Genomic DNA, 237,552 nt, shown 5'->3' with positions numbered 1-237,552 from the left:
ATGCCTATTTATTTTTGCTACTTCCACACAAAGACTCCACATGTGTGTATCTGATGTACAGTTAAAGTACAAGCTAATGTTTATGATGGTACCCGGTATACTCTCTACAAATCAAAGAGGAAGATCAGTGCTAAATAATTTACGCCTCACTGAGCCAATTCTCAACACACTGAGCTGGTTGCTAGGGGTATCTGGGCTCCTCAGCTGTTAGCCCCTTTACTTCCACAGACAGGAAACCTCATACTGCTCTACCTCTGCCCACAACACCACCCAGTATGACAACAGACCAGCCCATTACAACATCTACAGCAGCCACAGCCACAGTCAGATACAATGTGACACAGACAAGACAATGTATGACATAATTAACATCATTTTGAACAAATTTATCTCATATAAACACTTGATTACTAATTTCTTGGCAACAAATTTTGAAGAAAATCACTGAGGACTGTTTAAAAGAATTTGTGTGACCCAGGTCAGACAGTTTAGTGAGTTAACACACAGTTTTCAAAGACTTGTTTCATTCACTTTATCCACTGTCTTTGTTTGAAATTCTTCAGGGGTCCACTATAAACGTAGCTATCACGATCGAGTCAGTCAACCCTGTGAAAACTTTAGGCCCTACAGTAAAAACAGGAAACCTGATGTAGCGAGCTGTATGTATTTTACCTTGTTCCTGCAACGCCTGTAAAGAACAGACAAAATCAATCATCAGTGTAATCAGTCTGCATGTGTTTATGCACCGCCTCCACATCTGATCTTGTAACCTGGCAGACTACAACACTACACGCCCCAGTGGCTGCTTTTCTTTTTTTCCCTTCTTACTTTCAAAGTACAGGGGTAGCGTGAGTGAGAACACAGTGCCAGCAACCAGCAGCCCAGGACCGGTTGAAACCTGTATGGGGTTGCAAGTGAGGAGACACTTCCTCCACCCAGTGCATCATCAACCAGATCCAGAAAGAGCTGGAAATGATGCACGAGTTCAGCACTCAGGGTCCTATTGACTGTTGAGTTTGTCAATAGTAGTAATACATATAGACATGATAATATGTAGAGAATTAGTAGCACATATTGTAGACAATGCTGACTTATCAGTGTTAATAACAGTTTAGTTAAACTGTGAGAACACAGTGCAGCGCGTGGACACAAAGCACATGTGAGTCTGGGAAGTCTTAATTAGTCAGCAAAGTACTTTCTGCCAAAGCCAAGACGCATTTTGTGGTATCTGACTGAAACAAAGAGGGGGAAGCTGGTGCTGCGTTCAAGTCCCGTTGGAAATTTGGCGAGAGAGCACGGTTTTCAGTTAGTATCCCCGTAAAAGGTTATTTTCAGGTTTTCGGTCCATAATACATCTCATTTTAATTTACTGAATATTAACAGACGTTATTATAGATAACACTGTTTTCTGCATACTGCAGCTACCATCACGGTAAACAGGTTTTCTCCACAGCAGTGAATTAAGCCATCATTATCTCATGAGTTATGAACTGTGCTTTTCCTACTCTGACATGTCAAAAATGTCGCTGCAAGGTCAAGTAGCTTCATTTGTGACCCCAGTGACCTGTGAGTTAATTCTGAGGTCACATAGCAAACTCTCTGTTTGACGTTTTTAACGTTTTTAACTCTTATTCAGTTTTCAATTTCTTAACTTCACGAGTGTCTTCTTTATAGTGAAAAGGAAAATATAAGCCCAGGTCAAACCAGTGTGTTCTGTTTTCGCAGGGACGTGTGTCCGGACCAATTTGAGGAAATACTGTTTTTTTTTTCGCTTCATTATTAGTGTAAACTTTCGTCTCTTTAAGTCTGTAAATTGCTGGTATTTGCCCCATTTCCCCCCACACGCTGTGAATGCAGCATCAGATAAGCTCGCAGGCGGTGTCTTCGTGAACTCGCCGTAATGTCATCCTCCAATGAGAGGCGCCCATAACACCCACAACATCGGTGAGTGCGGCTCCATATTGGATCTGCCTCTTCTTAGAAATACATTACACTGAAGCGGTCTGCTTGCGCATATTGTTCCGCCGCACGGCTGGCTCCGCTCAGGTATGAGGGATGTGACCGACAAACCGCGCTGTCACGAACAAATGTTGTTCAGAGCTTTTGTTTCACACACCGGCGTCATTCCCGCAGTTTTTAACGGGGCTAAGAAATTAGGTTAAAGGCGCACCTGAAGACCGGAGCGAAAAGTGGCATGCAGGCTGAGGAAGAAATAATTGGATTGAGATAACCACACACCGGCAGTAAGTATGTTTCTTTTACTGTGTTAAAAATAATTTATCCGTTAGCACACTAATAATCAATAACTTGACTTTTTCTTCCCGCGTGGCCGAGGAGATAATGGTTCCCAGATAAGAAACTGGTTACCTGGTGTGAATGTTTAACGCCGTGGCACATGATGATTCTCAATTTCACATGTTTCAACAGGTCACCTGACCCGGTACACTAACAGACAACTTACTGCGCAAGAATTCCTCGCGTGAAGAAAGTAGTCAAACGTTTCATCATCCAACTATAGAAATGTGCCATTTCCTCTTGTGACAGGAATAGTCTGAGAAATGCTGTATGTTGCTGTACTGTACGTTTTCCACATGGGCCTATATTCTCACTGTCTGGAGCCTCAGTTCTGGCTTGTAGTCTGTAAACCATCTTTAAACCTATAATTCATCTTAATTAACTTAAACTTAACGTGCAACACTGTGGATTTATCACGTGGTTAAATTCATATTTACCTCAGACACACGTTTAACACATTGTCAGAAAAAGGGGACTTCTCACCGCCCTGTCTCTGCTGCCAGGACCCGCCTCTGGCACTGGGGCCCCTCCCTTTCCTGGGGGCCCCTGGGCACAAGATTTTTTTTTGGTGCAACATCGTGTGTGAACAGGCTGGGGGAGGGCAGGAGGAGCCACTATCAACTTTGTATCTGTTGTGGTACATTAACATCACTTGTGCTGCTTCACGCTCAAAACAGATCATTAAATATCATGCTTTGCCTGGATAAAGGTTAAACATAGACAGAATAAAATGACCTTCATTGTCTGTCAGCTTGATACGACATCCCTAACAGCAATGTAACAATCATGACAGGAAAAATAAAGAGGTGGCGATATGACAGGAGGTTACAATGTAAAACACTAAAACTTTCAATAAGCCCGTTGATGCAAACTCATGACCTCCAGCACTGCCCGCCACTCCAGACTAATCAAATTTAGCTGACTGTGTAGGCTGTCTTCACGGCAGACAGTCCGACTTGTCACAGAAGGAAAAGCACAGGTGTTACTTATACCATTAGCAATGGCTCAGTTCAGGTGTCCAAGTCAGCCATGACTGCACAACACCAGGGGCCTGAACTGGAAGAGCTAAATGGAATTTAACCACATGTAAGACTGCTTCAAGTGACACTGGGAGAAGAGAGGACTTTCAAGTTCCTCTAAACAAGACGTTAACCTAGTGTAACCCTGCAAATGAAAACTAGAACAACTTGATCTAAGTGTGCAGAAATGTAGCCTGAGGCCTGATGCTAGTATTTCAAAATGTAAAATATGGTTCATATTATGTTAAATTTGTGAAGTTTTTCTTTTTGACACACAGCAGCCAAACTGGCAAATGATCTTTTACATTAAAAAAAACAAACATTCATAGCTCACAGGATAAAGTGAAATATGTATTTTTTTTTCTTAGAAATGCTTCAAGTACAGTTCAAACAACAAATGATCGAAATGGACACGTAATTTATTTATTAATGAAATGCCTGAAATTGAAGTTGTGCTTTTTAAAATGTGTTTTTTTTTTTTTTTTTTGGATTAGAAGCAGGGGACAGATAGGAGAGGATACAAACGACCCACATGATACACAGAGTGCCACATATACTAAATAAGGAAAAAAGGACACAGTTTTCAGTGCGTCACCAAATGAAACACATGTGTGCCAAACAACTTACTGAGTCAGAGCAGTTGGTTGACTTGTGCTCACATCAAAGGACCCGGCACTGTTCCAGTAACAACAGGTTGTAATAAGCCTTAATTTAGCACAGTCTTGGCTTGGTGCTTAAACATCATTAAAACATTACTGAATGAAGTTACAGGAAGTAAGAGTTGAATTTAGCACATATTCACACCTTGTAGAACTCAGGGTAAAATGTGTCACTCTAGCAGCCTCAGCAGTGAGTATGATGTGGCTCTGCTTTTGGCAACCTGTTATGGATTTTCCCCAGAAAGGTTCAACTTCTTAGTGTAGGTTTGTGCTCTAAAAAGTCATTTTTTAAAAAACTTTTTTTGCTTCCTGAAAGACTAATGGGCACAGGGTTGAAAGGACTAAGATGTCCAGGTGTTGGTAATCTTAACGATGATTTCTCTGTCACTTTGTTTTATAAAATGTGTAAACAGTTATAAAACTGTTACACGTTCATTAGTTTCCTAGAGACCATGGTAACCAACAGAGTGATACTCAAATATATTACATTTACACTGATATAAAAGAGAGAAAATTCCTTGAATGATTGAGTCAACTTTTCACAGCTTAATGTAATATGAGTGCAGAATACTCTGACTGCATTGACTGACTCTCCTTTATTTCTTACAGTGATGTTCACACTCACCGAGGTCGCATCCTTGAACGACATCCAGCCGACGTACCGCATCCTAAAGCCATGGTGGGATGTCTTCATGGACTACCTGGGCCTGGTCATGCTCATGCTGGCCATATTCGCCATGACCATGCAGATCACCAAGGACCAGGTGGCCTGCCTTCCTTGTTTGGAGGACCCAGAGGAGGCCTCAGGACCCAAACCCCACTCGTTCCCCCAGCCGAGTGCAAGCGACCCAGCCTCATCTCCAGCCACCGGGGCCCCTGTGGCAACCACCATCCCATTAGTCACCAAGGACTTACCGGACGAAGCCGTCCACGAGATCCACGTTACACAGCAACACACTGCTGTGTTTGCGGAGAAATATGCCAATCAACCTCAACCAACGGGGGTCAGGACCAATCTAGACTATCAACAATATATCTTTATTAACCAAATATGTTACCACAATGCCTTGCCCTGGTACTCCAAGTACTTTCCATACCTCACTCTCATCCACACAATTGTTCTCATGGTCAGTAGCAACTTCTGGTTCAAATACCCGAAAACAAGCTCAAAGATTGAACATTTTGTTTCTATTCTGGGAAGATGTTTTGAGTCTCCATGGACTACGAAGGCTTTGTCCGAAACAGCTTGTGAGGACTCAGAGGAGAACAAACAGAGGATGACCGGCACCTCTTCGGTACCAAAGCAGGTATCTTTAGAGGGGAAGGACGAAACTGTCACCTCATCCACACCCATGCTTGGGGTGAAGTTTTCTGCAGATAAGCCTATCGCTGAGGTCCCAAGCAGTATGACAATCCTGGACAAAAAAGACGGGGAACAGGCTAAAGCCTTATTCGAGAAGGTGAGAAAATTCAGAGCTCATGTCGAGGACAGTGATTTCATCTACAAGCTTTATGTAGCGCAGACCATCGTCAAAACGGTCAAGTTTATTTTGATATTGTCCTACACTTCAACCTTTATGGCTGAGATTAATTTTAAACACAGCTGTAAACCTGATATTAAACAGTTAACAGGGTACAGAGAGTTCTTTTGTACGCACAACATGGCTTTCATGCTAAACAAGCTGCTCATTAGTTACATGGCTCTGATTTTGATCTATGGGATGGCGTGCCTGTACTCTCTCTTCTGGGTGTTTCGGCGGCCTCTGAAAGAGTACTCGTTCGAGAAGGTCAGGGAAGAGAGCAGCTTCAGTGACATTCCTGACGTCAAAAATGACTTTGCATTCCTCTTGCACATGGTTGACCAGTACGACCAACTCTACTCTAAGCGCTTCGGTGTCTTCTTGTCCGAGGTCAGCGAAAACAAGCTGAGGGAGATCAGCCTCAATCACGAGTGGACCTTTGAGAAGCTAAGGCAGCTTGTGACCCGTAACGCACAGGACCAACAGGAGCTGCACCTTTTCATGCTTTCTGGACTCCCGAATGCAGTGTTTGACCTCACAGACCTGGAGGTGCTTAAACTGGAGCTGATTCCCGAGGTGAGGTTCTCGGCAAAGGTCTCCCAGATGACCAGCCTGCAGGAGCTGCATCTCTGCCACTGCCCCGCCAAAGTAGAGCAGACAGGTTTTGCTTTCCTCCGCGACCATCTTCGCTGCCTTCACGTCAAGTTCACTGATGTTGCAGAGATCCCAGCTTGGGTGTATTTGCTAAGGAGTTTGAGGGAGCTGAACTTAATCGGCAACTTGAGCTCAGAAAATAACAAAATGATCGGTCTAGAGTCCATGCGGGATTTGAGGCATTTAAAGACATTATGCCTGAAGAGCAACCTCACTAAGATGCCCACAAATATCACAGAGCTTTCACCACATTTGATTAAATTAGTAGTGCACAATGATGGTACAAAACTGCTGGTACTAAATAGTCTGAAAAAGATGACAAGTCTGATTGAACTGGAGCTGTACAGCTGTGAACTGGAGAGGATTCCCCACGCTATTTTCAGCTTGACCAACTTACAGGAGCTCGACCTGAAATCCAACAACATCCGAACCATAGAAGAGATCATCAGCTTCCAGCACCTCAAGAGGCTGACGTGCCTCAAACTGTGGCACAACAAAATAATCACCATCCCGTCCTCAATCGGGCAGGTCAAGTCTCTGGAGTCTCTGCACCTCTCGCACAACAAACTTGAGTCCCTGCCTCCAGCCTTGTTCACTCTACCTAAACTGAGGCACTTGGACGTGGCCCACAACTCCATCATGGTGCTGCCTCCAGACGTCGGCCTCCTCCACAACCTCCAGCACTTAGCCATCAACTCCAACAAGCTGGAGGTGCTGCCCAAGCCCCTGTTCAGATGCACCAAGCTGAGGGTGCTTTGTCTGGGGCACAATGCGCTCACCGTGCTGCCGGAGGCCGTGGGTCAGCTGGTCCAGCTCACTCAGCTGGAGCTAAGAGGAAACTGCCTGGACAGACTGCCCGCTCTGCTCGGAAACTGCCGCATGCTGCGCAAAAATGGCTTGATTGTGGAGGACCATCTCTTCGACACACTACCTGTGGACGTTAAGGAGAGCATCAGCCGAGAGACCAACGTGTCCTTTACGAGTGGCTTATAGCACAAAAACCACAACGCACACTGGCCTGCAGCTCTCCTGGTTCATAACATGCCTGTATAATGGATGGACTTTTTACTATTGTAATATCCATAAAAATGAATGCATTCACTTGATTATTTTAATAGGTTTTATTAGATGCTTATGTATTAAAACAATACAGATTGCTTTTTGTTGCTGAGTATGTATCTAATTCAGCAGTTTGTTTTTGGCATTTAGATTTTTTCATAGCTTTGATAAAATATTAGAAATTTAGCTTCTCTATAGACCAAAACTGTTTGTTCCACTGACACGTTATGTAGATTTATTGTTATTGTTTTAGGTACTCAGGTATAATTGTTACCATGGGGAACAATCTTTTGCCTTAACTGCTGCTATTTTTTTACAGTGAGGGCTTTCACAAACTTAAGGCCAAATATAAATATTTCATGTTTTCTTGTCATTTTCCAAACTGTCTTTATCAACAGAGAAATTTCTTTATGTTATGGAAACAGACAATGCAATGGTATTTTCTTGGTAGTATTTTAACTTTTGTTTAAATCATGTAACTTTTTATTTTCCTTGATGTCTTGTAACAGAATAAGTTTAGAGTTGTAAAGAGTTGATGGAGACTAAGCACCAGAAATGAACCTTTACCTTACTGTTGTAGAGATTGTACACTAAGGCCTATAGTAATTCATTTGCACAATGAAAACGTAATTATTTAAATATGGGTGAATGTCCTTTGTGATAACATGCTCTCAACCAGTGTGAGCTGATAAAAGGGAAATCTGTCGACTGTCTTTTTTTAAATCAGGCTTTTAAAATGTGTGATAAAAGTGGTCACAGGTACGAATGATCATCCTATATGTCAGAATCATGTAATGACGATAAGCATGTCTGCCTCCTTTCTTCTCAATGTATTTCTGTGTAGGCCTCTCGTACATGTGTTCCTAGGAGCTGCTGTACCACCTCGGTGATCCTATGCTCAAAGTTCACAACTTTATGGCACAATAAAACAAGATTTTAGATGAATGTCTAATCAATTTTCATCCACTACAAGTGCACCTCACTGAACACTTTACTGCAGCCAGACTGCAGAAATATAGAAATGCATGTTTGAAACCACAGTCAGGCATCACATTACTGAAGAATCAAGGTAAACTTACAATAATGCTTTAAATAGAAAATCTCTTATATGTGGAACATACTAATGCAAGTGTAACATGCCAGAAGTCTATTAATATTGGCTTTCACATGTAAACTTGCTTTTCTTTCTTTCGATAAGCTGGCTAATATCACATATATTCACAAGCCTTACAGCAGAGATTTATAACTGCTGTCAGCAATTATGGAAATACAGCAGTTGACAGTGTCATTAGTTACACAAGACAGACTGTACTAAAGTTTCACTCCACATTCCCCCTAAAATAAACTTTTGTCCACAAGTTCTCTTGTTTCCTGTCTAAAAAATAAGGGTTTGTGCTCATGTCCCAGCGAGGGGCTGCATACAAAGACCCCTGAGTTAAGGCTCCTTTGTCCATGTCATCAAGAGATAGAGAGTGGATGAGGTTACAGTGACCTCAGTTGTCCACAGTGAATAGGATCATGATGCCAACCTGCTGATTCTACAATGAAACAATCAAAAGTTTAACTAGCTCACATAATGTGTTTCCACTCCAATAATAGTAAAGACACTTTAGTCTTTGTCTTGACATCACAAATATTTTTCCTCTGGATTGTGATTAACCCACATGATCCATAATCTTTTCTTTATATACATATATATATTTTACCAGATGTTGTTAATATGATAGGGATATATGATGACTCCTGTCAAACTATTCAGTTCTCTGGTACATGGATTGGTGTTGATTGGGGACTTAGGATGATCCTCTGCAAACCAGTAGCATTGTTTATGTGAGTGAGTCCTGTTGAGGAAGAGGAACAATATCTTCACTGTTCCTGTGTAAATCTTGACCAGGTTATTAAGGTCATGTGTGTTATCCATGTATGTAGCCTTCTGTTCAACACTCTAATTGATGGTCCTGCAGAATTCAGGATAAGTGAACTTTTCTGAGACTTGACATCCTGATGTTGCTGACCTTGAGATATCCTATCCTGGCTCTGAAGGCGTCAGCACGCACTGCGGCTTACTCTGTCTGGCTGTGTTTATGCTCATTCACTTTGCTAAGACTAACTCAGCTTTCAGCAGATGCTCCTGTCTGTAATCTCCTCTGCAGAGCATTTGTTAAATTATACTTTAAGCATTCAGGTGTGCACCTTTATTAAGTCATATTCACTGAGATTATTCACAGATTTGTACATGAAAGTGCATTTTATTTCTTTTTAGTAGAGTTACTGTAAACTGTCTAATATTTGAATTTATCCACATTATTTGCAGTAATTATCGGCAAAGCTGAGCCAGTGTCAGGTAAGCCAGGAATGATTTAGCCTGTTTATTATCTATCCATGGCTGGATCAACATGCTGGGGGACAGGACACACCTTAAAGCCTCTTTCAGTCAGGGCTGTGGCCAGGACTTTGGAAATACTGTGGTCATGAATAATAGTTAAAGCTGTTAAATAATTTTTTTCTGCTAATTTTATATAAATAAAGCATTTTTTCAAGGAAAAAACATCAAATAAACTGCTTCTAAACTAGAGACAGCCAACTTAACTATAATAACTGTTGCTTATCATTGTCTCTGTTTTCCCTATAATCAGCATCAGGTTACATTCTTTCCAGGAAATTTCCAATGAGATTACGGGGAAATTATACAACTGTGAAATAAAGCCTCATGGTTGTTATGTTTCCAAACTCTCTGGAAGTCAGTAGAGATAAAACTCAGAAAAAAAACAGTGGAATCAGCCTAGAAAATGACTGTATTGTGATTTTTATTGTTGAACATAACTTCTCCAAAGTTTCAAAACCCCCACATTCCTCCCAAAGAGGACATGAACTTCCTGACCACAGTATAGTATTTATTATTGTTAGCATTAATGCCATTTAGGTGACATGTATAGACTTGGAAACCTCAGTTCATGACATTTAATACAGGTGTTTTATTCTATAGTGTCCACAAACCATGAACCAGGTTGAACATGTGTTGCAGAATGCTGCCACCTGTCGTCAGGTGTAGGTATCTATGTATCAGCTCTTTGTAGGTGAACGAGCTACACACATATCTGCCCCTGTAACGCAACCAAACAATGAACCGTCAGACTAATGTCCCGTTCAGCTCTTCAACAATAGGAGCTGCTCCAGTGTACAAACAGCTGCCTGGAAGGTAAGTAAGTGCTCTGCGCAGTTTAACATGAATGAACTTGTTCTGTGGTTAGCAGCTATGTAGCTAAAGCTAATAGCACAAACTGCTAAGCTAGGTAAGTTTTGTCTCCTGATGTGTTGGTGTTGTTGGCACTGATAAAACACCATTCTGCCTTTGCCTTAATGCATTAATATTCAGTATCTATTATTGTGGCATTCACTTGCTTTGTAGAACTGCTCTAATATCAGTCTTTTCTGTGATAAACAGAGTACCCAAAGACTTCATTGAGGCTATGAAACGCCTCCCAGTGAAGCCAGCAGACAGCTCAAACTTCAGGACAGCTGACATGGCTGTTAAGACACTACCAACTCGGAAACGTGCAGGTAACCTCTGTGGATATTTAAGCTCACCTATAGACAGCACACAACATTTCCTTACAAGGCCTTATCAGTGGTATTGCATGCTTTAAGTCATTTACCTCAAATTGCTTATATTTTACTTTGTGTACTGTTCTGGGCATTCCCTGGTCTGATTCATTGATGTATGTGAAAGTTTTGTGCAGACACCAACTCATCAAGTCTTTTCTTATGTTTAATATTTTCATGGTATTTTATGACTTTAGTAGAGAGTTATTAGAGGAGAGATGACAGGAAACTATATTGCTCAAGTCTGTTCTATCTTTTAATAAAATATTAATATTCTTGTAAGATAATACAGAGGACACTTCTCAAAATCATTCTGCACTAGAACTGCATTAGCATTCAACAATGATGTGACACTGACACTGACATTAATGCAGATTTCACTGTGACAGATTTTTCAACTGAGGCAAGTTTCATGACTCTGCTGATTGATTTTGATACCATAAAGAAATCAATGGAAACCAATCTCTGCCTAAAACTATAGGAAAATATGTTGAAAAGCTTTGTGGTCAGCATAAATTAAAAGAATGCATATTTTTGTTAATGATCTTAAACGTGTCAATACTCTTGTATGGTCAAACTCTGGGTTCCCTTCTCCAGATCAGAATTGGGGATTATCATGTAAATTGTTGTGCTCAATATAAATCAACATCACTGTCGTTTACCTTTTGGATCCTACAGCACCTTCTACTAGTAAATGGAAGTCTTCATTCAAACCAGTTGGAGATGAAGATGACGACTCTCAGGACAAAAGCGCAACCGGTTCAGAGAAGTATGTTTGGAGCCTCCATAATTAATTAGTAAATTCTACTAGAAGTTCTGCAGGTCCCTTGAATAATCTCTACCTCTCAGTGATGACACTATCACTCTCTGCTTTACATCTCTCAGTCACTGATCTAATCCACAGTGATTTACTTCCAGGGCTGCAGAAGCAGCACCTGAAGTGTCAGGTGATAGAGGGTGATGTTGGCTGTAGTCACAATCCAGGACGTCCCACATTTGAGCTTTTAACTTTGTCTTGTGGTGACTGCCTGAAGGTGACCTCCTTACACATTATTCCATGTGGATTTTGTGAGGTAATAGTGCAAGTGGGTGAGAAAGATGCAGTGTGTCACTGACTGCTTAAACAAATGGACAAAATTCACTAAGTGTGTGCAGCAGCTAATTAGTTTTATTTCATGCAAGGAAAATATGTTTTCTTTCTCCCAACAGCTCATGTAGTTTGCTGGAATATTTATAGTGTTTGTGGACATTCAGTTGACATTGGTAACATGTCTTTACACATGGTCTATGTAATTGTAAATTGCATGTAACTCACACAGTGATCCCTATTTTTTCTCCCCTCAGGGCTGAGCTTTACGACCCTTACGATCCCGGCTCCTCAGACTCAGAGCTGGAGATGGGACACAGCAAAGAGAAAAGCAGTCACCTGTCATCTGGTCAGGATAACAACCAGGGACGCAAACGTAGCCGCTGGGACTGCGAGCCAGGGAGCCAACTCCTTGAAAGACGTGACTTTAGCGCTGAAACCAGACCCGGCGAGAATCGAGGTCTCGGTTCAGGTCACAGAATGCCTGAACGACAAGCTTATAGCTCAGACACTGAATCGCTTGACAGACCGGCATACGGCTCCAGAAGTAGACCTTTGGACCACAGGGTCTGCAGCCCTGACAGGATTGTTCACATCTCCTCTACCCAACAGTTTCCTGCGTCTTATGGGGGACAGAAGACCAACGGGATAACAGTGGTAGAACACAGGAGAGAGGTATCATCAATATCACTTAGTGTAACAGCTGAACTTGTTTGTATTTATGTTTGTGTTAGCCTGTAATCATGTCAACCAGCATGTGATTCATAGGAAAGAAAATTAGTTTTTGGGTTAGTGGTAACATTCAGTCTTGGGTTGTAGACATGAGCAGGATGCAGGGCCTGTTTATGGAACAGACACTGGCTCCTTTTTATGTGGAGAGACAATACTGTGGCACTTGGTACCAATCAGAGAACTTTCTGTCCTCTGTAGACAACCACTTCTGTTAGATTATCCCCACCCAAGATACAGCGAGATTATCAACATCAGTCGGGGTTTGCGGAAACAGGTAACTTGGCATGTTCATGAGGTAATCTGTAAACTGTTTACTTGCTGTTACGAACCACCACCATTTCACATTATATATTTACAGAACACAGTATTTTTGCCGTGTGCACATGTATTTCCTTTCTTTGTGTAATGTTCTTCAGCTCTGGACCAAATCAAGCCTGCCACAGAGGTGGCAAGAAAAAGAAACAAAACTGTGATAATGGACAGGTAAGCACCAGGCAAATGGACACCCTATTGTTTAAAGATGCTACATGCAGAGTATACATGTCACAATCATACTCAGTTTCATAGTGAAGTATAATTGCCATAGCAACAACAAGGACACACATGTTCATGTTTTCATTATGTTTAATATTGTCCCCTGATGCGCTTTGGCTAAAATTATGCAGGATTAACTAATATAGAAAGATGAAGCTCTTTAAACCTCACTACATGTTTTTACAGAGGCAAAGCCAGAGCTAAGAATCTGTCAGAATCTGTCTCACTGTGTCTAGACATGTAGCATTAACATGTCACGCAGGGAAGGGAAGTTACAAAAGTTTGGAGGTAATCAGCTTGAAGTGCCACTATTTTGTCAGAAGAAACAATATAAGAAGAAATCCACATGACTATGTTACTGTCGTATGTTAGGTTAGTTGTCATTAGCTATCATCAGATAGGTTAGATGTAAATATAATTGTCCAAATTTAACCTACTCCACACTTCTAGTGTAAGAACTGTATGAATAGCTAAGTCTAGTTTTATCTAAAACATGTCAGTGAAAAATGTCAGTATGCATGTGTCAGCCACCGCTGTTGTAAACACATTTTGACACATTATAAACACTGGCTGAATGAACATGGTGTGAGAGAGCTTAGATAGCTTTGCACAGACTTTTTTTTATTTATTTTCATACCACTTTCTTAACAACTTTACTAGCTCTGTGTTTTTGTCCAACAAGTGTTACCACTTGCAAAGCTTCAGCTAACATTGCAACACAAACTACACTTAGACACCTGGACTGACTGATGAACACAAGCTGTAACATCAGAAAGATAACTTGCGTCTTTATACAGGTCTGTTCCTGTTCCATTATTCACATTTGCATTATGGCAGTTTTATTGCCTCCTCTGTGCACATTAAAGTCCTCTCTGAAAACACTAACAAGGACTTTGGTCAAAGCATTTGAAAAGAGAAAACTGCATTTACACATTGCAAGGACATTAACCTATTTAACATGTTACTGTAAATACAGCTTGGTCTGGTCTTAAGATGTTATTTCAATTTCAAATGAAGACCATAGGCTGTTAAAATGTCTGCTATTTAATGAATACTCTGCAACATTGAATATCTTAATGCTTTTCTTGTAGCAGCCCCATCACCTGTGACCTTTGTGACGTTGAGCTGGCCAATGGGCAGGAGCTGGAGGATCACCTGGACAGCAACAGCCACTGGGCGACACTGGAGCACATTCAACAGAGGAATAATTACGATGATATGGCGATAGCTTTCCTGCAGGTAAGATAATGCATAGTATGTGTACAATAGTGTTTTCTTTGTCCCACTTGTAATATGTGTTTAACCCAAGGGCACACAAGATTTCTGAACAAATGTTGGTGCATTCGTGTGTCTGGATGGTGACTGACATCTTTTACTCCTACAGGAGGTCATGCTGTATAAAAGCCGTCAGTGTAGTCGAGCCATAGAGGACTGTGCTCTTCAAGGTAAATGACTGTGAACTGTCACAGACTGTGAAAAAAGAGTAAAACATTCATTGTCTTACTGTCTTCTTTTTCCAGACTAACAAAGCCTAAATACAGTGTGATCATTGTATTGTCAGCTCTACAGGAAAATGACCACATGACAAAGGTGGAAATGTTCCACTGTGCAGCTTGCAGCGTCTTTGTTTCCACATCTGCATCCTCAGTGCAGACTCACATTACCTCCCAGGAACACCTCTCCAACACAAAGGTAACACTTATGTTAAGTAGCATACTTAATATACAATAAATATCACTTCATCATTTGTGAACTGGCCCTAGAAAGAATGAGTTGAAGTGGTGACTGACTCACTGATTTCCTAAAGGAGTTTGAAGTGCAGCAGAAACGTAACTGCCTCAGCAAAGCAGAGACCATAATGAAGGAGCTGAGGCCTCAGTTTGAACACTTCATGAAGGTATTTGACTGTAGGGAACATCAAATATACATATGTACAATAACATAATGTATGTAGTACATAATAGTGTGGAGCTATGGGAATTTTTTGATGTATTGTGTGTGTATTTCAAGGGCAGGTGGTCTGTGGTCATTCACATGCAAGATCAAAGGAACATTTAAAGATATATTTCAATAGAGGTACACAAGTGTCAACAATAATCAAGTACTATGAAAGCTATGATGTAGGCTCCACAGTCAACATTTTCAACTCAGTCAACAAATAGAAATGTATGGAAAGGAAACATCTAATATTAAATCCTGTGTCTTAATAGGAATTAAACATTGTATAAAGTGAAATAGCAAAATGGATCAAAGTAACACTGTACATTTGAACTAATATGAGATTGTATTTCATTACACTACTACAAGCAACAACAAACCAAATCTTTCCAAACTGATAGAAAAATCACTGAAGTAAAACATCTTGCATGTAATCTCTAGAGTAATGCATTTGTTTCCACCTCAGTACATTACTTTTAATTAGTAGCTCAAGCAAATAATACCCTACAAGCTGTCTTGTAATTACTTGTAATTAAAGCGGACTGCACAAGTTTACACATGCAGCTGTTTGACTACTTAACTTGATTCGTCTCTTTCAGGGTGACAGCCCATTTGAGTGACGGGAACCACTGAAAGTCTTCAAAACACTGTTTACACTGAGATGCTGTTTGCTCTAGATGAGGGATGATGGACTTCCGACAACAGCTCACTTTGAATCACATCCACAAACATAATGCATCAGCTCAGTTACTGTGCAGCATATTGCTCAGAGAACATAGTGTTTTTGTGCCATTTAGGATTTGTCATAACAAAGGAAAGCACGCCCAGGTCATCACCATTTGGTCACCATAAGAAGATGAATCCTGTGATTTGTTTTAATTTACAGATTCAACGCTTATATTTTCTGTGCAAAAATAACTAGAAAAAGTCAATTTGTTTCTTTGCTTTTTTTATTTAGAACAACACAAATGTTTTAAGCATTGTATCTGTGTGATATAGTACATTTAAAATTAAATTATTTCAAAACAGTATATTTAAACATTAAATATAGGTGACATGTATGAAGGGTGTTGCCAGCACGGGCTGTGCGTGTTAGGTCTTTTTTCTTAACCACCTTCAGTTTTAATTTTGTATTAGAAACAATGCAGTTACTGAAATACTATAAAACACTTTCTATGCATAACAAGTTTGCAGACATTTTTCTTTTTGTTCTTGAATAATAGCTCACTTTTTCCACTTGCGATTCTTGGAACTGTTTGTCACGAGCTTTCAGGTGCTGTCACTTTCAGTTGAAATATTCATCTCAATAACTCTGTGGCCTGAAAACAGAGACTGTGGGCTTTGATTTCAACATGTTGCAGTACAAAAGAAACATGATTCTATGCATCTTACGAATGTGAATATTGATATAGAACAGAGGTGCTCCCAAATGTTGACAAAAACGGACTGAAACCATGAGAAATCTGAGGTAAAAGTTGTCTTCATTAGAAATGGATTCCACACTACATTACTGCATAAAACAAGAAAACAGTCCAACATGTCCATTTGGAAATGTATTCCAAGAAATGGACCATGTAAAAACAGAAAAAGGTAACAATATCCAAAATAATTAACTTTTTCATCTGTCCAAATGTCCAAACATGCACAATACTTCCATCCTTGAGCAGTATTGTACTTTTGGCCAGTATTTCATTGACTTAAAAAAAAAAAAAGTGAAAGAACATCCAATGTACATACAGATACAGTCTAGTGAAATCTAAAAGGATCCCCATTGGCTTCATGAGGCAGCATGTGTGGCTGTCAGAGAGCTGTCTTGGTCAGTCTTGAGGGTTGGGGGGTCCGTGGGCAGCGAGGTGACCTCTACCATGCCTAGCCCAGTGTGAGGGACACTAGTGTTCATGATGTGTCTCTGTAAATGTTTGATCCAGTCCTCCTGGACCGACAGTGGACCCTGGAAGACGAGGTCACAGAACCTGGAAAAGGAAGGAGAGAATATTATGCCCATGTAGTATTAGCCATTTTTAGCCAGGATTTACTGCTTTTCTGTTTTATATCATAGTAAACTGAATATTTTTGGATTTTGGACTGTTGGTTGGAAAAAAACAAGACATCAAATAATATCATCATGTACTCTACTCCTTATTTAAATTTATCAGTCTCAGTCATGTTGATTACTCAGTTTCATTATTTTTTAGAAAACATCAGTGTCAACACTTTTCTCATTCATCTGAGTAGACTATTTTTTTTCTGTCGGTGGTCCAAATCTAGTTGCCTGAGGCAACTGGGCAACAATAGAAGCCCGTTGGACTGTAAATGCAGTATTATCCACCATTTAAATAAAGAGTGTATTATACTGTATGTTCATTAGAATAGTACCTGCAGGTTAGTCTGTACATTTCCTCTGGAGTTTGTGGTAAGGGCAGTGTCTTCTTCTTTGAGCCAGGCCTTGAGCGCTGCCTCCTTGCTTTACAGTCAAATGCTGAAAGACAGAATTTGCCTCATGAATTTACATCACAGCCTTGCTACTTGAGTATTTTAAATGGGCAAGAAACTGTAATAACCATTGGAAGGTTTTGATATTGTTCAGTGATGTTTCAACAATGGTACTCATACAACATTCTGTTAGTTCACTAAATCGGGACATAAGCCCTCACATTATCTGTCCTGTTTTGGCCTTGTGACCTGCGAGGTGAATGGTCTGGCTCTGTGTTTCAGCTGCACTGCCATGCAGCTGAAACACAGAGCCAGAGGCCAAGATATAAGAGTGATGATCTGTGCCTACAGGAAGAGTAGGCCTTGAAGGCTTTCTGCCATGAAAAGGCTGTTCCTCCCACAGATGCACCCACCACACTCCACAATTAAAATCTTTGCAACATCTCACTTTCTGACTCTCCTCCAGATCCTTACCATGGGGAGGACACAAATAACCACTGGTACACTAAATATAACTGATTTGTACGTCACAACCCCTTGTGGTATCTAGCCACACAGGTAATTTTGGCTTTACCTGCTGAGGTTTTAAGATACCATTTTGAGATTGCTGTTGTCACAGTGGAGGTGGATTGATTTCATTTGTGAACAACTGACTGGTGATCAGGTTACTTAGGTACAATTAGGCAGGGTTAAGTTTACTTAATGCATCCCCGATCAGATTTGTAGTTTTTGGTCAGAACATCAAGCAAATGAGGTTAAGACCAAAAAGTCCTTCAAAAGTGTTCTTCATTGTGATAAATGGTAACACAATGATATTATGCCAAGTATTCATGGCACTGTCATGGGTCTTGTTTAGGTTTTGACCACTAGAAGTGCTGTGGAGCAACATATTCTGAGTAGGTGCCATTTTGTTTGTATCCTGAGCACATAGTTGATGTGTGTACATTCCTGCTGATGGTTTCATTCTCCTCCAGAAGAAGGAAGAGGGAAATCTATTTCATACCCCTGTAAGGCCTCAAGGATATGCTTGATGTGCTTTGGTGAGAAACCATGAATATGAACGTAACTGTGTTTGTTCAGTGCTTCATAGGATTTCTGTATGGAAGTTACGTAATGTGTTTACCTCTGTGCTTAAAGGCTGGCCTATATGTGTCTGACACTGCCACACAGATATCCAACTCTGAAATCTTCAACATTTGGAGCCAACTCTTCATTGCTAGAGCATTCACATATTTTGATCATAAAAAACAGCTAATAAAACTACTGCTTGTATTGGAATATACTGTATATACCACAGACTGACAATGTGCTCTTGCAGAAGATATTTTCTTTGTGTTTAACTTAAGCTGTTGCTGATGGTACTTACTGGTTCCCTCAAGTAAGGCAGTCCTTTTTCGTTTTGCATATGCCCGGAGGTGATTTGATAAACTGACTCCACTGTGGAAAGTTGCATTGCAATGGACACACACCTTCCTGTTGAATTCACCTTTCTCTGTAGAGAAGATATAAAAACAAATCAGTGAAAACATAAATACAATGATACTTATTGGTTAGTGGTGTAAAGGAATTACAGAAATTGACTTAATAACAACAGATACTTCCATCCCTTTGTGTGATAAGTTTGCAATGTCTTTGCTCAGCTATTGCATCTTTTCAAAGGTCAGTTGCAAAATTCAGTTTGACAAAATAATTTTGGTTTCTTTGTAATATAAGCTGAAATACAGAATGCTGAATCTGGATTGTGCTGGCCATTTCTAATGTATACTGTCATATTGTAATTTAGTTAGGTTAATAGATACGGTCTTAGCAGTGAGAGCAGAGTGATATTAAACTGACAATACAGAGGAATTAATTCCACAATATGAACTAGGAAAGTGGCACTCCAAAACTACACAAAACATGTAAGTTTATCATTTTATTTGTGCTGACACATTTCAGCAAGCACACCTTCATCAGAAGTTCCACATTGTGAGAACAAGAATGGCTTAAAAAGTCTGCATGGCTAATACCTAAATAAAATCTGCTACCTAACTCTTTTCAAGCAATTATTGTTATGAGACAAGACAAAAAATAATACGACTGCCTTATTATGTGCAGAATGCTCCACTGTTTCGGCCATATAATATGAAGGTACTTAGAAAATCTTATTCTATGCTTTTATGCTGATGAAACCTCACTTAAACAACATATAAAGTCTCTTAATCAGTACTCAAATTTTTGCTTAAAACAACCTCTGCAGATATTAGTGTCCATGTTTTACTTGTCACAGACCTTCAAAAGCTGTGGCTAAATATTTTTAGTAGATGATTGACTGTTAAAGTGAGGTGAGATCATACACTTATGTCTAATGTTTATTTTTTCCTCTGAATACATTTTCATGACCCGAATTTATTATCTGTCATTTTGATACATGATGCTAGAGCCTGACCAAAATACTGGTGAGCCAATACTGAAGTACATAAATGTTGTAAAATATGCAATTTATGTATATATGATTGAAATTTGTTTATTTTGTTGCAGTTATTTATCATTTAAAATAAATCTGTATTGAGTTTTACCTCTCAAAATATGCTATTACAATTATGGATGATCTTTGATAATAAATTTGTGCTGTAAAGCATCTGTGCACTTCTGTAACATTTTTTTGACACCTCCAAAATATTGACTTCAGTGTCGTCAGTATTGGTTGCTTCAATTAATTCACATCTTAGTTTTATGTTGTTCTTTTTTTTTTTTTTTTTTAATATATTGACTTTTTTCTATTGGTCTGCTAAAGTTATTCAATATGTTACAATAACTACAAAATTCATCAGGATGATATTAAATGAATCAAAACATTGGAGTATTCCATATCCTGATTAATGTGTCTAGTTACTACCATCTGGAGGTTACTTACCAGATATTGAGTTTGGCAGTGAAGCTGCAACTCTTGATCCTGAACTGTGCTCACTGTTTGAAGAAACTGTTAGCGTGTTTCTTGACATCTGAGAGGACCCCTTTAGTCTGGCGTCTTCCTGACACTTCCTCCTCTTCAGAATTCCTATCAAGGCAGTTGTGCCTGAGAGTGAATTTTTAACATCCAACTTAGTCTCTAGTTGCCTTTTTTCAGAGTCCACTTCGTTTAAAGAGAACGTGGACATCAGTGGTTTGGCATCAGTGCAAACTCTTGGAACAGAATTATTTTTTGGGATTCCAGTGGGGGATGGCGTGAAACGATCAACACTTGACAGCTTTGGTGAAGCACCATATTGGAAATGGTTCCGTCTCTTTCCTAGAATTTGAAGTGCCCGCTGGAACTCCTTCTTGTCGCGCATCAACTCCCGAAGTAAAATTAATGGAGATTTGTTCTTTGTTGCAAAACTTTTACCAAGCTTTTTGAGGTGGCCTCGTATGTGGTTGGACTGCCCAGTCCGGTTATCAAATGAATCTCCACATAATGGACAGGAGTGAATACTCCTCACAGTCTCTGAATCTGACTCCACCTGTAACGCTGAAAATAAAAGAAATGAAAAAAATAAATACATAAATAAATAAATAAAAATTAGCATTAAAATAATGTGAACTTTATAACATCAAAGTACATATACAGGAAAACTATAGTTTAAATCCAGTATAAAAACAGATCTGTCCATTGGTTGTACCAATCGAGAGAACATTGAACTCACCAAAATAATTGCTGAGATCTCAGATATGGCTGCATAGCTAAATACAAGTTGAATGGCTAAGCTGACATTTTGTCAGAATAGCTACAATAATGTTTTGAGGTAGAACTGAAAGTAAGTGCTCCCATAATGTGTTTTTGAAAAACTGCCAGTGTACACAACAATGATAAGTATTTTAGGTAACAGTTGAATTAAGAAGTCTGCCTGTAGACTGATTTTTAAGTTTTTAAGTAATAATTTTACCTGTTCATTTTTGTCTTTTCATCTAAATAAATTTGACATATCTCTTTGCTTTATTTACAATCCATGACCCTCATCTAAAATTGGCCCACTGGATTTTTTTACCAATAGCGTCACATTCCAAGGTCTCAGCAATGACTCTGGTACACTCAAGTGGAATAGTAACCGATTCAGAGCCACAAATATAAAAGCTGAATTCTTATACACCAAGTTAGAAGAACATGTAGTAAGTACTGAAGTACCTTTTTTCAATCTCCGGAATGCTGAAATCTTCCGTCGAATTCGTGGCCTCCTATCTTGAGAAGCCACCTGCTCGGGAGACACCACATGGCGTGCATTGTAGCTCAGTCCAACCCTATGAAGGTGCCCTCTGACATGATTGGACAATCCAACACCTGACTCAAAGACTGCAGGGCAGTATGGACAGTTCTTGCGGTCTGATTCCAGCTCTGACAAATCGTCTGTGAGGGATTCCCCCAGTGGTATTTGGTGGGATTCAAAGGTTTCTTGAAATACTTCTGTTTCTATGCATTCTTCTTTAATTTCAGGATCATTCTGTTCTTGCTCTTCAGTCTTTATTTTCTCAAACAGCCTTTTAGATGCCTGCAGAGCACCCCTCATGGACATTCTTCTGCTATAGGTATAAATGATGTTTTGTTTTTCTTTCTTGATACCATTGTTAAAAGAGTTTGTGTTTGGATCTGTATCCCTAAACTGGAAAATATCTTTTTCATCAAAGTCTGCCACCTCTTCTTCTTGGTTTATTTTCTTGGGACTTGGCAATGGTTTTGGTGAGATGAAACATGAGTCTTGATCAGAGGTGTTGCGATATGGGGTGGACATCTTCCGTTTGGATGGTGACTTTTTGATTCCTAACTGATCTGTGTTCAGCTTGTCTTCACTGATGCTTTTAAGGTGTCTTTCAGCTGCACTGGAGGGCACACTATGGCCATTTGGGGATAAAGCTGAATCTTCAATCTTGACAGTCAATGTTTCTGGTGACTGATCAGAGCCATCTCTATCACTTTTGGAATCCTGAAGAGATGTGCTGCAATTATTGCTTTCTTTCCTCTGTTCAGTGGTCTTCTTTCCATGTCTTTGCCGGGACAGGAGAACATTAATGGATTTGTCGAGTTTTGATTCTGTTAGTTGAGACTTGAGACCTCTCTTAATCTTGCTATTTTTGAATAAGTCTGAAATGTCATCAGACTCACTAGGTAAACAAGCTCTTTTAGAGGAGAACTGATTTTTTATTGAGATTTTAGATGTAAACTCTGCATCTTCTACAGGACTTTCACAAGTAGGCACATGCTGCTCCTTGGATGCTTGCGCATTTTTGCAACTACGCTGTCCAGCTTCGTATTCCTCATAGGTTTGTTGATGGCGCCGTAGAAGGTGATTCTTCAAAACATTTTTGCTAAAAGCTCTGTAAGAACAAATGTTACAGGAGAAGGTTTCAGAGTCATCATTCTGGACCTGTGCCTTTTTCTCACTACGCTGCGTAGCTTCGTATTCCTCATAGGTTTGTTGATGGCGCCGCAGAAGGTGATTCTTAAAAACGTTTTTGCTAAAAGCTCTATAAGAACAAATGTTACAGGAGAAGGCTTCAGAGTCATCATTCTGGATCTGCTTTCTCACCGTAATAACAGTGTGCTGCATAATGTTGTGTCTCCTAAGGTCATTCTCACTCAGAGTCCTGAAGCTACATTTGTCACATCTAAACTTTCTCTTGTCCTTCTCGTGCGTTTTCGCATGCTGAACAAACGTGTTTGGGCAGTTTGTTCCAAATGGGCATTGAGGACAGAAAAGCTTCACGTTTTTTTCCTCTTTCTTCTCATCGTTCATTCCTTTGATCTCTTCAGTGAGTCTTGTTCTCTTCTCCTGGTGGATGGTCATGTGCTCAATAAGTGAACCACTTTGTCTGAAAGACTGTCCACATTCCCGGCATATAAAAGGCTTTGGCGAAATGTTTGGAGAGTCAACGTGAGACTTCATATGACGATGTAAATGATGTTCTTTCTTGAAGATGAGCTTACATTTTGAGCAAGGATAACATGATGGCTTCTCTTCTGAATGAGAATTTATTGTGAGCCTCCCCTTCAATGGTGAAAGTCCATGACTTATACTGTTCCCATGTGAATTTCTTGCAGGGGCATTGTAAAGAATTTCCTTGATGGCCTTTACAGTTCCATTTGGATACTTGGAAACGTTCCCTGTTGGTGACGACTGTGACTTGGGGAACTTCCTTGACTTTCTGACTTTTCTCATAGTCATGGAGTCTTCGGGCTCCTCTGCATCAGACAGTTCCTCAGATGACTTGTGGCTCAGATCGGGGTAAAGGTCTTCTGAAGGATCCACCATGACAACCATGTCCATTTTCCGTTTCCTTCTCCTTTGGTTGTTAGTAGGAGGGACTTCCTCTTTAGGCTCCTCACCAGGAGAATCACCATGGTTCTCCCACAGAAACTGCATAAACTCTTTGTGAGGGTCCCAATGAAGGTCACTGGCACTGCTATAATTATCCAATGAGTTCTCAGGTGAATCTTCATCAAAACCCCAAATTCCTGCGGTGTCAATTTCCTGCACTGTTTTTAGCGGGGTGATACTCTTTTCCTCCTCTTTCTCTGTGGAGATGCTATTGAGTTCATGAGCTTGTGTAGCCTGATGAGAAGAAGGTCCATTTCCCAGGCCAACTGGAGACAACATATCTTCGTTTGACAGAACATCTAGGACACTGTTTTGTTTCACAGAAGGCTTGCTGAAAGAATCAGTGCAAGAGGCTGATTCTTGGGCCATTCTCATTGGCTCTTCCAGGAGCGAGAGGGCATTGATCTCAGGATCTGCATCTTTGTCATCTTCATCAACACCTGTCAGACATGACATTTCAGCTGCCATGGCCTGAAAAAGAAAAGTAAAGCCTTCTTAGATATTCTGCAATCACAAGTGTTAGACTAAAAATGACTGCAGCATCCCAAAGGATAAGTTCAAAACTTTCTCACTTTAGGCATAGGTTTTTCAGTCTTTGCACAGTAACTGATCTGGGCAGGTAGCTGCTTTTCGATTTTCTCTCCATACTCTATTATATACTTGTGCCTGTAAGATTTTCTGGTGGATTGTGTGGCTTTGACACCTTTATCTTTTTGAATTCTGCAGAAAGCTTTGTGTTTTTTTTTGTTTTTTTTTCAGTCCTAACGTCGCTGTGTTACAATATGGAAGGAGGGTAGACTGATAGGGGCATGTTGTATGGTACCTATGAAACAGTGAAATATGATTCCAAGAAGGATGACACAACACTGCACAATAGTTTGTCTTCACACACAGGATTTTACTCTTAACTCTTAATTATCATGTTGGTAACTATATTGTCTTTCATTACGACAATTGTGAGGTAATATACCAGGAATGTATTTGATTGGTATAATGTGGCAGCAAAGGTAGAGCCAGGTTGAACTTTTTTGCTTAATGACCCTGTGTTGTTTTGCGAGAGTCCCCTGCAATGGAACCCCACTGTACCAATGGACTAGTTCCATTCAGAAGATAGGGAGGGCAGCATTTTTTAACGCACAGTTGAAGTCAGTCTGAGTGTTGCCTTTCTCTTGCTGCAACAATGGTGACATTTTTGGACATCTGCAAGCAAACCACTGTTCTCATTGCCAATACTGCTTAGTAGGCACTCAATCTTGATTGCCCCATTCTGACTCGATGTCAGCTGTTATAGACTAGCATTTCTTTTCAACCAACCGCTTGTAAATGGACGGGGCCACTGTTTAGCCAAGTGGTGACGCGTCAAAGGTTAAGCCTGTCTCAGGTTGGTCAGAACGTGGAATTTATGATAAATTCTTCCATTCTAGACCATTATAAGCTCTGTCTCCACCCTCAGGCCAAAATGTCAACTGTGCACATAAGATATCCTGGAATCTAATAGGTACATTGGTAAAACCAATGAGATTTTTAACACATATACCTCTCCTTTAGTACGACTCTCAGGACAAAATTGTATTCACTGGTACCACCATAGATGCCTACTATGTAAGAAATGATTCATGGTTCAGATCAGCATTTAACCCCTTAATTACCGTGGCATCGACAATATTGGCTTGTCATTCAGAAGTTACTCTGTATACTGTGATTAATCATGTTTGCATTTTTAGTTAACTTTGTTAGCCATTTACAGCCATAGCCACTTAATGTTTGTACTTGAAGTATTTTTGCTTGATAACAAAATACAAAGAAAGAAGTTTACTTAGCCTGAGATATTATAACTCGAAACAATCAAGTTGTATTCTTTCATCCACTTTCTGATCGAAAATTGTGAAAATTGCGATAGAAACTGAAAATAATATCACCAGAAAACACAGGACATTTCTGAAAAGGAGGAGATTTCTGAGCCCTTCTTTAACCAGATCCACGCTGTCTTCCTTATCAGCTACCTAAAGCCTGGCACACGCTAAAATATTGTAAAAATCTTAACTGATTTAGAAAATGAGAGAGACCATACACAACAATAAATGATGACAAATTTCACAGTTTTGCTCTTATAGGGTGTGATGTGCAACAAGACGACCAACACGGCGCCCCACACACTAACAGATTTTGTCCACCAACAACCAGAGTCTTGACACTCAAAACTCGAAATCTCATGCAGTCAAACGCAACTTTAGAGTAAACAAACATGGCGGACAATCTTCTATTTGTTGTGCTTCTGTCTTCAGTCAGATTGCTTCCTGATTGGCTATCATTCCATTCCACATGACAATCCAGGGTGCATGTTCAACTTTCCTCAGTTAACCCCCCACACAACAGGATTTCCAAACGTAAATATTGAACATGTTTAATATTAGTGTGTGCCACTCTTAACGTGAACACACCCAGTTCTTTTAGTTTCCGCATAGGCCTGGTGGTGGTGACATTTAGTTTTACTTTCATGTTGGCATTAGCTGTCCACTAGAGGCTGCTACTGAGACTTAAACCATTCAACGGCACAGGCCTTAACTGTTTAGTCATGTTCTGAATATAAGTAGAGCTGCAACGCCAGGCGATTAACAGAAAAAATAATCTGCGACTATTTTTAGTTGGTCTTTTTGATGGTAAACATTTCCTAATTTTAGCAGCTAAATAGTGAGGAATTGCTACTTTTTGTCTTATGTGACTGTAAACTAAATATCTTTTGGTTTTGTACTGTCGGTCCAAAACCAGTAGTTTTGCTACATTTTAATGCATATTTTTCACTTTTTGACCTAGCTATTCATCAGTTACTTCTGAAAATACCTGGCAGATAAACCAATAATGAAAATAATGACGAGTTACAGAAGTAAATGCAAATATACAATAAATCAGTGGTGGTTAGGATGGTTTAACCATCTGATCAAAATGGTCAGTACCTGCAGCTTTTAGCAAGCTTCAGCAAATGTCAGAAGCTTAATGCTGACACGGGTCTAGTCATTGCTTTACAAATCCAATACTGACTGTTACTTATGTTTTATGAGCTAAAGTTTGCCATGGTCATGCATTTTTGAATGTGCTTGTTTGATGTGAAAAGTAAACAGTTCAGTTACAGTACAGTGTCATCAGAGTTACCTCCTTGACTCAATCAGCACCCACTGACTACAAAATAAATAAAGCTAAATATAAAATATACGTGACATTTTACTTGGATGATTAATTGTGGCCATTTATAACGCTACAAGGTCGCAGGAGTGAGAGGTCCCGGATTTGAAGGGCAATAAAAGTGTCATACTAAGTGAACGCTGCTGTGGCAGAGAAAGGTGTTCCTAACATATACACAAAAGCACCAAAACTGAAAAGCGCTGGACCTCGTAAATGGCTTTTGATGAGCGGTTGTGGATTTTGTACAGAGCTAAAACTTTCAGCCCACTAGTTCAGTTATATGCCAGCAAACAATAGTTGGGATCGGTTTCCTACGGTACCCACTTTCAGAGCAAACTGGATTATTTATACTATGTTTCGACTGAGAGTCATTGCATTTCTTTAGCGTTTGTATCACGCTGGCTTGTTGGATGCTGCTTGCAGGAGCTGCAGACCATTCCATTAAGGCTGTTCCATACCAAAACCTATTCCTCAGGCTAAACTATAGCTAATGACAATCATTCCTCGCTACTCACTAAACGGATATCAATTAAATGATGAAAAACAAACAAGCGTTACCTCCGAGCGGTGTGGATGGAGACAGGGCACAATTTAAACGCTGCATTGAATAATTTCTTACTTTCGTCTTCCATCTATTTCACAGTCGCCATTTTCCGTGGTGGTCTGGTGTGGGACAGATCATTTCTTTTGTAAGGGTAACCACACATATAATTTGCTCTACGGTGACAGAAAGGAAAACAAATGTTCCAATAATTACATTTTCTTGTGTATATAATTTATAAAACAGCAACAGTTAAAAAGTTACCCGTGTTATTGTCCCGTATTATTCAGTCACGTAATGTTACGAGTCGGCGCCATGTTCCCCCGAAAGGTTTGAAATGGTTCGTTCCAGATAGGAGGCATAAAAAACCTGAGTTAATGACCATCTCTTTTGGGTAGTAGATTTTTTTTTTTAGGGTTGATGGCGGTTAATCACCGTTTTAATTGATAAAATGAATTGAAACTTAAATTACAGTTTCTTTTGTTCTTTTAAAGAACACATGTGGTTTTGTTATTTAAACTTGTCATTGATGTACAGGCAAGAATTGAGTGCCAGCGCAGGAGAGATGTTACCACTATCCCCCCATGGTTGTCTTCTCAGAGGTCTTTGTTGCTCTCCTAGCCGGTGATTAGCCGGTTCAGTTATCCTCAGTCTCCGTCTGTTTTAAAGTGAAAACACACTGTGTTCGAACAAACACTTCACTCAGTAAGAAATTATTTCCACATAAACATCTGTCAGCTGGCATACTTCAAATTTGATAACATTTAGCTGCAGCTCATATTTTTTAAATAAATAATTAAGCCTAGCTACAGTAGTGTTAGTCTGAATGAACATGTGCTAATAAAAAAGTTGTTACTGATTAGTGATTCAATCTGTGGAAACATGGTGAAGAGGCCTACCTAAATTTTCAAACGTAGTGGGGTCAAGGGTTAGACTCTGACCTGAGTAAAACCAGTTTGTAGGGTAAATCAGTTCATTATTACAGGTGGGTACACAACGAGAAAATAGTACATCTTTAAAACGACGACGTTTCTTGCTTGAGCTATGCAGATGCTAACCGATAACCGTTAGTTTTTAAATGTTGCTAGGTCTTTGTTCATTGTTTATCTACGCAGCTAAAGCTAGCAAAGCCAAGTTAATTCTACCATTTCAACACAGAAAAATAGCTACATAATTAAGTATTTATTAGGAGACTTTTACCTGCGTTACATGTAAATCATATATTTCATATAGCTTTGTTCAGGAGGTGGACTATTTAAAAAGTATTCAGTTCAGTCATATGGTTTGTGTATTAAATGGTTGAGCTAAATCTGCAAGATTATTGCTAACCATGTCACTATGTAAAAGCCATATAATTCCCATTTTTTGTGTCCAAAAATGTCATGTAGACATGATATTCACTTCAATACCTCATATAGTTTGTTGTGATTTTCACTTTAATCCCTCAAATAGTCTGAATCCACATACTACTAAGATCTGACTAGCTACATCATTAGGAAACTTGATTTTTGCATCAGGGGATTAGAGGAAAATTAAAAGAATGTGAACTGTCCCCCAATTTTGCCTTGTAGCCACAGACCAAAACAGACCTTCAATGCAGCCTCTCAAGCTTTCAAAAGCAGTCGTTTTTCATTTAATTCAACCACCAAATGAATTTCAGCCACATAGATGATGTCGTAAATGCACAGCTATACAAATATATTTGTTGATCAGTGTATCTCTGGTTTGTTTGTTTGTTTGTTTTTTTTTCTTTAGACCTATGTCCCCAACCAACATCCATCACCCCACTTTGCATTCAAATGTGTACACGCCTACATGATCTGGTGAGATGTTGGACTCCAGTGACTGCACCTTGTCCTTGGACAATCTGTTCTTTGAGAAACCCATTGTCCACAAAGTGTGAGTACAAAGAGATACCCCACTACATCCCTCTGTCTTCTCTCAGCTGAATCAGTGTTTTCCCCTCTGGATTGAATTTGACAGAATGCCGCTGAACCAGGAGGCCAGTCCATGGCAGCTGGAAATGCCTCCATCTCTTTCTCAGATTCCAGCCACTCAGGATATTCAGGAAGAGGCAGAATCACTCTTTACCCTATACAGTATGTTGTGCTCTGGTCTAGGGTGAATTCCTTTTCACTTGACTTGAGTAAACTGCTCAGTATCTGGCCCATTCAAGCCTTACTAAATTTAACTTTGTGACTCACTGACACGATAGCTTGAATAGGCTTGACAGCTTTCCCAATTTTCTTTGACTTGGGTAAACAAGCAGGGATCTGGGATCTGGGTCTTATGATATATTCTCATAGTCCTCAAATACGTAGGATGGTAAATATCCTGATATAAAATCCTTTCATCTTACCAAATCATTGAGAGTCACATAAATAAAATGTAACAAATTACAGCTGCCACCATATTAATTTTATGAACGTCTGCCTTTTCTCAATCACTCACAGGTTTCTCACAGAAATCCAAGAAGTTCCTGCCCCCAGTATCCACTGGCCTCTTATCAAAAATCAACAGTTCTTACAGTTTTAGCAATGACGAGAAAAAGATTGAGGAGACTCAGGGTGGCAGCAACAGTAACAGCATCAGCAGATGTGATGGCCTTTGGGGAGTTGAAGGGTTCAGGTATTACACTCAGGGTGCCTGTCAGAGTGGCAGAGGTGGAGATGAAACCCCGCAGGACTCTGGTCATGCAGCCATCAGCAGGAGGTGTTTGTCTCTGGACTGCAGCAAAAGCCCACCTTTAAGAAAAAGGTAAGTGTTAAGGTGACATTTACATGATTGTGATTTAAAGAATCTGTGCACATTGTTTTCACGGTGTCCCCCTTTAGCACATATCTTGAAAGATGAAAGGAAATCTACACTCGGGGGCAGAAACAGTTTTCTGGTTTCAAAGCATTTAACTGTCTAAGATTTATATGTGGCCTTAAGTCCACAAAAAACAGTCCAGTTTTAAGGCCAAAAAAGCAGGTCAACAAAGATTTTTATTCTTTGGAGGTGGATGCAAATCATGATTTTAAAAATGCTCATATTAGCAGGATTATTGTTATTCACAATATTACAGCCTTGTTTCCTGTTTTTCCCTGTCCAAATATGTAATGCAGTGCTGATTCACTCTTTAATCCCTGAAATTGTTGGAATCCGTGATATGCTTGGTTAAAAAAGAACTCCAGTGAATCATGAAGAGTACGTAAGTGGCCAGTTCATAAGAAGAACATGAAAAGATGCTAAATCATCCCCCATGTCAGCTTTGTTGCCAGGGGCCAAAATGCCTGGCCTTCCTCAAATAAGCCTTCAACCTCTCAGCAGCTACAATGCTTTTCCCTCTTTAAATCTACCCTCCTCCTCTTTCAGTTCTTTATACCCTCCATATCCTCTCCTCCTTCCCACAACAGCTTGTTCAAGGTTCAGGTGTTGTACACTGGAGGTGACTCGTCAAACACGGATGACCTCAGTAGCAGCGGCGGCAGCAGCCAGACAGCATCCAGACCTCAAACTTTTCTCAGCCGGGTTACCATGGCGACAGTGCCTCCTCCTCTTCAGCCGCCACGGGCGACAGTTAGCCAGGCAGCTCCTCCTTTCCCCTCAAAGCCCCCCCTTTCACCCCCTCCTCTGGGCTCATCTGCAGCGAACGGCCAACCCCCCCGTCAGGCGACACATGCAGAGATGCCGGACAAGGGCACAAAGAGAGCCTTCGTTCCGCCCATGACGCCTCAGCCACTCTGCATACAAGGTGCTGCACTGCGCTGACACAGTCACAGACAGGCGCTGTGCTCACAGTCTGTGACTGGTTTACCACATACCACTCATGTAGCTTCTGTAAAGTGTTGCGATTAATGAGTACGCACATGTCTAGCCATGGCAGCAGCTGCCACAATGTGTTAGGGTGTGATGAGGTGAAATGAGGTGAGCTCTCCCCATTGACCGCTCCAGTGTAATGAAACATGCTGGTCACTAGGTGGTGGATTGAGGAACAGTAGAAGCAGTAGGCAGTAAACACTAGAAGCCTTGTAGTCAACATTAATTTTTTTTCCACCAGAAGACATAATTCCTTAGTGCTATAGCTTTTAAAAAATGCTAAAAGGTTTAGGTTTTTAGAAATCAAATGGGCATGGGGTCAGTGAGAGTGTGACTGACAATGAAAATCTGATCATCTTTGAATCACGTTTGATTGTGTTTGTGCACATTTTAGGTTCGGGGTCTGAAGTTTTGCGACCTGTTTCTGAAATCCGTATCCTTTTTTGTCATTGTGTAAGTTAATACACTTAAAAACTGTTAGATAATGCTTGAACTGTGGTTGTATGCTGATGATGTAATTTCACAACTAATGTGGTTTGATTTCCCGAACTATGCTAACACAGCATCTAAGTTCAGATCTGTCTTCAGTGAGTTCCCCTTTTTCAACTACGTTCAGTCCAAAGCGCTCGATGATGTAAGCATTATTTGAAAGCCTTTATAAACAGGACGCTGAGGACTATGTTTTGACAATGTCTCATTGTCTTGTTACAACTTGTGGCCAGGAGTATTTATGTTTGGTTTGTTCATAGGTTCTTTACACAGGTAAGAACTTTGTGGCATGTGCTCCTACTGGATCTGGTAAAACAGTGCTGTTTGAGCTGGCCATTATTCGCCTTCTAATGGAGACGTCAGAGCCCTGGAGAGACGTCAAAGCTGTCTATAGTGAGCATACAGAATTATTCAGTATATCTTGTTAAATAAAATAATGCTAGTAATTTAAGTCCAATCTGAGCCTAAAATAATTCTTTATATATAGAATATAAAGTTGTATTTTCCATCTCAATATTGGGGGAAATGATTCATACGCAGAATGTTTAGGAGACGTCCTGCAACTATTATATATATTTTTAATCTAATTATATCTTTTTTCTATAATTTATAACTGAGTGAAAACACAGATCTAATTTACTTTATTGTTTATACCCCTTGCCAATCTAAACAAAGCTTGTGCTGTTACATACCGTCAGCTCTTTGTATCAAAAGCTTGAGGAAATGAATGAAATTCCATACTCAGTAAATCTGAATTTAAACAAAACCAGCCAAGGCAGCCTTGTTTTGAAACAATACACCTTACTGTAATCACACACTGGAGCTTCAGACATTTTTCTTCTGACTCGCTAATGTGTATCATTTCTAGTGTTTCGATTTTTGAGTCAGGCTTGTAAAAAGATTCTTTGTTTGTTCTTGCCAGTGGCCCCTATCAAAGCTCTGTGCAGTCAGTGCTTTGAGAGCTGGAAGAAGAAGTTTGGCCCTCTGGGGCTGAACTGTAAGGAGCTTACAGGTGACACAGAGATTGATGACTTCTTTGAGATTCAGGACTCCCACATCATCCTGACCACACCCGTGTGTAACACTATACTGGATTTCTACTGAGCAAATGCAACAAAATTTGAAGGAGTGGAAAGATTAGAACAAAAAAAATGATCTGAAGTTTTACAGGATTACATCATGTTTTTGTACTTATTGTTCTCTTAGGAAAAATGGGATAGCATGACAAGAAAGTGGAAGGATAACTGTCTGCTGCAGCTAGTCAGGCTCTTCCTTATCGATGAGGTCAGTGTGTTTGACAGATATTTTTTCCTTCACAGTCCCATTTTTTGTGTTTATAGAATCTCAAAGTCAGCTGCATTATGGTGGATGTTCACTGAGCACTCATGTGCCAGGAGATGTACTATTCATGTTGTGTTTTATTATGCCATATTACATAACAACACACGATTAACCTCAGCCCTCAGCACTTTATTTCACATGGGGATAGCCATTATAAAGTTATGGCACATCATGTTCTGGGTCTGTGTATTGTGAGAGTACATACAGCCTGTCTTTTTATTCTAGAGATACACTTAGTTATGTTAATAATAGAATATGTTATGTATGTATGTATGAATATGTATGATGTTTCTGAAGTCCACTGTAAAATGAAACATTGAATTCTTCCAGGTTCATGTGGTGAAAGACGCGACCCGTGGTGCCACCTTGGAAGTGGTGGTGAGCAGGATGAAGGCAGTACATGCCTACAGGACAGCACAGAATCCAGAGGCAGGCCTCTCTATGAGGTTTGTGGCTGTGTCAGCCACCATACCCAACATCTCTGATGTAAGCAGCGGACAAAGACAGTCAGCCACCATTGTATATGTTATCTCTAGTATAAATCAGAAGCCTGTGGCTGATTCTTGAACTGTCTGCCTGTTATTAGATAGCAGACTGGCTGTCTAATGAGACCGGTCCAGCCACATATCTAGATATGGATGAGAGTCATCGTCCAGTGAAGCTGAGAAAGGTGGTGCTAGGTTTCCCCTGCAGCCCAAACCAAACAGAGTTCAAGTTTGACCTGTCACTCAACTACAAGATGGCCAACATCATACAGACTTACTCTGACCAGAAGCCTGCTCTGGTGGTGTGTACAGAAACTGGGGTGAACTCTGTGTTGTTTTTTGTGCATGAGTTTTCTGTCCTTTTGAATTTAGATTCCAGTAATTATGTTTTTCTGTAGTTTTGCTCTACCAGGAAAGGAGTCCAGCAGTCAGCTGCAGTTTTGGCCAAAGATGCTCGATTCATCATGAGCATTGAGCACAAGCAAAGGCATGTTTCCTCCTCATCCATACTTACATGTTCATACATACACAGCTATTCACCAAAACACTTTTCATTGTTCATCATAGGTAATTTTGCTGAAAGCTTGATCTTGACTTATTTTGTTACTTTACAATCTTGTTTAGGTTGATGAAATATGCAAACTCCATTCTGGATTCAAAACTGAGAGGTGAGTTTTTTGGCAGCCTCCGACCCTGTTAAACCTAAATGATAAAACTTTGAAACCCGTTTCAGTCCTGACTCAGTAGGAAAACACAAGTTATTTGAGTGTGGCTCTAACTACCACCTGTACACATTAACTTGTGTTTGTGGTCCAGATCTGGTGATGTTAGGAGTTGGTTACCACCATGCAGGGGTTGACTTGGCAGATAGGAAGCTGATAGAAGAGGCCTTCACTCTGGGAGACCTGCCTGTTCTCTGTGAGACTTTGTCACTAAGACAGTTTTATCCTGTGCTGTAAACAGATATGAGACGATATACAATTGAAACATGACCCTATGTTTTTATTTCTTTGTGAAGCTGTGGATATAAAGTGTGTCACAGGTTACAACAACTGAGTCATACAGAACTTCCGCTATATAATGCTTAGGTATCACAACGTCTGTGCCTAAGCATTGTATCTGCAGAGAGTCAAAAGTTAATGCAAATGTAAAGTTTAATGGTAACATAATATGCAGAAGGGCAGAATTAAAAAGACCTATACTGGTACGTTTTATAAGCTAATAGAATTATGTAGTATATTTCAAGCCACCATCATAATTAGCAAATTACACTATGAAACTTTTATTCTATTTGCAATTTAGAGATGCATTATGAGACATTGAAGATTATAAAAATGGCATTTACACATCAGCAATAAAGATAATACTGTATGAACACCAATATATCATATGCTGAGGTATTGGTGCATCTCCAATAAAAAAGTACCAAGAATCTTTCAGCATTTGCTGGTATGATTTTAAAATCAGGGTTTTATTTTATTTTATGGGCACTTAGTTTTTGTCTGTGCCCTTATTTCTTATATCCTAGTTACCACCAGGACTCTGGCCATGGGGGTGAACCTGCCAGCTCATCTGGTGGTAATCAAGTCCACCATGCAGTATGTTGCAGGCTCCTGTGAAGAGTATAGCGAGGCTGACCTGCTGCAGATGATAGGCCGAGCTGGGAGACCACAGGTTACGACAATATATCCCTATGGAACAATTTCTTTTAACCATTATTCAGGCAAATTTTTAGGCTTTACATACAAATTTGTTAAATCACTACATTTGATTTGACTTTCCTTCTCTAGTTTGACACATCAGCGACTGCAGTGATCATGACCAAGCTTCAAACCAGAGACAAGTACATGAAACTTATGAATGGGATGGAAATTATTGAGAGCAGGTATCATGAACAGTAGCTGGGGTGTTTACTCCTCTCCTCTTTTGTCTTTCTAGTACATCAGGTAACAGTATACCTTGCTTCCTCAGCTTACACAGTCACCTGATGGAGCACCTGAATGCTGAGATTGTTCTCCAAACCATCAGTAATGTCAACATGGCTCTGGACTGGATACGCTCCACCTTCCTCTACATCAGAGCCCTCAAAAACCCCACACACTACGGTCAGAGCTCAAAAGACAAATGCACACAGTACATTACAGAATAAGTGTCTACCTTCTTTGTCATTACTGCACAAGAAATTAATCAGTGCATCATCTCCCATTTTAGGTTTCTCCGCCAACTTAGACAGATGTGGAATCGAAGCAAAACTGCAAGGTGATTTGAACTTTTTTCCCTCTATCTGAAGTCTCTGATGTCACTCAAGTAGCATGTTTCTACTCGGAGGACACTCTTCTGATTGATTATTTAATCAGTTAACTAATTATTGAGGTTGATTGACTGACTGAGTTTAAAGTAACTACTGTTTCTCGTCTTGTCTTTAGAACTGTGTCTGAGAAACCTCAACTCTCTGTCCTCCATTGGTCTGATCGACATGGATGAAGATATCAACATCAAACCAACAGGTAGAGGAAAAATTGTTTGGATAGTTGGCAAAATGTGTAATGTATTCCTCTTGAGTTTATTTTTTAACGGATGGATGACATTTACACCTGTAACTACACTCTTCTTTTTCAACTGACCCTATTCTGGAAATAAAACTATTAAGAAGTCTATTTCTGTTTTCTATAGAGGCTGGCAGGTTGATGGCGAGGTACTGCGTTGCTTTTGATACCATGAAACAGTTCTGCAAAGTGGCTGGCACTGAGAACCTGTCCGACCTGGTAGGTTTCCTGATAAGACGTTGAATACAGTGCAGGTATAGCAACATTTTGTGGTGATAGAGAAGATTTTAATGAATTGCATACTATATATTGCATGGCTTTGCAGAAACACAGAATTCAGATCAAAAGCGTTGGTTCTTTTTGTACAGATAGAGCTGTTGTCGAGGAGCAGAGAGTTCAGCGACATCCAGTTGAGAATGAATGAGAAGAGGTCCTTAAACACTTTGAACAGGGACAAGAACAGGATCACCATCAGGTCGGAAACATTTACAGGATCAACAGTTGCATGTACAATATCATAAACTCTGTTTGAGAGACATGATGATAAATATAGACATGATAAATTAGATTCTTATGTGTTTTTCCAGGTTTCCCATTGAGGGAAAGATCAAAACCAGTGAGATGAAAGTGAACTGGTAGGTCTATTCATTCTGTGCTTTTCCCCATGGAAAAAAGCAGAAAAACATATTTTCTTCTACATTTTTGCACAAATGCACATATGGATTTCCCATTGCCTATCCACTGTACATATCATGTGTTTATTTCTTTGTCTTTAGCTTGATTCAGGCTCAACTGGGTTCCATCTCAATTCCAGAGTTTGGACTTACACAGGACACAGCAAAGATCTTCAGAAATGGGATGCGTATCAGCAAATGTATGGCATGGAAAATCAGGGACAACAAATAAACATTAAGTGTTCTCTGACTGTATATTTTTGAACTTTGGTTATATTTTGATCTTAATCAGGTCTGTCAGAGTTCCTGAGTCAGCGATCCAAGACTGGTTTTTCTGCCCTGCTCAACTCCCTGATCCTCGCTAAGTGCTTCAGATCAAAGCTTTGGGAAAACTCACCCTATGTTTCCAAACAGCTGGAGAAGATAGGTGGGTACTTTGCTCTGTCAATACGCAACACAAAGCAATAAATACAGAAATAAAATATAGCTTAGTGGTTCCTAGACACGTACTATTTATATTTCAGACAAAAGATATCTGACCAGACATCCAGACATTCCTTTCTGTTAAATGTAAATGTAGTTCCTAAACATTTGGTAATAACACAAAGTGTGCTTCAGGCCAGACTCTGTCAACAGCCATGGTGAACACTGGACTCACCACTTTCAGCAAAATAGAGCAAACCAACCCCAGAGAGCTTGAGCTGGTCAGTCTGTAAAATAATTAAAAAAAAGACACTTTCTCAAAATCCAAAGCCTTTGATTTAAGTATTATTTGCACTAGATTTGCTTTGTTATAACTTCATTTCTCTCATCCAGATTCTCAACAGACATCCACCATTTGGCAACCAAATCAGAGAATCTGTCGTACACCTCCCTAAGTATGAAGTTACACTGGAGCAGGTAAAAGGCGCTGCAGAATATTATTATAATATTATATTATATTATGTCACATAATTGGGCTTTTCTCTTTTTGTTGCTCAGACTTTTAATCTATTATTGTCTGTCAGGATTCACTGGATAGTTCTGTAATGTTCATTGTCTTTTAATTTGTTGCTGTATTTTGTAGCTCCCAAGATATAACTGTGCTACAGCAGAGATCGTGGTGAAGGTGATCCTAAAAAACCAAGCACAGCTGCTGTCCAGAAGAACAGCTCCGGACCACCACTACGTCTCCCTGATCATCGGAGATTCTGACAACAATGTGGTCTTTCTACAGAAACTCACGTGAGAGTATATTTAATATTTGTGTCCCAGGGTCCCCCCCAAAAAAACAGGAGTTGGTTTAAGGATTTACAGTAAATTGATCAGCAGGCATCCTCTTTTTGTTTTTCAGGGACTTGGTGCTGTTGAAGTGTGGCAGCTGGTCGAGGAAGATTGAGGTGGCGAAGGCCTCAAAAGGAGAGGAGATCAGTGTCAGTCTCATCAGCTCAGAATATGGTGAGGCAGTAAACCATGGAAATATTATAAAGAGAGTTACACTATGTTGTGTTGTTCAGTGCAAGGCTCTTCATTTATAAACTGAACAATTTACAATATCTTTTGTTCAGCTTTTGTTTATATGTATATCACTGAGAAACAAGTCGTGTTTGCACATCCTTCCTGTCAATGTTATGTAAGCAGTTAAGGTACATTTACAATACTTACTGCCTTTTCCTCTCTTATAGTGGGCTTTGACATCCAGCAGAAGTTCAAAGTGTACTACTCAGGAGCTAGGAGGTTTGGTGCTGATAATCCATACAACATACCGTATAATGCTGCTGGACAGAGACCGCAGCACTCTGCACTGAAACCACAGTCTACAGATCAGGCTACACCCCAGAGGGAAGATGTCACATCTGCTACAGACCAAGGCACTGCTCTATAGCTCTGTTACTGATGATTGTGTTGATGCTGAAATATGAAATAAGTTATACTGCTATAGCATTTATTTAAAGGCAGATTGATATTCAACATGTTTTGTTCCTCTGTTAAAACATGACAACTTCACAATCCGATTTAGGCGACAAAAGACAGTGCAACCATTTCTGCAAGAATAAGGATCTCTGTGGCCATGAGTGCTGTGAGTACAATCTTTCACTGAGTGTGTGTGTCTTTATGTGTATTTATGTGTCTAACTGTGCATCACTCTGTTTTCCTGTCAAGATTACAGAGGTCTTACTCCTCCAGTCACTGTCACAGTCTGTTAGTCACAGTGCATGTGTGTTGCTCCCCCCCCCCCCAAAAGGTAAAGTAGGTGTGACTGTGGCAAGGAAGAGGTCAGCAAATCAAGAATGCAGTTTTTCTTCTTATTTGAAAGACCTGAGGAGCAGGTGTGACACACTGGCACAGACTCCTGTCAAACGACTCAAGGTGAGGAACAGTTATTATTTTGGGATCTAGCCAAGCCTGCGTAATGTACTCTTAACACATGTAGCCACCATACAAAAAAACTAATTGTTAAGGCTTGTTACAATTCAATGTGTAGTTGACTGCTGTAAGACACAATAACACAATAACCTGTCTCATCCAGTAGATCACACACAACACAGTAAAATAGAAAACAAAGTGCATAAGATATCCAGAAAACATTTCATGTTGAATGTGCGGAGGAAGCTAACGAGTCACAGCCATGTCACCACTGGCTGAGGTAAGATTAAAAGAAATGTCAATGATACAAGTGGAGGATTTTGAATCACTGCAAAGAAAAATAAGAAATATAACAGTCAAAACACCAACATGAAAGTGTCTTTATTATTTGCTTATAACTCTACACAAAGATAAGAAAATCTTTCAGTATTACCAAGCTGAGTAACAGTGTGTTTGATGTTCTATTGCATTTCCTCAGATGAAGATGAGTGAGGAGTCTGTGTCTGTCAACATGCAGGAGTTTGCTTACAAACCCAAAGAGCGGCTTCCTACTGTTTCTTGGTATTCAAAGCTACACTGACATTGTAAACGTTAAGCAGGCCCCTGAACAACTGCTGCAAGTTAGGTTAGAATAAAATGTGTGAAACTAAGTTTGGCTAGCCTGATGGTTAAGTATATTAATTTTATGTGATCTGAAGGTATGGGATAGATGGCTGTGAAGCTTCAGTGAGACCTCACACTAAGATTGTGGATCTGACAGGAGTTGACTGCACTCAACCGACAGACATAATTCATCTGGATGATTTTGACAGTGGTAAGCAAGTGGCAGAGAAAAGATGACTCCATTTATTCCAGGGTTTAATCACCACATGTTCTGTGGCTGTTCTTCTCGCTTATCAGATTATGACTGTGATGGAGACATGCACGGGATGATGGAGGAGCCGGTCCAAACCCCTGCTGCATCTCATGCTCACCATCAAAGTATCATTAAACAGCTTAATTCTAACTCATTATTATACAGACCATAGTGGTGGTTTTGCAAGTTGTAGCTCATTAACTCCAAATCTCATTTACTTTACATACTGCCTCTTACATTCCAGTGCAGACTATGGGGGTTTAGGTTTCCAAGCCGTTGTTATCAGTTCAGCTCAGTAAACTACTAGTAAATCATCTTTGAATTTACATTTACAGCACAGTACAGTGCATTCACAAGCTGTGTTCTTAACAACAAGCAGAGGGGGGTCAGAGCCTCCATGAATGCACTAATAAAGAAAGAGCATGTTACCTGTCACAAGCAAGTCTCACAATGTTTATATTAAACTGACGAGCTGAAATCAGTGGCTGCCTGGTAAGATAGTCAGTCTAAAATCTTATGGTATACTCTGAAAAGTGTTAAACAGCTAACAAAATCTTTTGGGGTAAGATGATACATTTCTGTATCTATATATATACATGTATGTTGGTATGAAATATAACCTTTGTAGCACTGTTTTAATATTTTCTTTCATTGTCAAAATATCTACAAGCAGTCCTGTTTACACAGAGACAGTAGACATGCATTTAAAAATTAAAGTGTGTGTTTCAACACAATTTGTTTATGTAATTTCAGTAATAATTGAGGTAATATTATTAGTCATTTGGCCAAGATGACTACCTACACCATTAACTTTCATGGACTTGGTTATTAAAGTATTGAATGGTTCAAAAAAAATGCAAAGCACCATTGTGGTCTTTTTAAAAATGCAGATTCAGATTCAGACTGATCAGACTGAAGCCCATAGTGCAGTAACATGTGATGGTGTAGTCATCCTTTTTTTCTGTACTCAGGTTCTTCAGCGTGGATGAACAGAGGAACGAGTGGTTGGAGTCAGAATCCTGAACAGCGTCTAAACCAGATCAACCAGTACACTCACTGTCAAACTGTTTCACCCTCACAAATACCAACAGTCAGCTTTGACCTGGGAAATGAGTGGGATGACTTTGATGATGAGAACTTGGTACATGCCAGTGAGACATCGTTTGCCTCGAGCACAGCAAATGTTAAACCTCAAATCCAGCAGTCTGTTGAAAACAACATGTCAGGTAGAGTGACGTCAGATTCATTTAAGAAGAGGAACAGTCTGTGGTCACTGTTGTGACTTTGAAAACAATACATATATCTTATGTGTAGGTTTTGCTGCTACATCAGCACCCCTGTTTTCCAGTTCCCCACAAGTCAAATCCTGCATGACTGCTGCCAAGACACCACTGAGGTTAGGCCTGAAAATCACACTTATCTTCAGTTAAGGTGTAATTGTGTGTTTCAAACACCAGTAAGTGAGTGAGTAGTCCACCGAGGTTTGATAATGTAGTGAAGACCGTAAAAACATTTGTTATCTTTTTGTGTTTTAGGCCAATTTCGCCAAATGTAAATCCTGAAATCAGAAGGCCAGGACCCTCACTGGTCACAGTCAGACCACAGAACAGAATCACACTCGACTGGAATAAAAAGGTGAGCGTGTGTATACAGAGATCTGTGTATGTGCTCCTTTCACTGTTTAATGGCTACATTTGCATACATGGAAAACATGGCTTACATGGTTATTCATGTAGACTTGTTTTTGTATTTGTCACTAAGTCATCATACAGTGGAGCTGCTTGGTTTACATCATGTTCATATTACTGTATTACTTTCTGGTCTGCTGAATTGATACATTTAGATGTCAACACAAAACATGGCAGAGAGTAAAATGCACTATTAATGTTGCTCTTTTGAAGCAGAGATTTTCTCTCTGTTAGTGTATTAATAGCTAATAGCTGACTCCCAGCTTAAGCTTAATGAAAGGTGCCTGTACAGGCTTGTAAAATCTAACTGCAAGTGGTGTGTGACCGAGGTGCTCAGCACACTGTCTGACTGTCTTCCTCTTTGTGCAGAAACCAAGCATCTTCAGTGAAGATATCACAGGAAAAACACCAGAAAGTTTCCCAAAACAGACGCATGTGGTTCCAACGTCTAGAAGGTTTGATTTCTTCTCATCAATGCGAGGCCCAGCCAACACAAGCTCATGTGTCAACAGAAGGTAAAATATAACTGAAAGGTTTTTATTTTGAATAAATAATAAAACTAATCTATATGGAAAACAATTTTAGTAAAAATTTAAAGTACATTTTCTCACTTGTTTAATGGATATCCATATCCATCTTCAGCATCAACAGCAAAGAGGAGGAAGCTTTCCTCGGGATATTTGATGGTATATTTTAGAAGCAGTGCTTGTCTGTCTCTGCTATGAATTTATTATTAGCAAGTGTTTTCTTTATGTTTGTGTTCATCTTTCTAAAACCTGTCAGCTTTACATCAACAATTGTCAACTGTTGTTAAGTCATGTTGTCATATTGTAAATGAAACAAATGGTTTCTAATGTTGTTCAAATTGTTTCTAATATTACTAAATTATTTATTTATGTATTTATTTATTTAATAAAGTCTGTTCATTGGATGATGCAATGCAGTCTTGAGTAAATTCTCAACATGTAAATCAGCTTGTTTTGATTAATTAGTGACACTTGCCAAGTGTTTTAGGTGTGTAAGAAAATCAGAGGTCCATCTTTTAAGTTTTTGTGTATACTGTATGTATTTGTCACAGCAGCCATTTGCCTTATAAAACCATTATGTGTCTTCCTAATGGCACTAAAAGTTTCTAACAAATAGTTTCCTCTTAAGAGCTGAAGTGTATGCAAAGCTGCTAAGAGGAACCTTCACTGAGACACAAAGAGCTAAGAGAAGTGATGGGGTTGACCCTGCTGCTATGGATGGCATCTTGTCTCTGGATCAGTAGTGACTGGTTGACAGGTGACTGGTCTGTGTCAGTGAATGTGACTGTTCATCAATATGTAGGAAAATGAAATGGAATTGAATTAGGTTAGATCATGTAAAAACATTAAAAAACATTTTGAATCAAAAAATATAAGTTTAAATTAAACTTGAATTAAAAATTTCAATTTTTGATTTTAAAGTAAAAATGAGTAAAAATACAAAATATTTAAGAAGTATGTAAGAAATTAAACTAATTTATCCAAATTTAATGACTAAATTCAATTACATAGAATTAAAATTTGATGGTAAAATGTAATCAGTTGCATTAAATATGACATTGAGGTAAATCAATAGCACTAGGTCAATTATAAAAAATACAAATATAAATGAATTAAATATAAATGAATCAGTTATAATAGATTTAAATATTCAAAAATATCAATATTTAGTATTACTACTGTTTTAAAAGTGTAAAATTAAACTGAAATTTAAATGAAATTAGAATGAGGTTATTTAATTCTTATTAATTCACTCCCCATCGTTACTGTGTTTTGCAATTGTGAGCAGGCAGCAAGTTACCTATATATATAATAAGAATCCAGACGTTACCAGTGACTGTGTCTTTAAATTTCATGTTTAGTTTTAGGTGCAATCTGCAGCATGTGTAGGTGACAGAAAGTAGTGTTTCCACTTTTGTTATTAAAACTACTCAGTTCTTAGAGTTGTGGATTTATCAGAGTGGGCCAGGCTGGAGATCCCGCGATTACACGTGATTTGTGCTGATGTAACGCGAGATTTGTGATGTCACTTTTAGCGCGGAGTTTGTTGTTGGCGGAAAAGCTTCAGGCTGAAAGTCTGAACAAGTTGTTTTATTCAGGCGCAGGCTGAGTGAAATTTAGATATTTAATCTTTAATCGATGGAGCATTAAGTCTTGACTATATTGATTTTATGAACTGCTCTTTTGAGAAACTGTCGCACCTCACGACCAACTAAAGCGGTGAGTTTCTGTTTGTTTTACACAGGCTCTAGTAAGCTAGCTTGACCGACTGTAGCTAACAGTAGCACGTAATGACGAAACTAACAGCGCTTAGTTAGATTAGTATTAGCTTTACTTCTCATTCATCTGGCAGTTTGATTGTTCTGTATACACTGTCCAACTTAAGGTTACTACTTAAAGCTAGTTTGGAAGTGACAGTCTAATCTAATCGTAGGATAATCATGAAAATGTTTCTGTTTTAAGACATTAACATTTCCAACCTATTCAAGTTTCTAACTTCATTTCTTTCAATGTCTTTCAGATGGATTTGTCCCCTGCTTGTACTGAAGGCATCAGCACAGATGGATGTATTATTAAATCTGACAGAGCTCAGAGGAAAAGCAAAGTCTCAAGTGAGTAGGACACATTATAACTTAACTGTGATGTTCAAGAGATACAAAGTGTAGATGCACTAGTATATTAACATTTTGATTAATATCAGGTTGACAAGCAATATTTGTAGGTCCATCCCATTATATTTTTATAGCCAATATTTGTGAAACTGGACTTAAAATATAGGGATATGCCTACAAATGTTACAGTAGGAATTTAGTAAAATAATCAGGGCCTTAAAGGAAAGTCTATCACAGACATCACTGTAAAGCTTGGACCTCTCTTCTCACTACAACATGTAAACCAACTCATACTGTTCTTGGCTGATCTGAGTGGAGAAAAATATGGTATTGGATTTTAAAAATGTGTTGTGCATGTATGACAGCATTGTTTATGTTTTCTTCCAGGGGATGTGGAGATGGACATTGAGTTCCTTTATAAAGCCGTTCCTCAGCTGGCCAAGGTTTTCCGCATCATAGACAAAATCGGAGAAGGTTTGTGCTCTGTATAACTTTATTCATACATTTGGTGTTTATATAGTGTGCGCTGTGTACACTTTCACCTCAGTAGATTTATTGGAGCAGGGGAGTTGATGTGTTTGTGACGTGTATCTGTGCATCAGGTACGTTCAGCTCGGTGTACCTGGGTGAGGCTCAGATGCGGGATGGGAGGAGAGAAATGTTTGCCCTGAAGCACCTCATCCCAACCAGCCATCCTACACGCATTGCTGCGGAGCTTCAGTGTCTCACTGTTGCTGGGTTAGTCTTAATACTATTGTGCTTTTATAAAATAATATACAAGATACTTACATACTAACATGCTGTGTAATTAACCTTTTGACAATTTGTTCAAAAGAAGTTTCTTTGGAGTTCATTATTCATTTTTTCTATAAATCAGCCAGGTAAATGTTCCTGCTTTTTGAAACATGTAGATGTTTAAAACCCTCAAAGACCTACTGTATGTAATGCAGTTAGAGGATAAGACATTTTTATACTTGCTAGAGACATGTTCCCAGTGCTGACACATAGTATATGTACAGGTTGTGTGCTCACAAATTCAAAAATATTGAATGGATGAACTCTTTTGTGGTGTAACAGTTTAATCTCTTTCCCTAACGGTTATTTTTATGCCGTAACAAATCGGCGTGTGGGTTCCTCATTTGTGCAGTCGTGCATGATTCAGCTGAACCTACGCACCATGCCATACATTGATGGCTTGTTTGGCAAGACATATGCAGCTAGAGAGCACACTCATTTGAATATATGAATGTGCATTTATGTTAGAGCATTGTTTTTGTTATGGTTTTTGGAAACAACTGGTCAAGATTGACATCACAGAAAACAAACTGAAATAAGTCTCGCTGTGTCTTTTTTATTTTTTCCTGTTTTCAGAGGCAGTGAGAATGTGATGGGGGTGACGTACTGCTTCAGGAAGGAGGACCATGTGGTGATTGTCATGCCCTATATGGAGCATCAAGCTATTGTGGTATGTACATTATCACAAATAACTTTCTATTGAACATGTAGCCACTGCTTTTCAGTGACATGCTGATTCTTGCATGGACACAGTCTGTATCATTAATCAGGTAGTTGTTGTCTTGATATAGTTCTTGTTTTTATGCTTGTTGGAATATAACTGAAAACCTTTGAGCCAGTCTTAATGTATTTATCAGGACATCATTGGCTCACTAACCTTTGAAGAGGTCAGACTGTACATCTACCACCTGCTGAAAGCCCTGAGACACATCCACCAGTTTGGTATCATTCACCGAGACATCAAACCAAACAATTTCCTCTACAACAGAAACGGCAAAATGTGAGTAGTGACTCCATTCTGTATAATTATATTAATAGAATTGCTGGTAATTTGACAAGCAGAGGTGTCTGTTGTAGCAGCACATTTGACAGTTTGTCCGTTAATGGGGAAACTTTCACTTGTGTGTGTAGGTATGCCCTGGTGGACTTCGGCCTGGCTCAGGGTACAGTGGACACCCAGATCGAGTTGCTGAAGGTGGTGAGGCAGAGGTCATCACAAAAAGGTGGAGGGTCCACAGGGAAACAAGACACAACACAGCGAAGCAAAGCACCACCCAGACTCCATCTCAAAACCACCACAATCACCACAGCTTCAACCTCACTACCCCTGCCTCCGCGGCAATCCACAGCCCAGCCACCTTCCTCCTCCTCTTCCTCCACTACCACCACCCCTACATCTTCCACAGCCTCTCGGAAAGCACTGGTTAAAAAACGTTCTGTCACCACCACTGTCACCAGCTCCATAACTCGTACAAAGCACACAAAGGTGCACTAAGTTGATATTTTGTTTTTACCTTTATGGGTCTTTCTGAATCTTTTCTTTGTCCTTTTCCCGGATGGAAGTATCTCTGCATTTATTTGTGTTCTGTTTTTTGCACTGATGTTGGTTTTAGTTAAATTCTTCCACCTGTGTTTGTTTTCTTTAGGATTTGACAGGACTACGCAAAGTCCCGCGGCCTGTGTTTGGGGAGAAGAACCTGAATAGCTGCACTCCAGCTCCCTCCACCACCAAACAAGCCGCCATTAAGACACAGGTAAGCAAGGTAGAACGTTTTGGAAGAATAAGAAGTTTCAGTCTTGTCCTTTTCAATAATAGCTTTGGAGATAAACGTTCATGTTTGTTTTCTAATTTTTTCACCCTCGTCTCTGTTTAGCTGGTAAAGCCGGTCAAAACAGAAGACCCAGCCAACCGAAGGTACTCATCAGCCACCAGGGTAGCCCTGCCTGTCAGGACCCAGAGCGGCAGTCAGAAACCTCAGAGGACTGTACAGCAGGGTCTCACCTGTAACTGCTACCTGACTGACCGCGTCTGCAATATCTGCATGTCAAGGTAACAAAAAAAGAAATAATACTGGAGTTCAACTTCAAATAGAGTTCAAGTTTTATTGTCAGCTGTGTAGGAACTACTTGGCATCTATAAAATAAAACTCTTGTTCCAACACTCTCACTTTGAAACACTAAAATCCAGTATTGTTATATAAAGTACTAAATATTTGATTTCTGTTTTGTGTTGTTCTGAACAAATGCCTTTTTAATGTCCCTGTTTTTGACTGAAGGAAGCAGCAGGTGGCACCCAGGGCTGGAACTCCAGGCTTCAGAGCACCAGAGGTCCTCACAAAGTGTCCCAACCAAGGAACAGGTCAGTATTTCAAATTATTATTGACAGACATGATTAATAACAACATGAATACATATACTCACAGAGCACATACTGTTCAATCATCTCACATGCCCCCTCTCATACTGATACAACTGCTGCAGATAGAGATTGAAAAAGTTTGTGTTTGTGGGAAAAAGAAAGGACTCTTCTCACCTGCTGTCACTAATGTGCACTATTGCACCCTCCCCTGTCTTATCATCCTGCATTGTAGCCATAGACATGTGGTCAGCTGGTGTGATCCTGCTCTCACTGCTCAGTGGTCGTTACCCATTCTTCAAGGCCAGCGACGACCTGATCGCTCTTACTCAGATCATGACCATACGGGGCTCCAGAGAGACCATCCAGGCTGCCAAATCATTTGGTGTGTATTAGTATTTTTTACTTCAGAATTGGAGGCCTCTGCTTCTCTATTGTGATTAATCCAGGGACACCATTTATCACTGTACTAAAGTCAACAATGTAGAAGACCTGAAATCAGCAGCACTGTGATGTGTGTGACGCTCTGCGTAGATTGTAAATTTGCAAACTCATATTCAGGTAAGGCAGTGGTGTGCAGTCGGGAGCTGCCTCAACAGGATCTCAGAACACTGTGTGAGACGCTGAGAGGACAAAGACCATCGCCAGATGATGAAGTCACTCCACTCCCTGGAGCCAGCAGAGACTCCACCACCACCCGCCGTCAGAAGATCCAAGATGATACACCTACACATCGTCCCACTGAAGGAACATTAAAGCAACATCAGGAACACTCAGGCAGCAAAGAAACCTCGACTCGCCTCGCTAAACAGATCTCAGAGACAGACTGCAAGGTGGAGGAAGATGAGCGGGGCTGGGACAGAGTCCCCGATGAAGCCTATGACTTGCTGGACAGGCTGCTGGACCTGAACCCTGTCACCAGGATCACAGCTGCTCAGGCACTGCAGCACCCACTGTTCAAAGACCTGTGAGAAGGACTGTGACTGAACCAGGAGTCTCATGTCAACATCACAATAAAAATATTAAGGTACACAGGATCATATAAATATATTGGGGATAAGTTAATCTCCTTGTGTGGAGACATTACCTGAACAAGGCAACAGAAATCTGGTAAAAGTTTTCTTTCCCCTCAACACCTGTTAAATGCTTCATGGAGTTAAAGATAAATATCCATGTAAGGCAGGTTTGACTACATGGTTCACAGATCTGAAGTTAAAATGAGTTACTGTCATGGCAGCTATGTGTAAACTAGAGAACTGTGAAGATGTGGATTTGAAAGCATTACTAGTATTACTAGTATGATCTTAAGGAATTATATTGGCTGTTGTGATGAACAGTTTTAATGCAGACAACAGATATTTAATACTCTTGTTAATCTGAATCTTGTCTTTTAGAGGGAATTGTCAGTATGTTGTTTACTCTGGTCACTGCTGCCATAACATCGTATCACCACTGTATAGTGACTATTCCTGCAGTATGAAAGAGATTTTAATTTGAAGGTGTGTCTGAGCTCCATCTGTATTTTATGAATGTGAGTATATGAATGATGCTATATGAGAATATGTCTGTTCAGCTGTGTTAATTTATACCACTCAAAACTATAATCTGCCTCATTGTAACTTGGGTTTTCTAATAAAGGCAAAAGTAAGAGGCTGTTATTTACAGTCTGCAAAGTCATGTAAAATACACATGAAACTAATGTGTAGACATAATTAAGTCACTAAGTATCTTTAAGATAGTGGCTTTTCCATTATACAAATTTTATTTTTTTAAAAATGCAACTAGCACAAAGCCATTAAAATAGTGATTATTGAACAATGATGAAACCGTAATTACTTGTACATTTGATGAGATTTTTATTACCCTTTACAGCTTTATAGCTCGTATAGTGAATTTAATGCATAGCCTCAAACTGTAAAAATTAAGTCTACATTTTAAGTCTAAATATTGGCACATTACAGGTGCTGTATCCAGAATACAGCAAACCACAACTCATGGTCTTACCACAGACAATAACACACTTAGAATAAACAGTACAGCACTTTATTTAACCTATGTGTACAAAAGTTTGAAAATGTATAACAGAAGTGGTACAAACTTCCCAGCCATTATTAGGGCCCGAGCAACGAGTTGCGTGGGCCCAACGGGGCCATGCAACGAGTTGCAAGGACCCTCTTGTTTTCGTTCGGTTTATTATTATTAGGGCCCGAGCAACGAGTTGCGTGGGCCCAACGGGGCCATGCAACGAGTTGCAAGGACCCTCTTGTTTTCGGTCTGTTTATTATTATTATTATTAGGGCCCGAGCAACGAGTTGCGTGGGCCCAACGGGGCCATGCAACGAGTTGCAAGGACCCTCTTGTTTTCGGTCTGTTTATTATTATTATTATTATTATTAGGGCCCGAGCAACGAGTTGCGTGGGCCCAACGGGGCCATGCAACGAGTTGCAAGGACCCTCTTGTTTTCGGTCTGTTTATTATTATTATTATTAGGGCCCGAGCAACGAGTTGCGTGGGCCCAACGGGGCCATGCAACGAGTTGCAAGGACCCTCTTGTTTTCGTTCGGTTTATTATTATTATTATTATTATTATTATTTTTTTTCTTCTTTTTCCGCCTCTTTGATCGCCTTTTTGAGGGCCTTAAAACGCGTCAAAACTCCTGAAAATTTGCAGACGCGTCAGGCACGGCGAAAAATTTAAGAATTTAGGGGTCTTGAGCATGGGTGTGGCAAAATGGCCTCGGTAGCGCCACCTACATTTTTAACGGAACAGCCCCTCAAGCCCGTTGCGCCTAAAAATCTGAAAATCTGCACACATATGTAACATCCCATGACGCACCAAAAAGTCTCTTGGAGCCATATTCTAAACCCAACAGAAAGTATTTTTATTTTGACCGGAAGGTGAAAAAATTGTGTGTTTTTGGCCATTTCCAGGGGTCGCTTGAACGCGAACTAGTCCTAGACGCATTATCCGATTGACTTCAAAATTTGATAATTTGTTCTTAAGACATAGACGAAGTTAAATTGCAAAAGTTTCGGACTTTTCATTGAAGGGCGTGGAAGTTATGGCCCCTCAAAGTTCGATCACTCGCCACAAAACAGGAAGTTGCTTTAAATTTGCTATATTTCGGCCATACTTTGTCCAAACTGCATCAAACTTTACAGGATTGTTAATGGTACCTATCTGCACACATCCATATGTCAATATTCATACAATTGTTGTAGCACCACCTATTTATAGCAGGAAATGACATATTTTATAGTGTGATGTCCAGTTTCTAGACGGGTGACCAGATTCACTTCAAATGTTGTCAGGACAGACTTAAGGATTTTTGGAAGACTGGCTCCGAAAATTGTGAGTTTTGGTCGAAGCGTGTGCCGGTTCTGGCCCGTCAAAGTTCGGAAACCCAACTTCCTGTTTGAAACCTCAGATTTTGGGGTAACTTCCTGTTGCGACTCTCTACTTTATCCTACAGATGGAGCCATTGTATTACTCTTTGATGGGTTTTTGGAAGGGGGTCTCTGTGTGTGTGTGTCTGTGTGTGTCTGAGGGGGGAGGGGAAGAGGAGTTGATTGAGTCTGTGAGAAGCTGCCACAGAGAGGTTACAGTCAGGAGAGCCAAGAGCTGTCACAGATGATGAGCTCTGAAAAATATTATCACAGAAAATAATTAGCATAAAAGCTTTTATTTGAAATTTTTACATCTCGGAAGTGTGAACTGTTACGCCAGCGTGTGCCCTGCGACCTGCGTTGACCCCGCGGTTGCCGGGGTCCCGCGGTCGCCGCTCCCCCGACGGGCGCCGGGTGCGAGGGCCCGTTCAACGCTGCTCGCAGCTTTAATTAGGGCCCGAGCAACGAGTTGCGTGGGCCCAACGGGGCCATGCAACGAGTTGCAAGGACCCTCTTGTTTTCGTTCGGTTTATTATTATTAGGGCCCGAGCAACGAGTTGCGTGGGCCCAACGGGGCCATGCAACGAGTTGCAAGGACCCTCTTGTTTTCGGTCTGTTTATTATTATTAGGGCCCGAGCAACGAGTTGCGTGGGCCCAACGGGGCCATGCAACGAGTTGCAAGGACCCTCTTGTTTTCGGTCTGTTTATTATTATTATTATTATTATTATTATTATTATTATTATTTTTTTTCTTCTTTTTCCGCCTCTTAGATCGGCTTTTTGAGGGCCTTAACATGCGTGAAAACTTACCAAAATTTGCAGACGCGTCAGGCACGGCGAAAAATTTAATAATTTAGGGGTCTTGAGCATGGGCGTGGTAAAATGCCCTCGGTAGCGCCACCTACATTTTTAAACGGAACAGCCCCTCAAGCCCGTTGCGCCTAAAAATCTGAAAATCTGCACACATATGTAACATCCCATGACGCACCAAAAAGTCTCTTGGAGCCATATTCTAAACCCAACAGAAAGTATTTTTATTTTGACCGGAAGGTGAAAAAATTGTGTGTTTTTGGCCATTTCCAGGGGTCGCTTGAACGCGAACTAGTCCTAGACGCATTATCCCATTGACTTCAAAACTTAATAGTATGTTCTTAAGACATAGACGATGTTAAATTGCGGCAGATTTTGAGTTTTTGTTGAAGGGCGTGGAAGTTATGGCCCCTCAAAGTTCGATTACTCGCCACGAAACAGGAAGTTGCTTTATTTTTGCTATATTTCGGCCATACTTTGTCCAAACTGCATCAAACTTTACAGGATTGTTAATGGTACCTATCTGCACACATCCATATGTCAATATTCATACAATTGTTGTAGCACCACCTATTTATAGCAGGAAATGACATATTTTATAGTGTGATGTCCAGTTTCTAGACGGGTGACCAGATTCACTTCAAATGTTGTCAGCCCCTCCTTGACAATTTTTGGAAGAAGTCCTCCGAAAATTGTGAGTTTGGGTCGAAGCGTGTGCCGGTTCTGGCCCGTCAAAGTTCGGAAACCCAACTTCCTGTTTGAAACCTCAGATTTTGGGGTAACTTCCTGTTGCGACTCTCTACTTTATCCTACAGATGGAGCCATTGTATTACTCTTTGATGGGTTTTTGGAAGGGGGTCTCTGTGTGTGTGTGTCTGTGTGTGTGTGTTTGAGGGGGGAGGGGAAGAGGAGTTGATTGAGTCTGTGAGAAGCTGCCACAGGGAGGTTACAGTCAGGAGAGCCAAGAGCTGTCACAGATGATGAGCTCTGAAAAATATTATCACAGAAAATAATTAGCATAAAAGCTTTTATTTTAAATTTGTTGCAACAAATTCAGGTTTCTTACAGCATTTTCCTTATTGAAAACTAAATTCTACCTGAAATGTATCAATAAAAATCTTCTTTTGCAGTTAATGTCACCAGTTTATAGTTTAGTTTTAATAGCATTCCCTGTCACTGATGTGCCTTTAATTATCGGTTCTATCAGGGATCATTTATGTGTTTATCTTACGGGGGTGAGCCACCTCACAGGTTGGTTATATTACCTGTTGACCTCAGCTCAGTGAGCTAAGACAATGTTTAATGCAGTGTTTTTTCTGATATGAAAATGGATATTATTCAGCACATCTAACCTCAGCAGGCCCCTCTTCAGAAACTCATATCTGCAGATGTCAAAGCTGGCTCAAACGTTGTCCACAGTCTCATGACATGTTTAACACGAAGCACAGCACGCTGGTTAAGCTCATGGCAAACTGTTACTAACAGCTAAAATGAAAGCTTGTCTGTATGTAGTCTAACTGGTTAGTTTGTCACTAATCTCCAAATTTTGCAAATTGCTATAAACTTCACTCTCTTAAACCAGTAACAGTCTGAGCTGGACTGATAGGGGTCTGTATGGATAAAGATAAAATCCTAATGATACCCATCCCTACAGCTGGTTAGTGGCTTCGCCCTGACTTTAGGCAGATGAGATATTCACTGTTCAAATAACTTCATTATAACCCTTGTTTAAGCATAAATGATTTATATATGCACCCAATAACAGAACTTGCAAAAAAATGCTTTTGCTCAAAGCTCAAAGCTTGTAAACTCAAGTTAAAACTGAGTTTTATCTCCTTTTGGGAGGGGGTATCTGTGTGTGTGTGTGTGTTTGTGTTTGTGTTTGTGTTTGAGGGGGGAGGGGAAGAGGAGTTGATTGAGTCTGTGAGAAGCTGCCACAGAGAGGTTACAGTCAGGAGAGCCAAGAGCTGTCACAGATGATGAGCTCTGAAAAATATTATCACAGAAAATAATTAGCATAAAAGCTTTTATTTAAAATTTTTACATCTGGGAAGTGTGAACTGTTACGCCAGCGTGTGCCCTGCGACCTGCGTTGACCCCGCGGTTGCCGGGGTCCCGCGGTCGCCGCTCCCCCGACGGGCGCCGGGTGCGAGGGCCCGTTCAACGCTGCTCGCAGCTTTAATTAGGGCCCGAGCAACGAGTTGCGTGGGCCCAACGGGGCCATGCAACGAGTTGCAAGGACCCTCTTGTTTTCGGTCTGTTTATTATTATTATTATTATTATTATTATTATTATTATTATTTTTTTTCTTCTTTTTCCGCCTCTTAGATCGGCTTTTTGAGGGCCTTAACATGTGTGAAAACTTACCAAAATTTGCAGACGCGTCAGGCACGGCGAAAAATTTAATAATTTAGGGGTCTTGAGCATGGGCGTGGTAAAATGCCCTCGGTAGCGCCACCTACATTTTTAAACGGAACAGCCCCTCAAGCCCGTTGCGCCTAAAAATCTGAAAATCTGCACACATATGTAACATCCCATGACGCACCAAAAAGTCTCTTGGAGCCATATTCTAAACCCAACAGAAAGTATTTTTATTTTGACCGGAAGGTGAAAAAATTGTGTGTTTTTGGCCATTTCCAGGGGTCGCTTGAACGCGAACTAGTCCTAGACGCATTATCCCATTGACTTCAAAACTTAATAGTATGTTCTTAAGACATAGACGATGTTAAATTGCGGCAGATTTTGAGTTTTTGTTGAAGGGCGTGGAAGTTATGGCCCCTCAAAGTTCGATTACTCGCCACGAAACAGGAAGTTGCTTTATTTTTGCTATATTTCGGCCATACTTTGTCCAAACTGCATCAAACTTTACAGGATTGTTAATGGTACCTATCTGCACACATCCATATGTCAATATTCATACAATTGTTGTAGCGCCACCTATTTATAGCAGGAAATGACATATTTTATAGTGTGATGTCCAGTTTCTAGACGGGTGACCAGATTCACTTCAAATGTTGTCAGCCCCTCCTTGACAATTTTTGGAAGACTGGCTCCGAAAATTGTGAGTTTGGGTCGAAGCGTGTGCCGGTTCTGGCCCGTCAAAGTTCGGAAACCCAACTTCCTGTTTGAAACCTCAGATTTTGGGGTAACTTCCTGTTGCGACTCTCTACTTTATCCTACAGATGGAGCCATTGTATTACTCTTTGATGGGTTTTTGGAAGGGGGTCTCTGTGTGTGTGTGTGTCTGTGTGTGTGTGTTTGAGGGGGGAGGGGAAGAGGAGTTGATTGAGTCTGTGAGAAGCTGCCACAGAGAGGTTACAGTCAAGAGAGCCATGAGCTGTCACAGATGATGAGCTCTGAAAAATATTATCACAGAAAATAATTAGCATAAAAGCTTTTATTTTAAATTTGTTGCAACAAATTCAGGTTTCTTACACTGTTTCCCTTATTGAAAACTAAATTCTACCTGAAATGTATCAATAAAAATCTTCTTTTGCAGTTAATGTCACCAGTTTATAGTTTAGTTTTAATAGCATTCCCTGTCACTGATGTGCCTTTAATTATCGGTTCTATCAGGGATCATTTATGTGTTTATCTTACGGGGGTGAGCCACCTCACAGGTTGGTTATATTACCTGTTGACCTCAGCTCAGTGAGCTAAGACAATGTTTAATGCAGTGTTTTTTCTGATATGAAAATGGATATTATTCAGCACATCTAACCTCAGCAGGCCCCTCTTCAGAAACTCATATCTGTAGATGTCAAAGCTGGCTCAAAAAATTAAACTGGCTTCAAATTAATTTTAAGGAATTCTAGGTTATTTTGAATTGATGTAATCTTTCTCCATCACCCTTTCTGTTTCTTTCTATCTCTCTACTCATCTTCTCCCATATGTCTCCCCTTGAACAAAGCTGAGCGTGGATTGATGCTGTCTTTACAGTTTGGTTTTGATCAGTTAGGAAATTTCACAAAGGGTCAGCTGATTTTTTCGTGTTACTCAGTGTACGGCGACAGGAAAAGTGCACTAGGTCCACCGGCGTCGAGGTTAACCAGCTGAATATAAGCCACTCAAGTTGACGACAAGTGCATTGAAAAGTAAAAGCTGCTGGCCTTTACCTTTTCTTTGTCAAAGCACCTGTTTGGCCAGTAGTTAGTAAAGTAATATTTTCAGCGTTGTCCACAGTCTCATGACATGTTTAACATGAAGCACAGCACGCTGATTAAGCTCATGGCAAACCGTTACTAACAGCTAAAATGAAAGCTTGTCTGTATATAGTCTAACTGGTTAGTTTGTCACTAATCTCAAAATTTTGCAAATTGCTATAAACTTCACTCTCTTAAACCAGTAACAGTCTGAGCTGGACTGATAGGGGTCTGTATGGATAAAGATAAAATCCTAATGATACCCATCCCTACAGCTGGTTAGTGGCTTCGCCCTGACTTTAGGCAGATGAGATATTCACTGTTCAAATAACTTCATTATAAGCCTTGTTTAAGCATAAATGATTTATATATGCACCCAATAACAGAACTTAAAAAAATGCTTTTGCTCAAAGCTCAAAGCTTGTAAACTCAAGTTAAAACTGAGTTTTATCTCCTTTTGGGAGGGGGTATTTCTCTGTGTGTTTGTGTGTGTGTGTGGGTGTGTTTGTGTTTGTGTTTGAGGGGGGAGGGGAAGAGGAGTTGATTGAGTCTGTGAGAAGCTGCCACAGAGAGGTTACAGTCAGGAGAGCCAAGAGCTGTCACAGATGATGAGCTCTGAAAAATATTATCACAGAAAATAATTAGCACAAAAGCTTTTATTTAAAATTTTTACATCTGGGAAGTGTGAACTGTTACGCCAGCGTGTGCCCTGCGACCTGCGTTGACCCCGCGGTTGCCGGGGTCCCGCGGTCGCCGCTCCCCCGACGGGCGCCGGGTGCGAGGGCCCGTTCAACGCTGCTCGCAGCTTTAATTATTATTATTATTATTATTATTATTTTTTTTCTTCTTTTTCCGCCTCTTAGATCGGCTTTTTGAGGGCCTTAACATGCGTGAAAACTTACCAAAATTTGCAGACGCGTCAGGCACGGCGAAAAATTTAATAATTTAGGGGTCTTGAGCATGGGCGTGGTAAAATGCCCTCGGTAGCGCCACCTACATTTTTAAACGGAACAGCCCCTCAAGCCCGTTGCGCCTAAAAATCTGAAAATCTGCACACATATGTAACATCCCATGACGCACCAAAAAGTCTCTTGGAGCCATATTCTAAACCCAACAGAAAGTATTTTTATTTTGACCGGAAGGTGAAAAAATTGTGTGTTTTTGGCCATTTCCAGGGGTCGCTTGAACGCGAACTAGTCCTAGACGCATTATCCAATTGACTTCAAAACTTAATAGTATGTTCTTAAGACATAGACGATGTTAAATTGCGGCAGATTTTGAGTTTTTGTTGAAGGGCGTGGAAGTTATGGCCCCTCAAAGTTCGATTACTCGCCACGAAACAGGAAGTTGCTTTATTTTTGCTATATTTCGGCCATACTTTGTCCAAACTGCATCAAACTTTACAGGATTGTTAATGGTACCTATCTGCACACATCCATATGTCAATATTCATACAATTGTTGTAGCGCCACCTATTTATAGCAGGAAATGACATATTTTATAGTGTGATGTCCAGTTTCTAGACGGGTGACCAGATTCACTTCAAATGTTGTCAGCCCCTCCTTGACAATTTTTGGAAGACTGGCTCCGAAAATTGTGAGTTTGGGTCGAAGCGTGTGCCGGTTCTGGCCCGTCAAAGTTCGGAAACCCAACTTCCTGTTTGAAACCTCAGATTTTGGGGTAACTTCCTGTTGCGACTCTCTACTTTATCCTACAGATGGAGCCATTGTATTACTCTTTGATGGGTTTTTGGAAGGGGGTCTCTGTGTGTGTGTGTCTGTGTGTGTGTGTTTGAGGGGGGAGGGGAAGAGGAGTTGATTGAGTCTGTGAGAAGATGCCACAGGGAGGTTACAGTCAAGAGAGCCATGAGCTGTCACAGATGATGAGTTCTGAAAAATATTATCACAGAAAATAATTAGCATAAAAGCTTTTATTTTAAATTTGTTGCAACAAATTCAGGTTTCTTACAGCATTTTCCTTATTGAAAACTAAATTCTACCTGAAATGTATCAATAAAAATCTTCTTTTGCAGTTAATGTCACCAGTTTATAGTTTAGTTTTAATAGCATTCCCTGTCACTGATGTGCCTTTAATTATCGGTTCTATCAGGGATCATTTATGTGTTTATCTTACGGGGGTGAGCCACCTCACAGGTTGGTTATATTACCTGTTGACCTCAGCTCAGTGAGCTAAGACAATGTTTAATGCAGTGTTTTTTCTGATATGAAAATGGATATTATTCAGCACATCTAACCTCAGCAGGCCCCTCTTCAGAAACTCATATCTGCAGATGTCAAAGCTGGCTCAAAAAATTAAACTGGCTTCAAATTAATTTTAAGGAATTGTAGGTTATTTTGAATTCATGTAATCTTTCTCCATCACCCTTTCTGTTTCTTTCCATCTCTCTACTCATCTTCTCCCATATGTCTCCCCTTGACCAAAGCTGAGCGTGGATTGATGCTGTCTTTACAGTTTGGTTTTGATCAGTTAGGAAATTTCACACGGGGTCAGCTGATTTTTTCGTGTTACTCAGTGTACGGCGACAGGAAAAGTGCACTAGGTCCACGGGCGTCGAGGTGAACCAGCTGAATATAAGCCACTCAAGTTGACGACAAGTGCATTGAAAAGTAAAAGCTGCTGGCCTTTACCTTTTCTTTGTCAAAGCGCCTGTTCGGCAAGTAGTTAGTAAAGTAATATTTTCAGCCTTGTCCACAGTCTCATAACATGTTTAACAGGAAGCACAGCACGCTGGTTAAGCTCATGGCAAACTGTTACTAACAGCTAAAATGAAAGCTTGTCTGTATGTAGTCTAACTGGTTAGTTTGTCACTAATCTCCAAATTTTGCAAATTGCTATAAACTTCACTCTCTTAAACCAGTAACAGTCTGAGCTGGACTGATAGGGGTCTGTATGGATAAAGATAAAATCCTAATGATACCCATCCCTACAGCTGGTTAGTGGCTTCGCCCTGACTTTAGGCAGATGAGATATTCACTGTTCAAATAACTTCATTATAAGCCTTGTTTAAGCATAAATGATTTATATATGCACCCAATAACAGAACTTAAAAAAATGCTTTTGCTCAAAGCTCAAAGCTTTTAAACTCAAGTTAAAACTGAGTTTTATCTCCTTTTGGGAGGGGGTATCTGTGTGTGTGTGTGTGTGTGTGTGTGTGTGTGTTTGTGTTTGTGTTTGAGGGGGGAGGGGAAGAGGAGTTGATTGAGTCTGTGAGAAGCTGCCACAGGGAGGTTACAGTCAAGAGAGCCATGAGCTGTCACAGATGATGAGTTCTGAAAAATATTATCACAGAAAATAATTAGCATAAAAGCTTTTATTTTAAATTTGTTGCAACAAATTCAGGTTTCTTACAGCATTTTCCTTATTGAAAACTAAATTCTACCTGAAATGTATCAATAAAAATCTTCTTTTGCAGTTAATGTCACCAGTTTATAGTTTAGTTTTAATAGCATTCCCTGTCACTGATGTGCCTTTAATTATCGGTTCTATCAGGGATCATTTATGTGTTTATCTTACGGGGGTGAGCCACCTCACAGGTTGGTTATATTACCTGTTGACCTCAGCTCAGTGAGCTAAGACAATGTTTAATGCAGTGTTTTTTCTGATATGAAAATGGATATTATTCAGCACATCTAACCTCAGCAGGCCCCTCTTCAGAAACTCATATCTGCAGATGTCAAAGCTGGCTCAAAAAATTAAACTGGCTTCAAATTAATTTTAAGGAATTGTAGGTTATTTTGAATTCATGTAATCTTTCTCCATCACCCTTTCTGTTTCTTTCCATCTCTCTACTCATCTTCTCCCATATGTCTCCCCTTGACCAAAGCTGAGCGTGGATTGATGCTGTCTTTACAGTTTGGTTTTGATCAGTTAGGAAATTTCACACGGGGTCAGCTGATTTTTTCGTGTTACTCAGTGTACGGCGACAGGAAAAGTGCACTAGGTCCACGGGCGTCGAGGTGAACCAGCTGAATATAAGCCACTCAAGTTGACGACAAGTGCATTGAAAAGTAAAAGCTGCTGGCCTTTACCTTTTCTTTGTCAAAGCGCCTGTTCGGCAAGTAGTTAGTAAAGTAATATTTTCAGCCTTGTCCACAGTCTCATAACATGTTTAACAGGAAGCACAGCACGCTGGTTAAGCTCATGGCAAACTGTTACTAACAGCTAAAATGAAAGCTTGTCTGTATGTAGTCTAACTGGTTAGTTTGTCACTAATCTCCAAATTTTGCAAATTGCTATAAACTTCACTCTCTTAAACCAGTAACAGTCTGAGCTGGACTGATAGGGGTCTGTATGGATAAAGATAAAATCCTAATGATACCCATCCCTACAGCTGGTTAGTGGCTTCGCCCTGACTTTAGGCAGATGAGATATTCACTGTTCAAATAACTTCATTATAAGCCTTGTTTAAGCATAAATGATTTATATATGCACCCAATAACAGAACTTAAAAAAATGCTTTTGCTCAAAGCTCAAAGCTTTTAAACTCAAGTTAAAACTGAGTTTTATCTCCTTTTGGGAGGGGGTATCTGTGTGTGTGTGTGTGTGTGTGTGTGTGTGTGTTTGTGTTTGTGTTTGAGGGGGGAGGGGAAGAGGAGTTGATTGAGTCTGTGAGAAGCTGCCACAGGGAGGTTACAGTCAAGAGAGCCAAGAGCTGTCACAGATGATGAGCTCTGAAAAATATTATCACAGAAAATAATTAGCGTAAAAGCTTTTATTTAAAATTTTTACATCTCGGAAGTGTGAACTGTTACGCCAGCGTGTGCCCTGCGACCTGCGTTGACCCCGCGGTTGCCGGGGTCCCGCGGTCGCCGCTCCCCCGACGGGCGCCGGGTGCGAGGGCCCGTTCAACGCTGCTCGCAGCTTTAATTAGGGCCCGAGCAACGAGTTGCGTGGGCCCAACGGGGCCATGCAACGAGTTGCAAGGACCCTCTTGTTTTCGTTCGGTTTATTATTATTAGGGCCCGAGCAACGAGTTGCGTGGGCCCAACGGGGCCATGCAACGAGTTGCAAGGACCCTCTTGTTTTCGTTCGGTTTATTATTATTATTATTATTATTATTTTTTTTCTTCTTTTTCCGCCTCTTTGATCGCCTTTTTGAGGGCCTTAAAATGCGTCAAAACTCCTGAAAATTTGCAGACGCGTCAGGCACGGCGAAAAATTTAAGAATTTAGGGGTCTTGAGCATGGGTGTGGCAAAATGGCCTCGGTAGCGCCACCTACATTTTTAACGGAACAGCCCCTCAAGCCCGTTGCGCCTAAAAATCTGAAAATCTGCACACATATGTAACATCCCATGACGCACCAAAAAGTCTCTTGGAGCCATATTCTAAACCCAACAGAAAGTATTTTTATTTTGACCGGAAGGTGAAAAAATTGTGTGTTTTTGGCCATTTCCAGGGGTCGCTTGAACGCGAACTAGTCCTAGACGCATTATCCGATTGACTTCAAAATTTGATAATTTGTTCTTAAGACATAGACGAAGTTAAATTGCAAAAGTTTCGGACTTTTCATTGAAGGGCGTGGAAGTTATGGCCCCTCAAAGTTCGATCACTCGCCACAAAACAGGAAGTTGCTTTATATTTGCTATATTTCGGCCATACTTTGTCCAAACTGCATCAAACTTTACAGGATTGTTAATGGTACCTATCTGCACACATCCATATGTCAATATTCATACAATTGTTGTAGCGCCACCTATTTATAGCAGGAAATGACATATTTTATAGTGTGATGTCCAGTTTCTAGACGGGTGACCAGATTCACTTCAAATGTTGTCAGCCCCTCCTTGACAATTTTTGGAAGACGTCCTCCGAAAATTGTGAGTTTTGGTCGAAGCGTGTGCCTGTTCTGGCCCGTCAAAGTTCGGAAACCCAACTTCCTGTTTGAAACCTCAGATTTTGGGGTAACTTCCTGTTGCGACTCTCTACTTTATCCTATAGATGGAGCCATTGTATTACTCTTTGATGGGTTTTTGGAGGGGGGTCTCTGTGTGTGTGTGTGTGTGTGTGTTTGTGTTTGTGTTTGAGGGGGGAGGGGAAGAGGAGTTGATTGAGTCTGTGAGAAGCTGCCACAGAGAGGTTACAGTCAGGAGAGCCAAGAGCTGCTTTACACGCGGTATAAAAACTTCAGTTAAGATTTGAGCTGTCACTTGAGAAAGCATCATGCCAAAAACTAAGGAAATCACTGTAGACTTGAAGAATTGTGGATGCTCAGGAAGCAGGAGAAGGATATACAAAGTTATCACAGCATTTCCAAGCGTCAAGAACTCAAATGAGAAGCGTCACCGAGAAATTCAAGGAGAACCACACTGTGCAGAACAAGCCTGGCAGAGGTAGGAAGCCAAAGATTTCAATGACCCTGGAAAGAAAACCAGTGAGAGACCTGTCTAAAGACTCCATAAACGCTGCCAAGACACTAGTGAATGACTTAGTTAAGTCTGAAATTGTAGCATCAAAGAAGATTACATGAATTCATGTAATCTTACCATATGTCTCCCCTTGACCAAAGCTGAGCGTGGATTGATGCTGTCTTTACAGTTTGGTTTTGATCAGTTAGGAAATTTCACACGGGGTCGGCTGATATTTTCATGTTACACAGTGTACAGCGACAGGAAAAGTGCACTAGGTCCACCGGCGTCGAGGTGAACCAGCTGAATATAAGCCACTCAAGTTGACGACAAGTGCATTGAAAAGTAAAAGCTGCTGGCCTTTACCTTTTCTTTGTCAAAGCGCCTGTTCAGCCAGTAGTTAGTAAAGTAATATTTTCAGCGTTGTCCACAGTCTCATGACATGTTTAACAGGAAGCACAGCACGCTGGTTAAGCTCATGGCAAACTGTTACTAACAGCTAAAATGAAAGCTTGTCTGTATGTAGTCTAACTGGTTAGTTTGTCACTAATCTCCAAATTTTGCAAATTGCTATAAACTTCACTCTCTTAAACCAGTAACAGTCTGAGCTGGACTGATAGGGGTCTGTATGGATAAAGATAAAATCCTAATGATACCCATCCCTACAGCTGGTTAGTGGCGTCGCCCTGACTTTAGGCAGATGAGATATTCACTGTTCAAATAACTTCATTATAAGCCTTGTTTAAGCACAAATGATTTATATATGCACCCAATAACAGAACTTAAAAAAAATGCTTTTGCTCAAAGCTCAAAGCTTGTAAACTCAAGTTAAAACTGAGTTTTATCTCCTTTTGGGAGGGGGTATCTCTCTGTGTGTGCGTGTGTGTTTGTGTGGGTGTGTTTGTGTTTGTGTTTGAGGGGGAGGGGAAGAGGAGTTGATTGAGTCTGTGAGAAGCTGCCACAGGGAGGTTACAGTCAGGAGAGCCAAGAGCTGTCACAGATGATGAGCTCTGAAAAATATTATTACAGAAAATAATTAGCATAAAAGCTTTTATTTTAAATTTTTACATCTCGGAAGTGTGAACTGTTACGCCAGCGTGTGCCCTGCGACCTGCGTTGACCCCGCGGTTGCCGGGGTCCCGCGGTCGCCGCTCCCCCGACGGGCGCCGGTGCGAGGGCCCGTTCAACGCTGCTCGCAGCTTTAATTAGGGCCCGAGCAACGAGTTGCGTGGGCCCAACGGGGCCATGCAACGAGTTGCAAGGACCCTCTTGTTTTCGTTCGGTTTATTATTATTATTATTATTATTATTTTTTTTCTTCTTTTTCCGCCTCTTTGATCGCCTTTTTGAGGGCCTTAAAATGCGTCAAAACTCCTGAAAATTTGCAGACGCGTCAGGCACGGCGAAAAATTTAAGAATTTAGGGGTCTTGAGCATGGGTGTGGCAAAATGGCCTCGGTAGCGCCACCTACATTTTTAACGGAACAGCCCCTCAAGCCCGTTGCGCCTAAAAATCTGAAAATCTGCACACATATGTAACATCCCATGACGCACCAAAAAGTCTCTTGGAGCCATATTCTAAACCCAACAGAAAGTATTTTTATTTTGACCGGAAGGTGAAAAAATTGTGTGTTTTTGGCCATTTCCAGGGGTCGCTTGAACGCGAACTAGTCCTAGACGCATTATCCGATTGACTTCAAAATTTGATAATTTGTTCTTAAGACATAGACGAAGTTAAATTGCAAAAGTTTCGGACTTTTCATTGAAGGGCGTGGAAGTTATGGCCCCTCAAAGTTCGATCACTCGCCACAAAACAGGAAGTTGCTTTAAATTTGCTATATTTCGGCCATACTTTGTCCAAACTGCATCAAACTTTACAGGATTGTTATAGTACCTATCTGCACACATCCATATGTCAATATTCATACAATTGTTGTAGCACCACCTATTTATAGCAGGAAATGACATATTTTATAGTGTGATGTCCAGTTTCTAGACGGGTGACCAGATTCACTTCAAATGTTGTCAGGACAGACTTAAGGATTTTTGGAAGACTGGCTCCGAAAATTGTGAGTTTGGGTCGAAGCGTGTGCCGGTTCTGGCCCGTCAAAGTTCAGAAACCCAACTTCCTGTTTGAAACCTCAGATTTTGGGGTAACTTCCTGTTGCGACTCTCTACTTTATCCTACAGATGGAGCCATTGTATTACTCTTTGATGGGTTTTTGGAAGGGGGTCTCTGTGTGTGTGTGTCTGTGTGTGTCTGAGGGGGGAGGGGAAGAGGAGTTGATTGTGTCTGTGAGAAGCTGCCACAGGGAGGTTACAGTCAATAGAGCCATGATCTGTCACAGATGATGAGCTCTGAAAAATATTATCACAGAAAATAATTAGCATAAAAGCTTTTATTTAAAATTTTTACATCTGGGAAGTGTGAACTGTTACGCCAGCGTGTGCCCTGCGACCTGCGTTGACCCCGCGGTTGCCGGGGTCCCGCGGTCGCCGCTCCCCCGACGGACGCCGGGTGCGAGGGCCCGTTCAACGCTGCTCGCAGCTTTAATTATTATTATTATTATTTTTTTCTTCTTTTTCCGCCTCTTTGATCGCCTTTTTGAGGGCCTTAAAATGCGTCAAAACTCCTGAAAATTTGCAGACGCGTCAGGCACGGCGAAAAATTTAAGAATTTAGGGGTCTTGAGCATGGGTGTGGCAAAATGGCCTCGGTAGCGCCACCTACATTTTTAACGGAACAGCCCCTCAAGCCCGTTGCGCCTAAAAATCTGAAAATCTGCACACATATGTAACATCCCATGACGCACCAAAAAGTCTCTTGGAGCCATATTCTAAACCCAACAGAAAGTATTTTTATTTTGACCGGAAGGTGAAAAAATTGTGTGTTTTTGGCCATTTCCAGGTGTCGCTTGAACGCGAACTAGTCCTAGACGCATTATCCGATTGACTTCAAAATTTGATAATTTGTTCTTAAGACATAGACGAAGTTAAATTGCAAAAGTTTCGGACTTTTCATTGAAGGGCGTGGAAGTTATGGCCCCTCAAAGTTCGATCACTCGCCACAAAACAGGAAGTTGCTTTAAATTTGCTATATTTCGGCCATACTTTGTCCAAACTGCATCAAACTTTACAGGATTGTTAATGGTACCTATCTGCACACATCCATATGTCAATATTCATACAATTGTTGTAGCACCACCTATTTATAGCAGGAAATGACATATTTTATAGTGTGATGTCCAGTTTCTAGACGGGTGACCAGATTCACTTCAAATGTTGTCAGGACAGACTTAAGGATTTTTGGAAGACTGGCTCCGAAAATTGTGAGTTTGGGTCGAAGCGTGTGCCGGTTCTGGCCCGTCAAAGTTCGGAAACCCAACTTCCTGTTTGAAACCTCAGATTTTGGGGTAACTTCCTGTTGCGACTCTCTACTTTATCCTACAGATGGAGCCATTGTATTACTCTTTGATGGGTTTTTGGAAGGGGGTCTCTGTGTGTGTGTGTCTGTGTGTGTCTGAGGGGGGAGGGGAAGAGGAGTTGATTGAGTCTGTGAGAAGCTGCCACAGAGAGGTTACAGTCAATAGAGCCATGATCTGTCACAGATGATGAGCTCTGAATAATATTATCACAGAAAATAATTAGCATAAAAGCTTTTATTTAAAATTTTTACATCTGGGAAGTGTGAACTGTTACGCCAGCGTGTGCCCTGCGACCTGCGTTGACCCCGCGGTTGCCGGGGTCCCGCGGTCGCCGCTCCCCCGACGGACGCCGGGTGCGAGGGCCCGTTCAACGCTGCTCGCAGCTTTAATTAGGGCCCGAGCAACGAGTTGCGTGGGCCCAACGGGGCCATGCAACGAGTTGCAAGGACCCTCTTGTTTTCGTTCGGTTTATTATTATTATTATTATTATTATTTTTTTTCTTCTTTTTCCGCCTCTTTGATCGCCTTTTTGAGGGCCTTAAAATGCGTCAAAACTCCTGAAAATTTGCAGACGCGTCAGGCACGGCGAAAAATTTAAGAATTTAGGGGTCTTGAGCATGGGTGTGGCAAAATGGCCTCGGTAGCGCCACCTACATTTTTAACGGAACAGCCCCTCAAGCCCGTTGCGCCTAAAAATCTGAAAATCTGCACACATATGTAACATCCCATGACGCACCAAAAAGTCTCTTGGAGCCATATTCTAAACCCAACAGAAAGTATTTTTATTTTGACCGGAAGGTGAAAAAATTGTGTGTTTTTGGCCATTTCCAGGGGTCGCTTGAACGCGAACTAGTCCTAGACGCATTATCCGATTGACTTCAAAATTTGATAATTTGTTCTTAAGACATAGACGAAGTTAAATTGCAAAAGTTTCGGACTTTTCATTGAAGGGCGTGGAAGTTATGGCCCCTCAAAGTTCGATCACTCGCCACAAAACAGGAAGTTGCTTTAAATTTGCTATATTTCGGCCATACTTTGTCCAAACTGCATCAAACTTTACAGGATTGTTAATGGTACCTATCTGCACACATCCATATGTCAATATTCATACAATTGTTGTAGCACCACCTATTTATAGCAGGAAATGACATATTTTATAGTGTGATGTCCAGTTTCTAGACGGGTGACCAGATTCACTTCAAATGTTGTCAGGACAGACTTAAGGATTTTTGGAAGACTGGCTCCGAAAATTGTGAGTTTGGGTCGAAGCGTGTGCCGGTTCTGGCCCGTCAAAGTTCGGAAACCCAACTTCCTGTTTGAAACCTCAGATTTTGGGGTAACTTCCTGTTGCGACTCTCTACTTTATCCTACAGATGGAGCCATTGTATTACTCTTTGATGGGTTTTTGGAAGGGGGTCTCTGTGTGTGTGTGTCTGTGTGTGTCTGAGGGGGGAGGGGAAGAGGAGTTGATTGTGTCTGTGAGAAGCTGCCACAGAGAGGTTACAGTCAATAGAGCCATGATCTGTCACAGATGATGAGCTCTGAATAATATTATCACAGAAAATAATTAGCATAAAAGCTTTTATTTAAAATTTTTACATCTGGGAAGTGTGAACTGTTACGCCAGCGTGTGCCCTGCGACCTGCGTTGACCCCGCGGTTGCCGGGGTCCCGCGGTCGCCGCTCCCCCGACGGACGCCGGGTGCGAGGGCCCGTTCAACGCTGCTCGCAGCTTTAATTATTATTATTATTATTTTTTTTCTTCTTTTTCCGCCTCTTTGATCGCCTTCTTGAGGGCCTTAACATGCGTCAAAACTCCTGAAAATTTGCAGACGCGTCAGGCACGGCGAAAAATTTAAGAATTTAAGGGTCTTGAGCATGGGCGTGGTAAAATGGCCTCGGTAGCGCCACCTACATTTTTAAAGGAACAGCCCCTCAAGCCCGTTGTGCCTAAAAATCTGAAAATCTGCACACATATGTAACATCCCATGATGCACCAAAAAGTCTCTTGGAGCCATATCCTAAACCCAACAGAAAGTATTTTTATTTTGACCGGAAGGTGAAAAAATTGTGTGTTTTTGGCCTTTTCCAGGGGTCGCTTGAACGCGAACTAGTCCTAGACGCATTATCCGATTGACTTCAAAATTTGATAATTTGTTCTTAAGACATAGACGAAGTTAAATTGCAAAAGTTTTGGACTTTTCATTGAAGGGCGTGGAAGTTATGGCCCCTCAAAGTTCGATTACTCGCCACGAAACAGGAAGTTGCTTTATTTTTGCTATATTTCGGCCATACTTTGTCCAAACTGCATCAAACTTTACAGGATTGTTAATGGTACCTATCTGCACACATCCATATGTCAATATTCATACAATTGTTGTAGCGCCACCTATTTATAGCAGGAAATGACATATTTTATAGTGTGATGTCCAGTTTCTAGACGGGTGACCAGATTCACTTCAAATGTTGTCAGCCCCTCCTTGACAATTTTTGGAAGAAGTCCTCCGAAAATTGTGAGTTTGGGTCGAAGCGTGTGCCTGTTCTGGCCCGTCAAAGTTCGGAAACCCAACTTCCTGTTTGAAACCTCAGATTTTGGGGTAACTTCCTGTTGCGACTCTCTACTTTATCCTACAGATGGAGCCATTGTATTACTCTTTGATGGGTTTTTGGAAGGGGGTCTCTGTGTGTGTGTGTGTGTGTGTGTGTGTGTGTGTGTTTGTGTTTGTGTTTGAGGGGGGAGGGGAAGAGGAGTTGATTGAGTCTGTGAGAAGCTGCCACAGAGAGGTTACAGTCAGGAGAGCCAAGAGCTGCTTTACACGCGGGATAAAAACTTCAGTTAAGATTTGAGCTGTCACTTGAGAAAGCATCATGCCAAAAACTAAGGAAATCACTGTAGACTTGAAGAAAAGAATTGTCGATGCTCAGGAAGCAGGAGAAGGATATACAAAGTTATCACAGCATTTCCAAGCGTCAAGAACTCAAATGAGAAGCGTCACCGAGAAATTCAAGGAGAGCCACACTGTGCAGAACAAGCCTGGCAGAGGTAGGAAGCCAAAGATTTCAATGACCCTGGAAAGAAAACCAGTGAGAGACCTGTCTAAAAACCCCATAAACGCTGCCAAGACACTAGTGAATGACTAAGTTAAGTCTGAAATTGTAGCCTCAAAGAAGATTACATGAATTCATGTAATCTTACCATATGTCTCCCCTTGACCAAAGCTGAGCGTGGATTGATGCTGTCTTTACAGTTTGGTTTTGATCAGTTAGGAAATTTCACAAGGGGTCAGCTGATTTTTTCGTGTTACTCAGTGTACGGCAACAGGAAAAGTGCATGTCTACATCCACCGGCGTCGAGGTGAACCAGCTGAATATAAGCCACTCAAGTTGACGACAAGTGCATTGAAAAGTAAAAGCTGTTGGCCTTTACCTTTTCTTTGTCAAAGCGCCTGTTCAGCCAGTAGTTAGTAAAGTAATATTTTCAGCGTTGTCCACAGTCTCATGACATGTTTAACAGGAAGCACAGCACGCTGGTTAAGCTCATGGCAAACTGTTACTAACAGCTAAAATGAAAGCTTGTCTGTATGTAGTCTAACTGGTTAGTTTGTCACTAATCTCCAAATTTTGCAAATTGCTATAAACTTCACTCTCTTAAACCAGTAACAGTCTGAGCTGGACTGATAGGGGTCTGTATGGATAAAGATAAAATCCTAATGATACCCATCCCTACAGCTGGTTAGTGGCTTCGCCCTGACTTTAGGCAGATGAGAAATTCACTATTCAAATAAGTTCATTATAAGCCTTGTTTAAGCATAAATGATTTATATATGCACCCAATAACAGAACTTAAAAAAATGCTTTTGCTCAAAGCTCAAAGCTTGTAAAGTCAAGTTAAAACTGAGTTTTATCTCCTTTTGGGAGGGGGTATCTCTCTCTGTGTTTGTGTGGGTGTGTTTGTGTTTGTGTTTGAGGGGGGAGGGGAAGAGGAGTTAATTGAGTCTGTGAGAAGCTGCCACAGGGAGGTTACAGTCAGGAGAGCCAAGAGCTGTCACAGATGATGAGCTCTGAAAAATATTATGACAGAAAATAATTAGCATAAAAGCTTTTATTTTAAATTTTTACATCTCGGAAGTGTGAACTGTTACGCCAGCGTGTACCCTGCGACCTGCGTTGACCCCGCGGTTGCCGGGGTCCCGCGGTCGCCGCTCCCCCGACGGGCACCGGGTGCGAGGGCCCGTTCAACGCTGCTCGCAGCTTTAATTATTATTATTATTATTATTATTATTTTTTTTCTTCTTTTTCCGCCTCTTAGATCGGCTTTTTGAGGGCCTTAACATGCGTGAAAACTTACCAAAATTTGCAGACGCGTCAGGCACGGCGAAAAATTTAATAATTTAGGGGTCTTGAGCATGGGCGTGGTAAAATGCCCTCGGTAGCGCCACCTACATTTGTAAACGGAACAGCCCCTCAAGCCCGTTGCGCCTAAAAATCTGAAAATCTGCACACATATGTAACATCCCATGACGCACCAAAAAGTCTCTTGGAGCCATATTCTAAACCCAACAGAAAGTATTTTTATTTTGACCGGAAGGTGAAAAAATTGTGTGTTTTTGGCCATTTCCAGGGGTCGCTTGAACGCGAACTAGTCCTAGACGCATTATCCAATTGACTTCAAAACTTAATAGTATGTTCTTAAGACATAGACGATGTTAAATTGCGGCAGATTTTGAGTTTTTGTTGAAGGGCGTGGAAGTTATGGCCCCTCAAAGTTCGATTACTCGCCACGAAACAGGAAGTTGCTTTATTTTTGCTATATTTCGGCCATACTTTGTCCAAACTGCATCAAACTTTACAGGATTGTTAATGGTACCTATCTGCACACATCCATATGTCAATATTCATACAATTGTTGTAGCGCCACCTATTTATAGCAGGAAATGACATATTTTATAGTGTGATGTCCAGTTTCTAGACGGGTGACCAGATTCACTTCAAATGTTGTCAGCCCCTCCTTGACAATTTTTGGAAGACTGGCTCCGAAAATTGTGAGTTTGGGTCGAAGCGTGTGCCGGTTCTGGCCCGTCAAAGTTCGGAAACCCAACTTCCTGTTTGAAACCTCAGATTTTGGGGTAACTTCCTGTTGCGACTCTCTACTTTATCCTACAGATGGAGCCATTGTATTACTCTTTGATGGGTTTTTGGAAGGGGGTCTCTGTGTGTGTGTGTCTGTGTGTGTGTGTTTGAGGGGGGAGGGGAAGAGGAGTTGATTGAGTCTGTGAGAAGCTGCCACAGGGAGGTTACAGTCAAGAGAGCCATGAGCTGTCACAGATGATGAGTTCTGAAAAATATTATCACAGAAAATAATTAGCATAAAAGCTTTTATTTTAAATTTGTTGCAACAAATTCAGGTTTCTTACAGCATTTTCCTTATTGAAAACTAAATTCTACCTGAAATGTATCAATAAAAATCTTCTTTTGCAGTTAATGTCACCAGTTTATAGTTTAGTTTTAATAGCATTCCCTGTCACTGATGTGCCTTTAATTATCGGTTCTATCAGGGATCATTTATGTGTTTATCTTACGGGGGTGAGCCACCTCACAGGTTGGTTATATTACCTGTTGACCTCAGCTCAGTGAGCTAAGACAATGTTTAATGCAGTGTTTTTTCTGATATGAAAATGGATATTATTCAGCACATCTAACCTCAGCAGGCCCCTCTTCAGAAACTCATATCTGCAGATGTCAAAGCTGGCTCAAAAAATTAAACTGGCTTCAAATTAATTTTAAGGAATTGTAGGTTATTTTGAATTCATGTAATCTTTCTCCATCACCCTTTCTGTTTCTTTCCATCTCTCTACTCATCTTCTCCCATATGTCTCCCCTTGACCAAAGCTGAGCGTGGATTGATGCTGTCTTTACAGTTTGGTTTTGATCAGTTAGGAAATTTCACACGGGGTCAGCTGATTTTTTCGTGTTACTCAGTGTACGGCGACAGGAAAAGTGCACTAGGTCCACGGGCGTCGAGGTGAACCAGCTGAATATAAGCCACTCAAGTTGACGACAAGTGCATTGAAAAGTAAAAGCTGCTGGCCTTTACCTTTTCTTTGTCAAAGCGCCTGTTCGGCAAGTAGTTAGTAAAGTAATATTTTCAGCCTTGTCCACAGTCTCATGACATGTTTAACAGGAAGCACAGCACGCTGGTTAAGCTCATGGCAAACTGTTACTAACAGCTAAAATGAAAGCTTGTCTGTATGTAGTCTAACTGGTTAGTTTGTCACTAAACTCCAAATTTTGCAAATTGCTATAAACTTCACTCTCTTAAACCAGTAACAGTCTGAGCTGGACTGATAGGGGTCTGTATGGATAAAGATAAAATCCTAATGATACCCATCCCTACAGCTGGTTAGTGGCTTCGCCCTGACTTTAGGCAGATGAGATATTCACTGTTCAAATAACTTCATTATAAGCCTTGTTTAAGCATAAATGATTTATATATGCACCCAATAACAGAACTTAAAAAAAATGCTTTTGCTCAAAGCTCAAAGCTTGTAAACTCAAGTTAAAACTGAGTTTTATCTCCTTTTGGGAGGGGGTATCTGTGTGTGTGTGTGTGTGTGTGTGTGTGTGTGTGTGTTTGTGTTTGTGTTTGAGGGGGGAGGGGAAGAGGAGTTGATTGAGTCTGTGAGAAGCTGCCACAGGGAGGTTACAGTCAAGAGAGCCAAGAGCTGTCACAGATGATGAGCTCTGAAAAATATTATCACAGAAAATAATTAGCGTAAAAGCTTTTATTTAAAATTTTTACATCTCGGAAGTGTGAACTGTTACGCCAGCGTGTGCCCTGCGACCTGCGTTGACCCCGCGGTTGCCGGGGTCCCGCGGTCGCCGCTCCCCCGACGGGCGCCGGGTGCGAGGGCCCGTTCAACGCTGCTCGCAGCTTTAATTAGGGCCCGAGCAACGAGTTGCGTGGGCCCAACGGGGCCATGCAACGAGTTGCAAGGACCCTCTTGTTTTCGTTCGGTTTATTATTATTATTATTATTATTATTTTTTTTCTTCTTTTTCCGCCTCTTTGATCGCCTTTTTGAGGGCCTTAACATGCGTCAAAACTCCTGAAAATTTGCAGACGCGTCAGGCACGGCGAAAAATTTAAGAATTTAGGGGTCTTGAGCATGGGTGTGGCAAAATGGCCTCGGTAGCGCCACCTACATTTTTAACGGAACAGCCCCTCAAGCCCGTTGCGCCTAAAAATCTGAAAATCTGCACACATATGTAACATCCCATGACGCACCAAAAAGTCTCTTGGAGCCATATTCTAAACCCAACAGAAAGTATTTTTATTTTGACCGGAAGGTGAAAAAATTGTGTGTTTTTGGCCATTTCCAGGGGTCGCTTGAACGCGAACTAGTCCTAGACGCATTATCCGATTGACTTCAAAATTTGATAATTTGTTCTTAAGACATAGACGAAGTTAAATTGCAAAAGTTTCGGACTTTTCATTGAAGGGCGTGGAAGTTATGGCCCCTCAAAGTTCGATCACTCGCCACAAAACAGGAAGTTGCTTTAAATTTGCTATATTTCGGCCATACTTTGTCCAAACTGCATCAAACTTTACAGGATTGTTAATGGTACCTATCTGCACACATCCATATGTCAATATTCATACAATTGTTGTAGCACCACCTATTTATAGCAGGAAATGACATATTTTATAGTGTGATGTCCAGTTTCTAGACGGGTGACCAGATTCACTTCAAATGTTGTCAGGACAGACTTAAGGATTTTTGGAAGACTGGCTCCGAAAATTGTGAGTTTGGGTCGAAGCGTGTGCCGGTTCTGGCCCGTCAAAGTTCGGAAACCCAACTTCCTGTTTGAAACCTCAGATTTTGGGGTAACTTCCTGTTGCGACTCTCTACTTTATCCTACAGATGGAGCCATTGTATTACTCTTTGATGGGTTTTTGGAAGGGGGTCTCTGTGTGTGTGTGTCTGTGTGTGTCTGAGGGGGGAGGGGAAGAGGAGTTGATTGTGTCTGTGAGAAGCTGCCACAGGGAGGTTACAGTCAATAGAGCCATGATCTGTCACAGATGATGAGCTCTGAATAATATTATCACAGAAAATAATTAGCATAAAAGCTTTTATTTAAAATTTTTACATCTGGGAAGTGTGAACTGTTACGCCAGCGTGTGCCCTGCGACCTGCGTTGACCCCGCGGTTGCCGGGGTCCCGCGGTCGCCGCTCCCCCGACGGACGCCGGGTGCGAGGGCCCGTTCAACGCTGCTCGCAGCTTTAATTATTATTATTATTATTATTATTATTTTTTTTCTTCTTTTTCCGCCTCTTAGATCGGCTTTTTGAGGGCCTTAACATGCGTGAAAACTTACCAAAATTTGCAGACGCGTCAGGCACGGCGAAAAATTTAATAATTTAGGGGTCTTGAGCATGGGTGTGGTAAAATGGCCTCGGTAGCGCCACCTACATTTTTAAACGGAACAGCCCCTCAAGCCCGTTGCGCCTAAAAATCTGAAAATCTGCACACATATGTAACATCCCATGACGCACCAAAAAGTCTCTTGGAGCCATATTCTAAACCCAACAGAAAGTATTTTTATTTTGACCGGAAGGTGAAAAAATTGTGTGTTTTTGGCCATTTCCAGGGGTCGCTTGAACGCGAACTAGTCCTAGACGCATTATCCGATTGACTTCAAAACTTAATAGTATGTTCTTAAGACATAGACGATGTTAAATTGCGGCAGATTTTGAGTTTTTGTTGAAGGGCGTGGAAGTTATGGCCCCTCAAAGTTCGATTACTCGCCACGAAACAGGAAGTTGCTTTATTTTTGCTATATTTCGGCCATACTTTGTCCAAACTGCATCAAACTTTACAGGATTGTTAATGGTACCTATCTGCACACATCCATATGTCAATATTCATACAATTGTTGTAGCGCCACCTATTTATAGCAGGAAATGACATATTTTATAGTGTGATGTCCAGTTTCTAGACGGGTGACCAGATTCACTTCAAATGTTGTCAGCCCCTCCTTGAGGAATTTTTTGGAAGACTGGCTCCGAAAATTGTGAGTTTTGGTCGAAGCGTGTGCCGGTTCTGGCCCGTCAAAGTTCGGAAACCCAACTTCCTGTTTGAAACCTCAGATTTTGGGGTAACTTCCTGTTGCGACTCTCTACTTTATCCTATAGATGGAGCCATTGTATTACTCTTTGATGGGTTTTTGGAAGGGGGTCTCTGTGTGTGTGTGTCTGTGTGTGTGTGTGTGTGTGTGTGTGTGTGTGTGTTTGTGTTTGTGTTTGTGTTTGAGGGGGGAGGGGAAGAAGAGTTGATTGAGTCTGTGAGAAGCTGCCACAGAGAGGTTACAGTCAGGAGAGCCAAGAGCTGCTTTACACGCGGTATAAAAACTTCAGTTAAGATTTGAGCTGTCACTTGAGAAAGCATCATGCCAAAAACTAAGGAAATCACTGTAGACTTGAAGAATTGTCGATGCTTAGGAAGCAGGAGAAGGATATACAAAGTTATAACAGCATTTCCAAGCGTCAAGAACTCAAATGAGAAGCGTCACCGAGAAATTCAAGGAGAGCCACACTGTGCAGAACAAGCCTGGCAGAGGTAGGAAGCCAAAGATTTCAATGACCCTGGAAAGAAAACCAGTTAGAGACCTGTCTAAAGAACCCATAAACGCTGCCAAGACACTAGTGAATGACTTAGTTAAGTCTGAAATTGTAGTCTCAAAGAAGATTACATGAATTCATGTAATCTTACCATATGTCTCCCCTTGACCAAAGCTGAGCGTGGATTGATGCTGTCTTTACAGTTTGGTTTTGATCAGTTAGGAAATTTCACACGGGGTCAGCTGATTTTTTCGTGTTACTCAGTGTACGGCGACAGGAAAAGTTCACTAGGTCCTCCAGCGTCGAGGTGAACCAGCTGAATATAAGCCACTCAAGTTGACGACAAGTGCATTGAAAAGTAAAAGCTGCTGGCCTTTACCTTTTCTTTGTCAAAGCGCCTGTTTGGCCAGTAGTTAGTAAAGTAATATTTTCAGCGTTGTCCACAGTCTCATGACATGTTTAACAGGAAGCACAGCACGCTGGTTAAGCTCATGGCAAACTGTTACTAACAGCTAAAATGAAAGCTTGTCTGTATGTAGTCTAACTGGTTAGTTTGTCACTAATCTCCAAATTTTGCAAATTGCTATAAACTTCACTCTCTTAAACCAGTAACAGTCTGAGCTGGACTGATAGGGGTCTGTATGGATAAAGATAAAATCCTAATGATACCCATCCCTACAGCTGGTTAGTGGCTTCGCCCTGACTTTAGGCAGATGAGATATTCACTGTTCAAATAACTTCATTATAAGCCTTGTTTAAGCATAAATGATTTATATATGCACCCAATAACAGAACTTAAAAAAATGCTTTTGCTCAAAGCTCAAAGCTTGTAAACTCAAGTTAAAACTGAGTTTTATCTCCTTTTGGGAGGGGGTATCTCTCTCTGTGTTTGTGTGTGTGTGTGTGTGTGTGTTTGTGTTTGTGTTTGAGGGGGGAGGGGAAGAGGAGTTGATTGAGTCTGTGAGAAGCTGCCACAGAGAGGTTACAGTCAAGAGAGCCAAGAGCTGTCACAGATGATGAGCTCTGAAAAATATTATCACAGAAAATAATTAGCGTAAAAGCTTTTATTTAAAATTTTTACATCTGGGAAGTGTGAACTGTTACGCCAGCGTGTGCCCTGCGACCTGCGTTGACCCCGCGGTTGCCGGGGTCCCGCGGTCGCCGCTCCCCCGACGGGCGCCGGGTGCGAGGGCCCGTTCAACGCTGCTCGCAGCTTTAATTATTATTATTATTATTTTTTTTCTTCTTTTTCCGCCTCTTTGATCGCCTTTTTGAGGGCCTTAAAATGCGTCAAAACTCCTGAAAATTTGCAGACGCGTCAGGCACGGCGAAAAATTTAAGAATTTAGGGGTCTTGAGCATGGGTGTGGCAAAATGGCCTCGGTAGCGCCACCTACATTTTTAACGGAACAGCCCCTCAAGCCCGTTGCGCCTAAAAATCTGAAAATCTGCACACATATGTAACATCCCATGACGCACCAAAAAGTCTCTTGGAGCCATATTCTAAACCCAACAGAAAGTATTTTTATTTTGACCGGAAGGTGAAAAAATTGTGTGTTTTTGGCCATTTCCAGGGGTCGCTTGAACGCGAACTAGTCCTAGACGCATTATCCCATTGACTTCAAAACTTAATAGTATGTTCTTAAGACATAGACGATGTTAAATTGCGGCAGATTTTGAGTTTTTGTTGAAGGGCGTGGAAGTTATGGCCCCTCAAAGTTCGATTACTCGCCACGAAACAGGAAGTTGCTTTATTTTTGCTATATTTCGGCCATACTTTGTCCAAACTGCATCAAACTTTACAGGATTGTTAATGGTACCTATCTGCACACATCCATATGTCAATATTCATACAATTGTTGTAGCGCCACCTATTTATAGCAGGAAATGACATATTTTATAGTGTGATGTCCAGTTTCTAGACGGGTGACCAGATTCACTTCAAATGTTGTCAGCCCCTCCTTGAGAATTTTTGGAAGACTGGCTCCGAAAATTGTGAGTTTGGGTCGAAGCGTGTGCCGGTTCTGGCCCGTCAAAGTTCGGAAACCCAACTTCCTGTTTGAAACCTCAGATTTTGGGGTAACTTCCTGTTGCGACTCTCTACTTTATCCTACAGATGGAGCCATTGTATTACTCTTTGATGGGTTTTTGGAAGGGGGTCTCTGTGTGTGTGTGTCTGTGTGTGTGTGTTTGAGGGGGGAGGGGAAGAGGAGTTGATTGAGTCTGTGAGAAGCTGCCACAGGGAGGTTACAGTCAGGAGAGCCAAGAGCTGTCACAGATGATGAGCTCTGAAAAATATTATCACAGAAAATAATTAGCATAAAAGCTTTTATTTTAAATTTGTTGCAACAAATTCAGGTTTCTTACAGCATTTTCCTTATTGAAAACTAAATTCTACCTGAAATGTATCAATAAAAATCTTCTTTTGCAGTTAATGTCACCAGTTTATAGTTTAGTTTTAATAGCATTCCCTGTCACTGATGTGCCTTTAATTATCGGTTCTATCAGGGATCATTTATGTGTTTATCTTACGGGGGTGAGCCACCTCACAGGTTGGTTATATTACCTGTTGACCTCAGCTCAGTGAGCTAAGACAATGTTTAATGCAGTGTTTTTTCTGATATGAAAATGGATATTATTCAGCACATCTAACCTCAGCAGGCCCCTCTTCAGAAACTCATATCTGCAGATGTCAAAGCTGGCTCAAAAAATTAAACTGGCTTCAAATTAATTTGAAGGAATTGTAGGTTATTTTGAATTCATGTAATCTTACCATATGTCTCCCCTTGACCAAAGTCTTTACAGTTTGGTTTTGATCAGTTAGGAAATTTCACAAGGGGTCGGCTGATATTTTCATGTTACACAGTGTACGGCGACAGGAAAAGTGCACGTCTACATCCACCGGCGTCGAGGTGAACCAGCTGAATATAAGCCACTCAAGTTGACGACAAGTGCATTGAAAAGTAAAAGCTGCTGGCCTTTACCTTTTCTTTGTAAAAGCGCCTGTTCGGCCAGTAGTTAGTAAAGTAATATTTTCAGCATTGTCCACAGTCTCATGACATGTTTAACACGAAGCACAGCACGCTGGTTAAGCTCATGGCAAACTGTTACTAACAGCTAAAATGAAAGCTTGTCTGTATGTGGTCTAACTGGTTAGTTTGTCACTAATCTCCAAATTTTGCAAATTGCTATAAACTTCACTCTCTTAAACCAGTAACAGTCTGAGCTGGACTGATAGGGGTCTGTATGGATAAAGATAAAATCCTAATGATACCCATCCCTACAGCTGGTTAGTGGCTTCGCCCTGACTTTAGGCAGATGAGATATTCACTGTTCAAATAACTTCATTATAAGCCTTGTTTAAGCATAAATGATTTATATATGCACCCAATAACAGAACTTAAAAAAAATGCTTTTGCTCAAAGCTCAAAGCTTGTAAACTCAAGTTAAAACTGAGTTTTATCTCCTTTTGGGAGGGGGTATCTGTGTGTGTGTGTGTGTTTGTGTTTGTGTTTGAGGGGGGAGGGGAAGAGGAGTTGATTGAGTCTGTGAGAAGCTGCCACAGAGAGGTTACAGTCAGGAGAGCCAAGAGCTGTCACAGATGATGAGCTCTGAAAAATATTATCACAGAAAATAATTAGCATAAAAGCTTTTATTTAAAATTTTTACATCTCGGAAGTGTGAACTGTTACGCCAGCGTGTGCCCTGCGACCTGTGTCGACCCCGCGGTTGCCGGGGTCCCGCGGTCGCTGCTCCCCCGACGGGCGCCGGGTGCGAGGGCCCGTTCAACGCTGCTCGCAGCTTTAATTTGGTTTTGGTTTTATAGACACTGTTTGAAATGTTTTACAGTAATACTTGATTTTTGATACCAAGCAGACCTGCTGGAAACAACACTTGAAATACAGTATCAAAAAAAACTAGTGGTTGCATGGTTTAACTGTTTGAAGTGATGCATCAACAGCTGATTTATCTTCTTTAACATAAATCAACAGATCAGTTGAAGGCTTTTTTTATCCGTTAGGTCCTGAGACAGGTGAGGATGTGTGGCAATTGAAACTCAGTCTAAAGATTTTCTCTCACGTCGATGAGCTCCTCTATCCGCACCAGCACGCTCTCGATCATGTCGAATGTATGCAGGGCTGAGTGCAGAGCCTGAGAGGACACATAAAAATTCCAGTCAAGTCAATTCCACACAAACACTATTTGGTTGTCATATGGAAGTGAGACAATGGCTGACCTGAATCTGTGACTCTGATGTCATGTTAGGCAGCTTCTCGTCACCAACAGACACAGAAAGCATTGACCCCTCTGTGGAAAACAAAACATTTGTCACCTCTGCATTAGGGTGGATGGTGGTGTGTGTTGTATGTTTAGTACAGGCGGATTGGAAAAAAATGACTATCACAAGGTTGTGTTTTGTTAGGCCTGGGTATGCAGTCAGACCGAGCAGAGAATGAAACCATCTTAACTATGAAATATGGAGTGTTAATATTTTTCTCAGTTTAAGTTCTGAAGTGTTGGTCTGACCTTTGGCCTTGCTCTTCTTGGCCTCCATGGTGTTGAGCAGCTCCCTCTCGTAGTGAGCTCTTGACATGTTCACGCCGACACGCAGAGGCTTCATGAATGTATCCTCTATCTTATACAGCTCTGTCCAGATCCCTGTCTGCAAGATGAGAACAGCGATGTGATGAGTGGAGTAAAGATGAGGCTGGCTGTAACTGGCCTCACCGACCTGGTACAGATTCACTCTGGGATTCAGAAACTCTCGGGTTAATAGAGGTGAGTTTTCAAATGTCATTGTCCATGTTTGGAGCAGCACTGGAGAAATTTCATTCACCTCAATCTTGGACTGATTATGAGACAATGGGCCCCTGGGCACAGACATGTAAAAGCCCCCACTCCTCGCTACATTACCAAACAACAAGATTGATAGATAGAAAGAGACTGTGGTTATTTTAGTGTCATTTTGCATCTGTTTTCAGTAGATTTCAGTCTATTTTCACATGTTTTGCATTTTACATCCCTTGTACATGTCGCTTCTTTAGTCATTTTGTTTTCTGTTGACATAGTTTTGTGGCTATTTTTTACATGCGTCTCTTTGCATTCATTTGATTGTCTTTCAAACAAGAAATGTTAACAGTCACTTCATACAGAGGCTCTGGTCCAGGACCCCTAACCCTTATCTGGCCCCTGAGTCTGTCTCTAGTACACCTGCTCAGTAAACCATCCGTCCACGACCTAAAGATCTTATAAAACAACCATTGACAGCATGTTGAGTCATTGTTTGGCTCAAGTGTGAAACAGATCAACACACCTACACTGCTGTTATACTCACCTGGTTCTCTGTCACTTTGTCTCTGATGACCAGGTAACGCAGCAGGTTCAGAGACTCCATAACTCTGAGGAAAACAACACAGAGAGAGAAGCATGACCGTTAATCCTGAAACTTGGTCGACTTACTCGCATACTATTATTTCCAGAACATTAAACTAGAGCTATAACAATAAATCGGCCAACACTAGCTTTTTGTGTGTGCAGACATGCCAGACTAGGTTTGAGGTAAATTTGAAACAGAGTCAACATTACATAGTTTTTCCCCCAGAGAGCACTGATAACTGTAAAATGTCCCGCTCAGTGTGTATGATGGTCATAATGCTTTAAAAAAGACAAATCTAGAGGATTGTATCAATTTATGTGTTTGTTAGGAAAATTACTACTCGCCAATATTAGAAATGTCCATTTTAAAAGGATTGTTTCCATTTTACTTCATGAAAAGATGACCTGTATGCATGGTAATCAATGGCCTATAATTAAGTAATGTGTCATTCACTGTTTTAAGTGCAACACAAGGTTGAAAACAATCATCCATTTCTTGGAAAAAAAATGTTTCATTCAAAAATAAAACACTTTTTAAAATCCTAGGCTTTTAGACCAGTGTCCTTCTGAGGCACAGCCATCACTTTAGCTGTATTCATTGAAACATATTTCACATCATATGTCAGTGATTAAATCAATCAACAAACATCTTTTAATTTTTTTAAATCTTGCAGCACAGAGGAAGAAGCTCACTCTGGCTTTGTCATTTTCCTTTGACAGTATAATGTGTTTGCTTCTTGCTTATTGACCCTGCCTCTCATCCAGTGCATACTGGGACAGGCTCCAGGTCGCTGTGCAGGATAAGCAGTTGAGAGAACAGATGAATGGAGTGTTATATGGAGTGTTAGAGTATGTGTGTGCTGACCTGTCCAGGTACTGCAGGAGGTCGGTCTCCGGACCGTCTGGGAGAATGAGAACCTTGCGCAGCAGAGGGAGCAGGTGAACCCCCTCAAACCAGGTGTTACTGTTACCTGGCTGAGGACAGACAGACAGAGACAAAGACAGATTTTACTTGGCCTTATAAACCACACTGCCTCTCAGCTCTTAGTTACTGCACCAAAACCTGTGAAAATGACAACAAAGCTAACAGCCAACATTCAGTTTAAAGCAGCAACTCACCTGCAGGGCAACGTCTATCTGATTCTTGATGTTTTTGATGACGTAGCCCTCGACTCCTGAGTGATTACTGGTGGTCAGCATGTACCTGTAACAAGATGACATGATAAAAGTCATTACATTCAGGGGTGGGACAGAGAGAGATGTTTCTGATGAGTTCAAGGAGGAAAGGTGGAAGCTTACCGGAAAAAATTGTACTTGGCTTCAGTGTTAAATTTATCAATGCTCTGCTGGAACACCTTCAGACCTCTAGTCCTCTGTTAACAAAGAAGAAATAAGAAAATATATCTAATTTTAAAGAGAATAATACATTTAAATGAAATGCATGCATGGTAATTTCAAAGCTACAGTCAATGAGTCCATTATCTATGGTATTACAATTACACCTACATAAATGCACTTTGTAAAACACATTTTGTACATAGTAACATTTATCCACAAATGTTAAGACTTACCAAATCATGCCTTGGACACATTGTCATAACCTTCACTAAGTTCTGAAAATAAACACTGAAATTAATAAGTGAGTGTGATACAAACAGTGCCAGTAAAACAGCACCACACCACAAGAAGTAGCAGCACAGCAGAGTAAAAACTGAACCAAACTGTGTTCACCTGAGGGACTGTGAGGAAGGTTTTGATCTCCAACAGATCTGCAGGAAGGCTGCAGTCTGGTACCCGCACAAGACTCTTCTCATAAAGCTCCTGAGTGATGGGAAACACACATCAATCAGACAAAAGGCTCCAGCACTGATAGAAGTTGAGCTGAATCAGACAAACTGAGCCTAAAATGGCCACTGTACAGAGGATGAACTCTGTACAGTGGCCATATATATATATATATATATATATATATATAAAAACAAGGCTCTCCCTCTTTTCATCCATCCATTGAATTTTACTGATGTTTAGTGAGCATTACAGCCTTGCTGTCTTTCTGGTAAACTTTCAAACCTACTGACTTTCATTCTGAATATTTGTGTCTTCCTGAATATCCAGAATGATGCAACAATAAAAAATCTTTAATTCTGTGTTTCAGGTTGACTCACCAGTCCTTTCTGAATCCTTGTCTCCTCCATTCTGACAAAAAGAAATTGAAAATAGATTATTGTGTGTATCTCAAACACACAAGATCCAACTTCAAACATTAACATCTGTATTTATTCAGTTTGGCAGTTATACTTATTATTCTACATACGCAGGCATGTTGTAAATTGTTCATTTAAAATCGGAGATATATGGTGTGTGAGGAGTGGTTAAATAGCGGTTTTTAAACGGGAGATTTCAATGTGTAACGGAAACTTAATTTAGGAAAAAGTGCTCTTTTTTCTTGTGACCCTACCATATATTTTAGCTGACATACCATGAAATATACTGTGTCCTTTTAGATATCTTAATTTGAGAACAAATGCAGTGTGTGATACATTGTGGTATTACTTGTGTCATTTATGTCAAATCCAACTGCAGTCAGACGGTGAACAGCTGCAACAGCACAGTACAGAAATATTGTAATATTATTCCATACAGTGCATTCACCTGGACAACAGGAGGCAGACGTGCTCCATGTTACACCGTAGACAGAACACAGGACTGGAAAGAAACAGAGGGAGTTGGGATGTAACAATCCACCATTCAGACTCTATGAGCCGTCATCATAGAAACTCATTCTATAGATTATAGAAGTTCTCTACGATCATAGATATCATTTCTATATTACCTGAAAACACTAGGGAATGTATCCGCAGCCAGGTGGTGGACGAACACCAGGTGAGCCAGGCTGGCCAGAGACTCTTTAGGATAACGCACCTCCTCCTCCAGAAAGCCTGGAACCTGTTTTCTCTTCAGCAGAGGCTGGTACACGAGACTGGAGAGGGACTCTCCGATAGCACTGAGGGTATTCTGCGGAAAACACAAACGATCCATCGCAACATTTATCCTAAAGGTTACAGGACATCTGCTCTTTACTTCATAATGTTTAAAGATAACATACCAGAATCTCTGTGGCAAAATCCCTGAGGGGAGACACAGCCAGAGTGTCAGGATCTTTGAGCTGTACCTCCAACAAAGGGTGACTCAGAGTCTTCATGCAGCTGCAGAGCAGAAAAAGACACTGTGTCAACCTGGACTCCATTACTGAAACATCTGAAACATGAAACATTTCTCACTCACAACTTCAGCAGCTCTGTCCTCAGTTCATCCTCTTTATCAGTGTCCAGTCCACTCTGCATCTTGTTTGTGTTCTCGCTCAGCTCCTCCCCATTCGGGCGGTTTTGCCTGACCTCGAGGACGAAAGGTCTGACGAAGGCTATCAGGTCCGTGCAGCAGCGGCAAAGCGAGAAGACGTCATCCTCCTCTTGCTCCTTGGTGTGAGGTAGAGGCAGTTTGGCCACCTGGTCCAGCACTGAGGCCAGGGTCATGCCCAAGGACGAGGCCTTACGGCTGCCCAGACACAGCAGCACTGAGAGGAAGAGACAGGAGAGTGGAAGAGGAGGTGAGACAATGAAAGTTGAGTATATTGGAGTGCATATTTAAAGAAATATTCCCCACCTTTCTGTAGAGGGTTCAACAGCAGATGGAGACTTTCTGCTATGGTGTCAGGATCATCGTGCTCCAGCTGCTCCAACAGGCCAATCAGCAGCTCCTTGGGCCTACAAGTCTGGAAAACCAGAGTTCACCCTTATAAGGACAATTCAATCCCAACACCCTGTCTACTCTGTTAGATTTGACAATGGTTTAGCTTTGATTATAAACTGTATTTTGGATGCCACTGGACCACTATCAGTGCTGTGATACTGTGAAGCAGGTCAGCAGACCTTGAGCAGGTGGTTGAAAATGGCCAGGCATTGAGGAAGGTTCTTGTCTTCTTTCTTGAGCAAAACCTGAATCAGGGGAGGCAGCAGATTCCAACCCATACATCTGACTATATCCTACAGAGAGAGGGATAAGGGAGCGTTATGTAGAGCAACATGCTACATATTTATAACCGAGTGCGTGTGCTGAAAGGGTCAGCTTTGAGCAATGTACCTGATTCTTTTCATCCAGGATAATACTGAGGACCTGTGCACTGTTTCCCTCCTCAATGCAGGTCCGCCCAGCAATCGTGAAGACGTCATGGTCCTCAGCGGTGTAGCTGTCATCAGGGAGCGCTTGCTGCGTAAGAGACAAATGAAAGGGTTTAAAATAGGAGAAAAGACGGACGTGACATTGAGGTAATTTAGTAATAAAAGAATTCTGATCGATGTGTTGATCTACAGAAAATAAATACTAAACAATCATTTGAATCACATTCCTCACTGTCAATTTAGTAACTGTTCTGAAGCTACGAAAGGGAAAAAAGAAAGTAATTAAACTCCAAAACATTTAATAATAATTCCATTTATTATATATCTCTAAACCTCCCTCAAAGGAATTAAAAATAGACAGTATAATTCACTTATGACTGGAATATTTTACTTCTACATGAACGGAGCAGGCCGAAGGCTGTGTGTTAAAACAGGACTGTACACAGCTACTAAAGATGTACCACTATTGCTCACTGTATGATTGTACTCAGATTACTTGTACCACTTGAATGAACCGACTCCAGTGATTGTGTTTACATGTTTATAGAGAACCTTGGAAAGATGGAGGAACGTGAAGGCTATTGATGAGTGGATAGGTGGATGGATGAGGTGTAGTGGACTCACACATCTCTGGACCACATCACTGAGCTGCTCCAGAGCCATCCCTGCTGTCTTCAGGTGAGGTTTGTCTTCACACAGCAATCCTCCAAAACAAACAGGACACTTCATGTCAAAACAAATTATATACCACACGACCTGCTATTCAAACAGCTTCTTGTTCAACTCAACTATTGTCTAATCCCACAACTAACTGACTTTATCTGACCTGAACCATCATTAACATATACGGACATGTGGGTTATGTTAGGGTTAAGGTCGATGAGCCTGTGTAGGATGGACAGGTAAACAGAGAGGAGCTGAATGAATGCTAGTCTCAGAATTAGCTTAGCCGTTAGAGAGAATAAAGCTTTTCTTGCTATCAGTGTTAGCTAAACACAGTCACCAATTGTAACCACTGTTGGCAGAGACAATGATATTAAAGAGGACAACATTAAGATAAATAATCACCGAAGCAACATGTCCCAAACAAACAGCCCGGCGAAAACTAACACGCTGCCTGACAGGAGTGCTAGCGGTTGGATAGGATTGTCCGCTCGCGCTTGCCGTAGAGGTAAATACGTCAACGGTCAAAGTTCAAAACGTAGAAAACAGAAACAGCATGGAGACGGAGGAGAGGAGAAGGAGCGGAGCCTCCTCTAAAACCTCTAAAAAAGGTAAGTTTTCACCACAGAATTTTCTCTGTCATGGTAATATTAGGCTTTCTTAACATGTTTACTGCGCAGCAAGCCTCCGAAAGAAGACAAAACAGCATTCATGCTAACGTTACATATACTTTAATGTAGTTGCTCATTCACTGGTAAGAAATGGCAGTGCATCTTTCCCACACCATAGTGACTTATTTTCAGTGGGAAAACACTTCACAATTATCCTGTTAGCATTTTAATCGTGTTGTTTGTTTATTCTGTTTTTGTTTTGTTTTTTGTGGCAGGTGGAAAACGTGTCAAAGCACTGACCGCTGAGGAGGAAGCAAGAAGGTGTGAAAGGGAATATTTTTTATCGGAAGCTGATTCAAACTAATGCACTATTCGATACAATACTTAAAACTCCAGTGTGGTTGAAGAATATTCAATTAATGATCAGTCCTCTCGAGATAATTGTAGTAATACTTGTCAACAGGTAAATATAAGAACAACACCAACACTTTCTCAAGTGTTTGTACTGTATGTTGTTGTCAGGAGAGAACTGGTGAAGGAGAAGCTGAGGGAGAAGCTGGAGCTGGAGAGAAGAGCTCTGCAGATAGTGGAGCGTCTCCTGGAGGACAGCGTGACTGAAGACTTCCTGACTGACTGCGTATGTATCATCTGAGTTCAGTTTTGTCTGTGGGAAAGGGGATCAGGATAAGCCTGCATCTGTCAGACACTGCACAAGCTCTGTGACCAGTTTGAGTCTCTTTACAGCCTGAAGAGTGATGTCTCTCATCCTGGAATAAAATTTAGAGTTAAAAGTGAAATTTACTCCTGGTAGTCTCTTTCACTATTGGGTGACGTGCTATGCCCCCAGTTACAGAGTGTTACAGAATGCTATTCATTCCCACATTTTATTTTTTTCTGCCTCCACAGTTGTTACATTTTTGAGGTTCATCTTCAAAGTGACACAGTTGTTGTGTTCAGCGTGTTTTTAGCCTCCTTTTCTTAACAGGCTAAATTCATCACTCCAGCTAATTACAAAGATGCTATCGAGGAGAGATCCATTGCTAAACTGTGCGGTTATCCCATATGTCCGAATAAACTGGGCAAGGTAAGACCCTCCGTATCAGTCTTTATAACTCTTTGTGTGAAGTAGATATCATCATGATTCACACTTTTAATGCAATTTATCAAGACTCAGTTCTGCTGTTCACTTTATAGATCCCAAATCAACAGTTTAAAATTTCTACTAAGACCAATAAAGTGTACGACATTACAGAGCGCAAGGTAAGTGTTGCTACATGTGTTTTAAAATATATATACATGTAAATACCTGAGGTAACGCTCAAAATTCTAACAATTCTTTTTCTCCTTTTTCTTTTATGTTCAGTGTTTTTGCAGTAATTTCTGCTACAAAGCCTCCAAAGAGTTTGAGCTCCAGATATCAAAGACGCCTCTTTGGCTCAGGCAGCATGAGAGGTACACTGCTCCCTGTCTCTTTCCTGAACCACAACTATGAACTGATTGTTGAATATAATCATTTTCTACATAATAAGGTCATGTGTTCACTTCCCTTATCACTGACAGCCCTCCAGAAATTAAACTGATGAAGAAAGGAGATGGGTATGTAATACTAAGATTGTTCTAGAGCTGATTCATGTTATAGAGACTTTATAAGAGATTTACTAATTCTGCCTTACATGTGTGTGTTCAGAGGGAGCTCTGGTGAGGAGGTGATGCTGGCAGAGAGGCGTCTCCAGGAGGAGGACATCGAGAACCCGCTGCAGCCTGAGGACCTTCACAACTCTCAAGAGCAGCATCATGCCGCAGGCGACCTCGGCCACAGCGACAGCAGCGACTTGGAACAAGAGCAAGACTTTGTCTCCAGCGTGGTCTCCCAGCGGCAGGGACCCAGGGTGCACTGGGGTGACCTGCCTAAACGCACAGATGAAGACAAGAAAGGAAAGCGAGGGAAGACAGAGAAAAAGAAAAAGAGTGGAGAGGGAGATGAAGAGGAGATCAAGCAAATTCAGGATGCAGAGAGGGAGGGAAAAATGAGAGAAGATGGGGAAAGAAAAGAAACACATGCACCTAAAACAGAAGTTAGAACTGATGCTGAAAGGTTGCACATAATAAACACTGACCTGGTACTGCCAGAGGAGGAAGACCTGTCTGAGAAACCCAGTGTGGAGGAGGCTGCAGCAAAGATGAATTTGTGCAGTTTGTCTGAGACGGTCACTCACACTGTTTCACCTTCGCAGCCAGAACACACCACACCACTCACCTCTCCTCCACTTACTGACTCAAACCCCCCAACAGAAAGCAAACACGTCTCCTCTTCAACACTAACCACCACTGATCAGAACAACCACAACACAACAACACCCTCCCAGCCAGAACTCAACATCACCCAGGTGGGTATGAGCAAGAAAGGGGCAGCAGGGCTACGAGATCTACTCAAGAACTGCACCGCCACTGCACCCACACCCGACTCCATCCGGCTGAATCTCCTCGAGTGCTTGAAAAGAACATTGAAGGAGTGGAGCACTGACGAGACCTTAAAGTTCCTGTACGGTGATGACCATTCACTAGGCTCTCCATTTGCTGATGTGAAAGAAGAAGAGGAGGAGGAGGACAAAGAGGAGGAGCTGGATGAAGATGACCTTGAGGATGAGGTGACAGCGGAGGATGGTAGGGGGGCTGACACTGGGATGCTGAAGAGACCGTCAGCTGCAGTTCCAGATTATAAAACGCTGAGGGATGAGACCCAGCAGATGGAGCTCAGAGTCAGAGAGTTTTATAAAGGGACATGGATTCTGCCTGAGGAAGTGGAGGCGCCGAGTGGAAACAAGGTAGTAAGAGTCAGTGGCCACATGGAGGCAGTATATTGAAAACATAATGTGTAAACTAATGTGATTGGTGTAGTGCTGTGTTTATGCACTGAGGTTTGCTCTCCAACACTCGTGCATCTTGTTTTTTCTCCCACCAGGTGACAGCCCAGGACCAGGGCAAGAAGGACCCTGTTCTGCCGCTCGTGGACTCTAATGCTCAGCACCTCATCCAGAAACGAATCACAGTGGAGAAGCTCACCAGTTGGTGTGTATTTGTTGTTATGTGTGTGTCTCTTTCACCTATGTGTATTAATTGCATTTCTTTCCTCATGCTTTCTGAGGTTTTAGTATGTGGGCACCTATGTGCGCGTACATCTAAAAAACCCTAGTAATTCATGGTTCTGCAACTCCAGGAATACCAGGCTCAGACATGTCACAGTTTGTTATTATTATTATTATTATTATTATTATATACTCTTCATCTTTTGAGGCACCTTCAGGACTATGTATCGGTTAAATAACTACTGCCTGAATTCATGCTCAGTATTTATTATATCTCTCTTAAATCCCCCTAATAGCACAGATGTATTGACTTGTCTCTGTGTTGTGCAGTCTCAGAAACATTGTTGGTCCACTGCGTCTCACCATGAATGACATCTCCACTGACCTGAACAGGCTGGTCAGAACATTCAGGTCAGTCCAGCACACAACAACTCCCACACACCCTCCTCTCTGTCTTATAGTTTTTGCATGCTGATGAATTTTCAGCATCTCAAGAGGACAAAAAACACAGTGCTGATGGGGTGTTAAGGTTCACAACAACTCATTTCAACATTTAAAAACCATTAAGTGATTTCTGCATCTTACAGAATAACTGCTTCTCCACTTCACTGCAGTGTGTAGACACATCCTGTCACATCAGTCTTCATTAATTAATTGAGCTATAACCCAAAATAGGGCTTTCATATTGTGCTGTCATAAGGTGCTATTTGAGGATATTGTCATGATATTTAAGTTTTATTTTAGGCCTACTGAAACTCACATGTCATTGAGATATAAATTTCTCCCAAGTGAGTCATACTTTCTTGGTGTAGAACAGACTAACAATAAATCTGTCATCCAGTGAGATCTGTTAACCATCTGATTAAACATGCAGGGACGCTTAAGATCACTGAAATATTCAAGGAGAAATTGGAGTGATAAACTTGGAAGTAAAAAATAAGTATATTTAAATTCCACAATGCTGCCGGAAGATTTGATGAAGAGCTCCAGTGCCCCCTACAAGTAGACATGAAACATGACAACAGGAGTTTTATTAAACTGTTAGTAAACCTTCTCCACTGTAAACATTTTGACATGTCATAGCAGGAAAAGCACAAGTGTAGTTAATAACCTTAATTATAGCTACATTATATTCTATTGTGTATTCTCACTTACTGAAACACTTAAATCTAACACAGCTATCATTAATGTGATATGTAACACCTTTTTTTGCTGTGACAAGTCAAAATGTCAGCTGTGAAAAAGGCTCATTTGCTCACCACATTAATTTCGCATATTCATTTTGACGTGTCACTACACATGTATTTATTGGGTGGTAATTTTTGGTGTGTGCATCTCTGACACATTGTCGTGTACATGTGACTTTCTGACATACTGTCTTTCTATTTCAGCATGTTTAGCATTATTCCTAAAGCATCTAAAAACATCAGTTATCTATCCCACTCTGTGCTAATCTGTGGTTACACACACTACATACAAGTAACATGTTTTGTTATCGTTGTTTTTTTAAGGTTCTGCACACCTACACAGGTGTCACCACTTTAGGATAATTAGACCTGAACTCAGGTTGACGGTGGGCGGAGCTATGTTGTAAATACATGAGGTCACCAAACTTCACGAACCAATGATATTGGGCCTTTTTCACAGCAGACATTTTGACTTGTCACAGTTGGAAAAGCACAGGTTGTTAACATGAATGGTGACTCAGTTGCATTCATGTCTCAATAAGCTGTGACAGTGAGCTGACATGCACAACACCAAGACCCTGAAATTGAAGCAGCTAAATGGAGTTCATTGATTTTATTATTTACTCCTGTGTCATGTTAAAACTTCTATAAGAATCTGTCATTTCTCTCCTCTATTATTATTTTTACTGGAACATTGTAGCATTTTAAAGTAGCATTTGTTACATAATAGAAATAGCTTCTTTCCCAGTAGTAGTCAGTGTAATACTTAATTAAAAATATTTTAAAACTTGTTCCTGAATTGAACAGGTCCTGTCAGACATATTGCGTATTCCCATTGGCTGGTTAGGATGTTTTCAACAGGATTGCTATTAAAATGTGTCAGTGATTTAAAAGCCGAACAGGCAGCGGAGTAACACCTCCAGAGTCCTGCTTCCAGGAATTCTCTTTGTGCCATCAAGAGGCCCTGCTGACAAGAGGCCGAAGCCAGAGAATATACACAGTGCTGTCAGACCAGCATACATCACTGCACTATTACAGGCAGTGTTTGTGATGTTTGGTCCGGCCTGGTACACATTTGTTTTCCTAGTTTGCTTATCATCAGAATCTGGTGAATTTTTTTTGACACCTGCCCAAAGGAGTTTGCTCAAATCAAGAGTTAACTGTGTGTATTTTAATAGATTTACTGTGGTTAGATTTCTCTCCAGCACAAAGACAAACTCCATTACATGACATACATCTTACTGGCAGCTTGCTCTGCAGCACTCATCTGTTACTCACTCTGTCTTATTCTCAACACCACAGGTTCACCAACACAAACATCATCCACAAAACTCCAGAGTGGACCCTCATAGCTGTGGTTCTTCTACATCTGTAAGTTCACTGTGTGTGTGTGTGTGAGTGTGTGTGTGTGTGTGTGTGTGTGTTAGTGTCAGTGTCAGTCACTCCAGTATTAAAGAGGATGCACCATGACAGCTGGAGAACCTGCTCCTCAGCTGGCCGAGTCACAGAAGAAAGTAGCGAGACAAAAAAAACATATGACAAGAAAATCAAGGACCATTGTTTCCTATGAAATACACCCTATCAGCAAACTCACTGACTGTGTGTGCACAACTGTTTGTGAGTCAGAACATGGAGAAAGTGTGTTTTACATGTAACTTGTAAAGGGTAAGCTACAGTTAATTGAATACTTTAGTAGATGCAAGACATAAACAGGTAAAATAATCATGATGTGTAAATTGGAACTAAAACTATAATATCTTGGTGTTATAGTATAACAGTTTATCAGTATTTTTACAGAACTGTCCTGTTCCTCAAACAAAAAAGAAACATTTCCTAACTGTGACTTGGATTCACTTTTAGCTTCAAAGCTTCACGATGCATCAGACGAAATGCTGTATGGTGTGGCATTGTTTAGCCCATGCCATATGGTCTGTGTGTGTGTGTCTGTGTCTGTCTGTGTCTGTGGCTGTGTCTGTGCATCTGTTTGTGTGTGTATCTGTGTCTGTGGTTGTGTGTGTGTGTGTGTGTGTGTAGTTCATGGACAGTTCCGTGCTGCTCCCATCTGAGTACACACAGACGCCTCACAGCCTTATCTCTACCTGATTGCCCCTCTCCAGATCCGTGATGCAGGACAGAAGGCACACACAAGCAGCCTTGCACACTTTCAAGTTAAACACACACATACACACACAATAGTTCCTCTGTATACATTCAGGCAAAATGGGCACTTTAAATCGCCCTGGCTGGGAAAACTTTCACCTGATGCTCGGCTGACTCTGATTTATGACTCCCTCACTGGCCCAGGGTCAGTTTGCATCAGTATCATAATTTACATTGTGTGCTCTCTTGAACTTAACAAAAGAATAGAGTAAGTGTTGTGCAGTATGAGGTACAGTAGGTAACACAAATCAATCACTCTTAAAACAAAGGAGTCTTGTGACTGCAAACTCTAATGAAACTGCATTACATAAAAATGATCAGGCTTGTAATGGACTTTGAAATGATTATGGATAAAGTCTTTTGTTGTTTTTGAAGAAATATAATAAAGTGAGGTAGTTTGTGTTGTATTAAATAACTTTGAATAAAATAAAAAGATTTTACATAATTATCTGACAGAAATACTCTGTGATGTTCAGGAAATTGAATCAAGAAAAAAACTAAAGTTTGGGTTGTAATGAAACCGTTTCTGAACCTATGTGGGTAAAAACAACAACAACAAAACAAACAGATTAGATTTGTCATCTGTTCGTTGTGGCTTTGACCTGATTGTAGGTGTTCTGTAATGTTGAGAGGTAAATGTTTAAAACCACTGATTTTAAGATTTGATTTTATCTAACCGATAAAAACACTCAATAACATGTATTTATTGCGTGTTATTGTTGAACCATATGACAGCTGATCATCAGTGCAATTTTAACTGTTAGTTTCATTTTATTTGTCTGAGACAATCAGCTCCTTTGGAAACATTTATTCTCTTTGCCACATGTTCCATTGGTACTCTATGATTTCATTAGTTCCTATTTAACTTCAAGCTTCTCCATCCTTCCATTTCTCCATCATGAATAATTTGGTGTGCTGTCTTATCTATCTGCTGCATGGCAGCTGTGGAGCTAGTCTGGCCTCTATTGTTCAGGCCAGCTGAATAATGGATGCCCCCCCTGCAACACTAGACCCCGGGGTGAACCGGAGATTAACCAGCAGCGCACCTCCACACAGGTAGACAGGACAGGTAGAGGAGCAGGTGGGGGATGGTAGTAGAGGAGATCAGCTAGAAGGTTGCAAACAGTGGATTTAGAGCTGGAGATAAACAATCTTTACACAGTGATGTTGGTCTTTGCTGATTTAATACACTAAACACTGTTAGCCTCCACTTCTACCTCGTCCTAAAGCTGCTTGATTTAGTCAGGATTTAGAGACTGTGCAACTGGTTGGACAAATTAAAAGTACCTCTTGTGTAGAGATGGGTCATCTTTTTAACTCTTTACCTTGTGAATAAAGGCAGTAAGCACACAAGTGGAATTATCCATTTTATTTTATATCAACTGATTATAAAATGATCTCTAACTGATTATGTTCTATTATCTCTACACTGATTTGTATAAATGGGATGGACAAAATATCAGAAACACCTCTCACTTTTACGCAGCACAATGTACCTGCACCACAAACTGCAGCCTCCAAAGAGCTCCTGATGTTGAATCAGCACCTCTCTAAAACACTGTAGACTAAGCTCTAACTTTCACGAGGGCAGAATCGATTGTTGTCGGGCTGTTGCATTAGACTGCATTGCACCACACACTCCAGGCTTATTGTGCATGTGCAGCCTGAGACACACTTGCAGATAAAACACACACTTGGTTAAGGGTGTGTGAACGTTTAGCCAGCGCTGTGTTGCTGGCATTATTAAAATGTTGTAGGTTTACAAAGATCTTAAAAGACTAACAGACATATAGATTATAATTTCTCTTGCATGAGGTGAAGATATTACTGAAGTCTTTCTAGACCCTCTCCTTTAAAACAGCTCTGATATTACTGGGTGAGTCAGGGCTTCATGGAGTCTGTTTACTTTTTTATCATTTAACTGTCATGTAAACCCATTAAGCAGTGAGCAGGATGTTTGTTCCACTAAGCAGATTTACTGAGTTATCTGGATAACTTTGCTGAGTAAGAACTTGAACCCCCATGAATCCAGTACATGCCGCTACTCTGATTTTTAAAAGACTTGATCTGTGTTTTACTCAGCAAAAGTATCCATATGACTCAGTAAACCCGCTTTCTTATACAACTACATGTGGTTAGAACAAGAACATAAGAGCTTAATAATAACTTTACATTGTCCACTGGAACAATTTAGTTTTAGGACAGTCTTTATCATCAGTGTTAAAGTGTGTCCTTGTATGTTTATCAAAGATTAAATAACATTTATGAGCATGCATTGAGTTTGTCACAACCTGGTCAGTGTGTAGATGTGTATAGTTTTTTGTGTGTTTTGTGTTTCAGGTTGTCAGAGGTGTCTCTGGTGGTGCGAGAGGCCTTGGAGACGACAGCCTCGGTGCAGTATCTGAAGACGTTGATGGAGGAACTCTGTCTACAGGAGCATGATCTGTTGAACTTAGTCCGGCTGTTCAAAACCCCAACACACTGACACACACACACACACAGAGAGAGAGAGAGAGAGAGAATCAGGTATGGACATGTGAATACTGAATACACACACAGGAGCTCTGACTGAGTATGTGTGTATCAGATGTTTACTATAATGTTTATTTTTCAAAATAAATGTAGTTGTAATAACCGTTAAAGCTTGAATCCTTCTGTGTGGTTGTTTTATGTGGTTAACACTGACAGAAACTCCGTCTCACCACAAACTGATGTAGGATGTAGGAGTGGAGACTGCTGCTTTACTGTATGTACACAATCTGTGGTGAGGTACGCAGCAAATCAGATCCTTGAAGTTGCAGAGCTGTGGATGTTTAACCTCTGCAGAGCCAAATAAATCACACCCAGCTTTTCCCAGTGAAGAACGCCATGTGGACACGCTACTAACTCCCGCTGTAATAAAAGTGACGCTATTTTCTCCAGACTTCCTTCGCATGAGGCTTTATGGCACCATAATGTAATTTGTTATATGGGTATGTTAACAGTGCATGTGTCTGAAAATATTTGGTTTTGACCAGGTGGCGCGCGCAACGAAACGTTTTTCTATTTAATAGTGCAGATATAACTTTGACCTGTCAGGCAGATTGGGGATGTGATTGATGGTCTGCATGGCTTAACACAGCTTCTCGTTTTTCACAACGTACAATCAGTGGCCGGAGGCCGAGAAGGGATTTAGAAATATATATATTCCGTTTTTTTAAATGTAGATTGTGGATTTAAGTCAAAATTATGAGAAGCGTTTTCTTATAATTTATCAAGAAATTAAATGTGGACAGATTGAAAACAGAGTCTTGTTAATTTCTAACTGATAAATCTGACAACGAGCTTCTAAAGTTAATATTTAATTTCTGATTGTAAATCTAACAAACGACTAAATCTAAAAAGCTGATTTCCACTTTAATATAATACATTAAAAGTGATAATCCATTCATGAAATTCTTGGAAAATATTCTGTCCCAGTGTTCACAGCTGATTTGTAAAATGACCAATTTCAAAACACACTCGATAAATAAACTTTTATTTCCATAAAATCAACCAGAATATCTCAGGCTAAATAATTAACTACATTTAACAGTAAGAAAAAGAGCAAAATGCAACAAACAATACAATTTAATAAAATAAAATAAAACACGATCCATCCACGTGCACAGTCAGTACAGTCAAAGTGCAGGATTTCATTTCAAATCGTCGTCGTCTGTTTTCATTTCAATCCGTGCTGCGTCTCCTTGTGTCTCCTCAGGTCCACTTTCCTCTGAAACCCTTTCCCGCACAGGTCGCAGCCGAAAGGTTTGAAGCCTGTGTGTTTCCTGCTGTGCGTGATGAGGTTGGAGCTCTGGCTGAAGGCCTTCCCGCACACCTGACACTTGTGCGGCTTCTCACCTGCGAAAATCACAGTTTTTTTTAACGCATTACGCAAGGCGAAGCGTTTAAAAAATTAATGATGATTTTCAGTTCACGGTGCCTCACCTGTGTGGATGAAAGTGTGTTTCTTCATGTCTGACTTCTGGTGGAACCTCTTCCCGCAGTACTGGCACGGATAAGGCCGCGTGTCCGAGTGGATGAGCAGGTGCGTGGACAGGGTGGATGAGCGCTTGAAGCTTTTGCCGCAGATTTTACAGCTGAAGCTCCTCTCCTTTAAAACAAATTAAAGTGTGAGTGCGGGAGGCCCCGACACATTAGATTTAACTGCAGAAATACAGCAGGCCTCAAAAACACACACTGATTTTTTTGGACGTTGCGGTGGCTCATCCGGAGCCTTTGCGTCCAGGATGTGGGGCCCAGAGGCCTTTGTGTTTACACAGCGACTTATGCAATAGTCGGGGGGGGGGGGTCTGTACCTGCGAGTGAACCGCTCTGTGCTGATCCAGGCTCACTGCGTGTCCGAAGGTTTTCCCGCAGACCCCGCACTCAAACGGCCTCGTCCCGCTGTGCGACCGCCGCACGTGAACCTCCAGACCGTGAGGTGTGGAGAACACCTTCAGGGAGATGAATGACACTTTAACTTCGATACTTCGAAAGCAATCTCAAAATAGAAATAAACATTGAAAAAAAAAAAGAATATCCACAAATCTGCCATGGTTGAAATAGCTTAAGACATATGAATAAAAAACGTCTTAAAACGTCAGTAAAATCAGCAACATCACTGCAAATTCAGCTGCTATGATTTTGGAAACTAAAACGGAGAAACGTACCTTGCAACATTTAATGCACTTATAGGATCCGCTCGACTCGAAGTTAGAACAGATGAAATCATTCTCAGACTTGATTTCGGCGCCGCGGGGCTTGTGCTTTACATCCACGTACAGCTGTTCCGCGTCCCGCATCCTGCGGATCTGTTGGGCCGTTGAAGAATAATCCTGGTAGCACCCGGCCGCTGGGCCCCGCTGCGCGTAAAGCGGCTCGGTGCCGCTGTCCTCCGCCCCGTAGATACTGACGGGTGAGTGAGGCTCCCTGTGGCCCTGGAGGCGCTGATGGTGGTGGTACTGTCCCTGGACTAGATGCCTCAGCTCAGAGCCGGAGTACGCTGACCAGGAGTAAGGAAAGAGGGGGATGTTGAAGTGGTGACCGTCCTCCGCAGCTGGAGTGGAGCATTTCCCTGAATCTGGGGATTCATTTGGATGTGGTGTGAGTGAGTGGATGTGCTCACTGATGAGTGAGATTTGCTGTTTATGGCCTGATTTCAAAAGACCATTTGAAAATTGCACCGGGCCGCACTGGAAATGGCTACGTGACGTGCGTAATAATAATAATGACAGTCTATAATAAACAACCGAAACCCTCAAGTCCCCGCATCAGAACTTGAACCGCACATTCTCTACATCAAATATATTTTTGTCTGCAAAAAGTACTTACAATAACTACAGACTGACAACGTGTTTGTCAGTGAAATTAATTAATTAATAAATGAAGATAAAACAAATCTATCAATTAACAATCAAATCCCAAATCGTGATAGTTAATGACCTTGATCTTTGTCTTCCTTCATTATTATCAAAACTATACCATGAGTAACATGTTTTAAAGATTTTAGCTACTCTTAGATCTCATAGGTCTAATAATCATGACATCCTGACAGGTCAAACAGACACAACACGAACAACGTTTGCTTCTAATTCTCCTCTGACACTTCTAAAAAAAAAAAAAAACTGTAGGAAAAAAAAAAGGTTGATGTGAGCAGACCTGGTGAGGAGGAGGGAGACGGGGGACGCCAGAAATCACAGTCTGAGGATCGGTCACACACGGAGCCTCCGCAGCTCAGCGGAGAGCTGGAGGACAGTGACCCCGGGGACAGCAGCCTGGACCCGGGGGACAGTCTGTCAGCGCCGGCGCTCACGTCCTCCTGTGGTTCCAAACTGGACTCAAACTCCACCTGAGATTTGGTTTCTAATGACAGAAGAGGAGAACGTGTAAACTGACTTATTCTGACTGTGCAACTAGTGTTTTTCCTCTAACTTTGATTTAATGTTAATAATTTCCATTTTAACCAGCAAAATTCAATCGTTTTCGTGCGTAATTACGCACAAACGAACCTACCCGCGCACGCGTGAGCCAGAATAGTGTCCAGTCTACTGTGGTCATCGTCCAGGTACCGGGGCTGGTGGTAGCTGTGGGCCCGTTTACTCTTCACCAGGAAAGACCTCGGCATGTTTCTGTTTATTTTTCCTCTTCACTCTCCCTCAGTCAGTCTGTGCCTCTCAGGTCTGTAATCCTCCACTTCACCTCACCCCCTCTCCACGCCGCTCTGACTTTATCTGCGGACAGATTGGGACACTATTGGTTGACAGGACGAGACTAGACGGCATTGGGATTTTTGGCAGGCTATTACGCATGCGCAGAGGGCCCGTATCGTTTACCAGGTGTCGCCCGGTGCAGGTGGCCATAAAGCAGGGACCACCTTCCCCCTCGAAGAGTCCCGGTAGATATGGGACTGAGTAGAACATATTGAATGTCCTTAATGGTACAGCTGTAAACAGGACTCGGTTTACAGGAATGCTTTATGTCCTGTGGCGTTTACGGGTAGCTTTGACTAAATCTGTATGATCTAAAGTATTAGCCTATAGTGGGTTATGAAGTGTGATATTAATTCACAGATATTATTATAACACAGTTAACTAACTTTAAACGAAAAAAGCTTAAAAGTATCTCTAAAATTATAGTTGTTTGCAGGGACATAGAGCGTTTCTGGTACATTTTAATTTCTAAGTGGTTAGAAATGCTGTGTAAACGCTGCAAGACATTCAAATACATTAAAACCGAGATTGGGTTTGAGCGCAGGACAGTCAGATTGACACTACAAGCCTGAACTCAACATGGATTAAAAACATTATCGCGACTTTTTGAAGTAATTTTGGAATCTCATCAAGCCACATGCTTCAAAAACACGCTATGTAATTTGACTGTGATAAGACGTAAAATGTACGCGTGTGTGGATGGGCCATGCGGGCAGGGGCTGCCGTGTGATGGATAATGACCTATTTGTTTGACGCTTGTAAAGTGATCCCGTTAATGAGACGCGCGCGGCCGCTCCGCACAACAGCCTGCTGGTGGGGAGCCGAAGTATCCCTTTACAGTTACACTGCTTCAGCTTACCCGCACTGACTTCAGCCTTACTGTTTTACATCATTAAAGCCCCCTCCCGGCCCCGTCAAACGGATCCAACTGGGCTGTCCGCTGAAGCCAACGCAAGGACAGGATTCACTGCGGTGCCAGTTTATAATCGGATGCGTAAAAACCACCACGTAGGAGGAGAGGAAAAAGCTTTTTGGAGAAATCTGTCAGGCTCAAAATGCAAATCATAGCGAAGATTTGGGCTGTGTTCAAGGCCGGAGGAAAGCAGAGCGCTATCGATTTTTTTTTCGTGACGATGTGGGAACAAAGTTTGTTTGATGCAGCTGCAGCAAGTTTAGAGAGCTGCAAGCAAAGCGCAGATAGCAGCGGCGTAAAGCTGAAAACACATGTCCCATACTCACACACAGCGGCGACACTACAGCGGAGCCCGGCTCAGAGGACACAGCACTGTCCCGATCTCTGTCCACATTTACTCTGAATGTCTCAATTATCAGGCACGAGCTGCTAGAGAGACACCACAAACCCTCTATACTTCTCACACCGAAACACACTCTCTCACACACTCACACACACTCACACTCTTTTTCTCTCTCTTTCTTCCCCTCCCTCTCTCAGAAATTCATTTTCATGTTAGTCAGCCATGACAGGCAAACAAAAACACTGATTCATGTTTTGATAAAAGAGTCCACTGGTGCCACAATTTCTGTGCATTTGCATAAAACAAAAATAAATCAGTTAAATTGCCTGTTAGACTTGGTCTCCTCTTATTGTTACAGGCTCCCACTTACAGCCAAATATGTGAGAACCACTGTTTATTTTTGGTATTATTTATACTATTTAATACAAGACCCCATTTTGTATGTGTGACTGACATTTTTCTGATAACTTTATGATTACTTTTGACATGTTTTACCTGCTGAAAATGATCAAAAAGAGAAATCAGTCCATAGAATTTAGCAACACTGGAATTTTTAAGCACACTTCTCCTCCTACTAATGAGTACATAGCAATGATTTCTCACATGGTGTGAGCAAAGATGGAACATCAGACACAAATTCACAGAATTTCACACTAGAGCAGAGTAAATCTTAAAGTTCGTCTCAACATTTCAAAACATATGGCAACCTGCAGGGTGGAGAGAGAACCAAAGTCACCCCTCTGTCTGGCTCTCAGTTGCTCAGTCAGACTTCATCAAAAGCATTCACATGTTTAAAGACGTATTTTTGACTAATTTGTCAGAAATAGGACATGTTTTAAATGCAGCTGCTGTCTGACATTTTGATAATCCTCGTAAAAGAAGAAGCTGAAGTGAGAGAGAGAGAGAGAAAGAGAGAGAGACGCACACACAAGGACATTGTTGATGTGACAACGTTCAAACTCAGGGTTACACACTGACTCAGAACAGGAAACCAAACGCAGAGTCGCAGAGACGCTATCAGTGCTCCCACAGCCTCCTCTCTTGTCTTTGTGACCCCCCCCTCACCCCCGCCACCTCCACCACCTCTTCCCCCACAGGCCTTGATTCTCACTCTTTTTACTCTTACAGCAAGTATGTGATTGAAATAGAAGCCCAATCGCAGTTATCACAGCCTGGGGGAGGGGAAGAGGAGGAGGAAAAGGGTGGTGTGGGGGGTGTTCTTGTATCATTATTTTTTTCTTTTTGCATCACTTTTCGCAGCAGCAGTAGTCTACCTTGTCAAAGGTGCGGATCACAGCCGTGGGGTTAAATAAAGCTTTGTGCTGGCGAGCCATGAGGTTATTTTCTCAAGCTTAACCTCGAGGCCTTTTCGGTCCCTGGCGAGGATAGAGAGATACTGTGGGGAGTCCTCATAGTTTTAAATATATCTGAGGCTGCAGCTTTCACACCACATGTATGTGAATGTTGACAAGTGGAGCAAGGTGCATGGTGGCGTGTCAAGAAGTTTGTCTTGATTTTGCCGCACTGCAATTCAGCACGATTCAGTTTAAAGTGCAACTATACAACTGTAACTGTGTGGCCATTGTGACTATGTGTGACAAGTACAGGATGAAGATAAATGCTAACAGTAGTACAAGTAAAGAAAGTCGTGAAGTCAGTTTCACTAACTGCTATATTGCAGTGTCGAGCTAAAGTTCGCTAACAGGAGCTAACATTAGCCTCCCTGAGCTCCTGGTCATACCAGACCAAGAAAGGCTGTAGCAACAAAACCACTGAGTGTATTAAACTGAAAACAGGTGCATTTGATCACGGATGAATGAAATATTTTGTTTGTAAGATAAAAAAAAGTGACATAGGCGTGCTTTAAGTCAGACTGTTGACAGGGGAAAACTGAGTCAGATTTTGTTCTCACAGATGAAAATCAAAACATTTCATGAGTTTAAAGTTGTCTGGTTGACTTCTCTGCAGTTCTATGGTTTCAAGAAAAAAACAAAACAAACAAACAAACAGTGTTTAAATCATAAAAAATGATTTCATGCAATGAATTCATGCCATTATAGCTTATTGTGGCTAAACTGACTTTCCCTGGTTGACGTCCCTGTGAAGTCTCAGGCCCTCAGTCTGAGCGCTCACCTCTGCACCGCCACTCTGCTGTGGCATCTCAATGAAAACCACATCATGCTATCTCATCCCCTCACAGGTTCCTCTGGCTCTAGAGCTTTAACCACAGTGCAACAAACCCCCCACCCCCACCTTTTAAACTATCTCCGTCCCTTTCCCTCCAGCTACAATCTGATTTTAGTCCTTTTCCTCAGGTTCAACCACATAGAGCCCCCCCCCACCCCTCCACTCCTGGGAGTGGCCCACTGAATCTCATTGGGCTCTCAGCTGGCCCCAACTGCCGCCACCAGATAGGCACCAAGTGTGAACACAATGAATGATTTACTGGACGCCGCTGACCGCAAGACAGTTCTTCTTTCACACAGGAGGTCCTCAGACATCTTGTTTTTCTCACTTAACTTCTCACTTAGAATTTTGCTGTCATGCATCATCAAGGACAGTTATTCTTATTTTACTCTGATTACTGCTGTAAGATTTGAACTTTGATCCTGCAGGTTCAGCATGGCTACAATTTCTAACCCCCTAACACTGAAAAGAAACTCTCGCGTTGCACGTAAACAGATGCCAGGATTTATGCTATAAACACTCCACAAATCACCTCCCTCATCCATCACTGTGATCAGCAGCTCCCCTTGTTTGCAACCAGCCCGTTTCTGGTTGTAAATTTCCCCCCCAAAATACTAAGAATCTCATCTGGGACGTTGGTGTGTGGATGTGAAGAAACCTAGTCGGTGCTTCCTGGTCATTGTGTCTCTGTGCATGTCTCGGGGGTTAAACGGCCGTTTGAAAGGTCGGAGTTCAAGAGGCATAGTCCAGCCTACATAAGCCAGTGTATCATGTGTATGTTCATGCATTTATTTAGTTCCTGTGTTGGAAATCTTTTTTTAAAATCACTTTTACTCTCCTTTCCACTGGTGAAATGCACCTGATGTATTCTATTTTCCTCTTGTGAAAACGTTTCCTTGTCTCTATTAATGTCACAAGAGACTGAACACATTTTCTCAGCCAATTCTGCACAGCTACGAGTGTCAGTTTTCTTTTAGCTGATACACTGAAATCTGTGATCTGTCCCTTTGACATTTTTTTTCACACAGAAAACACCACTCTTGTCTGTTTCTGCATGGGGTGTAAAACACCGGTCACATGGTGGGTGGCTTTCACACAGAGGCTTCATCTCAACACCATCTCTGCTGTGCCTGATATATTCTATCTGGTGTTAAGGTTAGCAGAACTCAATTTAGTTTCAGCAGAACTGATTTGGTTTTTGCTGCGTTGTCATTGCATGTCATGTACTTGGCCATTTGCCACTTTATGTCATCCAAGACAAAGATATGAAACTATACTGTATGTTTATATTTATGACTCTAATGCTGACAAATGTATGGGGAGTTGTGTGTTGACGAGTCAATGTGGTATATATCTTCACATTGTCTCTGTATGCAAATGAAAATGAATGCAATCAGAAGTCAGAATAAGAAGCAGGAAAGACGAGTGTGTTACTTGTCAACAGAGTGCAGTCCTCTTATCTGTGGCGTGCCTGTGAACACATTTGTTGATGTGTGACTTTCTGCAAGTCATTTCTAGTCCACTTTAACCTCAGTGTCATCTTCTTTCTTCTTTCTGTCTTCTTTTTGTGACTTTAGACCAAATTTATTTATTCATTTATTTTGTGAGACAACTCAAACTAAACTCAAGAGATTACAATTTAGAGTGGACAAATGCACACAAGTATCAAACCTTCTTCCTCTGCCAACCACACCCTCCACTCCCAGTGTGAACCCTTATTAATCGCTGACCACTGCTGCAGAGGGATGACTAGACAGTTGCTTCTCTTCGTTGTGAAATCAGTTCTGCAGAAACAGAGCTTGAACGGCTGCGTAAAAGCTGTCCACCAGAGTGACTTTGACTTTTCTTATCTAACACTGAGAACATCTGCACCGAGAGTGACAGTGAGGGATATTATCTATCTTACTTGAACAGAAAAGCAGAAGATCCTGGTTCCTTTTTTTCTTCAGTGGTTGTTGATAGAGTTAACACATAGTGTCACACTGAACTACTGGTTCATTGTTTGATAAAAGGATTAAAGGAAAACCTTGAGTTGAGAGTGGAGAAACATAACGACTGCAGATGCTTTCACACAGATGCACTGCATGGTACAACTGAGCAGTTAATGTCCAAGCACGCTCTGTGGCCTGTATATAGATGCTGAACAGGCCCGGTTGATTCTAATTTTGTATCGAGCTGGCAAAAGGAAAAGATCTAAGTAACTTTGAAAGAGGGTTCATTGTTGGGACACGGATGTCAGGAGCTTCGGTCACAAAGATTGCTCAACTGGCTGAAGTGACGTCTTCATGTAGATCTATGAGAAAGACGCCAGCAAGTGGGGGGGTGGGGGTGGGGGGTCACTGAATGGTTTGGTGAGTATGAAAATGATGTGAATCATATGCTACGGCCTTCTCAGTCACCAAATCTCGACCCAGTTGAACACCTATGGGAGATTTTGGACTGACACGTTATACAGCGATCTCCGCCACCAACGTCAAAACACCAAATGAGGGAGTATGTTTTGAGAGAATGGTGTTCTTCCTCCAGTAGAGTTCACAGACTTGTAAATCAATGCCAAGAAGCACTGAAACTGTTGTAGTGGCAAGTGGTGGCCAACACCTTACTGAGACACTTCATGTTGGTTTCTCCTTGAATTTGTCACCCGGCTGTACTTGTGTGTGAACATTGAAGTGTGTGATGTTGTTAGTGCTACTTAAACAAAAACACATAACTAACATGTAACATGTTTAACTTTTGACTATATCGCTGCCCACTACTTTACTTAAGTACAATTTTGATATATTTGCTCCTTAATAGAAAACATCAATTCTGTGCTATTTAAAATCAATAGTTCTAGTTCGTCTATTTACTTTCTTGACTAGAGTTAAATAAGCAGATTGATGCCACTCTGTGAAGCTATATACAGCAACCTGTTAGCTCAGCATAAAGACTGTAAACATTGGAAAACAGTTAGCATGACTAAAACTGTGTTTGCTGTGAGGTAGGGGAAATTGCTGTAGGTATATGATCTCAATACAGACTTTGTTAGTACTAATATAAAACTTTATTTATGTAGCACTTTGTAAACAAGGTTATAAAGTCCTTTACAGTGAAATGTAATTACAATATGCTGAAGGAAAAATAAGAAGCAATAACAACTGAACTAAAGAGATATAAATATTAGTTTTTGATCACTGGACAGAGATGATGGTGATGAAATCAGTTTTTCTCCCTCACAAATACAAAAAAGGCAGAAAATCAAGTTGCTTTGCTTTGATTTGTGACAGGTGTTGATTTTCTGGGAAAAGCTCAGACAGTCTTGTTCCTGATAAAGGGACTCTCCTCTGTGCTCCCCTGAGTCTGAATAACATGTCCATGACCGTGAACTCTGCGACACTGAGTTGAGTAATGCTGAGCCCTCTGAATGACACCAGCAGTGTGACGCTCACTGCTCTTATTAATCACAGCAGCTCATGGGAGGGTCAGCAGCAGCACCAGTGTAGTGTCTGGGAAAAGGTGGATCCACTGTGAGAGACACATTACTTTTACTGCTCTTGTTACTCATGTCACTCTTACTAACTGCAGCTGAATGACAAATCATATGGGATGTGCCGTTTGTGTATTTCATCATACTGGTACATCATGGCAGTTTCCCAAGTTGTGTGTGTGGACTATGATTTTACTATAAATAGAGCGGTGTGACTGAAGGTGGAAATTTGTTCTGCCATATTATATATTTACACTTGTATTATTGTACTTACAGATGCTGACATAATTGTGAGTGTCTCATGTCTGACGTCACTATCTTAGTAATTAATAACAAACATGATGAACTGACTGAATCTGCTCCTCAGGCACGTCTTCTTTTATTAATAAGTTTTTGTTCACAATTTAGCATTCCTACAGGATTACACAGGACTACCTGTGACAGACAAAAGTGTTATAAGGAACCAGGATTGGTTTAAACACCATTTACTTCAGCCATTAAGTAAATACATTCAGAAACAGTGTATTAACATTTACAGCTGCAGACGTGAAGGAATGTAGAGCCTATTATTCATGAATATTTATAATTACAAGTGACTGACTAACTCTTGCTGATTGTTCATTAAAAACTGAGAAACCCAAGACCCTTTATCAATGTCATACTAACATTTATAACTCCAGGCCTGATCACATATTAGAAAGTGTGAAACCCTTAAGTAATTATAGTTTACCAACATATTATAACAAGATGGCAAGAGTACATACATTAGAAATTTCATATTTACTGTATTGTTCTCTCTACGTTTGGACTACTTTAAGTTTTGCCCAGACAACAGCTAATCACAGTATGACTCTACATATTTCTGACACATGGATGAGGTTTCAACGAGTGGGTTGTGATGTTATGATGTAAACATTTTCTAAATGTGAGTTAGGGCCCAGGGTGTCTGTGTAGGTGGGCAGCCAGCTCAGATAAAATACTGCCTCACCTTGTGATTCAGAGATTCAAACATTGTGACCTTTATCAGGATTTAAATATTCAGATTTACACTATTTATACTTTTCCAGCCAAAAAGCATCGTCATTTTCTTGAGTAGCTTGATTTCACAAAAAACCTGAATGTTGCAACAATAAAACTGTCAGAGAGAGCCAGGCCTGCTTTATTCTAATCTCACTTCTACAGATTATTCTCCCTGAGTCTCTGCGGTGGCTTCTAGTTAGTTTTAAGAGTAATGTTAAAATTCATTTATGTGTGAGCTTGTTCTAAACTGACTGGTTGATACAGTGAAACTATACAGTGTTTCCTCAGTCTACCAGACTGCAGCTCACTGCACCAAGACAAAGACAACATGTTTTGATTCCGATAGCAGTGGAAGAGGTTATACTGATGATAAATGATGAAGTGATCAAGTTTTAGTATTGTTATTGTTGTGATGAACATCCAACAACCATTTAGCTCAACAGCTAACTCGTCACCATTTTGCTTTCTCGTGGAGCTTATACAATAAATCCCATCGTGCATGTATATTTAATAATATTATCTTAACCTTCCGTAAAGAGAGAGTACTTGACTAAATGAGTGAAATCAATGTTGCAGGAGGAGAGTGAACCTGCTGTCTGTGTCGCTGCTGCCCCCTGTAGGTTATGTGCAGTGCAGCTCTCCTCCGGTGCAGCAGGGGGCGCTGCCTGCCGCTGATGGGACCGTCCCGGTAGAAGAAAACCCGCATCGTCAGGCTTCCGCAGCCCGAAGACGGTTTCTGAATCCAGGAGAAAGAGGAGCAAAATCCCCCCAAAATGGTGCGTAAATATATCGATATATATCCTGTGCGGTCGGTGTGAGTGTGTAGCGATGTGCCTGATGGTGGAGAAGTGTTTCCAGCGGTTTGAGGGTTAGATGTTTGCGGATGTTTGGTTGTACCGGGCCGGTGGATCTGCTCTGCTCCAGCGTGGCGCTTCATGGCTGATGAAACCTCAGCTGAACTCACTCACACACACCTCGGAGCGTTTATACACTTATTTAAGCACCTGTGTATGACACTGTCAACCCCGCGAGGATTAATACAGGCGACATTTTGTGTTGCTTGTGTGGTGTGTGTGTCTCCTGCCCTCATAACTAGCACGGTAACATCTGACTCCTCGTTTCTCCTCAGGGTTTCGTCAAAGTGGTGAAGAACAAGGCCTACTTCAAGAGATATGAAGTTAAATTCAGGAGGAGGAGAGGTAAATGACGGCTTTTAACTGCACACCAGCCTCACAGCCCTCACACTGAGCATGCACCACAGAGTCAAACTCCTGTTGAGTTGTATTAGCTACTAACTTTGGCTCTTGATAACTTTTCAGAGGGGAAAACCGACTACTTCGCTCGCAAGCGCCTGGTGGTGCAGGACAAGAACAAGTACAACACGCCCAAGTACCGCATGATCGTCAGGTTTTCCAACAGGGACATCTGCTGCCAGGTGAGTGACTGCAGGACTCTGTCAAACTCATGTGACCACACACAGAAAATGACCTGACTTAGACTCTGTCTGTCTGTCTGTCTCGTACAGATTGCCTATGCAAAAATTGAAGGAGACCACATCGTGTGTGCTGCTTATTCCCATGAACTGCCTAAATATGGCATTGCTGTAGGCCTCACAAACTACGCTGCGGCCTACTGCACCGGACTGCTGCTGGCTCGCAGGGTAAGAAAACACACACACACACACACACACACACACTCACACGAAGGGTTACAGATGTCGGCTGAGACAGCTCACAGATGTGACACTGAGATTTGTGCTGAAGTAGCAACTCCAGAGGTCAAGTTTGTCAGATTTATTAAATCACCTCATTTCACAACCAGCAAAAGTAAAGATGTGTCATCGTGTGTGAACTACTGGAAATGGATTTGTCAAGTGTTTCTCACATCCTCTTTTCCGCCCTCCTCCTTTTTTTTTTTCTTTTTTTTCCCCAGCTGTTGCATAAGTTCGGCATGGACCAGGTGTACGAGGGCCAGGTGGAGGTGACGGGGGATGAGTTCAATGTAGAGAGTGTCGACGGCCAGCCGGGTGCCTTCACCTGTTACCTGGACGCAGGCCTGGCCAGAACCACCACAGGGAACAAGGTGTTTGGAGCGCTGAAGGGGGCAGTCGACGGAGGGCTGGCCATTCCTCACAGGTCAGTACGTGAGAAGAGCTCCCACTGTTTATTCACACTGCAGCATCTTCACCTTCTCAGTTATTATTCAACCCTGTAACACAGTGCTTACGCCAATAAAACTCTATGTTATCACACAGAAGTGTCGCTTTAAAGAAAGAGGACATCAGTTTTCTTTCTTACATAATATCAGTCACAATGTCTCCAGGCAGTCAGACTGATCCAGTTTGTAGTTTCTGGTTCTTCTCTGCTTCTTGATGATGATACAAAGCACGCTGAGCAAAATGTAGTTGGTCCTTCATTTGCATTAGCTGATGTTCACTGTCCTTTTCAAGACGGGGCTGAGAGAAGCGAGACGAACCAAAGCAGACATCTTTCATTGTACTTATTTAGCAGAACGCTGTAGAAAAATAGATTTTAAAAGAAACTCAACAAGCCCATATGTTTGTTTTTGTGACCCGAGAGTCTCTGTGTGTAGAGATGCTGGATTGTGTCACTCCCTCACTTAACCTCACGTGACCTCTGCTCTTTGTCCTTTCTAGTCTAAAACGTTTCCCCGGTTACGACACAGAGAGCAAAGAGTTCAACGCAGAGGTGCACCGGAAACACATCATGGGCATGAACGTGGCCGACTACATGTCTTACCTGATGGAGGAGGACGAGGAGGCCTACAAGAAACAGTTCTCACGCTTCATCAAGAACGGAGTCACGCCAGACACAGTAAGAGAAAAAGCTCTTCGCACAGATTTGCACAGATGAGACTATACGACACTTCATCACAGTGTCTGTGGCTGTGGTTACAGGTGCAACGTCACATCATTATATTTATAAATCATGCTGAAACGTCTGTGGTGTATTAAATGACTGGTCAGCTGATATCCTTGAATACAGACAGATATAACTGTGGGCGTGAACTGTACATAAACCAATAAGTAGTAACAAGACAGAACAGGAGTCTGAGGTCGTTTAGAAACAGTGACTCCATTACAGAGTTTGTCCACCAGAGAGCGCTGACATGTTTATCACGTGCTGCTCTTTACTGTCTTCACTTGACAAAACGTTTGTCATGTTTATTTAAACAAACAAATATCTGATGGCCTGTTGTTGCTCTCATCATAGCATGCACAGCAGTAAAGGTGACATCTGTGGACCTGTGCTGCTCAGTCAAAACAAAACCACGCCACAGTTCAAATGAATGGCACGTCTCCACAGAGGCTTCATTATTACTGCACATTTGCATCAGCCTAAAGCATAACAACAAGGACAGAGCGTAGGCCGAAGGCAATTTGCCTAGAAGTAAACACTTTTAAATGTTGGACAGATGCCAAATTCTAAACTTGGACGTGTTGAACGATCAGTTGTGGACTCCACTCAGACCTGGCCTGATGCCTGACGATGTGTAGCCGTCTTTTGCGGTCAGGAAACTAAAAACATGAGTAACGCTGTGGTCAATATGTACAGTTCAGTTAGTCTGTCAGTGATTCACTCCTGTGTTTTCTGGTTCTTCTCTGCTTCTTGATGATGATACAAAGCACGCTGAGCAAAATGTAGTTGGTCCTTCATTTGCATTAGCTGATGTTCACTGTCCTTTTCAAGACGGGGCTGAGAGAAGCGAGATGAATCACGGTGTGAGTAGTGAAATGCCTGGACTTGGTGCATTTACATCCTTTTTGTTCTTTCCAGGTAGAAGAAATGTACAAAAAAGCACACGCTGCCATCAGAGCAAACCCTGTACACGAACAGAAACCCAAAAAAGACGTCAAGAAGAAGAGGTGGGTTCCTAATTTCCATATCTCCATTGCCTTTTTCCCTCTCTTAAGCCAGTATTAGTGATGCTGTAACATATGAGACAACAGTGAAAAGTGCCTTTTCACCTAATTTGTATCACTTAAAATGCCTCTGTCACATTATTGGTACTCAGGGAAAATAAATTGCCCTCTTAAAGTATTGAATAATGCTGGGAAGATCCCAGTGCTGAGAGGACAAACATTTCCCTCCACGGATGCACTGAATGTTAATGGAGCCGTTATTGTGTGTCTTTTTCCGGGCAGGTGGAATCGCGCCAAGTTATCTTTGGCACAGAGGAAGGACCGCGTCGCCCAGAAAAAGGCCAGCTTCTTACGAGCACAAGAGCAAGAAGCAGGGGACGGTTAGGGGCTCAGCTCAGGCCCCTGCTGCAAAAACACACACGTCACAGACAAATAAATTTATTTCAAAGTCAGATCAGCTTGTGTCCGACTCCATCAGTTCTTTGACTGAGTTTGATGTGTTTTTCAAGTGGTGGTCCGCCCATGACTAATATTTACAGTGTTAATCTTTAATCCACTATGTGAGAGTGGTGTGAATATTGACAGACCTGAACAGACTTGACAAGTTACAGTGAAGTGGTATGTAGTTTAATTGTGCAAAAATCATGCTGGTTTCTTCTTTTTTTTTTTTTTTTTTAACATTTTCAAAACTCAAACAGCAGCATTGACCACAAGCTTGACATGCTTTACAGGTCATGTCTGTTCTGAAATGCATTTTTAAAAGTGGTTTAACAAGTTAGGTTGTCAACTCAACTTGGTCACAGTTATTTCACACCAGCAATGTCTCAAAGGGAATGGGATCATGGGAAATATTTTATACAGCATTCAAATATAACCACGAGATTTGATAAAGATCTCCACCTTCACTGGTGGTAAACATTCATAAAATGGTTTCAGCATGAGCTCTGGCACTGTGACAGATGAAATTCAAAAATAAGGTGATACAGTACTTTACCACAAATGCTCTTTTCAGTGAGAAATACAAGAAGATAACATTCACAAACCAAATTAAATACATTAATATTTTCTCTTTGTGTCATTGATGCAGCATTGATGATGTCACTTGGGTTACAGGTGGAAAACTTACAGCACATTGATGTACACTGACACACTGTATGACCCCTGTGTAATACTGGCAAATATCACATTGTCCCCTTTGAAGCTAATGAACTGCCCCGTTTCACAAGTGACAACTAAAGGAAAAGCCACAATGAACCTTCAGAGCAGCTTCAGCGCTCTTTAGCGTTGGATCTTTCATAGACGTATCATCATTTGTTAAATTCCTCCACTAATTTATTAACATTTTTCTTTGATTGATCACCAGTGTCTGCTTGTCAAAGGTTAAATCTGGTGTTGCTCTATATTTTAGTGTCAAATAATCCCCTGAAAAGACCAAAACCAACATTGGATCAATCCCACTTTGCATAAAATATTTGAGTAATCTGTGTTGTTGACTCCACTGTGTCCACAGACTATTAAAACACAATGAGCCACTCTTGTACTGGGAGACACATTTACTACACCATAATAAACTGTGTTTGACTTGATTCTGTCCAGCTGTTACAAAAACTCTCTGGTGCTCCAAATGTGTATTAATCCACAGCTGAAAGTAGTCCCCTACAAATGTTGCGTTTTCTCCTGTTAGAGTGGCCACTACTAAAAGTAACAGTGCTCAGCTGTTGTAATTAATTATTAAATTGTTTCAAAAAAAAAAAAAAAAAAGTATAATTTTGTGACCTGTTTTTCAAGATTAAATTTATATAGGGGGTGTAACGATTCTGGAACCAGGTTCAAAACTGATACAAACGTCCACAACCTGCCGCCACCACTGCAGGTGCAGTCTGTTGAGCTCTCTCTCTTATTCTATTTAAAGTTACGGTTAGCTGTATATATTGTAAATATTATATATTAAACCGGTTTTATTTTCTACTAACTCTGTGTCACATAGCTATTTTGGTCCAATCAATGATGGAAACTAGTTTAATTATCTCAAGATAAAAAATAACCCTCAGACTGCAGACTCCACCACTTACATTGAAGTCAGCAGTATGGGAACACACACCCTGGTATGAACTAAATTGTGGCTCAAAAATCGAGGTCCAAACTGAATTGTGAATTAGGAAAATCACTACACCCCTCATAGACACCATAGGCTTGGGGCCGAGTGCTACAGACACTGAAACTGGAATGTATCTACAGACTAACACCGGTTGGTTCTGATCTTTTCATTGGATTAGTTAAAGATAATAAAAATATAGAATACAGACCCTAGCAACCATAACATAACAAAATGAAGGAGCATATCAAAATATAGTGCAATTTCAATACACTTTATACTGGAGCTTTTGTACAACAGACACTCTGGTTTTTTAATCCTTGTTTTCTTTAACAGAATAAACTCCTCTTTGATGAACCACGTGTATCAGCACGGTTTTGTGGCAAAAACAGCAATTTAGTCTCTCAGCTCTTGAGACTAACAACAGTAAAATCAGTCTATTTTTCCAGCAGTGACCCTGAAACATTCCACAGTGGTGAACAATACAACAAAATGTGGCTGTATGACTTGTTTTGAATGTGAGTGATGGCAACATGCAATCATTCAGTTTATTTTAGTCTTATACTTCAACATACTCTGTGTGTTGTGTTTTCCAGGCCCTGAACATCTGAAACTGGGATAGAGGAGGTAGAGTCTCCATTAGTCAGTTCATTCGTAAGTGTTAAGAGCTGATAAAAATGACTTCATTCAATTTGCTACTCCTAAATCACAGCATCTTTAATTGTCAGCTCCGAGTGAGAAGCTGACTGGCACGATTTCAGATGGATTTCTTCTCCTCGTCACGAGTCCTTGGTGTGTGAGATCTGTTTCCACAGCAAAGCTTTCAGGTTGTTGAGGATTAGTGAGTGCTCCATGTTCATTTGTCCAGCATTAGCCTTGAGAGCCATACAGGCGTACAACTGCCTCTCCAGTTCCTCCCTCATTGCCGACGGTGCCCCGCGCAGGAGGTAGTCCTTCAGTGCGCCACATGCCTTCGCCAAGTTCGGCTGGACCGGCTCCTCCCTGCACCGCTTCTCTGACAAGTTGCATGACGTCCGGCAGTCCACCCCGTACACGCAGTCGGCATCCGTCTCGCACCTCAGCATCCGCATGGTGCGTCTGAACTCGTCTTCGGGAACGACCGCTCGGGCATTGGTGAGACGGAGCTCGTGGTGGTCGGTGTAACCGAAGTGCGCCGCGGTGAGGTCGCAGATGAGGAAGCTGCCGTAGGTGCCGTGGAAGATGTCCTCCACCAGCTCCAGCAGACCCATGGAGATCTTGGCTTTGCGAGGCCAAGACGGGGTGAACCACTGGTCCATGGTGCGCTGCAAACTGCTTGGCACCCAGGACACCAGCGGCCAGGGTAGAGACAAACCATACAGGGGCCCGTAGGGGACCCGCTCCGTCATGTACAGGTCACCGCAGTAGCCGAGGAGGCGAGGAGTGTGTCCGCGATCCTGGAGCAGCAGACCCAGCAGCACCTCAAAGAACAAAGCAGAAATCTGTTCATCTGTCTGTTAATATGTTTCCACATTTAATGAAACAACAAAAATATTTTCTTATTGACAGGCCTATTTTTATACCTCGTCCATCTGCAGGAGGGCCCATGTAGAGCGAGCTTCTGGCAGTGACACCCGTCCATCTCTGTTGCCATCGGCGACAGACAGGATCTGGCCAACGAGGCTGGCGAGGTTAGCCTGCTCTCCGAGCTTAGACTGAGAGACACAAAAAGACACGGTGGTCGTTTCAGGCTTTAGTCCGTCACGTCACAGATCTGGTCCAGATCTAAACCTTCCAGACCCACGTCAAGTTTTCCTTTACCTTGAGGTGATTAAAGACCATTTCTCTGAACTTCTCCACTGATGTGCCTCTGGTGGGCTTGTCGAACACGGGGGCCTCTCTCCGAGGCTCCGGCTCCTCGCCCAGCTCCAAGTGCACGACCTCGCCCAACTTACAGCGGATGATCCCGTCATGGTCTCCCCAGCTTCCTGTGTACACCTGGGCAACAGTGGAGTGCCAGGGAAACACTTAACAGGCTGAACATTATGAATAATCAGATTAGAACTACTCAGCCTTGCCTTAATCATTAGTTAGGGTCATTGTTACACTGCACGTCACAACTTTAACACCACATTATTCTATATACAGAAGACTAAAGGTTTAATGGAGAGTAAATTTGGTTCCTACCTGGTTGTTTGGCAGTACTGACAGACACCTGCTCATATAGAGCGTTTCTTTGTCACACAGACTGCTGCAGGCAGAGCCATCGATGATTCCCTTCCTGTACTTATCACACTTGGAGAAAGAGAAAGCCCAGACAAGTGTGCTTGTCACTTTATTATCCAGTGTATGAACTGCAGAGTGTCTGACATTCAGAATAAAGCAGGAATATTACTAATCCAGGTTACATGCAAAGTTCACAAAGAGATTTTTTACTCAGATTACACCCTGGGGATGACTCAAGTAATTTTCAAACCGCGGCCTGTAGTCCAGGTGTTTGTCTCAGTGCTGTCTGAATGACTTTTGTAATGGGCTTCTCGCTCCATTGTGTTCAGAGTGACACGGTCTGAACAAATGAGTGAAGACGAACAAATACAGCCAGTACTCACAATGGCGTTCTTGCACTCGTGTCCTCTGCACAGCTCTGTGTAGGCGGAGTATTGCACATAGAGCACCCAGCTGCCCACCAGCACAGTCAGCCATGTAAGGAACAGGTACTTCACCCGAACAAAGGAGATTCGAGCCTACGAAGGGGAAGCAGAGACAGAAACACAAAGATGGATCCACATCTGAAACTGATTCTGGCAATGTTCATGTCACTTCTCAGTGTTCATCGTGTTGGTGTGAAATTATTAATCTATGTATCTAGACCACATACACTGCCTGTATTAACATGGTATGCAGACGCAGTGCCACTGAGAGAGCCTCAATCCAAGCAAGTTCAAGCCTGATCACATAATAGGTTGCCATGGTGACCTATTATGTAATGGGGTGTCCCATAACAAGGCACTGACTGACTTATTAGTCACAATGTGCAACAATAGCTCATTAAACTGGAAAACAGTTTGAGAGGTACAGATCCAGTTGTTCCAGTGTGACATACCATTCTGGTTATGGCTTAAACAAAAAAAAAAGAAACAGAAAAGAACTACTTCCTCTGTCCCAGGACTGACACATCACGTCTCACGATACCCCACTGGACAGAAGTCCTGTTGTTTCTGTGACATTGTGCAAATGAATGTTGGTTGGTAACCTATTTCCTACACTGACAAAACACAGAAATGTGACATAAATACAGAATATTTAATATAACTCAAAAGAAAAACTAACCAGACACAAGAATCTAAAGGCAAGACAACACGGTGGAAAAAAGAAAAGGTATATAATACATGTATAGCTGCAACTGTCAAAAATAAAACCAGTAAAACCGATAAAACTGTTTCTCAACAGGTGAAGATTTCACTTCCATTTATGAAATAAAAGAAAAAAGAAAATCTCTCTGCATAGATCAAATGTTTGCTGTTAAGTTGATGAAAGCTGATGAGTAAAGGCAAATCGGATGCTGAATTAATCATCTCAGCAGTAAAGTCAGTAATTATTTAAATACAAATGTCAACGCAAGCTACTGGCTCTGTGTGGCTGTACATCTGCACAGTGGTACTTCCAACTAAATGCTAATGACAGCATGCTAACATGGTGATGTTTAGCAAATGTTAGCAAACGTTCACCATTTTAGTTTAGTGTGTTATCATGCTTGTAATGGAGGGAATTATTAAGCATTAAAAAAGCAGGACAAAAAATTTGAACAACAAATGTGTCTATTTTTACTGGAACTGATATTCAGTCAGTTGACAAATCAGTTAGTAAAATGATCATTTCAGCAGCACATACAGTACATTAAGGGGCTGCTGCAATGAAATCAAGTAAAACAATGGAATTTAGGTCAAACTTGCTGTCTGAGCCACAGTATGTGACTTTTTACCAAAACAAAACTGGTGCTAGTTTTTTCTTCAGGGACTCTAACTGCACTTGGGAGGATCAAGTGATTTTGATTCTCACTCTGATCACATGGCAGGAACAGCTTATGTTGTGTGTATTTTGGCAGCTTGCTGTGCCTCTCTGTTTAGCTTCAGCACAGTTTCCAAATCCCCCCCAAATATGCACCCAGTGAGTCAAAAGACTTTTTTTTATGTTTGATGTGCTGTGATTAGTGTAAACAGGACTGAAGATCTATCTGTTTTGGGTCCATACAAGCTGCAGCAGAACACCCACAGATGATTAATTTACAGTCAGATTCTTTATAGATTTTGGGGGTGTACGGTTTTTTTGTGGGTTATTGAACATGGTAATGAGGTCCAGGGCTTTTTAAAAAGAGTTTGTTCACATAAAATATGTAAAACATCCGCACTGTGATGTACAAACTTCACAGAGAAGCAGAGGGAGGATACAGGAAAACCATAATTTTCCTGCCTCCCATTCCCGATCTGTCTATTGGCAGCAGGAGGCTGTTAGAGTGTCAACAGCGGCTTCGAGTTGGAGCTGGAGAGCTGTGTCCTCTGCAGAGCTGCCTTGGTTTTTAACGTTCTGTGTCCTGAAGAGATGAACAAACAGATAGCGTTGGGGGCTCCAGGGAGGGAACAGCAGGTATCAGGGGAGTACAAAGCAGCTCCACACTACTATCAGCTCTGACTTCCACAGCATGTTATAAGTATATGTGTGCATTAGACACACACAGACAATGTGGTGGGATCAAAGACATGTTTGTAACAGGCCAATGACACTTAGTCATGTGTGCGCGCTGTCTGTTCGATCAGCGTGTCTGTGCAAACATGTGATGAAGTCCACAAGTTAAACAAGTGAAACCTGAGCAGTAAAGAGCCTAATCCTTCATTTTACTCCCTGAGGAGCTTTACAGTGTCTCCTCTTCCTTGCAGCCTATTATGTAGTGATTGTCTCAGCTAAGATTACATTAGATAAACCTAATTGACCCCATGTACAAATTCAAAACTATAATACAAACCACTGGACAGAGGTACTATGTACACGTTGTAAAGGGAAAGTGTGTACTGTGAAACTGTTTTGCAGCTGTATAGTGACCCAGGAATTTAGAGTTAAGAAAAAGCAAATAATCAGAAATGCAAAAATGATACTTAAGGATAAGTAAAATAGTAAAATAGTAAAAAAGAAAATTTTCTTTAAAATTGCAACTAAATTAGAAAGCCATACAATGTCCTTAAAATGTAGCAGTTATGTAACACTGTTAATGTGGCAGCAGATACTGATGTTGATAATGATGATAATGGGAACTGGTAATGAGTGATGCAGGAAGGAAAACGTTCACAGTTGAATAAATATGTAAAGTCACACAGTGCAAACTGTGGAGTTACCAGCTGTCAACAGTTAGATTCAGTTACCCGGAGTTAACCCCGATGAAGTATCGACTGCAGGGGACACAAAAGACCTGCGGTATCACATCTTCACATACTGCAGATGCAACAGCCTGTTGCTAAAGGAGCTGTTCTCAGAGGTTCTGGAGGGGGGCTGTCCATGATGGCCAGTATTTTGGCCATCATCCTGTCCTCAGGACTGAGCTCAGTTTGTGTCTCTGTGTCTGCAGCTGAGATGTCACTGACCCAACAAACTGCACAGACGACAGTTGATGCAATCCGACAGTGAGAAAAAATGACATTAAACCATTCCTTGAACTAAGTCCTCAGCACATCAAGACTGCAATCCTGGTATCAAAAATCAAAGAGACCCAACAGGAAGGACAGAAATTCTCAAAATACAAAAACTGGCTTTCATGTGGCTTTTTAAACTCTGGCACTTCAGAAAAAGCTTTGAAATTCAAATGCCATTTGTCCCACTTGAATCAGGAAGATGTGGCTGTATGTTTTAGTCCAGTGCTGTAGCTGTATGCTACATGTGTAGATGTTGGGTGTGCTTCAAGAAACGTTAACCAGAGAACTTTGGTCACACTAAAACTTCAAACCCCATCTAAACTGGAACATAAACCAACATGAAAAAAAGGATCTGGCTTTTGTGTAACATATAACCCTGTAATATTGTTACTAAGAACAACCCTGTGGACCTTTGCACAAACCAGACACCATGTCCTGTAACAGACCTGGATACGCCACCTCTGCCAACACATTTTGGTGTAACGCCATAAACCAACAGGCCCCCGAACAAGACTTCTTTTTAGATTTTGTACCAGCAAGAGCTTGTATTAAGTAGTTGTGTTGACTTTTTACTGAATATAAAAAGGTACTAACCAATTTGGAAGTAACAAATTTGCTTAAACATCAATCTCTGCCTAAATTATCTTTCTCCTTTTACATGGGAGCAGAAGCAGCTCTGATAAATGACACAGTACTATACAACCATGACCAGCGTGGCCAGAAATGTAAGTATGATAATTTTTACTTACTTTTTCTGCTTGCAGTGTTGTCTGTATATGAACGTGAGCGTGTGTGTAGGCGTGTGTGAAAGAAATGACTTCAGCAAGTACAGGATGAAATGATCTTGTTGAACTAGTCTATGAGGCCACAGGAGTGTAGATGTTGGCTGAAGCCAAATATGTTTCGCCCCCTGAGCTCCATGTCTCAGCTTTCAGAGGACTGCTGTCATAAACTGACTGTACTGATGTTATAACTGCAATATTTTTATTCTTTCCTCTTCTTCTTTTCTCTTCTTCTTGCGTAAGTGCCTTGCTGTACTGTACTTGCTGGCAGAAGGCCACTGGTACCTGAATCAGAAGGTTCGGCCCTTATCACCCAAGCCAGAGGATTACTGAAACCACTGTGATCTGTGAGTGAAAGTCCTGGCAGCTCCTCAGTTAAATGTGAGCAGAAGACAACTTAAAATAGAGTGAGGTGAGATGATCCAAGCAGACCTGGCTGACAAGCCTTGGCATCATTTACCACAGTTTCTCCTCAACCAGTATCCATACTCTGGGTGGTAGGCCTGACCTCTGCTCTGTACTAATCACTGTGGATCAGCAGATGGATAAGTTAAGTCAAGCTAATATTTAATCAATAGTAACATTCCTCAGGTATGTCTGAGACAGCCCGCAATTCAGAGCAGCCCGAGGTAGCAGATATTTACTGCCAGCTGTCAATCTAACGTGACACCACGACGACCCCATTACACACAGGCTCAGTAATTTAAACACAACCCGCAGCATACATACAAATGTAAATATAACCCGCTTTACAGAGTGATATTACCTGGAAATAGAAAGACTTTTTCACCCAGGCCCGTGGAAACAGACCCTTCGCCATCACAAAAATAGATCATCTCAATACGTGGACCTGGCTGCGGGAGATCATCCAAAATACATGGGGAGAAAGCGTCTTCCACAGTAAACGACTCGTCTCGTTTTAGGAAACCGAGAAAAATGACTGCACATCAGCCTGCTCCATCCCTACAATGATCCACAGCCCAGGGCTGTCGGTTCGTCTTGTCCCTGTGGGTTGCTTTGATATTCCACTTTGCCTGCGCCTCTGCTCTTTGCAGCAGCTGCTGATTTTCAAGCAAAGCAACATACCTCACGCTGGAGGAAAAAAACGAAGGTTTAGGGCGCAGGCGCAAACTTGTTCGTCTACCAGTAAAACGTTTTAAAGTTTTAAAGATCGTCAACCAAACTGAAGAAAATGTGTGTCAAAGTGCAGACACTGGTGTCGCATAACCTGCGCTGATATCATCGACTCTTTAAGCTGTGTGGTTACTAAACTGAAAGTGCACCGGGTCAAGCTAACGAGCGTGTGTACAATACACTTCCGCTGCGACTTTCACAATAAAATCCCTGTTATTAAACTGGAACCTTAACGCCAAATACAAACTTCCGGTCATCACATCCAAAATGAACATTTGTCAGTACCATACGATGTGGTAGCGCCAGCGAGTGGCCAAAATATCTACAAGTTGATCAAACACTGCTTCCTTGAACTTTTGAGAGTTGTGAACAAAGAAGTTTCATGTACGAAAATGTCTGACCGTTAATTAATAATGTTTAAAACGTCAGTTTGTATTTCTTATCCGCACCAACAGAAGCAATTCCTCAGAGGAGATTGGCATCTTTTTTGTTTTTAAAAAAAATTAAACACATCTTATGCTTCTTTAAGGGGCGTATATGTTGTGCTTAGCTGCTAAACGCCCTGCCTACAATTTCAAATGTTTGAAAAAAGGTGAACGTAGCAGCGACAACCAGCAGCAGCTCTTCCCATAATGCACTCCCCGATCATCAGCGGGAAACCAAAATGGCGAACGTGCTGGGGGAAAATGAACCGTTTGTTATTTTCTGAAGAAGACACCAGCTCCGCAAGTTTTCGCGATATACTTTTGTAATAAATACAAGTGCAGGAGGAGCGGGACAACAGCGACCATTTCTATCGAGTTATTTTGTTGTACGAGTTATTTGTAGAAGCGGAGGTGACCGAATGAGGTATTGTTGTCATCATGTTTTCCTCCTGTTGGGGGGTGTGGGTCCGACGGTCAGCGACCTGGCCAGGGTTACGGTTTTACATGTGGGTTATCCATGCTAACAATCAGGCCTGGCTGCTTACCGTTTATGGCACAAAACATTATTTTAACATGCAACGTTAGCTGAAAGTGTCCCTTTATTCTCTTCTGTGGCTGGTAATGACCGTGTTCACACAGTATCCGAACAAAGGGAATCTCGGACTGACGTACAGAGGCTTAAAGGAAACAGAAAAATAAAATATTTAGTCTTTAACATAACTTAATTGACAATGTTTTACAACAGAGGGTAAAAAATATTAAATGTAACATTTGTACAATTCTAATTGACAACTGCCACTCACAATTAAATGTCAGTTTAACTTGTATACGAGGATTAAAAATGACTAGAATAACTTCTGCGTTTATTTTTTGCCTGTTTGACGTGGGGTAGATCATAGAAATACTAAACATTGCCCTGCAGCCATCTTACTGATTGCTTAACTGTGGCCGCTCACCAATTAGCACTAATTATGAGTTTAATCACCTGTTCTTTGTATGCACTGTAAGGTTGGTGTAGACTGTAACTTGTTGATAACTATGTAAAGAATGAAATCTCACCTGAAAATATTGTAAAATATATTTCACTTTGTTCCTTGTTGTAAATGCATGTCTCTCCTCCTGTTTTTCAGAGACTCAGGGGTTGTGGACCACCTGTCTGTCCATCACAGAGCTCACCCCCAGCGGCAGCAGCAGGCTGTGTCCTTGTCCCCCACAAGCCTCTCTGCTAGGGGAGAGTATGGAGGAGACGGCATGTCTGGCAGGTTTACAGAGGGACAGGATGTCTTGGCCCGGTGGTCGGATGGCTTGTTCTACTTGGGGACAATCACAAAGGTTAGTGTTAGGAAAGCACACTGGTACTGTGATCATTTTTCTATTGCAGGTACCATCAGATTCCTATATCTAAAACTCATGAAATTTCACACCCTTGTTAGGATTTCAGGTTTTTTGCTTGTGCCTGTAGATGTGTGACACTTGGGCAGTCAGGCTTTAAGAAGAGTGTGGTTTTTAGGAACATGTCTGTCTTTTATGTCTTTTTCAGATAGATCGGGACAAGCAGAGATGCTTTGTTGTCTTTGAGGATCGGTCAAAGTCATGGGTTCTTTGGAAGGATATTCAGACAGGTGAGTTCTTTCAACTTCAAGATTAACATGTTTGTAAAACATTTGGATTTTACTGTTGAATGTTGAATTTGTTTTGTGCTGTCTGCGCCCCTGTCTGTCTGCCTGATTATGTCTTACTTATCTTCCTGTTCTTGTTGCTGACAGTTAACTGTCCACAGTATCTGGTATCAGTACAGCAGCAGTGCATTGACCACATGTGAACATGAGCAAAGGAGGAGATAGACAGAGAGGCTGGGGTCTTTTTACTTACAGATCATTCAGTTAAAATGCAAATATGACACAGGTTTCCTATATAGTACAGGTTAACATGACTTGTGATAGATTAAAAAATATGGAACATATGTCAAATATCCATCATTTAATTGCATATGGATTTTAAAAATATTAACTAATTGAAATGATCCCAATGTTGCTGCACAGCTGTATGTTTGTAGTGTTTTATTTCTCATTTTAAAAGTTAACAGGGGTTGAAAGCCTTGTTTTCTGCTGACCTCCAGTGGTTGAAATTCTCATTTTGCAGTGATATAGAAATGTACTTGCAGTGTTTGACTGCACCCTGACAGTACTGTTTGATGTGGTTACAGGAGAAGCAGCCTAGCAGTCTGGTATTAGGTTAGGCTTTAAAGGATCAATTCAACAACATATTTTCTCATATAAGTAGTAGTAGTCAGTTTCCGTTTCATTTACCCAAATTTTGAGATATTCATATCTGATCTCTGCCTCCACCCCAACACTATCAGGGTGAATGGAATTTGGTTTTGTTGGACTCAGACCATTGACAGATTAGTCTTAAAGAACTGAAATTAAATGTATCTTTTCTCTGTCCTGATTACTCAGGATAATTCACAGCCCTCATCAAAGAAATGATTCCTTTAGTCTAACTTTTCTAGTTGTTAAAACACAATCTAAGGTTTACAGGCCCGCATAACAGCTAGTTTTGAAAGAGTTGTTATTCTTTGCCCAGACGTCTTCTGTCTATTTCAGGGGAGGAAGATGATGAGGATGATGAGGACGATGACATTGTGTGCTCCATATGCCAGGATGAGACTTCAGAGGAACCCAATGAGATTGTCATTTGTGACAAGTGTGGACAAGGTACTGCTCATTGTTTCTGATGCTCTTATACCTGACATTGAATATCTTTATGCATCTAACTACTGAGCTCTAATCTCTGGCCATTAGGGTATTTGTAATTCTTTAAAGAATGACCCAGTTGATGGTAGCTGCATTTAAATACGTTTGATGTCTTTTAGGCTACCACCAGTTGTGCCACTCCCCCATCATTGATGCCTCTGTCATTGACTCAGATGATAAGTGGCTCTGCTCAGAGTGTGAGCTCACTTCTATGCCTAAGGTACAACTTTTAATTTGAGTGTGAATATATAAAATCTTTTGAATATAGTAGTTGTTTGATTAAATGAGCTGACTGATAGCTGTTTCGTGAGAATCATTATTTGCTTTAACTGTAAAGCAAAAACCACAAGATAATCTATAGAGTAAATGGCATGCGTTTCATGTCAGGATAAACATGCTTTTTGTCTGTGTGGTGCACAGAGGGGGGGGGCACACAGGAGGGGAGCGTCTGCTAAAGGCTTCCTGCAGCCACAGCAGCAGCAGCAGCACATGGAGCTGCACCTGTCCTTCCCGTACGCTCCGGAAGAACTGGTGTGGGACCAAGGCCACAAAACTAACACCCAGCAGTGTTATTGCTACTGTGGAGGCCCAGGAGAGTGAGTAACACATTATATACGTTAAAGTGCATATACAAGAATCTGAATGCAGAATTTCTCACATGCATATGTTCTTAAAAATCTTAATATCACACATACAAATACAGTAAACCACCCACTTTATTTCTTTCCTCCTAGGTGGTACCTGAAGATGTTGCAGTGTAACAGGTGTCAGCAGTGGTTCCATGAGGCCTGTCTCCATTGCTTACAGATGCCCATGCTCTACGGAGATAGGTGCAAATACCACTATCCTAAATGATTTTTTCAGCAGTTGAGAATATTCATTCCATGGTTGGTGAAAAAGCTCCTGAAGGGCTGACTAAACCATAGCTTAACCATCTTTCTATATCGGCACATATTATCTAATATAGTGCTGCAAACAGTAGCAACAGTGCATCAGCTTCATGCTATGTTATTAATTTTCACTAGTGCAACCAACAGAAAATTACCGTTATTAAATCTTTTTAACCCTTTGGTCACAAACCATTTTATAAATAAAGTCAGCTGACATTGTAATGTGTTTTTTCGCCTTCAGGTTTTATCTGTTTGTTTGTTCCGTTTGCAATGGTGGACCAGAGTACCTCAACCGACTGCCTCTTAGATGGTAAAGAGTCTTAAGATGCATTTTCAACTTTGACACACTTAAAGTCATTCTTCGAAACAGTAGATTGGTTAATAAAGTACACACACATGTGACTGATCTTCTTCCTAAAGTATCTGTTTTTAGATACAATGTCCCGTCTTACATTAAGTGCTAGAGACCTAAATAAAGTCTTACATTTATCTTATTTTGTTTTTTGTTTTATTTTTTGCACATTAACATCGCCACTGTCTCTTACTAACTCCCACAATTCCTGCATTTTCTACAAATATTTGGTCTTCTTTTTATGATATTGTTTTTGAACTTGACTGAGTCAAGAAAATACTGTGTTTACTTAAATATTTCAGGGAAGATGTCACACACTTGAGTCTGTACAACTTGAGTGTGATCCACAAGAAGAAGTACTTTGACTCTGAGATGGACCTGATGGCTTATATCAATGACAACTGGGAGCTGCTGCAGCTCGGGGAGGTGAGGAGACAAGTCACCAGTTTTCATGAGTAGTGCACAGATGGCCACTCATGGAAACACAGTGTATGTTTTTGTGCAAAGTTTTTTTTTTTTTTTTTTTTTGGTGTAACACTTGTATCAAAAGTTAGCTGTTTGTATAATATGTGGCAGTGAAATGCACCAACACATCACAAGCTGATTGGAGGCCAGAAAACCACATTATTAGCCTGTCCTAGAGGGTTAATTATTTCTAAATTATAATACCCTGACTGCCAGATTGGGTTTTGAAACCATATGGTGTTGATTTGTGTTTGTTCTTTTTTTCTTGCACCCTGACTTTCCTGTTTGGTAACCTCCCCTCCCCCGTGTCAGCAGCTTGCCAAGACTCCAAGATCAGAGCGATATGAAAGTGTTCTAGAGGCATTAAACAACAACAGCAGCATGTAAGTTATTTCCTTCAGCATTTAATGTTAGATGATGTTGATGATAGCCTGGTCAACTGACTATTTCTTGTGTGTGTTCCTACCCATCATTGCTCCCTCTCTCTCCTTTTTCTGTCTCATCCAGGTTCATGTCAGGGAAGGAAGTAAAGAAAAAGAAGCACTTATTTGGCCTGAGGATCCGTTTCCCTCCTGCTCCCCCAAACTCTAACGAGCCAACCAGCAGAGTGATGGAGAGGGCTTCACATGAAATCACCATTAAGGGATGCAAGTCCACCAAAGCCCCGTCTGGCATGAGGTAAGAACTTATACTAATAAAATTAAACTTATACTTGTCTGAAGTTAATGTTTTACATATCCCTTCACATTCATCACTGAAAGCTCTAAAGTGCTGAACTGATGCCTAAAAGTGATACAGCCTGCAACAAGCAGTGGTTTGATACTGCCCTGCACTTTATAAATTGTTTCATAAAATGTGACTGTTAAATGTTGTTTTTAAACCTTTTTTTGAATCTTATTTTCCCATGTTTTTTGGTGTAAATGATTGATAGGGACAAAAATCTTTGGAGGTATTGAGCAAGAATGATCCAACTGGGCAATAGTCCACATCAAGGTCAAGACAAGTCCACTCAAGTGCTTGTTCTTGTTTCTGATGGGCTCAGATTGTTATTGTAAGTGCCTGATAACATTATGGATAGGATATTCCTACAGAGATAGACCTTTTTTATTAAAGAATAAGATCCTTTTTGTTTAACGGGAAACTCCATTTTACTGAGTAGAACACAGGAGTTGTTGGAATACTACTGCCGATCAGTTTGTTTATGTTATTGTGTGGTACTTATGTAAAGGATCTGAATACTTCTTCCACCACTGAAAATCACGCAACAATACTTGATTTATTCTTCTGCATTGAATCGACTTTGTAGCTACAGTGTAGATAGCCTGACATGTACCTCCCTAGAAATATAACTGCACATCATGGCGATGCAGACCATAACAGCTGTGATTGGTCTGCTTGGTCAGCTTGTGCCAGCTCATTCATGTCTCTCAGTGGCTGGACGAGCACAGAAAACTCATCCTCCCATCAGCCTCACTCACTTCAGCCGTCATACACACCATCTCCCTTTAACAGTAGCAGCAACATTAAGTACATGAAGAAACTCGACACACTGGCACAGAAACCCCACTGCCTGCTAGCATTTTGGCAGTGTAACTTCTGAGCGACACACCAGGTCACAAGTATAAATGTACAGGACAGTGTAGAAGTATAAACCAAGCTTTACACAAACAAAGAGATGTAGGCAGTGGTCAGTAGAATCTGGTAGAAATACACAAAGATGTTTCTGGTTAAACAAAGGATCTTAGTCTTCAATAAAGAGGTCTGTCTCTGTAGGAATCCTACCCATAATGTTGTCAGACACAATCTGAGCCTGTCAGCGGCAAAAAGAAACACTTAAGTGGACTTACATTGAAGTGGAAAACTGTCCATCAGATTATGTTGCAGCAGCTGTTTGCGGCGGCCAGGTATGTTCTTGTTCAATACTGCACCGATTCCAAAGATTCCCTGTCAATCATTTACACCTAAAAACACAAGGGCCAGGTTAAAAAATACCAGTTATCCTTTAATGCACAGCTGCCATTACTTGTGAAACTGTTGAGAAATATTGTTATTATTGCTCTAGACCTTTAACCAATGGCACAGAGAAGAAGAAGAAAAAGAGGAAGCAAGGAGCTCGTTCTCTGGAGACTCTGGCTAAACCACAACGCTCCAGTGAACTCTTGTCCCAGGTGTGTGTGTTTGTGTGTGTGCAAATTTGTATGCATGTCTTGATGGGCGTGAGGTGGGTGTGTACATAGCTGTTAAGAGGGGTGGGCATTCTTGTATTCTTCTGTATACATCTGAGCTCAAACTGAGAATTGCTAACAGTTTTTACTTTGCTTTGACAGCAAATAAGAAAGCCTCTACCACTAGAGTCCCATGCATTTGATCACCTAACTTCTATCAAGTAAGTAAGAAACTAGTGCAAAATGTAGTCCTACACAAGCATGACTATTGCATTGTGTAGTTGTGAGGATACTGTTCAGTTAAGACAGCTGGCTAACAACTGTTACAGATTGTTTTTTGATGATTTAGTCTAAATCAGAAAAATGGCAAATCCTTACATTTTAGACACTGGAACCAGAGACCTTTTGGCATTTTTATTTGATAATTGACTGAAATGATTAGAGATTTTCAAAATGGTTGCATTTTAATTTTCTGATTGTTTCAGCACTGTGTATTGTGAAAATAAGTTTCAGTAGCAATTTTCTTTTTCTGTCTTTAATGTTTTTATCCAACTGTCTCTCTCTCTCTCTCTCTTTCATTTTACCATCCCCACAAAACCAGGAGTGACAGGTCTCTGCTGTCTTCACGAACTTCAGATGTGGAATCCATAGGAGCCCTGAGCACCTCAGAAACTACCTCAACTAGCATTTCAAGACAGTCCAGGTACGCCTGTTAAGCAACTGCAATATTTACACCTTTCTCACTTTGACTCTATGGCTCTGTAGATGGTAATGCTGGTCTGCTATTTCAATCCAACATGGCAACAGATATAAGATGGATTGCCATGACATTATGATCCCCAGAGGATGAACATGCAGCATGTTAGCATTGTCGGTGTGAGCATGTTAGCATGCTGATAGTAGTATCTACCTCAAAACATCACTCTATGCAGCCTCATAGAGATGCAAACACAACTAAGGAGTCTTATCATGTTTTTGTTATTTCCCTCAGAATTAAAAGTTTTTTTTAACTTCCTCTTTTCCTATCAAACACCCTCCAGCCTCTGTAGCTCCAGCAAGACACGTACAACAGCCTGTGTCATGCCTGTTTCCTCTCCACCCATAAAAAGGAAACGTGGGCGGCCACGGCGGGCCCTGCAGCCCCCTAACCCGGAGATCCCCCCTCCCAGCCACACAGACCCAAACCCCTCAGCGACGGAGATGCTGAGCACCCTGCCAGGGCTTCACTCAGCAGACATAGTTCATGGCATGGACCCCAACAGCCAGCTCTCCCACCTCAAAAGCTCCATCAGCAGCTATTTCGGAGCAGCGGGGCGGCTGGCTTGCGGGGAAAAGTACAAAGTCTTGGCCCGACGGGTCACCCTCGACGGCAAGGTGCAGTACCTGGTGGAGTGGGAAGGAGTCACTGCCTCTTAGGCTTGTCACTGTCGTCATCACCTCTAACTTTTAACCAGCACCTACAGGAGGTTTAAGGCTGTGGTGAGGATGCTTGCACAGCCTGTGTTCAGAGCATTAACTGATATATGCCTTTGTTTAGTTTAGACAAGAGCAAGTTTTGCCTGTTAAGCTTTACTGTAAAGCCTACTGGTTCTGTGCAGCCCAAGGTGACCATAGCACATTTAAACATGTCTTTTCTTCATGTGTTTAAAACTTACAATTAATTGATAAAGACGAGGTATTGTCATAAAACCACACCATATTTGTGTTATTCTGCTTTTAACTTTCATTATCTGCTTTGAATGTTTACACAAACCCCTGTTTATTCAGGGGCAAATAATTGATCAGTGCACTGCACCTGTAGGCTTTCAGTGAAGAGCTATTGTGCTTGATTTTTGATCCAGTGATATGCTTTTCATTTCCATACCCAATAATTATGAAACTGTACAAAATGTACAAAAATGTAGTTGGTCAGGCATTTAAAACGGTGAATCCTGGGGGATAAGAGAAAGAGGGGTAGTTTTGCTCAAACATATTATTTTGACAAATTGCAATCATTCAGTGAAGAATTACACGTTTGGTTAACTTTTCTTATCAAATTTGGTGAATAAAAACATAAGTGTTCTCTCCTTCTCTAGTCCCAGCTGCAAGTACCTGTTGTTGCCTTGGGCAGATATATCCCTCAATTCTGTTTGGAAAGAGTGCTCGTTTGTGAGCAGTTCAGGAGGAAATCAAAACAAAAGAGATGTGCTGCTGCAAATGTTTATTATTTTATATAGAATTATACTACATTTATTATTACCTTTTCTACTTGTACCTTCTTGTATGCCCTTTTCTGTTCAACAGGGCAGATTTCTTTGATTTTCTTCTCTTTTTTTTTTTAAATCATGGATTGCACATATCAAATTATATCTGTTAGGCCATCATCAGATAAACTGATAAATTGAGCTTTTTTTGGCCCCTAAAAGGCAGCATTTAGCATGTAGGTCATAACTCCCAGCAGTTTTAAATTTAAATCAAGTAAAGTGGATGAAATGTTCAGAAAACTCATACCCAATAGGATACCTACTAAACTGCATTCTGAGAAACTAATTTTGTTTTCATTGTAACAATTTTGTTAAGAAGCTTAAATGTCTTTGTCTAAACACATATCCTTTTAAAGCATTTTGATTTGAAATTGATAAATGACTGTTGTCTTTGAAATCTTTAAGGACCTATTTAGTTTTACTTTGTTTGATAGTTACTCAAAAAATAAAGTGCTGCGTAAGATGAATGTTTTATACACAGTTCCCGGTTCAGAATTGTTTTGCGATTTTCTTTTTTTCCTTCTTTTTTTGTTGCTGCCTATGCAAGTTAGTCCTGGAAAAATGTATTGTTTCATACAGATTGACGACGGGGAACTTAAGCATCACTATTTTAATGATTTGACTCAGGCGTTTCAATTTTGTGACGGGTGCAACAAAAAATGCACTTGGATTATTGCTTTCACAGTCAAGCTCACCTTGTAGTCTACACACTCAGGATATGCCCCAAAACTTCACTGTATTGCATAGGCCAGCATTTGCAGCTTGACAGGAGGTTTTGATGTAAGTTATTTACTCAATGTTTTTGGTCAGTATTTTTATATTAGGTCCTCCGTTTGTCACATTTCTTTGGACCATTATGTAAGTATGCTTTCTTTTCTACGAGCAAAATAATTTGTAGTCCATTTTTACTGCTACGCTCTCTTGTTTAAACTGAGTCAGAAAACAATCACTGGAATACTAATATGCTGTATGTCACTGCAAGAGGGAAAGATTCAGTATGGCTGTCTCCTTTTGGAGATGTTTTCATTAAAATGGACAGACCTTTTTGACATTGATACCTCTTCCTTGAACGGATGTAGTCAGTGCATTTAAAGCTTCTCTCCTCTGTTCAGTCAGTGTCTCGGCCCACTTGTTGCTACCACTGACTTCCAGCAGGCTTCTGCAGCCAAAGAAAATACATGTAACGTCTGCTTTGTCTCTTGAGATTCTTCTTATTACATTTTTATACATCATTATATAGGTTGACGTGTTACTTCTGAATCTGTTTTGTTAAAGGATAAATAAAAGCAGATATTTTGAACCGTTGTGGTGAGTATTGTGTGTTTAATTTGCTGCTTGTGGCTAAAGTTTCAGTCTCCTAGCGTCCTCAGATAAACCTACCGTTGGAAATCTGACAGCTCCGGTACACGCGCCGCTCTTCCCGGCCACTGTCATTGACAACCCTCTCCACCAATCATTTCACAGACAACGTCGCCTTATCCAATCACAAAATGCGTTGTTTAAATGTGGGCGGAGACTGAAAATACAAATCGTTCTGACTACCTTGAGCTTGTGCTACATCTACACTGGGTAACCTGGAAAGATTTCTTCTGCTAGAAGTTAGATACATGTTTTTACGCTTTCCTAGCGCCAGGACGATAAAATTTTTTATTTTATCTGTATATAGATCGTCTATTCACTCGTTGGTAGCGTTTGCTCTAAAACAACATAACGTTAACTAGCTAGCCACCTGTTGGTGCGGTGAGCATCTTTGTTTACGTTTAGCAAGCGTAGCTATGCTAGCTAGTTTGCTCTTCTCTGCTGTAGTTTTAGAAGTTTAAAACGTACCGATATGTTTATTAGGGTTTCTGTAGTTTTCTAATGTGTCACACAAGTTGGAAATGTTGTTGAAACCTAACCTCAGTCAAGACGAGTTGTTGATTAGCTGGAGGTCGTCATGTGCTCATCAATAATCCAATGTTTGAAAACGAGGAAAGTTTAACCCAAGATGTGGTCAGTCTGAGGAATCTGCTTCGACTGACGGAGCACAACCTGCAAAGTGTGGGACAGACACTAAGGTGAGCTCAACAAACATTTTAAACCAGCTTTTGATAGCTACCACAACTCTTCTCGTATTACAGAGTAAATCTGCAGCCATCATTTGAGAACACTACAAAATGTTGGTATGATGCTGCACTTCTTTTCAATTCTTCATCCTCTCTTGATTTCCTCCTTACTAGCCCCTTGTACAATCAGTCAGAGGGTCATGACGATGAGTATGTGCATCAGAGTCCTGATGACTTGATTTTACAAGACCTGCAGACACCTGATGTTCCTCTGTTCCAGTCAAGTTGTGTTTGTCAGGAGAGGCCTTTCAGTGGGACGGCTGAGAGACGTGCTGTTGCTGGCAGTCCCTCCTCCAAGTCAAGGGTGAGAGAGAAGACTGTGTGTGTCTGACTGTCACTCAGATATACTATGCATCACCTATCATCCTATCTCATGCTACATACTGTATTGTGTGTAATATGTTTGCTGAAAGCCACCACTGTAGATCAACAGAGTAACCACAGAAAGTGTTTACAGTGTTAATTACATCAACAGCCATGAATGAGATGTTATTATTACAGTCAGTTATAAAGGATGTAAATATGGTCTGTGCAGCAATCTGTGTTTATTAGGTAGAGGCAAATCAGATTTAATATTTCCCTCTAAGACCTGTTTTACAGTAAGCTGTAAATTTTATTTGATTTACAGATAACCTTTATGAATGAATGAACTTAATAATGAACATGGACAGGTGTATATCACACATCTCTCATCCATACCTGTGTTCTTCTCCCTGTTCAGTCATCTTCAGTCAAAACCAAGTCAGAGGACATGGAGGCCGTTTCTTTGAGGAAAAAGTTGGGCTGTGTGCGTCAGGAGAACGCCTGCCTGACCATGCAGGATGAGCAGCTCATCAGTGACCTTGATGCTTTGCAGTATGAGCTGGCCAACTCCAAGTCTCAGGTATGACAAATAATTTGTGTGGATAAGGGTGCTGCATTCTCAAAACACTGTATCTTGTGCTTAATATTTGTCTTTATTCTTTTAATTCAGTGTTTGGAGAGAGATTGTTCTTTTATGTTGCTTCTTTATTTGAAAGCCAATGTATGAATGAATGAAAATAGTAATAAACTTGTGAAATAAACAGAAACTATATTGAGTACATATACTGTTTTTCTTTTTTTAGCTCCATCTCAGAGGACCCAGGGTCGGGCTTAAAAACAATGTGGCAGTCATGAATGAGCAGATCCTTCATCTTGAAGCAGAGCTGGAGGCTCAGGCCAAAGAACTAAAGTAATCTCATGACCTAAACTTATACTCCAGCACATTTTGCTGCTTATGTAATTGTAATGTGGCAGTCGTATGCCTGTTTACATGAACTGGACACTGACTTAAGATTTTGTAATGTGCTACAGGGTACAGACAGTTATTCATAATATTGTCCATAGAACTAGCTCCTCTCCTGTTTTCAGTACTCATTTATCTTTATATTTTGTTCATTCTTTAAACTATTGCACTAACCTTTAGCTGAACCTGGTATTAATATCCTAACAAGTTGTCCTTCTCTGTGTTTCCCAGGGAAGCAGAGCTGAGGGCTGAGTGTAACCAGGAAGCAGCGGCTCATAATGACATAGTGGTGGCGACTCTCACTGAAGAGCTGAGTGCACTCAGAGAAGAACTGGATAACAAGACAGTGCTAGGAAAACGGTGATTCTTTTTTCTAGGCTTAGCTGCTGCACATTCATTTTATTCCAGTATCCAGTTTATTTTTCATCACAGGTCAAACGTAACAGCATGACCACCATATGAAATGGATCTGCTACAATGATATCTGATTTAGTTTCACAACATAATGAAGTTATTGTTTTAGTCCTTACTGTTCTATCTCATCCTTTACAGGGCTGAGCAACAAAGGAACCAAGCACTTGAAAATGCAGAGAAACTCAAAGAAGCTTTCAAAGACTATAAGGCCACGATTTCCATTAAACTTAAGAGGGTAAATTTCATGAATAAACATATATGTATTATTCACATATTTGATAAACTTTTTTTGTTGCATGTTGATGACAAAAAAACATGTTTTTAAGGTGATGGAAAGTGAGAGCAAACTAAAAGAGAGTCTTATTGAGTGTGACAGAGAAAAAGAAGAGCTGGAGCTGAGGTGCTCTGTGTTGCAGAGAGAAAAGACAGAACAGAGCCAAACAATCAGGTACATGTGAGACTGATTGTTTCATGTCATTGTATCTGTATGGTTTTTTAAACATCTGCATGTATGCACTAAGATATTGTGGAAGATTTGTAATATATCACCATTGCCCTATTTTTCCTCACAGCCAGCTGAAGGAAGAGGTGAGGCAGGGTAAGTGTTCAGCTGCTGAGCGCTCAGACCTCCAGGCTCAGCTGGAGGAAGCCAGACGACGGGCCTCGCTTTTGGAAGGGCAGCTTGTGGAGCGTGGAGTGGAGTGCAGGGAGCTGGCGTCTTTGCGCAGGGAGCTGGAAGACCTGCGTACTCTGACTCAGAGCCAGGAGCAGAGGGTGGCCCAGAGCCACAGAGAGGCTCAGCAGAGCCAGGCAGAGCTGTCCAGCCTGGAGGCCATACTGGCACTGCTGCATCTACGAGAGGTGGACGAACATAGACACACACACTAACATTGTTGTTCCCACATGATTTTGACAAGTCTCCCACAATGTTTGACCCAAATTTTACATCATTAGTTTATTTGTTTTCCCAAAACTAGTTTTGGTGCCACAGCAACTGTACCAAAAAGGCTGCCGTATTTATTGATCTTGCGCAGGAGATGACGTGTTTACTGTGTTTTCTACTGTCACTTGTTATTTTTTTTAACTTCAGGGTGCTGCGGGGCAACTTTGTGCCAGGCCCTGCATGTTGCCCCCTGTGGACTATTCGGGAACCGCACACCTACTGAGGCTAAAGCCAGGTAATACTGACCATGTATCATATATAGCTGTTGACGGAGATTCTAGGTCTCATGCAACTATCTTCTGTATATTTTCTACAGATTTTTCTCTTCTTCTTGTTTTTTTTTTAAAGAGTGAAATAATTTAGTTAGAATGAGAGACTCATTCTGCATCGTTTTCTGTGCTTGAGATGTATGTATAGGAGTCTTGCTTCAACAGGAAAAAGTGTGGGAACTGCCCTCAAAGATATTATTTGAATCTTAAAAGAAGCTTTATGCAACATGGTAATATAGTTAATAAAACAGCATCAGATGGCAGGTACTTTACACTAATACATGAAGCATTCTAGTCCTTTCTTTCTCTGACTCTTGATCCTTGCAGGTGAAGGTTACCAGCAGCTTCTGCTGGTGCTGCAGTCGGTGGAGGCCGAGCGGACTAAACAGAGCAGCGTGGTGGAGCGGCTTCAGGAGCGTCTAAGCCGAGCCCAGGAGGAGATCTCCTCCCTGCAGAGCTCCATGGCCCAGAGAGCCTCCCACTACCAAAGCCTCCACACCGAGCTTCTGGACAAAGTCAGCCAAGTCACTGATACAGAGAAAGAGGTAACTTTTTTTAATCTTTTACCAGGCCTGAGAGGCAGTCACTGGTTCTTACAGGTTGTTGCTTTTAGCAGCTTTTTAATTTTTCTGTTCTCACCTCAGTTGAAGAGAAAAAGTGCACGTGTGGCTGCGCTGGAGAAACAGTTACAAGAGAAAACTTCAGCCTACAGTCAAGCTGCACTGAAAAACACTGAACTGGAGAATCAGCTACAGGTACAACACTCACACACACGTGTTTTTGCCCGACATGAAGAAGCTGGTGGCTGAATTGCACTCTATTCAATTTCATATTTGCACTGGAATGCTTTTTGTTCTACACTTTTCTTTACCTAATTACAGGAGAAGACCAGCTCTCTTCAACATTACCAGACACTGATGACCAAAAAGCAAAGAGAATATCAACAGTCTTTGGACAAGTGTAAAAAATCACAATCTCAACAATGCGTGGAGCAACAGCACAGAATAGAAATGGTGATCTACAGTTTTTTCTGACTCACTGTCTCTCTTTGAACCTCCACAACATAAATCCACCTCACCGCTATGTTACTGTTCAGTTCATTTCAGTTCTGTTCAACCAACCTTTTTTCTGTTTCATTCATGTCAAGTATGATTTACACATAGACATTATCAGAGAAGGAGATGGAGGGAATTTGTGCTCAGAGTTGCTAAAACAACACTGACTGTGACCCTATTCTGTCATTACCTGTGAGTAACAGCATTTCTTCTCTTCTGCAGTTGCAGTTGTCTGTAGAAGAGTTTCAGTCTCAGGTATTAGAGATCGGCCAGGAGCTGTGTTTACTCCAGAGGGAGCGAGATGAGGCTCAAAAAACAGCTCTCATGCTGCAGACCACTGTGGAACAGCTTACACAAGTAAGGACATTTCCTATGTACAAATACAAGTGCATCTTTCTGCCCAGCCAGTGGGTAAAGCACAGGAACCATTTCAGATTTATGTTGAAGATTCAGCTATAATTTAACCCACGTATTCACTGTGCTTTTTATATTTGGACGATTTTTATCTTCAGGTTGAAGGTATAGTATGCCCAGGATCTGGACTAAGAGAGGCATCACCCCCTTTGTCCCACACAGCATTCAGCTGCTTAACACGCACCAATCGGAGTGTGAATCTGAATTTAAGTAGCTCTTAAGTAGCTTTTTTAAGATCCTATTAGATGTGTATGTTTTTGTATGTCGCGTTTTATGTTGTAGAGACATGATTTTAGGATGTTTTTCTCTCTATTTATATTTTATGTTGTGTGCTGTCATGTATGATCATTGACATTTTATTAATGTTTTTTTCTCGCTCTCTGTGTAAATTAAACCCCCAGAGGGGAAATAGTTTCATTCATTCATTGTGATTTGTTTTCAGGAGAAGCAGGCTGAAGCCAGACACAGTGAGGAGTTGCTGCAGAGTTTCAAAGAGCAGGCAGCTCAGTCTGCCACTAAGGTTTGTACAAAGAAGGGGTTACCAGGTTCAAACAAACAAATAAACTAATTTAAACTGTGTAAAAAAACATTCCACCATAACCAGTAGTGTGCACCATCCATGACTTATATCTGTGCAGGTGTGTGAACTACAGTCATCTCTGTCAGCGTGTAGAGTAGAACTGGACTCATACTTGAAGCAGATGGAGGAGGTGAAGTCAAACTATGAGAGTGAGCTGCAAAAGAACAACGACAAGGTAAAGAAAGATTTCAAACTTTGAGACTTTGAGACTTTGATCTTTGATATTGCCTGCTCCTCTACATTAATTCAAAGCCGTCATATCGGGCTTATATTATCCTCCGCTCCTCCCTCTTCAGGTGTCCTCCCTGCAGGAGAAACTCCACAGCACCAGCCTGGTTTGTCAGAGCTCCAGTGAGCAGAACCTTCAGCTGCAGCTTTCTCTCCAGCAGCAGCAGACCATGCTGACTGAGAGCACTGCCCACATCTCTGAACTGGAGGAGAACCAGAGCCAGCTGCAGAGACAGGTAGGATAGAGAGACATAAAAGTTTTCTTATATACCAGGGTAAATGAACATCTTGATATGACTTGACTGTGGAGTACTATTGAATGAACTTAGTGTTTAAAGGCCTTTATAATAGTGCTTAAAAAGGATTTTAAACTTGATGACCACGGTTCTAAAGAGTGGTCATCTGAGTTACAGAGTCTGCACCAAGCAGTCTGACCTTTTACCTCCTCCTCTTCTGCTGTGGAATTCAAGAAGCTTCTTACTAGCAAAAGTTGACCATTTTTATTCAATCTTTAAACTGCATTAGGAAAGAGAAATTCACAAAGAGCAGAAGACAAACATAAGAGAAACTGTAGTCTAACATGCAGATTTGCAAACCTACTGCTACACCCTGCACATATCACAAACCAGTGGTAAATCTGCAACGTTGCGCAAGGGAACAGCTGTTTGAGCTTGTGATTTCATTTATGGTTCAGCACATTTTAGCTGCTGGTTGTACTTTCTGTCCTTTGCAACAAACAGAGCACAATACTCCCCATTCAGTGAGCAGAGCTGTACAGGGACAGTAATGTAGAGCCTCTCTGGACATGACAGTCTGATGTGGGTAACAGACAGGAAAAACAAATGGCCTGTAGGAATAGACTGTCAAGAAATAGTTTGTTTTGAGTAGTAGATCAGATCTACTCTACAAGGCAATGCTTCTCTAATAAATAAGAATATCTGGGCATTTCTTTATGTCTTTGTTACTTTTTGTCCATATTATCTTGGTAGTAAACTGTAGAATTGAAACATATGTATGAAATAGACATGCTATCTGTTTTCATTTGCAAAGGAACATAAAGATGGGTCCTGACATTGTGACTGTGTGTAGGTGTCTAGTCTGGAGCAGCAGCTGGAACGAGCTCGGGCCTCTCTGCAGGATGAGGTGAGGAACAGAGAGCAGGAAGCCCAGAAGAGAGACAAGGCTCTGCAGGAGATGAACCAGCAGAACACTCAACTGTCTGAGTCTGTCACGTAAGAAGAGCTGCACACACACTGAGGAGCAGGAAAGTGATGACGGATGACAAAAGTGGGAATTTTGTGAATCAAAAGAATGATTTCAATAAGATAATGTTTGTGGCTTTTAACTGAGTCCACAAGTGTCGTCAGTACTATAGCAACGTTACTCAGACTACTATAAATACACCAAGCCTTTTAAAATTACATTGGTTCACACATTTTTTCATAGGTTTTTTTTAATGGTTGTAATGCAGTGTGTTTCATGAACTTGTAATAATAAGAGTAGTTTCCCACTAGACAATGTTGTAACTATTTAATGCTTGTATGAGTCTTTTGTTAATGTCTGTTTTATGGCTGTTCTCTTTTGACCAGCAGCAAAGACAATCAAACACTTTAACAGTCTGTGACACAGTCTTATGATTAAACCACAGCCCTCCCCTTCTCTGTGAATGTGTATATATATAAATGGGGATCTCGCTTCTTGGAGACTGGGAGATAGAAGCCTGGTGTGATTTGGAGTAATTCCACATTCCTGTAGAGCTGCTGGCTGACTTTGTTTATTACAGGCTCCACACGAGTAGCATGCTGGTTGTTTACATGTGCCGTCCAGAGACAGGTTTATTTAAACTCATTTAGCTTCTCTCATTGTTTTGGAGGATTTTTTTTTCTTTTTTCTTTCTTCTAAGACTGTGATGGGAGCCGTGCTCACATTAAGGTGGGAAACTAGAGTGAAATGCATGTGTGTGAGGCTCTACGCTACCCAGAGTACAGTGTGTGTACCCTGCTTGATCTACGTTCCTTTATTGTAATTTATACAGCTGAAAACATTTGTTTGGTTTATTTCACTGTTTTTATTTTATTTATTTGTGAAATCGCATTGATTATGGTTGCATGTGTTTTTCTCTTTGCAGCCATTTGTCATCAGAGATGACAAAGTGTAAAGGGGAGCTGGAGTCTAAGGAGTCGGAGCTGCAGCGTCTGAGGAGGGAAGTCTCTGTCAAGACTTTGCAGATTGCCCACATGGAGGAGAGCCTGCAAGAGACAAGGAACCAGCTCGACAGCAAGAGTGACATGGGTAGGACACGTAACTTTATAGTCTCCATAGTGCAGGAGACTTTAATATCAGTTGTATTTATTTTTTGCAGAGACAGTTAACACCAGAACAGAACACACATTGTAGTAAATTAGCTCTCAATCCTCATGTGATAGTTTCACACTTACAACACATCCTTTGTTTTTAGTCTTATTTATTTTTTGTTTCTTTTTCCCCGCTCGCAGTCGCAGATCTGGAGGAGAAGCTTCATCGCTGCGAGGCAGACCGGCTCAACTGTGTTCAGCAGGTCCAGATCCTGGAGAGACAGCTGCAGGGGGTGCAGGGAGAGTTGGCTGATACCCTAGAGCAGCTACAGAAGCTTAAGGACATTCTGCAGAGAACACAAACCATCGCAAATGAGCGGCAGGCATCTGTGGAAAAACTTAATGTCCAACTTAGGTGAGGATACGCCCTCATGTGAAATATTCTTCCACACGCAGTCACAAGGGGAAAGAGCCTGAGATGGAAAAAGCATCCATATGCTTTTACTCAGATAAGATCCTGTATCTGTATCTCAGTCATCTGTGTCTCCAAACAACATCCACGTTTCACGTTTATCACAAGCACACCAAAGACACACACACAGTTACTGAGTCTGCTCCAGTGTCCCTCCTGTCGTCTCACACTTTGGTAACTGTACATCAACTAGATAATGAACTGACAAACCTTTATTGTCAGATGATGATGATAGTGACATTTGTGTAAATGTTTACTGAGGAAATCTTTGCTGTTGAAGATGCAATCATATAAATTTGTGCTGATTATTTTTAAGTTAAGTTATTATCTGAGGTGGAACTTGTGTTATTTGTCATGTAAGTTGTTGTGACTGATTTTTTACACATGCTGTGGTTCGTGATGTAACGTTTTCTGTTGAAAACTGACCGTGACAAAGATGGTAACTGTGTACATACCAATCGCATACATTGTTTAACACACTGTGTGCAGCCATTGTACATCAATTACTCAAATGGGCGTACATGTCATGGATAATTGACTAATTTTCTTGTGTAAAAGAGGAAAAAACAGAATGCTACATGTTTCAGTTCATTAGTCACTCCATCTGTCAGACTCACTGTAGTGATATTGTCTTCCAGAGCACATGATGGGGTGTATTAGCAGGGACGTGCAGATGCTTGATAGAGGAAACGCCCTTAAAAGAAGAACATCGCTGTTTTAGTAGTGTGACCTAGGTTTTAGTCATGAGCTCCTTTATGCACAAAAAAGACAATGAAATGAGTTCAAGTCCACACACATTCACGTTATAAGCACACAAACCAAAGGTCAATCTAAAATGGTTGACAATAAACTCCTACAGAAAGACCTCAGCGTTCCCTGTATTTGGCCCTGCAAGAATCTGACACACTTATTTCTGCCATTCAGAAGAAATTCCCAATGTTCTTTAAATTACTCCCTGTGGTTTTGATAAATGTTAATTACACAGATATCTGATAAAATGTTCAATAAATGTGTGTGTGTGTGTGGCTTCACAGTGAGACCCAGAGGGAGTTGGAGGAGAGAACTAATGAGGTCTTAGATATGGACAATGCACTGAAGGAGAGACAGGGGGAGCTCCAACAGAGAGCACAGCTGGTACAACTCACACACACACACACACACACACACACACACACACACACATATTTTAAAGGTATTTCATTTCATTTGCAGATTTTGTTTTACCACCATCACTCTGACTGTTTAAAATTTCCTCTCCTTCACCCGGTTATCCTGTCATTGTCAGCTGGGCCAGCTGGACGTGGTGATCAGAGAGCACAAGCAGGAGATGGAGAGGAAGGTGGAGTCTCTGCAGCTGAGCCTTGAAGCCAGAGAGAGAGAGCTGAGAGACACACAGAGGGAGCTCTCAGACAGAAACATGAAGGTCAGGAGCAGTCACAGAAAAAGAGGTCAAAACATGTGAGAAATGTTTTCAGGTGTCACCAAGACTCAACCTTAAAAGATAGTTGGACTGGTCACTGAATGTTTAAAGGGGGAGGGAGCAGACTAATTGACAGCCTGCAATAAAATGTACTCAGTATGACAAGTGTTATCTGTGTTGTGCCATGTGGGCAGCTCTAAATGGTACAGTCAGGAAAAAAAACACCCGACAAGATGAAGTTCTGTCATAAATGTTACCTCCCTTTGAATTGTTGTTACACAGTGTGTTGTGCTGAGAAATGGCTCTCAATGATATGTCTAAAAAAAAAAAGATTATCTTACACTAAAATCAATTAAAATCCACCTTCCCTCAACTCTCCCATTGCCTGTACTCATACTGACGTGGTCAGGAGCTATATTCACAAACTTATCTTACCAGTAGGAGTCGTCCTAAAAGGCTCTCAGTGTTTCCAGCAAAGAGTTTTATTCATAAGAGCTTTTCATAAAGCAGCAGCAGAGGAGGGGCAGGACTGCTGAATGTGAAGTAAAATATTCACCAATCAATAATGTATAATATATGATGATCAATTAAATTTAAAATTCCTTTTAAAATAGATAGAATAAATTAAAAGTTAAATAACATTTAGATTAAGATGACATTATATCAGTTAGAGCACAAAATAAATGCAAACATAAGGTGTGCAAATATTTGTCCACCGTCTTGTATTGTCATTGATTAGGTGACAATGTTTAATCAGTGTTTTATATTGTCGGCTCCTCAGGTCTCATATTAAAACTGATAGTAACCAGGGGCCTCACTGGTAAAACATCCTATGGTTAAAAGTTGCTCCTAAAATGTAATATAAATTAGAAATTAAAGTACATTTTAGTTTTAAATGAAATTTGATTTTATTAAATAAAAATTAATAAAAATAGATTTAATCAACATTTTATAAATTGTGTCAGAAATGTCATGTATGAAAGTTAAGACAGATACACCCCTTACTACCAGCTTTAATATGAGACCTGGGAGCCAGTAATATAAAACGTTGATCAAACATTGGCATTTAATCCATGATGATACAAGGGGTGGACAAATTGTGTTTGCACCCCTTATGTTTGTATTTATTCTGTGTCTGCCTCCATATAACCAAAATAATTATCTCTGTGTGTGTGTGTGTGTGTGTGTGTGTGTGTGTGTGTGTGTGTGTGTGTGTGTGTGTGTGTGTGTGTGTGTGTGTGTGTGTGTGTGGTGTTAGGGGTCACAGGAGCTCGGCCAGCAGCTGCACATGTGTCAGCAGGAAGTTCAGACTGTGCTGCAAGAGCTTGAAGAAACTCAGCATCACTGTGAGGCTTTGACCAGAGAGCTGGACGCCACCAAGCTGCAGAACAAGGAGAAGGTAAAGTTGCAAAGAACAATTTATTATTATTTAATCACTCATACTGAAACTGTTCAGTTCATACCCTGGTAACAGTAGGCTGTATTCTGCCTACTGACCTAATTTTGTCTTTTTGTCTAGGTGATGCCTGATATACAGAACAAAGTAGATTTAGTAACAAGTAAAGTATTGCAGCATGTGGTCTCAAAACTCACTGTCTGTTATGAGATACTGTGACTTATTTCAAGATGCTACCATTTTATTGTAGAAGTGTTTAATGTTAAGTAGCAACAACAGAATGAACGACATGTTGAAATTAATATTTTCACTTTGCACATCTGCTGCTCTACTACTTGACCAGTATTGTGTCTGTGGTGTGTGTGTGTGTGTGTGTGTGTGTCTCTCTCTCTCTCTGCAGGAGGTCCGGCTGTGTGCTGTGGAGGAGGAGCTTGCACTGAAGGAGGCACGCTGGCTGCAGACGGAGGCCAGGCTGCAGGGCATGGTCACCTCTTTAGAGCAGGAGCTGGAGCTGGAGAGGGAGCAGCACAGCAGGGAGGTAAAGTAGCTGCTGAGGGTTCAGAACTGGTGTCTGCCTCCTCCATGTCATTCACTAAATTAATCTGTTATAACAGGGACACCTTCACAGTTGCAGTTTGGAAGTATGTGTTAACTAACTTGAAAGTTTAAACTAGACTTCTTTTTTTTTTTTACTAGAACTCATGAAAAGCTGCAGTTACACACACACGTCTTTTCATTCTGACTGAAGATTTCGTGTCAGCTGTTTACATGGTGTTTGGTGTTTCCATGTGTCAACACATTTAATCTGAACAGCTGTGTGACATGCGCAAAAGCGATGAAGACGTCATGCATTCATCTTCCTCGACGGCTTACTTATCTATTTGGCACATGTTTGATCAGCTCACTGAAGATGGATATCTATCTCCCCACATGTTAACACCAAGATGGAGGGCATGTGCAGAAAGAACGTAGCCATAAAGCAGTCAAATGTTCACGTGGTACAGTTTTCTTTTGATCAGTTTATGAAATCCTTTGCAACTGATTGTAATTTAAATCAGTTTCTGCCTGTTTATTCTGATTGAGCTGTGTAGCGTTTTTACTCTGTTCGAGTTCTTAAACTGATTATAATCTGAATATTAGCCTTCGTGTAAACTTAACTAAAGTGATTGATGAGTGAGAAACCGCTGGTGCTGTTGAGCAACTTTGACGTGTTCTGCAAGACTCTTGGCTCTTAGCTAAGCCTTAGATCCAGTTTATGATCTTAGTGATAAGGTTTTATTTTGACATTATAACGTCACACTGATGCCATGATAACGTGACACCACTTGTTCAGTAGAAATAATGTCAGTTTCCTGTCTGTCAGTTCTGCTTGTTTTTTGATGTGATAAAGGTCTTGTGGGTTTTGGATCAGACTCCATGCTCATCACTTTTGTTCCCTCTTCATGTCTGATTTCTTTTCCTCTTTTTTCAACACCACCGTGTGAGTTCCTTATTTCTTCCTTCGTCTGTTTCTCTTCTTATCACCTCTTTTCTCCCACACACAGCTGATAACATCTTAGTTCCTCCTAATATTTGTAGTGGTGCTCTTAGTTTATTAACCCAGAAGAGAGTGGGTTATAGTTTTGATTAGAGCAGTAATATAAAAGTCAATCAAACAAATAACAGACAGTGAGCAGGCGAAATCCACATAACTGAAGCTCATATGTGTTGTTCTACGCTTGCTCTAATGAAGGTGATTTGTTTAAAAAAAAAAAAAAAAAAATCATTGTTCCCGTTTTCCCTCCCCAGCTGGAGTCCCTGCAGCAGACTCGAGGTCAGCTGCTCAAAGTCTCTGAGCAGATCTCCTCCACCATGCGTTCCTCTCAAGAGCAACTCACCACTAAGCTTCAGCAGTGCCAGACCGAGCTCGAGCAAACCAAAGCCCTCTTAGACCAGACTAAGATGGCGTTGGATCGCACCCAGAATCAAGCCAGTCACCTCCAGACACAGTTAGATCAGAGCCAGAGCCAGCTCCTTCAGAGTAAATCCCAGCTGGAGCAGAGCAGGATTCTGTACGAGCAGACCAGAACCCAGAACAGTGACCTCCGTGCCCAGCTGGAGCAGCTTATTGCCGAGTTAAATCAAGCCAGAGGTCAGGCTGCCCAGCTTCGGACTGAGCTGCAGGCCTGTGAGAAGACCATGGAGTCCTCCAATGAGTCCATTCTCATCAAGGTAGAGTTTTAATTAGCGTGTAATTAAAATGGCAGTAAATTGCTTTTCAGATATTTTATCAAAGTTTTTGTTCTTGTCTCCCTGCAGGAGTCTGAGGTGACCCGTCTCCAGGCCAGGATCTCCAGTCTGGAGCGGGCTGCTGTCTGCCAGAATCTCTACAATCACACACTCTCTCTCCCAGCTCTGCACAAACTCACACACTCCCCAGAGCGCTCCTCCTCTGCTCACTCCCCTCCTTCCCCCCAAAAGTTTCAAACAACCATCTGCTCTCCGACACACACTCACTCAACTCGTCTCCACTCCCCAATACACACAAACACACACAAATCACTCCCAGCTCACACATACTATCAGCCCACCTCAGCCCCTCTCCTGTCTGACAGCCACCACACTCGTGACTGGCTGCAGACCAGCAGCATCAGCTCTTCCTTGGACCTCCCTCTGAGCCTGAAGGCAACACTGAGGGAGGCTTTGAGCAAGCAGCCGTGGGAGACCTCCTCCCTCTCCTCCTCTGTGTCCCCTTTCCCAGATGAAGTGGACCACAGCTGGCAGGGCCTCAGTGCCATGGAGGCCACAGTGGCCTCTGACCACTCCTTCAACCCCCTCACGTACATGGTGGACAAACCAGAAGACGGACACCCCAACATGGAGGCTACCTCAATACAGGAGGGAGACGGTGAGCAGCTCAGTGAGTCGAGGAGGGAATCAGTGTCTACTCTGGTGGGTGAGGAGGAGGAGGCAGACATGAGTTCGCTGACAGGGATGCTGAGGTTTGTTAATCAGACATTAGCCATGCAGGAGGACCCTAATTTATGGAGCTCCACAGGGATGTCACCGACCTGACACAGCCTCACACCTCAGGTAAAAACACCACTCAATTAGAACAGATGAGTCATTTCAGATTAATCATTTCATTTATTTTCAAGCAAAAATGCCAAATACTGGTTCCCATTTCTCTAATGAGACGATTTACTGCTTTTCTCTGTTTTCTATCACTGTAAACTGAATATCTTTGAGTTTTGGACTGTTGTTTGGACAAAACCACTTTTTTTAAAGACAATGACCATTTATCACTGTTTTCTGACATTTATAGACCAAACTATCAGTCAAGAAAATAATTGGCACATGAATCAATAGTCAAAATAATTGTTATTTTTAAACCTGTAATTATCATAAAAAGTCATAGTCTGAAGTGACTTTCCAAGTGGGTGAGAGATTCAATGCCTTAAAGAAATACTGTGTTCTTTACTATATAATGATATTGTAAAGATGTGTGTTTGATATATTTGAGTTTGATATTGATGCTGTTTTTAGAATCAATATGCTATAATAGATGCTAGGGGGAATGTGATTTGCTAGATGCTATTGTAGATAACAGTTGAGTTTAAAGCTGCTAAAAAGTGTCAGATTTTAAATAGTTTTCTGTAATGTTAAATATTTATAGCTACATAAGCAATAATCAGTGACAGGTGAAAAAAACAAAAAACTATGCAGTTATTCATTAAGAAACTGAAATTTTTCTCAGTTGAAATTCTGCTTTATTGGGACAGCGTGAGAATGATTTGATTTGATTGACAGTTGCTTAGCAAATGAAACAAACAGCCCCAACAACTGTAATCACATTGTGGATTCAAATGTTACTAAACACTGATTGGTGCACAGAAATACATGACATCATCTTTTTTTCCAATTTAGCCACACCCACTTCAACCAGTGTCAAAAGTAAGGGGGGAAAAAGCCAAAAATTTCACATGAAATAATAAAAAACAGTTTTGTTCATGTTGAAGCCCATCACTCACTGTGAGAAGCTGACTGAGGACAAAGATTTCAGGGCTGTTGCTATATGTCTGGACCATCTGTTATATACTTAAGTTTTGGTGTGTCATTGATACATGTTTCTTTTTCCCTTTTTAGAGGGACGTCAAGGAAACATGAAACTGGGTTGCTGTGGAGATGTCAGAGAGGAGAAGAGCTGTTTACATTATTATCATCCTTGTGTGTCTTTGTACATGCAATATATTCCTATATCCACCTCCTCTTGGTGTGTGGTATTAAAATCAAGCTGTGTTATTATTAGTGAGGGGAAAGATAAATGATCTGTAGATGACCACAACTGTTCCGGTCTATAAATGATGAAACTGTGGTGTCGTTCCATATAAATGTAGCATTTGTATTTCATGAAGTTTCCAAACCAATATGTATATATTTTTACACAGTTTTAAATAAGCTAAGTGAATAAAATGTTTTTAATGTAAGTACTTTGCCTTCCCTTGATTATGTTGTGTTTTTTGTGTCTACTGTGATTTGTACTTTTCCTCTGGAGAAATGTGAAGCCATGCTTTCATTAACATCTGTTTGGTTGTTCCCATGCTGTTGGTGACTGTGGGGTCGTGTTACCAGAACAACTGGCAGCTTCCTGTCCAGGAGAGGAATTTTTGGATCAGGACCGTGGAAGGGGTCACGCTGAATCTAATGCGTATTCCAGCTGGTTAAATTGGATTTGGCATTTTCATCTGGTTACATAACAAGAACATCAGAAATGTTTGGTCTGTGGATGGTTTTGGGATGGGTTTTACTCCTTTAGACTCTTTTTATTCATCAGATTTAGAGTTAGTATGACTGTTTGTATGATTTAACAGAGGTGTCTGGATGTAAGGAAGTAACCTGTTTTGTTTGAAATCTTTAAAAAGGTGATTACTGTAAATATACCACTGTCTTTATTTTTAAAGGACAGTTGTCTTTCACACTGATGGATTACCGTAGGGCCAAAGGGATCAGGGCCCTAAAGCCAGAGCCTCATCTTAAAATTACTGTTGTTTGCATTTCTCCTAGGACAGTTGAAGGGTCAGTCAAAAGTAGAGACATTCCAATCCTGTGTTTATTTCTCCTGGGTCCATTAAAGCAGCAGTTTAACATTTTGGATAATGTGCTTGTTTGCTTTCTTGCTGAGAGATGAGAAGATTAATACCACCCTCATGTCTGCCTGTTTATTATGAAGCTACAGCCGAGAGGTGGTTAGCTTAGCTTAGCACAGATACCAGAAACTGGAAACAGCTAGCACCTTTAAAGTGGTTTGTTGGTGCCTGGCAAACCTGACTAGAGGACCAAGTCACTGCACCCAGCCAAGAAATAGTCCCATACACAACAATCTTAAACTGATGTTTTAACACTTCCTGTGTGGATTAAATGAGATATAATGTGTTGAGTAGTGAGCTTCAGAGGTGTTGGTGTTTTCTTACCTTTGGAGGGAGCAAGGCTAGCTGTTTCCCCCTGTTTCCAGTCTTTATGCTAAGCTATGCTAATCAGCTGCTGGCTTCAGTTTATCTAACCCGCTGCCAGAGAGAAAATGAAAAATGAACAAACTATTCTTTTAACACTGACTATCTTTATCACATATTTTTGTTTATTTTTTTCCAATGTACTTTTCCCTTCCTATTTTTTGTGCTAACCTTGAGGGGAGGGGCCTGTTGTATAGTCTATGTTCTCTCAAAATCTACAATACTACTTAGACCAGATGACAGTAGCAGTACAACTTTTGATGTGTTTTCTTTTTTTATTTAATCCACCTGGTCAGCTCTGAGGTGTAATCATTTGTTGCAGGTCATATAAATTGTTTGGTTTTGCACACAGACCATCAGTAGGCTGTCTACCCACACACGAGGGGGGATATTCATATTTACACTTTCTCACCACTAGCTATTTAAGGTTTTCTCTTTGTGTGTGTGTAGGTTGTCATTGGAGACAAAGCCTACAGTCATGTCAGTAAACCAACCTGTTGGTCCTGCACTCACAGCACACAGGCCTCACACCCACCTCCACCACATATTTAGTGGGGTGGGCAGCCTCAAATGAAAACTTTTTGACATGTTTGACGGACAGTTTTTAAGTCTTTTCATTTAGATCTATTATATGGAGTTTTAGGACCATTTCTGTCTTTCTGTTCTCTTTTTCTTTTGTTGAGTTTTTAGATGTTAAAACATGTTTTAGTCTAGAGGATGTGGTTCAGTCAGTGGTATATTGCGTGTCAAGTAGCTGGGCTCTAGTTCCTCTGTGGAACTTCCTAAGTACAATATGTCTCTACAGCAGTTTGCATTATATCTATGTGTACATAATATTTAGCAAAAAATAGCACTCCTCACTGTTGTGTGGGAACAGCTGATGAAATTTCAGACAGATGATTGCTGTGTTTAACCAAGTTTCCCTCTGACTTCGCTCTTCGCTGACAATGACTGGGTACACAAGTGGTGGAGGATAATAAAGTAAAATTACTTATAAATTCTACTAAAATATTTCCAGATTCAGATTTTACTTTACAGATAAAGTCACCTTACAGTTAAATGTGGTCCACGCCGACCAGCTACATCAAAATGCTACTTTGATGTTAATGCCTCTATGATAATTATCAAAATAATATATTTAGATTTATATGAAATTCAACCAGCACAGTTCACAGTAATATCTTTTGGTGTTTTTATTCTAAGTCTTAAATTGGTGAGTTTTGTTGGGAAAACAAAGTTTTAAAAACCAAATGATAAATAGTGTTTTGCTCGGCAGTCAGTACTCCTCCTTACTGCACAGAGTACAAAATGGTGTACAGGTAACTACAAATTAATTATTTAGACTCAGCATGGCACACACGTGTGTTAAAAAAAAAAGTGTATTGTCCTGAGAAAACAAAAAGTCCACATTCACGCAAATGTTTGCATAGATTATTTCAATGAATGTGTTAAGTGGATGTGCTTTGGTCCAAGCGCATTTTACACACAAAGACAACTGTTCCAAGAAAGGCTTTAAAAGAAGTTTAACTCTCAACTTCTAAGAATCACAAACCCACGAGGTTCCAGGTTTCTAAGAAAACTAGAACTATTGGATGACAGTTGAAGTCAGCCTCAGGTTATGAAATGGATGACAAGGTGTGGGTAATCACTCTCAACAAATACTCTCACATCAGCAACTGCTCATAAAATACTTGTGCACATCCCAATTCTGGGTTTATTGTTTAGTATTTTGTGCAAAGCAATAATTTACTTGATATCTTGTTATATAGAACAATGACTGTTATGCTAATAAATACATTTCTATCAAAGCTGCACATTGTCAGCATAAAATTACAATTTGTCTTTTTATACTTCAGTTTTTACATGTGGTAAACAAACTATTCACAACATCTTAAGCAGTGATCTTGTCCAGTTGATCTGTTTCACTCTGTTTCCAGGGCTAAGTGCTAAGCTAAGCTAACTCATAACAGTGATATCAGTCTTCCATCTAAGAAAACCAAACATATTCTCCAAAATGTCAAACTATTCCTTTACATAAATTTGAAATGCAGGATATTTACTTGTAATGAAATGTTTTTTCATTGTGGCAGTACTTTTCTTTAGTGTAAAGGATCTGAAATCATCTTCCAACACTAAATCATGTGAGGGAGTTTGACTGTAGAAGTTGTATGCATGTTTTGCACAAAGCAGAACAATCAAGAGAAGAGTTGCAAAGCTAGAAACTAGGGCTGGGCGTCTGTGCCAGGCTTAAATCAGTTAGACGTTAACCACACTCGTGTGCACACACCAGAGCTACGGGGGACTGACAGGCTGCCTGGCACACAATTTAACCACAGCAGGCAATGCATAAGCCAACCGAGTTTACTGAATAAGACACACAGCTGATGTACCTGTGTAACTAACAATAAAATAATAATGCCATGATTAAAGCAATAAGATCCTTGTTTGCTCATCCTAACATAAGGATGTTGGCTCTGTGGGTTGTGCTGCTTTGCTGGGTTAATGTTACAGGGCAAGAAAACAAAAGCTGCTTTTACAACACTGTCAGGTGGAATAACATCAGGTTTTGTTTAATTTATTTCAATATATTTGTGCAGGGGGTCAAACAGGTGGACAATGCAGGTTATCTGCATCCATGACCGCTTCCTTCAAAGCTTTTAAGGTGACAAATGCCTTTCTATACCAGTCACCAAGTAGCTGTGCAATCCTTATCTGACTGCCCACACACCCAGGAGCACTAGTGATAATTTTGACATGGCCTCCCTGGAAAAATCCATAAGTCTGGGCTTGTCTTTTCAGGGTAAAGTAACTCTACCTCCAGTGTTCAACAAACTCAGGTCACAGCTATGTTTAGACATTTTGTACATTTTACTCTCAGTACTGTAAGACAAGATGGAAATCTGCATGATTCTCCACAATCCAGAGGCCAACTCCTCCTGAAGAGACAGTGCTGAGATCTACAGAAGAATCCAAAGCACAAACTGGTCAAACTGTTTTTAAGCTGAGTTTGCATGGACTTCATGGAGCGGAGGAGTCAGCCCAGTGTTGTTTCACCAGAAGGAGCTGTGTGGTTTGAGTCAGCGTGATGGAAAACCACCATTAATGGTCAACATTGTTGAAAGGTCATTGTTATCTCCTCCTCCAGCACTCCACAATCACCACGCTACAGCTCACTGCTTCTGACCTTTCCCTCGTTAAACTGAACTGTTGTACAGAAAGGGTGGGAGTGGGTATCTTAGTTACCATTTTTTTAATGACAGCTCAAGGTCACATTTGCTTCTCTGTCTGGAGCAGGTTTAGTTAGACTGACGCCTGTGGTTAGTTCTTAATCTCCTCTGAGTTCCTGTTCTGTGTCATGTGTGACTTTATTGACCCTCTGTGCCCAAACCAGTTATCATGTCTTCACTGTGGACACTTTCTGGGACAAGAGTGAGGGTGGTCAAACCTGCTGGAGCTGCATCTCTGTCTGACTGCCACAAAGAAAAGGAGCTTCTGCACTGATGCTAAACTTGGCAGTTAGTCTGTAGTAAACAATATTGTGAATCTGACCAGATTTTCACTGTCAGCATTTGGTGCCTGACTGTTTTCAATTCTCAGTACTATGGACACATTTAGATGGCTAGGTTTGTTACAGGGCCCTAGTTTGTGACGAACTCAGATCTTGAAATCTCAAATACTTCAGTCTTTGTGCTGATCCAAGTTCAACAAGTCAAAATTTTATACAGCTAGCCTGGCTAAAGCAACAAAATCTGCCTACCAGCACCTCTAAAGCTAACTAATTAACATGTCACATTTCATTCAGTTGACACACATAACTAACAACAGACTATTTCTTTGCTGGGTGCAGTGGCCTCCTGAGCTGGGCTAACTGTTTCCCCCTGTTTTCAGTTTTTATGCTAAGTTAAGCTAACTAGCTGCTGGCTCCAGCTTCAAGACGACCTCCTACAATTCCATAAATCCTAGTCTGTTTTCAGGTGCCTGCATCATGGCTAACACAAGTATAGACAAAGGAGAAAATGCATAGAATAAAAAAGATTTTTTTAAACTATCAGCCGCAAGTTTGACAATGTAATAGAGGCACAATGCTAAACTGGTGGACTACTCTTTCCATTTTTGTAGAGAGAGGTGTATTAAGTTGGTTATAATGTTTTTACATCTATGTAAAAAAAATAACATGTAACAATATAAAAAATTATTTTACTTATCATCCTGATTATTCACTGAAAAGCTGGGGGTACATTTCTGCTTCACTTCCCTCAGTGAACCCTCTTTGGTAGCATCATCTCTCACAGTGTAAGCCTATGATGATAAGAGTCTAATCCATTTTGGGGTGGTTGTATTGTTACTGAGGATGTGCATCAGTCAGCTGTCAGTGCACGGCACAATGGGGCTCCAGCAGTCAGCCATTTGGCCTGCATGTCACATCCTGTTTGATGATAAGACTCATCTGACCTCCAGTCTGACACCAGTGTTGTTCCACCACCCACAGATAAACAACTGAGCTCAGTGATAGTGTAGCACCAATACTTATGAAAGAATAGCAAACGTTTTACATGAAAAATGGATGGATGGAGGAAAGTGAATTGGTTTTTAAAAAAGTAAATTATGTGTTTAAAGTGTCAGCAATAAGATTTGATAAAATCATCTATCATCCCCAGAGCCCAGAGCCGTGGCAGTGGCACAGGTGTTTCCTCTTTTTACAAAACTATCAAGCTCATTTAGTCAAATCTGATTTGAACATTTGAAGAGGAAATGTCACATGTTTTTTGTGTTGTGTTGTGATGTGTGACTACTTGATAACCAGCTGTTGAAGTCACACTGTATAATGAATTCCACGCAGTGGGACATTCATACTGCTGTCCCACAGCTGCCCCTGCTCGTTCTGCCTGCATCATGGACAAATTGACACTGCACAGAGGACAATATTAACTTCAGTGAGGTTTTTTACAATTGTGTTGCAAAACTGTTGTGACAAAACATTGTGTGAGAACAGTTTATCATTCCAACCCACTTCCTTATGAAAGCTTTACTCATCATTAGCCACAATGTTTTTTTTTTTATTCACATCACACTGTACCATCATAGTTTTCTGTATCCATCAGATTATAGCAGAAGTAAGCAACAGTTGAATTCAGGCCTCAATTTTTATCTTCACACACAGAGGAGGAGCTGTTTATTTTCTATGAGATTAATTCTCAAGAGGACATCCTGAATTCAAGTGAAGTGAAATTTAAAGCTGTGAAACATCTGTGAACAAAACTATTTAAGTCCCTGCTGTGACACTGAGCAACGACTTTATGCTGAAGCCTGTGTATGGCTCTGTGTCTGCAGGGATGTATACATATTGTCATCTCTGTGTGCAAAACATTTATGGATAAACAGCCATGTTACTCACCACCGCAGAGGCGAGGAATCTGTCCATGCATAAATAAACACACGCAGAAAGAGAAAGAGTACAGTCGGTAGAGGCTGAGTGTGACCTGTGCGAGCATGCCTTCAGGTTTGAACTGGGATTTGCTGTTTAATGAGCTGTGTGGCAGTAGAGCAGAGCTGGAGTAAATAATGTGTTTGGTGTCTGTAATGAGGCAGTCCTAGTCAAAGTCAATATTTTGCATCCTCTCTTGGTGGTGTTTGTGGTGTTTAACGTCTGCAGAGGTAGGTTTTTTTTTTGAAAATCCCTGAAATCTCTTTTAAAATTAAAACACACTTGTTTCAGCTTAAGTGAAACTTTTAAAAAATCACTTTTCAATGCAGCTACTGTCACTGCTTCCTATAATTTTCCATTTAAATCCGGTTGGCACCTAACTCCAGGAAATGAAGGGGAGGGAGGGAGGGAGTTACCTCTTCCTCGCAGTTATTTTTCTCAGTCACACGATTCCTCTAAGCCGAAGACAAACAGGAAAGCTGTTGGTTCACGAAGAAACTACGACTGGATGAACTTTGTCCCTCCCTCCCTGAACACTTCATAATCTGCACATAAGAAAGAGCAGAGTCATCGAGAGAGGAAAACTTAAAAAAAAAAACAACAAATAAACAGATGGGTTCCTGATTGGGTTTAAATGCATGTGAGATTAAATCCTCTGTGGCTGCACACAGGCCGACAGAAGCATCTCTATCTTTGCGGCTGCTGTGGACCAATCAGTGCTCCCCCCCCCACCCTCCTCCTCAGACAGACCCGTGAACAGTCTGAACACTCCCTCCTCCTCCTCCTCCTCCCCCCTCTCCTCAACACATTAAAACATAAAAACGCTCCACGCTCGGCTCACTCCCACTTCTACAGCCTCCATCAGCGGTTCTGCTCTTCTCTCTCTCTCTCTCCTGGTCGATTCATCTTGTAAACTGTGAGTTCTCGTCATCCACTCCTCATGCATGCACACTTTAGCGACTTTTCCGTGCTTTGATACTGATATATGTGACAAACCTTTAAAAACCGTGCAGGATTTATTAGGTCGAGGTTGCAAAGCTCGTGTCTGCTACTTGAACTGATGCGTTTTTACGCCTATGTGGCCAGTTTAGTAAAGTTCTGAGTGATTTTATTTCCAGATGTGGAGAGTCTCTGCTCATTTCGCTTTTTTTGAGTCACTGGACTTCTCCACAGCCAATGAAAGGACAGAAAACAGAACTATACTGCGGGACTGCGCTGTAGGTTTAATATAGGAACAAACTGCATTGTTTATTGTGCATGGGGAAATACTCTGTCTTCCTTTAGAATGAAACGTAGCGCAAAAGCTGTTGTAGAAGTATAGGAAGTAGTAGTTTGGATGTTATGTAATGCTCGAGAAAAAAACAGGGGGGAAAAAGATGGGGTAGTCCAAAGAGTGATTATGACTTCATATGAGAGCAGTAGGAATGAAACCTGGAGTCTGTTCGGTTTAATTTTATTGTTCACAGATGCGCTTCTCACATGACATAAATAAGAGAAGCAGCATAGCAGACTACAGAGTAGATTACAAGAAGTCACTTCATTAAAGATGCTCTTCCCAGCAGACATCTCTGCACTGATCCCCACAGACCTGGAGTATTATGCTCAGTATTATGCCACATCAGTGCATCTGCCTCCAGACACTTAATGTCCATAAGTGGTCTGAGGGTTTTTTTTTGTGTGTCCATAATGCAGTGCGTATTGATCAGCCTGTTACAGGAAGTTCACTGGGTATTTTCTCTCTGCATTGAAACCTGAGGCTTCACTCATCACCCAGCTGAACAAACTCCACTTTAATAATAATAACACTGATCCTTCAGGTGGTGGTGACTGTTTGTTTTATCCCTTGTTTGCTGTGTAAGGAAGTACCTCTGATGTAATCTTTTAATATCTGGCTGTAAATAATACACCGTGCACAATGAGCATGTGTAGGATATAGTTATAGTCTGTGGATCACAGGGTAAAGTGTAAGCAATATAAGCTCTTGTGAGGAAGAGGACATTTTCAGGGCTGTGTGTGATCGCAGTCGACAGCAGCCTCACTGCAGCATGTAATCTGGCTCTTGTGTAATCGGAGGCAAATGGTAATCTGTATAATCTGGCAACCTTGGTGGGGCAAAGACTCTCTCTCATCATTTTTTATTTGAAAGCAAACCTTATTAAACTCTGAATGTGAGGTTCTGTAGTGATTAAGAGTTTTACTGTGCTGCTGTTTGCTCACAGGGTTAATTTATTGTAGCTGTCTGCTCATGTAGTTGTAGTGATAGTACAGTAATGACACAATTTGTTTTCACCATAGCTATAAATTTACATGAGTTGAGTGAAAATTAGGTCATGCACGTCGTGCTGTGTTGATAACTAGGTGTGTGGTGATTATCTGGTTTATACACAGGTACACAGGTATGATTCAAAGATTAAACTGATAATGGTACAAAGTTGGACTTTGACATGAACCTGATGCAAGAGGCTAAATATCAAAGCAACTTTAAATCCTCAAACTTCCAAAGTTTTTTAATTAAAATCAGCCTTGTTTTATCCTTTGAGATGATACATTCCTGAGAATACTTAGTGGGGTTTACAGGCCTAAGAAGTAGAAGAATTAAATGTTGGATTTAATCCTCCAGTTTATGTGAAAACTTTAATATTTCCCCAGATCAGCTGTCAACAGCATACAATTAATGTCAGATACAATTAACTTAAAGAATGATGAGACAATGACTGCCTCATGGGAGTAGTCTGCAGATGTGACAACAGCAGTTGATGTGTATTTGGATGTTTAAGAACACGTTTCTCTGGTTTAGACCATACGGTAACACCCAAATATGGCGAGAGGCCTCCTGTCTAGGTAACATATATTATTGTTAGCTGTGGGTTTAGTCTCTCTCAGCTGCTACCCACAACTCTGCAGAAATATCTTGTGCTCAGGAAACATGTCATGATGTTGGTGCCATAAAATAACTTCCTCAAATTAGTCTGCTGCGTCTTTTCTGTCTTACTTTGTGTCCTTAGCTTGGTTTAAAATTAAAACATTAACGTCACTCCCCAGCTCTCCCTCTGACCTGTTTGTATGCATTTCCATATTTCTTTCCCTCCCTCTCACCACCTGTCATCTCCTCCTGTTCCCTCAGAGCCATCATGGTTTCCCATAAAGAGTTTGTGGGTGCGGGGAAGGAGCCGGGGCTGCAGGTGTGGCGCATTGAGAACATGGACCTGAAGCCGGTTCCCAAGGCCCTGCACGGCAACTTCTACACCGGGGATGCCTACCTGCTGCTTTTCACCACTGCAGCACCGTCATACAACATACACATGTGGCTGGGTAAAACATGGACACACTCAACAGTGTCAGAGTCTCTTGCTGTTGAAATCTTCCTCTTTATCACACTTCACATCAAAAAGATGTTGTCATCACTGTTTTCAAAACAGGAAGACTAACAGTTTTACAGTTGTAAAACTGTTAGTTGTCATTTTATGGTTCCGCCACCACGTTTTATTTTTCTCTGTGGTTATGTGATGTCCTGAGGTTTCTGTTTAGTTTTTGATTAATGTGAGCTCACCAGAGTAAGTCCCTAATATTTAAATGGTAATAAAATAATGGCTGCCAAAGTGGGTGAAAGTACAGAATTGTAATCAGTAAGTAACTAAGTGTGTCCAAAGTTGATATTATACTGTGCATGTACATACTGTACTTTTCACGGGTTTAAACATCAGTGCATTTTAATACTTAGACCCATACAAACACACTAATGTAGCTTTAGGTATGAAAGTAGAGAGAGTAAGTGAAACTTTATGTGGCATTAAAGTGAAAGTAGATCAGATTAGGCGTCTGATCTCAGTGCTGAAACATCTGCTGCTGTATGAGTCGCTGAAATTTTCTTCTCTGAAAGTCATACCAGTTTGCAAAATTCCTCTCCACACAGCTCCCTCAGTTTAGGGCTGAACAGAGCACACAGTGACATGCTACTTTTAACTTCTTGAAATCCTACATTGAAGGCAAAATCTTTTATTATACTCCGTAAATTTTCAGTTACGTAACAACAGAGGCCTCAGCGAAACCACGGCATGACTCATGTATGGAATACCCCTGTAGGCCACAAGAAACAGGCACCAGTCCCTGCATGTTTGTACTGCTCCCTGCCTGCTCTCCTCCTGTGCCAACACGTAGACAGACAGGCCTTTTAGTTCTCTGCTGCTGCTGCAAACATCTGTAAGATGTTACACCAGAAATAACAGAGCATAATTAATCCCTCTGTCTGGGATCAACCTTAGTCATTTAAAATTATGGAATAGTTTTATCCATGTTGTGTGCCATCTAACAGTAATAGCAGGATACAAGGCGTCTCTGTAGCAGATGTGGCTGATGTGATTCAAAGACTCCAGTCCTGACTCAGAGGTCCCCTCAGGTCACAGCAGAAACTAAAGTGCTGCGGTTTTCTTTGCTAATGTAAAGTAACTTAATGCATTTGTGAGAAACTTGATCCTTGAGCAATCGATGTGAAGCAATTAAAGGCTTCAGTCCAAAAACAGCTACTTGAGTACAGATGTCTTGTCTCTGCAGGGGACGAGTGTTCACAGGATGAGAGTGGATCAGCGGCCATCTTTGCCACACAGCTGGATGACTTCCTGGGTGGTGGACCGGTGCAGTACAGGGAGGTGCAGAACTGTGAATCCAACACTTTTCTGGGGTACTTCAAGTCAGGCATCAAGTATAAGGTGAGCTACGTTGTTCAGCAGAGACAGATTTGGACCAGTGGTGTCACTGTCTGTATGTATGTACTCTACTTCAGTGGTCGCCAACATAAGGGTCGGGAGCCCACATCAGGTCGCAAGATAAATCAAATGGGTCGCAGGATGATTATAGGTGATTTCATGATTACAAACTTTTCTTTAACCATTGTGATCTTAACAACTATTGGATGGATTTTATTGATTTTGGTGAACCCCTGACTTTTCATATAGCACCACAAGAAGGTCAAATGTTTCACCTGTCCAACTACTGCATGGATTGGCACAAGCTTTTATACAAACATTCATGGTGCCCAGAGGATGAAACCTAATGACTTTAGTCATTTCCCGACTTGTCCTTTAGCACCATCATGAGATTGACATTTTTGTTTTTTAGGTAAATGTCTCAACGACTATTGGATCAATTGCTCTGAAATTTTATACACACATTCATATTCCCCACAGGATAAACTGTAATAACTTTGATGACCTTTAACTTTTCATCTAGCACCATCATTGTTTAATATTTCCCTGCAAAAGTAATGAGATTGTCATCTGCCTCAACTGTACTTAATGTTTAGGGCTAATTAGCTGATGTTAGCATGCTGCTAACACGCTGAACTAACATAGTGAGCATAGTTAGTATTATACCTGCCAAGCATCAGTATCTTAGCATTGTCATTGTGAGCATGTTAGCATGCTGATGTTACCATTTAATTAAGGCACAGCTGTGCCTAATTACAACCACACAGAGCCCCTAGCAACAGGCTGGAGACTCTTAGTGTTGCTTTAGTGTTGTCTAAAATGATTTAAATGAAAATATTTTAGAAGGGAAAAATCACCCTTCTAGATTAATAGATTAATGACCACATGGTTAGGGAACAACCCTATACATTATAAAATATAAAATTAAATTATTAAATTTTTTACAGCATTAACAGTGAGAGTTATGGTGACTAAAAACTTACAAATCTGTCTCAGAACTCTCTTTGACCCAAATATACACACAGGGTTTAATGATTGTCAGCATCCATGAACTTTGCCATGTAGTTAAGTTGGTGAGTCTGAAGTTCAGACGAAACACAACATCCCCCTTTTGCTATTTACATCCCAGGGTGTGTCTGACTGACTGACTGCAACCCAGTCAACCAGCCTGTTCAAAGGACAACATTTTGAAAGCCATGAGCCAAGCCACTTTTACCAGCCGTCTGTTTCTAATTTCCATAAAGACCATCCAACCCCCCTCTTGGCTTTAGCTGGATGTAATTAGACCAAAGACTTGTTTACTGCTTTTGCAAAGTTGTAGGATGGAAACACTGTTCTGCACATGTGCAGAAATGCAGTCCACACACACTCACACAAAGCCCTTTAGAAAAAGAGCAAGAAACAGAACTAAACCTCATTATCTCTTCATAGTTTTGGTAACTCTAGTGTTAGGACACAGTCCTTCCATTAGAATAAACAGTGCCTGCATTGTTGCCATGGAAAATTTTACTGCCTCTCTCTTGAGAAAGGCACAAGGACGAACAGCATGAATGTGGTTTCCATTTTGAGGTCTAAATAGCCACTCCTCCAGATGCTAACAAGACTTTGTGTCTTTGTGGGTAAATTCTAAGCCCACAATGGACATTTTAAGAAAAAGAAAGTTCCCCTTGGTTTTTGTTCTCATGAACTGAGAAGGGTCAATATTTCCTTTAGTTTCTTGTCGAATACTCATCAAACATCATCATCAGTCTTTTGTCCAGCAGAGAGAGTCTCTGTTGCTCATTTGCAGTATTTTATTTGCATGTCTTGTAAATACCTGTTTTGTTTAATGGCTTCACCAAGGATGGCACACTGCGAGACAATCCAGCCTCCAAGGTACATGATCCCCCTTCTTTTGTCCAGAAGCAGGCATCATGTTAGTTTCATTTTTCCCACTGAAAAGGTTTATTGGTTGCACAGCTGTGATTTATTGCAAGCTAATCTCATTATTTGGCAGTAGATTTTACAGCCTTTTGTCCTTTTTTTTACAGTGCTGTGTAAAACCCATTTCACCCTCACTGTGCGAACCATGCAAATCATCTGACTTCATACGTCCTCTCCTCATTCATTCATTCATCCTCCATATATTCAAACCTCTCTGTATTGCACTCGTTACTGCTTAGTAGATCTGCATATCGTGGTTGCAAAATAAAACTGTGCACATGATGTAAAATGAGTGACTTTCTCTACCCTTATTTGTGCTCATGTAGACACTTAAAATGAAACTGGGAAAGTTTACATCACCTGAATTATTTCTTTTTTTGTCACAGAAAGGGGGCGTGGCCTCAGGTTTTCAGCATGTGGTGACCAATGACACAAACGTGAAGCGCCTGCTGCATATCAAGGGTCGGAGGGCCATCAGAGCAACAGAGGTGGACATGTCCTGGGGCAGCTTCAACAAGGGCGACTGCTTCATTATTGACCTGGGAAAGGTGAGACCTGCTTTTTTATGTGTATGAGAGACAGTGTGTTTCTGTCTAGCTGGGTATCTATTCCATATCCTTTATATTGGTAACACTTGCATGTGTCATAGCTTATGTACTGTACTGTCCTGTATTTGCACTGTAATAAATGTGTTCTCTGCAAAAGAGTGAAGACTTATGACTTGATTTTTAAAGTTATAAACCTTAGGATGTTTGTGATACCAATCAACATTTTTGAAACTGTTTTTTTTCAGGAATAGAAATTCAGTGTCTTCAAATACCGTAATTAACTTTATACATAGTAGGTTTGATTTTTAGTGGCAGGGTCCGCCATTTTTCTGCTGAATTCAAGTTGTCTGCCTATTCATGAGGTATTTGCAGTGAGTGAAGTAGCATGTAAGCCAGTAATGATTTTCTTCTTTGTTAAAACAAACAAAATTTAATTGGCTGCACCAATACACCAGTTACTCTGGAGTGTCTGCTGCCCCCTAAATTCTGGCCTGCTCTTTTCACCAGTAACTGTAATTGTCACCAGAATTATCGAGAACTAAAATCTTAGTGACTGTAACTTTAATGTTGGCTGTCGTTTCCTCTCCTGCAGGATGTCTATCAGTGGTGTGGCAGTGAGTGTAACCGTTTCGAGAGGCTGAAGGCCTCTGAGGTCGCCATCGACATCAGAGATAATGAGAGAAATGGCAGAGCCAAGCTGCACATGGTGGAGGAGGGGGAGGAGCCAGCAGCAGTCATAGAGGTGATACACACACACTCCTCATTTTCTCTCTCTCTCCTGATTAATCTCAATCACGCACTGAAGTTTTCACCCCAAAGATGATCTCTCTTGTGAGCAGAAGCTATAAGTGTCATTGATGCATTTCATGGCCAGCGAGTTAGTCAGCGTGGGAACGGGTGGGCACAGTGCTGTCCTTTGTAACGTGCTGTTCATGTGCCAACTCTGTGCCAATGCTGCTTTGTAAACACTTCCTTTACAACTAGAGAGGAAGGTAAACGCCAGAGAGGCCTAATGAGAGAGAGAGAGGAAGGGAGGGTGTGTTATAGATTAATCAAGCCTGCCTGCTTTGTCTGTGTGTAAAAACATGCCATTTAATCTTGAAGCATAAGTGATAATTATGAGAAAAAGAGGAACACAGTAATTAATTCCTCTGGTTGTTGTGTAGGCTCTGGGGCCCAAAACCACCATTGCCCCCAGTACTCCTGATGATGAGAAGGTGGACAGCTCCAACAGGAAGAAGGGTGCCCTATATATGGTGAGAAACATAAGTGCTGAATTAAACTGAATTCATAATTCACATAAAGGACTGCGCTGCATTCTTGTGGTTCTGGTTTAAATTGGAAAAGCTAAACTTTAATAATTTACTGTAGAAATAAATCAAAAGTCAAACGTCTTCCAGAACCAAGCTAGTAGCTCATGCTATTTCTCTGCTTTGTAGATCTCTGATGCATCTGGCACGATGAAGGTGTCGTCTGTGGCTCCATCCAGTCCCTTCAAACAGGCCATGTTGTCTCCTGAGGAGTGCTACATCCTGGACAACGGGGTGGACAAAAACATCTTTGTCTGGAAAGGTGCCAACAGCATCACAGACTCAGACACAGCAGAAAATAGTGTTGAACAAACTCAGAACGCTAACTTTTAGTTTTCCCCCGCTGTTCTCAGCTATTTTTTCTGCACAAATTAGAAAGAGGCAAGTTGGAAAATGTGTGTTCACAATTAGTTGTGCCTCCAAGCTAAACATGTGAAAAACAGCTGTTCTGCCTCTGATTCAGTCTGAAAGTTTTCATTTCTGACTGTGATTCCATTTTAGTACTGGATAGTGAGAATGACCATCTCTACAGTAATTCCTATCAATGTTGAGATCAGTCTGAGGCGTTTTTGAGCCTCCTTGTGGCGTCATACGACATACCCAGTGAAACAAATGCAGTGGGAGCAGCCCAGTTAATAGTGCGATAGTGCCCCTTTGTGCTTTAATATTTCCAACTAGTTTATGACAGCGGTTCTCTCTTGAGTCATATTACATGGAATTATGGCCTCATCATGTTCTCCTACTTCAACCAGGACCCAAGGCCAACATGTCAGAGCGCAAAGCAGCCATGGCCGCAGGTCAGCAGTTCATCAAAGACAAGGGATACTCCAGTAAGACACAGGTAAAACCCACATGTACATAACTACTCTGTCAGCAAATGTTACACCAACTTTACACTAAGAGAAAGACAAAGTGGTGGGCAAAAAATGTCACACAAAAAAATAAATAAAATAAACACAAGAAGATTCCATCAAGCTAAAGTCCCTGTTTCCTTTGCAGATCCAGGTACTTCCTGCTGGAGCTGAGACAACTATGTTTAAGCAGTTCTTCAGCGACTGGAAGGACAAGGACCAGACCACAGGCCCCAGTAAGGCCTACACCATTGGCCGCATAGCCAAAGTGGAGCAGGTGCCATTTGATGCGTCCACCCTGCACTCCAATAAAGCCATGGCAGCTCAGCACGGCATGGTGGATGACGGCAAGGGCAAAGTCCAGGTAGGAGTGCGTTAGAAAAGTGAAAACATGGCACAGATCAAACAGTGCGATTGGTGAGTTGTGTAAAACGGTTCTGCTCGGGCTTTCAGATCTGGCGAGTTGAGAACGGTGAAAAGGTGCCTGTGGATCCCTCCTCCTACGGTCATTTCTATGGTGGAGACTGTTACCTCATCCTGTATAGCTACAGAGTGGGCCGGGAGCAACACATCATATACACCTGGTGGGTAAAACAAAATATCTGTACAAACACATACATACAGTGGCATTGCCTGTACACATTACCACACCCAGTACAGTAAGCACACACATTACACACACGTAAATTACCTTGAAAATCACCCAGACTGTGTGTGTCACTGTGTCAGGCAGGGGCTGAAGTGCACACAGGATGAACTGGCAGCTTCAGCATTCCTCACTGTGAAGCTGGATGACTCAATGGGAGGATCCCCGGTTCAGGTTAGCACTTGATATCGACACACTGCTCACTTTTTTATCATGTGTCAAAGCAAGTCTATACAGTCCCATAGTAATCCACAATATCTGACAAGTAAACATCAGACTTTCTGTGACTCAGGAGTATTAAAGGAATAATAAAAAACAGGTCAGTTAGTGTTGGAAGTAGTTATGTTTTTCTTTCTAGGAGTGGGCATGCATAGACAATGGTACAGTTGCCTGAGTTCTCTGAATATAAGAAGGGGATTGTGGAAGAAGTTGCAGTCAAGTGTCAAAGTATCAAGATTAATTATAACATATAATGTTTACCTTTTCATTAATTAGCCCATTAAACATAAGAGGAATTTGAACTAGCACAATGTTTTCAGAGGTTTCTGACTGCCTGTTGATGCAGCACAATGGAAAAACAAAGTGAAGATGCACTTCATGGTGATGAGTGTTCAGCTTCTCAGATCTCTTAATCCCGCTCATTACAGAAGTTTACACCCAGCTGACCAAAACTAAATCTCAGTATTTACTTCTCTAATCTGCCGTGAAAAAACAAACAACCCTAGACAACCAGCAGAGGGCAGTGTTACTGTAATTTATGTTGTACTGAAACTGAAACACCTTAACACGCACAACATAATGTCAATTGTGGCATTCAGTCTTGAAACTGTATTGAGTCATGAAATGAATGGAAATCAATTGGCCTGGTAGTGTATAGAATATATTCAATAATGCTCTCAAAAATGTAAGGTATTCATAGTTTGTGGTTAAGAGCTAAAACCTTCAAAAAAATTGGTCTGATCCATACTGAGAAATGGAGGTAGAATCCAAACACTGTATCCTTCTCTGCATCATTTATTTACATATTCATTTATGTTCTATTATTATTATAGGATTATTAAAGTAGTGATAAAAGTCACTGACCTTCATGTTGTTTCAAGTTTCTTAATGGCTTCCTCCACAGGTGAGAGTGACTCAGGGTCAGGAGCCTCCCCACCTGATGAGCCTGTTCCAGGGCAAACCCATGATCATCCACAGCGGAGGAACGTCACGCAAAGGTGGACAGTCGCAGACCAGCAGCACTCGTCTCTTCCACATCCGACAGAGCTCTTCCCGTGCCACCCGGGCTGTAGAGGTGAGCTGCACTCACATGTCCCGCAGTAGCTCGACATGGTGTAAGAGAGACGTCTGATTCCCACTTCTCACCTGGCTGCGCGTGTCTCCTCAGGTCGAGGCCTCTGCCTCCAATCTGAACACCAACGATGTGTTTGTGTTGAAAACCCCGAGCGCCTTGTTTGTGTGGCGGGGCGTGGGCGCCAGCGATGAGGAGATGGAAGCTGCCAAACATGTGGTGGGCTTCCTGGGTGGCAATGCCAGCCAAGTGTCAGAGGGCAAAGAGCCAGGTGGGTGTCTTCTAAGGACCATTACATTATACAGTATTTAACACAACGCGAGAAAGATCGAATTATTGGCTCAGCAAGGTTGCTACTCAATACTTATCCTCCACTAAAAGAAACTGAGGGACAGTCAGTCAGGATGGCTTTTCCTTTATTCATCTGCATGATGATATTTTCAGTGATATCGTAGATAATGCTGGTCTCTTGACAGTTATGGAGGGAATATTCATCATCACTCTGTGTAAACATTATGCTCATTAGCCTAATGGCTGTGCAGTAATTTCAAACCAAGGTTATATGTAAATTACTTACACTAAGTCATTGGTCTAATTTTGACTTAACTCTGAGGATTAAAAACATCTTGTTCCTGTTGTGTAGTTTAAACTGCACTGATTATCAGAATGAACGTACTGGAATTCAAAAGGTTAAAACAAGGGGCCCTGACTGCTACGCAGCCATGTGAGATTGCGCCATGCTGTATTTTCCATCATGCAGATCTAGCTTTTCTAACAATAATTGCCCTGATATGGCGTAACTGCTGAATTTCTACCCTGATTTTGATCAGACTTGAAAAAAGAGGATGTGATTTAGTTCCTGTTCAGACAAACAAAACACCAAAAATGGGACAAACTACTTGGGACTAACGACTGTTGTGTTTTCTTCCCTTCCAGCTGATTTCTGGTCTGCTCTTGGCGGCAAGAAGGATTACCAGACCTCCAAGAGTCTGCAGAACATGGTCAAAGCCCCACGTCTGTTCGGCTGCTCCAACAAGACCGGAAGACTCATTGTAAGTGACAGAGTAGGATTTGTTTTTCTTGTCAGGGCTTACGTGTGCAGTAACAGATGTCATTAGGGAAATGTCATTAGAGTAATACCAAGTTAATGCAGTGCAACACAAATGCCGAGATGCAAGTACCCACAAACCTACACACAGTCAGTCTGAGTTGTCCTCTGCTGCTCTGTCTCTCAGGTTGAAGAAGTACCAGGAGACTTCACTCAGTCAGATCTGGCCACTGATGACGTCATGATCCTGGATACCTGGGACCAGGTAAGATGAACCCTGAGTTTAGGTTTTTACAAGCTACTAATAAAACTCTCTGACTCTCTGACTGACTGTTAATGTGTTTCTCCTCTCTGTAGATCTTCCTTTGGATTGGAAATGAGGCAAATGCAGAGGAAAGGACTGGAGCTCCCAAAATAGGTTGGTTACACTTAAACCATAAAGGAAGAAAAAGAATATATCACCCAGATTATACAGATGCATAGTGGTTGGGTTTAGGTTAAGTAAAAGACATTAAAGGAATTCTGCATCCTAAACAGGATGACAATAAACATGTGTTTGGTTACACAAATTCACTTCACAGTAAAAATATATTATAGTCAAACTTCATTATTTGCTGCTCTGAGGAACCTGTCCACTGTCACCATTAACATGCACTACCACTGTTCCTCAGGAATGAAAAGTGCAGTTAAATCATCTTTTCACACTGTAGCATGGAGTGTCACTGTTGATGGATGTTACTGCAGGTCTGTTAGTAGAGGACTAATCCCAAATTAAGCTTCCAGGGCAGATTATTGTCCACCTCAGGTTTTAACACAACAATCTATTGATGAGGGGAATTCAGAAAAAAAGCATACTATTTAGATCTGTAAGGCCCGCTTTATATTATGGCATGATTGTATGTATGATATGAAATATATTCTCTGATGCATTGTGTTAAACATAGTTTATTTACAAATTAAATCACCTGTCCTTAATTTAAGTCATAGGGCAGTATTAATCTTTTTCATTTTGAGCAGATGAATATGCAGACACAACATGCATTAATCAATATTTGATACTACCAAGGGAGGAAAATGACTGTATAATGTGAAAGGTGTTGCTTATTGTAATGAACCTGCATAAAATTATCACCTGACTCTGCAGTCTCCCTCCACTCTGTGGCGCCCCTTTGTGTTTAATCGTTTAGTTTTACGGCCTTTAACTTCAACAACCTTAAACAACCTAACTGCTTTGTTTCCCTCTCATTATTCTCACCAGCTCCTCCTTAGCTGCACTGTAAGGTATTAATACTACCTGAACAGCACCAAACAACATACAGACGCAGTTAGCGACCACCTTGAGAACATAGTGGAACATTTAGCAGCTTAAGAGCCAGAGATTTTGTTCAGGAGTTAGAGCAAAAAACAGAGTAAATATCAGACTTGCAGGTGGCCAAAGACACAACTCCAAATTAATGATAATGTTTTTGTGTATCTGCTTGATGTGTAAATGGACAACTATTTTCCATATGTTCCCCATATGAGCTTTACAAGATGGTATATGTCAGTGTTTTGTTTTCAACCAAATGGGCAAAAAATCAATTAATGTACGTTTAAATTTTATTCAGTCTGTTGTCTGCAAAATTAGAAGGTCAGATTTTTACATGTTCTCACTACGTCTCCTGTCTCTGTCTCTCTATCTATCCCCTCCTCTATCTACTTCTCCTCATGCAGCAAAAGAGTACGTAGACTCAGATCCGTCTGGTCGCAGGGGACTTCCCATCACCACCATCAAACAGGGAGCAGAGCCTCCAACTTTCACTGGCTGGTTCCAGGCCTGGGATCCAAAGATGTGGGAGTCAGATCCATTGGACAGAATCCGTGCCCGTTTCTGAACACAAAACTCCCGGCTCTTTCTCCCAGTCTGACTTCTTACCTATCCAGCACTTCCTATTGCCACTTTGTTTATCTTACCTCCAATCCCTAAGTGCCAAAACCAATGTTATCACTGTAATCAGGTTGAATGGCTGCCTCTATGCCTTTGTCTCGGTGCAGTGCACTAGACTTCATAAACTGGAATGCATCGCATCAGGAGTCAAGTGACTTCCTCTTGTAACATTATCCTTAACTGATAGAAGTGGGTTTTTTTCGCCTTTACATGTTTAGCAAATACCCAGTGAGGCCATAATATGAAAATGAAATAGGAAAGGAAGCCATTTTAGACAGCTGGAGATATTATCTGTTTTCTCTCTGCTCTTTCACTGCAGTACACTTGTGTTCAGAGGATGCCATCATGCTTTCCATTCTGCCGGTCTTAACAGTCTGTTTATTTTTCATAATGGGCTCATATGTTTTATTGAAAAAGTTTACTCCATTACTACACTGTGTCTACATGTGTTGTGTTTTATCATTGGTATTGGAATATTGCACTCTTATTAGAAGTTGCATGCTGCATTTTTATTCATATTCTGTGCTTGTGAATTTTAAAAGGGGTACAGTGGTATGCTCACGTGTCAGTTGTGTCAACTCTCTATTAAGTGACCCTGAAATGCTCACGTGGATGGCTTTTAAATAAAACTCCCAGGATTTGAAAGCTATGTTTCTTATTTGAACATTTTCAAGGCTGATGAATAAATGAATCAAATTAATCCTAAATGTGCACTAATACCCATTCTGCACAACCAGCATATATCATCTGAACCAAACCTACAGGAGGTTTATCAGCCAGTTCTCACTGAGGTTGTCTCTCTCCTCTGTCTCTCAGGAAGAGAGAATGGGATCTTGTTGCAGCCCTCAGCATCTGTCTAAGTGGGAAGAAGACATGAAAGCTCAGTTCACAGCTGGGCTGTCCTTCAGGATGTGCTGACACACATTTTTGAAGAGGAAAAGCAGAAGCCAGAATTACAAACTGGAAATTCCTATTTGCAACATGTATGCTTTCGTACAAACTGAGTGCAAAGTTTGACCCATCCTGTGAGTGAATGAAAAAACAATGTCTTAGATGTCCCAAAAAAGCATTTTAGTCAATTCAAAGGATGTGTGCCTGTGCTACATATGGTAGAAGTGAGCTTTAGCCTAAAGTCTGAACACCATACCTGAACATTGTTTTGAGTCCACAGGCCATCAAAGGTACATTTACCACACATAGACCAAAGTCTTTAGTTAGGAAACATCAATCTAATCATGCCATTCTGTCTAAAATGTAAGGCTGAACAAATTACATGTTCTGAGAAGCAGCTGGGTGGTTTCCACATTCTTTTTAAATCCCCTAATCATACCTAATCTTAAAAAACTTGCAGCATTTTATAAAATATTAAGATCAATATCATCAAATGTGTTAGTAAAGGACTAATCCCATATTAAGCTTCCAGGGCAGTTTTCCATCAGGATTATTGTCTTACTCTGAACATTTTTTCAGGTGTCACTGAATCACTCAACAATGGGGGAAATTCAAATGGAACCCCCATCACCTGGTAGATCTTTTTACCTGTGGAAAGAAAAATAAGATTAGGATCTGATATCAGATCTAGGACTTGTTCAAATGGATGTGAGACTTAGGTCAATTTTAAATCACTGAGTTACTGTAAAACAACCATTTGTACAGGTTATCATGTTGTAAAAAACACAAGACTGCAGAGTTCCTGTTCAATTTTGTTCTAATTTTGTAGATGACACAACCATTAAATGCAGCAGCCATACCTATTTGTAACACGGAATAAGAATAGATTTTGAAGGACAATGTGTTGACGGCTATTGAGCACCAAAACATGAGATGGGACCTCTAAAACCTTCCTTTAAATAGCCCTGCAGGCTGTGCCCGCAAACAGCGACGCTATTACGGGCATTCAATGACACGGTAACCTGCATTACCAGCCTCTATTGCAATGCGGTGGCGCTCCACAGATCTTTTCCCCCGGTCTGGTGTTGGCTGTTCGGGGGATAAAGCTGAGTGCTATTCGGTCATGTGATTCCTGTTTTTTTTTTCCTCCTCCTCCGAAGTTGAAAGGCAGGAGCAGAGCGGTGGAGGGGGCCCAGCTTGCCTTCCTGCTGGACGTTGATGCAGCGTTTTCTTCCCTTCTCCAACACATTACTGATTGTTTCTCGCTCGCTGTGACATTTTTTTTTACTCCAGCCTCTGCTTCACGATGGCGGGGGCTATTATTGAAAATATGAGCACCAAAAAGTTGGTGATAGTGGGAGTTATTTTGCTTTTGTTCCAGGCGTTTGCCTTCATGGTCGGCGGTTTAATTGGTAAGTTTTTTCCCCTTTATCCTTCACTTTTATCATTTATTTAGCTAACGTCTTCTTTGTGCGCGCGTGCCTGTTGAAATTTAAACGTTAACGTCTGTAAACGGTTAAAGCCCAAAGTTTTGACTTGGGGCTGTTCGTTACATGCCTTCATACCAGCGTTAATAAATGTTTTCACAGGAAACAAAAGACGGTAAGCGCTGACTTTTAGCTGTGTTTTTATCTACCTGGGCTTGACCGAGCCGTGCACAAACAATGCGGCGCTTTGAGACAGTCACTTTGACACCAAAGCTGCCGGAGCGGAGTGCACCTCAGCTCAAATCACTGCTTTGTATCAAGGTGTTCGCTGCCTGCATGCCACGACCGCTGCCTTCACGTCTTTGGTTAAAAATAACTCAGGACACCATTCTTTGTGGGTTAATTTCTGATTTTCAGCACAGGAACGCTCTGAAATACACCCAACCTTTTTGTGTTTTTTCTCCTCTTTGATCCAAACTCGAATGTTCTTGCCCCATTCCCCCTCCCCCTCCTCCTCACCCACACCCCCTTCCTCCCACATATAATGTCTGTCTGCTGTGTGGGGGCCCCAGGCAGCATCTCTACCTTCCTTTCACTCCTTCCTCTCCCCCCTGTGTGTCTCCCCTTCTCCCCAAATCCCTTTTTGCCTTGCAGGCAGCGCATTCATGTTTCTTGCTCTTCCCCTTCTTCCCCCTAGTTCTTCATTTGCATTGAGACAGACAGTGGTGCACAAAAAAAACACACAAGTGCACACAGCTGTCAAAGTTGCATTTTGCCTTGAGGACTGTATTGGAGTTGCTGTCAAGTTTCTTCAAATCCACCCACTCACTCACTCACTCTCTCATACGCACTCTCTCTCTCTCACACACACAGCAGCTACACACACATGCACACAGTTAATAGAAGTTGAGTCCATGTGAAAGATGCCTATCTTTCTTACAGGCTGAATCTGGAAACCATTCACAGCCCTTCAACACCAGTCCCTGCGTCCCTGCAGTCTCCTCTCACTGACTACATGGCTGGTCATAAATTAGCTTGTTTGGTTCGTTCCTGGCTGAGATGGTTTTAATGAAGCCAGATTCCTTTGTGTTTGCTCGGTGGCCAGGGGCGGCGGGGGTAATTGAGTAGAGAGGGGTTTTTCTCCCCTTGTTTCCCGACAAACCCGGGAACACGGCATGGGGTCAGCGGGGCTGATTTGATGGGAGTGGGGGGGCATTATTCTGGACACACTGCGATGGAGACTGGAGGAGCCTGTGTGCTGCTGGTCTCGCAGGGTCACTACATAATTGAACTCCAAGGGGTTCCAGATAACTGGGTTTAATTCAGTTTGGTGTATCTTCTTTGTCACTGTGTGTCTTTTTTATTTTACTTTTACACAGATGTTAAGACACGCACACTTTGAAGGTTCCTTGAAGACAGCCCTCGTTGGGTTTTATGACCATGGAGTGTGTAAACTGTTGTGTCCGCCCTTCAGCTCTTTGTGACTAGTGAACAGATATGATTAGATAGACGGATAAGTAACGGGGTCCTTCTGCACTGGCACAAACTAGTCCAATTCATACCTTTTGTAGTGTTGCCTTCGTCTACAGTTTTCTTGCAGTTATAGTTTAGAAAAACTAGGAAATACTGACATATCCAGTCTTAAAGTAGGATTCCTCACCAGCATGTGCTTTGCTAGGAGCACCTTTTACACTGATTACTGCTTTGAGTCTACTTAGATATGTCACTAATCTTTTTCATGAGCTGAATCTGAAAAGTCTTGGCTTTCATGTTCACGCCCATGAGTCGGTACTTCCCATATGCACTCTCAGCAGTGATTACAGCTCATGGAGTTTTCCTGGATACGTCACTAACAGCTTCGGCACATACAGGGCTCAAGTATTTATCCCAGCTTTTCTTGCAGATTGGCTCAGATAAATTAGGAGCATCTGCACGTTTATCTTAAAGTCATTCCACAGAGCTTTAGTAGGATTCAAGGCTTTTTGGGCCGCACAAAGAATGGTTTGAGGGCATATCAGACCTAACAGTGTTTTGCTCAGGTTCCCTAAGATTGTCTAACATTGGATTTCTGTATTCTTACTGAAGTTGTACCTACTTCCTCATGAAGTAGGTACAACTTCAGTACTGGTGAAGTAACCAGGTCTGGAAAGCATCTGGGTGGTTACCATACTCTTTTTGTAACTCCTAATTGTACCTTTTCTTTAAAAATTGCAGCATTTTCTAAATTATTAATACCAACATCTTTGCTTTAGGGCTGCAACTAATGATAATTTTCATTATGGATTAATCTGATAATTATTTTGTTGATGAATTCTTTAGTCTATAAAATGTCTAAAAAGGTAAAAACTAAATCTGAACATCACAATGTCCCAGAGTCCAAAGTGAAGTCTTGAAATTGCTCATTACAGTCCATAACCCAGAGAAATATTATTTACTTCAGATACTTCAGAAAAACAGCAAATTGTCATTTTTGAAGATCGAAATGTCAAATATTGTGATCATTTTTGCTTAAAAAGAGCCAGCACGGTGGAACAGACACCGACCAACACAGTCTACAACCACACACAGGGACATCATTGCTTTGGCATCATTTGGTTCAGTGTAAACAAGAAAAGACGGTGTAATCAAGGGTCTTCACACCAATATAACACATTCTCAGTTTCTGATTTGACCTGTGGTCTGTGGGAACTGGCACATGAAACAATAATAAAGAACAATAATGTCCAATCAATTTAATCATATGGAGGACTTTCAAGTTACATTACCCAACTCAATTCGAAGATTTAAGCAACACCACCAAATGTCAAAATCATTAAAATAATTTGTCAAAATTTAACAGCTGAAAAAACAACATTATCAACAGTGACTATATGGATTTTTGTGTTTGTCATTTCCAGCGCAGCTTGAATACTGTTTGAAGTCAGTGTAGGTATTGTTTGATATCTGGGTGGTTTACTCTACTAGTCTAGATCCCATGTTGTCTCTTGTACCTGACATCAGAAAATAAAGGTGAAATCTCAGGCCACAGCTAATCTAACCTAACATGCTGATTGTCTGACATCATCTCCTCTCCATTATGTTTGAAAAACCAGAGTTTGTCTTTTTGCCTTGAGGCTGCACCTCGTCCCTCAAACCTCTCAATGATGTTGTTCATGTCAGACCTCCAGCTTTTACAACAGGCGACCGAGGTTTTTGTGTTCTCATGATAATGATAGATCTTTTCCCAAGCACTACTCATATCCTGTGAATAGAGACTACAAACACCAGTCTTGTCAAGCTCATGAATCTCAATGCGTAAACAGTGTAATTGGTGCCTGAGAGCTTTCGGGAATTTTCCCTCCCCATCATGTCAGTGAGGCAGAGAGAGCCTTGCTACCAGGCATTTTCTAAACAGTGTTAAAAGTAATTGCCAAAGTGTTTGGACTGGATTTGGCCTGAACCCAACCTGTTGACTGTTCCTAAGATATTAATATTGTCCATGCACAGTTTAATCCACAGTGCTCAAGTTTTATTTATTGATTTTTACTCAAACTTTTTGTGTGATTTATTAGTTTGAGGGGAAATTTGGCTTGGCAGCACCTTGAAACACTTTGCTGCAGTATTTCAATATGACACCCGGGCCTAACATCTCTCCCTCTTTGTATTTGTCTCCCCAGCTCCCAGCCCCACCACAGCGGTCCACTACTTGGCCACCAAGTGTGTGGACACAGTCAAGCACCGACAGGAAACAAAATGGTTCATGCCGTGGGGTCCTGACCAATGTGCCAAGATCAGGACCTTTGACGAGGCCATGGCCAAGAAGATTGAGGCCAACAACATCGTATTTGCTGTCCACATTCCTCTGCCTAACAAGGAGATGAGCTCCTGGTTCCAATTTATGTTGGTCATCCTGCAGTTTGACATTGCCTTTAAGATGTACAACCAGATAGGTAAGATGCAAAGCTTTGTTTTGGGTTTTAAAAAGGGGTGTAGACAACATGGCTCATGTTTCTCTTCCAGTACATGGCTTTCAAGATGTAGGAGAGGGAGGAAACAATAATAATTTGCACATGCTTGTAAGGGGACATGGTGTCTTTCCTGTCTTAAATCATTTAGGTGATAATGCACAAATTATAATTACTTGGTTGATTGTAATTGAAGTTTGGGTACTTGAGAATACCATACAACGTCCTGTTTTTCATGTGCTACATTTTTTCAGCGTCTGAGTTTTTTTTTCTTCTTCTCCGTTGTGTCAATATTTTGTCTCTGTTATTTCTTAGTTTCACAATCTAAAGGCAAATATTTGCAGAGGCACATGAGAACAAGCTAGGCTCTGAAATATTCACATCCATTGTCACTTCTAATCACTTACATCACAAATTCAAGTGCAGTCTCTTCAGCTTTACCACTAATACTTGTTATGTTTCTTATATTACCTTCCCATACACAATGTCCTGATAGGATGCTGTCTTATTTCAGTTAATCATGGTGAGCACTTGGGGAATCCAGAAGGAGTGTCTTTGTTGGTAGATTGGATTTCTGTTACACTGAAAGGCGGCAAACAATGATGGATGTCCTGCTGTTTGTTCTCTATAGTGGCACAAACCCTCAGGGGGTTTTTGTAGATGGGCTTGTCAGACACCCTTAAGACAGGTCTAAAGAGAAAGGAGAGAGGTAATCTGGACCTGTTTCATAGTTGGCTGCCTCTGAGCAATGCAGCGTCCTATTTATCCAAGCCCCAGACCCACAACCAAATGATTTACATACTTTGTGTATGAGATCATCCCAGTTTAGTTCAGTTTTCAAAATTTATGTGATTCCCTCCTTTTTTTATTGTCAGGTTAAACTACAGTTATAATAATTTTAGTTGTGATTGGCACCCTCAGATTCCCTTATATTTACATTTTACTAATAAAGTCAGTGTATATTTGCTGGATTTTTTGCAGTATGCAGCAGTTGTACATGTGGTGATCAAAATCTTCATAAAATAGCATGACACATAATAATGACCCAGTGCTGCAGTCGAAATACCTCATTTTCACTGTGTAAATTGTTTTCTTTGGTGCTCATTATGGTGGACTAAAACCTCTTCTAATATGTGTCTTCACCTCTCTAACAACAGAAGTCTTATGGTTTTATTGATTATGAAAGCTTTGAGCAAACAAAATAAAGATCAGTTTAAAATATCACATTTTGTTTCTCCTAACACTGATCCAAAGACCCAGTTAATTTAGTGCCTTGTGGTGCCCCAGGCTCTTTCAGAAACCTAGTTTCTATTGTCATGAAGGAAACCCACCAGCAGCCAATTTTGTGACTTTACCCAGTGTTAAACAACACTGTGGTGAAGGGTATCAGTGAGTAGACAGTCCTACAGCACCTCAGTGTGTTAAAGTGCCTGAATGAGAGGAAAGGGAGGAGGAAGAGGGAGATAACTGGTATCTTGTAGAGGACAGGGTTTGGTATCCTGGCAGGGAGCTTGGGATCCTGAAAGAAGGGATTAGAGAGGATGATGAGAAAGTCTAATAAGTGACTGGATCACCAGGAGAGCTCAGGAAAGAAGTTAAGACTCTCAGTTACATATTTCGCTGTAAGGAGTAGAATGTATAGCTACGTATGAAAATGTCAACTTGAGTTTCATGATAACCTCTGATGTACAGTCATGTCTACACAGGCAAATGCTCATAAACCTTGATTCACATCCACCTTAGGCCAATTTGTAATTAACAGGAAAGTAAAAAGTAATTGTGGTAATGCAGAGGACAAAAACTTTGACCCAGTCTTTCTGGTCTGGCTTGTCTAAACAGCCACGTTACAATGGCAGCCTAGTCATCAGTGTCATTTGCTTTCTCACATTCTTGGCTTCAGTGAAAATCTGTTATGGGGCTGTGGGTTGTTTACTGCCTGGCTGCCAGACAGTCGGTGATTCAGCCTGGACCTTGTGCCAGATGCTGCAAACTCATTTTGATCTTTCTGAGCTACAGGAGGTGCTGTGAGAACAAGTGGATGTAGACGTAGTACTGTAGATGCTGCATGTGGCAGAGACGCAGCAGTGCTGCGGAAGAAGGATTCCCCATTTCCTGACTATTTAAACCTCATTCACTTACATCCAACGTCCAACTTGAATTTACATTCATCGTCAGCCTCTCTGTATTCTCCTGAGACAGAGTGGAAAGAGTGTTAAGAAACAAAGGAATTGATTTAGTGTAGGCATCAACACATAGCTTTTACTTTTGAAAAACCCATTTTACTCTCCAATGTATTATACTTCAGAAAGTAACAGGATTTCTTGTTGATTGTATTTCAGTGACTATGTTCATACTGATTTGTGTAATGCAAAATGAGATCCAGTGATACAAGACCTTAAAACTACTATTAACACCCATATTTAGCAACCTGAAAGGCTAAGAGAGTTGTCTTAGTGTGCTGTAAGACAAATGAATCTCTTGTTTAAAGTGCAATTTACAAAACCTCATCATTGAGCAAAATGGCAAAACTTGTATTTTACTTGTTTAAAAATATGTTTTATGACCTTTGCAGCTTTTGTTCATTAAAATTGTTAAGATTTAGAATTCAGATTCCATAAACTGAGACACTAAAACAAACTCCAACCCCAAAAACAATGGTACCAGGTTTCCCATAACCTACAAAATGGCGTCAGGTCGTCTGTTTAAATCCTGACCAGAACACTTGCTTTGCCAAAGGTAGGCGGATTCTGTTCTGTAACTGTATGACAAATGAGCACAAGGCCGTCTCTTCCTTGACTACCTTATCTGTGTAACAGTGTTCATCCCAAAGAAGAGCTTCGCCCTTATTAACCACTCCACCCACCCCACTCCACTCCACCTCGGCACCAGGCACCCATTGGCCGAGGTCCAGCAATAACACAGCTGTTGAGGAGGCTTAGTTTCCGTGGCGATGGCCGCTGGACTGAAGTGGAATGTTTGCATGAAGTGAGATGACATTCGAGGGCGTCTGGCTCAACCAATGGCAGAGGGGAGGGCATTACAGAGACAGTCGGCTGCCAGTTCTCATCTGGCTCCCTCTCCCCCCTGCTTCTACTTTTTTTTTTTTTTTCTTTCTCACAGCACAGGCCACTGGGTTTCTTTCTCTTCATTCCAGCTTGTTTCATAACGGCACAAGAGGCACTCTGGAGGGCTGGAGGAGAGAACACTTGGCTTTGTAATGTGATCTAAAGATGCAGTTTTAATAGTTTTGCTTTGGATGTTTTTGTTGGATTTACTGGGTTGGGCTGTTGGAGGCCAGCTCAAGGTCTTGTTGAAGTTTTCATCAAGTAGGAAGTAACCTAGATTTGGGCCACCATGGAGAGCAGACTGAATCACAGACTGTGTTTACATGCAGAGAAATAATCCTATTTCAGACTCATTCCAGATGACAGTACCACATATTAACACAAAATGATTTGACCTTGTACAACCAAAGCCAGTTGAAAATACAGCCTTAAAAATGAATGATTAGACATCAGTTAGAGTTTCAAAGTTCAGATTCTCAGTAATATGAAATTGATGTATGTCCTCATTTTCTTTACATTGTACCACTTTGGAGCACATTAGCATGTGAAACACTTGCATGTTATTTGAAAATGAACTGCACATTTGCAGATTATTGTAGGGGATGTCTCCATGTCAGCGCTAGCACCGTAGTCACTTTGCCAGTCTTAAAGTGAAAAGGCCATGGCATCCTGTCATCAGGACTTAATTTCATCTCATCACTGGGATAATAACAACCAGCAGGGCTGTGCAGGGTTGAGGTGTAACCCACATTAAAATACAGCTGAATGTGAATGCATTATTGAAAGCATTTTTCCATTTTTCTTTCTTCAGAAACGTTCTCTTTTCTGTGAGACAGTGCATTTTGATTTGTGAATATATTTATTGACTTAAACAGAATTCTTGAACCACAACTGTCTACCAAATTGAGACTTACTTTGTTAATTTTTGTTTTCAGAGGAAGGAGTGGTGGTCACCGTTGACGTCGGTCTTGCGTACAGAGATGACACATTCAGTGAGTGGACGGAGATGGCTCACTCTTTTGAACAGAGGAAACTGAGCTGCAACTTTACCACTGCCAAGGTGGGGAAATTACTCAGTTTCACCATTATCTATCTTTAAAACACCAAAAAAATTACTCTGTATATTTTTTGTCATATAATTTTTTGTCATATAATTGAAACACAATCTGTGTCCAGACTGCTATATTACAACACTAATATTACCTGTTATTTGTTAGTTTCTTCTGTGTGGACACAGATGCATTTGTGGAAATAACAAATGAATTTTTGGTTCTCAGATCTAAGTTATCATAGCATTCTGGCTTTGACACTAGCTGCCCAGCCAGACTGAGACTGTTTAATTATCGGGGCTGAGTCAAGTCTAGAGGCTGTGGCTTTAATATTATTAAGAGCATTTGAAGTAGCAGTTGTCTTCAGATAAATGTGTTGCTGTGTGTTTTCCAGACCTTTGAGAATGAGGGTCGTTACTATGAGTGTGACCCACTGCCTTTCATGGAGGTTGGTAGCGTAGCACATAAGTACTATCTTCTAAACATCCGCCTGCCTGTCAATGAGCGCAAGAAGATCAATGTGGGAATTGGAGAGATCAAAGACATTCGTCTTGTTGTAAGTTTTCATTGTGACCTGTGTATTTGAAGCATTTTAGTGTTAATCCACACAGTCAAGGATCCTTTACACATCTGACAGTGGCCACTGAGTGAAATGGTGTTAACAGATGCAGAATAGTTGATGCTGATATTTGTTTCTCCCACAAGAGCATCCATCAGAACGGAGGCTTCACAAAAGTTTGGTTTGCCATGAAGACGTTCCTCACACCCAGCATCCTCATCATCATGATCTGGTACTGGAGACGCATCACCCTCATGAGCAGACCTCCTGTCCTGCTGGAGAAGTAAGGCTGCTCCTTCATCATCAGAATCACACTGGTGTTCTGTGTTAAACACTGCACTTACCATGTTTCTCATTCCTAAACGCTTTAATTTTTGACACAATGACCAATGCCTGCAAATAGAGCTCAAGGTTCAGTGGTAATAAACGATAAGATATGTTTATTTTGAAGAAACATAGCCAGGTGCTACAGTAATAGTTTCATAATAAGCCAGTAGATGTACTGTGCCTCAGTACTTCTACTGGGTGGAGACACATATTAACAATGGATGAAATGTATAAGTAGGTCATGTTAACTCTGCAGTGAAGGTCAATGAGATCAGAAGTTGTTTATCAAGCGGAGGAACGTTATCTAGGACCATCAGCAGGTCACGCTCCATAAAACTGTAATGCAGTGCTAAACAGTTAATAAGATGTCGTAGACAAATGTCTGTGAAAAATATACATTGAGCCAGTTAGTTTCTGATTTTTAAGAAAATGAGCAGAAAAAACTACCTATTGGCAGATTTCTTCTGGGGAAATATAGGCATTCTTCATAAAGATAAAGATTCAAAACATGAGATATTTGTGTTCATTTCTTAACCAAACTTCAAAATTTCAAGCCCATCAAGGTTAGAGCAACAAATACAGGTAGTTCCTGCCTGAAGCAGATATTTTGAATACTATGCTGTGGAAAGTTGAAGTTATGCTCAGAGCCCACAGTTTGTCTAACCCCCTGCTGTGCTGGGAAGACAGATCAGTAAGAGGCAGCATTCTGCGCCACAGGAAGTGCCTGACGAAGCGTGAAACACGTTACAAAATCTGCAAGCTAGCACTCAGCTGACACATGCTGCACACACACATTCATACACACCAGCTAGCGAAACACACCTCATGCACATAGGCATACACAACCAGTGTCTCTCTCCTTCCCTCTATCTTTTCCGGCTCAAGGCCCTCATTCCCAAATGACCAGCAGGCTCTCAGGAAGTGCGACTCGTACCCTATTTGTGGACAGCGGATGATTTTTTCATGCTGTAAAAGCTTTACCAGAGTCTCCTGTCATACTTGTCCACAGAGGTGTCAGAACGGTAAACCTCAGGCTTCCTATAAACATAGAGGACAGATGTGAGTGGGAACTCTCAGTGAGGAAAATGGTTCATGATGAGAGACTTATTATACTCAAACATCTATCATCCTCATTTTGAGACATTTGAAACATGGTGACTTTATAACATTTATCATTGCTCAGTTCAGTCATATGTCAGTGAGTTAGCCAGAGCACAGGAAGAGGCTCTCTCAAAATGAAATTCAGGTTATATCAGTGCACATGTCAAAATGTCCAGGGAAAAAGGTGTAGTTAGGATCTTGTATCAGGCCCTCCTATTTCCACACACCCATTCACACAGATGAATAGCAGCCACAGCTCTCTTGTCTGTGTTGGTAGTGATCAGGACACATTCCTTGCATACCGCTCAAATGTGATTTCACTCTGTTCGCTGTAGAGAACATCGCTGACGAGCCGGCTAGAGTGGAACTGATTAGAACTTGTGTCACTTTACTTCTGTTACCCTCAGCCTTTCCATAAAGCCTTTGTACCCACATGTTTTTAAGGTCACCCCTATCTGCTGTGTTTTTTCCCTCTTTGTCTCTCTCTCTCTCTCTCTCTCTCTCTCTCTCTCTCTCTCTCTCTCTCTCTCTCTCTCTCTCTCTCTCACACACACACAGACAGTAGCTCTGTTTTGCCCTCTCAACTGACTATTTACGATCATCCTTTCATCTACTGGCGGCATGCAGAAACCTGCTGCAGACTCTTGGAAGGCAAGCTCTATTCTGTCTGTCTGTAGGCTGAAGCTTTCTCTCATTTCTCCTTAAATGTCTGGATTTTAAGGTTGAGGGAGGCTTGCTGTAATAATGAGGCTACTTGGAGAGGTAGTGAATTGTGTAGGTCAGCAGGGACACACTGTGCTTGCAGCTAAATTGATAATCTGATCAATAATGTCCTGAGATCTAATGAGCTTTCTTCAGCCAGTGTTGATGTGACTTTGCTGTAAAACACTTACTGTGCTTGCGTAAGAGATGTTCTACAGATTCAGGTGTGACGTTGTCAGTAAAAAAAAAAAAAAAAAGTTTCCTCAGGGGTTAGTCTCATAGCCACTCTCACTGTGGCTAGCTATGCTACATTATCAGTAGATAATCAGCATCAGTAGATATATTTAAACACCCATTTATGATGCCACAAATGCCTCACAAATGTGTAAAATTCCACTTCCCTCAGCTGTGGTTGACACCTTTTCAATTCAAAGGTGTAATGATGATGAAAGATTATAGATTTAAGACTATTCTTGCTCCTCCAGGGTAATCTTTGCTCTGGGCATCTCCATGACATTCATCAACATCCCAGTGGAGTGGTTTTCTATCGGCTTCAACTGGACCTGGATGCTGCTGTTTGGAGACATCAGGCAGGGCATCTTTTACTCCATGCTGCTTTCCTTCTGGATCATCTTCTGTGGGGAGCATCTCATGGTACTGTACTCGGCAGCCTCTCAAATGTTTGGCATGTTTGATGTTTTTCTGACTGACCTGCAGGCTCGCTTGCCAACTGCAAACTCACTTGCAGCCATGTAATGCTAAAGGTTTTTTCAAATCCTATCATGGCCATTCTGGGGCTCCTTAATGTTGTTGAAATTAAAAAAAAAAAAAAAAGATGAACTGGGTTTCAGAAAAAAACAAGACTGTGCGCTTGCTTAGAGAAATGCTTCAGTGCCCGTGTGTCTTTTTTTGTTGCTTAATCCAGGTTAAAATAAAAAAGTGTAGCAGGGACCAGCTTTCATTGAGACTTAAGCAAGGCCTTCAAACTTATTCATGGGTTTGGTGGATTAGTATGTAGTATACCAATATAAAAGAGCGTTTTCCTGGGCTAAGGCAGGGCTATTTGCAGATACTGTTACATCTCAATACTCCTCAGTCTGCGAGCTGTGCATCTTCAACTAATCAAATGACATCCAGTGCCTTACAAAGTACTTACCCCCTCCCCCTGGACTTTTGATGATTTCTTTTTTAAATGTTTTATAAGAGTTGATTCGAGTGGATGTAAAGAGACTGTTCCTGGAGAATAACGAAGGAAGGAAGGATTACCGAAAACTTGAGAACCTGGGAATATAACAGAGATGTCTCTGTGAACTCAGCTGTGAAGAGTTCAGTTCAGCTTAGTGTACATTTTTAGGTTGGCTGTTTTCAGTAAGATAAAGTCACATGTCTTTAGAAAAACCTGCACTTGTCTCTGCTTTTTGCGACTCTTTCTACACTCTTTGTGTGCTTCAAGTGAAACACTGATCCGTTTGTCTGTCAAACCGAATGAGTTATGTTAAAACCTACAAATTAAGTTAGGTGTTTTGCCCGTCTTATCTTGCTGTCATTTTTGTCTAGGATACACAGTACTTTGCAGAAGTTCTGGGCACTGGACAAGTGAAGATGTGTGAGAGCTGTGTACAAGCCATCAAAATCTTCCCTGAACTTGGCCTTCATCCCACAAAAAACGTGCAGGTCATTTCTCATCTGACGTCTGTAATTTGGCCTGGACTGGGACAGTCATGGAGATTGTTAAACATTTTTCTCACTGAACAGAGGGACCATTAACTTGAAGATCTCTTTGATGAGCTCCATGTCTGCCTCAGACAGGATGATAGTCTTTCTTTCTTTTTTTTTTTAAACCCCTCTCAGCTCTCTGGACATCAGTGTACTCTGCACAGCAGGGTGTTTCTGTCTTGTTGGCTGGCAGGCTGAGCTCTGCTTTCTTCGTGGTGATGCTGCGTGGTGATGCTGCCTTGACTAGTAACTTGTTCCTTACATTATCTGTTCCTAAACCTCGTTGCTTGTTCTCAAGGTTCCACTCGGCACACACTCTCAGATAAACTCCAGTGTATGCCTCATTGTACACTCTTGTTTGACCTTTTGTCTCCCAGTCTTTGAATATGTAGTGCTCATAGTGAAGTGTTGTTAGTCAGTAGTGCGCAACATTTTCTCTGTTCATCTTTTCATACAATGGAGAGACGTGATCTTTTTTCCAAATACTTTTCAAACTGTTTTTCTTTTGATATTAATGAAAGGGAATAATTAAAAGTCCCTAGTCTTCTGCTGACTTTCCAGGATACCTCAGGTATGTGCATTTTTGTCCAGATTACATGTTTGATGTATTGCATCACAACTCCAGCTTCTGTATCAGGACAAAAAGCCTCAGTCTTAGTTTCTTGTACACTACAGTGTGTAACTTCTAATCCTTCATATTCAGTGCAAAGAGAATGAGGGAGTCAGTGACGGACTTGAAGAGCCACAGAGGAATGTCATGTTACAGTGTCTACAGATTATTTACCCCTTAAACTTTGTCATGTTTTTGGTTTACAGCTTTGAATCACTGTAATGAGAGTTTTTTTTTTGACACTCATCAATACAAAGATGGACTGATTTACCTAACATACATGTTCAATGATAAATGAGTATTCAGGTTGATATTTAGTAGAGTTACCTTTAGTAGCATTCACAGCACTGACTCAGTCTGTATCAGCATTGCACATGTGGACACGTTCCCTGATTCCTCTGTGTGGCTGAGTGAAGTTGTGTAGAGTGACTAGCAAACTCCTACCACAAGCTCTGGATTGTATTCAGATCTGCACTATGACTTTAAGCCTGTTTCAGAGAACACTACAGCATCTTGCTGCCCCTCATGGTGGGTACCTTTTTGATCTGTAAATTTTCCAGTGGAGAAACACCAGGACCACAGCTGACTGTGTAGTCTCTCCTCTCTGAGCCATGAAACCATCATAGTTGCTGCCATCACCCTCTTGATATCACGAGTCATGAGTGGCCGTCTCATCATACCTTTAAGATACACGTGATCTCCATTATTATTTGTATTTTAAAACTGTTGGCTGCACCAGTAATAACTGATGGTTAAGGTGAATAAGTGAGCAATTACTTTGACATTTGGTCAGTGATCAGTGTATTTGTTCTTTTTTTTTTTTAAAAAAAAACCTCATGATCAAAAACATTAAAACATGAAAAAGTCTAAGGGGCTGAATATTTTCATGGGCACTGTGTTTTAATGGTTTTGTCAGAGCTTATTAGTACTGAAGAGCAGGGTATATAGGCATACCCACATTAGAGGCTCTGTTCATCTGTTCAGTGAAACGTGGCTCAAGTTGCATTAAGTGTCTGATTCAGTAATATCTGGACCAGTTCTGGGGAGTTACCAGCATAGAAACAATATATTAAATTCTTTCTTCCAATGTTTTTCCCACCTTGTGTTTTAATGGATACATTTGAATCATCAACACTGCATTGTGTCATTCCTGATGCACTCAGTCACATTATGTGAGCTTGAAACATAAAAAGACAAAATACAGAATTTGCTTATTTTGGCTGCAGAGTAGTTCTGTTATCTGCAGAATGGCTTTGATTAAAAGGATTTTTGTTCATAATGGTGTGTGTGTGTGTATATATATATATATATATATATATATATATATATATATATATATTACATCTTTTAAGTCTGTTTTGTCCTTTTCTCTCAGGACCAAACAGAGAGGAACCGTTTCTCAGTCTACTGGAAACAGGTTGGACCTATCGTCTTTGGCTCCTTCTGCCTCTTTATCTTTGACATGTGTGAGAGGTGAGGCCAAGATTTTCCTCATATTCAGAACAGCAAGATTTGTTTTGCAAAGTGTAAATTCCAGCCTGCATTATTTTATAACAGTGAATCCTAAAGTGTGGTTCTGTCTTGTTTTTTTTGTGCTTTTTTTCTCATTTTCATGCATAATCTCCATTTGATGTTTGGATTTTCTGATGTTTCATATTTTCTGCCCCATGTAATAAAATGCTGTGACACTCCAAATGTAAATCTGAAATGTTAATATGCTGTTTTGTTTCTTCAGAGGTGTCCAGTTAACAAACCCTTTCTACAGCATCTGGGCATCTGATGTAGGAACTGAGCTGGCTGTATCCTTTTTAAACAACAGAAAAAGATCAATTCATCAGCCCTGTAAACAGCTTGTCTGGTCACATGAACATTCATCAGACGAGCATGATGCTAATAAATGACCCAATCACATTAGCAGCTAGTAAACATGTTCATGGTTGCTCCTGTGCTTCTGTTGTTAACATCTTAAGCACTACTTAAGATTTCATCTTCCTTGGTTTTAGCATGAACTGGAAACTGATATCAGACTGGTAAGATGAGAAATAATTCAGTAATGCCATATGTGAAAGTATTGCCCAGGGTCTTGGGTTGATGTATTTATGTGTTTGTGTACCTGTTTGCTTGTCTTGCTTGCTGAACATAGATTCAACAACACACCTCTTCAGAAACAGCTGCCTAACACCCCTCTTTTTCCAGTCTCTGCTCCTCTTTCTCCTTTTTTTTTTTTTCTCTGAGACTCATCAAAAGGAAAAGCCTGCTTAGTGGTTTGACAAAGACATTTGGTACAGTGCCTATAACCAGGGTCATCAAATCTTTATAAGGCCCACGGGTGACCAGTTTCTGCTGTGCCTTTCACTGCAGTAAAGTCTGTTATGGTTTTATAAATGAGACACAAACCTTTAACAGCAGTTTTTATTTACAGATTTGTAGTTTAAAAAATGAAAAAGCGTTTATATGTTTTTTCCACTTATTAGTCAGACTTTCAATATTCACTGTCTGTAACACCACACTCAGTGCATGAATTTGCTTGGTGTAAACTGATGAGTGTGTATTTGTCAGACACTCTTAAGTAAGAAAGACAGTATGCACCACCTCTTTTTTGGCAGATTTGTTTTCAAGAGCGTTTCCTTAACTGGTGTTGCCTCAGATGGCGTTCATAATTGTGGCAGGGATTTGTGCCTGTCTCTACTTCCTCTTCCTCTGCTTCATGGTTTTTCAAGTCTTCCGCAATATCAGTGGTAAGAGGACGTCCCTGCCTGCCATGTCCAAGGCCAGGCGCCTGCACTATGAGGTGTGTTTGTCTCTCCTATTTGTTAATCAATTCACAAACAAACAAAAAAAAAGGTGATGAAAGTGCGAGGGAACCGCTGTGCTACATGTAGTATGTCTTTAATTAGTTCTCTTAACTCCTCTCCTTTATCACCCTTTAGGGTCTGATATTCAGGTTCAAGTTCCTCATGTTGGTCACACTGTTCTGTGCCGCCATGACTGTCATCTTTTTCATCATCAGTCAGGTGAGTCTCTTTTTTTTAAATCAGTTTTTTATTTCACAGTAATTATCAAAGCTCTTGAACATAAAAAGTGTTAACTTGTCGTCTGTGTCCAGGTGAATGAGGGTCACTGGCACTGGGGGGAGCACACGGTGCAGGTGAACAGCGCCTTCTTCACCGGTATCTACGGCATGTGGAACCTGTACGTCTTCGCGATCATGTTCCTCTACGCACCGTCTCACAAACGCTACGGAGACGAGCAATCAAGTGGTCAGTGCATCACTGGTAATTACATATTTCCACCAGTTTTCTAAAGAAATTAGATAGCTGGAGTCTCGTCAGGTGTAAATTAGTATTCTGGTGATTTCTAGAAGGTCAGGATGAAAGTTATAATATCCTAAAAACAGCTGTTGTAGCCGTTAAGTCTAGAATATGAGCTCAATCTGTTACATAATTAATTATCCTCTCATTGTATTAATTAAAGTTATTAAATTAGTTGAATTTCACTGGTCTCCCATTGGCTCTCACCTCATTCTGATGGGGAGCAAGTGTCTGTCCTCTGCTGTAAAGCTGCCTATTCATCCAAAGTTTGTTTTTAGAAGACGGGGGAGGGGGGTGGTGATTGAAAGGGACCCAGATTCCCAGGGGAAAGAAGGGTCTCTTTGGCCCGAGAGGGTGATTCTAATGGACACCAGGCTTCCTTCCAGACGGAGAGGAAGGGGAACAGTGAAGAGAAGGGGGTGGGGTTGGAGAGCAGGGAAGTAATGAAAACCATCCATCCATCTCCTGACGTCAGTGACACGGCGAGAAAAAAAAAAGAGGATTTGAAGTTCTGGAAGCTTTCCCTCAAGTGCGTCAACCAATCTCATGGGAGAGGTGCCTCTCTCCAAGTTTCAGTCCCTCTGTGTTGATTTACTGTATCAGCTCTTGAGTTTCACTTCTGTTTCAACCGGGCTGAAAGTATTTATGTAGATGAAATTCAGCTAAAGAGATTATTGCCTGAAGTAATACAGACAGAAACACCAAGAACCCATAGGACAATGGGTTCAATATATGGGGACAATATATATATGCTGAATTGTTATAACATAACATAATGCTTTGAATTCACATCATGTTATTGATTATTTGGTGCTGATGTTGTGTCATGTTTTATATGTGCAGGAGATGCTGGAGCAAACAGTGGAGAGGACATCCAGCTGACCACTACCATCACCAACGTCGAGGGTCCCACTGAGATCTACAAGATGACTGGCAAACAGGCCCAGGAGTAGTTTTCACACTGTCACTGAGACTCCCCTCTATTTCCTACTGCTCCACTGATCCCCTCCCTTATATGTAATCAAAGGAGCTTTTCTCTCTTACATTGCCTGGCCCTGAAATGGCATCAACAGTCCACCTTGCATGTACCTAGTGGTCCAACAGTTCTCTTCCCAGCACTGTGTGACTTGTTACGTGCCACCCTGTTACCAGACTCCCTATTTTATCTCTAAAGGCTAACTATTATCAAGACTCCTATCAGTTCTTTTCATTTCATGATGGAATTTTTTTTTACATTTCATACTTTTGTGTAAACTATGTTGTGTTTTGTAAATGTTGCACAACGCTTTTGACACTGAAGTCAGGTACTGAAAAGCTGCTTTACAAAGAGGTTTGAGTGCGACGAGAACTGTTTCTTGGTGGTCAGGAGTTGCATTTTGTAACAATCACACTCCTCTTGTCAAATACAGTGAGGTTAAACTGAGTGGTTTGTGAAGACCTGAGCTTCTGACAAAGATGGACAGCGAAAGTTTGTGGATACTATTTAGCCACTCAGTTTTGATTTTCTGCTTTATTAGCTGTAATATTCTCATCAAGGCAAATAGAGCCTGTCACACATTTACATACTCTTCCATAGAAAGTAGATCATGTGGAGTACTGCTGTCAATCTTAGTCTTTCAAGTGGTGGAGTTTTTTTTATACAGACCACATAGCCACTTTGGGAAATGCATTCTGTACGTTCATTATGTTACAATGTAGATATCTATTTTTTATAAAGTGCTTATTTTCAACTTCACAAAATATATGCATCAAGCTCTATCAATGTTTTTGAAGTTGACTGTAGCCTATTACACATGGTTCTTAGTTTTTTTTTTTTTTTTTTGCTTTCTATGCTAATTTAAATAAAAAAAAAACCTTTTACTTAATAACCTTGTGTGGTGTTGTAGCGTTTGTCCTTATTTTTAGCCTTAATTGCCAGTAATCTAATGGAAAATCACTGTAATATCTCTCTAAGGAATACACTGTGTCTTGTATTCAGTAACTAACTTCATACTTTAACATAATAAAACGATTCGGACTTTCTGAGGGTTGTACACAGCTGAAGCTCCTTGGCAACAAGATTGTTGTGTTGTTGTTGTTTTTTTTTTAAATAAACTGGGCTTTGTGGGATGCGAGTATTGTATGTGTGAATATGAGCATGTACTCGTGTAGGGAGACTGCGCCTCTGCAAGGCTGATCGTGGAACAACACAACCACTTTCACTTTTCTCATGTTGGTCAAGTTAGCAGAGAGAGAGCCTGGATGTAGCAGGTTCATGTGGCTTCATAACACTAGCAGGGAGAAGACACTCTGTAACTCACTCTCAATGTTGTGCGTGTGTGTAGTTTTAGTTTAGTTTTGATCCTTTGCTTGTTTTTACTTTCTCAAATCAGAGTTTTATACACAGTTGACCGTGCAACGAAACCAGCGTTTTATTGTGAAAATCTCCGGAAATGGTAGTCAGTGGTGCGTTAGCTTGACGCTGGTGAACCTCCGCCTCTACATAGTGTTTCGGTTGGTCCGCCTCTCTCCTCCCGACTAAATTCGGCTGTTCTCGTCGCGAAACGTCCAAGTAAAGGAGGAAAAGGAAAGGAGAGGGGGGAGACTGGTCGCACTGTGAGAGGAAGAAAAAAGTAAACGACAATTAAAATATTGTCACCGACCGTCAACGGAAAAGTGAAAGCGGCGTGGATCGGCAGCGACAGTGCGGGTCCATGTAGAGCTAGTTTTCCACAGTCTATGGTGTAAACACATTGGTGTAGTTGTGACATTGCGCCGTGAGCGACAGAGCAGAGGGAAAGGTCTCCTCCCAGTCTGTTGACGGACAGAGTTTGGCTTCAGTGAAAGGAGACACGACTAGACCTGACTGTACATTACCCCGGCCAGGTAAGACTGCCATGTGTCGATAAACTGTCACATTACCAGCGCTTTTACCTGAAGCAACAGTTGGTCTCAGTCTACTCTCACTGTGAAACATATTTACTGTCATTGCTGCCAGCTTTCACAGTCTTCATCCGTTTATGCAACTCTTCTGTGGCACCACAGCTAATTTAGACACAGCAGTGTTTCATTTTACATACCTGTGACTCCACTGAGCGCACACACAGACATGGGATTTGCTTCATGAATGTGGTATTCAACAGGTGATATCTTGAGCTGAGGCTTTACTCAGCACAGTGCTGTCTGGGCCTTCTGCCCTGATTATTCCCCACAGGCCCCACCTACTGTGTTTGCCACATAATGACTTATTTTGGAAAGCAAATAGATTATTCCAGAACAAAATAGCACTTTTAATAGATATGTAAAACCAGCCACTTCCTTCCCATTAGTTGATTATGCAATAGATAATCGCAGGCAACATTGCCTGTGTAGTCCTACGTGAACCAATTAGATTATGAGCCCAGTGTGATGGTTGAAGTGGAGGCCCCACACAGGGAAGTGGCTGAAATGTTTACATGGAGCATCAACAGCTCTGTTGATGTCCCCTGGCCATTAGGGAGGACAGAATACAGACCGGCCATTGATAAGGCCAACTCATTAGTACCCCATTCACCGCCATCAAAGCCTCCTCTCTCAACGCCCATCAACATGAGTGGGTCGCACCGCACACACTGTGGGAGCTGAGGATCACACACTTCCTGCCTTCACGCTGGTGACAGGGGTTTGGTTTTGGTTTGGTTTGGTGTGACGTGCAGCGCCAAGTTTTATCATGAAGGACTGAGCAGCTTTATGACAAGACGCCAGGCAGGCGAAAAGAAGTGCCTCAGAATTCAGAAGAGATGAAACGACAAACGCGAAGACAGGAACACACGCAAACAAAAATCTGTGTCAGAGTCTGTCTTACCAAAGCACCCGTAGGTGCTCATCAACATTTGACACGTACATGTGTGTCTCATGACCCACATACATGTAGGTATCACTGGTAATAGCAGGGATTTGCAGCATTATGTTGTTGTTTTCCTAGAAATGAAGATGATGACGACCATAAACAGCTGCCTTGTCTGATGCAGCCAGGTCTGGTCATAAGGCTGTCTGCTGCAGTTCCTTGGAACAAACACTAGCTGCCTGTACTGCCAATATCTGTACATCCACAAGAACTTTTCATTTCCCTTCCCTCATTCAGATGGACAGATCACAGTTCCTCAGATTAAGCTTATTGAGATGTGAGTTCAGTGTTGAGGTAAAAATGTGACCTTTGACAGTTTTTAAACTCTCTCTGCCAGCGTCCGTGGCATCGGCTGCCTTTGGAGTTGTGAGAGTGGGTTAGCCCGGGCTCCTGGCAGGATTTAACGTGACGTGTAATGCATGTAAATTGATTAGTAACAGGAGGAGGGGGTTAGCTGGTCGAGATGGGAACAATGTCTTCCTTAAGTCAAGGATTAGATAAAAAAGGGCAGGTCCTTGTACAGCTCCAGATTGAGGGGAGGATTGATTTTGATCTCCCTCCTCTGTCTCTGCCATATGAGTTTAACTTATGAGACAATGGATGAACTGTTGGGATCATGTGGGAAGTGGCACATGCAGCTGTAACCAATGCTGTATAGTATCTTATCGGCTAACAGGCTGCTCTGGAGGCATCTCCTCAGACACAGAATGCAGGCCAACTTGATCAGCAGCTCTGTCTGTGACCTTTTTTTTTTTTTTTTTTTTTGGACAAACAGCCAGTTTGGTGCAGGAGGAAGACGTGACGGTGGCCGCTGCCTGAGCCTCTCGTCGGCCAGGATCTGTTTCCTCATAGTGCTGTCTGTGGATTCCCCGCAGGTCTTTCAGTGTGCACAGTTTGTTGAAGTAGGAGTTGGCGTGTGTACGTGCCTGTGCGTGCTTGCCACAGTGTCTTTTGAGTGATCTTACTACTTCCTTACTGGGCTGAGTGATTCACATATTTTCTCAACATGTTACACGCACACACACACACACACACACACACACACACACACACACACAGAACTTAAGTATATGTTTCTAAAAGTACGTGTTCTAAAGTACATGTTTCCAGCTTTTCTAAGACTATGCTCTCACTCTATCACCTTATCTTTCTCTGTGTGTTTCTGAGTCTTATAATAATAATGCAACGACATCCTGATCCAAACATTTCTGTCATGTGTAGGGTTGCATTGGTTTTTAAATCCTCACTTAAAGAAAGCATTTTTAAGGCTAAAATGATTAGCTCAGTTAGTTAGTTAATTAAAACAAAATTAAACCTCACACAGTTTCATATCACAGAGAACTGGATGTCTTTGGATTTTGTGCTGTTGTTCAGTCACTTTGGACTCTGCGAATCTGACATTTTATGTGGAAACCAATTATTAGATCAAGTGAGGAAATGATTGACAGATGAAAATAACCATTAGTCGCTGCCTCAAACATGTTTTTCAACTTTGGTTTTCAGCCCTGTTTAATCATTTTACTAAAGTTTACAGTAAGATGTCAGAGTTCTCAAATGTTAAAAAACAAGCAGACCTATGAGAACTTTCCTAAATCTAAATAAAAGAACCAAAAATGGGCAAAACTTTTATTGCTGTCAGGAACTATACTGTCAGAGTAAACAAGATTACAAATCTGATGAGACATTTGATGTCATCTTTCAGTACATGACATGATGGACTGTGAGTAACATACATTTCTTAACTGTAGGGATAATTTTTCCAAACACTTTTCACTGTCTTTTATAATATCTCTGATTGTATTAGACCATTGCAGGCAAACATTGATTGAAAGTTCTTTATGGTAATCCATAAAATCAGGTAAGTTGATTTATCAGGTATTAAATCTGGTAGATTGACCAAAAACAGTCACTCTTGACTTATTATTTTATCCCTAAACAGTTTTACAATTGATTTTTTCCCCCAGAAGATTTAGAAGTTTCACATGATCGCCCACACCTACACAACGATTAATCAATAATCTATCAAAAAAAGAATTTAACACCAGCTCAAGTTATGTATCTAAAAAAGCTCTGACTGTATATGTTGACAATAAAAAAAGCCTTTTCTTTTTTAATATTACATATAACTACATATACTCTAACAAGAACTCCACAATCTCCATTTTTCTTTTCTTTTCACAAACTATGATTTTTCAGCACATCATTGGTATGTAAAGACGTACTGTAGCCCTTAAGGGCTTGCCCCATTTAGTTTTTGTGGTGTGTGTGTGTTGGTAGTCACAAGGCCTAGCCTACAGTGGCTGGTTTGCCTGAATTCCACCCTGCCCAGGAGCAGATGTACTGAGAGGAGTGGTGGTGACACTGCGGATACACAGTCACACCCATCTGTTGGTTTGGCAGCAGAATTACTTGCTTTCATGAAATACCAAGCGTTACTGGATCCCTTTTTTATTGGCTCAAAATAGATCGACTCAGTCACATATCTACGCTAAAACAGAAACTTTTTGCAAGGTATTATTTATTTTTTTTGTGTATGCTCTCATTTGCATATTAATAAGAAGCTACAGGGGATGAAATACACACATGAATGAAGATAGACGGTAGATTTTTCACTGCTGGTGTCAGGAAGTGAGACGTTGCTGGTGTTCATGCGCTAATCAGGTCGACATCAATATCTGATACACATTTTACCAAGCCAAGCAGGAAGTGTTGTCATGACACCCATCTCAGATAGGTAAGAAAGGTAGTGCAGCAGATCTGATTTCCCGTCATTCCTTTAAATGTGTGAAGATTTTCTGATTCTTATTCATCATCTCGGCTCTCGGTTTCTCTCTGCTGCCTTCACGCCGACTGTCTTACCTTTAACTTCTATGACAGACCAGTCACAGGCAGGGTTAGATGTGACTAAAGTGTGTTCAGAGTGCAGAGCCTCTGCAGTCGTGTTTGTCAGACTGAGCGGAGGAGACGGTTGACACACAGAAAGGTGGAACCGACGTCTCCACCCAAAAAAATCCTATGACGTTCAGTTCTCCTCATTTTATTCTCACATCAGTGTAATATGTAACAATGGTCTACATGATGTTTTGCTAATAGATGTTGTTGGTTAAAAGGTTTAAATGTGAAATGATTAGAAGCTCAGTCATTACAAGGGAACTTGTGCTGCAACCAACAGTTACTTTGTCATCAGTTAAAGATCATTAATTAGCATATATTTGGCACTTTTCTTAATAAATGACCTAAATGGTTACTGTTCAACTTGTTTTTGTCTCACTTGACTAATTTCCTCATATTTTCAGCTTTAGAAACAGTCATAAACAAAACACTGGCTTTTTTTGGGGAGAAAAAAAGAGTTATTTAAGCAATAACTCATGACAGCCTATGGTATGCTGTGACCTGCTCGTGCCTATGAAGTGCTGGGGGCCTGTGATAGCATGTCATGGGCCATTAAAGAAATCTAAAACACCTCTCTAAAGTAAAACTTTTGGAGGAATATTTCTGAAAACCGGTGTGTGTATTCTGAGCATACGTTTTCCGACTGAATGCACCTTAACATGTACAAAACAACAGATTGGTGGGAATGAGTTAATAAGTCAACTCAACAACGCCATCTTGAGTCTGTCTTTTTGTGTTTTAAGCAGGTGTTGGTGGTTTTAGGTTGAGGCACTTAAAGTCAATGTACAAGTGTATTCAAAGCAAAAAATTTTTTTGAATGTGTGTCAAGAAAAGAATTAGTTGGTGTAACAGGAGCCCTCATATTAATAGCAAACCTAATGGGGAAACACACAGTGACATTTCAGACCTCAGAGAGTTTTTTATTCAGGTTAGTCTGGAGGCCTCAGTTTGCTGTAAGTACACGACTGTTCATCCTCAGCTCTCATTGGACAGAGAGAAGGAAGCAGATAAGATAGGTGTGTTTAGAGTGTAAACCATGTCCAAGGTTGAAGTTCCTCATAGACGCTGATCTGAGGTTAGATTTGCAGCCGTCTCTCAACTTGTCAAGGTTAGTTAACGCGCTGAGAGGCCGTGTGCTCGTCAGTATTAATGGAGAATCTCACAGTGTAAAGTTAACAGGAAGGAGCAGTGAGTGTTTGTGGCAGAGGTGTTGGTAAATTAATTGTCATTTTGTTTCACCGCATGAAGCACTGAACATTCAGAGATCAAAACAAAATAGTTAAACTAATCAGAGATAAGGAAACATGTAGGAATGAATAATTAGTAAATCAGTTATTGACCTGCGACTGTGAATGATTATGATTCTCAATTACACATCTTAGACACCAAGTTTTAAGCAATTAATTTAACTGTAATTAACTTAATGATGATATTTTATGTAAATTACAGTGTATATTTATAATGTTTATGTATAATAATGTTTACAGGTGATGCTTACGCAGCAAAAAAGGTCAGTGCATATTTTTCAAACATCGGTTTGAAACCACAGTTACAAACATAAACAAAATTTATAACCCCCCCCCCGAAGATTGAATCATTTCACAGGAAATGAACAGTTTTCATAATTATTAATTGTAAAAAGATACATTTAATGAAAGTAATGGTCAATTGTAATCCTGTATTCAATCTTACAACAAACTCAATTACGTATGTGAATGTACTTCAAATTTATGTTGTATAAATACTGCATATTGGACCTTCATCTGGAAATCAACTGTTGTATTAAAACTTCAACAGGAAGCATGTTTCAGTCGAGCCTCACACGTCTCTGTGCGTCAGAGCTCTGGACAGACAGGACAATGACGTGTAAGTGACAGAGAGAAAAGGTTATTTAGAGATCAGAGGTGACAGTGAACGTGTATTTTTAACTTCAAGCTGCTGCATGCAGGGATATTTCTCTGTCTTTAACTTGACTCTGACAGGGAGGATAGGAGGGGGCACAGAGATATTTCCCTCCACCGACTTGCATTACTACGGAGTCATAACAGAGGATTGCTGCCAACTTCTCAGGAAACAAAAACACTAGTATGAAAAACGTCCTTAAGAGAGGATACATTTCTTGCTCTGTGGTCTTGATGCTCTGCTTCCTCCCCAGTGGTAATGTCACAGGAGTGGATGATGTTTGGCAGTGTCTTAACACCCTGCAGCTATCTGTAGGAACAAACAAACAGTGTCTCTCTCACAGGACATCGGCCCTTAAAGCACATTTTGTGGGTTCTGCTTGGAGAACTGTGTGTGTGTCTTTTAAATGCTTTGCATAATTCGAGGATGAATAAGAGGAAACGCTGGTTCTCTGTGTGATAAGTTTTCGTGGTATTTACATATTTTGTGAATGGGAGAGGACGGTGGAGTGTTTTAACATGTTTAAGTATAGACCAATGCAAAAATATGTACTGTTACAGCACTGTAAGGTCTGGACTAGTCGTAGAGATCAACTCTGAAAACAAAGCACTTTGGGTTCAGGTTACTTTGGATGTACAATAGAAGTACAAATAACCTACAGTTCCTTCTTTCTGCCACTTGGTGGTGCACTCTGACTGCTTTCTGCCTCCCTCTGGCTGCTGGCTGCTGGAACAATATCCAGTGGCCCTGCTGTAACAGAGAAAAAATGTGACAAGGTGTTTCTTTGTGCTTTGATGCAGCTCTTTTACGTCAGCTAAGGTTTTAAGTCTAATTCAATATTTATATTTGTCCCACATGGTGCCAACTTGAAACCCAACTTTCCTGTGTGACCTATTTGCCTTCATAATGACAATTCAACTCTTTATCTCACCCCCTGTCTCTCACACACCATCTGTCACTTTTGCACCGCCAGGTGGTCTAAACACCCCGTAAGCTTTTATTAAAGTTGTCCATTACACACAGCCATTTCTGTTTATTCTCATGAGAGAGACAGAGTGTGTGTGAGTGTGTGTGAAAGCAGCCTTTTCCTGCAGAGACAGAGAGGAAGTGTGTTGAATACAGTGTGTTGCACCTGTGACGTGAGTCAGTTTTGGGTTATTTGTCCTAGCAGACAGCTCAGATAGTGTGTGTGTGTGTGTGTGTGTGAACCCCTGTAGATCATGTTACTGTCTGGATTATTTACTAGAGGGAGTCTATAGTAACCAAAACAAGCAGAGTGTCATTAACAAACAGATGAGCTGCTGTTTGTTGGTAACCGTCCTATAGTTACAATATTTTAAGTGGTGCTAACAATAATATGCTTAATTTTTATATTTAAGTGCTTTGTAGAGATTAGAAGTAAAGATAAAGTCATGCAAGACCCCAGGACAGAAAGAAAGCAGTATGAACCTGTTTGAATACAAGCAAAGCCAAGAAGAACAAATGTAAGATTATTAATTAGCATTAAAGCTGCTGAAGTTAGATAAAAATGGGACTGTAAAATGATTCTAGCTAAAACTATGATTGTCAAGTTAACTATAATTATACAAACAGCAGATGATGTCTGGTTGACACAATATTAAAATATTAATAAACTGAAGACTTATAGACTAATAGACTTGTTAAATTTGGAAATAATCTCACGTCATTAACTCACAATACAATGCCTCCTGCATGTTAACTTTTCTCTATGCTTGCATTTCAGAATGAATGAAACCTGATTTCTTAGAAATGTTTTACACTTTGTTTTTCACTGCATGTGTGATTGCTTAGTGTTTCAAGGCTTGTACCCCTCCCTGACCTGTGTGGTCGACGTTGTAGAAGTGTTATGTAAAGCCAGTCCCCCCTGTCTGGTTAGACTGGGAAAAGTGGTTTGAAGTACTCCCACTCACAGGAAGACACACCTTCTATAAGGACACAAACTCTCCTCACTTACTGTATGCTGTTTCCTCTGACATGCATGGCATTTCATAAGACTGTAGCCCAAATATGGGCATATCCTGTCAGAGGGGGAGAGAGAGAGTCCAGCCAGCATAACGCAGCTTCCTGCCAGTCAGGTAAGAAAGAACAGGAATGGCTATGATTTCCTTTGAGGCGTAATGTGTTAACATCAGTCTTGAACATGTGCATGCTGACAGTGTGTGGTGTTTAGTAACTGGGGGAAAGTTTAAGATGCAGCAGAAGCATGCATTTCAACTTAAAGGCTTGAGATAAATGAATCATTCATAATGCTTGTGTGTGTGTGTGTGTGTGTGTGTGTGTGTGTGTGTGTGTGTGTGTGTGTGTGTTTGTGAGCAGTTGAGAGAAACAGTGTCACTTTGATGGATTCTTTAATTTCTTTAGAGCCTTTTATAAGTCTTTAGGGAACTTTGCTGGCATCTCAAACAAAGGACACTGTATGTGTGTGTCCTCATTGAGGCCCAGTTGGGATTCGACACCTGTAGCATAAGGCTACGCATCAACACGTGTCTGCGCTGTGTTTTAGAGGAGGACCTACACTCCTCCCTCCCCCTCTTTTTGTTGCATTAAAGTCCACGGGCCCCTAAGTTTTTGTTGGACATCTCACTATGTTTCTCTGTTCAAAACCAGCAGGAACAGGTGTCCCGAGAGATGCACAATCGCTGCCTGTCTCCTCGTCCACCATCGCAGTGTCTCCTCATTTGCTGAAATCAGATGTCTCATTCACACTTATGTCAATTTTATTCACTTTCAAAGACATCCAAGGCTTTGTTTGACTATGATTTAGTCGCTCTTTTCTGGTGCTTGCTGGAACAAGGACTCACATTTTGTCCAGGAATGGTTCTTGTACAGTGGCTCCTTGTGCAATTACCTCTCTGAACTGTGTCAAATAGGCAATGTTCCTTCTCCACTGGCTTATTGGAATTCTAGACAGTTATTTTATTGTGTGCAGTTTTTTTTCTCAGCAATCAGTCGCATAATCTCAGACATTTCATACTGGCTCCATTTTGGGGAAAAAAAAGATTATATCTCTTCGTACCCAAATTCCTATAGGTTGAGCATGTCTTGCTTTGCAACAGTAGAGTTTTGTTTAAGGATTTCCACCTTTACGTGAGCTTTTGGCACAGTTCAGAAAGCCACAGTTTGACCAAGTAGCTTTCTGTGCATTAACTGTTTTGTGCAGAGACCATGTACATACACTGGATTTCTCTTTTCCACAGTCCCTTTTTAAAATATACAAAACTCCTTGCATGAATGAGAGAGGTGGACCTTGTGACCCAGTTGTGCTGATACATGGATAAAGCATGGAGAGAGAGGAAGTAAAGGAGAGACAGAGGGAGGATGAGGAGGAGGCAGGCATCATTTTTGAAGGGATGTCGGGGTGGGCTGCAGAGGAAGTGGCCTCGCAGTGACCCACAGTGTGAGCCTCTTCCTGCACCCAACATGTCTTTGAAACTGTTAGATGAACGGAGCCACAGTGATTGGAGGGGAGGAGCAGCCATTCATGTGGCCTCTGATTAATAGTAACTCAGACCCCTTTGTGTTTGTGTGTAAAGGGGGGGGGTGTAAGTCAATCTGGCTGTGTGTAAGTCAATGCGTCTGTCTGACAGGACTTTCATGCCTTGCTGTCTTAAATGTCCTGTAGCCACACAGACTCTATTTCAATGATTTGCTCTAATGTAATTAGAGCATCTGTAATCTCTCAGAAATAAACAGGAAAACTAGAGAGCAGTGGGGAATTCACTCTGTACTTTTCTTCTCTGCAGCCTCTGTCTCTGTCTGGAACTCTTCAGATGTTTCAAAAACAAAACTAAAAGTACTTTTGACTGACTGGCATGTCTTTGCCCTGTTGTCACCCTGAATATTTCAAGTGCAACATCCTGAGTGACATGAGGTTGTTTCAGCTTCTTATCAGGGTTTTTTGTTGGGAGTTTATGCAGTGATGAAATCCGTTCTTGTTCCTGTGCAGGTTTTCTGAATTTTAAAGGGACGCGCCCCTAATTTTACACATAAATATCAGTTTAATCATCACAAGCAGCACTGCTCAGTCTGCAGCGCGGTTTTATCATATCATCTGTGACTCTGAGAGGGAGCTTTCCAGAGTTTTTAAAATTACCTTAGTGATGTCATTAGAGTCATCTCGGCGTGGGCTTAATACTTAAGATGTCTAATGTTGGTGGAAAGAAGCGAGCATTACATGTAAATGTAAATGAACAGATTAGCAATCTTCCAACCTTTGCTGCTCTCAGACAGGTGGGGCTTTCCACAAAGGAAAAGAAAAATGAGTGCTTAAAAGTTTTAATGATAACAGGACAGTCAGTTTAACTTGCTGTCCTGTTCTGATTTGTTAAAACTTATACTTCTTATTTTAAACAAGACAAACAGAAACTCAGATTTATTTCCAGCCACTTTTGTCTCTGAACAACTGCTTTCAGTATTGTTTTGAGTGTCGGTCTCTCCTATGTTGGCCTTTTGTCCTGACCTCGTCCCTCTTCCTGCTCAGCACTGACCGAGGCCTTCAACTCTGTCGTAAAGCGATCATAAAATCAGTCACCTGGCCCTGAAACAGTGGAATGGTAAATGCTTGCAGAGTTTACTGTGAGAATGTGTTCATGGCCTGATAGTGCTAATTAGTTTAGAAGTGGCAGTCCATCAGTAGAAACTTAGAGTAAAACTTTTCTGTTTGCAGCTGTGTCCATACAATTCATCATGAATCTGCATTTGTCAGAGTGACAGTTGCTTTTTTTTGCCACTAGAACTCAAGGAATTTGGCATCAGCACTATTCCCTTGTTTCTTTATAAACTTTCCACCTACCTGTTCCTGTTTTTTTGAGTGTGTGTGCGTGTGTGTGTGTATTCCTTCTCATGCAGTTTGTCTTTTGAGTAGTCACATGCAGTAGTCTGTCCACTATCCACATGCCTGTCATTCCTGTCCTTGTTTGTTCAGAAGTGTCCCTTCTTACTTCCAGATAATGTGGCTCATTGGGTCCTGAGCTATTCACAGTCAGTGCTATAGATAAAGACGCCATGAGACCACGTGTCTTACCGGTCATTACTCATAAAGTAAATCCCCTGCTTCCTGTAGGCCGAGGCACAGCTCAGGTGCCTCGGAGTTGCTCCATTTTCATTGTGTGGCTTGTTTAAGATTTGACTAAAGTAACAAATACTCACATTTGAGAGGTTGAGCAGTGTAGCCGATCAGTTCTGCTAAATAGACCGATGGCTGTGTCTTAGGTGTAGTTTGTGACTCTTACACTATTAAATGAGCCCCAGTTACCCCCAAACTTAACGTGTTTAGTGTAGAGAGAATGATATTCAGCCTATTCCCGTTGGCCTGTTGAACTCTGACCAGCGAGGACAAAGGTCAGCAGTTTGTGAAAGCAACACACGAGACTAAGCACAGCTTCTCAAATATCCACTGATTTAATGAGGCGGTGGCAAAATATTGACGAATGTCTGGTGCAACAGGAGATAGCAGTGCTCTGAAATATTGATGCAGGTGCTCGCTACTTCTCTCTCATCCAAATTTCAGTTTGAGTTATTTGCATGTACGGGCAATAGCCACTGCTGTAAACCAAACATGTGACAAACTGTAATAACATCGTAATATATAAAATAAAATAAAAGTTAAAAATAGAATATACACAAGCCTACTTAAACACACAGGCATGCACGTATACATATTTACACATATATTTTACACACATGGTTTTATAAGGATACAGACTTTTGTTTGGATTTTTTATTTTCATATTTCACATTTAAATCACATTTCCCAGAGTCTTTAGATCAACAAAATATTCACATGTAAGACGCTGGTACCATGACACATTATTTAAATGATAAATTGGTCATCAAAATTTGAGTTGAATTTTCTAGTGGTGAGCTGATCGATTTAAGTGTGTAATGATTTCAGCTTTATACAACAATGTGTTAACACTGGGATCTTCCTAATTCACCTCTGCAAGCTCTGTTTGGGACATTTCCTGTGGATGCCTCAGACAGGTATTTTAGAGAATTCAATTTGGAATTTCACAACTATTTGAAATGGAAAGTGAATTTATGTAACTTTTTAATATAACTTTTTTGATGGTATAGAAAGCTCTGTTTGTCTTTCTCTGCCTCCATTCACCCCCTCTCCCTCTCTCCCTCCCTCTACCCCTCCTAGCAGAGGAACTCATACATTTTTCCATCACTAATCCCTTTGTCCTGTTTGACAGGGTTAGTTGCTACCATTAACTTCAGACCTGAATTTATTGTTCTTAATATTATCTTTTGCCTTCTCTACAGCATTGCAGTGGTGGCCCTTGACTATTAAAATATATAATCTGTTCCATTAAGTAATGTTAAACATATTAAGCATATTTATTAGACAAAGATTGTGAAACTTAATTTGTTTGACAACTTTCACATATGCAAAGTATGGCTATATGGTTCACAGTCACACTGAGTGCTATATATTAAAAGTTGGGTATTCACACACAACTGCTGTAAGTTTCCAATAAGTGACGTCTTCAGTTCATTGCTAGTTACTAATTGAAGTGCATGTGTTTTTGCTAAGGCTTCAGAAAATGATTAGCTTAAAAGTTGAGCAACGCATTACCTTGAATTCTTTTAGTGAAATTGAACAAAACAGCATCAAATCCTTTTGCACATTAACTGAGGTGTGTGGGGAACCCAGCATGTCACATGTGCATGTGTTTGAATGGCAGAGAGGATGTCCAAGATGATGAACGTTCTGGGCGCCCACGCACATCAAAAACTTCTGAAAACATTCAACAAATTGAACAAACAGTTCAAAATGACAACTCAGTATAAGAATGGTAGCAGATCTGGTCTCCATTGATAAAGAGACAGTTCAGCAAATTTTGTGTGAAAGTTTAAACATGACAAAAGTATATGCCAAAGTTGTCCCAAAACGTTTGCACACCAGCTCACACTGCACTCTCGGTAAAGCAGTTTCTGGCCCAAAAACAAATCACAGTGCTTGACCACCCTCCTTATTCACCTGATCTGGCACCATGTGACTTTTTCCTCTCTCCTAAGATCAAATCTGTGCTCAAAGGAACACGTTAGAAGAAAAGTATGACAGAGGTTCTGAGACAACTGTCCAAAGAAGACCTACTGCCCTGCTTTGATTAGTAGAAGACCCGAATGCAGCCGTGTGTTGATGTAGAAGAGGAGTATGTTGAAGGAAAAACACATTGAAAAATGTTTATGTTGTATAACATTGTATCACAGCATTAGTCTCGTTATTTAATAGCCATACCTTGTAGACATAGGAAATATTGCATATATACCTTAATATTCTAAAAGGCACATGTAAATATCCTCTAAAAATAGACTTTGCACCTTCTGACACACACACACACATACACACACTCACACACACACACACACACCCCAACCCCATCTATGTCACCCTCTGACTAATCCCATTTCCTCTTTACTTGAAAAACAAACTCATCTTTATGACCTTCATGGTGTTTTCTAATGAGTTGTGTGACGTCCAAGCCATTATCAATTATTCCATCCATGTGCGCTGTCGTTTAACCCTTTCTCCTTTAGCTGCAGCAGGGAGGAGGGGCTGTCTGACAGCCTGGTTTGAAACTCTTCAGGCCTTTCTCTCTTCCACCTTCGATGTAGTGGTAATAAACAGACCAGCTCAGGGGTGGAGGTTGGAAAGACTGCATGCATTTGTTTATTGTTCCATATAGGCAGGGCAGTGTCGGGCCAGAGATGGAGATCCATTGTGTAGTATCTCCCAGCCTTCGTCATGAATAGTAGCTTTGAGAGGAAAGAGGGACTGGGGCAAAAAGGCAAAGTGCTCACAATAGCTTTAAGTTTTATTGCGTTCCTGTCGCCGGCAGCAGATTTTTGGCATGTGACCAAATGCAACATACACACAGCTGCACAGCTTGTTTTCTCCAGCTAAACTCTCTCTCTCTCTCTCTCTCTCACTCACTCACACACACACACACAAACTCTTATCTCTCTCTCAGTCTCAGTCGCAAGCACGCGTCTTTCTCTACAGCTCTCTGCCCCACCATTCATTCCTTCCCTGCGTCCATTTCCAGCAAACTCCACTCGGCTCGCACTAAGCTTTCTTTTGTGCAGCTTTAGGACAACAATGCTGTTTGTTTTCCGAGGGCAGAGCAGAGAGACGCTGCCTGGCAGCCTCTCTGCCTAGGTCGCCCGTGTCTCCTGCATGTCATCCTCTGTGCGTCTGCAGTGACGTCTGAAGGGCATTATCTGCCATAGGCCTCTGTTTGTTTTGGGCTGCTCTGGGCTTGATAATGACCCATTACTGGGGAACCAGTGGCTCATAGGCACCTCAGTGGAAACTACAGAGACCTTGCTAATCTGGATGATACCCAGCTGGCATTAATACTAGCTACTTTTGGGAGTAGTTTTTAGCTGAAACCAGCTCCACTGCTGCCAGCATCAACACTGAACTGTTAGCTATTTTTAGTGCATACTCTAGCTGCTAATGATATCACTGAGGCGCTGGCTGACCTCTGCATCTGTGTTTATGCGTCGCTCCCAGACGTTTGGCATCCTGTGTGTAAAGCCAGGAAAGCCGCTTGTGTCTGAATACTTGTTGAGCATCAACCAAGTCTTTTACATAATTAGCTCATTATCACCAGCCTCTCCTCTGGAAGGAATGCAAGGAGTTCAGTTGCCCGTTGCATCAATGGAAGGAAAATCATTGTTCACCCTTTGCTCTCACTTTCAGTCCTTCTTTCTTTGTGCATGTCACTGCACCTTTTCTTCACTCTCATGACGTATCTTGCATGACATACGAGTTAGCTACTTCTGTTGTTGGTATTCTCCCTTAAGTCATTTTATCTATGTCATCCCTACTTGCACAGAACTGTGCACTGTTGATATGAAAGATATTAGGTCCCAGTGTACATAGTCTAAGATTACTTATGTGCTGTTAAACCTGCTTTAATACCTATTTTGATTTTTAAAAAATGTTGGAAGAAAGGGGAGTGGGAAAGAAAGTGGAATAGGTCTCATGATAGATTTTTTTTTTTTTCTCAACCTTTAGGTGTTCAGTGTTATATCCTGGTGTTCCCAAGCAGACACCCCCTCCTACACCTGCTGCAGGTGTCCATTAGACCTTCACTTGCCTACACAACACTTACACTACATTCCCCCTTACATTTAAACCACACAGCACCCACATTTAGGATTACACAACTGATCATTTGCAGTCTCAACAGTAGACTAACAGCATGGCTGACCTTGCCTGTGTGAAATGGCCTACTCAGCAGTCCAGAAGCCATTTTTACTACCTGACTCACTGGTGTGTAAAAGAGGTAAAATAAGTCAAGGACAAATTTTTGGCCGTTTTTTTTTTAATGGTGTGAAAATGCCCATAATTCCTCTGCTAAAGCAAGTGACCCTCCATGTGTGTTCATCCATAAATGTAACTTATTTTTATCTTGGGTAAAGGGTAAAAGAATAACAGTTTAGTTTTAAAGAATTGCAGTGAATATCTGCTGCACCATTACTCTGCAAGTCTAAATTAGGCAACATTAGTCAAATAGGAGAGTGTGTGTGTGTTGTGTTGTGTGCAGAGTGGAGGTTGCCCAGGAGAAGACTGTCTTATTTCACCATGTGAATTCTCGCCTGTGCTTAATCCTTGCATACCAGAGTGTTACTTGTCCCCTGTGTTATCACTGTTATCTGTCATTATGTCAGGCAGTCGGAGTCCCTGACACACATGCTGCTCCTCTTCAGTCTTGTACCAGCCACTGAATGTGCAGTCGGTCATGTTCACACAATCCTGTTCTGAGTATCATCATGTTTAAGGACACTGATTAGCTTACTTGGCTCAGTATCTCACGGATGTCTTACCTTATCTGACTTGACACGCAGCTTTTCTTTTCAGAGCTAAGTGCTTTTGAATTCATAATCAACTGGGCTGGCTTGTAATTCCTGCAGCAAAACTTGTCAGCCATCTAGTCTGAGCTTGAAACAAGGAATCATTCATAGCTTATTTGGACAGGAATGAGCCACAAGTAATTGCACATGAATTTAGGATTTAGAAATCCTGCAGAAATGAGTCCAGTCTAGTCTTCTGTCTAGACACTGTGTGACTGTGGTACAGTAGGCTGGATTGTTTTTATATCCTGTCAAGCCACAAACCTTCAGGATTGTGCAGTTTGCCAGATTCTGAGAACCTACTGTATGGGGGTTTAAGTTAAACTGAGACTTCTTCACAGTGATACAGGAATGACATTGTTATTTATAGCACCACAATGTTTAACTTGAGTAATTTTCCATTAACCTTTGTACAGTCCTCTCACTTTTCCTGGAAACATCTGCTTACACAGGAATAATGGACGCCCCTCAGCCAATCACAACCAAGCAGTCTTGCAGACCAGCATAGAAAGGACTGAATTTCCTAGTATTCCCTTTGTAGCTTACAGAGGGTACAGCCAATGGCTTGGGTGGGGTGCTGTCAGCTTCACTTATCTCAGTGGCCATACCTGGGGTGGTGCTGCAGCTAGTTCCACTTAGAGCACAGGCAGAAAACTAGATCATGTTTCCTCTTTATGCTGCATGTTCTTTACTGAGGGCTATACTTGCATGCAGCTGATAAACCTGATGCTCTTGTATACACTGCTTTTACTCCTCATGCCTGTAAACAGTTTCTTTCTCAGTTGTTTACTTATCACAACTAAGTCCATCAAGGCTTTTCTAAATGTTAAAAAGGCATTTTAGGGGGCAGACCAGTGATATTTCCCGGAGTTTGTGCTACAGATGACTTGTGATATTGTCTTCAGGGTCTTACAGTCTCTATGGTTTCTGTTTGTCTGGCTAAACAAAATCATTGTGATATTTGCAGAATTAACTGCATGATAGCAGCTGCCAAAGAAACCAGACCTAAACAGCAACTCCTTTCTTTCTCTTGGTGGGAAAGTGGTGATGTTACTCTGGTGGTTCTCACAGCCTGCCTCACCCTTTCTCTTTCACAGACCTAGAATCTCAACAGAACAGAGTCTCTCCCTCTGGCTCATAAACACAATCCCACTTTACTCAGCAGCAGGACTGATGACAGAGTATTATTGAGTTTGATAAGCACGGGAACCAACTGAGAACAAGGCAATGTTTATATGAAAGCGGGATGGGACTGCATGGTGACACAGATTTGATCTGAAGAGCAACGGACTGAAGTGGGGTCATGTTAGGTGGAACGTAGGTGCAGCAGGAGACGGTTTTTCACTCAGCTGGGAAAGTGCTGACTGGCAGCAGAGAGTGCAAAACGGCTACTTTTGGCTTCGCCTGCAGACTGGGAAACTCCTGCTCGCAGAGAGTGTGTGTGAGGGGGAGGGGTGTACATGAGAGAGATGACAGAGTTGTGTGTGTGCATGTGTGTGTGTGTGCGCGCATGTGGGTACACAAGGGAGACTAACTACCTAATATACTGGCTTGTGGCTGGGGCCCAGGTCTTTGAACTCTCTTTTGTTCAAAGCAACAGACATCTGTCTAGACACCAAATATTGCCTTTCCACAATCCACTGTTCTGCTCTTGTCAGCTGGTGTATAAAGTCACACAGACACCAAGCAGCAGATACTTCAGGGCCTTTTTAACATGATTATCAGATGGGTTACAGGCATTAAAACAACAACATTTGTTTTTGGAAGCAGATAAGAAATTAAAGCTGTTGTGCACAATCAATTTATCTGCCGAATGACAAGCTTTGAGTCTGTTAAAAACCTGATTTTTAATGTGACAGCAAATACTCCTTGAGTAGCTGCTCAGAAAAACAACAGAGGAGCAACTGTTTTATCTGTTTATGGTGCAACCACACAAATTCTTGCAGTTTTAATGAAGAGGTCAGTAAATAATAATTGCAACCACGATCTGATTTCATGCTGCCTATGGTGCAGGTAGTTGCACACATCATTAAGACATAGTAAAGTTTGTTACCTCGCTAAGTTGGAAATATGCAGCCTGTTACCTGCAGTTCTTCATTTATCAAGTTACTGTGGCTGCTTCTTTTTGTTCCACTACTTGCTTGCAAAAATTAAAAATGACTCTATGAAAAAACAGACAGTTTGTTTTGAACATGCATTTCTATAACTGACCACTTTTGGTGCTAATCTCAGTGACTAATGCATTGCTCTTCCTGCATCTGTGTTTCTCCAGTTTAATGCTTTTAATGTGAAGCAGCAGCAGCATTGCAATGTTTTGTTGACATTAGCAGTTTCGATGCAACCATAGGAGAGTGAACAGTAAACAGTAAGCCTGATGTCAGTGAGATAAAATTACAAAGAGTAATGCTGGTTTACACGCTGCATCGTGTCGTGTAAATTACTCGGGTGTAACCAGTATGGGAATGGCGGACTCCGCCACTCACAGAGAAAACTGCTTCACTGAGAGGTCAATACAGAATGTAAGTGAAAGGCTATTTGAGGAAAAATGAAAAAAGACAGCATCAAAGGATTTAATTTCATGATTAAATAAAAATAATATTTTCTCCATACATCCATCTTTGCACAAGGAATAGTTCCAGCAAAATGAAAACTCAGTCACTATCTTATTATCAGTGTTTAAACTATCAGTGGGGTTTGTTACAGGCTGCTTCCCTGGCCTCCATGTAAGGTGTTGTGCATGGGTGAACACCTAATGTTTTTTTTCTTTCCTGTATCAAAACTGCATCCCTGCATAGTCCAGCCTTAGTCTGCATAGGTTCCATTGTTATTGAAGTTAATGAGGCCAGCCATTACAGACACAGAAAAATATTCTACATGCCTATTATCATTTTTCCCCTAAAACTGAGCTATATTTACTGTGTTTTATTGTCCTTCTAACCACAAAAAGGTTATGGAGACAATGACTAACCTGTCATTTTGGGGTGAGCTAAATAGCAGGCTTTGAATGTGGAAAAGGCAAGATCCTTGCCCACCTCTCATCACCTCATGTCAGTCTAGTCCAAAATGCAGCCGACTGAATATTTAAGCCCTAAAGCAGTTTATTTCCGGTGAGCCTACTTTATTACACAAAGGCTGCTGCAGTCTGAAAAACCTCAGATACTCAGTGAAGGGACCACACATACTGTATCGTTGACAGGACTGACTCTTCTTTTAGCCTTTAATGGATGTCGTTTGTATTCGTCAGCAGCGAATTTAAGAGTTTTCTTTGGATCTGAGCTGCAGCGTAGCATCAGTGAAACACACACACACACACATGCACAGTTTTTCATCTCTGAGTGTTGGTGTTAATGGCACTAACTCATAATGGTTCCCTGTTCTTGACACTTTGAACACTGTGCTAATGAATGGCATGTGTGCGGGTGGGTTTGTGTATGTAAGGTACAGCAGAGCAGTGGGGCCTCGCTGCTCTGTGCAGTAGGTGGTCCTGGCTGCTGTATGTGTGTGTATTGTGATAGGGTGGCCTGTAAAGGGGGTGGTCTTTTTTCTGATCCTTGGAGGTAACTTTTTTTTTTTTTTTTTTTTTTGCAAGGCCTCATATATGTACATGGTGGTGTTTAATGCCACACACTCGGGCACACACACACAGGTGTTTCAGTCAGACCGGTGGTGCTGGTAGTAGCTGGCATCACATCACAGGGGCTTCACAGTTTGACTGAGGTGACTCAGTTAGGATGGTTTGCCTGCAAAAATCACTTCTGAGTGCCGGGATTTAAGACCTGCCCCTCTCTCCCACTTCACATGCTGGTTAAACTGATACTTTGGCGCCACAGAGCAGTAAACTATTAATTCTGTCTTTACTTCATCTTAAATTGCAGCTGTGGAGGTGTCTTTTTCCTCTTGCGTGTTGTGCTCAATCACATGTCAGATAGACAGCCAAAGGTGTCAAGAGGCTACTTTTCATTAGCCTTGCTAGCTCGTTGACCTGTACTGTAAAAAGATAATTAGTGCATTACTGTCCTTTAAAAGCTATTAAAATTCTCTACAGATAAGGGGAAAACATAGTAAAGCTTGCTACTCAACCTGCCCCTGTTCAGCTTTAACAAAGCAGCGCATTGTCACAATGACTTGAATCCACTCCTGATGTGGGGGTTGTATGTTCTCCTTGTGCCTGAGTGGGTCCCTCCCACAGTCCAAAGACGTTTAGATCAGCTTAATTTGGTAACCTTAAATTGCCCTTAGGTGTGATTCTGAGAGTGAATGGTTGTTTGTCTCTGTGATAGACTGGCAACCCACTTCTCAGCTAATGGCTCCAGCCCCTGTGTGACCCTCAGAGGATACCCAGTGTAGTGAATGGATGGATGGATAAACATAATAGCAGATTAGCTCAGTAGCTAGTAGTGCAAACTTGGCTACCTCCGCCACGTGACCCTCGCCTTGCAGGTTGTAGCAGCTGCTCAAGCCTCTCCTACACGGACACAGAAGAGCATCCACTGTATTCGGTGCCTTGCTCAAGGATTACCTAGTCCCTGCCGTGTGAAGCCTGTTTGCATTTCTCATGTTATCTCTTTATTCATTGTTGTACTTGATCAGCAGCTTCTGTGCTGTGTTTGCGTATTGCACAATTTATTAACTATGTAATCTGGTTTGCTTGGTAGTGCCAGGAGGCCTACGTTTGTACCCAGCAGCAGTAAATTACCTGCTGAGAAATATGTTTGAAGCTAGTACAAAGAGGTTGACGACTAACTTTTGCTCTAATTGAGGGACTGCCACAAAAGTATTTGCTGTACTGATGTCAGTCAACCTTTTATCCAGTCATTGTTTATTATTATTACAAATGCTTGACCTTGTTACTAATAGTCATGCAGCAAAGAGCCCCCTGGGCTGGAGGTTTGTGGTATGTTCTCTACCAGGGTGCCCCTGAAACATAGCTCCTATAGACTCTTTCTACTTCCACAATGGACATTTTTATAGTTGGAAAAAATGTCTTTTAGAAATATTTTAAACTACACTTGCAGTGTAATGAAAGTGTATTCATCATAGTACTGAGCCACTTCACTTAAACAAAGCAAACATGTGGAGCTGAACCTGCATAAGTTCATCTACAGACCTCCTGACTATAGAAATGAATACAGTCACTCATCATGCATGGATGAAAGGATTTTACTCTCTTCACCTCTGGTGCCTCGCCTTTATGACTAAGATGAGAATGTTTCCATAGAATAATTGTTCATTTGCGTTGTAATGCAAAGCCCTTTCATGTGTCAGTTTTCACATTATCAATAACATTTCAGCCCTTTGAGTCATCTCTCATCTTGGTGTTTCCTTTGGAGTGATTACTTATCTTTGATGGAAATACAGCTCTGTAATCAGGCACTCCCAAGCAGAGGTCAGAAAATTTTCCTACCCTTCTCAGTTCTGTTTTTTTTTTTTTTTTTTCTTTCGTCCTCCCTTACTCTTTGTTCCTGAAACAAATGAATGAGCTGCACGATCCAGCTACAGCATCAGAAGCTGTCTTGAGGGACAACATCCTGTAGAGTAAATGGAGTAAATGGTGCAGACAAATAGTGTAAACATACAGTCCTACATGAAAAACTGGCTGTTTATGGCTGTTCTAAGTTCATGCGTGTTACTCTCAACTTAAACATTTGATGCACCTTCCCGTATTATCTGTTTTATTTACTCTGACTGAGGCCTGATTACACAACACTTTGTGCTTATAACTGTAATTAAGTATTTGGAACACAAAAAATCCCTAAGAAACATTAACAATATGCAGATGCAGAAATGAAAATAAAGGTTTACAGAAAACCTTCATTTTCATTTATGACACAAACCCCAGAGTTTGCAGCAGTTTTTCTTGTGAATTTCACAATAAACTTCTGAGAAACTGCACTTGAAGCTTCCTGTTCCCTGCTGAGAAAGTTTTGGTGAAAAGTGAGGTGTGTCTCAAGAAGGCATGAGTGTGTGTATATTGCAGAAACGTTACAGGAAATATGTGTTTGTATTAGAATCTGACAAATTGCAGTAAAAGGGAAGCAACAGCACATGGGAGAGACACTGAAGCCAGAGCTTCCACATGGTTGTGTCAGGGCTTGTTCCCATCCAGTCTGTAAATGATTAGCAGGAAGTGGAGTCGCAGCTCCGACGTCCAACTTGCTGCAGCGTTGGATGCAATAACTTCCAGACATGAGTCCCTCAGTCACATACACTGAAATCTTTACATTGCTGTAGCTTTTTTGTTTGAATGTAGATATCCTGCAATGTCAGATTTTCAGTCATTGTCATAGTTTTGCAGCTATCAGATTGTGTACACACAGTTTGAACAATGTGGCATTATATTGCCATGTGTGGGAGCTGGGATACCGCACTGCTCAAGGCTTGCAAAAGGGAGCTTTTCACACATGTTTGCATTTTAAAATCCAAAAGAAGTGATTTTGTGTGTGCATGGGCGTGCCTTAGCTTTGTGTTGATGATGTCACTTTTGGTAACAACCCTGCAGAAGAAAGGGAAGTATGGAAAGGGAGTCGTTGACCTGCATTAAACCAACATTTGCACGGTTTACAAAACATCCACCTCAAGTACCTGTAGCTGAATCATTAACCGGCTTACTATTAATTTAATGCTCTTCCCCGTGCAGACTGTGTTAGTGGCAAGTGTGTTTTTCTGCTCAGTCACTCATCTGATTTAATCTGATACACAAGAAATTTTTTGTACGTAGCTGCTCTGTGATCTGCCAAATTGCTGTCATCCTCACAACCAAGTTCTTCCTGTAATCTGAAACAAAAGTGAGCTTTTCCTGCTCAGAAACCACGCTGAAGTGCATTCCTCATCTAACAAGTGTGCTGTTGTTTTTATTGTTTGCTTGCTGTAGCCTGACCTTCATGTATTATCTGCTACATCTTCATGCAGAACCTTCTATGTACCAATCCCTCATTCTCTCCAGTGTTGATTCACAATTTTTCCCTGTTGTCCTTCATTTACAGTGTTGCATTGCCCAGGATGTCTTCAAAGGCTCACAGTTCCAATAACATCGCTCATGCCCGGCGGACGGTGCAGCAGCTGAGAATAGAGGCGAGCATTGAGAGGATAAAGGTACAGTGCAAAAATAAAACGTGCAGTGCGGCCACTTTCAGGTCATCTTCATTGTCTGCACTTGTCATTATGTAACTAAATCCACCTCATTATACTGTATGTTCTGTCTACTGTACCTCCTCTACCAGCAGCAGAATTTCAATTTTCTTGTTTCCATTTCAGCCAGTTTCTTATTATTTCATCCTTATTTAGTATTATAAATATATAAGACTGTTGTAACACATCAATGAGTCCAAGGATTTCTTTAAAAGAATGAAACAGATGTAGGAAGAATTATTGCATCTGATTGGCTGTTCCTGCTCTGAGCATACATGATAGTTCAAAAATGTTTTTTGGAGTACAAACTTGGACAGACCAGAACAAACAGACACACATTTTTAGATTCAGTGTGGAGTAAACCTTCTGAGGATGACATTATGTCTGACTTCTATTGTGAATAAATAAATAAATCAGGTAATAAATCACAGAAAAAAGATGCACTTTCGACTCCAGAACTTGCCTGACAATCAGTCAACATGTTTTCTTCTTGAAAACCACTGGATTTGAGCATCTAATTCTTAGAAGTTACCACTTGTTTGTTGTGACTGTTTTCCCTTCATTGTTTCCGTAGGTATCCAAGGCCTCTGCAGACCTTATGAACTACTGCAGCGAACACGCCAGAAACGACCCCCTCCTTATGGGCATTCCCGCTTCAGACAATCCCTTCAAGGACAAAAAACCCTGCACTATATTGTAGTGGATGCCACTTAGCCATTATGTGTTTTTTTTTTTTTTTTTTTTTTTTTGCTTATTAATGTTGCTGTATTCTTTTTGTTGGGAGGAGAGTGAGGGTGGACTGTGATTGTATCATTACCACCTGCTCTGTTAACAATTCAACCATGATTTTCTGATAAGCAGTAATTCGTAATGAGGTGTTCTGTGGCTGCCCCGTTAGCCTGTATTATTCACTGAAACTATCGGCCTTAGTGACCTTGAGCTCTGACCACTAACGAGACTTTGGCTGCATGAGTTGTGATGGCATCAGGTACGTGATTATCGACATATTTGAACAGCACTGACAGTGATGGATTTGGTCCTTCCTCTGCACACAGTCTCATCTCCACTGGGCCGTGACTGTTATTGCCTCTCTGTTTTGCCTTAAGTGGATTCATACAGCCAAAGTTTCCCTCCTGTCCTTTACATGATATCAGTTTTCACTCGCCATTCCCACCAGTATTTTACAGTTTTTGTCCAGTTTAGATCACTGATTTCAGGGATCAAGGTTTACATTGAGCTTCTACTCAAATGTTACCGTGATGTATCTTTGATCGGGACAGTAACATCTGGTGTTAAATTATAAAACTGAAGAAGGTCAAACGTATTCTAGTACCCATGACAGCCGCAGCAGCTCCAATTGGTCCACGACAATCCACATCCCATTTAATCCGCTGTTTTCCTTTCTGTTATTTACAGTATGATCACCATGATACAGTGTTGACTTAATGATGATTTAATGAAGCATTGTGTTGAGATAAATTCCATGTAAAGATTCAGATTCAAGCCATTGGGATAAAGTGACCCCAGTGCTGTGATGCTTTTGGTGCATGTAAGATACAGAGTGAATGAAGCTAAAATGAAAATGCTTTATCACCTTAATGCAGCATAAATTTTATATTTTTTGTTTTACTCTTAAGTGTCAGCTGACAATGTTTAATGAAGACTTTGGGACCAAGCCAAACCAATGATACTGCGTTTGAAAATGTTCAAATATTTTTAGCCATTCCTACTGATAACTCTCTGTGGTACGATATTTTTAGGATGCTGGCATCACGGAGCAATGCCAGCAGGTGTCACGCAGCACCGTGAGCCACGCCTACTTGCTCATCACAACAAGTGTCTTTGTCGAGCGAATGTGCACGTCGTCGTCGTCTTTTAAGTGTTTTTGGCGCAAGTATTGTAGGCACAGGTGTAAATGGTGTGCATTGATGATAAAACCACTCTCCCACGACTCTTTTTCTTTTTTCTTTTTTTTCATTTTAAACTAAACAGTTGTGTCTCTGGAGGTCTTCAATCTAACATGTCCAGCATGTTGTGAGTCTGTGGGGGAAAATATCTGCTATGGTAAGTTTCACAAAAAAGAAATAGATAGTATAAATTAAAACTTTCTTACACTCGAAAGCCTTACTTATGTTTGACTTGTATCATGATGAATGGGAGTACTGTCTTTAAAAAAAAGATATTTCTATCAAACGTTTTTATCTGTGGGATGAACGTGATTTGTAACAATGTTGTGCCATCTGTTTTTGTCTACATGTCACTAGCAAAACATGTTAAATTGTGTTTTCACTTACCTGGTGCTCCGCTTCTCAGCAGTTTTGCTATTGTTGCCTTCTCCAAAGGGTACTTTCAGGTCTTCAAATCAGCAAGATCTAGTGTTATTATCCAACTGTATTTTTTATGATTGTTTCAAACAGTCACTTCTTCTTACTTGCAATAAATAATTCCTGTTTGCCTCTTAAGGACAAATTAAGATTACCACTGCCATGTTATAATTTCTGTCCATTCAGCAGCCTCATAACAGCCTTATTGTACTATTGATAGATTAATTTAACTGTCAAAATTTGCATTTTGATAAATGTCTTTATTAATATACCAACCTTTGTATGAAGACTTAACTGAAATTAATAAAGTGAAGCATTCCTACAGTATGATACTGTACTAATATCTCAATAAAGATGTGTTGTGCTGCACAGTCAGAAGATCTGAACTTGTGATGACCACTGTCTTGATGCCACCTTCAGTTAATCCTGAAATTTATACAATATAGAAACCTGATTGTTCAGATGGAGCCAGGCCAGAGAGACCTACCCATGGTGTATCTGGGGCCGTTTCCTCTCATTAGTCGTTTATTTATATCTCACTCGGAAGAGGAGAGACCTCAGGCCTCTCACCAACGCTGTCAGACACCAGAGAACACAAAAGAGCTAAATATAGAAAGAACCAAAGCCTGATTTCCGCTCTTGGAGAGTAGACTAACTATTTTGGGAAAATGTCTGCTTAGCCTGTGAGTCTGTTTTCATTCTCTGTTGGTGGCCACTTGGGTCTTTCTGACCTTGTTTCTGCCCAGCTGGTGCTGAGCACAATGGGAAGATCATAGAGGAATAACACTCATTATCACATATTGTGACAACTGCAAAAATACTGACGTGGATATGATAATTCTGACACTTAAAGCAAAATAGTGATGAAACAACAATTGTCACCTATTATTTATTGTTAAGGACTGACTCAGATATAAATAGACTTGGTTTTTCTCTTGTCAGTTTCTCACGGCTCCAACTCTTTTTCTTGAAATATCAAATGTCGCTGCAGGAAAAACCAGGTGCATCAGCATTGTGTAGACTGAAGAACACCTTCACTGAATGCCAAATACAGCACACACAGTGAATTCAATCACAATGCATGCTCACCTCCCCAGTGGAACTCTTGTTATACACCAATATGACACAGACTGCCTGGATATTCTCTGTAAGCATGAATGCCCTTGAAGGCCACCAGGGCACAGCCTCTGCAGTAATCCCAGTTTGTCATTGTGCAGCAATGTGAGAATCATGGGGTGGGGTGGGGGGCGTGCAGCCAGCGGCTGGCTCACTGACCATGTGCCTCACTGTGAAAATCTGTCCTGGCAGTTACAGTGTCAGAGTGTTGGAATGTGCTGATGTGGGGGAGAGGAAGGGGAGGGAGGGAGGACCGGAGGGTGAGGATGGTGGGTGGAGGGTGTGGGCTGATGGAGCGGTAGTGCAGTGGCACCTCTGGTCCTCTGGCAGGCCCAGCTGCTCATTGAAATACACACAACTGATTATCGAACCTGTGGAAAGAACAAGTCATAGATACTTCTACGTGCACATTTCCAATTTATGCTACTTTATACTTCTACTACTGCATTACATTTAAGACAGAAATATTACACTTTTTACTCCACTTGATATATTTTTCATACTTTCATACTAAAGTTACTATTTACTTTAACTTTACATTAAAATCATAGAATATGATGCCTTATTATATATTAAAGCCCCTGCACACACACACACACATACATACATTTTGTTAGTTATGCTGTCACTTATGCTCATGCACAGATTCAGGTTGGAGGTGTGCCAAACTACGCTGAGATCTACCTGAGGTCACCAGGTATTAGTAAGAACGATAAAGATCTAAGATCCCTCAGCAAAACTTCGAGGAGAGAACCTGAAGAACCTGTGAGTTCTCTCTGGGTACTCCGGCTTACTCCCACAGTCCAAAGACATGCATGTTAATTGGTGACTCTAAGTCGCCCGTGTTTGTGTATATGTGTTGGCGATGGACTGGCGATCTGTCCAGCGTGCACCATGCCTCTCACCGTATGGATAATGGATAAATGAATGAATGAATTTTTAAGGCTATACTAAGATTTTTTTCTAGTGATACTTGGACATTTACCAAGTATTTTTACAACACTGCCATTGTTACTAAAGTAAAGGATCTGGATACTTTTGTCCTTTTTGCAGCTATGAATTTCAAAGTTTATGGGAAATTCCACCATAAAATGTGAATTGTAGTTCTGCAAAGATGTAGTGCTCAGTGAATTACGTTAGTGGGTAGTCTAGTAAAGCAGTCCTACAGTACATCCTACCCTCATGAAGGTTACAATGTTCAGTTTTGGGATGTGTTAAGATTATTCACTCTACCTTGGACATAATATTGGAAACACCTCTCTGTATGACACAGCATAATTCAAGAGCACCACAAACCCCAGCCTCTAAAATGACCATAAAGTAGAATCAACACCTCCCTGAAGGATTTATTAGACTGTATTAGTTTTAGCTAGGTGTACCTAATACAAAGATGACTGAGTATATATTTTCATGGTTGATTTTCCCTCAGTTCTGCAGTAGTGTTATCTTGACCTGATGTTGACCTTTTCCTACCCACCGTAAACAGTGCACTGATCTCTCTATGCTCTTAATCTTCAGGACCATGAGCAAGTATAATACAATTCTGTATACATTATACCGCTCGCTTATGCAGTGTTTTCCCAGTTTGCACCATATATAACATTTCAAAGTGACTTATCAGATCATCAAATGCTATTTTAGTAACACCTAGATAATACCTCTTCCTGAACTCTGACCTACAATACAGCACACAGACACTAATGACGATGTACAAACCTCAACCTTTTTTGGCCTGACTTCACTGGAAGGTCGACGTGGCTTCACAACACTTACATCAGCCTGTCTCCTGCACTGATCTTAAAATAACCTTTTCCCTTCGATCACAACAATGCCACATTACATCAGTTAGCGTCACACCCCGGAGTCACAAGCCAGACAACCTTTCACACAGTGCCAAGTGAAACCACAGGGGCCTGAGGAGCTTTTCTAGGCCAGGGGAACACTTTGGTTCAGGTTCGACTTATGAGCTGCTCTAAGTGCTTTGTAATAATTTTCACATCATGCAAGAGTGTATCCGTGTTTATTCAAAATACTGTGCGTCCTTTAAGTTATTGCATTATATAGATTAATAAGCACTGCGTGTGTGTTACATCAAGGTACACATATTGACCTCACACAGTCAATCTATTAAACCTGATTATGTTTAATTTAGCACAGTAGTTTTAGCAGGGAAATATACAGTTTAGTGCATTTAGCTTCACTTATTATTATTAATATATGTAGTTGAGGCTTCTGGGTAATGTAGTGAGTAGGGAGACCAACCTGCTCAAGTGTCGCTGAGTGAGATTCTCAGTCTATACCAGGGATACACAGTGCTGTGACCATCCATCTAGCCATTTTTATCCATTGTTTGCTTTTCCTGCTTATCCTAACCTACATGGACTGTGAAAGGAAACTGGAGTACCTGGAAAAAAACCCACGTGCAACACAAATACTATGAACCATGTGACTAACTGAAGGGCACATTACAGATAAATAATGCAAGATTTCAGAATAATTTTTGATGTTATCTGTATGAGAGTTTTATGAAGCATTACGTTTACTAATATTAAATAGGGTCACATTCTCTGTCTCACATGAAAGGCTGGAGTGGATTGTGAAACTCAAGGACGGCCTCCTGCCTCCTCTCTTCTCGTGACCATGACTCTGCACTTTCAGAGGGGATTGCCTGCCTTACATCAACCCAGTGACATCACTGACATTCAACTCCAGAGAAACCACCTGCGTGCGAGACACAGAAAAAGAGAGGAGAGCAGGGGAGTGTTTAAACCGTCTCTTGCACAACAGATTGCCTGCCACTGCCTCCCCTCAAAATTTTCCAAGCAGCTCCAGTCATGTGCTCCATTGTGAGCGTATTCTGGTCCCAAGGGCAGAGAGAGTTGGCAACACAAACAGCATGAAAACACCTCATGTAACCTCCCTGTCTGAATGATACACATAACTCATTTATTGTGAATATTCTTTGTAATGCTATATGTAGAATATGGACTGCAGTCCCTATTTAACTGTGCAGCATATAATTGTCACATGCTCTTTTCTAGGAAGTCAGCTGGTGAAAACGTAAACTAAACAGCCCAACAAATTACTGAGAATTGGTGAAAAGGGGACCTGTTTGGATGAATGAACATGTTCCTGCTGACAGAGGCAGAAGCCTGTGCAGGGAGAGAGCGGTGAGGATTATTGTTCTCTTTAGCTCAGAGATGGCACTGAGGCCACAGAGGCCAACATGACCCCTGTGATCCGCACGTGACTCTTCTTTTACAACTGCAACTGCTAAAGGTCAGAATCCAGCTCAGCTTAGCTAAAATTTCCAGAAATGAAAAAAAAAGAATAAATAAAAAGCAAAACACATGCAGTTCTGGCTCCAAAAATACTTTTTATTGACAGCAATACATATGTGTGTGTTGTATTCAGACTTTGCAAATAGTTAAGGTAAAAAATGAAACATAAATACATTTAAATAATCATTAGAAATAACTTAAAATTGTAACAAAAGAACTATTTTACTTGTGGCAAAAACCAGCTGGTATAGGAAACACTAAATACACAGAATGTCCTCACTGGATGTGTAGCCCTTCCCTTTTTAAATTATGACAATGGCATCAACATCAACATTAACAATTTGAATCAAATAAGTGAAATTGCAAAAAGGTCCAGTGTTTCAACAAGTGCTTTGTTTCTGCAGAGAGAGGCCGAGGCCTTGGTCCACTCAACAGCTCCATGTTCTGGTTTCTCCCCACTTTTCTAACTCGTCACAGAGGCTTTACCAAACAAATACATCATATAATCCTTCTGTTCAGTGTCCAGCTTCACATTAAAAAGCACACACGCTTTTTTCAATCTTTTCAATTTTCCACCTCATGACGATACAAGTGCCTCGCCGTCTCATCACGGTTGCAAAGGCTGACAGACGCAACTCCAAACAGTCCTGTCCACAGTGGAAGTCCATCCCCCTGCCTTTTTTTTCTTCTTTTAAATACATCCCATGTAGACAGCAGCTTTTTATTCTCCTCCAAAATTTTCATTGCCCATCAGCAGTGCTTTGGAATTTGATCTCTGGGTGGTAATATGTCCATCAGGGTTCACACCGCTCTTTCTGTGCTGATAAAAAAGTCCTTTTGCAGGTTTTTGCAGCTAACAGTTCATCGTTCAGGCAGGTTGATGATAGGTACCCACTGGTCCATGCAGCGGCTCTCTCTGCAGAATCGGTTCACTTTGCTCAGGGCAGGGTCCTTCCATGATGTAGAATGTGGGCTCTGAAAATACAGACAGAAAGAGAATAAATTATTTTAATTTATTTATACTAGTACCCCACCTTAAAAACAGCCCCTGTGTGTGTGTGTGGGTGCATGCATATACAGGGTATTTCCTTCTACTGAAATTCCTCAGGAGTCATATGAGGGAGGAGTCATGTACATGTTTACCAGATGCACAAGAACAAGTACTGGCAAGTTCTCCCTTGAATAAGAGTTTCACTCACGTGCATTTGCCTCAACACTGTGTGTAAAATCACAACACTGCAACATTCATATATCTATTAAACATATGGTTTGATGAGAAAAGATACTTACAGTGACCAGGACACAGTGTAGGTCCATAGGTTCACCCCCGTTCTGTTTCCCACCTCCTCCTCCACCCAGTATTTCTGCCAGGCGCCTGGTGTTGTTGACTCTGAGGATGTTGATGTCATTCTCACAGCAGAAGGCCTGAATGAGGGTAAAGTGGATCTGCAGAGCCACATCTTTCACATCTTCGTCATCAGTGGCCAGGATGCACAAAACCACATTATCAGGGTCTCTGAGGAGGAAAGGGAAAAACAGATGCTCTTAGTCTATTTATATTTATAACAAACCACAGTACATGTCCTGCTATACATGAGCAAATCAGGCAAAAATATACATATCTGTTCAGTACGGTTGGAGATGTGTTACAACTGTCAGTAGGTCAGTAACTCAGTGTTAGCCGATATAAAATAAAATTGTACTTACACATTGAGTGATTTGGCAGCCTCGTACACACCGACTGTAATGCAGCCCTGCGGTAACGCAGAGGTGAGGACTTCTTCTAAAGCTTTCGCCACTGAATCCATTCTGCAACACGGAGACAAAGAAATTTGACGTTAACCTCGCAACAACAAAAACTTTCCACCGTCCATTATCTTGCTAACGTTAGCCGGACACCTAGCTAACCACCCGGCTCCGCTTCAGTCGCAACTGACAGATGTGCACAAGCTGGTTTCGCCACGGTAAAAAGCTAAATGATTCAATCAGTCTTACGGTTAAAATCGCTTTAACAGCTGTAAGGGATTGAAAAGGCATATTTAAGACTGCCGTGTTAACTTTTCTGATAGTTTTCGTTCACCTACGTCCAGGTTGCAGCGTCGTGTTAGCTAACCTACTTATGGAGAAGTGGGGAGTCCGTGTCACGACTCAGTCTCAACACAACAGTTACCACTTCAAACGCTGTGTTTTAATATATATAACTAGCTGTAAGGACGCTGTAAGTTAGTGATTACAACAGAAATGGTTCTTAAATCACCTCTACCGTGCATTAATCTATTTATTGCATGTAAAATTGTTGCACACAAACAATACTGTGGTGGCAATTATCCGTGGAGCATGTTGACACTGGTGACGATAAATATGCATCGACGTTACGTTAAGATAAAAGTAGTCATAATCCGTATATTTACCTTTCTTGAGAATAATCTCCACTTAGTTCCTCAAATGTCATGTTGTACATAAAATCCAAATCCACCTTAGAGCAGACAGTACAGTACTTGCGAGTTATCCCGGTATCTTCTCGACTTGACACACTTGTTTATCTTTAGTCCACTATGCTGCAAGTGAGAGATAAATCTGGCAACTTCACATTAAAACCGTCTGGGACAATGCGAGTCAGGCGAACATTTGCATAGCTGTGATCATTGGTCGTATGCTAATTTTTCGGGCGTGCTCTCAAAATGGGATTGGACAGAGACACGGCACCGGGCGTGTCTGTCTCCAACCGGGTTACTACCGTAACTGCAGCTGACGGCTGGCATTTGGACAAAAACAGATATATATATTCTGTAGCCTGGCTGCAACACAAGTATTGCTATTTTAAACTAACTTGTGCACATCTGTAGCGTTCATTTTAGTACAGACAGACCAGTCTCATAGTTCTTGCACACAAAAACACATTTAATTTGACTGCAACGATGATTTCAGGCAATTTAAGAACAACCTGACGACAAACGAGAATCTACATTTAACATGTGTCTCTGAGAAGTGAATGAATCGCTGTTTCCAGAAAGTACTTAATAAAGTAATGAATGAGTAATGTGTTGCAGGACTCACCCTCTCTGCCGGCCAAGGCCAGGACTGGTATCAGGACAGCTGCATAGCAACGGGACGCTTCTCAGGAAAACTGCCCTGTGATTGGTCCGCCGGGGAGCGTGCGAAAACCTACCGAAACCGCGCGCGAGATCCAAAGGACTGGCGCGAGAACGGCAGGAGTTTGGAGCCAATCCCAACCAAACTTCATCTCATTTCGTGTGGTCCATAGTAATCCCGTCTAACGATTACATGCAGGGAAATTCAAGAGTCTCAGCAGCAGAAGGCCAGTACAGATGTGAAGTTTAAAAAACTTTACAGAGACGTAACCGGTTAATAAAATATCATATATAACAATGAACTGTACACACAAGACCATAATTATACATTTTATTTATTATTATTAGTAGTAATAGTCATAAATAAAATAAGGAGGTAAGGAAATTGCAGTGACAAATAAATACAAAAATAGCACTTGAGTGACTAATTAGGTGGAGGGCACAGTGTTATGTGTCTAGATATCAGCAGTTATTATTAGCTTTGCATCAAATGACTACACTAACAATTATTTCATACCAGTTGCACAATTAACAACTTGTCTTATGAGATTTTACTTTATGACACTGCAGATTTATAAAGCAGTTTGAAATCCAAAAAGTAATCACTGGTGAACAAATCTAGTTTTGCAATAGTTATGAATTTTATAAATATGTTTATCAAGGAAGTTTTGTTGCATTCTATAAATGTGATACAACTGACACCATGTACAACTGTACTTTCTGTGGAACTTCAACAACATTTGTCAGTGTTTGATTTTCTTTTTGTTTCCTTGTTTCTGTAAGTGTCTCATGATTGTCTAGACAATAGATCAGGGCTGCAGCTAAGAGAAGAAGCCTCAGAGAAGGCAGTTCACATCACTGTCATACACTAATATGATGGGGTGGGTTTGAGAGGGGGCAAATTGTGTTAAAAAGGAGTGTGATGCTGCTCCCTGGTGGCTGCAGTCAGAACTCAGAACTGTGTCAATAATAGATTGCACAGAGCATTTAACATGACAGAAGTTTTCTCTTTGTGCACAGTGTTTGCTGTCTGGGCTCCTTGGCTGTAATACAGTCTGCCTCAGGGTATTAGACTACATGATTCTTTCTTCAGTTGATTTTCATTACAACCATTAACCATGTTAACTATTTAGTCTTACTCTGCGGTTGTCAACATTATATAGACTGTTTTTAAACCGTATTTAACTGACATGTTTATCTCATGGTGGCAGGTGATGAAACTGAATAAAAGATTGTACTGGACCCTCTTGTAAGAGGCAGCACTAGTGCACCTCACACACATGCACTGTATGACCATTCATTGCATCATTCTAACAGATGATTTCTCTATAGTGAGACAAATGAGGGACAACTCCAGAAGGCCTTGGAAAAGAAATGAAGAAGAAAATAAAAGTCAAACTCAAAGGAACCAAGCAATGTCTGTTTGGAAAGCACTAAAAACTTGTGGGAGATAAGGAAATATAGGTCAGTGTGCTCAGGGCAGCTGGACGGATAAAGGTCAGCTGGGTGACTGATGACTGTCTTTATTGTCTGAGGGGAAATTTGTTATCATAATAAACATTGCACATACAGTACCTCAAGAAAAATCATCACAAACACACACAAGTGCATTGAGCTTAATGTGCATACACACATATGGTATGTACATGAATATATACACATAAATGTAAACGAATGAGGTCACACAGGGGCAAACAATAGTCACGTGCTGTAGGAGAAACTACTGCTATCAAAGGGAGATGTTTTATTTTACAGCGTCGTTAATACACCTCCTGATATTTATACCAGAATGGTCTGTTATTATTATTTTAGTTTATTTATTATTTTTTTACTTTGGTAAAGTGTGAACAGATTTATCTTGATATGAATATTACCTTAAAGACTAAAAGTGTCAGCAAACTCACGATATGTTGATTTCAGAATGCGCAACAGTCTCAGAATCAAAATGTTAAACACCTTCAGAGGAATTAGAAAAGTTGAGGAGAAAACAAAGAATATCCCAAGAGCATAACCCCTCTGTGATTACAGGTGTTGTACTTAAGGCACAAACTTCATCAGTGAGAGAAGTTGTGCACACTGTGAAGAGAACAAATACAATTTAGAAAATAAGCAACCAATATTATCTATTTAAACAATCTCTTAAAAATATCTCTTGAATTCAAATCCAGTCTATTAAAGACCATTTTATAGCTAAATCTCATTTGACCGTTCACTCCAAGAAGCACAGCCATGATGAAGAATGAAGCTCAGAGCTGGCGTCAGGCATCATGACAATGGAACAAGGATCTGGATCTGCAATTAATCACACTCTGGTTTAGTATTTGGACAGTAGTTTAGGTTGTGCTGCCACTTCTTGTGCAACTGATTCACCTATTTGTAGGTATTTGGTATTAAGGAGCTGTCACTCTAAATTAATACATTTTCTTTATCTTATTTCTGGTTTTTGGTATGATGGGTTGTCATGTTGTTATTATTTTGTCAAATAGTTTTGTTGTAGTCCCTCTACAAAGTATACACACATTATGTCTGAACTAATGGACTATTTGTTTTTCTGTAAATATAACTTTAACTAAAAAAAAGGACATATGCATTGGAAGTATATCTGGGGTGTCCTGCAAAGCAACGTGTTTACCTTTCTAAAACTGCCATGCCCACCCTTACCTTGCTATGGTGAGAGATTTTTTTGTATAAATATTTGTTTAAGATTTTTTTCTCCATGCACTCACATCCACAGGACCTCATCTCAGTCCAGTTAAAGGCTTATGTAACATCTCCTCCCATCTCCTAACATCTCCCTGTATGTAATGCAGCTGCCCACATCTGTCAGCGAGGTTATCTATCTACTGCCACTTGTCAATTCTTTCTCAGTTATTCTTTCTCATTTTATCTGTCATCACTGGAAAAAAACAAAAAAACTCCTTTGTGTTTCTGATGAACTTACCAGAATGTCTCTAGCCCATTGAATGCAGGGATCAACAATGTGGTAGCCCTCTGCTAGTCTTCCTGTGGCCCACAATATAACTCACAAGAGTGACTTTAAAATATAATCATGTCTTCACAGTGGGTAAGGAAGGTTTTTGTTCCAAGACCACAAAACTATAACAAAGTTTTGTGTGTGCGTCTTTGTTGACAAGTTTGACAGTTACTTTGTCATACCTACCTTTGGCCACTTGGGGACAGCCAAAACAAGTAGTGAACCAAACTGGCATATTACCACCTTCTAAACTAATGAGACAAACTTGTTAGCAAACAGCTGCTGATTTAGACATCCAGCAGTTACAGCAGCAACATTATCATTCATTTGATAGAAAACCAAAACAGTAAAGCTATGGTCCAGAGAGCAAAACAATGAGCTGAAACTGACTGTAAAGCTCTGTGAAGCAGAGAGGAGCTGCAGATTCAGCTGATAACTCTGTAGATTCAGGACTGATCACTCACATTATTTTTGCATTGTTGCTTGATACATTGCTATTGTAAAATATCACCCACTACTACTGGCTACTAGAACTATTAGAAAAAGTTTTTTTTTTTTAAGTGTTAGAATGATTGGTTCTCTATTGTTACCTAGTTTAACAGGGGCTGGGTTGGAAAGCAGATAAGAATAACCTTGACCTTGTTTAGACTGACACTGTGACACAGGTTAAACACATCATTTACACTGTTCACAATCTCCATGAAAATGTGTTTCTAATAAGGACTGAATTGCAATTGATATTATTGACGTTTGAATGTAATTTAACCGTCTACCTGATTTGGCCCTTTAACAATCACAAAAACAATTGTTTCTTTTCTTACCTACTCTGTTGCTCTGGTGTTCCTTTGCTGTGGTTAGGCATGACCATCAGGACTTCCCAGGAGCCCTTAACGTCCCTCATGCCCACTGTAGTTCTGCGAAGGTCATACAGTCATGTGGATGGAGCCATATTCCATCACCATGTCCATTCTGGGTAGCTAAGAAGCCCCAAGTGAACCCTACATTAGCACAAGACCAGAAATAATAATAATTTCCAACCAGCTGTCATTTTGGCTTTACCAGAAGTATTCTTATAAAGAAAAAAGGAAGAAAAAGAAAAAGGAGCAAGCATTTTATTACAGTGATTAAAGAGCATTAATTACTTTTTAGATGATTAGATTAGTTTTGCCTTGCCTTTGTAGGAAGGCAAGGTCACCGAGGACTGACACAACCACAGAGCTGTGTCAGTTTAGGGAGTGTATTAGACTCTCTCAACAAGAGAGAGTCTGCATAAATAGCACATTTATTTAACTTCAACTGTGATGTTGAGACTTGATGAAAGATGGACTGAGCAATATGCTCTTTTTGATGCTTCAAAATTACTCCAAGCAACACCACAGTTATTTAAAAAAAAGAATAAAATCATGTGTGTACATATATATATATATATATATATATATATATATATATATATATATATATATATATATATATAATAGCAGTGTAATGTAATGTAGGTAATGTAGAGTAGTAGAAGGAGGCGTAGAAGAAGGATGCCCTCCTCAGCCATTTTGAAATAACTGTTAAAAACTGGTTTGCATAACAGCTTGCGAGTTATCTGTGGTCTCAACTGTGGCATCAGGGCCCTATTGACCAATGAGCATGGAGTCATTTTCAGTCACACCCAGTAACTTATTCTTTACATCAACCACAACCACAACAGTCCATATGTGAGAGTTGGTGTGCAGAGAGAGCTGTAATTTCAATGCACTGGTGCAAAGTCTTACTTGATAAAAAAACAGTGGGAAAGATTTTTTCTGCCATTGTTTTAGGATTACACCCTGTGGGTCATCAAACCTTAGTGAAGCAGTTAAAGGACATTAAGGTACGTTTAATTTAGCACATTACAAAATGTTATATTATAGTGTATGTGGTGTAGGAAGTAAGGATTCAGTTGATTATTATTTCCTTTAGTGAATTTTATTAGCACTTGGAATGAGTTCAGTTAGTGTAGTTGTAAATGAAATAAAACTTATATTTGAGAGGATTTTGAGAAGGGAGAGATCTAGTGTAAGTTAGATAAGGCCTGAGAAAGAATGCATCAAAAACAAAATTGTAACATTTATATTACTGGATGGATGCTTCCTCATTTGATGGAAATTTTCACTGCAGTTTCAGATTTCTTAATTGTTGGAATTAAGATCAACTAAACATGACTTATTTCTCCTCCCTCATATTTCAGCACAGTGGACCAGTCCTGATGGAGCCAGCAACTGTTCCAGAGAAGAATCTGATGAAAGATGAAAACAGTCCAAATCATCCTACAGCAAAGTGCAAGAGAGGCCAGTGGGCCAACAAGAGGGAGTTCATTTTAGCAGTAATTGGAGAAATCATTGGTCTGGGCAACGTTTGGAGGTTTCCATATCTGTGCTTCAAAAATGGAGGTGGTAAGAGAATAATTTCAGTTGACAGTGCTACATAGCAGAAGGTTAGATGAATTATATTAAACATTTTTATTTGTATTTGCTATAATACTTTGCTAATTTCTCCCTTTAGGAGTTTTCTTGGTCCCGTATGTTTTGATCCTGTTCACGTGTGGAATCCCCCTCTTCTTTCTGGAGGTGTCTCTGGGACAGTTAACTGGTCAGGGTGCAATCACATGTTGGAGGGAAATATGTCCTTTATTTGGAGGTACCTCTGGCTTAGCTACATATTAAATATAGAGCATTTAGTATTTGAAATATTTGTTGCACTACCTGTGTTTGTACCTTATTTGATCATATTATTGTTTACAGGTTTAGGCTATGGCAATCAAATTATTATGCTTTACACTGTGATGTATTATATCGTCATCCTGGCTTGGGCCTTCCTCTACCTCTTCTCCTCCTTCAACACTGAACTCCCCTGGGCCAGCTGTAACAACACCTGGAACACAGGTACACATCTGTGTTATGTAGGTATAGAATTGCAGTCAATGGTGATAAACCATGTGTAGTGTTTATTTCAGGAAAGGTAAATGCATTCTTTTTTTTCATACAAATGCACTACAGCTTCTAGCCATTCTAACCTGTTACTTTTTACTCTTCCACTGCAAGAGACGTGCATTGATTTTGGTCAGAATGGTTCATTTTATGGCTACATGAATAAGAATGCAACATCTTCAGTCAAAGAATTCTGGCAGTAAGTAATCATATTATTGATACTGTTTTTGAGTCGCAAAAATGTCCCCTGACAAAATTTTCTTCTTCCTCAGGAGGAGAGTTCTGGGTTTGTCTGCTGGAATTGAAGAGGTGGGTCGCATCCGGTGGGACCTGGCTGGGTGTCTCCTGCTGAGCTGGATTATCTGTTACTTTTGTATCTGGAAAGGAGTCAAGACGTCAGGGAAGGTGAGATGTTAGCATTTATCCTACTAATGAAAATCCATGAGGCTTATGAAGACCAAAATCTTGATGTGAAAATTAACCAGGACTGAATACACTGAATGTGCTGGTACTTCTCTCTCAGATTGTCTACTTCACTGCCACCTTTCCTTATGTGATGTTGGTTGCATTGCTGATCCGTGGTCTGACGTTACCAGGAGCTGAAGATGGTATTCGATTTTATCTTTCTCCTGATCATACCCGTTTGGCTGATCCTCAGGTAAGGTTTATGTGTGAGTGATGAATAGATGTCTAAGTGACACACTGTGCATAAAACTATGTGGCTAACTTTGGTGTTGTCCCAAACAGAGATGCTGATTAATGTGTAGTGTTCCTTTAAATGAAGCAGCTGTTAACAGTATAGAACACTGGTATACAGTATAACCAACCATGTTAATGTGCACACACAAACTATAAAATATATCTGTGAAGTGTGAAGTGTGATCTGAAAAACCATTCTGGATGTAGCTTGTGGAATCAAACTTTAACACACTTAGAGACTTAAAGATTAAGTGTGGTGTTATTTACATAATTATCAAAATATCAAATGAAAAGACCACAACCAATAATGTGTTGACCCATCTCTTAATATGTTCTGATGTCCCCAGCCTGTCCAATTCCATTTGTTTCTACTGAAGCCTTATCCTTTAATTAGACTACAGATGCTTTCAGTTGGCTGTGTAGGGGCTTAAAGTTGAAAAGGAATGCCTTCATACAACATGGAACCTGTTGCAGATGAGAGATGCTGATGTTTTTATTAAAAAAAAAAAAGATGTACTCAGTAAGTCCACAACAACTGCCGATGCTGCAAAAGTAGCCACACAGTACTGGCCAGGATTATGGATGCAAGAAGATAACTAGATACAGTGTTACAAAGATCGCCCCATTCATTCCAATAAAAGTAGGTTATTGGGTGCATATGATGAAAAAGGTTTTCTGGCTTCCTTGGGCTTCCACATTTTTGGACCCGTAGAACATGAGTTCTCCAGTGCTCTTCTGACTGAGATAGTTGAGAGCATGTGCATTCAGGACTTCTTCCTCCTTGGGGCCAATGCGCTTCACATGTCCTGCAATACCAAAAGTAGCCACTGTGCCAAAATCGCTTTCAAGTCCTGTAAGGTTTCTGGGGACTTTGGCAGGACATTTAGACATGCTTTGTTTTCAATTTAGCATTAGAGATCATTATGCACTGAGGCACAGAGAATCACTGAACCCCCTGTCATGCATAATGAACAGAAATGTGAAGAATCAAATAAATAAATGATTCTTTAAAGAGATATAACAGTTAGAACTAATTTTACTGTTTTAAGGTGTGGATGGATGCTGGAAGCCAGATATTATTCTCCTACGCTGTCTGCTCAGGCTGTTTGCCAGCTTTGGGAAGCTACAATAAATACAACAACAACTGCTACAAGTATGGAAAATAAATATCAACATTTCTGTGTATTTACTTTTTATGCCTATTCTATTGTTCCTGTGATGCAGGATACAGTTCATAATCATCTTTTTTGATTCCAGAGACACTTTTGCCTTGTGCACACTAAACAGTTTAACCAGCTTTGTCGCTGGCTTTGCAGTCTTCTCTGTCCTTGGCTTCATGTCACATGAGTTGGGTGTTGACATTGCAGTGGTGGCTGAATCAGGTAAAGAATGGTTTGCAATTGCTTCATTGTATAAAAGCTTTAACATACTGCTATGAAAAATAGTAAATAATATAGACTGTATACACCAACATTTGTACCTGTTAAAAAAAAATTAATTACCTTCACTGACTGAGTCTCAAAGTTTTAATCCAAACCATAAAATTGGTTAAAATCAAAATTTGGATTTTGGTCCCCAAATGGTATGTGGGTCCTCACAGTGCTGTGTGGTGCCAGGTGATGTAAGTCCAGTATTATTTTTTTTTAGCTCTGTTTTTGGTCTCTACCGACTCCTGAGAAAAATACGACTTTTTAGCTGCTAATCTAATGAGGTCACACACAGTAGTTCTTGTGCAACAGATCTCAAGATGTAAATTCTTTTACTTCCATTGACATTTAAGTATGAAGCAACACAAGGCCTTCAAATACCTCTGAAATAGAATTGAGAGAGACACAGCAAGGAGGTGTAGAGGACAGGAAGTCAGGGATAGGATTCTGGCCACGTCTAGTTGACAAGGTCTGATGCTAGGATCAGAATTTGCCTACTACTATAAGTATGTCTAGGTTTTATCTATTTTGGTGTTTGTTTTGTACCACCTGCAGGACCCGGCCTGGCATTCATTGCCTACCCTCAAGCAGTAGCCATGATGCCTTTACCCCAGCTCTGGGCTGCCTTCTTCTTCATCATGATAATCTTTCTTGGAGTGGATAGTGAAGTAAATATCAGAGAGAGTATAGACTTTTGTAACATTACTTTATAAGGCCAATGGTTCTTGTGCTTTGAATGATACCACCTTTTTTACCCACAGTTTGTGTATCTGGAAGGTCTGGTCACATCCATATCAGATATATATCCATCCTTCTTTTTCACTGGTCACCGACGTAAATTGCTTCTGCTGGTCCTCTGTGGTGTGTCCTTTGTGATTGGCCTGTTAATGGTGACTGAGGTAAAGTTTGTTTGTTTCAAGCTGTGTAATTAGTCAGTCTGCCAGTGTCTTTCTTTTCTTTCTCTGTCTCAAATATGTTTGAGACAGAGAAAGACATATTTTATCTGTTTTCTCTTTTTCTTCTCTGTTGTGTGCCATAGGGAGGACTTTATGTGTTTCTGCTGTTTGACTACTATGCTTGCAGTGGAATGCCAATCATGTTTTTCGCCATTTTGGAGTCCATTTGTGTGGGATGGATATTTGGTGAGCAACAAAATAATTTCATTTAAGGACAATCAGAAGTGGAAGTGACATATGTACTTCAATAATGTAGATTTTAAAGTATAGTATATCAAATAATCCACCACCAATAGGCTACTGAATATTTGGCCTGACTGATTGATGACCCCTAAAGTAGCTGTTAACTATTCCGTAATTATAATTATAAATGTAAAGAAGCTTGGAACTTTTAGGCAATGTGGATAAGACTTGGACTAACATGATATTTTTTAGTTGTGCTGTTGTCAGTGTCGTTTTAATCAAATTATACAAATTTAGAAATGTTTGATAATGTGACGCACTTTTCAAATGTTTCTGATTGATACTGGCCAAATCATTCCTGTTGTATGCTCAAATATTCTGAAAAGGTTATGTAAATGGATGCAAAGTGCTTAATCATATGCTTCAAAAGTTAATCAGGCTGTGTATCTCTCCAAGGAGCGGATCCATATTACAACAAAATAAAGGAAATGATTGGCTACCACCCCTCATCTTATATGAAATATTGCTGGAAGTTCTTGACACCATTTGTCTGTGTTGTAAGTAAATGTATGGTATGGTATTTATGGTATTAATGTATTCTGTTCATTTGATGTTATCTCCTTGTCTTTTCTTTTTTTAATAGGGCATTTTACTTTTCTCTTTGGTCAAATTCACCCCTCTGAAATATAACAACACCTATCAGTATCCCTGGTGGGGATATGCTATTGGGATATTTCTTGTGCTCTCTTCAGTTCTCCTGACTCCACTGTGGTTTCTCTATGGTATGTCTGTGACCCCTGGAACAATGAGACAGGTAAGTGTGGTTATTCACAAAGACTTACTGCCAAAGAGGAAGCTAACAATGACCTGTGTTATTTCAGGGAAATCTGTGTAACCATTAGCAGATCAGTTCCTTGACCTGTCTCTGACCAAACCTATACAGAGCAAAGCCTGCAAACCACTTTAGCAACACATATCTAAAGCACCCTCAATCCCCAATTTCTATACTGTACATACTCTGTATTCACAAAATGTTTCATGTTAGCTGACTGAAATGTGAACAATTAGAGTTTGAAGCACTATTTTCTTACTCTTAATGTTTTGAAGTCTGTTACAGTGCAAGTGATATGCAAATGTTGGTCTTTTTACAGAGACTGAAAACTTTATGCACTCCAGCAGCTGCCCTTTGTAATGCAAAGAAGACTCTTCACGCTGAAACACATGGCTCCAAGTCAGAGCTGTGTGTTTTAACTGAAAAACCTAAAGAAGCCCTGGAGATGAGTCAACTCTAACAGAGACATCAGTGATTCAGTGCAGTAAGTGTAATTTTCCATAGTGATATGTTAATTATTAGAAATCCTCCTAATGAGCTGCTGAATAGAGATAACTTAGCTTATTTATAACAGAAAAAAATAAATAATACTTAGACATTTTAAAAGTCATAGACTCAAAGTACACATAGAATGGTAATAGCATAGTATAGTAATAATTGTTTTTTTCTCCATCATCATAGAGGCTGAACATCTAGATCTCCAGATGAAGACTCTCAGGTCTGAGCTACAGTTTGTCATTGATTGTCTCCATGTGAAGAACAGCACAGATAATGTGCAAGTGTGCAACACAAGATAACAAAACAGTGCAGGACCTCTTTACCTTTGGTTCATTTCTTCCTGCATTTTTCTGTATATCATGGGTTATAATCACCATAAGTGAGTTGATTTACCTTGTATTTAAAAAAACAAAACTAAACTTACTTGTTAACTTATTCTACCTCTGGGTAAAAACATTTTTTGAGTTTCTGAACTGACCTAAGTTTTCAAATAAGTGCTTGTTAATCAACCTTATAAGTGATATTGTTTGTTTTTATACTCATATGTAATTACTACTCACTTCCCACAGTGGCAGAAAGGGATTGTTTTGTAAATGTATGATATATTTAGCTAGGGCTCAAAACCACAACAGTAAAAGGGTTTAAAGGTTTGACACTCATAAATACAATGACAGTTCAGTTTCCCAATATATAATGTAACTAATGCCCAGATGACTGTATTTAGTACCAGCACTGTAAAGTTCATTCAGAAACTTGAATTTAAGTTGTATTTCATCACACAGCTTGAATCTCATCTTTACATGTGGCTCCACCGTGTTTCTCTACTGTGCAGATTGTGGTCAAATGTTCTGAGATGAATTCATGCTGATGTGGTCCACTTTGTAGAAGTAGGACAGAAAAACACATTGTCCTTCAACTTCTGAACCCAATAAAACTCCTCTCTTCAACACAAGGATCCTGCAGTGAATCCTAAATGTTATCACTTATGGACCAATCACATCTTTCCATCAGGGCCATTTTTTTTTACAATGACACTGAATTCACTTCAAACTGTGAGACTAAGGGCCTTCACAGGTGAAACAATGACAAAGACTGTAACTCAGGATGAGGGTGGAGCCAGTGGACTGTACAAACAAGCAAAAAGACCAATTTGTAACCTCAAAGCACATGATTTATTAACTTTATCTCGACTCAACTGTTTAGCTCAAGAAAACGTAACCACCATAAGAACCTATAGTAAGTGTATATTTACACACACACACACACACACCACTGTGGACGATGAATGATATGGATTAAGTTTCAGATGAGTGACCAGCGGGCCACTCCTCTCCCATTGGTCTCTCTCTCCCTTCTGAAGGTATCAACCACATACTTGCATAAAGGATCGTCATTTGCGATCGGGGTGTGATTCAAATACAAACCTGACTGTAAGGAGCTTTAAACACCCCTGGAGTCCAGTCCTGAACACCTCATCATCACACCAGACCACCACACCACCACATGTCTAATTTACCCATCTAAATTACAATTTTACAGCTATGCATTTGCTGCTGTTGTTGTCTTCTGTTCTTGCTTGTGTTGCTGAGAACAAGTGTGTTTTGCACAATCACATTTCAGTCATTGAACTTTAGATCTATGCTGACTTACTGAGACTAATAATATATGAATGGATGGATGATTACCACTCAGTGATAATAAACATAAATCATTGAAACTACAGAAGAATAACAAGGACTTTAAACAATGGATGTCCAGTTACTTCGCCTGTGTGGAAAGTCACAAGTACATGTTTCAACAACAACAACAGTATAACCTGTACAACAATAAAGTCAAAGCCAAACTGGATGCAGTAACTGCAAAGCCACTGCTGACTGTAGTTAATGTGTAAACCTTGTAATGATGGACATGATTAGTGTTGAGTTAAACATAAATCTCCTTGAACAGTTATAGATGAAAAATTATCTCCCCTCCAACAGTCCAAATCATCCTACAGCAAAGTGCAAGAGAGGCCAGTGGGCCAACAAGAGGGAGTTCATTTTAGCAGTAGTTGGAGAAATCATTGGTCCCTGCTGTCATAGTGAATTAATAGTGGCTCTTTCCTTCTCTCCCCACAGAGGCTGACAGTGGTGACTACTCTAGCAGACGACGTGTTCAAAGCACCACCGAAGACGACTCTCAAATCTGAGACATGTCTGTCCCACAAAGAACATGAGCTGAGCGATTTGAGGATGTCTGAAAAAAGTATAATTTCTAATGGGGTTTGTGGACAAAATGTGTATTAAATTAATACTACCTGCACATGTGTTTTACTTCTGACAACTTTGAAGACTCTGAAGTGACTAGCAGCCCATAAATATGTAACATTTTAATGAATATTGCATTTAACATTATTTACAGTGTGTATGTATGTATATGCTCAGTGTATGTCAGAAAGAGGAGATGAATGAAATGCAATTAAATATGTTGTATGTGTTATTTTTATTTTAGCAAATAAATGAAACAGTTTTTAGCAGCAGATTTGAGGTGTTGATCTTTGACATAAGAGAGGGAAAACAAAATCATCAGCTACTGGCTTTACAGAGAAAATCAGTTACAGCTTGTTTTGAGTTTTTGTGAACCTTTTTTTCATAAAACCTGACAACCACTGATTTCAGCAAATCATCTGCAGTTATTACGGAGCTCAGCAGAGTTCTGTGTTTTGTCCACCAGAGGGAGACAGATGTCAGATATTAGATCACCAAGTCAACTGTCCCGTCCCGTCAGCTGTGAGCGCACATACTGTAGGTGCAGGTGTAACTGGGTGCATCACGCAGATTTCTCCTCTCTTGTGTAATGATTTAAGTTTTTTGATTGAAGGTGCATACTAACCAGACATTTGCTGGGTTAATTCACTCAGACTTTTTCAGAACATGTACAGAAATATAGAAATGCCAGAGAGGTAAAAACAAAGGCTGTGTTACTGTTAAGGCTGGGAAGATATATCACAGTGATACATCCTGCTCACTCAGAGATAAAATGGCTGTAGAACACCTTACTTTGGTTTTAATTCAAATTCATTCATGACATTCCTCTAATGGCCATACAACAATGCACCTGTGGCATCAAGAGACACTGATCACTCATCAGGTCCAGACATTAACAGACCACTGCTGTACCACAGAGCAGCCTAAAGAGATTTGACCTCACTTTGTCAAAAGGACAAAAAAGCTAGGGTCATAGATAGTGTGAAGATTTCCACTGATTATATCTACCTATATTTTATAGCTATATTTTTTCTAGTGCTTTGCTGTACTTTAAGTGTAGCATGCACAATATGATAGTGATCACATCATGTTATCATTAATAGCTCTGAGGAGATTCCTGCCTAAGCCTGTGTTCCCTTGTAGCAGCTTCAAATATATAATATTGTCTGCATCTGGTGCTGTTATATTTACTGTATATAGCTATTGTAATTTGAAAATAAGAAGTATGGAGGGGTTGCACACTTCAGTGATAATAATAATAATGAGGATTTAAAATATGGATATATACTGTATAATCCTGCAAAAAACATCATTAACCTTAAGGTGTGGATTTCTCATTCAGACATAAAAAGTCCAAAAGAACTGAACTGAACTGAAGGACTGAGTTTCATCAGAAGGTTTCAGTGACTCATGCCATCAATGAACCTGTGACATTTAACACACAAAGCTGATGTTACTGTATAAAATGTTTCACACAGTTTATCTGTAAATTTTCTACCTGTTTTTCCTTGACCTTGGTCATTTCAAATATTACTGAGCACCTGCAGTAGTATCATCTCCCCAAAACCTCTGAAGACCAAAAAAACACAATTATATTTTGTTGAGATTCACCTGATAAACATAAAACCGAATAAACGGGGAGAAAAAAAACCGCGAACAAATACTTGTGTATCTGACAGTCCAACCCAAAATTTATCAGGGGACATTCTCTTATGATGTACTTTTCTTTGCAAATTTAACATGGACCCACCGCTGAGAGAAAAATGGGACAAGGTGTGCAAGCTGAAAGCCTTAAGACTGTGTGACAACCGTGATAAATGCAGCAGGCGCTGACATGGCTATGGAAAAAGACAAAAGATACCTTTGTCTTGTCACAATAATCCTAATCTGTTTGAAGATTGGGCCACATTAGAGAGAACAGGAGAGAAAGGAGAGAGAGAGAGAGAGAAAAAAAAACTGAGGAATGGAAGCAGATTCCTGGTCAGCAGTGATAAATGTTGCTACATCAGAAAACGGGGCTCAGTATGATGTTTCTCTCTAATGGCCTGATTGCTCAATTAATTCTGTGGCCCGTTCTTTGCCGGCCCCCTTTAATGTGGAAACAGCTATATTTTCTCCCAGATTAGTATAGATACAGGCTGACAGTCTGCACTGCTCAAGGTATTTGGGAGGTATAATTCATTCATAATGCCACAATGCGCCCCATCTATCATCTCAGGTTTTTCATCCGCTAACTTGCCGCTTGCTCCCTCCTCTCATTCCAAGCTCCTGGCTCTGCTGGGGCGGGAGGGTTGGGGGGACTGGTGAGGGGAGGGGGGGACTAAACTCAACCCTGAATGGTGTGTGTGTGTGTTTTATATGTGTGCATGCATATATGCGAGTGAGCAGGTTGAGATGTGAGAGGTGTTACGATATGAAGTGTGTGTGTGTGTGTTTTCAGGGGCCATGCGAGGTGGTGGGGCATGCAAGGTTGTGAGGTCGGCAGCTTCCCTTCTTCTGATGAATTAGCTGGCATATGCAAGCGATGAATTACCAGGCAATGGGAGTCAATTATCCAAAGAAGAAGGGAAAAAAAGGAAACATGGATCCTGCGCCTGTGGCCCCAGGGTCCCTTTTCCAATTCAGAGAGTGATTTTCCCAAAATGTAGAGGGGAAGAGAGGAGAAGCAGCCTTGAAGGAGTGAGAGTGGGATGATGAGGAGTTGGAAAAAAAAGAGAGAATGAATGAAACTGTAGTATATATGTGCCCCCCTCCTCCTTCCCCACATCCCACCCTCCTCACCCTTTTTCCTCCATCGTTTTCTCTCTCTGCCTCCGATCAAATACCGAAGGCAAAGCACTGTGTGAAAATGCAAAAGGCTATTATCAGGCCTTCAGAGTGCACGAATGCCACTTATGATGGATGAGTGTGGGATTTAGAAAGGCCTCCTGTCAAACACTGAGCGTTTCCCCT

General features: G+C 40.9%; 17 protein-coding genes and 2 long non-coding RNA genes across 33 annotated transcripts; 13 read left to right on the top strand and 6 right to left on the bottom strand.

Moving 5' to 3' along the window:
* The first annotated feature begins 1,944 nt into the window (after positions 1-1,944).
* Positions 1,945-8,151, top strand: lrrc8da (leucine rich repeat containing 8 VRAC subunit Da). 3 transcript variants are annotated; one of them, XM_018677171.2, is made up of 2 exons: positions 1,945-2,243; positions 4,583-8,151. In XM_018677171.2, coding segments are annotated over exons 1-2 (2,559 nt in total). In that variant the 5' UTR covers positions 1,945-2,242; the 3' UTR covers positions 7,141-8,151. The 3 variants fall into 3 exon arrangements, with proteins under 3 accessions (XP_018532687.1, XP_018532688.1, XP_018532689.1); XM_018677172.2 differs by having other exon boundaries at positions 1,945-2,247; XM_018677173.2 differs by lacking the exon at positions 1,945-2,243 and adding an exon at positions 3,798-4,007.
* Positions 8,152-10,236: 2,085 nt separating this feature from the next.
* Positions 10,237-15,882, top strand: LOC108883717 (DBIRD complex subunit ZNF326). Of its 3 annotated transcripts, none has more exons than XM_018677167.2 (11): positions 10,237-10,405; positions 10,652-10,767; positions 11,488-11,578; positions 12,154-12,571; positions 12,827-12,902; positions 13,045-13,111; positions 14,257-14,401; positions 14,547-14,607; positions 14,724-14,854; positions 14,970-15,059; positions 15,700-15,882. In XM_018677167.2, the coding sequence occupies exons 1-11, from the start codon at positions 10,329-10,331 to the stop codon at positions 15,718-15,720; spliced, it is 1,293 nt and encodes a 430-aa protein (XP_018532683.1). In that variant the 5' UTR covers positions 10,237-10,328; the 3' UTR covers positions 15,721-15,882. The 3 variants fall into 3 exon arrangements, 2 of the variants coding, with proteins under 2 accessions (XP_018532683.1, XP_018532682.1); XM_018677166.2 differs by having other exon boundaries at positions 14,254-14,401; XR_007813053.1 differs by lacking the exon at positions 15,700-15,882 and having other exon boundaries at positions 14,254-14,401; positions 14,683-14,854; positions 14,970-14,988.
* A 150-nt stretch (positions 15,883-16,032) lies between these two features.
* Positions 16,033-27,924, bottom strand: znf644a (zinc finger protein 644a). Of its 3 annotated transcripts, none has more exons than XM_018677162.2 (7): positions 27,848-27,924; positions 27,601-27,759; positions 21,678-24,333; positions 20,430-21,023; positions 18,900-19,025; positions 17,477-17,579; positions 16,033-17,073 (listed from the first exon to the last, which is right to left on the bottom strand). In XM_018677162.2, exons 3-7 carry the CDS (start codon positions 24,328-24,330, stop codon positions 16,878-16,880), a joined length of 3,672 nt encoding a protein of 1,223 aa, XP_018532678.1. In that variant the 5' UTR covers positions 24,331-24,333; positions 27,601-27,759; positions 27,848-27,924; the 3' UTR covers positions 16,033-16,877. The 3 variants fall into 3 exon arrangements, with proteins under 3 accessions (XP_018532678.1, XP_018532679.1, XP_018532681.1); XM_018677163.2 differs by having other exon boundaries at positions 27,662-27,759; XM_018677165.2 differs by lacking the exon at positions 27,601-27,759 and having other exon boundaries at positions 27,848-27,909.
* A 63-nt stretch (positions 27,925-27,987) lies between these two features.
* Positions 27,988-42,683, top strand: hfm1 (helicase for meiosis 1). Its single transcript, XM_051069763.1, has 40 exons — positions 27,988-28,568; positions 29,339-29,482; positions 29,567-29,682; positions 30,037-30,340; positions 30,982-31,319; positions 31,779-31,817; positions 31,948-32,018; positions 32,134-32,266; positions 32,796-32,947; positions 33,080-33,157; positions 33,545-33,700; positions 33,801-34,001; positions 34,098-34,186; positions 34,324-34,367; positions 34,516-34,617; positions 35,228-35,373; positions 35,490-35,584; positions 35,671-35,804; positions 35,911-35,958; positions 36,126-36,206; positions 36,373-36,464; positions 36,614-36,720; positions 36,833-36,880; positions 37,022-37,119; positions 37,212-37,346; positions 37,538-37,623; positions 37,736-37,819; positions 37,986-38,143; positions 38,253-38,356; positions 38,584-38,769; positions 38,889-38,978; positions 39,144-39,268; positions 39,744-39,826; positions 39,964-40,079; positions 40,166-40,246; positions 41,093-41,347; positions 41,436-41,517; positions 41,657-41,756; positions 42,179-42,324; positions 42,452-42,683. The coding sequence occupies exons 2-40, from the start codon at positions 29,412-29,414 to the stop codon at positions 42,504-42,506; spliced, it is 4,629 nt and encodes a 1,542-aa protein (XP_050925720.1). The 5' UTR covers positions 27,988-28,568; positions 29,339-29,411; the 3' UTR covers positions 42,507-42,683.
* Positions 42,684-43,865: 1,182 nt separating this feature from the next.
* Positions 43,866-49,256, top strand: cdc7 (cell division cycle 7 homolog (S. cerevisiae)). Of its 2 annotated transcripts, none has more exons than XM_018677151.2 (12): positions 43,866-44,055; positions 44,357-44,447; positions 44,835-44,921; positions 45,050-45,185; positions 45,819-45,912; positions 46,100-46,242; positions 46,374-46,437; positions 46,889-46,996; positions 47,117-47,292; positions 47,519-47,601; positions 47,834-47,983; positions 48,160-49,256. In XM_018677151.2, exons 2-12 carry the CDS (start codon positions 44,357-44,359, stop codon positions 48,567-48,569), a joined length of 1,542 nt encoding a protein of 513 aa, XP_018532667.1. In that variant the 5' UTR covers positions 43,866-44,055; the 3' UTR covers positions 48,570-49,256. The 2 variants fall into 2 exon arrangements, with proteins under 2 accessions (XP_018532667.1, XP_018532665.1); XM_018677149.2 differs by having other exon boundaries at positions 46,374-46,728.
* Positions 49,257-49,625: 369 nt separating this feature from the next.
* LOC127142378 (uncharacterized) lies at positions 49,626-69,967 on the bottom strand. The gene is made up of 2 exons (XR_007813052.1): positions 69,889-69,967; positions 49,626-56,655 (listed from the first exon to the last, which is right to left on the bottom strand). It is a non-coding gene; the product is annotated as an uncharacterized LOC127142378 (long non-coding RNA).
* On the top strand, positions 56,439-69,922 carry LOC127142377 (uncharacterized). The gene is made up of 4 exons (XR_007813051.1): positions 56,439-56,512; positions 60,589-62,036; positions 64,620-65,878; positions 69,746-69,922. It is a non-coding gene; the product is annotated as an uncharacterized LOC127142377 (long non-coding RNA).
* A 9,014-nt stretch (positions 69,968-78,981) lies between the features above and the next one.
* glmna (glomulin, FKBP associated protein a) lies at positions 78,982-86,062 on the bottom strand. Its single transcript, XM_018677148.2, has 19 exons — positions 85,967-86,062; positions 85,523-85,602; positions 84,861-84,986; positions 84,650-84,763; positions 84,384-84,492; positions 84,006-84,294; positions 83,827-83,926; positions 83,554-83,735; positions 83,373-83,426; positions 82,886-82,916; positions 82,452-82,541; positions 82,292-82,333; positions 82,020-82,093; positions 81,840-81,924; positions 81,586-81,695; positions 80,680-80,743; positions 79,872-80,007; positions 79,582-79,652; positions 78,982-79,496 (listed from the first exon to the last, which is right to left on the bottom strand). Exons 2-19 carry the CDS (start codon positions 85,559-85,561, stop codon positions 79,407-79,409), a joined length of 1,806 nt encoding a protein of 601 aa, XP_018532664.1. The 5' UTR covers positions 85,562-85,602; positions 85,967-86,062; the 3' UTR covers positions 78,982-79,406.
* Positions 86,063-86,075: 13 nt separating this feature from the next.
* Positions 86,076-95,247, top strand: rpap2 (RNA polymerase II associated protein 2). The gene is made up of 12 exons (XM_018677147.2): positions 86,076-86,172; positions 86,448-86,493; positions 86,695-86,809; positions 87,158-87,256; positions 87,367-87,432; positions 87,536-87,624; positions 87,733-87,768; positions 87,860-88,997; positions 89,135-89,241; positions 89,589-89,669; positions 91,748-91,816; positions 94,946-95,247. The coding sequence occupies exons 1-12, from the start codon at positions 86,118-86,120 to the stop codon at positions 95,088-95,090; spliced, it is 2,046 nt and encodes a 681-aa protein (XP_018532663.1). The 5' UTR covers positions 86,076-86,117; the 3' UTR covers positions 95,091-95,247.
* An 858-nt stretch (positions 95,248-96,105) lies between these two features.
* On the bottom strand, positions 96,106-100,258 carry gfi1aa (growth factor independent 1A transcription repressor a). The gene is made up of 7 exons (XM_018677146.2): positions 100,075-100,258; positions 98,639-98,856; positions 98,285-98,488; positions 97,297-97,706; positions 96,943-97,080; positions 96,572-96,737; positions 96,106-96,484 (listed from the first exon to the last, which is right to left on the bottom strand). The coding sequence occupies exons 2-7, from the start codon at positions 98,748-98,750 to the stop codon at positions 96,306-96,308; spliced, it is 1,209 nt and encodes a 402-aa protein (XP_018532662.1). The 5' UTR covers positions 98,751-98,856; positions 100,075-100,258; the 3' UTR covers positions 96,106-96,305.
* Positions 100,259-107,382: 7,124 nt separating this feature from the next.
* Positions 107,383-111,099, top strand: rpl5a (ribosomal protein L5a). Its single transcript, XM_018677145.2, has 8 exons — positions 107,383-107,540; positions 107,894-107,963; positions 108,084-108,199; positions 108,290-108,424; positions 108,697-108,899; positions 109,421-109,598; positions 110,562-110,650; positions 110,930-111,099. The coding sequence occupies exons 1-8, from the start codon at positions 107,538-107,540 to the stop codon at positions 111,030-111,032; spliced, it is 897 nt and encodes a 298-aa protein (XP_018532661.1). The 5' UTR covers positions 107,383-107,537; the 3' UTR covers positions 111,033-111,099.
* Positions 111,100-111,252: 153 nt separating this feature from the next.
* On the bottom strand, positions 111,253-120,498 carry dipk1aa (divergent protein kinase domain 1Aa). Of its 2 annotated transcripts, none has more exons than XM_051070111.1 (6): positions 119,951-120,498; positions 115,331-115,465; positions 114,909-115,016; positions 114,543-114,719; positions 114,305-114,436; positions 111,253-114,223 (listed from the first exon to the last, which is right to left on the bottom strand). In XM_051070111.1, the coding sequence occupies exons 1-6, from the start codon at positions 120,002-120,004 to the stop codon at positions 113,522-113,524; spliced, it is 1,308 nt and encodes a 435-aa protein (XP_050926068.1). In that variant the 5' UTR covers positions 120,005-120,498; the 3' UTR covers positions 111,253-113,521. The 2 variants fall into 2 exon arrangements, with proteins under 2 accessions (XP_050926068.1, XP_018532660.1); XM_018677144.2 differs by having other exon boundaries at positions 111,253-114,202; positions 119,951-120,494.
* Positions 120,499-120,919: 421 nt separating this feature from the next.
* Positions 120,920-130,919, top strand: mtf2 (metal response element binding transcription factor 2). 2 transcript variants are annotated; one of them, XM_018677141.2, is made up of 15 exons: positions 120,920-121,167; positions 121,874-122,075; positions 122,284-122,365; positions 123,350-123,460; positions 123,619-123,719; positions 123,920-124,095; positions 124,234-124,329; positions 124,631-124,699; positions 125,044-125,167; positions 125,519-125,589; positions 125,714-125,884; positions 127,269-127,374; positions 127,534-127,592; positions 127,973-128,074; positions 128,412-130,919. In XM_018677141.2, exons 1-15 carry the CDS (start codon positions 121,163-121,165, stop codon positions 128,785-128,787), a joined length of 1,851 nt encoding a protein of 616 aa, XP_018532657.1. In that variant the 5' UTR covers positions 120,920-121,162; the 3' UTR covers positions 128,788-130,919. The 2 variants fall into 2 exon arrangements, with proteins under 2 accessions (XP_018532657.1, XP_018532659.1); XM_018677143.2 differs by having other exon boundaries at positions 120,921-121,167; positions 125,522-125,589.
* Positions 130,920-131,132: 213 nt separating this feature from the next.
* ccdc18 (coiled-coil domain containing 18) lies at positions 131,133-146,937 on the top strand. Its single transcript, XM_018677138.2, has 26 exons — positions 131,133-131,671; positions 131,834-132,023; positions 132,441-132,602; positions 132,826-132,932; positions 133,218-133,346; positions 133,539-133,635; positions 133,727-133,848; positions 133,973-134,261; positions 134,491-134,578; positions 134,940-135,157; positions 135,257-135,367; positions 135,494-135,625; positions 135,890-136,024; positions 136,524-136,601; positions 136,720-136,836; positions 136,958-137,125; positions 137,979-138,121; positions 139,018-139,181; positions 139,385-139,598; positions 140,690-140,789; positions 140,941-141,078; positions 142,334-142,474; positions 142,872-143,009; positions 144,260-144,682; positions 144,770-145,543; positions 146,597-146,937. The coding sequence occupies exons 1-25, from the start codon at positions 131,571-131,573 to the stop codon at positions 145,523-145,525; spliced, it is 4,461 nt and encodes a 1,486-aa protein (XP_018532654.1). The 5' UTR covers positions 131,133-131,570; the 3' UTR covers positions 145,526-145,543; positions 146,597-146,937.
* A 7,219-nt stretch (positions 146,938-154,156) lies between these two features.
* scinlb (scinderin like b) lies at positions 154,157-168,277 on the top strand. The gene is made up of 17 exons (XM_018677133.2): positions 154,157-154,301; positions 156,510-156,697; positions 157,937-158,091; positions 160,398-160,559; positions 161,152-161,301; positions 161,726-161,815; positions 161,999-162,131; positions 162,622-162,710; positions 162,869-163,084; positions 163,174-163,304; positions 163,450-163,540; positions 164,490-164,660; positions 164,754-164,928; positions 165,594-165,709; positions 165,893-165,970; positions 166,063-166,123; positions 167,419-168,277. Exons 2-17 carry the CDS (start codon positions 156,517-156,519, stop codon positions 167,577-167,579), a joined length of 2,160 nt encoding a protein of 719 aa, XP_018532649.1. The 5' UTR covers positions 154,157-154,301; positions 156,510-156,516; the 3' UTR covers positions 167,580-168,277.
* Positions 168,278-169,642: 1,365 nt separating this feature from the next.
* Positions 169,643-188,448, top strand: wls (Wnt ligand secretion mediator). 4 transcript variants are annotated; one of them, XM_018677135.2, is made up of 13 exons: positions 169,643-169,935; positions 173,607-173,879; positions 177,895-178,019; positions 178,403-178,564; positions 178,714-178,850; positions 181,183-181,351; positions 182,255-182,371; positions 184,399-184,496; positions 184,759-184,822; positions 185,671-185,814; positions 185,954-186,037; positions 186,130-186,283; positions 187,178-188,448. In XM_018677135.2, exons 1-13 carry the CDS (start codon positions 169,830-169,832, stop codon positions 187,285-187,287), a joined length of 1,743 nt encoding a protein of 580 aa, XP_018532651.1. In that variant the 5' UTR covers positions 169,643-169,829; the 3' UTR covers positions 187,288-188,448. The 4 variants fall into 4 exon arrangements, with proteins under 4 accessions (XP_018532651.1, XP_018532650.1, XP_018532653.1 ...); XM_018677134.2 differs by having other exon boundaries at positions 169,645-169,935; positions 186,130-186,298; XM_018677137.2 differs by lacking the exon at positions 182,255-182,371 and having other exon boundaries at positions 169,648-169,935.
* Positions 188,449-188,803: 355 nt separating this feature from the next.
* Positions 188,804-214,722, top strand: gng12a (guanine nucleotide binding protein (G protein), gamma 12a). The gene is made up of 3 exons (XM_018677132.2): positions 188,804-189,199; positions 211,868-211,976; positions 212,587-214,722. The coding sequence occupies exons 2-3, from the start codon at positions 211,884-211,886 to the stop codon at positions 212,710-212,712; spliced, it is 219 nt and encodes a 72-aa protein (XP_018532648.1). The 5' UTR covers positions 188,804-189,199; positions 211,868-211,883; the 3' UTR covers positions 212,713-214,722.
* A 4,086-nt stretch (positions 214,723-218,808) lies between these two features.
* Positions 218,809-221,317, bottom strand: gadd45aa (growth arrest and DNA-damage-inducible, alpha, a). Its single transcript, XM_018677130.2, has 4 exons — positions 221,145-221,317; positions 220,441-220,542; positions 220,024-220,249; positions 218,809-219,708 (listed from the first exon to the last, which is right to left on the bottom strand). The coding sequence occupies exons 1-4, from the start codon at positions 221,192-221,194 to the stop codon at positions 219,595-219,597; spliced, it is 492 nt and encodes a 163-aa protein (XP_018532646.1). The 5' UTR covers positions 221,195-221,317; the 3' UTR covers positions 218,809-219,594.
* A 5,176-nt stretch (positions 221,318-226,493) lies between these two features.
* Positions 226,494-233,306, top strand: LOC108883698 (sodium- and chloride-dependent GABA transporter 2). Of its 3 annotated transcripts, XM_018677128.2 has the most exons (16): positions 226,494-226,663; positions 227,021-227,225; positions 227,335-227,469; positions 227,574-227,714; positions 227,874-227,958; positions 228,032-228,164; positions 228,283-228,417; positions 229,508-229,611; positions 229,716-229,840; positions 230,441-230,553; positions 230,647-230,784; positions 230,925-231,027; positions 231,481-231,581; positions 231,668-231,838; positions 232,176-232,340; positions 232,538-233,306. In XM_018677128.2, exons 1-15 carry the CDS (start codon positions 226,544-226,546, stop codon positions 232,314-232,316), a joined length of 1,950 nt encoding a protein of 649 aa, XP_018532644.1. In that variant the 5' UTR covers positions 226,494-226,543; the 3' UTR covers positions 232,317-232,340; positions 232,538-233,306. The 3 variants fall into 3 exon arrangements, 2 of the variants coding, with proteins under 2 accessions (XP_018532644.1, XP_050926067.1); XR_007813050.1 differs by lacking the exons at positions 231,481-231,581; positions 232,538-233,306 and having other exon boundaries at positions 232,176-232,324; XM_051070110.1 differs by lacking the exons at positions 230,647-230,784; positions 230,925-231,027; positions 231,481-231,581.
* Positions 233,307-237,552: the final 4,246 nt, after the last annotated feature.

This window comes from Lates calcarifer, linkage group LG4, assembly GCF_001640805.2.
Source record: "Lates calcarifer isolate ASB-BC8 linkage group LG4, TLL_Latcal_v3, whole genome shotgun sequence".
Taxonomy (NCBI): Eukaryota; Metazoa; Chordata; class Actinopteri; family Centropomidae; genus Lates; species Lates calcarifer.
The sequence above is the reverse complement of the archived record's forward strand: the minus strand, read 5'-3'. Positions and strand labels throughout refer to the sequence as shown.

What these genes read in the sequence shown, in the direction of transcription:
- LOC108883717 (XM_018677166.2), top strand. Translation starts at nt 10,329, where the DNA reads ATGAACCGTCAGACTAATGTCCCGTTCAGCTCTTCAACAATAGGAGCT. An exon ending in GTCGGGGTTTGCGGAAACAG is followed by an intron (nt 12,903 to 13,044) that starts GTAACTTGGCAT and finishes AATGTTCTTCAG; the next exon opens with CTCTGGACCAAATCAAGCCT. An exon ending in TGGCGATAGCTTTCCTGCAG is followed by an intron (nt 14,402 to 14,546) that starts GTAAGATAATGC and finishes TTACTCCTACAG; the next exon opens with GAGGTCATGCTGTATAAAAG.
- znf644a (XM_018677162.2), bottom strand. Translation starts at nt 24,330, where the DNA reads ATGGCAGCTGAAATGTCATGTCTGACAGGTGTTGATGAAGATGACAAA. An exon ending in ACTGCCAAACTCAATATCTG is followed by an intron (nt 19,026 to 20,429) that starts GTAAGTAACCTC and finishes TCTTCTCTACAG; the next exon opens with AGAAAGGTGAATTCAACAGG. An exon ending in TGCCTTACTTGAGGGAACCA is followed by an intron (nt 17,580 to 18,899) that starts GTAAGTACCATC and finishes TCTGTCTTTCAG; the next exon opens with CATTTGACTGTAAAGCAAGG.
- hfm1 (XM_051069763.1), top strand. Translation starts at nt 29,412, where the DNA reads ATGTTGGACTCCAGTGACTGCACCTTGTCCTTGGACAATCTGTTCTTT. An exon ending in CAAACAGCTGGAGAAGATAG is followed by an intron (nt 37,347 to 37,537) that starts GTGGGTACTTTG and finishes AGTGTGCTTCAG; the next exon opens with GCCAGACTCTGTCAACAGCC. An exon ending in TCTGGATGATTTTGACAGTG is followed by an intron (nt 40,080 to 40,165) that starts GTAAGCAAGTGG and finishes CTCGCTTATCAG; the next exon opens with ATTATGACTGTGATGGAGAC.
- cdc7 (XM_018677149.2), top strand. Translation starts at nt 44,357, where the DNA reads ATGGATTTGTCCCCTGCTTGTACTGAAGGCATCAGCACAGATGGATGT. An exon ending in TACAACAGAAACGGCAAAAT is followed by an intron (nt 46,243 to 46,373) that starts GTGAGTAGTGAC and finishes TTGTGTGTGTAG; the next exon opens with GTATGCCCTGGTGGACTTCG. An exon ending in CTCGTACAAAGCACACAAAG is followed by an intron (nt 46,729 to 46,888) that starts GTGCACTAAGTT and finishes TGTTTTCTTTAG; the next exon opens with GATTTGACAGGACTACGCAA.
- glmna (XM_018677148.2), bottom strand. Translation starts at nt 85,561, where the DNA reads ATGGCTCTGGAGCAGCTCAGTGATGTGGTCCAGAGATGT. An exon ending in GTTGAACCCTCTACAGAAAG is followed by an intron (nt 84,295 to 84,383) that starts GTGGGGAATATT and finishes TCTTCCTCTCAG; the next exon opens with TGCTGCTGTGTCTGGGCAGC. An exon ending in CATCAGAGTCACAGATTCAG is followed by an intron (nt 79,497 to 79,581) that starts GTCAGCCATTGT and finishes GTGTCCTCTCAG; the next exon opens with GCTCTGCACTCAGCCCTGCA.
- rpap2 (XM_018677147.2), top strand. Translation starts at nt 86,118, where the DNA reads ATGGAGACGGAGGAGAGGAGAAGGAGCGGAGCCTCCTCTAAAACCTCT. An exon ending in CTCTAAAACCTCTAAAAAAG is followed by an intron (nt 86,173 to 86,447) that starts GTAAGTTTTCAC and finishes TTTTTGTGGCAG; the next exon opens with GTGGAAAACGTGTCAAAGCA. An exon ending in AGGCGCCGAGTGGAAACAAG is followed by an intron (nt 88,998 to 89,134) that starts GTAGTAAGAGTC and finishes TTCTCCCACCAG; the next exon opens with GTGACAGCCCAGGACCAGGG.
- gfi1aa (XM_018677146.2), bottom strand. Translation starts at nt 98,750, where the DNA reads ATGCCGAGGTCTTTCCTGGTGAAGAGTAAACGGGCCCACAGCTACCAC. An exon ending in ACAGAGCGGTTCACTCGCAG is followed by an intron (nt 96,738 to 96,942) that starts GTACAGACCCCC and finishes TTTGTTTTAAAG; the next exon opens with GAGAGGAGCTTCAGCTGTAA. An exon ending in ACACACTTTCATCCACACAG is followed by an intron (nt 96,485 to 96,571) that starts GTGAGGCACCGT and finishes TGATTTTCGCAG; the next exon opens with GTGAGAAGCCGCACAAGTGT.
- rpl5a (XM_018677145.2), top strand. An exon ending in TAAATTCAGGAGGAGGAGAG is followed by an intron (nt 107,964 to 108,083) that starts GTAAATGACGGC and finishes ATAACTTTTCAG; the next exon opens with AGGGGAAAACCGACTACTTC. An exon ending in AAAGACGTCAAGAAGAAGAG is followed by an intron (nt 110,651 to 110,929) that starts GTGGGTTCCTAA and finishes TTTTCCGGGCAG; the next exon opens with GTGGAATCGCGCCAAGTTAT.
- dipk1aa (XM_051070111.1), bottom strand. Translation starts at nt 120,004, where the DNA reads ATGGCGAAGGGTCTGTTTCCACGGGCCTGGGTGAAAAAGTCTTTCTAT. An exon ending in CAGTACTGCCAAACAACCAG is followed by an intron (nt 114,720 to 114,908) that starts GTAGGAACCAAA and finishes ACTGTTGCCCAG; the next exon opens with GTGTACACAGGAAGCTGGGG. An exon ending in CCCTCCTGCAGATGGACGAG is followed by an intron (nt 114,224 to 114,304) that starts GTATAAAAATAG and finishes ACAGATGAACAG; the next exon opens with ATTTCTGCTTTGTTCTTTGA.
- mtf2 (XM_018677141.2), top strand. An exon ending in ACTTGGGGACAATCACAAAG is followed by an intron (nt 122,076 to 122,283) that starts GTTAGTGTTAGG and finishes TGTCTTTTTCAG; the next exon opens with ATAGATCGGGACAAGCAGAG. An exon ending in TTGGAAGGATATTCAGACAG is followed by an intron (nt 122,366 to 123,349) that starts GTGAGTTCTTTC and finishes TGTCTATTTCAG; the next exon opens with GGGAGGAAGATGATGAGGAT.
- ccdc18 (XM_018677138.2), top strand. Translation starts at nt 131,571, where the DNA reads ATGTTTGAAAACGAGGAAAGTTTAACCCAAGATGTGGTCAGTCTGAGG. An exon ending in GAACAGAGCCAAACAATCAG is followed by an intron (nt 133,849 to 133,972) that starts GTACATGTGAGA and finishes TTTTCCTCACAG; the next exon opens with CCAGCTGAAGGAAGAGGTGA. An exon ending in AGAGCCAGCTGCAGAGACAG is followed by an intron (nt 137,126 to 137,978) that starts GTAGGATAGAGA and finishes GACTGTGTGTAG; the next exon opens with GTGTCTAGTCTGGAGCAGCA.
- scinlb (XM_018677133.2), top strand. Translation starts at nt 156,517, where the DNA reads ATGGTTTCCCATAAAGAGTTTGTGGGTGCGGGGAAGGAGCCGGGGCTG. An exon ending in GATACTCCAGTAAGACACAG is followed by an intron (nt 162,711 to 162,868) that starts GTAAAACCCACA and finishes TTTCCTTTGCAG; the next exon opens with ATCCAGGTACTTCCTGCTGG. An exon ending in GTGCCACCCGGGCTGTAGAG is followed by an intron (nt 164,661 to 164,753) that starts GTGAGCTGCACT and finishes GTGTCTCCTCAG; the next exon opens with GTCGAGGCCTCTGCCTCCAA.
- wls (XM_018677134.2), top strand. Translation starts at nt 169,830, where the DNA reads ATGGCGGGGGCTATTATTGAAAATATGAGCACCAAAAAGTTGGTGATA. An exon ending in CCTCCTGTCCTGCTGGAGAA is followed by an intron (nt 178,851 to 181,182) that starts GTAAGGCTGCTC and finishes TTGCTCCTCCAG; the next exon opens with GGTAATCTTTGCTCTGGGCA. An exon ending in TCTGTGGGGAGCATCTCATG is followed by an intron (nt 181,352 to 182,254) that starts GTACTGTACTCG and finishes ATTTTTGTCTAG; the next exon opens with GATACACAGTACTTTGCAGA.
- gng12a (XM_018677132.2), top strand. Translation starts at nt 211,884, where the DNA reads ATGTCTTCAAAGGCTCACAGTTCCAATAACATCGCTCATGCCCGGCGG. An exon ending in CGAGCATTGAGAGGATAAAG is followed by an intron (nt 211,977 to 212,586) that starts GTACAGTGCAAA and finishes TTGTTTCCGTAG; the next exon opens with GTATCCAAGGCCTCTGCAGA.
- gadd45aa (XM_018677130.2), bottom strand. Translation starts at nt 221,194, where the DNA reads ATGTACAACATGACATTTGAGGAACTAAGTGGAGATTATTCTCAAGAA. An exon ending in GGAGATTATTCTCAAGAAAG is followed by an intron (nt 220,543 to 221,144) that starts GTAAATATACGG and finishes TCCGTGTTGCAG; the next exon opens with AATGGATTCAGTGGCGAAAG. An exon ending in GCTGCCAAATCACTCAATGT is followed by an intron (nt 220,250 to 220,440) that starts GTAAGTACAATT and finishes TTTCCTCCTCAG; the next exon opens with AGACCCTGATAATGTGGTTT.
- LOC108883698 (XM_018677128.2), top strand. Translation starts at nt 226,544, where the DNA reads ATGCACTGGTGCAAAGTCTTACTTGATAAAAAAACAGTGGGAAAGATT. An exon ending in TCAGTCAAAGAATTCTGGCA is followed by an intron (nt 227,959 to 228,031) that starts GTAAGTAATCAT and finishes CTTCTTCCTCAG; the next exon opens with GAGGAGAGTTCTGGGTTTGT. An exon ending in TTCTTGGAGTGGATAGTGAA is followed by an intron (nt 230,554 to 230,646) that starts GTAAATATCAGA and finishes TTTTACCCACAG; the next exon opens with TTTGTGTATCTGGAAGGTCT.